The sequence below is a fragment of the Paramisgurnus dabryanus genome, chromosome 14 (assembly GCF_030506205.2).
Source record: "Paramisgurnus dabryanus chromosome 14, PD_genome_1.1, whole genome shotgun sequence".
NCBI lineage: Eukaryota > Metazoa > Chordata > Actinopteri > Cypriniformes > Cobitidae > Paramisgurnus > Paramisgurnus dabryanus.
The window spans coordinates 23,196,648-23,480,224 of NC_133350.1; the positions used below are offsets into that span (position 1 = coordinate 23,196,648).

General features: G+C 36.8%; 19 protein-coding genes and 1 long non-coding RNA gene across 24 annotated transcripts; 14 read left to right on the top strand and 6 right to left on the bottom strand.

The window, feature by feature from the left end:
* Nucleotides 1–3,447: 3,447 nt before the first annotated feature.
* LOC135719093 (keratin, type I cytoskeletal 19-like) lies at nt 3,448–6,090 on the top strand. Its single transcript, XM_065241645.1, has 8 exons — nt 3,448–4,116; nt 4,244–4,326; nt 4,457–4,613; nt 4,718–4,879; nt 5,039–5,164; nt 5,387–5,610; nt 5,735–5,748; nt 5,841–6,090. Exons 1-8 carry the CDS (start codon nt 3,631–3,633, stop codon nt 5,918–5,920), a joined length of 1,332 nt encoding a protein of 443 aa, XP_065097717.1. The 5' UTR covers nt 3,448–3,630; the 3' UTR covers nt 5,921–6,090.
* Nucleotides 6,091–15,269: 9,179 nt separating this feature from the next.
* On the bottom strand, nt 15,270–27,200 carry LOC135719095 (uncharacterized). Its single transcript, XM_073811854.1, has 2 exons — nt 25,575–27,200; nt 15,270–17,228 (listed from the first exon to the last, which is right to left on the bottom strand). Exons 1-2 carry the CDS (start codon nt 27,158–27,160, stop codon nt 15,911–15,913), a joined length of 2,904 nt encoding a protein of 967 aa, XP_073667955.1. The 5' UTR covers nt 27,161–27,200; the 3' UTR covers nt 15,270–15,910.
* A 6,392-nt stretch (nt 27,201–33,592) lies between these two features.
* Nucleotides 33,593–39,322, top strand: ap1s2 (adaptor related protein complex 1 subunit sigma 2). The gene is made up of 5 exons (XM_065241649.1): nt 33,593–33,744; nt 34,152–34,330; nt 37,723–37,831; nt 37,943–38,080; nt 38,163–39,322. The coding sequence occupies exons 2-5, from the start codon at nt 34,152–34,154 to the stop codon at nt 38,208–38,210; spliced, it is 474 nt and encodes a 157-aa protein (XP_065097721.1). The 5' UTR covers nt 33,593–33,744; the 3' UTR covers nt 38,211–39,322.
* A 2,075-nt stretch (nt 39,323–41,397) lies between these two features.
* zrsr2 (zinc finger (CCCH type), RNA-binding motif and serine/arginine rich 2) lies at nt 41,398–44,945 on the bottom strand. The gene is made up of 11 exons (XM_065241650.2): nt 44,745–44,945; nt 44,526–44,605; nt 44,383–44,446; nt 44,196–44,304; nt 43,965–44,051; nt 43,461–43,499; nt 43,240–43,355; nt 42,935–43,148; nt 42,803–42,858; nt 42,615–42,724; nt 41,398–42,486 (listed from the first exon to the last, which is right to left on the bottom strand). The coding sequence occupies exons 1-11, from the start codon at nt 44,855–44,857 to the stop codon at nt 41,537–41,539; spliced, it is 1,938 nt and encodes a 645-aa protein (XP_065097722.1). The 5' UTR covers nt 44,858–44,945; the 3' UTR covers nt 41,398–41,536.
* A 410-nt stretch (nt 44,946–45,355) lies between these two features.
* rbbp7 (RB binding protein 7, chromatin remodeling factor) lies at nt 45,356–53,756 on the top strand. Its single transcript, XM_065241652.1, has 12 exons — nt 45,356–45,512; nt 45,958–46,102; nt 46,207–46,352; nt 46,642–46,815; nt 49,500–49,615; nt 49,832–49,992; nt 50,125–50,251; nt 50,359–50,436; nt 50,522–50,598; nt 52,902–52,959; nt 53,062–53,172; nt 53,263–53,756. The coding sequence occupies exons 1-12, from the start codon at nt 45,497–45,499 to the stop codon at nt 53,329–53,331; spliced, it is 1,278 nt and encodes a 425-aa protein (XP_065097724.1). The 5' UTR covers nt 45,356–45,496; the 3' UTR covers nt 53,332–53,756.
* Nucleotides 53,757–53,857: 101 nt separating this feature from the next.
* txlng (taxilin gamma) lies at nt 53,858–63,413 on the bottom strand. Its single transcript, XM_065241651.1, has 9 exons — nt 63,284–63,413; nt 61,870–62,101; nt 61,662–61,753; nt 61,402–61,572; nt 60,320–60,514; nt 59,539–59,658; nt 57,956–58,123; nt 57,034–57,129; nt 53,858–56,312 (listed from the first exon to the last, which is right to left on the bottom strand). The coding sequence occupies exons 1-9, from the start codon at nt 63,332–63,334 to the stop codon at nt 56,004–56,006; spliced, it is 1,434 nt and encodes a 477-aa protein (XP_065097723.1). The 5' UTR covers nt 63,335–63,413; the 3' UTR covers nt 53,858–56,003.
* Nucleotides 63,414–64,200: 787 nt separating this feature from the next.
* On the top strand, nt 64,201–84,940 carry rtel1 (regulator of telomere elongation helicase 1). The gene is made up of 33 exons (XM_065241653.2): nt 64,201–64,533; nt 64,851–65,049; nt 65,153–65,246; nt 66,524–66,605; nt 67,954–68,014; nt 68,103–68,178; nt 68,299–68,383; nt 68,521–68,586; nt 68,685–68,838; nt 70,826–70,864; nt 71,272–71,350; nt 71,481–71,578; nt 71,672–71,727; nt 71,826–71,897; nt 72,695–72,776; nt 75,323–75,455; nt 75,551–75,664; nt 75,898–75,938; nt 76,050–76,135; nt 78,331–78,408; nt 78,490–78,567; nt 78,653–78,799; nt 79,120–79,235; nt 79,321–79,444; nt 79,557–79,734; nt 80,707–80,858; nt 81,458–81,553; nt 82,325–82,520; nt 83,669–83,806; nt 83,901–84,017; nt 84,222–84,443; nt 84,542–84,667; nt 84,751–84,940. The coding sequence occupies exons 1-33, from the start codon at nt 64,432–64,434 to the stop codon at nt 84,804–84,806; spliced, it is 3,543 nt and encodes a 1,180-aa protein (XP_065097725.1). The 5' UTR covers nt 64,201–64,431; the 3' UTR covers nt 84,807–84,940.
* Nucleotides 84,941–88,996: 4,056 nt separating this feature from the next.
* On the top strand, nt 88,997–93,268 carry zgpat (zinc finger, CCCH-type with G patch domain). The gene is made up of 7 exons (XM_065241654.2): nt 88,997–89,112; nt 89,748–90,375; nt 91,136–91,269; nt 91,515–91,682; nt 91,813–91,935; nt 92,049–92,442; nt 92,546–93,268. The coding sequence occupies exons 2-7, from the start codon at nt 89,795–89,797 to the stop codon at nt 92,682–92,684; spliced, it is 1,539 nt and encodes a 512-aa protein (XP_065097726.1). The 5' UTR covers nt 88,997–89,112; nt 89,748–89,794; the 3' UTR covers nt 92,685–93,268.
* A 1,413-nt stretch (nt 93,269–94,681) lies between these two features.
* Nucleotides 94,682–122,870, top strand: dnhd1 (dynein heavy chain domain 1). Its single transcript, XM_073811855.1, has 44 exons — nt 94,682–95,061; nt 95,143–95,316; nt 95,503–95,706; nt 95,818–95,928; nt 96,023–96,179; nt 96,261–96,512; nt 98,744–98,887; nt 99,174–99,306; nt 100,112–100,317; nt 100,456–100,696; nt 101,328–101,485; nt 101,574–101,699; nt 101,768–102,044; nt 102,141–102,268; nt 102,354–102,552; nt 104,080–104,171; nt 104,275–104,491; nt 104,587–104,712; nt 104,805–104,906; nt 105,010–106,469; nt 106,527–106,917; nt 106,984–108,180; nt 108,285–108,405; nt 108,486–108,672; nt 108,758–109,037; nt 109,142–110,810; nt 110,983–111,215; nt 111,319–111,505; nt 111,613–111,715; nt 111,811–111,960; nt 112,050–112,241; nt 112,333–112,764; nt 113,516–113,906; nt 113,988–114,083; nt 114,201–114,377; nt 116,008–116,186; nt 116,266–117,276; nt 118,537–118,702; nt 118,791–118,895; nt 119,142–119,367; nt 119,451–119,542; nt 121,400–121,549; nt 121,652–122,265; nt 122,343–122,870. The coding sequence occupies exons 1-44, from the start codon at nt 94,682–94,684 to the stop codon at nt 122,712–122,714; spliced, it is 13,608 nt and encodes a 4,535-aa protein (XP_073667956.1). The 3' UTR covers nt 122,715–122,870.
* A 5,162-nt stretch (nt 122,871–128,032) lies between these two features.
* On the bottom strand, nt 128,033–137,340 carry chrna4b (cholinergic receptor, nicotinic, alpha 4b). The gene is made up of 7 exons (XM_065241655.2): nt 137,043–137,340; nt 136,236–136,390; nt 133,267–133,311; nt 133,019–133,128; nt 131,372–132,719; nt 130,058–130,214; nt 128,033–128,567 (listed from the first exon to the last, which is right to left on the bottom strand). Exons 1-6 carry the CDS (start codon nt 137,098–137,100, stop codon nt 130,089–130,091), a joined length of 1,842 nt encoding a protein of 613 aa, XP_065097727.1. The 5' UTR covers nt 137,101–137,340; the 3' UTR covers nt 128,033–128,567; nt 130,058–130,088.
* Nucleotides 137,341–153,347: 16,007 nt separating this feature from the next.
* ptgfr (prostaglandin F receptor (FP)) lies at nt 153,348–154,744 on the top strand. The gene is made up of 2 exons (XM_065242047.1): nt 153,348–154,154; nt 154,306–154,744. Exons 1-2 carry the CDS (start codon nt 153,348–153,350, stop codon nt 154,615–154,617), a joined length of 1,119 nt encoding a protein of 372 aa, XP_065098119.1. The 3' UTR covers nt 154,618–154,744.
* Nucleotides 154,745–163,151: 8,407 nt separating this feature from the next.
* On the top strand, nt 163,152–165,022 carry btf3l4 (basic transcription factor 3-like 4). The gene is made up of 6 exons (XM_065241656.1): nt 163,152–163,235; nt 163,608–163,669; nt 163,813–163,926; nt 164,170–164,371; nt 164,462–164,521; nt 164,703–165,022. Exons 2-6 carry the CDS (start codon nt 163,616–163,618, stop codon nt 164,747–164,749), a joined length of 477 nt encoding a protein of 158 aa, XP_065097728.1. The 5' UTR covers nt 163,152–163,235; nt 163,608–163,615; the 3' UTR covers nt 164,750–165,022.
* A 659-nt stretch (nt 165,023–165,681) lies between these two features.
* On the top strand, nt 165,682–180,099 carry zfyve9b (zinc finger, FYVE domain containing 9b). Of its 2 annotated transcripts, none has more exons than XM_065241657.1 (16): nt 165,682–165,780; nt 167,933–168,534; nt 169,348–169,447; nt 169,551–169,684; nt 171,275–171,389; nt 171,881–172,003; nt 172,240–172,395; nt 172,472–172,699; nt 172,888–172,970; nt 173,059–173,163; nt 175,444–175,594; nt 175,855–175,935; nt 176,077–176,239; nt 176,453–176,558; nt 177,197–177,373; nt 179,730–180,099. In XM_065241657.1, exons 2-16 carry the CDS (start codon nt 168,028–168,030, stop codon nt 179,889–179,891), a joined length of 2,391 nt encoding a protein of 796 aa, XP_065097729.1. In that variant the 5' UTR covers nt 165,682–165,780; nt 167,933–168,027; the 3' UTR covers nt 179,892–180,099. The 2 variants fall into 2 exon arrangements, with proteins under 2 accessions (XP_065097729.1, XP_065097730.1); XM_065241658.1 differs by having other exon boundaries at nt 172,475–172,699.
* A 788-nt stretch (nt 180,100–180,887) lies between these two features.
* Nucleotides 180,888–215,514, bottom strand: elovl1b (ELOVL fatty acid elongase 1b). 3 transcript variants are annotated; one of them, XM_065241660.1, is made up of 10 exons: nt 215,358–215,514; nt 214,700–214,783; nt 200,704–200,789; nt 189,820–189,921; nt 188,048–188,238; nt 187,881–187,961; nt 187,717–187,773; nt 187,510–187,615; nt 187,053–187,189; nt 180,888–181,689 (listed from the first exon to the last, which is right to left on the bottom strand). In XM_065241660.1, exons 4-10 carry the CDS (start codon nt 189,878–189,880, stop codon nt 181,360–181,362), a joined length of 963 nt encoding a protein of 320 aa, XP_065097732.1. In that variant the 5' UTR covers nt 189,881–189,921; nt 200,704–200,789; nt 214,700–214,783; nt 215,358–215,514; the 3' UTR covers nt 180,888–181,359. The 3 variants fall into 3 exon arrangements, with proteins under 3 accessions (XP_065097732.1, XP_065097733.1, XP_065097731.1); XM_065241661.1 differs by lacking the exon at nt 200,704–200,789; XM_065241659.2 differs by lacking the exons at nt 214,700–214,783; nt 215,358–215,514 and having other exon boundaries at nt 200,704–200,920.
* A 9,461-nt stretch (nt 215,515–224,975) lies between these two features.
* On the top strand, nt 224,976–230,770 carry mob3c (MOB kinase activator 3C). The gene is made up of 4 exons (XM_065241662.2): nt 224,976–225,293; nt 227,013–227,530; nt 229,196–229,398; nt 229,602–230,770. Exons 2-4 carry the CDS (start codon nt 227,113–227,115, stop codon nt 229,629–229,631), a joined length of 651 nt encoding a protein of 216 aa, XP_065097734.1. The 5' UTR covers nt 224,976–225,293; nt 227,013–227,112; the 3' UTR covers nt 229,632–230,770.
* A 453-nt stretch (nt 230,771–231,223) lies between these two features.
* On the top strand, nt 231,224–237,228 carry mknk1 (MAPK interacting serine/threonine kinase 1). The gene is made up of 13 exons (XM_065241663.1): nt 231,224–231,373; nt 232,673–232,760; nt 233,060–233,161; nt 233,347–233,444; nt 233,800–233,879; nt 234,050–234,123; nt 234,706–234,810; nt 234,892–234,947; nt 235,036–235,131; nt 235,215–235,409; nt 235,491–235,655; nt 235,743–235,786; nt 235,873–237,228. The coding sequence occupies exons 1-13, from the start codon at nt 231,320–231,322 to the stop codon at nt 236,063–236,065; spliced, it is 1,350 nt and encodes a 449-aa protein (XP_065097735.1). The 5' UTR covers nt 231,224–231,319; the 3' UTR covers nt 236,066–237,228.
* Nucleotides 237,229–243,766: 6,538 nt separating this feature from the next.
* Nucleotides 243,767–246,962, top strand: atp5f1b (ATP synthase F1 subunit beta). The gene is made up of 10 exons (XM_065241664.1): nt 243,767–243,924; nt 244,518–244,688; nt 244,774–244,948; nt 245,097–245,218; nt 245,350–245,534; nt 245,657–245,815; nt 245,894–246,016; nt 246,130–246,342; nt 246,420–246,621; nt 246,700–246,962. Exons 1-10 carry the CDS (start codon nt 243,819–243,821, stop codon nt 246,795–246,797), a joined length of 1,554 nt encoding a protein of 517 aa, XP_065097736.1. The 5' UTR covers nt 243,767–243,818; the 3' UTR covers nt 246,798–246,962.
* Nucleotides 246,963–250,124: 3,162 nt separating this feature from the next.
* Nucleotides 250,125–257,176, bottom strand: LOC135719111 (17-beta-hydroxysteroid dehydrogenase type 6-like). Its single transcript, XM_065241665.1, has 5 exons — nt 256,891–257,176; nt 252,015–252,329; nt 251,622–251,880; nt 251,374–251,537; nt 250,125–251,179 (listed from the first exon to the last, which is right to left on the bottom strand). The coding sequence occupies exons 2-5, from the start codon at nt 252,325–252,327 to the stop codon at nt 250,968–250,970; spliced, it is 948 nt and encodes a 315-aa protein (XP_065097737.1). The 5' UTR covers nt 252,328–252,329; nt 256,891–257,176; the 3' UTR covers nt 250,125–250,967.
* Nucleotides 257,177–258,905: 1,729 nt separating this feature from the next.
* On the top strand, nt 258,906–273,334 carry abcb11b (ATP-binding cassette, sub-family B (MDR/TAP), member 11b). Of its 2 annotated transcripts, none has more exons than XM_065241667.2 (29): nt 258,906–259,108; nt 259,216–259,304; nt 259,400–259,418; nt 259,506–259,535; nt 259,619–259,682; nt 260,095–260,339; nt 260,961–261,048; nt 261,147–261,280; nt 261,434–261,605; nt 264,164–264,288; nt 264,389–264,563; nt 264,636–264,749; nt 265,083–265,193; nt 265,286–265,411; nt 265,481–265,684; nt 265,768–265,938; nt 266,012–266,213; nt 268,905–268,986; nt 269,136–269,256; nt 269,340–269,501; nt 269,584–269,688; nt 270,012–270,173; nt 270,275–270,478; nt 270,701–270,942; nt 271,018–271,174; nt 271,379–271,576; nt 271,654–271,860; nt 272,097–272,243; nt 272,332–273,334. In XM_065241667.2, the coding sequence occupies exons 2-29, from the start codon at nt 259,229–259,231 to the stop codon at nt 272,530–272,532; spliced, it is 4,044 nt and encodes a 1,347-aa protein (XP_065097739.1). In that variant the 5' UTR covers nt 258,906–259,108; nt 259,216–259,228; the 3' UTR covers nt 272,533–273,334. The 2 variants fall into 2 exon arrangements, with proteins under 2 accessions (XP_065097739.1, XP_065097738.1); XM_065241666.2 differs by having other exon boundaries at nt 259,221–259,304.
* A 1,556-nt stretch (nt 273,335–274,890) lies between these two features.
* Nucleotides 274,891–279,111, top strand: LOC135719115 (uncharacterized). Its single transcript, XR_010521014.1, has 5 exons — nt 274,891–275,048; nt 275,708–275,835; nt 276,042–276,184; nt 276,276–276,372; nt 278,481–279,111. It is a non-coding gene; the product is annotated as an uncharacterized lncRNA (long non-coding RNA).
* Nucleotides 279,112–283,577: the final 4,466 nt, after the last annotated feature.

The following is a 283,577-nucleotide window of genomic DNA, read 5'->3' on the forward strand; positions in this document are numbered from 1 at the left end:
CTAGTAAATCAATTGTTACTCACTTCAGAGAGAAAATAATGTTCTCATGTGGTACACTAGAGGGCACACCCAGTCAATATATTTGATTCAACATGAAGGCTGACAGTGAGAAGTCCCGCCGGGCGCAGTGGCGCGCGCCTGTAATCCAAGCTACTGGGAGTCTGAGTCTGGTGGATCGCTTGAGTTCAGGGGTTCTGGTCTGTAGTGAACTATGCCGATCGGGTGTCCGCACTAAGTTCGGTATCGATATGGTGGTCTTGGGGGAGCCCGAGACCGCCAGGTCGTCTAAGGAGGGGTGAACCGGCCCAGGTCGGGAACGGAGCAGGTCAAAGCCCCCGTGCTGATCAGTAGTGGGATCGCGCCTGTGAATAGACGCTGCAGTTCAGCCTGAACAATACAACGAGACCCAGACTTTTGTGTTAATCCAAAACTTTGTTCAGGTCTTGCTGAGGAGCGGCATCCACTTGATCTATTCCTTTGTACAAGCAGGCTACTTTATTGATGTTTTGGTTTATTGTTTGTAATGTGACTGGTAATAAATAAAGGACAAAAATTAAAAAGCCAATGTTATGTGATAATTATGAGGTTCCAAATGAACTCCTGTCATAATGGTTCATACAGTGCAGCATCAATTTATACATTGATATCGATAAATAAATTATAGTTTTGGTTTTGCCCTTCACTCATCAACATATTAGGCTATGATATTATGCACTAGAGGGCGCGCATATTTGATTCAACACGACTGCTGATTACGTGAGACCTCGCCGGGCGCAGTGGCGCGCGCCTGTAGTCCAAGCTGCTGGGAGTCTGAGTCTGGTGGATCGCTTGAGTTCAGGGGTTCTGGTCTGTAGTGGACTATGCTGATCGGGTGTCCGCACTAAGTTCGGTATCGATATGGTGGTTCTGGGGGAGCCCGAGACCGCCAGGTCGTCTAAGGAGGGGTGAACCGGCCCAGGTCGGAAACGGAGCAGGTCAAAGCCCCCGTGCTGATCAGTAGTGGGATCGCGCCTGTGAATAGACGCTGCAGTTCAGCCTGAACAATACAACGAGACCCAGACTTTTATGTTAATCCAAAACTTTGTTCAGGTCTTGCTGAGGAGCGGCATCCACTTCCTGATCTATTCCTTTGTACACAAGCCATACTGTCATATTAATGTGTGAATGTACTTTACTGGAGTACTAATGCACTGAATTTTTTTACTTTGGCTCATAATATTTTTTGAAGGAATAGAATTTTTCTCTATGCAATTTCATTTAAACATTTAATGTACTCATAGTTTTGCACATCACCATGGGTCAAATGTCAACTAAATACCTGTTAGGATAGGCTATAGCATTTAGACATACCTCAGTCTCATGATTTTTACACTCCAAAAAATGCTGATTTTCTATTTCATCCCATAGCTGGGTCAAAACCCCAACAATTGGGTTAAATTAACGCAGTAAATGTTTATATTTGACCCAGCCATGGGTTGAAACAACCCAGCATTTTGGTTTGAAGTAACCCAGCATATGAGTTAATTTATAATCCGGTGGTTGGTTTGTCCCTTTTGTATAATGTTAAGACTTTACAATAAGGTTGTATTTGTAAACATTAGTAAATGCTTCATCTAACATGACCTATCAATGAGCAATGAAGTTTTCATTAGCAAGTTTTTGTTAATAAGTATGTCAATACAATTGTTTGTGTTAGTTCATTGGGCACTATACTTTTAACTGTGACAACTCTTAATTGTAAAAATATATTAGCAAATGCTAAAAATAACTACTGTATGATTAATAAATGTTGTAGAAGTTTTCAAATATTGTCTAAATAGTTAAATATTTTTAGTATGAGAACCAAACGTAGATAATAAATAAGATAACTAACACAAAAGTCTGGGTTTCGTTGTATTGCTCAGGCTGAACTGCAGCGTCTATTCACAGGCGCGATCCCACTACTGATCAGCACGGGGGCTTTGACCTGCTCCGTTTCCGACCTAGGCCGGTTCACCCCTCCTTAGACGACCTGGCGGTCTCGGGCTCCCCTCAGGAACACCATATCGATACCGAACTTAGTGCGGACACCCGATCGGCATATTCCACTACAGACCAGAACCCCCGAACTCAAGCGATCCACCAGACTCAGACTCCCAGCAGCTTGGATTACAGGCGCGCGCCACTGCGCCCGGCGAGCGCTCACGCTATCAGTGCTCGTGTTGAATCAAATATGCGCGCCCTCTAGTGCGTCATAGCCTATATTATATGTTGATGAGTGAAAGGCAAAACCAATACTATAATTTATCGATATTCAAATATCGATACAATGTATAAATTGATGCTGCACTTTAGGCTACTATAAGTAGTATGTTCATGTTAGCAATATCCAGTGTTAACAAATTTAACCTTGCAATGTTTAACCAAAAAAAAAAAAGATTTACTTACTGCTTTTAATTGCTTAAAGAGTTCACTTTACCCAAAATGGAATTCCCATACGATAAAAAATAAACAGAAGCTGTCAGTCGCTAACATATTTACCATCTTTGTGTTTTACTTTTGTTGTCTTTTTTTAAAAAAAAGTAAATGTTGGGTTGTGTGATTTGGCCTGGTAAAAGGGTGAGGTACCTACATGACCAGATAAGGGTGGTGAAACTGGCAGAAATGATCTCATATTCCCCCAATAGGGAGTTACCTGTCTGCAAAATTAAGCACTTTTAAAGTTTTCCTAAGGTCACCACCCAAACCACCCTGAGAAACAAAATGTCTGAGTAACAGGATATAATTGTCAAACATATCATTTTAAATAGTTATTTTGATACAAACTATAAGTACATTCACAATATGTAATATTGGATACAAAAGTACACTCGTAAAAATGGCTATTGGTAATTTATTAATAAAAGAAAATATTAGAAGTTAAAAGATTAATGAAAGGTTAATTATAGTGGTTTTGGATCTATAGTAACAAACATTTGGACCTTATTATAAGACTGTTCAAAGCATCCTATTTAAAGTAAATTCACAAAATCATTATGATGTTGCATCTTCTTTTCTAACTACACAACAGATCTGCAGGTTGAAAAATCTTGAAAAAATCTTTTTGATTTTACACAGTGAAATTTCTCAGCTCTAGATTTATAATGTAATGTAATATTTTTTTGCTTGAATCTTTCACCATTGTTTTTTGACACAGGTTTATATTTAAGGTGATAAAAATGTTAAAACTCTGTACCCTTGTATGACAAATCAAAATAAAGAAAGATGACACGAGCACTTGTACAGACATGTCAGAAACACAGACACATGCTAAAAAATCTAATTATTAGTAATCTTATACCACTCCCTCTATTGTAGTCTTAAGAGGGTGAGGACATTATAGGAGTGCACACACACACACACACACACACACACACACACACACACACACACACACACACACACACACACACACACACTCAACACTGCTGGTAGTTTCACAAGGGTCTAACACACACACCTTCCCTTCTCCTCCCATCCACAAAGTGCAGGACCCGCCTTTGAGATTCAACTACATATAAGAAAAGAGCTGGACCCAAAGTCTCCATCCTCCTAAGGGCACCTTCAGCAGTTTCCTGTCCACGTTTGGTTCATCTCATCTCCACATCCACCATGTCGATCTCTTCACGCTCTCTGAAGTTCAACGGACCCAAGACCATGTCCTCAAAGACGATAATCGTTTCAAAGGGAAGTGGCATGGTGCATGCTCCACAAAAAGCCTACAGCGTGTACGGCGGTGGCTACGGAGGCAGCACCCGCATCTCCTCATCCTATAGGATTGGAGGTTATGGTGGAGGATATGGTGCAGGAGGATATGGTGCAGGAGGATATGGTGCAGGAGGATATGGTATAGGAGGATTTGGAGGTGCAAGCATAGCTGTTGGAGGATGCTTTCCCGGCGATTTTCAGCTGAACGAGAAGGCCACCATGCAGAACCTGAACGATCGTCTGGCCTCCTACCTGGACAAGGTGAGGTCTCTGGAGGTTGCCAATGCAAAGTTGGAGAAGATGATTCGGGAGTACTATGAGACGAAGGGGCCGATCGCAGAGAGGGACTACAGTGTCTACTGGAACACCATCAATGACCTGAAGGACAAGGTATATTAAAATGTGATGGATGGAAAGACTAGTAGAACAGTAAGCGAAATAGAGGATTTACCAGATGCTGAGATGTTACAGTTATCTCGAATACATTAAATTAACATATAAATGTTGTTTGTTACAGATTAAATCTGCTACTGTCCACAATGCCCACATCATCCTGCAGATCGACAACGCCAAGCTGGCTGCTGATGACTTTAGGATGAAGTCAGTTCTCTTATGCTCATTCTTGTGTTAAAATACAGTGCAATAACTTTAGTTTATTTATACAAAGATCATATTGATCATGTTTAAACAATGATTGAAAAACGAATTATTCATCCTTCTGCCCAATCAGACATGAGCATGAGCTGATGATGCGGCAGTGCGTGGAAGCTGACATCGCTAATCTGCAACGTTTGTTGAGCGATACGAAACTGAAAATAGCTGACCTTGAGAACCACATCAAAAATTTGCTGGATGAACTGAAATTCCTGAAAAAGAACCACCAGGAGGTTTGCATGAGTTTGAATGTTGTAGCGTAAAATAATTGATCTTAATTATAATCTTTTAAATATGCATAATTGATGTTAGTAAATAAATCCTTTTGTGACTATAGGAGATGGCTGCTCTGAGGTCTCAGTTGACAGGCACGGTGAACGTGGAGGTAGATGCTGCTCCTCAACAAGACCTAAACAGAGTTCTGGAGGAGATTCGTGCGCATTACGAGTCCATCATACAGAAACATCGCAAAGAACAGGAGGACTGGTTTAAAAACAAGGTAAAACGTCCCTTTGAACGCATTAAAAAAATTATAATCGTGCCAACATCCATACTGGAAGATATTAATATCAGGAGATATTAATACAGAGTGTTATTTGTACTGTTTGGATTCTAATAGTTGTATAATATCATTTCATTTTTGCTTATGTCTCTTAAGTCGGCACAATTCAACAAGGAGGTTGCCGTCAACACCGAAACCTTACAAACCACCAGGTCACAGATCATAGATCTTCAACGCACCTTGCAGACCCTGGAGATCGAGCTAGAGTCTCAACTCAGCTTGGTGAGACCCAAAAGACATCTGAACGTTTATTGATCTTTTTGCTGCAACTTTCTCACCAATGGTGGCTTACTGAGAAGCTCCAGAATCGAGCCAAATAACATGATTTGTGTTTAAGCTTGCAATCCAAAACCAAATAGGACTTTTTGTTTCAACTGAGTGTTTAAAATGTCTGTAAACGAAAGTAATGATTCTGTTTGCTTGTTTGTTTGTTTGTTTTTACAGAGAGAGTCACTGGAGAACGCTCTGGCACAAACAAAGAATCGGTACAGCGCTATACTAGCAGGATTACAGAATCAAATCAATATGCTGGAGAATGAGCTGTCTCAGATGCGGGGGAGCATTGAGCAACAGGGACAAGAATACAAAATGTTGCTGGACATCAAGAGCCGTCTTGAGCAGGAGATCGCCACCTACAGGAGCCTCCTGGACAATCAAAACATTGTTATGTAAGTTCAACTTTCTAGTTTAAAATGTTGTCACATGCTAAACAAATCATAGGTTTTAAGTTTTACCTGGTATATTTTGTCCAGTAATTACTTCATTAATGTACGTTTTCTTTCTTCTGCTTAGCCCTCAACCACAAGGTAATTAAATCCTTTGTATATTGTTCATGCTTTATCAGTTTTATTATATATATATCTATGTTATATATAACTATTCCTCTCTCACCCTTTAGGTGGATCTCACCATGTCACGTCTGGTGGAACAGTGACCATAAAAGAAATCACCACCAGTTCACAGCGCGTACACTATTAAAGAGCAAAGTGTTTTATGACACAGTATTCAGATGCAAACAATACGTCTTAAGTGAGTGATAATACATGGCAGTTATGATATTAACATAAAATAAACACACTGGATTGACACTCTCTTTTGTATTTTTGTTTGTATAAAAAAACTTGAAAATAAAACAGCTTTCAAATGAATTCTCTTCACTGTTTTTCAGAACAATTTGATTTATGTAAGGAATAATTGCTGATAAAATAAAAAAATATTTGAAAATAATGCACACCCAAGGTGGTAAATATTTTAAAGGACCGGGGTCAATTATTTTTCATAAACCATGGCTAAGACATTGCTCTGGTTATTTTAAGACATTTGACCGGTCAGGTGTGCATTTATTGAAAAATAATGCATACCCGTGGAACATTTCTCAACCAATCAAAATAAAGCATTCATCAGCCCCATGATATAATGATGTATTTTTTTAATATACAGCAGAGCTGAAATTGTGTCTATTTCAAAAGCATTTCAAATGTTAAGTGAGTCTGATCACACATATTTCCAAAAAATTATCTTTAACATAATAATATAAACAAGATTGTTATGCAGTAGCTACATTGTGTTATGTAGCATTGCTCACTATACTAGCATTGCTAGTAAAACTGAGATTTCTATTGAACATTTCAAAAATTAGCGCTGTCCCATTTCATCTCCATCATACATAGCAAATATTTATTTGATTAAATGTAAGCTGCTTGTAGTTGTGTTTATGACTCATTACAATAGGAATCCATCAGAGAAACGATATAACATACACTCTCAGAAATAAAGGTACAAAACTGTACCTTTTCTGTCACTGGGGCTGTACGCTTTCAAAAAGTACAGCTTTGCTCAGTATACATACTGGGACCAAAGAGAGCTTATTAGTACCTCAAAAATACATATTAGTATCTCAAATGTACATATTGGTACTAAATGTTTACACATCTGTACGTAATGGCCCATACAATTACCTTCTTAAAGGATGCTGCCCCACTGACAGCTAGGTTACATATTTTGACTTTTTTCTAACAATATCGGTTCTTAAGGTACGGAAATCTACCCAAAATTGTATTCTGTTTTGTATTCCTGTAAATGTACCAAATAGAAACTTAGGGTACAGCCCCAGTGACAGAAAATGTACAGTTTTGTACCTTTCTTTCTGACAGTGTACAGGCAGTCTATGACAGACATTGGTAATAGGTAACATTTAATAAAATGCTTCAGTGAAGTTTAGGTGTGAAAAGACTGACGGGACTGGGCTGGAACCTGCGTGATGGGCTGGTGAACTTTAGGATGGGTGTTTCAAGGTTATATAATTGCTACTAGCATGCATAGATATGAAGCAGGATTTTGATGGACTAAATATGCCTGGCTAAACAGATGAGCCATCATACAGCTGATTCATTACAGCATAGTTGAAAGTCTTAAGCCTCAAAGGGAGTGGTTAGGAAATTAACCAGTGCTAGGAAGACGTGCCCCATAATTATGAGCTTTATATGTAAAAAAAATCTCTTCCTTCTACGGATTAAATCTTTCTTCTGAATTTTTTTTATCAAATAGCCTACCTGAAACCTAATTTTCTAATCCAAATTCCTGAAAGCATCTGTAAAATAATCAGCAGGACACATCTCACAAAACTTAATTCATTATTAACAATAAAGTCTCTGTGTTTCCTAAAATAAGAAACCTTTACAGTTTTCTTACTTTGGATAAAAACTAAACAAGTAGATGTAAATGCAACATTACATGACACAAACAGTGTTTTTCTGCCATCATTTTAACTCTCCGTCTGCCCACGGTGTTTCTAGGGGTCCGAGCCCTCCTTCATCTCTGCAAAGGATAAGCAGGTGTGCAGAATAGATAGTCAGGTGTTTACTGAAAGCACTGATGTAGGCTACAGTTAACACTAGAGAAGGGCAAAAAGGCATGACATAAATTTGCTGCTTGTCTGACCTTGCTGGGTTACTCTGAGAATAGACATAATGTCTCATTGTTCACTCCAGACTTCACCTCATAACAGTGTTTTATATGTTGCCTGGAAACAGATCCATCACAAAACCAGTGAAAAGAACAGACATTATGTCATTAAAGACAGTCTGACGCACTCTTTATCAGTAACAAACTTCACTTCAATTCAATTTCATATGTATAGCGCTTTCACAGTGCATATTGTGTTCATAAGAGGTTGAGGACTATAGAGACCCGTAACAGCTTGCAGCATAAAAAACTGCAATATAGTAATTTCAACACTGTAAAAAAAGATTTGTTGGTTCAACTTTAAAAAGTATGTTACCTGTTTGCCTTAAAATTGTGAGTTAATACTCAAATAACTTTAAAAAGTCAACTAATATTTTTAAGTTGAATTAATTTTAAGGCAAACATAACCTACTTTTTTTAAGTTGGACCAACTTTTTATATGAGTCTACCATTCATTCAACTTGACATGCTTAACACAAACTACTGCTAGAAACTTTTTTCCAGTTGATCAGACTTTATTGTAGATAAAGCAACGAGCAGGGTGTGATTTGCTGGTGGGGATGGAGGGATTAACCTGCTCTGGTCTTTATATCCCTGCCTCTGGTGATTTCTTTTTTAGCCCCAGTGGGGACAACATTTATCCCCCATCAAATCGGCCATATAAATGGTTTAAAATAAAAATATTTTAATATATAAGTAAAACACTGCCATGAAATAGTGCAAATAGTGCAAATAGTGCAAAAAAAAACAAAAAACAATTACTAACATACCCTTGGCTATGTATATTGTGTTGGACTTGATGAGACTATTTCCAGTGCACTTATGTATTGCTGTTCTTATGTTGCCATAACTGCTTCTATGGTTTACCTCACTTGTAAGTCGCTTTGGACAAAAGCGTCTGCTAAATGACAAAATGTAAATGTAAACCACAGTTAAATCAGGAATATATATATTCCTGGGGATTAAAAATGAATAAATACATTTCTCATCCAATAACCTATTATGTTATGTGGAAAAAATTTAACTTGAAAAAATTGTATTACATTACGAGCTCAATATTTTATACATTTTGAGAATTTTTTTATACTTTGAACATTTCATTACAATAATAACTTAATACTTATTACATTATGTGCAGGAATTTAACTATAAGTGGTTATGGGGGGTTTTCAACTAGTCTGGTTTTCGCAAGGCTGTTTAAAGAATAAATTAATACTTCTTTTTATATTCAAAGATGATTACCCAATAATTTATCGCCTACTTTTAATGAACATCTTGCCTGACTACTTAATGTTCATTAAAAATTACCAGCAAAACAACAACAGTTCCAGTAATGTCACAGTTTCTCTTAAAATAGAAAATAAATATTATAAAAAGTAAATACTATGATATTTAATGTGCTTATGCTATTTAGAGCTTAATGTCAACTGTATAAAGCGTCATTGTAAGAATTTTTTTGAAAGAATAAATCGACTTTTATTTCATGCCAAAAATATGTAAATTTTTATATTTATTTTGGACGACCTATAAATAATTTTTAGTTGTGGTATTTCATCAGGATATTGTCTATTATCTTGTATCGTGCGCCAACTTTTGGTCATAAGATGATGTTCTTGCTTCTAGACAAACATTTCACATGATTTCCGGAAGGTGGCGCTAAAGGTGTTTCAAGTCTAGTTATCAGTTTGAAGAAAAGATCGACATAAAAAAAATATTTTTGTTTTCCTCTTATCATTTTTGTTTGTTTGTTTTAGAAATAAGAAAATTATTCTCAGAATATTGATAAACACAAAAGTCTGGGTCTCGTTGTGTTGTCCAGGCTGAAATGCAACGTCTATTCACAGGCGCGATCCCACTACTGATCAGCACGGGGGCTTTGACCTGCTCCGTTTCCGACCTGGGCCGGTTCACCCCTCCTTAGACGACCTGGTAGTCTCGGGCTCCCCCAGGAACACCATATCGATACCGAACTTAGTGCGGACACCCGATCGGCATAGTCCACTACAGACCAGAACCCCTGAACTCAGGCGATCCACCAGACTCAGACTCCCAGCAGCTTGGATTACAGGCGCGCGCCACTGCGCCCGGCGAGCATGCGGGGTAACAACAGTCGTGTTCACTGGCGGTTGCAGCCGTACGTTTTGATTGTTCTATCTATGTTCGCTCATGATGTAAAAGAAAGAGAAAATAAGGAAAATATGTCTGAATTTATGGGATGGCGGAGGTGCGCGGGTTCAGACTCTAGAATTAATTGAAGGCAAAGTCTGCATCAGTCTGTCATGATGCGTTTTTTAGTAATATCACCCACAGTCACATACATTTAGTGCACTTTATGCGGGTTTATCAGTGCGGATGACAAGGAAGGTTTAAATTAAGGCAGATATTCATACAGTAAATTGTTTAGTTTAATTAAGTTTATTGTTTATAGGCTATTTAATTTGTAGGCTACATGTTGTAAATCTATAATTGTGCTGTTCGCTTTCACTGCAGAAATCATTAACACCCTTGTGGGTTGTTCCAGTTCACTACCATTTCGGGTTGTTAGTGTACAAAAAATCAACTAAATTAAATGGCTATGAAAATGTATCAGATTATTATTATTATTTTTTGCATAAATCTGTTAATCACCCTCAGTTCTGATCAAAACGAAGAAATGTTAACAATTTCCATGATTTTAACTCTTTTAATTGCCAAGTTCACAAGTGTCACTGATTTGGGAAAATACACAAAATTACAGATTTTCAATATAAAAGTGATTGTGGAATGGATTTTTTACCTTTTTTACAGTCTTGAGCTTGTCAAAGATTAGTACAAACATTGACTTTGATGCAATTTTTAGTTTTTGTGCACAATCAGATTTAATTTTTTTCTCCCTAATCAGTTGTTTGTGGCTTTTTTGCCCAATTGACTTTCATCATAACATATTTTTTTATTGCAAAGCCATGACACTTTATTTCTTCATTGTTGGCAGTTTTTCCTTTTGCTAAGAGGTCAAATTTGTCATTTTTACCGTTGATCACCATGTGGCACCCTGTAAATTCATGATTGAAAATTAAATGTGACCAAAAGCAAAAGCTAATAAATATTATCAATAACAAAATGAATGAAGGGTTATAATTGATTATGATGGAATTTCTACGCCCCTGTCAATCAAAGCGCAATGGAAATGTCTAACGCAACTTCTGATATCTGAGTTTAGGTACTGATGTTTCAATTGTCAGGCACAGTTTGTGTTGAAGTTCATGCCGCTCCTCAGAGAGACCTGAACAAAGTTTTAGATTAAATCTATTGTCATTATGAGGCCAATATAGAAAAACACTGTGAGGAGCAGCAATGCTGGTTCAAAGAGAAGTTGAGATTTGTTCAAACTTTTAAAATCCATAGGTGTTGAATCCTATTTTCAATTATAATTTGCTTTAGTTTAACTGAATAAACCACATATTACAGCTTGAAGTGAGGATTAAAAACCAATTCAGTATGAGTGCTCGCATTGAGCAACAGGGTAAAGGTCTAGCTGGACTCACCAGACCAACTTAGACCAGCTACTGCAGCCAGCTACCAGCTTATGCTGGTCTTTGCTGGATTTTTCAGTAGGGTTAAGAGCGTAATATCAACTGTATAAAGTGTCCTTGTAAAATATTTTCTTTTTTTAAATATGTAAATATGTCAATTTGTTTTCCATGCCAAAAAAGTGCATTTTATATTCATTTTTGGATTAACTATTCCCATAAATAAACAAGTTTTAGTTGTGTTATTTCATCAGATCATTGTCTATTATCTTGTCTTGTGCGCCACCTTTTGGTCATGAGATGCTGTTCTGGCTTCTAGACTAACATTTCACATGTTTTCGGAGGGAGGGCGATACAGGTGTTTCAAGTAAGTGTTATTTAGCCTTCCAACTCATTTTATGGAATACAAATAAGAAAATTCCCAACAGAATATTGGTAAACACAAAAGTCTGGGTCTCGTTGTATTGTTCAGGCTGAACTGCAGCGTCTATTCACAGGCGCGATCCCACTACTGATCAGCACGGGGGCTTTGACCTGCTCCGTTTCCGACCTGGGCCGGTTCACCCCTCCTTAGACGACCTGGCGGTCTCGGGCTCCCCCAGGAACACCATATCGACACCGAACTTAGTGCGGACACCCGATCGACATAGTCCACTACAGACCAGAACCCCTGAACTCAAGCGATCCACCAGACTCAGACTCCCAGTAGCTTGGATTACAGGCGCGCGCCACTGCGCCCGGCGAGTTTTCTTGCGATCAGCAGCTGTCTTGAATGAAACATATTGGCATGCGCGCCCTTTAATGTATGACATCTCTGCGTTTTTTTCCACATCAGTGTCCTTTGTTTTGCCTCGAAATGGAAACAAGTAAAATTTGTAATTAGGTGTGTTTGTTCAAACACTGATTCTTGAAACTTTGGCAAAAACATGTCCCACAAAGAAAAGTGCTAATTCTGTTGGAAATGAATAACATTTTCATGAAGAAAAAGAATCAATGTTATAATCAGGGGGTCCTTTGCAAATATGTAAGGTTCTTTTATAGGTTTATTTTTATTTTTTATTAATTTAATGATTATATGCTGGCATGCCTACAAAATCAGCTGTCCTCGGTTAAGATATAATCATTTAAACTTGATTAAAAAGCCAAAAGTAATAATTTAATTGAATAATATATTTACAACATGAAAGAGTACATTGTAATATGTATTAAAAACTACAAACAGTGAGTTTTGAACAATATTTACTATTATTTGTGATTGCTCAAAATGTGTCCCACATATTCGTCACCACCGTCAGATATTTATAAAAAGCAATAAAATCAGACAACTAGGGTCAACTTCATTCCTGGGGACCCCATTTTCAAACCTTCAGCTCTACTGCATTCTTCAAGATCACTCAAGCTACTGTATGTTTGCTGTTTTCTCTTAAACTTGTTCATATTTTTGGACACTACTGTGACAACCATAACATGTCAACACCGTCATCTTTGTAAAAAAAATATTAGATTAGATTATGAAATAAATGTATCATTTTTAAGAAGAGGTCTGAAGTAGCTAACAACAGAGGGGAAACAAGATGGCTAATGTGAACAACTCATCTATTTCATGTGAAGGAGTAGGTTTTTGTCACCACCGTCAGATGTCACCACTGTCAGGTTTTCAGTCTTTTCTGTCAGGTTTTATGTATTTTAGGAAGTTATGATTTGATATTTGTTCATCACAGTGCTCAGGATTGTTATTTTTTGTACCAAATATTTACATAAAGTTTAAGCAAGAAGCCATTGACTTGAGTGGTATACATTTTGGAATAATGAGGCCAATGTCACCACCGTCAGATGGAGTTTTATTTGTTTTAAATGAATATGCTTACAATGTTTCTTCAGTGCTGTTGAGTTATTAAATTAATAGTCTCTATTAATACAAAAATATGTTTATTAAATAAAAAAAATCATTACTTCTTCTATTTAGGCTTAAAGTAAATGTTGTATGAGTAATAACTGGAAAAAACGCCTATTTTATGAAAAAAATACGAACAGGGGAGGTTGCACCGGTAAATTGCTGAACAGCCAAGACCTTGGTCTATAATGATATACCTTCAGATTTTGTAATTTAACTAACTTTTTTTCTCAAAATTTAAACCTGTTTTATCCAAATTCCCAAGAATCACTAACAACTAATTATATTTCATAATTAAACTAAGGCCTAGTCCTGGCTTAACCTCTGTCCGGGAAACTGCCCCTATAAGCTTACATATAGTTTTTGTTGGGTATATTACTGATCATACACTGTTACACTCTAAAAACAAACAGTGCTAAAAGTGGTTCTGGGCTCGTAATCATAGAGGAACCATTTTTAATGCTATAGCATATGAAGCACCAATGAAGAACCATACAAGGGTCATATAGCACCAATATAGCACCAGATATTCCATATAGCACTATATGGTACACAGGTGCTACACAGGTACTTCATCTGTGCTTAAAATGGTTCTTAAAATGGTTCCTCTATGATTACAGGCCAAGACATAAGGAAAGTGATCACACAAACCTACAGAACCTTGTGTCACTGTTTATCTCCTATCAAATACATTAAGTACGACATTAACAGCATGGTACATAAAAAATAAAAAGCACTCTTTTCTTCCTTCTTGGACAACCAACCAATCGGCCCGATTTCAACCTAAAATGGCCGCCCTTAACCTCTGAATCAGCCAATAGCAAGCCGGCTGACACTATATAGCAGCATGTGACACTATACATTCATGAATCATGAAGACATTACAATTATATTAGTATTTAAATATTTTAATTTAAATTTGTTCACGAAAGGTTTAACAATATTACAAAGAAGTTCGATTAAGTTTGATTAAGTTCCAACATGTTAATGAAATAGACAAATGAATCACATAATTTACATTTCACAAAGCTGTTTATGAAGAAAAGACTAAAGTTTGCAAACACTTAGATTAAAATACTTTGATGATCAAGCCTGAACTTCACTTAAACACCATTGTAATTTTTGCCATCTGTATGGCTGTTGCCTTTGGCGTGGTAACTGGCATGGGAACATTATGTTTTGGGTCAGGGTTTTATACTCTATTAATTTCATGTAATGGTGTAACTGCAATCTTGTAGAATAGATACTTCAAAATTAATTTTGGTTAATAATGCTATTGTACAATTTTTGGTATTTTATTTTCCCAGTATAAACTTTAAAACGTAAAAGGGGCTCTACTTAAAAACTTACTTCAATTGGTAACACCTAATATTTAAACATTTTTAACTTTAATTATTTCACTAAAACTGAGAGAAAAAAAAACATTGCCATTATTTTAGGCATTACCAATAATCCAACTTTACCCTTTTTTCTTTAAAGTTTTTTGTATATTATGCTTATTTTATATACCATTTGGCTGTCTTGATACATTCTGTGCCCATAAAAAATATTGGTACTGTTTAGCACTTAAATAAGTTTCGCTAATATACATCTTATCCATTTTATTTTGTAATATAAAAACAATACTCTTTATATTTCATAATGTTATATTAATTCCTATCTACTGTATACTAAAATGTATTTACTGTAAATTTGCTGCTTTGCAACAATGCAATAAGAAACTTGTCAAAAGTGCTATAGAAATACATTTAAATTAAAGTAATTCACACATTCTTTGTTGTAAAGTGCATGATATTTAGGAGACCTCTCCATGCAGCTCTCTTAAATCATTTAGGCACTGAGTCTTAACACTTAGAAGGCTTTATAAATCACACTTATTCTTAAGTCTAGAAATAAGATTAAAATGAGGTCATTCTTAGAATTTTGACACAATTTAATACATTTTTATACATATGGGCCCAGATATTTTGGTAATAAAAATAGACCTAAGTGGGTAAAATAATAACATGGTTTTATGAAACAACATTTCACTGGTGTGCATCTTGAGACAAAACAATGAGTGATATCTTTTATGGCAAAAATAGAAATAATAAAATTGATGAGACATTGGCTGGATGAACAGGATAATCGAGCAGTGGGATTTTCTGTGATACCGCACCAATAAATTCTTATATAATAGTTAAATATGTACATTTGTCATCTTTTAGCTGGCGGCAGTTCATGTAAGTTTATAACCATAATAACACAAATGACGTTTAAACTATCAATGCGGTTAAACACATAAGCAGGGACGAGCAAAAGAAATTAAAAAAACATTCTAACACACTGCAGAAGCATTTTAATCAGCAATAGATGTAGATGTTACATGGACAAAGAAAAAATAAGACCTGTTTAAAATGATTTAAGACCTAGAACTTAAGACTTCATAGGGCCTTACATTTTGATTTTGAAATGTTAGACTTTTTAAGACCCTGCGGAAACCCTGACTGAAGACACGCACATATCATAATGTGATAAAAAACATTTAAAGAATGAAAACACCAAACCGCTATTTACAAATTGTTGGGTTTGATTCCCTGTGTTCAGTGTGACCTTTCCACATTAAAGACATGTGGATGTGCACTCTCCTTTCTTAATTCTTATGTGATTCACAAGGGATTTTGGATGTCCAAAACTCTTTCCACACTGAAGACACATGTATAGGCGCTCTCCAATGTGGACACTCATGTGATCTTTAAGATGCCCGCTCTGTTTGAAACTCTTTTCACACTGAGGACATTGGTATGGCCGCTCTCCAGTGTGAACTCTCATGTGGCCATTAAGGCTACTTTTTTGAACAAAACTCTTTTCACACTGAGGACATTGGTATGGCCGCTCTCCAGTGTGAATTCTTATGTGGTTTGTAAGATGTATTTTTACTACAAAACTTTTTTCACAGTGAGGGCATGGGTATGGGCGCTCTCCAGTGTGAATCCTCATGTGATTAATAAGATGTCTTTTCGTTGTGAAACTCTTTCCACACTGAGGACATGGGTGTTGGCGCTCTCCAGTGTGAACTCTCACATGGGCATTAAGGCTACTTTTTTGAGGAAAACTCTTTTCACACTGAGGACATGGGTATGGCCGCTCTCCAGTGTGAAGTCTTATGTGCTCTGTAAGGGTTTTTTTAGTGCCGAAACTCTTTTCACACTGAAGACATTTGTAAGGGCGCTCTCCAGTGTGAATTTTAGTATGCTCTTTAAGACTTCCTTTCGTCATGAAGCTTTTTTCACACTCAGTACATGTGTATGGGCGCTCTCCAGTGTGAATTCTCATGTGAATATCAAGGCAACATTTCTTTGTGAATCTCTTTTCACACTGAAGACATTGGTAAGGGCGCTCTCCAGTATGAATCTTCATGTGATCTGTAAGATGTCCCTGCGTCATAAAACTCTTTCCACACTGTAGACACATGTATGGACCCTCTCCAGTGTGAATTGTTATGTGATTTGTAAGATATCCTTTCCGTCTGAATCTTTTTCCACACTGAGGACATGGGTATGGACGCACTCCAGTGTGAATTTTTATGTGATCTGTAAGATTTCCTTTCAGTCCGAATCTCTTTCCACACTGAAGACATGGGTATGGCCGCTCTCCAGTGTGAATTTTCATGTGGGCATCAAGGCCGTTTTTTTGAGTGAAACTTTTTCCACACTGAAGACATGTGTGTGGGGACTCTCCAGTGTGAACTCTCATGTGATCCACAAGGTATCCTTTTCTTGCAAATCCCTTTTCACAGTGAGGGCAAGTAAAAGATTTGCTGTCTTCTGTTCCTGGCTTTCTTTTTGGACATGAAGTATTTTTCTTCTGCAAACCACCAGAAGATATTTCTGCCATTATGGAATGATGTTCCTGACACTGATGATGTTTCTTCCAATTCCTACAGCAATGAAAGAAGACAAAAGATATATAGATTTATGATATTTAAAGGAATAGTCTACTCATTTTCAATATTAAACTATGTTATTACCTTAACTAAGAATTGTTGAAACATCCCTCTGTCATCTGTGTGCGTGCACGTAAGCGCTGGGGCGCGCTGCGACACTTCGATAGCATTTAGCTTAGCCCCATTCATTCAATGGTATCAAACAGAGATAAAGTTAGAAGTGACCAAACACAGCAACGTTTTTCCCTATTTAAGACGAGTAGTTATACGAGCAAGTTTGGTAGTACAAAATAAAACGTAGCGCTTTTCTAAGCGGATTTAATAGATATACGATATAGTTCCTCTTTTAAATCCGCTTAGAAAAGCGCTACGTTTTATTTTGTACCACCAAACTTGCTCGTATAACTACTCGTCTTAAATAGGAAAAACGTTGCTGTGTTTGGTCACTTCTAACTTTATCTCTAAATGGTACCATTGAATGAATGGGGCTAAGCTAAATGCTATCGAAGTGTCGCAGCGCGCCCCAGCGCTTACGTGCACGCACTAAGATGATAGAGGGATGTATCAACTCTTCTTAGTTAAGGTAATAACATAGTTTAATATTGAAAATGAGTAGACTATTCCTTTAACTTTTAATTAAAGCTTTTCTGTCATAATCATGTTAAGACATTGTAAGGGGAAAAATATATAATCCCCCATCCATCCGTTGACCCAACGGCGGAATCCAATCGGCATGGTGAAGAATTATAGCTTTTCCGGCGCTTGCAGATGACGTTTTGGCATTACGCAATTTAGGTATTCTTATCTGACTCCAAAGTTAATACAAATCGGATTGATAATTACTTTTAACAGTTGCAGAATTTGGGTGGATGTCTGGTTATTCTGATTTAGCCCTACTTGTTATTGCATCCGTTCGGCTGCTACACATGTCACTTTGGACTCACGCACCAGCCGTTTATTAATATTTAATAATCATGCGGGCCCACGATCACAATCGAACCAGGCTTGGTCACTGCTAGAGATTGGACCATACACTGTAAAACAAATGCTGCAATTATGCAGCTGGTTGCCAGTAACTTACTGTAGAAGATAAAGACTGAAAATGTTTCATTGTTATTTAACTTTGAACAAACTGTTGCCAGTAAATAACATAAATGTAAAATCTACAGTATGTTACTGGCAGCTGGCTCAGAAGGCCGCCTTAAGCTTGCCCATCTCTGAACATACTTTATTTAGTCCCCATAGAGGTGTCAACTCACTGCAGTAGTAAACTGATGCCTACAATCCTTGCAATCATTGCTGTCCAAGAAATTTCAGTTAGAGACGATAATAACTCATGTCATCATAGACTTTGGGAATTGTAACTTTCCAGATCATTAACATGTATAACACACACAGCAAAAGAAAGGTAAAATCATGAAAAATAAAAAATATGGGTGCTTTAATGTTCCTCACAGATCAATAATACAGAATTAAGAATAAACACAAAAATATTTTTCCTCATTATCACTCTCAAAAATGATAGGCTACTTATGTGAATTCATACTGATGGTAAATTAAAGATCTTAATCAAGCTTTAGTGAGTGCCACATTTATAAGTGATGATGGGTAATAAAAAGCATTCAAACAGCAATCTGCCCCAAACAATAAGCTTTTGATCCATAATTAATACATAAATAAATACATAATAGAAAGAAATTAAGTCATGTGATGATTTTTCATCTTGTGATTTTAACAAAAATGACTAGTTACTACTACATTAAATATATTTATCCATTTGGTAGACAAATTTATCCAAAGCGATTTACAGTGAATTCGAGGTATAGGTTTATATTATTTTATCAGTGATAATAATATAGTTTGTGTAGATTATAAGTCTTAACTAAATGTTTGTAAACAAAAACACGTCTGGACTGTAACTTATCTAAAGTTTATATTACAACACCTCCTCGAACACAAAAAAAAATCTAGACATAAACTGTACCATTAATTTATATATAGTCTTATTTATAGCAGAACGTTACCTTAGCATTAAAATCCATTCAGTCCACTAACCTGTGTTAAGTATCCGTTCTTTAAATCGAATTTCTAGCAGTTCTCCTGACCTCCTGTTTTTTGAATCCAGATTTATGATAGTGATGGTCGCTTTCGAAGCACTGCTTCATGAGGCTTCGAAGCACTGCTTCATGAGGCTTCGAAACTGTTATAAGTCTTTTGTTTCAAATCATTGGTTCGGAGCGTGTTCAAACTGGCCAAGTCACGTGATTTCAGCAAACGAGGCTTCATTACGTCATAACTGTTTGATGATGTGATTTACCACTAGAGGGAGTGTTTTGAACGCTTCGAAAAACTGAATCAATTTTCGAAGCAATTGGTTCAATTGATTCGAAGCTTCGAAAAGCTTTGTTTCTCCCATCACTAGATTTATGTTTTTATTTTATTTAGTCAGTCTACTGTCCTTCTACAAACAATTTACTTATAACTTTAACTCTTCAGGGTATTTATATCATAGTGAATGAGACAGGAAATAACTAGACCGCGCGTTGGCTGCTGGATCGTACGTCAACGGCGCCGCCATATTGGTGATGGCAACTCCTCCAATACTCTCATAGCAACTGTAGCTATTTCTAAATACATCTCACAAGTAACACTAAACCGTTGTTTTTGGTTGTGTTAGATCATTATAACATTATTTTGATAAAGATTTAGCAACAAGAGGCAGACTATATGCTATAGTGTATGTATGATATAATTTTTGTGTTATAAAAATAAATGCAGACTTTTACACTTTGATTTGGATTTGCTGAAAGCACAAGAAAACTAAATAGTTGGAGTTAACAATATAAAAAGCGATATTCACAAATTAAGCTATTAGGTTTGCCTCTGCGTAAATGATTATGATTTATTAAAGCACATGATCGTATATAAATTATTCTTATTTGCCCTGAAGCGCATTGTAAAAATAACATGGGAAAGAAAAAAAAATTATTTCTTTAATTTAAAGCCGCACGTTGGTTCCATGCCGTAACGTAGCGTTGCATAGCCTGATGTGCATTCGTTCTACACCAGCGCTGGGATTAGTCCGCTTCTACACTTCCCGTCAGGGCAAAAATGAGTCTGCATGTGTAATTGCACATCTACGCAGATGAAAAATAAAACTATAAACTTTTATAGTTGTTTAAGCTGTTTTCCTGTTTTACTAAGATTAAAAAAAAGTTTTCTCCAGCTTTTTACTTTGAATACAAACTGAACAAGAACATTTAAAGGATTTTCTTCAGGAGAATCAAAGACGTTGAGATGTAAAATTCTCTTTAAAGTATTTTATTAAAGAATTGTGTCAGACAGCTTTAGAACACAATACGGGTGTACACCTGCATTGCTAAAATGATAATGACAAAAAACATAGACCAATGACAATGAAAATGACCAATGACCCCGTTCTGAGTTTTTCAGTGATTTAAATAGTGCCCCAGTTTTAGTAGCCCTCCCATTCAAACATTCTGTTTGTACTGTGCCTGTATCTTTGTGACCTTTAAGTTGCTACACAAAGAGACAGCCATTGCTGGTAAAACACAGTGCCTTTCTTTCATCAGCTATCATGCTATTCTTACCAAGGTCCCCCATCCAGGTCTAGCTGTGGAAAAACATGGTCAAGCAACAGAGAGACAACCCAATTCATTTAGAAATGAAACATATAATAAGTTAAAAGTAAAAAAAAAAAACATTTACAATAATCTCAAGATCCAACACTCTGTGTATACCTATATGCTCGACCTACAAACTAGCAGAAACTTTTATAACACTAGTGACAGTTTTGACATTTATTTCTCAGAAGTACCACTTTCCAAGACATTTAAAGCAAAATAACCCTTACATTAATGTGAGATGCTCAGGCTCATGAGACTTATTTTGTTTTGATTTGTCTGAAGTTAATTGCATATTTTAGAGATGAGAATTGAAAGATGGGGTAAATGGTGTCTATGTATGTGCCTATAAAAAATTAAGATGTTGAATTTCATTTATGCATACAAGCAATTTTAGTCATGTCAGCAATCAGCAGCGTTATGCAATTGACTGTAAATGTATTCAAACTCAATGAAAATATAACTATTATTTTTATAGAAATAAAAAGACAAATACAATCCCACAGTATTTTTTTTAAAATATGCCATTCACAATTAATGCATTTGTGGACCTTTGTACCTTATATACTGCAGACATACAGTATACATATGTGATACGTCATAGCATTTACAGATTTAAAACAACTACTGTATTTACAAGGTAAATGCCAAGTATTTTCCATAAAGTATTCAATCATTAGGAAATCACAGAGATCATACTGATGGGCAATGTAGTCAGATCAGTCGATCAATGTATTGTATGGCCGCAGCATTCCTGCAATGATGGGCAATACAGTAAGCATTCAGACAGCAATCTGTGCCAAGGCTTTTGTCCACTTTTGTCCCAGTTTTTACAATACCTCACCCATATGGCAGTTAATGTTTTGTTAATAGCCGGTTAAAGGTAACAACCTGAATTGATGTGCTCTCATTTACACTTCTCAGAGAAGCTTTTCCATTGGCTGCAGGTAACATGGCCACTCAACGAAAGTTCACAATGCATAATTTATGTATATGTATAAATCGTGCACCCCACCAATTTAAAATTGTGCACCCCTAGCCTCATTTATTCCTATGGCTCCAAACAGGGATGAATTTAGAAGCCACCAAACACGTCCATGTTTTCCCTATTTAAATATTGTTACATAGGTTGTCACACAAGTAAGTATGGTGGCGCAAAATAAAACTTTTGTTTGGAGCCATAGGAATGAATGGGGCTAGGCTAAATGCTAACACATTCACGTAGCGCTGTACAAAGATTAAAAATGCACGCATTGAAAAAAGAAAGGTATGTATTAATTCATCTAAGTTGAGGTAAGAACATAGTAAAATATTAAAAAGCGGTGGTGTTTTCCTTTAACAAGGCACATACCAGCAGCTGACCAATCTAACTATATTAGTGGATTTTATTTGGAAAAAAAAAAACATAGTTTATAGAACTACAACACATTCACATCACATCAATATGATCTATAAATATTGTAAATCAATGCCTTTCTTGATAATTAATGAACAAAAATCACAGCTCTGTCTCTAACTTAATGTTTTTTAATGGCTGACTATGAGCTTCCATGAACTATGAAGTCTCCATGAATCATGTGAGGGCTGAGCTTTTTGGACTTCTGTTGTCAGAAACACCAGTGAATCAATTAATAAAAATTGAAAATGAACAGCATACTTTGAGATTGTTTCACTAATTCAAATGTAAGACCTTTTTTAGGACCATTATGCATGAAATTTAAGACCTATATCACGACAATGAAGTAAGCATATACAAAAAAATAGCAGTACAATGTGACTAACCAGAATAATCAAGGTTTTTAGTATATTTTTTTATTGCTACGTGGCAAACAAGTTACCAGTAGGTTCAGTAGATTCTCAGAAAACAAATGAGACCCAGCATTCATGATATGCACGCTCTTAAGGCTGTGCAATTGGGCAATTAGTTGAATTAGTTGAAAGGGGTGTGTTCAAAAAAATAGCAGTGTGGCATTCAATCACTGAGGTCATCAATTTTGTGAAGAAACAGGTGTGAATCAGGTGGCCCCTATTTAAGGATGAAGCCAACACTTGTTGAACATGCATTTGAAAGCTGAGGAAAATGGGTCGTTATATAAACCTATAAAGAGGTGCAAAAAATGATAGGCTGTTCAGCTAAAATGATCTCCAATGCCCTAAAATGGAGAGCAGAGAGAACCAGAGAGACGTGGAAGAAAACGGAAGACAACCATCAAAATGGATAGAAGAATAACCAGAATGGCAAAGGCTCAGCCAATGATCACCTCCAGGATGATCAAAGACAGTCTGGAGTTTCCTGTAAGTACTGTGACAGTTAGAAGACGTCTGTGTGAAGCTAATCTATTTTCAAGAATCCCCCGCAAAGTCCCTCTGTTAAAAAAAAGGCATGTGCAGAAGAGGTTACAATTTGCCAAAGAACACATCAACTGGCCTAAAGAGAAATGGAGGAACATTTTGTGGACTGATGGGAGTAAAATTGTTCTTTTTGGGTCCAAGGGCCACAGGCAGTTTGTGAGACGACCCCCAAACTCTGAATTCAAGCCACAGTACACAGTGAAGACAGTGAAGCATGGAGGTGCAAGCATCATGATATGGGCATGTTTCTCCTACTATGGTGTTGGGCCTATTTATCGCATACCAGGGATCATGGATCAGTTTGCATATGTTAAAATACTTGAAGAGGTCATGTTGCCCTATGCTGAAGAGGACATGCCCTTGAAATGGTTGTTTCAACAAGACAATGACCAAAAACACACTAGTGAACGGGCAAAGTCTTGGTTCCAAACCAACAAAATTAATGTTATGGAGTGGCCAGCCCAATCTCCAGACCTTAATCCAATTGAGAACTTGTGGGGTGATATCAAAAATGCTGTTTCTGAAGCAAAACCAAGAAATGTGAATGAATTGTGGAATGTTGTTAAAGAATCATGGAGTGGAATAACAGCTGAGAGGTGCCACAAGTTGGTTGACTCCATGCCACACAGATGTCAAGCAGTTTTCAAAAACTGTGGTCATACAACTAAATATTAGTTCAGTGATTCACAGGATTGCTAAATCACAGAAAAGAAAAAAAAAATGTTTGTACAAAATAGTTTTGAGTTTGTACAGGCAAAGGTAGACACTGCTATTTTTTTTAACACACCCTTTCAACTAATACCCCAATTGCACAGCCTTAAGAGCGTGCATATCATGAATGCTGGGTCTTGTTTGTTTTCTGAGAATCTACTAAACCTACTGGTAACTTGTTTGCCACGTAGCAATAAAAAATATACTAAAAACCTTGATTATTCTGGTTAGTCACATTGTACTGCTATTATTTTGAACAAGACTGTATATAATAGTAAATAGTATACCTGTAATTCTAAACTGATGGCTTATATTGACCCTATACTATATGTGACATATCATGAAAATGTTTCTGTTTAAGTGCTATAATTCGGTCCTCGGTGCTTCTATCAACCTAGAAAATGTAAAAATGAACAAACCAGCAACTTAGTATTGGTAAACATTTTCTGCAAATGTGAAAAAATAAGTAATTGAAATTTTCATTGAAAGGGATCTACCGCCCCTCAATCTGCACCATACACTGCCATTTAGTGCAGAGATCAACTCGCATGCATTTAAAATAACACCTAAAAATGGCACATTTTTGCTCACACCTACAACACGATCAGCCCCGCCTCCTCAATTAGATAAACGTTTTTGTATTTTCCTTGCTCAGAGGTGCATGCTTTCAGATTGGTGCTGAATTGACTTTTAATCTAAGACCCCTACATAAAAGTTTTTAAGCTTATGAGGTCTCTGAGAGGATGCTAAGAAGCTTTACAAATACGGGCCCAGATCTTCTGGTAATAAAAATAGACCTAAGTGGGTAAAAGCATTTAAAATGACAAAGAAGATGAGGCAATAATAACTGGTTCAAATAAAGTATCAATAAACATGGTTTTATTAAACAACAATATATAGGGAGTGCATTACTGGTGTTCATCTTGGGACAAAACAATGTGATATTGTAATATATTATACAGTGATATATTTTATGGCAAAAATAGAAATAATAAAATTGATGAGATATTGGCTCTGCACAGGATATGCGAGCAGTGGGATTTCATGCTTGGCAGAGTGAGAGACCGCACTGATAAATTCTTATATTATACTTAGATATCTGCAAAAACAGAGTAAAGAACAAAGGGGAAATGCTTCATTTAGTTCATGTGCAGGTTTGTGATGCACTCATCTTGAGGGAGAGCGCACTGGCAAATATGTGAGAGGAAGAACAACTCTCATTTGTTGTGTTTTAGCTGGGGGCAGTTCATGTAAATTTATAACCATAATAACACAAATGACGTTTAAACTATCAATGCGGTTAAACGCATAAGCAGGGACAAGCAAAAGAAAAAAAAAACATTCTAACACACTGCAAAAGCATTTTAATCAGCAATAGATGTAGATGTTACATGGACAAAGAAAAAATAAGACCTGTTTAAAATTATTAAAGACCTAGAACTTAACATTTCAAAAATAAAAAATTTAAAACCCTGACTAAAGACACGCACAAATAGTGACTGTCATAAATGTCATAAAAAAAACATTTAAAGAAGGATAACATCAAATCGCTTTTTACAAGTTTTGGGATTAAAATGTTTGATTCCCTGTGTTCAGTGTGACCTTTCCACATTAAAGACATGTTGATGTGCACTCTCCATTGTTACTTATGTGATTCTCAAGGGATTTTTTCTGTCTAAAACTCTTTCCACACTGAAGACACATGTATTGGTGTTTTCCATTGTGGACACTCATGTGACCTGTAAGATGTCCACTCTGTCTGAAACTCTTTTCACACTGAGGACATTGGTATGGCCGCTCTCCAGTGTGAATTCTCATGTGATTTGTAAGATTTACTTTTCCTATGAAACTCTTCTCACATTGAGGACATGGATATGGGCGCTCTCCAGTGTGAATTCTCATGTGTTCTGTAAGATGTCCTTTTACTACAAAACTCTTTTCACACTGAGGACATGAGTATGGACGCTCTCTAGTGTGAATCCTCATGTGATTAATAAGATGACTTTTTTGTGTAAAACTTTTTCCACACTGAGGACATGGGTACGGGCGCTCTCCAGTGTGAACTCTCACGTGGGCATCAAGGGTACTTTTTTGAGGAAAACTCTTTTCACACTGAGGACATGGGTATGGCCGCTCTCCAGTGTGAACTTTTATGTGCTCTGTAAGGGTTTTTTTAGAGCCGAAACTCATTCTACACTGAAGACATTTGTAAGGGCGCTCTCCAGTGTGAATTTTAGTGTGCTCTTTAAGATTTCCTTTCGTCTTGAAGCTTTTTTCACACTCAGTACATGTGTATGGGCGCTCTCCAGTGTGAATTCTCATGTGAATATCAAGGCAACTTTTTTTTGAGAATCTCTTTTCACAATGAAGACATTTGTAAGGACGCTCTCCAGTATGAATCTTCATGTGATCTGTAAGATGTCCCTGCGTCATAAAACTCTTTTCACACTGAGGACATGTGTATGGGCGCTCTCCAGTGTGAATTCTCATGTGAGTCTTAAGGATACTATTTTGTTTGAAACTTTTTTCACACTGAGTACATGTGTACGGGCGCTCTCCAGTGTGAACTATCATGTGAGTTCTAAGATGCATTGGACTTGTACAACTCTTTCCACACTGAGGACATGCGTATTGAAGCTCTCCAGTGTGAATATTTATGTGATTCTTAAGATGACATTTTAGTTTGAATCTTTTTCCACACTGAGGACATGGGTATGGGCGTTCTCCAGTGTGAATTCTCATGTGACCTGTAAGGTGTCCTTTCAGTCCAAAACTCTTTCCACACTGAGGACATGGGTATGGACGCTCTCCAGTGTGAATTCTCATGTGACCTGTAAGATGTCCTTTCAGTCCGAAACTCTTTCCACACTGGGTGCATGTGTATGGCCGCTCTCCAGTGTGAATTCTCATATGGGCATTAAGGCTGTTTTTTTGAGTGAAACTCTTCCCACACTGAAGACATGCATATGAGCGCTCCCCAGTGTGAACTTTCATGTGCATACAAAGATAATTTTTTTTAGTAAAACTCTTTTCACATTGAGGACATGAGTATGGGCGCTCTCCAGTGTGAATTCTCATGTGATCCACAAGGTATCCTTTTCTTGCAAATCCCTTTTCACAGTGAGGGCAAGTAAAAGATTTGCTGTCTTCTGTTCCTGGCTTTCTTTTTGGACATGAAGTATTTTTCATCCGCAAACCACCAGAAGATATTTCTGCCATTATGAAATGAAGTTCCTGACACTGATGGTGTTTTCTTCCAGTTCCTACAGCAGTGAAAGAAGACAAAAGATGTATAGATTTATGATATTTGACTTTTACTTAAAGCTTTTCTGTCATAATCATGTTAAGACAACAAAATAATAAACAAAATCATAATAAAATTGTAGTGTGATTTTTACTTTAAAGGTAGGTAAAGGTACTTTTAACCCAGGATTGTTTTCATGGGGGGGGCACAAAGGGGCCAGCACAAATCTTAGGGTGGCACAATTAAAAAATGTATTATGCCTGAATCTAATGGTCAACAGTTTTCCCTTTGCTTTTAATGCTACTTGGAGTATAGTTATTCTTATTTATTACTAGTATATGATTTACTAGAGACAAATAAAAATTGCAAATAATTTAAAGATCAGATGGTGGAATAGTATTAATCTATCAAAGATGAGTATCAACCGATCACCGTTTGAATTGTGTAGTGTTATCCAGTTAACATACTCTAATTAAATGAGTGACATACTTTAGTCCTTAACACGTCTCTAGTCTTAAGTTTTCTCGACGTGGGCACCAATCTTACCTCTCTCTCTCTCTCTCTCTCTCTCTCTCTCTCTCTCTCTCTCTCTCTCTCTCTCTCTCTCTCTCTCTCTCTCTCTCTCTCTCTCTCTCTCTCTCTCTCTCTCTCTCTCTCTCTCACACACACACACACACACACACACACACCCACACACACACACAAAGACGCGTTTGAAGAGAAAAGCGCGTGTTTTCGGCAATTGCGCAGCCCAATTCGCGTCATTCGCATCCCCCCTTGCAATGACGCGTCTGTCTGATTGCGTCTTTGCATTGACTTTGTATGTAATCTACTCGCGCAAATCGTTGAACTTGCGTTTGGTGAGTATGCCCCATAATGAATGGAAACACATTATTCCCTTCGCGGTACCGCAGGCGCAGCAGGTACACTGGCAAGAGTAGACTATACATTTTCTACACAGAGGAGGTTAACTGCACATTACCGTCCTGGGGTTTGGAAATGTTGTGAGTGTTTCTTAGACGTTTTAATTCCTCAGAAAGCCAAAGGCAACAGCAAAGCTCGTGAGCGCTCTCAGACGCTGATGACGCCAGAACAAAGAAATTTAACATGATCAAAACGGCGAAAATCTCCGAAAAGTGACAAGGATGCAGCACAGAATTAATTATATTGCGCATATTAAACAGATTAAAAGACAAGTAACAGATTAATGGATGCTTCTGTGATTTTGAGGTTGCATGCAAAATCCAGTTGGCTCAAAAATCGAGGGTCAGTTTGAATGGGCATGGGCATGACGTCTCTGGTGCCCCAGCCCAATTTAAACCCTGACAGTGATTAAGCTTGGAACAATATGCTTTATATAACCTATAATTAACTGAGTTTTACTTACTAGTTTGTGAGTTTCTTCTGTAATGCATCCAATGGCTGAACAGGAGCGAACAGGATGTCACGTGTACGTCACATGGATGGCAGTGCGGCTGCGCGTACTCACGGCTTTGCGGGTAAAGGTGAGGGGAGGGGTTAAGATCGTATTCTATTTAACACATTATACAAATGCATATTATTTTTTTACATAGTGCTTGTAGTGTACATTTTAATGAATACATATTACTACTATTATTTAAATATAAAAATCTCAACAAAAAAATTTTTTTTTTAATCTCATTCTGTTTGGGGGGGCCACTGGGGGGGCAGTGACTTTTATGGGGGGGCCGCGGCCCCCCCTGGCCCCCCCTTGGGGGCGCCACTGCTTCGGACTCGTAGACTAATGCGGCTTTCACATAGGATGCGGTGTGCGCTGCGCTCGCCGCTGGGTTCGGCGCAGCCAAGCGATTTGTGCTCTGATGGCCAGACCAAAGTAGGCGGGGTTTTCAATAAATTACTACAGTGTTTATATTTGCGTTAAATAGTCGACGAGGAATACAGAGACTGATGTTGCTCGTCTCCATTTCACGTTACTTTCAGCATACCTACAACAAGCTGCTTGACTTAAAACACACCTGACATGCCAACTTGAATTGCTACGTGTTTCCATGACAAGGCTTTCCTTCCGATGTCTCTGTAGGAGCATAAACTTGTATTATAAAGCTCTGAGAATCCCGAGTATAAGCTTTCGTCCATTTTGCTTGTTTGGATGCCCCGTTTCTATTGGCCGCGCGGGTAATCGTCACAGAGCGCAGCGCAAAAGTTAAACTATTTTGAACTTTGACCGCGGCGTGAGCGCAAGCTGCGCTCCGCTGCGCTCGCGCTTTGCTCGGCGCAACAAAAAACCGCCCTCGCGCGGCGCAAGCCATTGAAATGAATGGGTTTCATAGCGCAGCGCAGCGCACACCGCATCCTATGTGAAAGCCGCTTAAGCGAGAACGCGCATTTTAAGGCCACGCGACCGAAAGTCCACATGAAGTGCGCCATTTGGGACAGGGCCAAATTTGTGCTTATCTGTCTCCACATCCGGAGTCTGCAGTTTCAGGACCGCAGTTCTAGGACCCTAGTTTTTTTTGACAGCGCCCGCCACATAGCGAAACTGTAGCCTCCGGTGGTGCAGACAGATGCTACCCGAAAAAAGTACCACCAGTGCAGTATTTTCCCCCAAATTTTAACTAATTTTAGAGTTTTAGATATTTTTAAAAAGTTTATTACACCCAAATACTGCTTTCTTTATTGAAATTAAATCCACGCGTGTTACCACAGTAGCACCGCGACCGTAAATGAAGAAGCAGCTTAGCAAGTTTTACCCTCAAGCGAAGAAGAAACAGAAACCTGTTGTGCATTTTTTGAGATGACCAGCAGTGATGGAACCATTGAAGAAATATGTTTCTACATGAATAGACTATAGATAGATGTGGCAGGTATTGACTGATTGTTTTAAATCTCTGATACTTTCACAAATACTTTACCAAGAAATTTTCTTCAGCGCCATTTACTTGAATCACTCAAACATAATGAAAGCTGAATTATGCAACTCTATGTAAAAACATGATTTTCAGTATCTTCCTAAAATTAAGAACTGGTGTTTCAACCACTTAGTTTTTGCCATACTGTTTAAAGAACAATACTATGCATACTTCTTTTTACATTCAAAGATGGTTTCTTAATAATGTATAGCCTACTTTAATACTGAACATGTGTTCAACAGCCTAATCTTGCCAGTCCATCTACTTGAAGTTCATTTTAGATTACCAGCAAAACAACAACAGTACTGGTAATGTCACAGTTTCTCCTAGAATAGAAAATAAATACTATGATATTTAATGTGCTGCACTGTTTATGCTATTAGAGCTTAATGTCAACTGTATAAAGTGTCCTTGTAAAATGACACTTTTTTTCCCATGCAAAAAAATATGTACATTTTTATATTCATTTTTGGATGAACTAAGGTCATTGTCTATTATCTTTTATCTTGGCGCCACCTTTTGGTCATGAGATGCTGTTCTGGCTTTTAGACAAACATTTCATGTGTTTTTCCAAAGGGAGGCGCTAAATACATGTCCAGATTTATAAAAGGTCAGTTTGAAAAAGAGATTGACGTTAAATCATGTATGTAGTCTTCCTCTTATCACTGCTTTTATGGTATAGAAATAAGAAAATTCGTCACAAAATATTGGTAAAAACAAAAATCTGGGTCTCGTTGTATTTGTTCAGGCTGAACTGCAGCGTCTATTCACAGGCGCGATCCCACTACTGATCGGCACGGGGGCTTTGACCTGCTCCGTTTCCGGCCTGGGCCGGTTCACCCCTCCTTAGACGACCTGGCGGTCTCGGGCTCCCCCAGGACCACCATATCGATAGCGAACTTAGTGCGGACACCCGATCGGCATAGTCCACTACAGACCAGAACCCCTGAACTCAAGCGATTCACCAGACTCAGACTCCCAGTAGCTTGGATTACAGGCGCGCGCCACTGCACCCGGCGAGCGTTCACGGTATCAGAAGATGTGTTGAATCAAATATATTGAATTGCGCGCCCTTAACGTTTGTCATCAGAGTTTAACCAGTCAATGAGTTTCTTTTGCGCTTTGTTTTTCCTTGACTTCACCGTGACCTCTTTTAAATTGTCTTCAATTTTGTGTGTGGGTTAGTTACTGTAATGCCCAAATTAACTTTTTTTTTACAATCTAGAAATAACAAAAGGTTTGTTATATATGAAGATAGTAATATATGAAAGTCTGGTATGGTTTTTTTTGGGGGGGGGGTATTAACGGGATAATGGTTTACAGAGGGCTTCTTATCTTACCTGAATAACTGTTAGACCAATATTTATAAACTGAAGTACTTAATTCTTAGTGATTTTTCAGATTTTTTCAGTTCTTAGCATTGACCTCTGCTGTTTAATGTAGGCTAAGTTTAAAGTTTATCGTGGGTTTATGTTTCCTGAACAACTTTAACTCACTGTTAATAGATCCAACCAAAATAGATTACATGGATATGCCTTGCATATTTTATAAGTCTAAGTAGAGTTACACACAAATAACAACTGTTTTGAATTAATACTTCAAATCAACCAGAAGCAGAAACAGATATGAAGATAATATACAGGCAGGAGACAAAGTGTGATGTAAAAATGATTTATTGAATCTCAATTGTGCTTCAATGCTCAGTTTAGCTTCATTGATGGTCTGACAAACTTTGTCGATGGAAGGACAAACTTCGTCTGACTAGATTTAGATTTGGCAGGTAGTATGATACCAAACACAGACAGGGGAATTTGACTGTTTCATAACATTCTCATGACATTTATAAAAACCTTGAGATGTAGACCATTGGAGACAATACATACAGCACCAATCATAAGATTAAACAACAGTAAAATGTAGAATAGAAAAACTAAATAAAATGAATGTAATATAATATAAGTTGAATATAAAGAATAATAAGAATAACAATAAAAATGAATGATAAAACAACAAAATAAATGAATTAATATATCATTAAATTAGTTAGGGTACGTAAATAAAATGTAATTTATAATAAATGGAATAATGTTATAATTACACAAATGTAAACAAATTCTTATAAACACAAATGGTTTTTACAACACAGATCTTTCACTAAGTTAATAAGATATTTTGCTTTATTAACAGACAGTTAATCAGATAAGACAATCACAGGGAAGTTTAGCACCTAAGGGCGGTTTCCCGAACATGGTTTAGATTAATCCAGGATTAGGCCCTAGTTATATCAGGACTTTCAAGTAGTTTTCACAAAAAAACCTTACAATAACAATACTGGTGTGCATCTTGAGACAAAACAATGTGCTAATATATTTAAAAAATATCAGTACATAAGCCATGTCTAGGAAACTGCCCCATAGTGTAGCCCAGGGGTCTTTAACTATCGAGAGACAGATTTTTTTAAAATTGTAAATATGACAGTTTTTACATTTATTTCTCAGAAGTACCACTTTCCTTATTAAGCCATTTAAAGAAACAGTATGTAGGATTGTGGCTAAAACTGGTACTGCAATCACACAACTGGTGGCCAATACACAACATGACAAAATAAACATCAGTTAAGAGCTGCAACTCTTTTTAAATGACAATATCCTGGCCGGACCACTGTTGTCAGTGATATAAGTATTTGAAATGAAAACATTTCTTAATGTCTAGTGACATATCAGGCCATTTTATGATTAATTGATATACATTTCTTACATACTGTTCTTTTAAAGCAAAATAACCCTTAATGTGAGATGCTAAGGTTCATGAGACTTATTTTGTTTTGATTTAGATTTGTGGTGTTGTCTGAAGTTAATTGCATATTTAAGAGATGAGAATGCAATGATGGGCAATACAGAAAGCATTCAGACAGCAATCTGTGCCAAGGCTTTTGTCCACTTTTGTCCCTGTTTTCACAATCATAAATAACTCACCCATAGATATGGCAGCTATATCGTTATGTTTTGTTAATAGCCGATTAAAGGTCGCGACCTGAATTGATGTGCTCTCATTTACATTTCTCACAGAGAAGCTTTTCTATTGGCTGCAGATAATGGCCACTCAACGAAAGTCCACATTGCATAAATCATGTATAAATTGTGCACCTCTCCAAGTTTTTGTCCGTCTTGTGCTATAACGGTAATATTCTGATTCAGAGTTATCTGCAGTTGGCATCTCTAGGTGAAATGGATTTAATTGGGTGTAGTAATATTTAGAATAAAAAGAGGAAAACTTTACCAAAATAACTATTGTGCTACAGAGGCAACATTTGTAATTTGCAGTTTGTTTGACATCCTAGGTCACAATACATGCGTTTATTATTACATATATTTAAATTAGCCTATTTAAATAAATTATTAGCCTATATGCTTTCAGATAGACTACTTTAAGATTATTCGGCCCATTGGCTTATATCGATGAATTATGCATAACACACAGCCTTGAGCCTCATCCACCCAGTTCCAGTCCGGACCAATACGAAGACTCAGCAATGAGGCACTGAGCCAATGAGAGGATGAGGATTTCAATAACGGGAGTCCTCACATCCGCGCGTAACGGGAAGGGACGTTTACTACATCAGCCACGAACCCTACGCTCACGGAAACGAGTGTAATATAAACTTTAAGGTAAATCATGTTGTCTCTTACTCCGATACACATGAGTGAGTAATCTGGCTAACCAGCCCAAAATAACAGTTATAAGGATAGTAGCGAAAGCGATAGTGTTTTTGACATTCGTGAATATTTACATGGCCGCAACCGGCTGGCTAACGCATCGTTTCCTCTTTGTTGCAACAAACAAAAGTAATTCAGTCAACAGTGAATATTTTCTGTTGCGAATGTTAAATACGTACTGAGTTTATAATCGGCAACATGGTGAACGTCTTCGAACCGTATGCCGAGAAATGTTAGAAAATATTTGCACGCGCTTGCTTAGCTAGGCACCAATGGTACACAAACAAATGCGGTCTCGAGGAAGGTAACTCAAAAGTATTTGAGACACATCCTCATTCATTGCTTTTCGTTCTTTGTAGATGCAGTTTATGCTGCTTTTCAGCAGACAGGGAAAGCTGCGTCTTCAGAAATGGTATGTGGCACTGTCTGATACCCAGAAGAAGAAGATCTCACGAGAGGTCATACAGATGGTGCTGGCACGCAAACCCAAGATGTGCAGTTTTCTGGAATGGAGGGATTTGAAAATAGTCTATAAAAGGTTAGAGAATGGCATTGAATAATGTTCAGGAATTCAGTGGGCTGTATGGATTGAAAAAAGCCTTCATGTTTTTTGTTTCAGTTACAATTGAAAATGTTTACATTTTCAGTTTAGCTTGTTGCCCTGTTCTTCTTTAATCATTGTACATAGTTTCCATTCACAGTCCCGGTCTGTGAAAACCAAGCTAAGTCTTTTTTTGTGATTTACTGTATTCTACATAAAATTATCCTGTTTAATGTAAAGAACATTCTGTGAAAAAATAACCTTGATATATTTAAAGGGCACATATTATGCATGATGTAATATAAGTCTCAAGTGTGTCCAGAATGTATCTGTGAAGTTTATGCTCAAGTTAAATATTTAATAATTAAATGGCATGTCTAAAATGCCCCTATTTGGGTGGGAGCAAAATGTGCGGTTTTCATGTTGTGTACCTTTTAAATACAAATTAGCTACTGCCCCCCCCCCACCAAAAGAGTAAGGGGTTGTGCACACCAAAACTTTTAAACGCGGCTGAAAACGGCAGGACAATGCCGAATGCCAGCTGTTTTTTCAGCTGAGCGCTTTGGTAGCTGTGATACTCTAGCTGTGAGCCGGTTGGTTGCTGTGGTAATGTCCCGCCCCTCCTCCACTGTGATAGGACAGCTGTGTGAGAACTGACATTGACGAGCAGAGCTTTTCACACAAAGTTGAATATTTTTCAACTCTCGGCGCTCACCGCGAAAAAACCGCCAGGCGCCGGTTTTCAGTGCGGAAGAAAACAGCTAGCTGCTGGCTTATTTGAAAAACGCAGAGCTTCCATTGGAAACAATTGAAAACATGCCGCGGTCGTAAAAGCTTTGGTGTGCACGCCCCCTAAGTGCTTTCAGTTCATATAGATCTGATTCCTGTTAATAAAGTCTGAGACAATAGTATCTTACGATTGAGATATGGTGAACGGTGTATAACTGGCTGAGGGCTGAAACTGGTAATGCAGGACTGTCAGTCAGTAGCTGTGGGTGGGGCTTTATCAGTGTAATGTCACTTTAATAAGATTATGACTTAAAGGGCGTTTTGCAGGTAAAAATTTTCCACGAATTTGGGCAATTTGCTTGTTGATAATAAACATTTAAATTGTTATCCATTGTATTTTATGTTGTTGGTTATCACAAAACGGAATACAAAACGAAAAAGTACAGCGGTTTGCAAGGATTCTCCTTTCCCCCTCAACGCACTGCATGACATCATGTTGGGGAGAGAATTTGCGTTAAGAGCATTGAGAGTGACTAGAGAGATGAGTAAAGTACAATATTCAGATTATATCAATGCAAATTATAGATAAATACATAGATATAGATAGACTAGATAGACAGAACGACAGATAGATAGATAGACAGACATATAGATAGATAGATAGATAGATAGATAGATAGATAGATAGATGGGCTAGTATAGAGAGATAGGCAGAAAGCCAGATAGCGTTAGCATAACTTCGTGTAGAAAGTAAACAAACAATTAACATACTTGTGCGTGCTGGTTTGAGGGGGACCATAATCCTGCTGAAATGGGTGTATGCGATCTTCAGCACAAACGAATTCAGGCAGCATGACTCAAATCCTGGAAGCTGAGTGAGGCGTCACGTCGTCACATCAGGTCGCGGGGTAAGAGCCTCGAACACCAATCAAAACGCACACATTTCCCTACAGCCAGTAGCGGAGTGTCAGTCGGGAGAGTCGGGACTTTCCCGGTTGGCCGGTCTGATAATAGTTATACATTGGGAGGATATTAGCAACACCGTCTGTCGGTCTGATGTGCGGCCGGTTCCCGCAGCACGCTGGTCAAACTGTGCAGCCTCTCTGCTCAACAAATATAAAAGTGCTCAACCCGTTCGGCCGGTCCAATCATGTCCAGGATTTATAAAAATACGGGGATCAGTGATTGGTTTCTAGCCTGTCATCCTTTGATGTAAAAAGCCGCCGAACGCCTGTTTATTGCAGTATGCGCCTATGCGGTCGGATTCAAGCCCGCTGCAGCTGCTGACCGCTGCTTCTGTGTATAAAATGATCGTGTGATTCGTTATGATCGCATAAACAATAACACAAAACTTTCTTTTATTTCACATAAAAATATATTTTAGATATTATGTGATAGACTAGTAAGTGTGGATTAAGGATGTTTAAAACTCTCTAGCCTGGTGGTCAGGACATGAATGGATTGAATCAGCAGATTTGCAAAGTTTTATTTATCTCCACATATATCATAAATAATAATTAGCAGGTAAAGTAACTTTGCAGTATACCACATTATATATTTCCTATTATGTATATATGATTTCCATATTATAAATGTAAGTATTAATAAAATCAATAAATGTCTCATCTATCTCTATGGCTCTGGCTGAGGCTTTCATCTACTTCTACCCAACGTGACGTCATCGCCGAATTGCTTAAAAAAAAAACGTTAATACCAAAAACATTAAAAAAGGGTCTTTAAGACCTTTTTTGAGACATTTTAAAAATGATATAAATATCTTGAGTGATTTATGTACCCATTAATCAACAGTGGTGGTTAACCTGCAACACGCCCTTTAAGTCATAATAAAACAAAAGTTGCATCTGATTCTAAAGAAGTGTATTCATATTTGCATCTGATTAAATGAAGTTATGAGATCAGTATTTTAAATCTAAAAATTTTAATTGGAGAAATATGATGACTACTAAATACAAAACTAAAACTCGCCAGTAAGTCGTGGCTAATCGCTGATTGAGTCAGAATTATTTATTTAACTGATTCATTTTTATTCAATGAAGTGCGTAGTGATATTACGCACTGCCCGAAAATAGTTCCCTTGGTTACTTTCAATAGCAGGGGACTATTTTCAGGCAGTGCGTAATATTACTACGCCTGCTGCAGCCATGTTACAGCAGCAAAGTCCTTGATTATTACGCCAGAATGAGAGTATAGTCCCTAGCCGTATATCTGCCTTGAAAATCGCAACTTTTAATTTTCCGTCGGTCTTAGTACACAATGTAACTACAGAAGAGTCAAGTTTTAAATAGGAAAAGTCGCGAAACTCTTTGGTTATTTTTTAACACGATGCTAATGGTCTAATCAGATTCAATGGCTGATGCTAAGCTATGCTAAAAGTGCCAGTGCCAGACCCCAAAATCGGCTGAATGGATTCCAAAATGCTAAAAATCAAATGTTTAACTCTGGGGGAGCTGGAAAATGAACATATTTTCAAAAAAAGTGGAGTGTCCCTTTAAGAACATGGTTATTTTATTGCTTAATAGCTGATAATACACTGTGTCTTTGCTCTGTTGTCAAAAAGAGGAACCAAAGAAAAGCTAAGCTTTCATAATTCAGTTTCACGATCTATAATTTGTAAAAGGTGATCTTACTTTGGATTTTAGATATGCCAGTTTGTACTTCTGCTGTGCTGTGGAGGACCAGGAAAATGAGTTGATAACCCTGGAGATAATCCACAGATATGTGGAGCTGTTGGACAAGTATTTTGGCAGTGTGAGTTTTACGTCATCGTCATATCTGTATCAAACAGCTGATAAAAAATTAGCTTGTCTTGTTCTTTTGCAACCTATATGTGAAGTTGTTTGCATGTTTATTAAACTCCAGGTTTGTGAACTGGACATTATCTTCAACTTTGAGAAGGCCTATTACATCTTGGATGAGTTTATTCTGGGTGGAGAAGCACAAGAGACATCGAAGAAGAACGTTCTGAAAGCCATAGAGCAGGCTGACATGCTGCAGGAGGTACGAACGATATGATCGTTATAAATATGTGTGGATGAATAAATGTATTTATTCAATTTCCTGTGATTTTTACCTCTTACAGGAAGCTGAGACACCACGCAGTGTTCTGGAAGAGATTGGACTGACATAAAACCTGAGAACTCACCCAGCTGAAATATTAAAATACCCCTTACTTTCTTTATCCGTGGGCATGTTAAATACTCCCAAATACTCCATATCTGTGTTATAGATTAGCTTTTAGTCAAAGCTTTTTACAAAATCCACTTGAGACAACAAAAATAATTAAGTATTGAAGGCTGCAATGTTACTGCTAAACATCTGGGGGAATTGAGCATATTGAAATATATATCTGCACGTTATAATACAGTAGATATGTAAATTTCCCATAGTGCTTGACTGTTTGGATTCAGGTTTGGGTCAATACATGTGTAGCACAGACTTGTGTCAACTATATTCATTCACTAAAACGTCTTCTCTGTGTTATAACATTACCTCTCACCTTCAGCTGCCTTAAAACACTCCCTAACAGCTGAAACAGTTTGCCAGTATCTTATGCAACTTTTTAGGCCCACATCAATGAGACAATGGGCTGTTACTGTTTTAGACAATAAGCATTAGGGACTGAACATTCCTACTCTGTTTTCAACAGGGAAATGCAAAATATACTGTGGGTTGTTGGTAGAGTCGTAAATTAAACATTGAGAAATGTTTGGCATAAATTCTTATGAAGATGTGTTAAAGATGGCACAAGTAAACATCAGTATTATATAAACCTTTGACCAATAACACTGTAATAAATTTCTTCATCTAAACACTTAATTGGTTCAGACCGATCAGTAGTTTTACCAGTTGACAGTTTTATTTCCAATGCCAAAGAATACTCCACCATGCTCACGCCTTTCTTTGAACAATAAAATGGTTTCCATTTACTCACGCAAATGCTGTTTAAACCTATGTGACTGGAACACCAGAGAAATTTTCAAAAATGTGAATGCTGCTTTTCTCCAATACAATGAACATAAATAGAGTCTTTAACTTTTATCATCCACAAAATGAATACAAGTCATATAGGTTTTAATGCATCTGGATGAGTAAATCATGACAAAAATGTCATTTTGGCTGGACTATCCTTTATAAAAACATGTATCTTTGTATGGTATCTTATTAAAGTGACTTGCTGTTGAAAATATATGTTACTTGCAGTTTCATCTGAACAAAACAATGAATAAAAGTGAGATAATGTGGTTTGTCATGTGAATCTTTCTTAGATCTATTATTAGTATAGTGTTGTAGTCAAGGCCGTCTAAAACGAAAGCAAGACCAGATCAACACTCATTTAATTCATCTGAAAGTTCAACATAACCTATAAAGTCATAATAAAACAAACATAGAATTTGCATCTGATTCTAAGTAAATATATTCATATGCATCTGATTCAATAAGGTTATGAGATTAGTATTTTAAAGGCGGGGGTGCATGATTTTTGAAAAACACTTGGGGAAAGGGAGTCGGGTCGACAACCAAAACACACTTGTAGCCACTCAGCAGTAAGGGGCGTGTCTACTAAACAACATCGTTGCCTGGGTTGCATAGGTGTTGGGTGGGTCTATCAAAAAAAGGTCCAAATTCTATTGGGTTAGGGGCGTGTTTGTTTAGGTGATTTCAAATATCAACATTGGCTTTCAGAGATCATGCACCCCGCCTTTAAAGGTGCAGTGTGTAAATTTTAGCGAATTGCAACCAACGGCTTAGTCCACCCCTCGCTTTTGAAACACATAGAGAAGCTACGGTAGCCGCCACCAGACAAACATGTCATCGTCTGAGACAACTTAGTAAAAAAAATTGTCCGTTAAGGGCTTCTGTAAAAAAAATGGCGGCACAAAATGGCGACTTCCGTGTAAGGGGACCCTCGGTGTATGTAGATAAAAAGGTCTCGTTCTAAGGTAATAAACACATAACGGTTCATTATGAAAGGTCTTAATACACCCCTGATAATATAGTTTTTTATATTATTTAGCATTTCTGTCAAGAGATCCTTCTAAAAAATACACATTGTACCTTTAAGCGAATTGACGCATTTTAGACCATAAAATTTTTTTGTCACATACAGCAAACATCTCCTCACTATCTGCTTGCTGCCTGTCCGCTGATCAAACTGTAAAAAAACGCGATCTCTGTAGACAGCCCAGGCTTCACAAACGGCAACAACAACACAGTGGCCAAACCTACAAACAGAAACCATAACAAAGTATTCCAGCCAATAAACGACAAGAAGGGTTTTGGGGTTGGGCGCGTTCATGAAAGCACGGAAGGGAGGGGGAGGAGTTAACTACGCTCCGTCTGTTTGAAAACAATTCAAACGTCAACAAAAACTAACGTCTCGCAGATTCGCTCAGAACGCCTTTAAGTCTAAACATTTGAAAAAGAGAAGTATGTATCAATACCGAACTGTTTATTTAACCAATTCATTTTTATTCAGTAAAGAAACACTGCTATTGTGAGTTACTCGGAAATGCAAAAGAGTTCCTATTTTCCCAGAACTATTTTCATTAAATAAGCTTTGAGTTTTAAATGTTAGTCAATTATTCTTGTTTATATGAAATCAGTATTTCGCTTAGAATCAGGTTTTTCAAAAAAGCTCTTGATCTTGTGATATTGCTTAAAGAAGCAGTATGTAACATTGACCTCTAACAGCATTTGCAATGTTTCTCAACACGCATAACATGAGCACCCAGGTAAGACTGTATAAAATGTTTGTTTCACCATCACTTTAAAGAGCAGCTATCGTCCAATTCACGATTTTACATATCCTTTGGTGTATTAGTACATGTTAACGATATGCAAAAGTATATAAACAACACCAAGGTAAACGATGACAAGAGTTTCTATCGTCGGTTCTATGTCTTTTCTTGGACTACAACAAACAGACGGATTGTAGGCAACAGTTTACTTCCTGGGATTGGTGATGTAGAGAAGACCGACATTATCATAATTCCAAACACACAGGCTGTAAGTTAATGTTAGCATTGCATTGCGAGCGAATCTTTCAAACATGGTAAAGAGCATCACATTTCCGTCTGACGTCAGAGTCATTCAGGCCAATCACAACATACAGATTATCAGGGACATAACGCTTTTTAAATCGATAAGTTTTGTAAAAATCAATGCGTTTGAGAAAGGCAGAATATCTGAAGCTACAAAAATTTACGGTATGTGGAAAATAATGTTTTTTTTAAGCATAAACCCCGCGGACACATTGTATTATACCAAATACACAAAATAATGTATGAAATAGGTGCACTTTAACACTTCAAGTCTTCAGAAACAGTCATTTAATTACAAAAGTATGGACAATGCATTCACCAGCAATATTACTTATTACAATAATATCAGGAAAACTGGGGAGTTTGCAATGCAAATTAAAAAACAGCTGCTCTATGGAAACACTAACAAGGTTTATGTTTTACATAATCTATCCTCGGAATATGTGGTGGTCTCAGAAGTCGAATCTGTAAGCACTACATGGACTTCCTCTTCTTCTTGACAACCATCTAAAGCCTGGATATCTGTTGTATTGTCTGTTGTACATGCACTTGCTGCCAGAGTTGTATCGTCTCCAAAATGAGCCTCCTCTGTGCACACTTCTGACTTTTGAGTCGCATCACAACCCTCATTTCCAGATTCTTCATTAGACCCTGCAGAAGAGCTTGGGCTGTGTGATTTACTCTTCTTTTTTCTGTGTTTCTTTTTGCTCTTTTTCTTTTTACTCTTTTTAGAGTGCCTGTGGTGGTGTGATGCTTTTTCTGTCGCGTCAGAGTCCTCTGGGCTTTTGCTTTTTCTGCTGTGACGACTCTTTTTCACAGATCCGTTTTTGGAAACATGCTCCGGGCTGTCTGATTTTGACCTCTTTTTTCTTGAGTTTTCTTCTTGGTCTTTGCTTCGGGATCGGCTCCTGCTTCTTCTGAATTGTTCTCTTTGAGACCTCTGTCCTTTTATCAGCGATTGCTGTGACAGCCCTCTCTCTCTGGTTCTACTACGACTTCGCCTTTCCTTGTTTCGATTGGGTCTTCCTCTGCTGCGACTCCGCCTCTCCCTGCTACAGCTCCACCTCTCCCCGCTGCGACTCCGCCTCTCCCTGCTGCGACTCCGCCTCCCCCTGTAACTATTTCTCTCACGACTGCGGCTCCTTCGATCTGTCGTTCTGCGCTGAGATCGGTCAGGGCTATTTCCTCGTTGGGACCACATTCCATCTCTGCCTCCGAAGTGTCGACTAGAAAAGCCGCCACCACGTTCAGGGGACATGTGAAGATCGCGGTCCGCCTCCCAGAAATCGTTGCCTGGGTTTCGGAATACGTGGAGGAAGTTGCAATGTTTCCCTTTTGGGCATTTGCGTCTGTCGTATAGTCCTGAAATGGAAAAAATAAGAAAACCTATGCATAATGAAATAAATACACATTTTTTCTGCAGCACAAAAAAAATAAAGCCCAGGTGAATAGTTTGGTGCATCTGTTATACAGAATGATGTTTTCCTCACCACATATAGCCGTTTTCCATCTAGTTACTGGAGAGAATTCACACTGCAGTTGTTTACCAGCATACCAACGGCCATTAAACATCATGAAAGCTTCTTTGCATTGTTCCTCTCTGCAGTCATTAAAACATACAGTCATTACAACATCTGATCTATATCATATATATAACATATATCATTCCTGGACTTACGTGTCATACTGAACGTAAACGTTTCCTCTCAAGTGAGGCTCGAAGTTGCAGCTCACCTATTAAGGTACAAGGAAAGGTTCAATATATTGCTTCTATCATGTTATTTTAATTTGAGGGATTTGTTTAATTTACCTTGAACTGCACCACCTTCCCTGCATTCTTGAACTCTGGCAGAACGTCTTCATAGAAATCCAGGAACTGTTGGTGCACATCCTCCTCACTGTACTCCAGACTGGCATCAGTGTCATAGTCATCACGTCCAATCTGCACCATGCCAAATGTCACAAACATCCCCTTCACCATCAGAGTGGTGCTGGATAATGGGTGCTCATGCTTTCGGGAGCAACTGTCAATAACATCCATTTAAAAATAACATATAACATTAAGACAATAAGTATATATACAAAGTATAAATCTAATGAGCTTAATGAACTTACCGTTCCCCAAATCTACAAGCACCCGTTTTAAGGAAGAAAGGGCAGTTTGCTTTGTCCTTTTCAGTTCCGTAATCCTTTGGGGCATCAGGGTTTTTCCATGGACCACCATTTTCCAGCTAAATATGTGGATTATTATATATTTTTTTTTAAACAGAATGCAATAATAAATATCGATATTTTCCAATACATCTCCCATGAAAAGCAAAATGTGTAAATGTTACCTGAATCTCTGCTTGATCCAGCATTTTCTGTACAGCTTCCTATAAATGGTGCAAACATACACAGTATGGCAGGTGAAATTCTGTGGTGCAAGCACATGTCTGTTAGAATTGGTTAAGACAACTTAACTAGTACTTCAAAAAGTCTTTGAAGATATCAGCACGTTTTGTTTACTAATTACCATATTGCTTCATGGTGTTGGTGAACAAAATAATTTAAACTCAAATGATGTTAAAAGATACATTTTCTTCAGGGGAAGTGGACACTTGCTGGATTATCAAGCCATTGTGTGTGTCTTAGTTAAGGAAACACGGAAGCAATGTTTCGCTAAACAAACAAAATGACAACGTGTACACATAAAAGAGAGATACGCGTGTGTGCCTTTTGAAGCCGATTTGTTGCAGACATCATGAGATGTTTTGATATCTGGTGTTAATTTGACAGATAAATGCAATAGAGGATATATGTAGACATCAGCATCTTTATCCTCCGAGTGTACGGATCACCTCTCTATCTTTCTTCTCCTGTTCCTTCTGCTCTCGCTCCTCTTGTTCTTTTTTCTCTTGCTCCTCCCATTCCTCTCGGATCCGCTTCTGTTTTTATGGAAGAACGATAGGCAAATTAATTTAACACCTGAAATCATGCCTTTACATCTTAAATAACTAAAAGTTATTAAGTTCACCTGTACCTAACAATAAACAAGATACATTGATTTAACAGTCCGTGTGATTGCTTACCTCTTCTTCCTCTTTTCTAATTCGTGCCGCCTCTTCTCTCTCCGTTTTCAGCCGGAATTCCTCCTGTGCAATTCTCTCTCTCTCCATCCATTCCTGCTGCAATAGCTCCCTGGATAGAAAGAGTGTTACATAACCACATTTTGTCTAATTTACAATTGTTGATCATATTAAAGTGCAGAAGAAAAACCTCTGCTTATCAGCGTTCTCCTCTTCCTCATCTCCAGCACTGTCTTCCTCATTTTGTGACTGACCTAGAGATTTGTTACATGCATGTGTTTAGCATACTTCATGAATAAAGAAAGTAACTTAAAGGGTTCGAATGGAAATTACCTGTTGCTCTTAATTTAGCAAGGGCTTGGCGCTTTCTTCTCCTTCTTTCGCGTTTAAGAGCAGCTCGTCGTTGTTTTTGACTATAAAAGCGAGAATGTGATGTCATACGCATAAATTAGCGAATGTTTTGTTGTTGTCATCATCATATCACATTTAATATATGCATTTGGTAGTGTTTATCGAAGTCAGCAGAAATATATCACACATTTCATACAATACCTAAGTAAGCCAGAAACAGTTTCAGACTCGTCTATTTGACTCTCAGTGGTCAGATCTGAGCCCTGCGTCTCTGAACGATCTGCCTGTAATGAGCACAAATCATTATCTGTCATTTTACACCATTATTTACACATTGCATACGGCTAAAGCGTTCAGTAGTGAACGCAATACATGGTGCGCATAAATATGACGTTGCATTCATTTGTCGCGTTCTGATAGCAAAGAAACGCGCATGCGCAGGTAAGTGGTGTAAAGTTCGATTCTCTGGTCCGCTTAATTTGAGAATCGGTTCATTTGGGTGATTCAATTAAACGAACCCTTTTAAGATAACGATGCACTGAATCTTTTGAGATGACCCTTGCAGGGCGATATGTTTGAGAAGCGTTACAAATAATACGCAGACAAACAAAATTACACAATTTCATTTTTTATGCGTTAAGTACTTATCTATATAATGATGCGTTTTAACGAAATGCATAATTTAATTTAGTAAAGTCTATATGTCAGAGCTAAAATAAAATAATCAAGCGCTTTGTGAATCAATTCCACTGGATTTAATCGAACGATTCAAATGAACGAGTCGTCTCGCGATTCGGACGTCTTCAGAATCATTTTGCGCGTATGGGATGCGAGCTGGTTTTACAAGGGCTGACGGAGTCTGTGGAGTAAAACCTTAAAACCATCGTTTTTTCACTTTTGGCTTTAAATCACAAAGTTCCTTCAGTGGGTATCCTGTAGAAAAACACGCCAAAATGGCAGATAAAGAAGGTAAATGTTTTTGCTGAACGATTTTCATGCTTTACTTTTTCTCTTTAGCAGAGTTTGTTAGCTTTAGCCTTGAGTGCTAATGGATGTTACTCGCATACTGACGTGAGAATGAATGAATATAGTATCCAGAACCACTTTATATTAAAACCACATGGGTCACTTCATTTAAATCTATTTGTATGATAAAATAATTGTAATAAAATAAATGCAGTTATTAGTTAGACTACATTGAGCTGTTATTGTATGTTGACTGAGTTCCCTCCATAATTTATGTACGTCACTTCAAGATGATAGTAATGATATTTTAATGCAGTCTCTTCTGTTTTCAGTCATCTATATGAGAATATTGCTGCATTTGTGTAGTAAACTCCCACAACTCATTTATTTTAAAATGTGTTAATATTCATTTAAACTTAATACATCTTAAAATATTCTCCCTTGACAGTATATGATGATGCAGTAGAGGAGAGAGTTATAAATGAAGAATACAAGATCTGGAAGAAAAACACACCATTCCTGTATGATCTAGTCATGACACATGCCCTCGAGTGGCCGAGTTTGACAGTGCAGTGGCTTCCTGATGTGACCAGGTAATCTGGCGTGTCCACCTGCTTGTGTTGATACAAAATGCAGACTGCTTGGTATCTACAGATCAATGGTTTAGCTATAGTTTGATTGATATCTCTCTGTGAAGGCCTGAGGGAAAGGACTATGCCCTTCATCGGCTGGTGTTGGGCACCCACACTTCGGATGAGCAGAACCACCTGGTCATCGCAAGTGTTCAGATCCCTAATGATGATGCGCAGTTTGATGCGTCCCATTATGACAGTGAAAAAGGAGGTGAATTGACTCATGAATATATGCAAAAAGTATACTTTAAAAAAATGTATTGTCACAACACTGAAATGATTTCTTTTGTTTGCCTGTGTTTGTTTTTTCAGCAGGTATGATCTTTATCACGGGATGTTTAGTGATGTATTTAAGAATCCAAGCAACATTTGGACTACTGCAATCATTTGTCAACTTGAGTTTATTTTTTATTAAGCAAATTCTTTTTTTGAAAATTGGTTATAGTTGGGCACCGTTTGGATATGGTTGTCAGTGAATGTATTTTGATATTTGTTTTTAGAGTTTGGAGGGTTCGGGTCAGTGAGCGGAAAGATTGAAATTGAGATTAAGATCAATCATGAAGGAGAAGTGAACAGAGCCAGATACATGCCACAAAACCCCTGCATCATCGCCACCAAGACACCCACCTCTGACGTGCTGGTGTTTGACTATACCAAACACCCCTCCAAACCAGGTCAGTACTCATTTCATCTTATAATGCATTCAATCTTGGGTTAAAGGATAATTCCGGTATTTAACACTTTGAGTCTCATTTCTGGTTTGTTTTGAATGAACTACAGTGATGGACACTGAAATTTTGACAATGGGTCGTGTCTTGACTTTTTGACTTGTTTAGAAGTGTCTCTTGACTGCTTCAGCATGGAAGTCAATGACCATGCACAAACATGTCATTAAAACAACACTTAACGTTCATTTTCAAAACTGAGCTACTCACCGAGTGGTTCGTGGTGTTCGTTTTATTTGGCATTTTGTATTCATTTTGTAAAACTCCATTGACTTCTCTTGGAAGACTCATTGCTCGCTGATATATCACTCCGCCGCTGGGAAACAGAAAAGGGTCTGTTTACCCCAAATGGCCCCCACAGTCACCAGATCTCAACCCAACAGGGCATCTTTGGGATGTGGTGGAACGGGAGCTTCGTGCCCTGGATGTGCATCCCACAAATCTCCCATCAAGATAGCAAGATGCTATCCTATCAATATGGGCCAACATTTCTCAAGAATGCTTTCAGCACCTTGTTGAATCAATGCCACGTAGAATTAAGGCAGTTCTGAGGTGAAAGAGGGTCAACCACAGTATTAGTATGGTGTTCCTAATAATCCTTTAGGTGAGTCTATATTATGTTCAAATGTTGTCAATGATGTTTGAATTTAGATAATTAGCAGTTTTAACCAGTATAACGCCCCTATATATAGGGTTCTCTGCTTTTGGTGCAGTTATAGTCATAGATGTGTTTGAATTCATGCAGCCCTGCACCAACCGATCGACGTTTGACATCATAGTATCATAAGAGTGATCCAAAAGCAGAACTATCGACTCTCACTTGCAAGATGTCAAACGACGACAGCATCTGTGCAGAACAGTATGCAGTAGTAGTATTGTAGCATCTAGCACGCCACTGTATTTGTTTTCTATCATATCATACACGTTGGCTAGGGGTGCACCGATAAATGCTGATATACACTTATAATACGTGGCCGATAACTATTCTGAATTGCACAGCTGATATTATTCACAGCTATTTCATGTATTACGGCATTTGAAAAAGCAACACTCGTCAAACATAATCATTATACATATTCTTTATGAACATGAAATGAAAATACCTGAAAAGTTATGAAGAACAGCAATATAAAATTATCCTTAAGCTATTTCCTGGGGCTGCGTGTCATAGCTGCTTGTCAGTGTTGCCAACTATTTTCAATGGAAAGTAGCTAAAGCTTGCTTGGAAAGTCGCTAAATGTCACTGGATTACGTCACTGTGTCATTAGCATAACAGTGACGTCATCACGTCGTATTTGCATTCTTATTACATTGGCTTTTTCAAATGTCTCTTTCTCTATGAACGGTCACAAATGTAATTTTAATACACATGAATAAATAAAAAAGTTTTCTCGTTCATTTATTTGCTTCTGTTCTCATGAAACAATCTTCCTGTTTAGCCTATATGTCCAAATAGTCCCGTTTTAAAACATATGAAGATAAACTGATAAATTATGGGAAACGTTGTTTAAATTGCAGGTAACGTATATAGCTCAATAATGCGTCAACTCCGTTCACTTTGTCTGAAGGTGCTGCTGCTCAGCTCTCTCAAATACATTTATTTTTGTACAGTGATTTTATTTATTAAAAGACCATTTATTTACATCCAACCATAAATGCTTCCCGCATGCACGATTATGCCGTCTGGATGCGGAGAGATGAACAACATCTCCTGCCCTGACTGCAGCTGGGAGAGACTCTGCTCTGCTGCGCGAGGACTAGACCGCCTGTGAGTGCTTTGGGATGGGGGTGGAGCCCACAGAAGCAGCGGTAGCTGCTCGTTGAGAAGAGTGAATGATACGTGCTTTCAAGTCAAAAAGTCTCCAACAACGCCAGAAAAAGTCGCTAGATTTGTCGCTAGTCCCTTTTTTGAAAATAAGTCGTTAAAGGGGTCTGAAAAGTTGGCAACACTGCTGCTTGTGTCTGGTTCTTCGTCTGCAGTGCATATTGAGTTTCTGCACGAGAGCGCCCTCTGGCTTTTGGATGTAGCGGCATTTCCACGTAATTCATTGAAAAGCATAGCAAGCATCATCAGCCGATATATCAGAGCACACTTAGTGTTGGCATACGTTATAACACAGTTATGAAACTTTAACATCATCCATGAACATGATTTTTGAGTTCCATCGGACTGATTTTCATTCGGGAGTGGGGATAAAGACTACAACTTTCATCTTTCCACGTTCCTTAGCAGCGTCATCAAGCTACTCCTTTGGTTTTGTATGGCGACCTCTAGTGGCGAAAAATTACGTGTTACATATTGTCCCTTAAACTGATAGTTCACCCAAAAATGAAAATTCTGTCATCATTTACTCACCGTCAAGTTGTTCCAAACCTGTATAAATGATTCAGTTCTGCTAAAAACAAAAAGATATTTGTAATCAAGCAGGAATCAAAAATACTACAGAAGTCAATGGTGCTCAAAAACAGATTCAAAATAGACAATATCGTCTTTTGTGCTAATTAAAAGAAATTTTAAAAGATGTGTATCACATTAAAAGTGAGCAAATAATGACAGCATTTTCATTTTTGGATGAACTATCCCTTTAACACTATTGTTTTGAATAATAATTCTGAGCAATGTCAATTTGCAGATCCCAGTGGTGAATGTAGTCCAGACCTGAGGCTGCGGGGGCATCAGAAAGAGGGTTACGGTTTGTCCTGGAACCCGAACCTGAGTGGAAATTTGCTCAGTGCATCAGACGATCATGTGAGCACACAACCTGAGATTTAAATGGAAATGCTTTGTTTACACTGTACACTAATCCAGTTTGGTTTTCAAATCCAATCTGTAGGAATGATTGACAGTTTTACCGCCTTACAGCAAAAAAAGAAATCTCATAGTTTGTGTTTTTTGCGTACTTGAATTGTAAACATCTAGTTGATGTTTTAAACTGCTTATGAAGTCTCTACTTTTAATCTTTAGACAATCTGTCTATGGGACATCAGTGGTGCTCCAAAGGATGCAAAGATAGTAGATGCAAAGACCATCTTTACAGGACACACAGCTGTGGTGGAGGATGTGTCCTGGCATCTTCTACATGAATCGCTCTTTGGCTCTGTGGCGGATGACCAGAAACTCATGATGTGAGCGAGCAAAACCTTACAAGCATCCTTTAGTTTAGGAATCCATACAATAAACAGTATTACTTATTAAACCATGTTAGAATTTCCAACAGATTTCCTGTCTATAGTTGAATTTCTGTCTTTCTTCTGCAGCTGGGACACTCGATCGAATAACACAGCAAAGCCCAGTCACGCTGTCGATGCTCACACAGCTGAAGTCAACTGCCTGTCCTTCAATCCCTACAGCGAGTTTATTCTCGCCACTGGCTCGGCAGACAAGGTCTGTTAAAGTTGTAAATTACAACCACACATGTAACCATATAAACAATAAATACAATGATAAACATATTTACATGCTTACCACATCTGTTTGATGTGTCACTGTAGACTGTTGCATTGTGGGATCTGCGCAACCTAAAGCTGAAGCTTCACTCATTTGAATCGCACAAGGATGAAATCTTCCAGGTAACCCTCAAGGTTTTGAAAAAGTACCTTATGAATTTTAAGATCACATTAAGTATTTGAAATTAACAATTTATGATATTTACAGGTGCAGTGGTCTCCCCATAATGAGACCATCCTGGCGTCCAGTGGCACAGACAGACGCCTGAATGTCTGGGATCTGAGGTATCACGCAGAATAACTCTGTCCTTTGTATTCATAATGAATTGTGAAGGAATTCCTTCAGATGGCTCCTAAATATTTGTTCTTACTTTTTAAGTTTCACTTTTTGCAGATGAAAAAGTAGTACATTTCCATAGTGTACTTTAACTGCTTTATTTTCACACACTAATTTTGTTCTTAATATACAAAAAATTAATCTGTAGTATCTTGAGATGTTCTTAAGATGATCTAAGTGTACTTATTTGTGCTATTTTGAGACGCCATGAATATGAACCAAAATGCACTTTTAACATACTATCTGTATTAAAAAATGTATTTAGTTAACACTTGTATTAAACTTAAACTCAACTTTCATACAAAGATGGGTTCAAGTTTATTACAAGTGGTACCTAAATAATTTTTTTAAATACTTTTTTAGCACATTTTAGTTCATATTTATCTCAAAATAGCACAGTGAAGTACACTTAGATGATTTTAAGAACATCTTAAGAAGTACTAAAGATGAATTTTTAGTATATTAAAGGAACAGTATGTAGGATTGTGGCTAAAACTGGTACTGCAATCACACAGCTGTGGCCACAACATGACAACATACACAACAGTTGAGGGCTGCAACTCCACTTTTTAAATGACAATATCCTGGCCAGACCACTGTTGTCAGTGATATTAGTATTTGAAATAAAAATGATTTCTTAATGTCTAGTGACATATCAAGGCCATTTTATGATTAATTGATATACATTTCTTACATACTGTTCCTTTAAGTACAAAATTAGTGTGCGAAAATAAAGCACTTTAAATACACGATGGAAGTGTACTACTTTTTCACCTGAGGATGTATTAATTCTGCAGACGCGCTGGTGGGTCCAAAACTGCATCAACACAATTTATTTAAAAAAAAAAAAAGGTTGTGGAGCACAAAGTTTTATGTAAAATAAGACAATTTTTATCAATTCACTTCAAAGTATGTAGGTAGGGGTCTCTCTTAACTCTTTCCCTGCCAGCGTTTTTATTTTATATTTTCCAGCCAGTACCAGCTTTTTTATCATTTTCACAAAAGGTTATTGCCTTCCAGAAAATGTTCTTTGAAAATATATAATCATACAGTATATTAAATGAAAGAACAGACCCTCTGCTTTTAAAATAAACAAAAAAATCCAATATCCATTTGTTCTCTTTTTAACACCTCTCAAATAGTGGTTGGTTTATTCAAAAATACTTTTTTTTTTAACAAAAAGCTGAGATAATTGCATTTTTGTAAAGGACTTTTTTTAGAGATCAGATTCAGAATGATGATCAAAATACAGTTTTTACTAGGGCTGAACGATACATCGAATTTTCATCGTCATCGCGATTTGAACTCACGCGATGAACACATCGCAACAGACAGCCTTGACGCGATGAATGAAGGGAAAACGGTAAGCGCATGTAATGAACGTTTGACCTTTCAGGTTAAGACATCCCTGCGTCCCAAACCACATACTTCCATACTATATATTAGTCGAAAAGCACTACTTCTCGTACTCTTTGCATACTATATAGTATTGAAGTAGGCAGTTTGGGACGAATGGATGGTTTGCGCGTTCATGCTATTAGGCCAATCAGGGGAACCCCCAAGTCAGCTACGTTCCGATTGATTTGTGATTTGTCAGTTGCGACGCTGTGCCTGTTAGCAAAATTATAGCAAGGAAGGAAAGAAGAGTGAGGAAAATGTGTTGTCAGACGAAGACCTTGTGGTGAAAAGGAACAGCACTTCAGCTGGAATTATTTTGGATTTAGGAGAGACGACGCCGCAAACAGTACTGTGAAAGCGGTGATTCACATATTGCGTCTATTGCGAGCTCAAGTTCATTATTTCAAATTTAGGCGCGCTCTGGAAGCGCCGTGGTCGAGACTCGCACGCGGTGCGACGCGCTCGTTATTTCCAGGTATTTCAAAAACATTTTTTAGAATGACACAAGCACAGCGTGCAGGTCATGTGACAATAACCTACGTGTCTAGCATTTTCCACCCATTTTTAGGCGCGACATGTGAATGGCCCCTAAAACATGAAAAAATATAAAATATTTATCGCAACTCACATCGTCATCGCACATCGCAACTTTTCCTCACATTGTGCAGCCCTAGTTTTTACTGTTTTTGGATCAGTGGATGCTTTAGTGTTTTATAAGTTGGGTAAGAAGGCCACCTAGTGGATAATTGCAGAGATTGCTGTAAAAACGTACATTACATTTAGGCATGCCCAATTCTGCAAAAATGCTTGATATGCGGCATCAAATATTGACACTTACATTTATGTCCTGTAGTAAAATTGGAGAGGAACAATCTGCGGAGGATGCAGAGGACGGGCCTCCTGAACTTTTGGTGAGTCTTGAAAGATTTGCTGAGTTGCTTATTCTGTTAAGGTTACAATTGGTATAATTTCCTTAATTTTTGATTATGCCTGCATTTTACTGTTTTTATCAGTTCATTCACGGCGGTCACACAGCGAAGATCTCCGATTTCTCTTGGAATCCAAATGAACCCTGGGTAATATGTTCAGTGTCAGAGGACAACATTATGCAAGTTTGGCAGATGGTATGTGCAAAAATCCTTCATTTTGTCTCCAGTAATTATTTGACTCGTAACAAATATTTTGTCATAATCTTGGATCAAATTTGTCTCTAGGCTGAGAACATCTACAATGATGAAGAGCCAGACGCCCCGGCATCGGAGCTGGAGGGGCAGGCATCGTAAACTCACTCTCATCTCATCAAAATCTGAAAAACTTTTTCATGGCTCCTCTTACTCTTCAGCTTTTGCTTTTCTGTATTATTCAGATATGATTCATCCTCTTACTTCCCACTTTATATACTTTATCCATTACATGGTCCTGTAGAGAAGATTGACTTGAGTTGGTTTAAAGTGGAAATGATTATGTAAAGGTTTGGAGAGTGTTCGAGAGACTGCACCACAATTTCAGGCACTTCTGAGAAGTTACGGCTTGGTGTGGCTTTTTCACAATTAGCACAGTTTTTGTTTTTGTGCAGAAACCCAGTGTCAATTTGCAATAAATCTTTTGTAACAACTTTTAAACTAATTTTGTATTTCCAAATTGTCAATTGTTCTTTTTCTGTGCTTACAATTTAATGCTGAAAATAAAGTACAGAAACTGTAAGCTTGATGAGACTCCTCCTGTCTGCAAGCAATATACAGATCGATTAAATCACATTTCCCAATATATATATATATATTCTCAAGAAATCATCATAAAAACAGGAAGGAAAATTCTACAAAATGTTTTATTGAAAAGCAAGACAAACTACAAGAGCATTGTACAATCTCAGAGGGGTCACATGGGCTGAGCTGGGGGAGAAAGAAAAGCTCTCTCGAGCGTCTTTCACAGTACGTCTAACCTGCAGAGGTAGATTTTTTGCATAACCTGAGAATCAAACTGGGGCATTGCCAAAATAAACAGCGAACGCAGAAGCGATACAAAAGACGGTACCAACACCTCACAAATTTTAAACAAACTGGACCCCACTTACAGAGAAAATTAAAAGTGATGTGAAACTATTACATAGAGAGAGAAGTCCAAGACATGTATATCAAGTGCTTGGATCCGACAAAAAACAAACAAACTGAAGAGTAGTGATGAAAGCTGGTGAAAATCTGTTTCAGTTTGGCAAAGTCAAACACATTCACGACTGATATCAAATCAAAGGACCTCATCCAGAAAATTGCATATTTTGCACTAAAATGATCTCAAAAAATGCAATGTATGGTCTTGGATTCTCCACTTACAAAATGTAACATACTGGCCTGTTTCAGAGGACAGATCTGGGCATGCACAAAGCCAAATGTTGCTTTATGGACCTGAGGCAAGTGATTTTAGACCCTGTGTGTCCATGCCATTTAATGAAGAGCTAAGAGGCAGCTTGCATTGGAAATCTGTATTTCTACATTCACTGGTTGAGTTTTCAATGATATAGTTTCACATTATTAGCAACATTGACAATATATGCAGCTCTAATGAACAGTTTAGCATTGCATGTATATCTTAAATTACAGATATTTTATTCTTATTTATTATAAAGTCCAAAACCAAATCACATTCAGTATAGCCAGTATCAAAAAAAGGTAAGGCCTATTTTTAAATTACATAGTTTTTTTTGTCTAGGAAATAATGTGACCTGTCAACAGGTAAAATTGCTCAAATTAAGATACCAAAGTGTTTCTCTTATTATAAATTACAAAGAAATTACATTTAACCTCAAGTTATGTAGAGCTTCCAAAAACAAAAGCAACAGGTTCTGAATCGAACCAATCATATCTTAATACAACAAACGTTAAGTATTGAGCGTTGGGATTAACTATTATATATTTTTTTAAGGTTTTTAAAAAAGGGATTTTTATAATGGCAAGCTCACAAAAAAATCAGTCTGGACAATTTTAGCATTTAAGGGGGGAAAATATTTCTTGACATTGCCTAATGATATCTTGTATTGAATTTATTGTCTAGTCTAACTAGCTTATGTTGTTTCCACCTCACACCAACAAAACAAAAATGAACTACCCTGTCTCTTGCAAAAATAAATGGAGTTATTTTCAAATGCATTTGGCTTTATGAGTTGGTAAAGATGTGCTGTTACATAAAATAAAGTTTTTCAGTCGACACAATCAGTCTTAAAGGAAGTGACACGGTTCGTACTATTTCACAATGGTTAAAGATGTAGCAGCCTTTTAAAGTCACACTAGCCCTTAATCAAATTCTCATATGGAAAAAAGCCACAGGCAGTGAGGCGTCCCAGCTGACGCATAGGAATCTTAACCCATCTCTTTAAACTTTCAAGTGGATTTTAATCAAAGCTATGGAAGTGTGACCCGTTAAGGACCCTTCCTGGCTCAGACTCAGTATGGCAAAGAGCAGGTGAGCTTGTTGTAAAACATCTCTTGAGATATTAATGCCCTGTTTATCAACTCTCAAGGTTATCTAGACATTTAGAGCTTCTTTACTACATACGGCTGATTAAAAATAGCAATATTTGACGTTATATGCATACGTAATTATTTATTCTGATCCTAAGTCAGTGCCAAGAGCTACATTTTATTAAAGAGAACAGAAAAATGTGCCACCACAGCACAGCTGAGCAGAGAACGGCTGAGAATGAGAAAAGAAAAAAAAACGTCCGTACGAAACAAAGCTGCATGGCGGCCATTTTGGACCACATGACCATTTCCTACGAAAATACAATGTGATAAAAAAGAGGGAGTAAAAAGTGCTTGCCACAAAGCTGATTAACAACATACAGAGCAGTTAGATTCTTCACTAATGTCCTGCTTTATCCTCGCGATTTCTGTTATGATAATAATTGTTAGACAAAAATATATACCTCCACAAAAAAATAAGGCAGGCCAGAAGGCCAGGCTCAGTTGTCAATGAGTTGTCTCGATGATGTGTCGCCTTCTTCCTCAGACCGAAGTCCGAGTTTCTCTGTTTCAGGCATTTCCCCCTCCACTTCTCTCGTCATATCTGGGTTTGAGGGTTGGTTCGGGTGCTCCTCTGGTTGGGGGTCAGGAGGGCCCGTACCCTCTTCTTCAGGATCTTTCGCTGGACCCTGAACAGACTTGAGTTTCTGGTTCAGGTCGTTGCGTTCTCTCTGCAGGGCCCTGCAAAGCTTTTCCAGGCGCTCCAGTTTGCCTTGGAGGGCTTTGTAATTTTTATCTCGCACTGTTTTCTACAAGGAAAATGGCAGAGTGACTTATTTTTTAGTTTTGGAATACCACAAATAAAGTACCTACTACCATACTGATATCACATACTGCTTTAAATCTATGTGCATTTCTTAAAGAGATTATGGAAAGTGGGCAGGGTTTAATAGAGGGGATAGACAAAGGGATAGTTCACCCAAAAAATGAAAATTCAGTCATCATTTACTCACTCTCATGTTGTTACAAACCTGTATCTTGTAAATGTCTTTGTTCTGATAAACACAAAGGAAGATATTTTGAAGAATGTTTGAAATCAAATCGATCATGAGCCCCATTCACTTCCATAGTATTATTTTTCCTACTATCGAAGTGAATGGGGCTCATGATTGGGCCTTGAAGAGAATTTTCATTTTTGGTTAAACTATCCCTTTGAGGCCTAATTATGGTCTTTTTTTATGTGTACACGGAGCGTGTGATGCAATTTTCGTTATCTGAAGAGTGCATGCATATAGTATGGCACCATTGGATTTTTTAAACCCCAGCTCATGGTTGCTTAGCAACGGCAGATGCTACGGGAGCGCAAGTGCACAAGTGCTTCGGAAGAAGGAAAGCGGGACTGATGAATTTTGTGCATGGTTTAGACATGAAATGTGAACTGCCCCTTATTCAGTGGATAAGCAGAAGCTAGTAAAACGGCTGAAATTGCTCATAGCATTTTTAATAAAGCGTCTTATTTATTCTCCTCACCTCTTCTGCCATTTGCAGTAGAGTCTGGTTGTTGGCCTCCCATTTGGTCCTCCATAGAGTGGTCTCCTTCTCTAGCTTCTTGATCTTCTTTGTCATCTAATTAGTCAGAAAACAAACAAAAGTCATGCAAGTGAGACACACATTTTAAAGAAACCGTTATGAATCAGGGTTCCCACACATTAGTTAACTTCAAATTCAAGGACCTTTCAAGGACTTTCCAGGTCCAATACACTCAAATTCAAGGACTTAATGTGGGGACACATTTCAAGTGAGAGCAAGGTTACATCGTGTTACCTTTAAAGATACATTGTTACAGTTCCCTTTCGAGGGAACTCACGCTGCGTCACTGCGGTGACACTTTGGGGACGCCTCCGAGGGTAAGTGTGCCTGAATGTGTATATCGAATTTAACCAATGGTGAGGCTTTACAACAAGGACAGGGTGACGCGGGAGCCAGGAATTATATCGCTATCAAAGACGGCGTTACAGGGACGCAGGAAGTATGGCAAGGGAGACGCAGCATCTCGTTCCCTTCTCAGGGAACAACAGTTACATATGTAACCCGAGACGTTTTCATTTGTCAAACACAACTATGCAAAAAACATTTTGGTATGAATCAACATTCGCATACAGAAGATATAAGCATTTAAAGCAAACAGTTAAGCACGTGTGCTTAAAAAATCTAGTATTTTTATATTATCCTACACTACACAGGGAATATGGATTTTTTTTTTTTACGAATAAAATAGATTCAAGCACTTTTAATGACCTGTATATCTATGTATGTATATTTTCAAAAACTTCTCAGGGTCTTGAATTATTTCCCCCAGATTCACATACTTTCAAGAATTTCGAGGACCCTTGGGAACCCTGAAATTATCAAGAAATGTCAGAATCGGGTAAATGAGTTGACCGCAACTTACCTTCTCCATCTCTTGTCTGAAAGTGGTGAAGACCTCGTTGCTTTTGGCGAGTGTGGTCTGAAACTCCTCAAATTTGTCCATGTACAAAGTGAGCTGCTGTTTTAGCTGATGCTCCTGCTCCTTCATCAGTTCACATTTATGTCTGGACTCCGTTGCATCTTTCAGTAGCTAAACAGAGAGCAAAGAGAAAGAAACAGACAATGAAAGGTTGAGAAAAATAATAGATCACCACAATATTTGAGATAATGAATCTGTATTTTTAAAGTCTAACTTAATGCTAAGCACTTTCTTGTGTTTCTTTCTTTCTTAGTATTTTTGTCTTGTTTGCAGTACAAATATCTAAAAATTCTTATATTAATATGCATTTTCCTGACGAGCATAATGACCTATTTTTTTTAACCGTTTTGGAATCCATTCAGCTGATCTCCGGGTCTGGCGCTAGCACTTTTAGCATAGCTTAGCAAAATCCATTGAATCTGATTAGACCATTAGCATCACGCTAAAAAATAACCAGAGAGTTTAAATATTTTTCCTATTTAAAACTTGACTCTTCTGTAGTTACATCGTGTACTAAGACCGATGGAAAAATAAAAGTTGTGATTTTCTAGGCAGATATGGTTAGGAACTATACTCTCATTCTGGCGTAATAATCAAGGACTTGATGTAAAATGGCTGCAGCAGGCGTAGTGATATTATGCACTGCCCGAAAATAGTCCCCTGCCATTGAAGGTAACCAATGGGACTATTTTAATTTTCTGTCAGTCTTAAGCCCGATTTATAGTCGTGCTTAAGTTCATCCGTAGCCTGTGAGTAGCTCTGCGTAGCCTGATGTGCACCTCACAAATATTTTAACAGCGCGTCAGTTCTACGCAGACCGCAAGCGCTGTGATTGGTCTACCAGAACCCCTCCCATCAGGTAAAAAAACTGTGTCATAGGTATTTCCGTTTGCGACGGTGAAAACAACGAATGGCCAAGTTGAGGAGTGATTTAACTCAAACTGCAACAAAAGTTGATGTTTATTTACTTCCATCATTGCTGGTCTTCTCAAATCCTACACAACAAGTTGATGTTTCTTCTTCGCTTGTGGGTTAAACTTGCCAAGCCTCTTCTTCTTTGACGGTCGCGCTGCTACTGTGATTATACGCGTGGATACTGCCTACCAGCGGTCTGTGCGCGTGTTTGCACGTCGACGCAAAAGTATAAATGAAAACCAACGGGGAACCTACGCCATTGGGCTATGCCGTAGGACCTACGCACAACTATAACGACCCCTTAAGTACACAATGTAACTACAGAAGAGAGAAGTTTTAAATAGGAAAAATATCGAAACTCTTTGGTTATTTTTTTACGTGATTGCTAATGGTCTAATCAGATTCAATGGATTGTGCTAAGCTATGCTAAAAGTGCTAGCGCACACCCGGAGATCTGAATGGATTTCAAAACGGTAAAAATCAAATGTTTAACTCTAGGGGAGTTGAAAAATTAGCATATATTCAAAAAAAGTGAAATGTCCCTTTAAGAACAAATTCCCTTAAATTGTATGTTTTTTTGTCTAAAATGATGATACTCTGATGATACTCACAAACTCCCGTTCCCTCTGCTGTTTCTCCTCCACCTCTCGCATCAGCTCGGCCGTCCGCTGGAGTTTAGCGTCCACCAACTGCTGCTGGAGTTCCTTATGTTTGAACACCTTGTCGATGTGCTGAGGACAAATATCACGTTTACAATACTGTAGCTTTAAATACTGTAGTACAGAAAAAAATTTATTTGAAACTGCAACATCTAACTACAACACAACCACCTTGTCATTTTGAATTACACCAACAACAAGATCTACTACAAAACAGACTTAGATTATAAAAATTTACTTCCAGTAACAGCCTATAAGACAATATCTCAAATAACCAAACAATATTATTCGGAGAACGAGGTCAAATTTCGCAGTTCCTTTATAATTACATGACAAATTACATGAGAGTTGCACCCCTAGGCACACTAAGGCCTGATAATGCGACCATGCATAATTCCACACGCATGGCTGGATCATCATGGTTGCACCTTGGGACTGAGCTCAGCTTACCATGCCCAAACATGCAAAACAGTATGTGTGTGAATTTAATTAAGCAAATAAATGTAAAGCTGTTAGAAAATGAAATGGCACGATATATAACATCTTCTTCAGAGAAATGACAATCCAACAAATATCCGTATTTTACATCACTCATATCCCAGCAGTGGTTTTAATGATAATGCAAATAAAACAGGCCACTGGTCTAAAGCAGGGCACATTTCATCTCTAGGGGCTCGAATGACTCAACCACAGAATCACAGGCAATTTACATATTTAGCAGATGTTGCCTTACCTCCTCCCGCAGCTCGTACTGCTCGATGAGTTTCTTGAGTTTCTCGGCCAGCTCCATGTTCTCCTGTCTCAGTTTGCTGTTATGGGAGTTATGCTGCTCCATCTGGGCCTCGATCTCATTGAGCGTCATCTGGAAGTGCAGCGTTGCCTCCTTGCGCCGCTCCTCGTACTCCCTAAACCTCTGAGCGTTCTCCTCCTGCCATCACAACAGTATACGCGTTTACACACACTACACAGCAATCTGTATGTAAGTTTATCGACGCCCACAGAATTCAAGGGGCTTGGAACAACATTTTGTGGGATTAAGGATGTAATATTACTCTAAAGGTACTCAAGATTAACATGAGATAAGTAAGGGATAATGTAGAGGCAGCCTCCGCTTCGCGTCGGGTCCTGATCACACTGTCGGGGCTTATTTCCCGATAACTACAGGCTGCCTCTACATTATCCCGCTTATTACACGGCTACCTGCCACATAAGAAAAAAAACTGGACATCAATATGAATTTGAAACATTTTATTGGCATATTTGTTTTAAATTAACATTTTTATCCTTCCGCGAAACTTTGCACAGATGCATAAAATGATCGTAATACCTTATTAAGATCCTCTGCTTCATACTTGTCTGTCTCCATTTTTTTCTCTTTTAGCCAGTCTTTGAGAAGTTTTAATGCCCATTCTGTATTTTTTTTTGTGTGTTGGCTTCGTAGCTGTCATGCTCTATTTTGTCAAGTTCAGTCTCAGTAAGCTCTCTGTGTCTTGTCGTTGTTCGTTCTTCTATCCACTGTTTAAATGTTTTGTTTTTTCCGTACATGTTAAAATTAATATCAAAATTTTCCATTCTTAATTGTGGTTGTCCAGTGTTTGTCACAAGATGGCGCCAAACAGTAATCTTTATTGGCGCGGAGCGATTTTAATCGTACAAGTAGTACCGGCTATGCGTTATTACTTTGGAGCGGTCATTATTTGAAAAGAACGAACCTGCAAATGTCTCAACTGACCAATCAGAATCAAGCATTCCAGAGAGCCGTGTAATAAGCAGAAACAGTGTGTTAACAGTGTGAGCTTTAAGATTTTTGGGCACCTTCAGGGTCTTGTTGTGACGTTGAAGTTCCCTGCACAAGCTCTCAAGTTTGCTCCGGGCTAGAACAGCTTTGCTGTGCTCGCTCTGCAGGTGAATCTTCTCTTTGAGCACCTGGTTCTGCTTCTTCTGCAACACCTTCACCTGTTTTTGCATGCTGCGGCTCTCCTCCAGCTGTCCCGGGAAGAACAACACACTTGTAGTGTTTCACAGCGAACGTATGGACTAATTTTATAATACTTTATGGAGCCACATATACATACCAGGTCGGCATATTTCTTACAGAGCGCTGCAAGTTTTTCCTCTGGGGTGGCCAAAGCATGAAGCGCCTGCATCAGCAATAGTACCTCTTTGCCTATGAGAATGAAAAATTAAGATTTGTACACAAAATAAATCGGTAATAAATAAAACGAAAGGTGAAGTGTTTATTAAACTGTAAATATTTTTAAACGTTTTTATTGAAAAACCAACCGAATGCTTTCTGGTCCTTGGTTTTCTCAGCACAACGATCCAGTTCTTCAGGGTTGCTATCCTCCCTTCCTGGTGTCTCTCCTCTCTCCTCTTCGCTGCTCACCAGGCCCACAAAATCATCCACGTTATCCTGGGATGGAGTCCCCAAATCTGGAGAACTGCTACCCTCAACAAGTCCTCGTGTCTCGATACCGCAAACCCCGATGATATCAGCCTCCATAGTTTTAGTCACCTGATAGTGTGAGCACCATATACAAATGCCATTAACAAGATGTGCAGTCTGGAAACTTAAACTTGACTATACTTCTGACTGTGTTCAAACATTATACACAGTCAGAAGTTCACATGCAATGCAGAATTACTGGTCCAAGCCTTAATTCATGGGATAAGATTTTTACTGCACGCCCATAAACAGAGCGAAGTGCAAGCACGGTCACTGAGGGATATACAGGTACAGTGAGTAAGACGACCACGTGCTTCACAAAGACCACGCGAGACAGGCTGTGTCTCAAACACTAGTGAGCTCACTACTTCCACACCTTTTTAGGCGCGTACGAGCGTTTTTAATGCTGTCTATGAAGGCAGCTCACTAGGTTTTGAGACACAGCAGAGAAGTTACAAAGTAACCAGCAAAGTAAATGAGAGGGAACAGTTTTAAGATAGAAACAACAAATGAGACCACAGAGGCGTTTGTTAATAGCACGAGGTGACGAATGTGGAAAAGTAAATACGTCAGCACTGACGATATTATAGTGTGCGTGCGAAAATTGCCTACAGATTTCACAGAAATGTACTCACAAACGTTTAAATATATTTTTCTTTACTGACAATTGCATGTGACTAAATTATAATTTACTTAGAAATTATACTACAGATTTTGATTCGTAATTAAAAGGCAAAACATGAATACCAATAAGGTCGCATTTTTAGCCATTTTCATCAGGGTTAAACGTTTAAAATTCGCTAAACATTGTATAGTTCAAATTAAAAACAATCATCTATTATATAAGGAAAGTCTGAAAAGCTTTGAGCTTATGCAAACTCGCTACCCTTCAGCACCCGGTTAAAAACACATGCGCATGAACTTAGTGCTTTTATTATCTTAACGCTATTTCGAAACAGCAATGAGTGTAACCACTGTCGTGCCAACACTAAAATAAAAGACATCGCTGTTGTAGAGTCCAATGTAAACCATGATATTTTAATGCTTTCATTTTATGTAAATTGAAAGTGCTCATGTAAGTTGGCTTGTCTGGTGGTTAGCGCGCTAAAGCTACTTCCTTCGTAAATATTACACATTTATGACGACAGGTTCCCTTTGTGTGTGTATAGTAGGTCTTTCATAGTGATCGATATATAAATTATAATATATCGGATATAAACATGTAGTACAGAGCAGGATGATATACAGTACCTGTGTGTTTTCAGTGTTTAAATCGAGCCTGGGGTCTGAGCGCGTCGCCATGTTGTGACGAAACACTGAAGAGAAAATACAGGCTGACTGCAGGAACACAATTATAATCAACTTAAATGTATATTTTATATTTGCAGTGTACTTTATTTATTAAAATGATTTTAAAAATCAGCAATCATTTATCTCTTTCAGTTTTGACAGATTGAGTCTTGGGAATTATTTGCATACTTGAGTAATAAAATATATAATGTAAATATAATGTTTTCTTTATGTGTGTGTTTTTTTTTTTTACAAACAAATACATTTCACGTTCCAAATACAGAATAACTTCTTGTTCACAGAATGAAACGTTGTCTTGTGTTTTAATATAATATAATGCATGTTTGTTGAGCATCAATTGAAACTATTTCTGTTTCATAGTTAGATGAATGTATGTTTTTGGAGTTTGGAGAGCAGCGAGAGAAACCCATCTGTCTATTAATGTAGATTTTTTTTAATGTTTTTGTAATTTTTCACAGTGCTTGAGGAACTGTAACAATGAAACCCTTATTACCATCTTTGATGGTGGAAATGTAATTTCACATGCACTTAGATTATATGCTTTAGTCCAGTAAACGGAAATGCATAAAAATGATATTAAACGTTATATTAGGCATTTGTCTTTGTCTAATTTTTTCTTGTTTCGTTTCTAAAACTTTGCTAAATTAACTATAGGTTATGATTACCTTTTTGCAACTTGTAAACATTAAGACATTAAAAGTGTTAAAATATAAACAATGCTTATAATACATGATTTGTGTTTTTTAAGTAAATATGAATACATACAATATAAGTTTTATGTACCAAAGTTATGCAATACTTTATTCCAATGCTTGCATTTCTCAAAAGTGGCCTATAGGGGGCAACATCACACTGTGAACATCTCGAGAGACTCACAATCAGCTACAACAGAAGGACAGTAAAACTTCTGGCGCGCCAGCGCGGTTGTCAGATTGTATGAATATAGTTTTGGTACATGTTATATCGTTTTATGGATCAGAATCGATCGCTATGAACTGTTTGTTTGTGAAATATCGCTGAAGGACCGTGAGAATAGCTGTACTGAACAGATTGACGTGCTATTGCAGTGCTGTAGTTTTTGGTGGAAAATGCCTCTTCTTAAAATCAAAGATGTCAATGTGAACTTTCCTTTCACTCCGTATCCATGCCAGGTGGACTACATGAGTAAAGTCATCGAATGCCTGCAAAAAGTGAGAACAAAACTTTAATGTGTACAAGACTGCACCTTGATGTCTTTCATTTGATATGCCAGCTAACGTTACCTCAAAAGTTTATAAAGGTTCATGTTATTGTAGTGAGTTATAACAAATGTTTACTTTTTTTATTTTAGTCACGTTTTGCATTAAAGATTTACTCGTTCCTGTGTAACTTATCCTTATGTATGTATGTATGTGACATATAATATGGAGAGTCATGTCATGAATTAAAATAAATGATTCTTGTAAGATCACAATGTACTGTTCATTTAGATAAAATACCTATGATTTGTTGTTTTGTTTTGTTTTAGAAAGTGAATGGAGTTCTTGAAAGTCCTACGGGAACAGGTAAAACACTCTGTCTACTCTGTGCGACCCTCGGATGGAAAGACAACTTCAAAGACACCATCTCTGCCCGCAAGATTGCAGAGAGAATGGGAGGAGCTGAGATGTTCCCAGACAGACAAATGTCATCATGGGGAACATCAAGCACAGACGGAGACACACCAAGTATTGTCCATACACTTTGTTATTATTTATTTGTGATTATTGACATTATAGATAACAACTGAAGCTTGGAGGTTGAAAACTTAAGGTGTTTCCTTTGGTTTAGCTTATTACACGGATATCCCCAAGATCATATATGCATCCAGGACTCATTCCCAGCTAACACAGGTTATAGCTGAACTGAAGAACACATCGTACAGGTCAGATCTCTTGAGTCAACATAAGATACATCCTAAAAGAAACTTCAGTTACAGGAATACTCCACTTTCTTAAAGGGATACTTCACCGATTTAGCATTCAGCTTTGTATCTGTAGAAACCCGGCAGTATTACTGAATGACCATGTTTCCCTCCATCATTTCCCCCTGAGAGGAGAGATATCTGCATTTTGGTTCTGCAAAAAAGTCCTCCGATGATGCAAAAATCGTCATATTACATCATCGGAGGACTTTTTTGCAGAACCAAAATGCAGATATCTCTCCTCTCAGGGGGAAATGAGGGAGGGAAACATGGTCATTCAGTAATACTGCCGGGTTTCTACAGATACAAAGCTGAATGCTAAATCGGTGAAGTATCCCTTTAAAACAATCCCGATAATTGACTCATCCCCATCACATGTTGATGTTCTTTTGTTCAGTCAATAAGAAAATAAGTTTTTGAGGAAAACATTCCAGGATTTTTCTCAATTGAATAGAATTTATTAGACATAAACAGTTCACAGTTTCATTGCAGCTTCAAAGGGCTCTGAACGATCCCAAACAAGCCATAAGGGTCTTCTAGGAAAATGAGTCATTTTTGGCAAGAAAAATAAAAATCTGCACTTTTAAACCACAAATTCTTGTCTTGCACTAGCCGTGTAATGCGCCAGCGCAACCTTACACAATGGGTGAGCACGTCGAAAGGTCACACATGACGTATGAGAAACTTAAACTACCGCCCCAGTGTTTAAAGGTGTGGAGAAACTTCCGACGTTGTTGTATGTGGAATGATATTAATTAATTTCTTTGTGTCAGTTTATTGTTTAAATGGTCTGCAAATGCATGTTTCACACCTTTTGACGTGTTTGCGCATTATGTAAGGCCGCGCGTCACACAGCTGGTGCAAGACAAGAAGTTGTGTTTTAAAAGGGAATATTTTGTTGTTGTTTTTTGCCGAAAATGACTATTATTTCGCTAGATAAGACCCTTATGCCTCATTTGCGATCATTTAGAGCCATCTGCGTTAAAACTCCAATTTTGAACTGCACTGAAACTGGAAACTGTTGTCCAATAAAGTCTATTAAATTGAGAAAAATCTGTTTTCCTCAAAAAACCTCATTTCTTCTCGGCTAAACAAAGAAAGACAACATTTTGGATGACATGGGGCTAAAGTTGGGGAGTAAATTATCTGGATTTTGTAAAGAAAGAGTATATTCCTTTAACATTTTTTCTGTTATGCAGATTTCATTAAACAACAGACTGTATTAATCTTTATTACAGGCCGAAGATTTGTGTTTTAGGATCTAGAGAACAACTTTGCATAAACCCGGAGGTTATGAAACATGAGAGCAACCACATTAAGGTATAAATACCAAATGTACCTATGGCTATACATATTACACTGCAAAAAATGACTTTCTTACTTTGTATTTTTGTCTTGTTTTCAGTAGAAATTTCTAAGAATTCTTAAATCAAGATGCTTTTTCTTGATGACCAAAATGACCTAAGTAAAAAAAGTCTAGTTTTAAGACAAATAATATACAATTTAAGTGAAATTATCCTTAAAACAAGCAAAATTATCTGCCAATGGGGTGAGAAAAAAAATTGTGAAATAAGATTTATTTTTTCTTAAACACTTAATTCAAGAACAATTTTCTCACCCCATTGGCAGATAATTTTGCTTGTTTTAAGCACAAATTAACTTAAATTGTATATTTTTTTGTCTAAAAACTAGTATTATTTTCTTAGGTCATTTTGCTCATCAAGAAAATACATCTTAATTTAAGAATTTTTAGATATTTCTACTGAAAACAAGACAAAAATTCTAAGTAAGAAAGTCATTTTTTTGCAGTGTATAAAAACATCCCAACTCAGAATCCTTTTATATCTGTTTATTAACAATGTTTATCTAGAAAATTGAATATATAAGAAATTATTTAGGTATTGAGAAAGAAAATGAAGAGCTCAGAAGCAAAAGCTGCTAAATGCCACCCTTCATCAAAAATGATATATTAAAATTTACTAAATGCTCTTGGCACATATTATACATTCATCAAATACTTTTGCCTCAAATCTTCTTAATCCCGAACTCAGGCCATTCAGAAATACTGGTTTGTTGGCAGAATCCATTAAACACCATTACAATTTTTCAGCAAAGTCCTCAAAGTGCACCAAAGAAGAATTGAATGAGGTTTTATTCGGTAAAAGGTGGTATGTGTAAATATTAGCGGCATCTAGTGGCGCGATTGCAAATTGCCACCAACAACTCACCCCTCAATTTCAAAACGCATATGGTAGCCATCACAGGACAAGCACTTTGTTGTCGTCTGAGACAATGTAGGGAAGAAACTGTGCTGTATGAATATATATGGATATTGACCGGATTTTTGAGGCTTTTACCTTTATTCAGAAAGGATGGTGAAAAGTGACTGGTGACTTTTGCGTGTACTTAGAGGGTTTTGCAACAAAAGACAGTTAAATTAGTTAAATACCAATGAAATGACTAAAGTGACATTTGTGAAAATAAGGCATTTCATTTACCAATAATAATCTTTTATTTGCTATTAAATTGAAATTACTAAACCTAAACATACATATAATAAAAAACATTATCAGAGGGTTTTGCATCTGAGCTTTTTAAATTATAAAATATGACTGCAGATCTGCATCTCAACATGCATTTACTAAAAAATACCTTGTTTCGTCTAAAGGTCCACATGTGCAGAGCTAAAGTGTCAACTCGCACCTGTCACTTTTACAACAATGTTGATGGTATGAAATAAACGTACAGAATTTTTTAATTAAATGGTAGTAATTCTCAATGTGTAAAGTATGAATGTTGACTTGTTTTAAACTTTAGAGAAAAGCACTGACAAGGATATCATGAATTCTATTCTGGATGTGGAGGATCTAGTAAAAACAGGCAAAAAACAAAGGTTAGGTTTCATTTATTTGTGTTTTTTTTAAATCAGTGTTTGTCTGACAGACATGTTTTCATTGAGCATCTTCTCTCTGAGTGTTTGTATAGTGTGACATTGATTCATGTTTGTTTGTAGAGTTTGTCCATACTACCTCTCCCGATCAATCAAACAACATGCCGATATCATCTTCATGCCCTACAACTACCTGCTTGACCCAAAGGTGAGACGTGCATACAAATGTTTAATACATCTGAAATTATGTCTTTCTTTAAAATAATAGTTTTCTTCTGTGTATTGCTTTGATATAAACTGTGCGCTAAAATGTGATGCTTGGCTGTGATTTCGTTTGATTTACAGAGTCGAAGAGCACACAACATTGAACTGAAAGGAGCTGTGGTTATTTTTGATGAGGCTCATAATGTCGTAAGTGTCTTAAAGTTATGTAGTTTTATGGCCATTTTCTGTCTCCAAAATGATGGGGTTGTCTGGGAGTTTTGTCTATCATTTGTCTGCACTTTCAGGAGAAAATGTGTGAAGAGTCCACATCATTTGACCTCACCCCATATGATATGATATCTGCCATTGACGCTGTGGACCGGCTCCTGCGAGAAGAGGCATCAGAAATCAGCAAAGCAGATTTAGTTGAGGATTTCAATGTGGAGTCACATAACTCTGGTAATGCCGAGTGCAAACTGCATGATTTTCAAACTAGTCGGGTCACCTGTGGTTTCACACTGCGTGATTATCTGGGGTAGCATTCAGTCGCTGCTGTTTCAGACTGCATGATGGATTGGCGACAGGGGTTTTCATACTGCATGACTTTAATGTAAGAGGAATCGCCGATAACTTTGTCCCGGTCCACAAACTACGTCTCACAACCAAACGCACCCGAGAAGTGACGCGAAGGAAACAACGCGAGGTCACGCGTGCGAGACCAGAGTTCTCAAGTGACAATGGGATTATTATTAAAAATGGTCACCTGCAAGAGTTTACCATACAAATTGCATGTGCGCTCATTTGCAGCAGAAAGAAGAAGAAATGAAGATTATGAAGAGGAAATGTTTTGAGAGACTCCTCCCCGAACTTCCAGCTGCCCTGTATCTCATTGGCTGTAGGTCATCGCCGATGTTATTGTCAGTCAAAACACATTTCACACGGCATGATTTTGAATCGCCGACCGGTCCAGATATTTAGCATGTCAAATATCTCACGGGTGTCGGCGACTCGTCGGCGATCCTCTCAGAACGCGTCTTTTATAATTCACACTGTTTGATTTAGGGATGGGCACGAGTACTCGATTGCTCGAGTACTCGAACGTGGCATCGATGATCGATCACGAAAACGATGATCATGTGGGTTTATTTATTTATTTATTGTGGATATGGCGGCATTGGATGTCTGGTTAGCATTACAAGCGCATGTGGTAGTAAAGACTGGGTCTGGAGATGCGTGTTTGACGTCGTGTCAAGCTACGCAGACCGACGTATGACATCAGTAACATTACCATGCGTGATTCAAAAACAAACAGATAATTCCACGCAACCGCACAACAGAAACCCGCCGATCCGCGCAATGCGCGGCAGCCCGCCAGCCCGCCGATCCCGTGAAGCCAGCCACAACTCACATCACTGAGGCACTATGGTTTAAAAGGATGTCGTGATTTTCGGAAATACAGTCAGTCAGGTGCAAAATGTACAGCGCCGTCAAAAGTTCAATGGATTATCATCTCATATTTAAACATCAAATGTCAAGAGATACCAGAGAGCCATACGAGCATTACCATTACATCTTGACTGAGGTAAGAGGACGACACGACACAGCTAAACGCGCATGATAGCAAAACACTTAAAGCTGCTTAATGTTATGAAGCTTGAACTTTGACTGGACGTGTTTAAAAGTGCGCTGTTTTTGATGCACATCCACAAAGGGAGTTAAACTTTCTTTTTTTTTAGATAACTTAGTTGAAACCTTAGTTGAAGTCTTACATTTTATGCAGATAGATGCACGTTGTATATTTATGTTGTATAAAGGCTTAATATTATGCAGAGTGCGTCAAATAGAAAGGGCTTCGGTTTGTGTTTATTAACCCTTTAGTTTCACTTCATCACGCAGCTTTTCCTGTTAGAGGTTTCTGTTAAAAACATTTAATTCATTAATAATCTAGTATGTTTTCATTGTTCTGTCGTAGTTTCTTCAAAATTAAGTTTTATTTGAGTTTTTTAATCAAAATATTTTCATTTTCACCATGACGTGTACGCCCCGCCCCTTTGATTGCCCCGCCCCCAGTTAATCGAGTACTCGTTCTTCAGACCTATGGATTAATCGAAATGAAAAAATGACATAAATGCACATCCCTAGTTTGATTGTCACTCGCGTGCACAAGCATCAATTTGTCTGTGATTTCGGGCATTTGTCGGCGATTTCTCAAAACCTGTCGGCGAGTCAAAATCAGGGCTAAAATCGTGCAGTCTGAACTCGGCATAAGCTTGCCATAAATTTGGTCATTTTATATTTATGTTCATTATTCACAGCGATACCAGTGTCAAAATTTAGGTTTGGTTCTTTTTTCTATTTAGTACATTATCTATATTGTAATGCATTGTCTATAGTGTAATGCTCAAAAATAATAAATTGCCTCCTAATTTCTTTTTTTTTTTTTAAGGATTAAAACTGGACATTAATTCGATTGCAAAAGTAAAACGTAAGTTGTACTTTTTTTTAAAGCTAACAGCAGTGAATCTTAAAAATGGTCTCAAAATATAGACCATTTGACCATTTTAAAAGATGGAAACAACATGGTCCAGAAACACTTCCTGTTTCAGTTTGTGACTGTTTTATTAACATATATCATCATCTTTAAGATGATTGTTTAACTTTTCAATTCTATATGATCAGTTGGTTGTATTTTATCCCAACATTTATCTAGTGTTAAATGACTGAAACAGGAGGTACTTCTGGACCAGTGTTGTTTACATCTCGTGAAATGGTCTATAGCAAATCTTTAGAAATTTCAGCATATACTTCATAATTGTAAATTTAAAGTGTTGCTAATGACAACTTTGGTATAGACTTAAAATAATTGTAAAATATACCTTAATAATGTTATAGAAGTTTTGATGGATCTGGAATCATCCATTAATGGTTTTGAGATGCCAGCAAATAATCAAGGAGTAACCAAACCTGGCAGGTGAGTAGTTTATCACTGAATCTGTATTCTGATTCATTACTTAACCTATGTCATCCTGTGTTTTAACTGAACGTGCGTCAGTCGTCTTGATATACTTGAAATGCTTATTATGTCTCTTTCTCTTTAAAAGCTTTATTTATGAGCTGTTTCAAATGGCTCATGTGAACTATAAGACTAAGACCGCTGTAGTGGAGGCCATGGAGCAGATTACAGGATATTTAGCAGGAAGTGAGTATTTTAAGAATCTTAAAACAAATTTCTTTAAGAAATTTTGTTGCTGCTTAGTGGAAAAAATTGACCCATGTGTGTTGATGTTCGCAGAGCCTGGTGTCTTCCTGAATACCAGCGGACTCCAGAAGATTACAGATATAATCCAGGTCAGCAGTACAGAGCCCAATTTAAGAGATCAGTTGCTCATTTTTCCCTGTCTTATTGGATTTTCATTGTGCTCTTCTGTTTATCCTGATGGGGTCAGTTGGTGTTTGCAGCAGACCCTGCAGAGGGCAGCGAAAAACCACAGACAGAAAAAAACATGAAGGAGTTTAAGGTTTGCTCTACATCTTTTCCACGAGTTAACAGAAGATATACTGCTTGCATGTTTGCAGTTGTACAGGTGCCAGTAATATGAGAAGCTAGCTAGTTATTTATAAATATAAACATTTAAAGCATGTGCAGATTTGTGTAAGATGTTGATTTCTTTAAAATTGAACATATTATGCTTTTATCACATTTTCAATATCATTTAAAGGGATAGTTCACTACAGAATAAAATTTTGTCATTAATTACTGACCCTCATGTCGTTCCACACCCATAAGACCTTTGTTCAGAACCCAAATTAAGATATTTTTGATCAAATCTGAGAGCTTTCTGACCCCCTAATTGATAGCAAGGTAGTAAAGACATTGTTAAAATAGCCTGCTGTGGTTCAGTCATCACATTCTGCTCAAACCCCCCCCCCTTCCCGCAAAGGTGATTTGGCCCAATCTGCCTGTTTGTCTACATTTTTATTATCTTACTCTGAATTGAACTGATAAGGCAAAACTGATGCACTTGTGACCCGGTGAATGTCACATTTATTGGACGGAGTAGGACATTGCTGAAACGACAGTGACAACAGACCTGGTCACCTTGACCAATCAGATTATTGTTTCAAAAGAGGGTGGGTTCTTTATTAGAGTGTTTGAGACAAACTGGGAAGAAAGGTGCTGCACATTATGTAAAACATGTGGAAAATTATGTATTTTATCCTAATACACAACAAAATCAAGATATTTGTAAAAGGGACAAATGGGATCCTTCTCTTCAATCTTCTTTCAATTTCTGTGGCCTGAATCTCATTGCAGGTCCACATTCATCCAGACACCAGCAGCTTCAAGAAGAAACAAAATACTGATGTATGGGCTTCATCTTCCTCCAGGAAACAAGGTAGAGAGATTGATTAAACGACATGTTATGTGTAGCACGTTTTTTTATCTCTTTACTGAAGCACAGGGTTACCAAGCATGAAAACCTCTAATTTGAAAAGTAATATAAATTTTGAAATTAGCACGGACAGTCCAATCACAAAAATCTATATTTCTAAATATTTTAATATTAAATATTTTTTAAACAATCATATTGTTTAATTTAACTGGTATGTGGGATGCATCCCAAAAAGTAATCATTTATATCTGCATGCTGTTAGAGCATCAATTTTTTGTATCTCTGCAAACAATGAATATGTTCATGATTTAAGAGTAGTTTTTAATGAATGCCTGCCACTCTTAAATCCTCAAGTTCATATGAAGAGCTCAGATGTAAAGGCCGCTAAATGCCACGTCTGTCAAAAATGAGATAACGATATAAACTGAATGCTCTTAAAGCAACACCAAAGAGGTTTTTTTTTACCTTAAAATAACGTTTCCAAAAAAGTTTCAGTGGTTCATCCACTCAAAACAGGGTGAACGGCACTTTTACATTCGCTTTACAGCCCTCTATCGGCCAAAACCGCACTAAAGAAGTTTCCAACCGTCGGGTAGTGGTCCTGTAGTTCGAGTGAAAACTACAAAAACTTGCTTTACGGCAGACCTACAATCCAATCAGAGCCAGCTATGCTGCAGTATTTACGACAGTGGTAATGAACAATTACGCTTCTAACCTGTAGGGGGAGCAAAGAGCAATAACTCTTTAGTGTTGCTTTAACACGTATTATATGTTCATCAAATACTTTCTTTCATTTCAAATCCACTTAATCCCAGCCGCAAAATTCGTTAAACACCACAATGATTTTTTAGCAAAGTCCTCAAAGTGCACAAAATGAATAAGATCACATTCAAACTTGGGTTCCTTGTGTGTACTTGGACCTGAATATTTTTAGTTGCATCTTTAGTGATTTGCAAGTTGCAACTGTTTACTATGTTTCGTCCAAAAAACTGGATGCACTTAGAGGGTTTTGCAGCGAAAGACAATAATTTTTTTTTTTAAATTACTGACTAATAACCTTTACATTGCCAAGTTAAAAGTGGAATACATAGAATTCGGCACTAGATGGCCCCAAAGCAATAATAATAACAAATGATGTAGATTAATGTCGCTCTGAAGCAGCGTAGAATTATGGGATTTGTAGTCTTTAACTCAACCGCTGATGGCCATCAATCGGACGCGAACGAGAAATCACGTTGACGGATAGGGTAAACAAGTGTTATAAATGTTGCGTTTGATGACATAATGAAATAAAATTATGTAAGGTTTCATGTAATGTTTAAAACGAAATTGTTAGTTATAGATGTTACAGTATTAGTCCAATTTGATGGTGTGTTAACATAGCACAGAATTAAGTGTTCAAACTTACAATCTACAATGATTTTTCACATAATGTATCGACAGTATAAATTAGGGTATAAATTAGGGATGCACCGATACCGGAATTTAAATCATGTTTTTTATTAAGTATTAAGTACTCTGTATCGGTATCGGCAAGTACTGAAATGCAAGTACTCGTACTCGTATTCCAAAAAAGTGGTATCGGTGCATCCCTAGTATAAATCTTAAACTCTACTCTATTAGTAAGTGTCTGAAAATGACTATTTGCATTATGTTATATTGCAGTACAATATTTCTTGATGTGCATTATATCGTCAGTGGGAAGACGCACTGATTACAGTCTATACACTAATGTTGTGATCAATATAAAAGCATACGATTTTTGAAGGGTTACAAATCAAAACAACTCACCAACTCTTCTTGGGTTGTTTGGTTGGCCCGTACGCTTACGGGAGCTGTCTTTGCTGACACAACCAGCGGCAGACAATAAAGAGTAATCTTATTCCATAAACAAGCGCGTAGCCCGACAGGGGCTAACACATTCTTCCGCATTTCTCCACACTGTTGTCATGTGGTTTTTACGTCAGTACAGGCGGTAACAAAGGGTCACGTGGATATTCATGTCATTGACAGGCGACTGCACTGCCCCGTGTCACTGTTTAAAATGGCAATTTTCTCACGATTTACAAGTGGTTGAAAACATTATATATATTGAAATAAATCAGTTGGACAAAATATATAACACTGGCTTTTTACTGCAAATATCTTACAAATTGCACCTTTATATCTTGAACCTAAACATAAGAGCCTGATAAAAAAAATGCTAATTTAAAAGAAAACATGTTAGGCGCACTTAGAGGATTTTGCATCTGAACTCCTCATTTGTTGTTTAAATACAATATATTGTGAATAATTATCATGAGACCAGATACTGACAAAATTGAATTCACCCATAACTTTTAAATGTTTGCTGTAATGGAAGGCTAACGCAATAGAAAAAGTCATTTATTATTTCTTCCCAATGTTGCAATAATGCTATTGTACAAACGCAATAACTCGCTCGAGGTTGTGCTGCATTGTTCTGGCATGGTTGTGCTTGGTGTCTCTCACATGTTTGACTTGCATGCCAAAGCTATAAAAGATTAAACCGATGTATTTATATTTTATAGGGAATGTTCTGAGTTACTGGTGTTTCTCTCCGGGCTTCAGCATGCAGGATTTACTCAGACAGGAAGTACGCTGCATCATTCTGACCAGTGGAACACTCTCGCCGCTTTCATCATTCACCTGTGAAATGCAAATGTTTGTATTGCTCTCCTCGCTGGGGTTTGTCATGTAAAGAGAAAGGTTGGATGCTAAGTCTCTGCTCACTTTTCTTCTGGTTTTGTGTTCCTCAGACCCTTTCCCGTATCCCTGGAGAATCCTCACGTCATCCAGCGCGATCAGATCTTTGTCAGCATCATTGATAAAGGCCCAGACGGAGTGAAGTTGAGCACAGCCTTTGAGAGAAGGTAAGGGTTAATCAAACACGCTTTAGCCCCTCTGATATTTACCAGGTTTCATTGGTGATAGACAAGCCTCTCTTAAAAGAACAGTGCACCCAAAAATATTTTTGTTATGAACAGACCAAAAGTGATCTGTTAAGTTCTGATAATTAAATATATAAAAAAATATTAAATATAATACTAGATAGATAAATAGTCTAGTTCAGATGTGTTATATCAACATGACTTTGTTTTTAAAGGTTTGTTCCTGAAAACATGTCGTCTATGGGAAACACTCTTGGTGAGATGTACTGCATGTTATGCACAAATACAGTACAGTAGTTTTTTTTTATTTCTACTCAATGATATGAGCGGGTTCTTAGTTTAATGGTTGTTCATTTATTGGTTTCAGTCAATCTGACTCGGGTGGTTCCTCACGGACTGCTGGTGTTCTTCCCATCATATCCGGTCATGGACAAAACTATAGAGTTCTGGAGGGTGAGTGTGTTTTTCTTAAAGGGTACATCCACTATGAAGCTTGTATGCTTTAATACTTTATATTTGCATTCTACTACTAAAATCCATTGATAGAAACACATTAAATATTTTTATTACTTCACACACAGTACATTCTGGGTCGATGATGTGTATTGGTTGTCGCTAAATATTACTTCACTTCACTACTATCTACTATAGTTTTTCATGCAAGACTGTTTTACTCCCACCTTCTTACCTCTCAGATCGCCTTTATTTTGATCATCTTTCATCTGTATTGTTTATAATTCTAATATTCCCTCTGGTTCATATTGAAAGGGCTGAACAGAAGATGTTAAAGCTCCCATAATACACACTGTTTAGGCATATCTGATGTCAGTCTTGAGTAGATAAAGAGTTGTATTACATCCTTCATATCTCCAAAGAGTCTTTAGTTTTATCAGATTTATAAAAGACAGATCATTTAGCCCTAGCTGATAATGCACAGAAACATTTGTGAGGAGGAGTCACGAGCTGCGGGAGGAGCGAGTCACAAGCTAAGCAACACTGTATACAACACTGCATAACCTGATGATGATTCACTACATGTTGGGCCATTTAGATTAACTTAAAGGGATAGTTAATAAATATATTAAAATAAATACCTTCCAGTAGCGCCGCCATCTTAGTCGCGTCCGCATTCAGGATGAGAGCTTACGGAGGCTACTCTGCTGCTGCTCTGTGCCCCCGCCCTCCTATTTTTTGTCATACGTCACTAAGAAAAGTGCGTACACTACGCTAATACTCTCTCCTGAATACAGAGGAGTCTAAGATGGCGGCGCTACCGGAAGGTATTTATTTTCGTTAATAAAGTTTTAAATATGGATATTTCTACAACAACACCGCGCGGATTACCCTCAGAAGATTTTTGTTTATCATCCTGATGCCATTTGGATTTAATTTGTGAAGGATGGACGCACTTTTTTTGGACTTGAAGGTCGTGGACTATGGGTGGACCCCGTAACATTACATTTAATCAACTGAAAGATCTAAAACATTTTCTAAAATATCCGAAAATGTGTTTGTCTGAAAAACAATGGACATATGCAACTCGGACAGCTTGAGGGTGAGTAAATCATGGGTTTAATATCATTTTTGGCCGAACTATCCCTTTAAATGCACTTACGCACCGATTTCCAACATTACACAGAAGTCTTACTTACTGCATGCAACTCATGACCCGGTTCGGACTTTTCTACGGAATTCAGCGTTAAACAAACACACACGCAAAACTCAGCTGCTACCACGGATAAACAAACTATATCCATTGTTTCCATAATGCTGGCTTTCTTCTCCTTACATCCAAAAAAACACTTCTTCTTTCATGCCATTGTTGAGTCTTGGTATAAAAAAAAGCTGTTGCGTGAAGTGATGTACCCGTGTTCGAAAAAAAACTTTCCGAAACTTGTACGAACCCTCTTTTTTAAGAGAAAACATTTGCGTAAAAAACTTATTCCTGATGAATTTTTATGTTAATCTGCAATATCACGATTATCCACTAGAACCCAATTTGTGAAAATTACCAAATTAATGAAAAAACTGAAGCCAAAATATTATTTACTAATTTTAAACTCTGTGTATGTTTTGATAATCGTTCTGAAGCCGATCACGAAATTACTTCACAAAAATGCAATTATTTATTTAAGCTTTTTGCTAAAAAAAGTAATTTTTAAAGAAAATACCCATAATTAGGAGTTTATAAGCAGAGAACAAAAAATAGGTAATATTGATAGGATGTTTTTTTTTTTTGAAAGCAGAAGGTCTGTTCTTTCATTTGATATATTTGTATGTTTATATTAATACATTTTTTGTGTGAAACTTTTGTGAAAATAACAAAAAATGTTGGCGGGCAACTTTTCAAAAATGGTTAGCAGGGAATGAGTTAATGGCATGCAGGTGTCAAGAATGCATCTCGCCACCTACTGTCTGAGTGCATTTATAACTCTCTACTTCAGTTATACATAATTTTACAATCTACTATTTGAAGTTTACCATGTTTACCTTACCTTACCTTACTTTTCCTTTTGATTTCATTATGGAAATCCTGGTTGTCCATGTTATCCAAGCATGATCTAAGAATGAAACTGTATATTGCGTGCGTACATTTACTTTGGTTTTTAAGTACTTATTCACTCTCCTCTTCATTCTTTCCTCTTTAGGCTAATGGACATGCAGATCGCATTGAGAATATAAAGCCCATGTTTATAGAACCGAGGGGTAAAGGCACTTTCACCGAGGTAACCGCTGCATAACTTGAAAACTAAGGATGAGATGGTACAGATGTTATAAAATAATAACTCGATCACACATCTCTGTAGATTATTGATGGTTACTATGACAAAGTGAATGACCCGAAATCTAATGGAGGAAGCTTCTTCGCTGTGTGTAGAGGAAAGGTTAGACTATTAATCTTTCACCATAAAAAACCATACAGTTATTAGTCTAAAAAAACATCAGTATTAACATTTTTTGTTCCATCAGGCAAGCGAAGGGCTGGATTTTGCTGACACGTACGGTCGAGGGGTCGTGATCACCGGACTTCCTTTCCCTCCCAGAATGGATCCCAAAGTGGTGCTTAAAATGCAGTATCTGGACGAAATGTGCAGAAATAAAGTTGCCGGAGTGAAGGTACTTGATCTTCAAGTTCCTTGCCAATGGTTTTTAGTGCAATGCAGATATTTGAATCATATAGTGCATAACATCATCCTACCCCCAAACCTAACCCTAATCCCAACATTTCACAGGATTCAGGCCGAAGCTGTATCCTACCTAGCCAGAACTGCTGTTTTTCATCCTAATCCTATCCCCAAACCTAACCATAAACCCAACACCTTGTGAGATTTGACTGTAGCTGTATCCCCTCTAGCCCGAAACCCTGGTGTTGGACTTTTGCATTTTGCTGAATTTGCATGATGAAACAAGTAGTTATAGTGTGTTTTGTTGTTCAGTATCTGTCTGGGCAGGAGTGGTACAGACAGCAGGCATCTCGAGCTGTCAATCAAGCCATTGGCAGAGTAATCCGCCACAGAGAAGACTATGGTGCCATCTTTCTCTGTGACTACAGGTTATAGCTTTGACTTGAACATATTCTGCTTTTGGCTAAGGGTTAATGCTGTTGAATATTAATGGTTCTGTGTTTTGCAATCCAGGTTTAAGGGCAGCGAAGCACGCAATCAGCTTCCTTCATGGGTGAGGCCGTACGTAAGGATTTACGATAGCTTCGGTACCATGGTCCGCGACGCGGCTCATTTCTTTCGGACCGCACAGAAAACCGTAAGTCTGTTTGTTGTTTCTGGTTTTCGTGCTTTCCTGTACGATTTCTACGTTTGCGGCTTAAACATTATTGGGGCTGACCTGTGCTTTAATTGGTTGATTTATGTATCAGAGACCAGCGCCTGTGAAAAAAGAAAAAACTGATGGATGCCAGAGTCAGGGTTCGACAGACGTGAGCTCATCGGCTGCAGGTTTAAGTCGTCCTACTATGAATGGCTGGCTTAGTGATCCCTCACAAAAAGCCAAAGCACTAGACTCGCACGTCCCCAGTCTAAAGAGGAGAAGATTTGGTGAGCTCACCTTTATTTTTAATTTTCAAGCTTTTTTTGCAAGTGTTTCATTAGGGTAAATGTATTGGTTACTGTAACATATTTAACAATGCAATTAAAGTGCACCTATTTCATTGCTTAAAAACAATGTTTTTTTGTGTGTATTTGGTATAATACAATGTGTTTGCGTGGTTTATGGTTAAAAAAACACATTATTTACCACATACCGTATATTTTTGTAGCTCCAGATATACTGCTTTCCTCAAACGCTTTGATTTGATACAAAGCTCATCGATCTGAAAAGCTCTGTGTCCCTGATTGGCCAGCTAATCTGTCTGTTGTGATTGGCCTGAATACCTCTGACGTCAGTCAGAAATGTGACACTCTGTACCATGTTTGAAAGATTCGCTCACAATGCAATGCTAACAGGAGTTCACTTACAGGCTGTGAGTCAAAGCGGGAGGAATTATGATAATGTCGGTCTTGTCTATATCACCAATCATCACTACATCCCCTGTTTATTGTGTAAGAAAATAAATTTACATTAGAAACAAAATCTTGCGTCACCGTTTACTTTGGGGTTTGTACCTTTTGCATGTCGTTAACATGTACTAATACAAACTTACCAAAGGAAATGTAAAATCGTAAATCGGACCATGTTGCTCTTTAAAGGGCTTGGATAAGTGACCTTTATGGATTTTCAGCTTGGATCTGGTCCATTCTCTTAAGTAATTAAGCAGTTATTTAGCATTTAATCTCATTCGAGACGGTGATTTATATAAAAAGCCCAGACAGATCAATTAAGCATTAACATAGATAATCTTTAAAGGCAATCGTGTCTTGTAACAAAATGTGAAATTTAATTTTGAAAAACTTTTTGTCTTGTGTACTGGCCACAGCACTCCAATTTGGGTATTTTCATAAATGCATCGATTTTTACTATTTGTAGTAAGATGCAAGTCTGCTAAAATTCCCATAATTTTTCCGAGTCAGAAGAGCATTCTGGACGTGATGGAGCAGCCAAACTTTGCATTCAGTATGAGATGGAGATGACAAGTAAGAGGAAACCAGTCAGCCTGCTGGACGCCCTGGATGACACCGGCAACAACGAAGAGACAGAAGATGGCATGGTTGGGGAAGAAAGGGTAAGAGAAGAGTTTGTCCTTTTAAAGAATAAAAGTCCAGAAAATCTGAATGTCTTTTTTTTCATTTAATGAAATTGTACAATGAAACACATGATGATTTATTCTGTTCCAACAATGACAAAAAGCACCACAAACAGCCTGTATCATTTTTTTTTTGTCATTATTGGAGCATGTCAGCTTAAATCACAATTTACTTTCATTTTATGGAAAACAGAAGCTCAGACATTCTGACTAAGATCTATCATGTTTTACAGTAATATAAAAATAATTCAGGGTTTGGGTAAAGGATTATTTATTTTTTTGGGTGAACTGTTTTACCTTAACAACTGCTGTGTTTAGTTCAAGGTTAAGAAGTCAATTGTATAGGCACAAAACTCCACTTTTCTCAAAAACAATTGAAGTGAATTACCCAGAATATAAATATAATTAGTATTAAAGAATAGCCTGACATCCTTTGATCTTTTTTTCATCTGCTCCTCTGATCTTTATATTTTCATCTGATTAGCTCATTGCCACACATTTTCTCATATTCAGAGTTGTTACTATTATGAACATATCTCACTAATTGTATTTTCTCCAACTGGTCTTTGACCCTGCAGGCGAGTTGGTTATCTACGCTCTCTCTTCAGCATGACAAACGTCTAGATGATGAATCGAGGGGTGGGAAACGGAAAATTAAAGTAGTTCAAGAAGGGGTGAGAGATACTTCTTTTTGTATGCTGTTCAGTGGCATATGGTAAAGTTAACTGTAGGGCTGGGTATTGTGACCGTATATATATTTATTATTTTTTATATGGTTTTGATTCAGTCCAATGATGATTAGTTATCAGTATTTCATTACAAAGTGTGTTTTGCAGACTTGGAATTTATTTGGTGTGCTATCACTTTAATACCTACATATGCACAGATTTAATATTCTGTTACATGCATTTTCCTTAATTGTTCATATTCACACAAAAGATTACATTTGCAAGGATAATCGCCACATTTTGAAATCATGTTGTGTAAAAAGGTCCTTTCAAACACAAGAAAACGCACCAGTATTTGCATACTGTCTGAAGCCTTGACTCAAGGCCCTTGAGATGTGGCTTTCCGTGTGTTCGCTTTGGATGCACATATTCTGGTTTAAATCTGTTTTGTGTCTTCTTCTGTTAAATATTTCACTTGGCAAGGCATAAAACACGTGCAAATGATGACGCATAAACATGTGATGATGTAGCATTGGCTTGTGCCATCGGGCACTCCTTACAACCCCTGCCTAAACAATGAACATTAAGAAACAATTCATGGATTTTCTGAATCTATATTGTTTTAATAAATAAAAAATTTATTATAATTGTAGAAACATAATTTTTTTTACCCAGCCCTGGTAAACCGTTAAAACATCTCAGATACAACAACTTGGGTATCAAAATGTATTATTTGGTATCATATTAAATGTATTGTTTGTGTTGACTGTACTTCAGAGAACAGTGGTTCCCTGTACAGCAAAGACTGGCAAGGACTTCATGTTGGAGCTGAGAAAATGCCTGAGTCATGAGAACTTCAAGATTATCATGGAGGCGCTACAGACGTACAAAGCAACAGATGACCTAACTGTCCTTTTGACTAATGTGGCTGAACCCCTTATACAAGACCCCAACACACACAGTCTGTTTAGAGGTATGAAACCTTAACATATCTTCAGATAATTTACGTAACATATTTTGCTGTTCGGTCTTCATCTGTATCACCTAGTGGTTTTCAAACTGGGGGCCGAAAATGTGGCAAGTGGGCCCCAGTTTTAAGACATTTTATAAAATACATGAATATATAATAAATTCTATGAAATTAAACCTCAGAAAAAAAGGCTACTTACCAGTAGCATTACATCATATAATATAATATAATATAATATGTTTTGTTTAATTCACATTTTAAAGGTAACATATCATGAGCATCTGACTTTTTCCATGTTTAAATTCTATAATTGGGTCCCCAGTATCAACCTAGAAAAAAAAAACAGTAACTTAGTTTTGGTAAACCATTCTCTGCAAGCATGTAAAAAAATAAGTCATTGAAATTTGGCTCCCCTTGTGATGTCAGAAGGGGATAATACCGCCCCTTAATCTGCACTATTCAACCACGGCACTGCCATTTAGTGCAGAAATCCGCTCATTTGCATTTTAAAGGGCACACCCAAAAAAACGGCACATCTTTGCACACACCTACAAAGTGGCAATTTTAACAGGCTATAATAAATTACCTATATGGTATTTAAAGGTAAAATTCACATACGTACTCTGGGGACACTAAAGATTTATTTGACACCTTGAACAAGTATCGTGAAATGTCCCTTTTAAGTTTGGGATTGTTTTATGTCACAATTTTCTTTGGAGGAGGGGCACGAAGGGATGCACCATACAAAAGGGGGTCCGCAGGCTGAAAAGTTTTAGAATCACTGGTGTGACCAACTTGCCCATTTATATTTCCTAAACAATCCGTTTCCACACTATCAGTAAGTCATTCATACACTTTTAAAAAGCTTTTTACCATTTGAATGACCTTTGCTGACTACTCAATTCAGTTTCAGAGGTCAGAAGAACACCATAATAAAAGATTTTAATGCTTAAATAACTTGAAAATAATTTAAGATTGTCTAAGGCCACAGTACAGTCATTGCCTTAAATGTCATGTCCCTTACCTACAGTATGAATTGCTAAAATCATGACTGGAATCAACACTAGGAGATATGAGAGGGCATCACCTTTAATTCGGTAAATCAATTCTATTTTTGCTCTGATTTTAACTAACCAGTAATATTTTTTAAGGTCTGTACCAGTTCATACGACCACACCATAAGAAAGAGTTTGATGAGCGTTGCCGCGAGTTAACCGGTGAAGGCTGTGGCTATAAACCAGAGCACTCGCTCTCTAGAGAGGAGAGAGAGGCTCTTAGAAACAACACGGGTAACACAGCTCACTAGTAAATAATGTGCAAGTTATTTGAAACATAACCGGCTATGTCAAGAGAATCGTGGGTAACTAAGTTGTCTGTGTTTAGGTAAAGTTGAAACAACAAATGCAACCTGCAAGCAGCTGGATTCAAGTCAACAGCTAAACCAAGGTGGTTCTCACCTGGGAACCGTTGAACTGAATGGAGGGGCGAGTAAAACTGGAGGTATATTGAGAAGTAGTTTCCAAAATTCTTTAGTATTATGCATATATATGACATATTTTTGGATTATTGTCTTGACATATACAGCTGTATCTCCCATTTTCTTACAAAATGTCCAGTCTTGTTTATCATCATTCTGTGTTATTCATTCAGATGAAGACATTTTGATTGTTAACTGTTGGTTTTTCTTGTGAAATTCTCTTATAGTGAATGTAGGAAATGAAGACCAGAAGACACAGACATCTATAAAAGATGGCCAGTCCTGCTCGTCCCTGCTGTCAGACATAAGACAGACCATTGGTGTAGAGAAAACCCGTCATATGTTTTTAGCCTTGGACGCGTACAAAAAGACAAGCAATTATGAACAGATGGTGTCAACCGTTGTGAGTTTATTGACTGAGAGAGATCAGGATATCAAACTACTAACAAGTTAGTCTATTTCTGTTTGATTCATATATGATTTATTTTTTATTGAAATGTATGTCTGTGGAATAAGAGCCTGAACCTTTGATTTGGGTTTGGTTTAGAGTTGACTGTCATCATTCGACCACAGCACAGGACGCAGTTTGATGAGTTGTTGAAATCTTTGACCGGAAACGACTCTAACACAAACCAGGATTCGGATATGGGACTATCGAGTCAACCGATTCAAGGTAGTTATATCTATTTAAATACCTTTATTTTTTCTTTGGAATAGTATTGAAGTTGTTTTTATTATTGTTTGATTATTTTGCAGCTTCTCAGTTATCTGCGGGAAAGACTCAAAAAAAGATATCATCCTTCTTCTCCTGAATGCTTCTTGCATTTATTTTGACCTTTTCTGTGTGAAAAGTCTCAAGGATATTGAATCAATATCTTCACCTTTTTTATCTAGACCATGCATTAAATATATTTATGCAGGGAATATAACATAAAATGTTGCTATACTGGCATAATTATGCTTGTTAAAATATTTGTATTTTTCAATAAATAAACTTTTTTATTTAATTAAATGGATTTTAATAAATTTTTGTGTCGCTTGTATTTTGCAAGCTTTTCATATTTAGTCAAAAGAAATGGTTTTGAGGCTGATTTCTGTGAACACGCATATTTCTTATGCCCTGTAACAACAAACAGCATTTATAATATTCTCACATGTAGACCTAGTTTAAACTTGCAGACATTTGTAGAAAACACCATTTTAAAAGAAAAGTTTATTGAAATGAAAAAAGTGACACATTTTTAACAATCAATACACAAGTTTACAGACTTATACAAAATTGAACTAGGCAGATCTTAGCCATAGTAACCCTACTAAAAAGACCAGCTAAAATCAGCCTAAGATGGAGTTTTAGATGGGTTTTGGCCACTTTTAGCTGCACCAGCTGATCCACCAGCTTGACCAGGCTGAAAGACCAGCCAACAAGCTTAGCCAAGCTTCCACCCAGGTCAGTCAAGCTGGTTTTCCACCCCACCAGCTAAAAAGTGGCCAAAACCCCTCTAAAACAAGAGATTTTAAAGGGATACTTCACCGATTTAGCATTCAGCTTTGTATCTGTAGAAACCCGGCAGTATTACTGAATGACCATGTTTCCCTCCCTCATTTCCCCCTGAGAGGAGAGATATCTGCATTTTGGTTCTGCAAAAAAGTCCTCCGATGATGTAATATGACGATTTTTGCATCATCGGAGGACTTTTTTGCAGAACCAAAATGCAGATATCTCTCCTCTCAGGGGGAAATGAGGGAGGGAAACATGGTCATTCAGTAATACTGCCGGGTTTCTACAGATACAAAGCTGAATGCTAAATCGGTGAAGTATCCCTTTAACCAGTTAGAACCAGGCTGTGAGACCACCTAAAACCAGCCAACCATCTAAGGCTAGTTTAAGCTAAATATTAGTCAAATAATTGTTGGTTCTTTTCTGAAAAAAAAAAAATCTTGAGCTACAAAAATGTACGGTATGTGGAAATGTGTTTTCTTAACCATAAACCACATGAACACATTGTATTATACCAAATACACAAAATAATATTGTTTTGTTTAAATTAAATGGGTGCTCTTTAAAGAAATCGTACTGGATTTTTATTTTTATTGATTAACGACATCAAATACAAATAAACGCATTATGCTCAATGCCTCGTGAGCAAGAGGTATTACCAGAGAAGAAAGAAAGCGAGAGGAAAAAATTTGTTCTGAACCCAAGAACCCTTCTTTTAGCATCAATTAACTTTGGCCAAATTTGACGCGTTGGTTCTCCTAAAATATTGCATGTTTTCAGAGCTTCTTACTTTTCCCAAAGGGGTAGCCTACTGTAATTTGAAATAATTAATTAATTTTGATTTACAAAAGTGCCCATTTTTTTTGTAAATAACTTAAATATATTGTTCATTACTTTCCGATTGATAGCTCAAAAAAACAACAACAACAAAAACAAATCAAATACATCAATTTCTACCACACGACCCAATTTTCTACTAATATAATTTCCACATCTTTCCAATTAAAAGTAAACAGATGCAAAAAAAAAGAACATTCACAAACATATGAAATCTTTCCAAAAACATGTTTATTTTATTACTGACACAATTTTTTTTTTTCACTGTTTTTTTTTTATTGCATACGAACATATATATATATATATATTTATATATATATATATATATATATATATATATACACATACATATATAACAACAAGAGAGTTATAACAATGTATTGTACATAAATGTTGTCAGTGTACATATGTAAATGATTAATGTAATCCAAAATAAAACAATAACAAAGTTAGCCAGAGAGAACAAACAACCCCCCCCCCCCCCCCATAAGTGGTGCATATTACTTGTCTACATCAAATTTGCAGATAATATTAGAAGCCCTTAAAGCTTTTTTATTTTTACATTTGTTTACAACATTACAATATTGCTTAAATTCGTTGATAAAATGGAAGAAATTGGGTCTACCACCAGACCATTTCATTTTGTGTACATGAAACTTCCCCATTAAGATTAGTAATTGAATAACATATGCTTTGTCCTTTTCTACACTAGTCAACATATGAAGTGGATCAAAACCTTTAATAAATGTTTACATAAAACCAATCCCTAATACCCATTCTTGTCTTAGGACAACTTTGATAAACTTTTTTGATCCACTTCAAATGTTGACTAGTATATTTCACAGTCATTAAAATAAATCATTATATCCGGCCCATCCAATTTAACAGTTGTATTAAGTTTTCTTGTAATAAAATTTTCAATATCAACCCAAAATATCTTTGTATAAATACAATGATAAAATAAATGAAAATTGTTTCTTTTTCATTATTACAGAATTCACATGAATAGTCAATATTTAATTTAAACCTCTCTAATACATGTTTTACTGGGTAAATTCTGTGCATTATTTTAAATGAAACTTCCTTTACTTTAACTAAAAATTTATCAACCATTCTCCAAGCCTTGCGCCAATTTAAATCACCAAATATTGATGACCAAAAAAATCTAGCTGGAGGATATGTAACATCATGTATTAGGTTCCTAATAGAGTTATTTGAAATGTTGTCTTTTAAGATATTACTATTTCCAACAAACAGTGTATTCATTAGATTTTCAAAGTTAGGGTTTTCATTTTTAAGAAGAAATAATACTTTCCTGGGTACAGCATCCATTACAATTGCATATTCTCTGGGTTTAATTGGAATTTTAAATTTGTCAAGAAACTCTGTGTATGACAATAAAGCTCCATCACCATTCATCAACTGGCTAACCAATATTATGTTATTCTCAAACAATACATTAAAAAAAAAGGGATTTATGTTTATATAAAATATCTCTGTTATTCCAAATATAATATCTTCTAGGGGAAAAATTATGTTTATATGCCAATGTCCATGCCATGAGAGCTTGTTGATGAAATCTTGCAAGTTTTAGTGGAATTTTATCAATAGAGTAATTACATTTTAACAAGAATTCCAGACCACCAACTGACTTAAACAAGAATTTGGGGAAAGCGTTCCACATATTATCTTTCTTTTTTAAGTATTGTATTATCCAATTAATTTTAAATACATTATTTAGTGTATCATTATTCAATACCTCTAAGCCGCCATTATCTTTAGAATTGCACAATATTTCTTTCCTCAAGTAGTGTGCTTTCCTCTTCCAAATAAAATCAAAAAGTAATTTGTCCAATTCTTTAGTTATTTTAGAGGGCATATCAAGTGACAAGGAAACAAAAACTGATCTGGAGATTCCTTCAGCCTTGGACAAAAGGATTCTTCCCTGTAATGATAAATCCCTTTGTAACCACATGTTGAATCTATTGTTAGTTTTCCTAATTATTGGGTCAAAGTTTAATTTACTACGAGTATTTTCATCTTTACATATAATTACCCCAAGATAAGTCACCGTATTCTTGATTGGAATCCCACAAATATCTGATAAATTACAGTTTTTTAAAGGAAAAATAACAGATTTACTCAGATTCATTCGCAATCCTGATACAGCTGAGAACTTATTTATACAGTTAACAGCTTTATGGACTTCATGTGTATCTTTTAAAAACACTGTTGTGTCATCCGCAAATTGACACAACTTAAATTCCCTCCCCATAGTTGTAATACCTTGAAAATATCCTTTCTTAAGATGAGTAGCCATTACTTGGGTTGCTAATACAAACAAAAAAGGAGAAAATGGACACCCCTGTCTTATTCCTCTGCTAATATCAAATCTATTAGATGTTCCTTGTGCCAATTTCACAGAACTGTTGCATCCTTTATATAACGTTTTAACAGCCTTTAAAAAATAATCGCCGAATCCAAAAAACTCAATTGTTTTAAACAAAAATGTATGTTCTATCGTATCAAATGCCTTATGAAAATCAATAAATAACATAAGACTATTATCCAAAATGTACTCATTATAATCTACCATATCTAGTACAAGTCTAATATACTGACACAAAATCGTACTGGAGTTCAGGAAGCGAGCTGAACGATGACATCGTCGAGGTCAAAGTTGAGTGTCAACCAATGAGAAGCAGTGGTTAAACCTTACAGTCGGCGTCTACAGAGATTCAAAACAATGCTAAAGACAGAGAGCCGATCTACAAGTTTTAAATGTAAGACCATGAATTTCAGTATTTTGTCTCGGGAAAATAGTCTTTGTACATTTAGTAAGAACTGGTTGAAAGCGCGTTTAAACGGCTAATTTGCTTCTACGTTAGCCTCGATGCTAACCGGTATCAGTATATGTAATTCTTGTTACCCACTAAGCATACACTGAATTGATGGTCTGCATGACACAGGCTATACACATACACTTAAAAGACATCTGATTCATATATGCTGGACTTATAATTGTCTGATCAGCTCGTTACAGGATGCGTTTTTTACACATATAGAGTAACTTATAGCAGATAAAACTCTGTAGCCCTACTGAAAAATCTAGCAAAGAACAAAATAAGCTGGTAGTTGGTTTTAAGCTGGTTTAAGGTGGCAGTAGCTGGTCCTCCCAGCCTGGCAAAGCTGGTCGGGCAGCTAGTATTCCAGTTTAAAAAGTGACCAAAACACAGCTTGCTACACCAGCTAAAACCATGCTGGGAGACAAGCTAAAACCAGCTCACCAGCTTATGCTGGTCTTAGCTTGATTTTTTAATAGGGGAAGTATAATATCCACTGTCCTGTGCATTTTGTATAATTTTTTGCATAGGACTGTTGCTGTTCCCATTAACCTAAACTTGATCTATTGCTGTAGTTTCACCACAGTGAGTTCCTGTCATGTAGGAGCAGTTTTTCATAACCATGGATGAAAGCAGCCTCGAAGAAGCTATCAAGACCTACAGCGGTCAGCTCCAGCAGGTGGAGTTGGCATTAGCTGCTGGTCTGGGTTCAGATGAACAGGCTGATCTGCTGAAACTAAAGGAAGATCTGCAGCAGCTCATTGAGCTCACAGAATCCAGTCTGGTGTCTGTTAAAAAAAGCCAATTGCTGGCATCTCTGGAGGATCCCTCGACCATACAAAATTTCACATCAGTTAGTGAAACCACTAAAGAAAAGAGTCTGGACGATGACTTTGCCGCCTTCTATGCGGAACTGTCAGAGGACTCTAAAGAGGTGAGACAAAACACAGAACCTGATGATGAAGATGAGGAGCAGGAGGAGGATGGTGAAGAAGAGGAGGATTTAAGTGGAACAAAAGTACGAGCACCCTACCGCACCTCATGGGGAACGCTAGAGTACCACAATGCCATGGTGGTTTGCCCTGAGGAGGCAGAAGGGGACGAGGCTCAAGTTCGAGTGCTTTACCTTCATCCCACAAACAAATCCATGAAAGCCTGTGGCTTCTACCTGGAGGGCAAGTGCCGTTTCATGGACAACTGCAGGTATAGACACCACATCACCAGCACTAGATACACCATATTTTTTCCATCATTTTAATTTCATTAAATGTTAGCTTTGTGTTAGGAGAACACAACTGTATGTTTCTGGCAGATTTTAGAATTTGATTAGAAATGCAGCATGCATGTGATTTGTGTTCACATTATCAATATTGCTGAATGTTTGTATTAGCAGTGCAATTCAGAGACGTGCACATATTGCTATACATAAAATTGCTTAACACCAACTTAAGCTAACAAAAATTGTATACCGTATTTGCTTAAATTTAACAAAAAATATATTAAAAGTAATGAAATACTAAAACACAAGTCTGCAAAAAATATGCAAAAAAAATTATATACAAAAAACTATTAAAAATTATTCCCATTATTTGCATTTATTATTTTCTGAAAGTAATAAACCACCTCAAGGGAGCGTAAAAACTTTTTTTAAAAAAAATTAAGGGATTTTTTTTCACGATTTGTCGATTACATCATTCGTTTCTTAAGGGATACTTCAAATGTGCAGTGTAATGGAAACCCAGCAAAAATTGCTCAGATGCAAAAGTCGCTAAATGTCGCCACCTCCAAAAATAAGATAATGATATTGACCGAATGCTAGGCATGTATTGCCTGATTCAATTTACAGCAGCTGAAGAATACTTACTGTGAAATAACCATTTGTGTTTATTGGTAAATCAGGCAAAATTGTTGTAAAAGTCACATTTATCATATAATAAATAAATTATGTGTGTGTGTTTGTCAGGTACTCTCACGGAGAGGTGGTGTGTGTATCCGAACTACGAGACTTTCTAGAAGCTGACATCAGTAACATGGAGTCAGGCTCTGCGTGTTTGGCCAAGCATGAAGATGGCATCTGGTACCCAGCCAAAATATCAGGTGCAACACCCGTGTTTTTTCACCTCCATCAACTCTAAAGAGAAGTACACAGATTGCTACATGATAGTTTGTTTGTTTCCATCAAACACCATCTACATGACAATGAGATCTCTTATTGATCCCTAAAGGCAAACTTAATGGAAAAGAGCAGAAACATCCCTTCAACGAACAAACATGACATTACAAACACACAGTCAGGTGAAACAGCTGACGTTGCATTACCAGGCATGTTTTTCTGTTTTTAGAGATTGACGGTGGTTTTTACACCGTGAAATTTGACTCGCTGCTGTTGAAGGAGGCTGTGCTGGAGGCTGATGGAGTCATTCCTCCTCTTCGTCAGGATGACTGTTCCTCCTCTTCTTCATCCGACTCGGAGGATGATCCTGACCAGTGTAATGGTGGCTATGCTAAAGGTGCTGAAAAGTGTGTACACTGTATTCCAGCAAATGATAGAAATAATTACAGAGTTTGAGGAACAAAACATGAGATCTTATTATCTATATCATGCATATTTGTTTAAATGATACTTTATTTGTGTTACAGTATTTACTTCTAAAGAGGAAGATATGACGACTGTCAACAGTGCTGAGTTTTGTGGTTGGGAGGCTCATACACGAGGCATTGGCTCTAAACTTTTGCTGAAAATGGGTTATGAGCTTGGAAAAGGTAGGTGTCCGTGTCAAACATCAACTTAGTAAAATTAAATCGGATGTTGCTTATATGTTATGCATAGCTGTGAAAATGTGTCCTTATTTTCAAGTGTTTCTGTGTATTTGTAGGTTTGGGGAAGACGTTGTCTGGTCGAGTAGAGCCAGTTCAGGCAGTGGTTCTTCCAAAAGGCCATTCGTTAGACCAGTGTGCTCAATTAACCCAGAGAAAGACAGCAGCCGTGATCGCCAAGGAAAACCCAGCATCCCGTAAGCCAAAGGCTAAAAAGAAGAAAGCCTCAGTGTCGACACGTCGTAATGTTTTTGATTTCCTGAACTCTAAACTTAGCTCTCAACCTGCACCTCATTCATCAAACTCTTCGGTCACTGGCGCCGAGGCCTACAGGGGTGGAAAGACCACCAAACGTTCCCTGAATGTCCGTCTATTCCAGGCAACAGAGAAAGTAGGTCAGGTGGAGAAAGAAATTCAGCGGCTCACAGAGTCTCTCCGCAGACGAAATGGAAGGTAGACTTTTCACTTATACATCTGTCCAGTTACATATTTCTCTCGCCTCTTTGCGTTTTTGTGTTTATTTTACATGGTTCTTTCAAATTTTGTGTGTCTTCAGGGATGCTACGGTGGTCGGTCGAATAGAGGAGAAACTCGCCTCCTCTCGCAAGTTGCTGGTGCAGCTGAAGGCTCAAGAGCAGTCAATTCAGAGAGAGCAGAAGAAAGCAGACACGCATAAGAAAATGACTGAATTCTAAAAAAAAACCACTGTCTTTATCATACTGTTGTTTAGTTAGTATATAATTTTAATTTACTTATAAATAATTTAATCTGTTGGCTTTTCTGTTTAAATTAAAACTTTGAATACACATGAATATCTCCATACTATTCAGAATTCCTCTTGGTTTTATTATCTGCTAAACAGAGCTGTACATTACACACATGGGAACATGTTTAAAAAATGCATTTTTTTTTGACAACATATATAATGTGAAACATGAAATAAAATTGTTTTTATACAAAAAAACGGTATTTAAATTTTTAAGTTATCATACTCATGAGAAATCTGCTTTGGTAATCTAATTACACTTGATAAGGCCTTTTATTTTTAATGTGTATAAGGTTATAAATACATTATTGTGATATTTAGTTTATAATGTGTGTAAGGATTCATTTCTAGCATGGAAAAAGTAGCACAATAAGGAACAATGAAGTTTATCAGCATCCAACATGTTAAATGATATTTGTAAGTTACATATTTAGCAAATATATTTTTTAAATGGTGTCATTGTATAACTGCTGCATGTTTGTCGTGTTTTTTTTTTATTTTAACCAACATTGATTGAGCCATTTAAACTTCTTTCCTTTTTATGTTTTTTTTTTCCTTAAAAAAGTAATTTGTTTTTATTTAATTTGCGTAAAACCAATGTGATATAGGGTGTTTATTTGCAGGTTATTTAATTTTAGGCTAACACGCGGAAGAGTTTTAGTCAGTTTGCTGTGTTCCTATGGGAACCGATCTCTATTCACAGCTATGCGCTGAGCTTTGACCACAGGTACGACAGATATATTTACACACTTTTATCTATTTTAGTAGTACATGTGTATATTACTTCACACTACGTCAGAAATATTACAAGTATTAGTTATTAATCTGTTTTGTTACTTCTTTGTAAACTTTTTTTAAAGCAAAACGTTTTACTTCGCTTCGTACGGATTTACGTAAAGGGAGTAGGCTAACTTTGCGTTTTTGCTCAACAAAAACGAGATGTATCTTAGCAACACAAAATTGCCGATAAAATTTCATGTTTTTGAACTTGAATTATACATTTATTGCTACTAGAACTGATTGTTCAAACAACAAAGCTGTCATATTCGTATCTTGTTACTTGCTCTATGTAAACTTCGCTGTAAGACTAAAAAAATCCTTTGTTGTTTTGAAAGACTTTGTTAAATGAATATTATTTTGCAATAGCAACAATTGTATTTCCTGAAGTGTTATGGTGAAACTACGGTTCCCCTTGTAAATTGAAAGCTGATGTATTTGTATGACACACAAAAGACAGGCTATGGGTCTCAAACCTGTTTTGTGAGCAAGGGCAACCGTGGATAAAACAATCTGGAGGGCTACTTTTTTGATATAGTCCACTCGAAACTTTTTTATTATATTTGTTGATTTTATTTTTATTTTACTTGTTGATATGTTTTATCATTGTATAAAATATTAACATGCATAAAAAAGCCAAGCTAATATAAAAAGCAGACTCCATTTTTTGTGAGCAATGCCTAGCTACCACAATAGATAAAATCTTAATGTTGTATCTACTTTTTTGATATAGTCTACTCAAAACTTTTTTTCGTTGTTGATTTTATTTTATTTTACTTTTATTTTAGGTTGCCTGCCAAAGCACATTCGATTATTAGTCTCAAGTAGGAGACCACTGCTAGAAACAATATGTATACATGCAAAAACACATCTTTAAAGTGCTTTTCTGTTAATCTTATTCGCAGAAATTATCTTTTACATTTTAAATTTTGCTTTGTTTTGTGGCAATGCAATATAAGGTGGTCAATTTATTGTGACTTCTGCTTATTACTGGAAAAGACAGACCATGCTGTTGTATTTTTAAAACAAGAACTTTTTCTCAACCTGATAATACGAAACATTGTCTTTACAGAATATGGAATTTGTGTCTCCTTGCCTAATTATTGGGACAGTGAGCTCCGTGATTCACTGCTTTGACTTTTAACAATCATGTCATCATCACACAAGAGAGAAGCTCATGGAAAGGGCTTTTCAAAATCTGCCATCAACCAACGCAAAAGTCGAAACAGAGTCGACTCCTTATCAGATAATAGTTTTGACCCTGTAGCCTCTCGCACTCAATCTCATGCATATCTTACCAGTTTATCCTTACCACCATTTAGGCAATCGTTACCCTTTCACACCAACAGGACCCTGTCTCCACTTGAGAATGATCTGTCTGTTGTTAAACTGCCTCAGTTAGTATCAAAAGTGGGCATTGAACTGGCGCTCAGAGAGTCGCCGTGGAATGATGGACCCCGTTTTGTGTCATCAGCTCTTAGTGCCGACTTACCCATCAAAATACTTAAGCCCTCAGGTGTAACATTCAAGTAAGTGGCATAGACACATTCATTATTGCCATCTTGTTCCTTCAAGTCACTTTTTGTCTTATGGTTGTTTGTTTATTCCAGTGTAGAGCATGAGAAGCCTGCAGTGCCAGATGATAAGACTACAACCAGGAAAAAACGCAATATCAAACACAAACCGTTCACTGGAACTGAGGTGTTTGATATACTAACAAAGAAAAAACATCTGGGGGTACATGAGTTTTTCTACCTGAAGGCTACTGAAGATGGTCCTTACAGGTAACCAGGATTACATGGAATCAGTTCATATAGCGCTTTTCATATAATGTGTTACCAAACTAGAATCATCTAGTTTAGAATATTTTATTCACATTTTTTTGCTGTGGGCTATTATAGTTTCATGTTAAGTATATGATTCCTTTTATTAAAATTGGTAATGCAATGCACTTTATTCTCTTATATCAGACCATATGACTTGCACGTGATCCCTCACAGTGCATTGGGCACAGATTACTACACCTTTTCTCCCACAACTGTAATACATGTGCAAGATGGCTGCAGCATTGAGTTGTGGACCCTGGCTGATTGGTATCGGGAATCTCTATTGTGGGGAGCTGTGAAAGACATCCCGTTTTTCAGAGATTATTTACTGCGTAAGACATTCAAAAGGTGATTTGAAATGTATATACTTTTGTAGTCTTATGTACAGTATAAACGTGAAGTTCTGCATTATAAAGTCTTATATCAACTGCCCCTTAATGAACATACAAACTTTTTTAGGTGGCATAGGAATGTGCATATAGCTACTGTCAAACACAGAACTGACTCCCTACCTTTTCAACTGCTGATGGCTGTACCCCAGTTCAGAGACGCCTTGCAACTACTGTCCAGGTATTTGTTCTCATGACACATTCAAAATAATATTGAAAGGTTTGCTTGCTGTTGATAGATGTCTATTTTAAAAGACTCTTTTGAATGTTCTTAGGTCAATTGAGGAGATAAAACAGGTCAGGTGGCTGCCACAGGATGATTGCAGGACTTACACTCTCATTGATTTCCAAACTGCACTGCTGGAAAGAAAGCAGGCAGCTCAAGATTCTTTGGATAGTTTCTTGCATTGCCATGCTGAAATACTGAATGTGGTAAATACATACAGTAATATAAAGTATGAGAGGTGTCATCCATTGGCTTATGTAACATGACAATACATCATCTGTTCATAGGCGAAAATGAAAAGTTACAAAGTACACCAAGAACTCCAAATGGAAGTGGAGCACTCAAAGCTTTACCAAAGTGGTCAATCTCTAAACCTTCATCATACCAACCTCAGAAACCTGCAGAAAGAGCTCAGCCGAGCAGAGCAAGCCCTTCAGCGCCTGGGAAACTTATCTGCTCTAGCTAACTGCATGATTGTTCAAAACCTTATCACCATATTAAGAGAAGAGGTCAGAAGCTTCCAAAACAATGTTTTTAAGGTAAGGCAAAAGGTTTTATTTCTGAAATGCCACGAGAATTCGTATATTTCACGAGTTGGCTAATTCGTATTAATTCATACGACCACATTTGTAAGTTTTGGTATGATTTGCCTTGACCCCTGTGACGTTGGGGTTAGGGGCTCAGTTTGTTTTTTGTTTTTTATGAGAATTGTACGATTTCACATGATTAACTTCATATGAATTGGCCAACTTGTAAAATATGTACAATTTCTCATGAGATCAGACTGGAAATGCTAATTTTCTCATCCTCAAGTTATTTCAAACCTGCATAAATTTCTTTGTTATACTAAACACAAATAAAGTTATTTTGAGGAATGCTTGTAACCAATCCGAACTTATGCACCACTTACTTCCATAGTAAGATAAAAGAATACTATGGAAGTGAATAGTGCTTCTGATCGGATTTGGCTACAAACATTCCTAATATAAATATAAAATATGTTCATATGTGTTAATCAGAACAAAGAAGTTTATACAGGTTTGTAACAACATGAGAGTGAGTAAATGATCACAGAATTTAATTTTTTGGGTGAACTATCCCTTTAAATACCAGTGTGAGGTCTCCGTTTAAGTTTTTAAACACTTTTCCAAATTATTTTCCATAGTTGGTTAAGTGCAGCTTTCAAAAGTGTCACATCACTGATTCTTGGGAATTTGGATAAAACAGGTTTAAATTTTCAAAAAAAAAAAGTTAGTTAAATTACAAAATCTGAAGGTATATCATTATAGACCAAGGTCTTGGCTGTTCAGCAATTTACTCGTGCAACCTCCCCTGTTCGTATTTTTTTCATAAAATAGGCGTTTTTCCAGTTATTACTCATACAACATTTACTTTAAGCCTAAATAGAAAAAGTAATGATTTTTTTATTTAATAAACATATTTTTGTATTAATAGAGACTATTAATTTAATAACCCAACAACAGCACTGAAGAAACATATTGTTAGCATATTCATTTAAAACAAATAAAACTCTGACGTCTGACGGTGGAGACACTAATCTGACGGTGGTGACATTGGCCTCATTATTCCAAAATGTATACCAATCAAGTCAAGGGCTTCTTACTTAAACTTTATGTAAATATTTGGTCCAAAAAATAATAATCTTGAGCACTGTGACGAACAAATATCAAATCATAACTTCCTAAAATGCATAAAACCAGACAGAAAACCTGACGGTGGTGACATCTGACGGTGGTGACAAAAACCTATAGATAAAAAAAATAGATGAGTTGTTCACATTAGCCATTTTGTTTCCCCTCGGTTGCTAGCTACTTCAGACCTCTTCTTAAAAATGATACATTTATTTCATAATCTAATCTAATATTTATTTTACAAAGATGACGGTGTTGACATGTTATGCTTGTCACAGTAGCAGTGTCCAAAAATATGAACAAGTTTAAGAGAAAATAGCAAACATACAGGAGCTTGAGTGATCTTGAAGCATGCAGTAGAGCTGAAGGTTTGAAAATGGGGTCCTCAGGAATGAAGTTGACCCTGTAGTTGTCTGATTTTATTGCTTTTTATAAATATCTGACGGTGGTGACGAATATGTGGGCACACATTTTGAGCAATCACAAAATAATAAATATTTTTCAAAACTCACTGTTTGTAGTTTTTAATACATATTTCAATGTACTCTTTCATGTGGTAAATATATTATTCAATTCAATTATTACTTTTGGCTTTTTTAATCAAATTGAAATGATTATCTCTTAACCGAGGACAGCTGATTTTGGAGGCAATGGGCAAGCATATAATCATTAAATTAATAAAAAATCAACCTATAAAAGAACCTTACATATGTGCAAATGACCCCCTGATTATAACATTGATTCTTTTTCTTCATGAAAATGTTATTAATTTCCAACAGAATTAGCAATTTTCTTAGTGGGACATGTTTTTGCCAAAGTTTCAAGAATCAGTGACATCCATAACAGAGAAATGTCTTTAAAGAGCTGTCCCTTTGCCATTTGTTAGTTATTATTGCTTCTGGTGTGTCCATTTTAATTCACAGAAATTCCTAAAGTATATTTTCTTCCTAAAACTTGTCCTTTTTTGTCACATCCTAACACATGTATATTTCCCTTGTGTAAAACAGATGATTCAATATATTGAAAATAAATACATTCTCTAAGAAACAATTTTCCTATTTGACTGAAAATGTCACATCCATTATGCTGGAATTGTTTATTCTTTTTTTTAAACTCAGAGAGAAAAGGAACAACAGGGTGCTCTCTTCCAAGCAGATATTGTATTCGGAGCAGATGGTCAGCTTACTGTTTTTCCTCCATTACACTTGTTCCAGGAGGTTTTGATGGGAGCATTGCTATCACTGCCTGATACTGTCCTGCAGGTGAGTCTTAACAGGTCAAAGAAAACAACATTCATTGAGGTTTTAATGTGAAAAGTACTCTTTTGTTTTTACTTTTAAAAATGAATCCTTTGCCATTAGCAGACATTTTTATTTTAAGTAATTGTGGAGTTGTAAATTAGGGTAAGTGCCTTCCTGACAGCTTTGCGCTGGCAGAGAAAGAAAACTGATAGCTTTTTTGCTTTTGCATTCTTGCTTTTCTGTTTAACAGCTTAAATCATTAGTCTATATCTTAGTCTGTATGCTGAAGTAGTTTTTTGATCTACAGGTGTTTGACTCCTACAGTTTGTCATGTGACTCTAAAGTCGGACTACCCAGTGGTTCTGTGCTCATCAGTGATGCTGAAGACTTCACTGCAGGTACCAGCAGAGCATGTACCAGCAGGAATACTGGCACTGCAGGTGACTGAATCTTCATTAAAGCATGTTAATGAAAAATCTCACGTTAGTGAAAGTAGAAAACGGATGCAAAAAAATCCTCCTGTAATATGTGCATATACGATAATAAAAAATAGGTTGATCTTTATAAATAATGTAAAGTATAAATAATGTAAAAAAAATGTAAAGATCCCGCAACTTGTTTTTATTAGTTGCATCAATTCATGAAAACACATTGAAATTTACAATGAAGTAGACTTCAGGGAGAAAAATAAAAATCTTATGAAATGAACACTTTAACATGCAGCATACTACATATATGGTTTCACAGACTAGGCTTAAGGTTGGTCCTAGACAAAAGCCCGGCACACATTGCATGATTTTTGGATGTCCCAGACGATAGATTGCCATCATGAAAAATTTCGTGATTTCTGTGGTCGTGGCTTTTAATCGGTGGTCCTATGTCATAGTTTCCCGGTTTTGCAAGCAAGATAGAAGTATTCTGACAATGAAATTCAGCACGATGTGTTTTTTGCGACCGGTATTTGTATACAAATAGTGCATGCTGATGAAGTTGCGCTATCGTGTGTCGCAGCTGTCACAGCCTACGATTCACTAGGTGTCTTCATCGTACAGTCTCAATTAAAAATAAGTTCAATTAATTTGTCTCAAGATACACACCAGTAACGTCTATTTCTGAAGCATGTTTATAAAGGTGCTTAAATGTATTAATTTAACTAAGGCCTAGTCTGAGCTTTAGCTACGTATGTCTGTGAAACCAGGCCATGGTCTAACATGTTAAGATTGACTGTTTTTTTTGCTTTTAAAGACAAAGGTGCTGGCAGTGTTTTCTCCCAAAAGGAGAGTAAAATGTCACACCAAACCATTGTGCCAGCCAAAATGAAGTCCCTCAGAGTTCTGGCACAAAGAGTGCGAGGCCATTTTCAACCTCTACCCCGGAGACAGCTAGAATGGCACTTGAAAACCCATGCTGAAACACAAGAGATCCAGAATGAACAGACCAAAATTACACAGGTATTCTAAGTTTATTGCACCTTACCGTACTGTATGTTTTTTAAATTCAAACCCAATATTTAAAATAGTCCAAATGTTTCTAGTAGCATTAATATTGTACAGAACTGACATCACATTTTAATTGTCTTTTTTGTGCAGGCTATTGCAGAGGTGTACCACCTGTGTGAGGGCCATTCTTGGTTGACAAATGTACATTTGTTCACCAGCCAGTGGGGTTCAGCCTGTCTGGAGGCATTGCGAGGATGTTCCTCAGTGAAATATGAGGAGCTCATTAAGAATCTTCATGTTTGGATGGATAAAGTTCACAGCATGCCTCCATTCTTTACTACATCAAATAAGTTATTCACTGTTAAGATTGACAACATCAAGGAGGACATTGGTATGTTTAAAGGTGTATAATATATATATAATGAAAAATATAATGAAAGATTATTGTAAATTATTCATATACACTGACCAAAACACTTTTGTTTTTGCCCCCATTTTTTATGAGTTGAAATCAAAGATCTAAGACTTTTTCTGTGTAAACAAAAGGCCTATTTCTCTCAAATATTGTTCACAAATCTGTCTAAATCTATTGCTGCGTCCGAAACTGCCTACTTCCATACTGTTTAGTAGGCGAAAAGCAGTAGGTGTACCTACTGTTTTAACAGTCAGTCAGTAAGTACTTCATCTCATTCAGTACCTACTGTATAGTATGCAGTTTCGGACACTGGATATTTTATTAAGCACTTCTCCGAGAAATCTATCCACCTCAAAGGTGTGGCATATCAAGATGCTGAATAAACAGCATGAAAATTGCACAGGTGTGCCTTAGGTTGGCTACAATAAAAGGCCACTCTAAAATGTGCATTTTTCACGCACAAAAGTGTTGCGTTTATATTTTGGTCAGTGTCTATACAAAAAAGAGAAAAAATTGCAAATCAAAACGTATGTTATGTTACAACAAAATTATGTTATGACAAAACAATTATTTTCTATCTTTTTGCATTCTGATTTTGTGTTTGCAGGTACCCTGTTGGGCACCATTAATGAGGATGTGCAAAAGCTACTGTGTGAAGAATTTCATTCTCGCTCTGAGAACTTGGCTTCCGAGCTGAGAAGAGCTGTGGAAATCATGAAGTCTAAGACGAATACCTTTGAGAGTTTCACAGTTTTTTCAAACATGGTATTGATTTTGATATCAATGAAGCTTAGTCAGTCTTGGTCTGTTAAACTTAACTGTCGAAAAAATTAATCAGCATAATTACATGCAGGTAAAGCACAGTATAAAGATGTCAGATGATTTTAAGCAGAGGCTGGAAGACCTCCACTCTCTTCAGGAGACTGTGCAAAGGAATTATACAGACATGACTCCAGATGGGCTTTTCTTAATGAAACAGGTACATGTGGAGATATGATCAGTGAATTAAATTACAAACTGAGGCTCAAAATCTAACTATTTTTGCAGATTACTGACTTGTTGGATCAGTTTGGTTTGCTTCTGAAACCAGCTGCAGACATTGTTTCTCAGGAGCTTCCTTGTATGGTTAATACATTGGACAGCACTTTTTCATCATTAGTGAACAAATTAGAAAACCTGTTTCGGAGAGCCTCATCTGAACCTTATCTTGACCCCGACCAAAATGCCAAGGAAATGCTTATCCAGCTCAATGCCTTGTGCAGCCAATTCCATGTGATTGCTGAACAGCTGAATAATCTGAGCAGAGCCAGTGAAAGCCTTAGAGGTACGACTGATCACAAAACAATTCAATGCCTCAGTTTCTGCTTAGGAAGAGATGAAATAGTCTTTTTGAATGTATCAATTTTATTTCTTTTTTTAGGACACCTGCTGGATCTTACTTTTGTGACTGTAGCCCAGCAGAAAATTGAAGCAAGAAAAGGACTCTGGGAGCTGATGAGTGTTTCCTCCACACAAATCCATGAGTGGAAGTGTCTGAAGTTCAGCAAGGCATGTAACTATCAGAAACTCATTTGGAGAAGAGGTGTTCTAACGTTTTACATTAATTTATTTTTGTGCATTTATACTCTTGTAGTTTGTGGTGGCTAAAGCTCAAGACAAGATTAATGAATGGCTACAACAGGCAGACATATTTGCAAGAGATATTTGCTCTCATGATGCTGTGCTACAGAAAACCCTACAGATCTTGCAGGGGTTTAACCAACTGATTCCTATACTGAGTAAACTAAGCAGTTCCACACTGAATAACAAGCACTGGAAAAGCCTCTCAAAGGGTAAGATTCTGATTTTGCACCAACATATAAACATACATGTTAGCATTTTAGTAGAATAGTTGGCTTCCCTTTAGCTTAGGGAAGTCATGCCACTTGGCGGCCATATTTGCTATGTTTATGGGCAGTTATTTCAGTCATGCAAGACTAAAGTCCTATCTGCTTGAATGGAAAAGACAGATATTGCATGCTAAAATCACAATTAAACAACATATTTCTAGCCAACAATTTAACTTGACATATACTGTAGCATAACGTTTGTTCTTAAAGCCATGGTACACCCAAAATAAAAATTACTCACCCTCAAGCCATCTTTGATGTATATGATTATCTTTTTACAGACGAACACAATCTGAGTTAGTAGAAAATGTCCTGGCTGTTCTAAGCTTTATAATGGTAGTAAATGCTTGTTTCTGCTTTGAAACAATTAAACAATTATGAATGTGCTATATAAATTAAATTAAATTAAATTAAATTGTATTGAATTTAATGGTGCTTCAATCAATGTGATTTTGTAAAAAAAAAATCAAAAGGTTTCAGAACTAAAATAACTAGTGTTCAGTAATGATTGACGAGAGTTGACGAGAGTGTGTTTTCAGCGTATGACGTAGGATGTAACGTATGAGACATTGTGACGTAGTTTTAGATTTTCTATTTCCTGTTTTGTTTTGCTCTCTGTGCTTCCACGTTCACCACTACGTCACTGTCTTGTACCCTACGTCTCACTTCATACCGTGAAAACATAAACGTGCATTGGTCGTTACAACCATAGATATGTATAAAGGCTAGATGTGTTACGGCGGAGTCTCTAACGTCATCACCTGGCGGCCATCTTACCACAGGCAGTTCGCTCACTCGTAGCATTGAGTTTAATCGTGCAGGTACTTTTAAATGACCATAACTAGCTCAATTTTTACCAATTTTCAAACGGTTTGGTTTCTTACAAACGTTATTAACGTGGCTATAATACTGGATGCTTTAACATGTTTCATGAATTTTTTTTTTAGTGTAAGTATGCAGTGTCATAGGTACATCTTTGACTTTATAACAAACCAAACCGTTTGAAAATCAGTAGAAAATTAAGCAAGTTATGGTCATTTAAAAGTACCTGAACCATTAAAACTCAATGCTACGAGTGAGCGAGCTGCCTGTGGTAAAGATGGCTGCCAAATGTGGATGTTCCACTCAATTGGCCAACGGCGCGGGCGAGACATCAAGCCTTTATACATATCTGGTCACAACTATTCCTTTAAGCTCAACCTTCTTCAAAGTTGCTTTGGCTACTGCGCCTGCACACAGGTTGGTAAGCACCTCATGAGACTCTGAACAGAGCCCCTCCCCCAGAGAATCATCAGTCTTTATTGACTGGTTCTTTTAATTGGATTTCGGGTCTTCTGTCACCAGAGTGGCCATATTGAGTGTTGCATTCCCCCCATTCACCGTAGAAGCAGTGCTCATCTGTTATCTTTGTAAGTACCTCTAAAAACTTAAATCTGGTATAATCCACTATCAGTATAATTGTTTCTTTAGAAATCGGTCTTCTGCATGATCCAGAAGGGAAATTAACACTTGCAGATCTCATGTCCAAAGAGCTACTGCAAAAGCAAAACAGAATAAACAAGGTTTAGTAGCACTTTTTGATTGTTTATTAAACCTTTTATTCGAATGCATAAAATCTTTTTGAAACACTGTAAGCTATTGGTCTGGATATGCATTGGCTTTCAGATCTGTTTAGAAGCCAAAGCTGATGCAGATATGGACCAGACATTTCAAACACTTAAAAAGCATTGGAAAGGAGCAGTATTCCATCATTCCAGGTTCGTTGTTTCTATGCATCAACAGCTGGAAGATGCAAAGGAGAAAAGTACTTCCTATTCATCTGCATCACCTCTCAGAGCATCAAAGCATCATGTTAGAGATGGCGGAACCTTCACTATTGTTGGTAAGGTTTATACATTGCCAACTATGCAGCTGATGTCACCATTGATACAGAAGGTCTTTTACAATCAGTTTTGTTTTTCACATGTTTTTGATCAGGTTTAGAGACTCTATTGGGTCAGACTAACGAAAGTGTTCTGAGCCTTTCTGACATACTGCAAACTCTACATATTACTGACTTTAAGCAAGAGGTTGAACACTGGCTGCAGCTTTTACAGAGGCTGGGTATATTCATGTGCTCATAGCTCTACAATACAATATACAGTAGGTGAAATCCGTATGAGGATTTTAAACGTTGTTTTTTTCTGTAACTACAGAGAAATTGTTGGATCTTTTTGAGAGATATCAGAACAAATGGACCTTTTTAAGCAAAACATTTAATGAAACATCTGCAAGAAATGAACAAAATGAGCTGATCGGTTTGGTATGTAATCTTTTGCCCTTCAACATTCTGCTGTTTACTGCAGTTTGAATGATGCAATTTTGTCCAACTGATTTGTCTAATTCTTCTATTGTAGCAAGAGATGTTTCACCCACTGGATGAGATGTTTCGGGAAATCATCAGGATCACTGTTAATGACCCTCATGTGTTAAGCTTTGTTCATCTGAAGTTGATGACAGAGGCCAGTCTAGGTCTTCAAGAGCAAAGTCTATATACTGTCTTAATGAATGGCCTCAGAGCAATGGAGGAGATTTCCAGTCAGTTATTTTTTGTTTTAGAATCAGCACGAATCCAGTTCCCCAGACTTTACTTTCTTAGTGATAAAGAGGTGATGAAACTTCTCTCCTTGCCGCTCCCAACACCTTCTTCCCTTTTACCGCTGGTACAGAAATGCTTCAAGGGAGTTAGTTGGCTTGATGTTCATTGTGAAAGGGATGCACACCATGAACATGACTTGACGGATCTAAGTTCTGAGATAATGTGTGTGTGTGGAATTTATGGAGACTTTAGGGAACATGTTCCCTTTCTTTGTCCTCTTGAGCCAAACCTTAACACTGTGGCTTGGCTTTGTCTCTTTGAGGAAAAGTTACATGCAACAATGAAGCAGACAATTCTGAAATGTATAGATGTCCAGCAGTGTTTAGGGCTAGAAGAACATGAAGACTCCCCAGCCTTGACTGAGAAAAATAAGAGGAACAGTTCAGAAGGCATTTATGAATCTTGTTCACTTCTGCAGCTGATATCTCTGTATCCCCTGCAGTGCCTTTTGGTGGCTAAAGAGGTTTTGTGGTGTACTATGGTCCAGAAATCATTTCAAAGTCAAACTGCTGCCATGTTGGCGGCAATCAAGTCTCGAAATACAGCAAAACTGCACTATTTGTGTCAACAATTAAAAGTCCACTCTGCAAATTCAAATGAAGAATCTTTAGCATCCAAGCATGTCATAAAAGCTTTGCGTGCTTTTGTCATGCTCACCAGGAAACATTTCCAGCAAACTGATGGGCTGGTTAAAGTGAAAGCAGATTTGGATTCTTCTTTTGAATGGCACAAGCTTATGAAATATTACCTTAGCCCAAGTGCTTATGTAGCTCAATGTGAGGAAGGTTCGGCCTGTATAAACCAGTCTGTCTATGTTGACATTTTGTGCACACAATTTCCATATGGTTATGAATACATAGGACCTGAGAACTGGATGATGGTAACAACTCCTTCAACTGAAAAAGCTTATATGGGCATAATCCTTGCTCTGTCAAGCTATAAGTGTGCTTTCATCAGTGGACCCCACATGTCAGGCAAGAAACACATTGCAGTGCAGTTGGGATATGCATTGGGACGACAAGTGGTCAGCATGAAGTGTTACCCAACTATGGGTTCCTCGATTGTTTCCCAAATGCTTCTAGGTGCTCTTCAAACAGGAGCTTGGCTTGTGCTTGATTCTGTTGATTCAATGAAACAAGGGACATTGTCTGAGTTGGGACAACATTTGGCAGATATAAATCAACATTTATCTGAAGTTCAACTTGCACAACAGGAAGGATATGTGCCACAATGTGATGTTTTATCAAATCTGGCATCCTCATCATTGATCAGAAATCAGAGCAATACAATGAATGAGGCTGAATGTCACATTGCTGGTAAAAACATTTTGGCCAAGCTGAGTTATGGATGCATCACAATTGCATCAAATGGGTGCTCAACTGAGATACCAGAAAATCTGAGAGTTGCAATCAGGCCTGTGTCATTGATAGAACCACATTACAAAATGATTGCAGAAGTGATTTTGATTTCTTTAGGATTCTCAAAAGCAGATAACATAAGCCACCGTCTAGTCTCTCTCTTCAGTCTAGCTAAGGATTCACAATGCCTTCCCGACTTTCTGAGTGGTCATCAGACCTCTTGGCTTGGCCTTCTCAAAAATGTGCTTGCTGCATCTGCAACACATCTGCATCATGATTGTCAACTGAGAGAAACTTATAAGAACATCATCTGTAGACAAAACAGGACCGGTTCTGCTGGTACAACACTAGTTCCACTTGAAACAATGCCAGAGAAAGTCGATAACTATTCATTAAACTTTAAGTCCATGTCTAATGCAACTGTTAATGAAGAGTTAGAGGAACATGCATCAATTAGAGGAGTTCTTTCTGTAATGCAATACACTTTCTCTGATCCAAAGAGACTGTTACAGTTCAATACAATATTTGAGGAAATATTTCCAAAAGCAAAGTGCTTTACAGGTCTACAAAAGTTGAGAACAGATGAGAAAGAGCAAAGCATCCTTGGAAATGCAGTGAAAGATGAGTTCCAGCAAAGAGGATTTTATACAGATGCACAAATGCTTCACAATGTTTTGATCTTGTATCAAGCTTTGAAGCTCTCCAATGTTGTACTGCTTGTTGGACCAGCAGGTAGTGGTAAAACAACTTTGTATCAAGTTCTTGCAAATGCACTTCAAAAACTTTCAAGGGCTGTGGAGGTTGAATCTCATGATCCTGAAGATTTCACTGACATCAAACATCATTCCTCTATGCCATGTTGGACCTCAGTTAGCACAGAAGTCTTATTCCCACATACCTTGTCCCACAAAGAGTTTTTCGGCGGTTTCTGTGAGGAAAACAACACCTGGTTTGATGGAGCTTTCTGTAAAGCATTAAGACACTTAGAACAGCCATTGGTCATTCCTCCTTTCAAAAGCAAAAAGAAGAAAGTCCAAAATCAAAGCATTAAATGGATTGTGCTGGATGGTGATCCACTGGGCAAGTTTGCTTGGTTAGACTCTTTAAGTACTCTTTGTAATCTTGACAATCCCTATCTTCGACTTTCATCAGGAGAGAAAATTGAACCATCAAGTGGGAAGCTGAAAATACTTTCTGAGATCACCGACATTGGTGATTCAAATCCGTCTGTATTGACACAGTGCAAACTAGTATACGTTTCTGGAGAGAATCTGTGGAAGACAGTGTGGGAGAGTGAGATGGATGTGCTCTCTATCAAACATAATGTGGACCAGGTAACCCTGAAGATGTGGAGACACCTGGCTAAAAACCTTTTTACAGACACTGTCATGTTTCTCAAAAACAAGAGACATTCTTTAGTAATGGCCAGGGTTGAAAATGAAGGAAATCCGTCATCTTGGATTGCAGATGGTTTGCAGGAAGTGATGTCATTTTTTAGAATTCTTAATGCCCTTTTGGAACATTTTGGAAAGGGAGGAGGCTTAGGTTGTCCTTCAAGGGAAACTGAAACAACAGGTAGTATTTCACTTCATTTATACAAAGACTATTTGCAATGTCTTTCCATATAGAAGTATTCTTACTATAACTTATACACTGTAAAATAAAACTCTCTTTACAAGATAATGCAGTCATCAAACCACACTGCTCTGATGCCATGACTCCTATTCAATGGGGTTTGCCCGCAAGAAACCTTTTTTGTGTGGCTTACATTTGGGGATTTGGAGGGCATTTACACCCTAGGTATGTGTGCGATACATATGAATAGATGTTCATAGATATAGCTATTATATTGGAGGTTATATCTTATGTTCTCATTTTAGACACTGGCCGCAATTTGATCTTTTTGCACGAGAGGTCCTATACAAGAGCCACTGCAAAGTTGACACTCCACCTGATGGCACAGTATTTGATCATTTCTTTGAATTCAATGAAGAAATGGGTGACACAACCAATTTTATTAACTGCACCAAGCGAAAGAGTCCACTGCTGTTGCGAACTGTATCTCAGGTTTGCATTTTGCCATTCTCATACAGTATTTGTTACCATCAAAGTTTGTAGGAATTACTTTTTTGGTCTTGTTCTCCTGACATAGTATGAAAAACATGCTTATCTTCTGGACATGCTGTTGGATGCTCATCAACCAGCACTTCTTGTGGGAGAATCTGGCTCTGGTAAAACAATGCTGTGCAAGTCTTTAATATCACAGGCAAGACCACATTTGCATTTACCAGGTGGTCCAGGTCTTCGGTCTTCTGACTTTCACAAGGCTTTTGAGAAAGTGAGATACCGCGAGACTCAACTGAGCAACATGGGATTCTTAAAGCGGTCAAACTTTCTTATGTTCATCGATGACCTTCATGAAGCAGAATTTGGTGAGTCTTTAAACAAGGTAAAAGCAGTTTCATGAGTATGTTCGGTTTATTTTCTATGCAATGTTGATGTTTTCACTCCCCTTTTCTCTATTTGCCTTTTGCAGATGCAAAAACATCAATGACTCTCGAGATGTTGCGTCAGAGTATTTCAAGGGGTGAAGTGTTGAGTACTGACGGCACCCACTTTAAGTTGTTCCAATCAAAAGCCGTTGATTATCTAGGCACTTGCAGTGCTCCTCATGTAAGCAACAACATTGACATTTCCCCACGACTTCTTCGACTGTTCACCAGCTTGGCTCTCCCCAGCATGACTTTGGAAGTCTTGTTTTCTATGCATTCCTCGAAATTGCAATCATGGCTGAAAGCAACACAACTCATGCTAAGTATTGCAGACATGGCAAATAGCATCATTACTTCAACTCTTGACGTGTACCTTGCTGTGCGTGAACATTTTGCTACTTCTATGCACTGTCTAAGCACTATGTATTCTTTGCATGATATTTACAAAGTATTTCAAGGGATGTGCCTCTGGAGGCCAAGGCTTGATGCCCCAAAGCATCTTCAAAGTAGTCAGGGTGTTAAAAAATTCTCTTCAACTGAGAAAACTATATTTCTTCCAGCTGTTTTTGGTCCTGTAGCACATGAACTCAATATTACTCGCCTGTGGATGCATGAATGTTTACGTACCTTCGGTGATCGCCTAACTTCAAGTGAGGCATGCCAAGAACTTATTTCAGTTGTAGCCAAGGTTTCTGAGAAGAATTATGGAACTAGGATGTGTATTGAATATCAGACATCCCTGGTAGATATTTCCAACCCTGTGGATAGATCATCTGCTATAAGCACATGTAATCTGAACAAACAAGTTATTTTAACCAATATCCAGCTACGAGAGAATGATGTTCCCTTGCTTGGAATGGGAGAAATCCACTCAAAACAGACAGAGCAGGTTTTAGAGAGGAGCTCTAGCTTATGTAGTCAAGAAGATGACGAGGAGGCATTGTTACACAGAGAGAACAAATTAAAAGAAAATGAAAGTGTTAAAAGTGAACCAGCAACATTAGAGGATAAATCTGAGTCTCCGAATGAATCCTTTGCTTTGTTCACTCAACATGTCCCTCCAACAACTTATAAAAAGATCTCCCCAAAAATGATCATTCAGTTTCTGCAAGAACTTGCTTCATCCATCCAGAATGTTGTCTTCTCTCCAGAATTTTGTGAGCCACTAAACAACATACTTTATGATTTTAAACGCAACTCTGTGTATCAAGAAAGAGACCCTGAAGAACTGCTAGATCAGATGGTTTGTGCTCTCAAAAGCAAAGAAGACAAGTCTGCTAACAGTATCCCCAGATGGGCTGTGAATCATCAGAATGTATATCAGCTTGTACATATCCTCCGAGCTTTTCTCATTCCTGGTGGACACGGAGCTCTGTTTGGAGCAACAAGAAAAACAGGCAGAAAGTCCATGGTACGCCTAGCAGCCACTCTGTTGGGATACCAACTAATCGAGCTTCATCCTGGAAATGAGGCCACGTTGAAGGAAATATTGAAAGACATTGGGAGTCGAATCGGGGTGGGTGGTAGACATTTGGCTGTATTGGTTCATGAGGATACCAGCCAGGCTGTTAAGGATGAACTTTTGTTAATGATGGCGAATGGAACTGTCCCTGGGCTTTACTCAGATCAGGACCTAAAGAAATTGATTCTGAAGATGAAAATGCAGATGAAGAAAACACACTGCAAGTTGATGGATGATCAGCTGGTTGAAATGTATGATATATACCATTTCATTTTATATAACTTAAATTTGACAGCGATCATACACAAATGATGTTGTCTATGGTAAAATTTTAAGCTTGGGATCTAATTGTGTTTGCATTTTGTACTTGATATGTTGTTAAAACATAATGTTTTACACAGTTTTTAATTTCTTTATGCTCAGGTATTACAAAACCATCCAGAGCAATATGCATGTGTTCCAGCTTTATCCTCTCCTCCTGGACAACAAAGCAAAACAACCTGAAAATCTTTCAGTTATGGAGAAGCATATCACTAAGGCTTTGAGTCTCTGTTGTTGTGTAGATGTGTACCAACCTTGGACATCTAAGGCTTTAGCTGAAAGTGCCTTGTATCATTTAAAAGACAGTCATCATGTACCTGAGACAAACAATACAGGTAAGTCTGTCGAATAAAAATCTAAATGTAATTTTATAATTTGGTAAATAAATATATTGTTTTGAACCATTGTTCTTTATTTTTGTGCTTGTGCACTTTTTAGTTGCCAAGGATAACTTAGTGGCTAGTATGTCTCAGGTAATGGCAGAAATACATCTGTCAGCTACAAAATATGCCGTCACACAGCTTAATTTCCAACCGTTTAGTCCTCGATCATTCAAAGAGCTGATGGTTCAGTTTGTCTGTCTCCAACGGCACCTTTCTGAGCAAAACAGCATTCGGGATAACCGGTGAGGATTACTGTTAACGCCTATGTAAATATGGTCAAACACTTTAGTTAGTATGTACCATCTAAAGTGACATCAAAAATGTTTATTAACACTTTATTACGGTTTAGGTTGGTAAAGGTTTTAGCAAGTGTTAAGAGCATGACCGACACAACAATAAGGCACTCTGAGGAAGTTCTGAGTTTAAGAGCCAGATGTAAAGAAAAACAAAAGGTACTTTTCAGCGACAGTGATGATATGCTGGACATTTTATTAGGATGATGTAATTTTCCTTACCATTGTATGTATTTATGTATAATGTTTTGTAGTGTCTGGAGCAGCTGCAAGTCTCTTTGGACACTGCCAACAAAATTTGGGATCAAACCCGTCTGCAAAATTTACTGGAAGAGAAGCGACTTTCCGAGCTAGAGAATCAGTCACATCAAGTTCAGCAGCAAGTTCAAGATGCTTTTAAACAGGTCACACCCCATCTGATCAACATGCATGTGATAATGTACATAACATCACTGTAATGGGATATATTTAGTCTGTTTCTGGTTCTTCCCAGGCAAGCCCGCTGTTCCAGGCAGCAGTGGAGGCACTGCAGGCTTTGAGCCAGTCTGACTTGGATGAGGTACGTCATTACAGGATACCCCCTGATGGAGTTGTCGCGGTCATAGATGTCATATGCATGCTATTCAACCATCCATGTGGCTGGGAAAATAGCAAACAGCTTTTAATGCAGCCTAATTTCTTGGAGGTAACCTTCTAAACCATATGAAAAGTTTCACTAACAAAATATGGTTTTAATAATGTTCTTAATATTTTCTATTTGTACTGTACTTTACCAGAAACTGGAATTTTTTGACTGCTCTACATTAAGTGATGAGACGATTAAAACATTGGGGCAAATCGTGCAGGCACCAAGCTTTCACCCGAGCTTTGTGCGAGATGCAAGTCGGGCTTGTGAGTCCTTGTGTCGCTGGCTGGGAGCTATATACCAGTATGCTTGTGTACAGCAACGCATGGCCCCAATGAAGGCTCAAAAGCATCATTTAGATGAACTTATGACTGAAACTCGAGCGAGATTGAGCGTTGCCAGGATGCAAGAAGTGTCAGCAGGTGAAAATCTAGAAGAATTGGAGAAACAGCAAGAGGTTAACAGACAAGACATGGAGTTGCTGAAGCTTGAGCTTAGCACAGAAGAAGAAGATGAGAGGAAGTCATCTGCTGCTCTAAGGCCGGTGGAACGTTACATTGAAGATTGGTATTTAGCAGAAAAGGTAGCTACTGTATACAGACCAATAAAATAGCTTGATCAACAGTGGCGGCCGGTGCGACTTCTTTCTCGATGGCGCTCGATACGAAGTTCGTCATAACATATATGTAGCCCATCATGTGTCTCGTTCGTAATTTCAAAATGTGTGTTTGGCGCGTCGAGTGAACCTATGTGCATCACGTGTCTTGTCAAAATAAGTGCCTGCTGCAGACGCGTCTAAAGGGTTTATGATAAAAGAGATGCTCCCGTTTGGCAGATACTTGCATAATCTCATGTGTAATCAGAGTTTAGTGTTAAGGGAGTGTCTTGCGTGTATTTTGTGACCGTGAGCGTCTCTTTTATCATAAACGGTTTTGACAAGCGTGCAGCAGGCACTTATTTTGACAAAACACGTGATGCACATGGTTCACATGACACTCCGAACACATATTTTGAATTTGCGGCCCTCGGATGAGCAGTCACGAGCCGCCACTGTTGGTAAACAGCTTTCCTTGTATTGATGAAATTTAAATTTTTTTAATTTTGGCCAGGAATTTCACTTGAATTACAATCTTGACATGATCTTAATCAGTCAATAATTACGATATTGACGTTATTTTTCTAAATTGTAAATCAGAAAAATTACTTTAGCTGGATTTTCACAGACTGGGTCACAAAGCAGTCGTAGACATAGACAAAAAGTCCAATTTGTTTATAAATAATTTGACAAACTAAGCAATGTATATGTGCAAATAATTTGAAACCATTTCTTACAGGAAGCAAAAGTGTACCGTCATAACACTCCAGGTGATGCCCTGATTTTGGCAGCTACTATGACATACTTGGGTCCATTTAGGCCTGATGTTCGACAGGAACTGCTGGAGAAGTGGCACAAACTTTGTTTCACTGGTGTCACAGACATGAACCCAGAGGGTTCAGATACACTTTTACACTCAGACGCTATGCCCATTCCTGTGAGTAAGACATTTCAAATGGCCTTGAATCGGGTGCTTGGGTTAGATCTGTGCCTCATTCGTGGAGATTGTGCTGATTTAGTCCGAAGTGTCGTACTGTGGGGACACAGAGCTGATTGGGTTCAGCGCTGGCCTTTATTGGCCGATGTACATCAACATGAGGAACTTAACTCTCAGACGTTGTTTCGTGCAGGTAAGAATTAGACTCCTATGTCTTGCTGTACAGCTCAGAAAATATCTCTAAAAATTCACTTTATTTTTAAATCACTTGTAGGAGGTAGTGAAAAAAGCTATGAGGATACATTTGGAATTATAGTTTCTGCTGATGATCCAGAGTTACTTGATAAACTTAATCACGGAGCAGACGAAGGTCAGACGTCTACACAATGTTCTTTCCTGACCTTGATGTTATTTTATCTTGAGTTTCATCATTTTTAAATCTACACTTTGGATGATTTAAACTAATCTTGGCTGTTATTCACTGCAGGTCTGAGAGTATTGGTGACACATATTGAGCGAGCAGCGGCAAACATAAAAATTCTTCAGCCGTTTGTTCAAACAACAGCTTCTGTTTTTTCCGGTCAGAGCCACTCAGTCAAAGCCATTCATCCTGACTTTCGTCTCTTTATGAGCACTTGCCTGACAGTTCCAGCTGTAATAAATGGTAAGACTATTTAGAAAATGAATACGTTCCCAGCAAGCAATAGCCATCGTCACCACTATTATAGGGTAAGATTTGATATACTGTAGTCTGGCTATAAGTAAACCACTACTAGCTAAAATAAACTTGAATTTGGTTACATATTGTTTTTGCCAAAATAACTTGCAAGATGTATGATATTCCATCATGAAAGCAAAGTTAACAGTGATTACAAGGTGTTTAGTTTAATTAATTATTTTATTTAATTTTATTTATTTATGGACTCTAGGTAGACGTCTATTAAATTCTTATTTAGTCTTGTTTTAAACCAAACATCTGCGCTGTGTTTGGACGACTATTAGACATCTTTTAAATGCAAAAATGCTTCCTGGGTTGTCTTGATAATGACAAGTGCTGTATTGCTGCTATATAGATAATCAGTTGTAAAATTAAAAACGGAAAAACTTTATAAGTGTCTGATTTGGAATTCTTTATAGAAAAAAAATCTGTTTTTTGACCAGCGTTTCTTTTAATGTCTGACTTATTGCAAAGCACAGTCTAATAAAAAGAAAAGGCACACATAATTAGTGAAAAACAAAAGCAGAAAAATTGTCAAAATGTGTACCCCAGCTGTCACCACGTTGTAGCCTTTAAAAAAAGTTCATATTAGTACTTCAGAGGTACATATTAGTACCAAAGAGAGCTTATTAGTACCCTAAATGTACCAAATATATACATATCTGTACCTAATGATACGTATTAAGACCTATTTAAAGGGTACTGCCCCAGACAGTGATGGCTGGTGTGCTTATTTTGACAATTTTTTATAACAATGTATATGTGTACATTCCATAATAATCAATTGATTATTTTCATGTCACCATTATTTTTCTACAATGCTTGATGCAGTAAATTTACTTTTCCAAATATGTTTTTATGCTTTATCTTTATTTATACCACAGGGCTGTTGAATGCTGTATTCTGATTGGCTGAGAAATGTTCCATGGGTGTTGATTATTTTTTGATAAACGCACACCTGACTTTGTCAAATGTCATAAAAATAGGCACTAGAGCAATGTTTATCATAACCGTGGTGTAAGAGGAATAATTGACTCCGGTCCTTTGAATTATTCGAAAATAATGCACACCCATGGTGTAACGGCACTCCGCTTTGCGTCGTGCCACATTACCACCTTGGGTGTGCATTATTTTCTTATAATTTAACTGCCTGTTGTCAATTATTCCTTACTTATTAATAAGCAATAAACAATAAAACTGAGTAATGTATGCATGCACGAAATTAGAGACCCTTCTTTTACTACCAAGTCTAAATACATTTTGTCTCACCTGATCACTTGTGAGTTTTGTGATCATCAGATCACCTTATGTTGTACAGTCTCACAAAAAAGGTACAAGAGTTGTCACTGGGACAGTACCTTTTAAAAAGGTCCTAATATGTACCATTTAGGCACAAAAGTACTTTTTTAAAAGGTACCTCCCAGGTGACCACTTTTGTACCTTATTGTACCTGTTGTCTGATAGTGTAGGTAGTTCACTATGTTTTAGAACAGATTTACAATATGCTTAAGGCAGTTAGTCTGTGTTATTGACTTGTTTATTTTTTTTCTTCCATATATCTTTTTTGTTTTGCTAGAAATTGACCCTTCATTCCTAGATGAGGTGCAAATAATCAGTCTTTATTTGAGCACAACTGAAGTGCAAGATCTTATTCTGGCAGAACTGATGAAGTCAGAGTGGTGTAAACTGTGGACCCTGCACTGCCAATTGCAAACCGAAAAACAGACACTTCAAGACGAGCTTTCTCAGAACAAGGTTAGATGATAAAGAATTATTGATCTGTTTTTACAGTACATGGAAAATAAATGTATTATTAACAGTAATACCATTGCAGGTTTCCTTGATGGAGTATGTCATGCATACCTCCACACCACTGCTCCAAGATCCTGAATTCCTCCCCCTCGTGTACACATGTCAGAGTATCTCTCATGACCTTGAAGCAAGAATCAAAGAGCTCTCCCAGGAGATAGATCGCCACAAATCCCTAATGGCAGAATTTTATCGAGTAGCTAAGCTTGGCACAGACCTTTACAATGCTCTGCAGGATGTGGCCCAACTTTCAACCAGTTATCTTTTCACCCTACGCCACTTCCTTCAAACTTTGCGTTCATCTTTATCAAAGAGGAGCTCAGACGTGAGCGTTCATGAACGAATGGAGAGAACAGTCAGAGTTGAGATTACCAACAGGATTGTGTCAAATTTTTTTTCTCAGTATAAACCCTGCATGTTTCAGAGTCACGCAGCATTACTCAGATTATTGGTATCCGTTGCGCTTATCGTGCACAATGAGGGCTGCTCCGAGATTGAGCGAGTTGCTTTTCTCCGAGAATTAAGCCATTGGAAATCTTCTGAATGCATTTTATCACTATCCACACAGTCTGTCCCCGAGCTGCCGAGTTGGATCCCAGCACACGCCAAGGCTGATATTTATCTTTTAGAGACGATTGCACCCTTCAAGGGTCTTGTATCATCCCTGAGCAGTTCATCCAAGCTCTGGCAGGAGTATTTCCGCTTTCCTTCCTCCACTGTGATTGGACCTGTCCCTTGTCCATCTCACTCACATTTATCCACCATGCAGCGTGCCATTCTCTGGAAGACGCTGTGCCCTCATTGGTTAATGGCTGTGGGAGAAGATCTTACAGCCTGTGCACAAGGTTATTTGGCAAATCCACTTGTTGCTGGAGGCCCTCCAATTGGCTATCCAGAAGAGCTGTCCCAGCTTCTGTCCAAAAATATAGGACCTGTGGTTGTACGACTGCCCAACAAAAGCCAAGACGCATATATGAGCATCCATCCTATCCACTTGATTCAACAAGCTGCCAAGTACCAAGCAGACAAGAAAGGGGTAAGTGCAAATTTCAGTTATGTGAACTGTAATGGTTTGTCTGTATATTTCTGTGTCATTTATTATATATATATATATATATATATATATATATATATATATATACATATATATATATACATATATACACATATATATATATACATACATATATATATATACATATATACACATATATATATATACATACATATATATATATACATATATACATATATATATATACATACATATATATATATACATACATATATACATATATATATACATATATACATATATATATATACATACATATATATATATATACATATATATATATATATATATATATATATATATATATATATATATATATATATATATATATATATATATATATATATATATATATATATATATACACACACATATATATATATATATATATATATATATATATATATACATACACACACACACACACACACACACACACACACACACACACATATATATATATATATATATATATATATATATATATATATATATATATATACATATATATATATACACACACACACACACACACACACACACACACACACACACACACATATATATATATATATATATATATATATATATACACACACATATATACATATATATATATGTATATATATGTTTTTTCTTAAAATTATACATGCATGTGTGCATAATTATTATACACAGTTCACACACACATATATGATAACTTTTATTCTGCCAAAGATTAATCGTGATTAATCGTTCTGCATCCCTAGTTCAGTCATTGCTGTCATATATGTTATTAAAATACATATTTATATTTAATTTCTGTGTAATTTTAAACTGACCAAATTAAAATGATTTGCAGCACCCTGGTTACCATATGTTATTTGTTTTGAGCGGTTGTTATCTGGGAATAACATGCCTGCAAATGTCACGACTGGCCAATCAGAATCAAGCATTCCAATGAGCCATGTAATAAAAGGGTTTTATGGCATCATCACATAAAAAAGCCTTGTCAAAAAAGCTTTATTACATTTTTTTAATATGGTCTTTGGTTTTCATTTTTATTTAATTAATGCATGCTCCCATAAATAAATCAGTTTTTATGTCACTTCTTTGTAATCTAGGTTTATTGTTTTTGTGTATTTATTGATGCATTTTTGCAATATAATGTACTGTATATGATTGTACCTTTAAATTATGTGCCACAATGTACCAGCTTGTCATAAATGTCAACAGGTAAAGGTGACTGTCATTTCTTTTGGCACTGTTTGCCATCGAAATGCTGTCCTCTCAGCGTTGGACAGTGCTGTCCAGAATGGACACTGGCTTGTCCTGAACAACTGTCATCTACTTGACTGTTGGGATGTCAGAGTTGTTGATAAGTTAACACAATTAGTCTCCTGCAAAGGTAATGACAAACCCTGTAAACCAAACATACAGGACCTCACATATAATAACAAACATTCTATCTGTTTAAACCTTAGGACATATGAGAGATCTGGAGTTAGATGGTGCTTTATTAAAAAGTGAAGGAACACTTGTGCATCCTCATTTCAGACTGTGGCTCATAACCAAAGGTGACAAGCCAAACTCAATCCCAGGTAGGTGATGTTCTGAGATCTGTGAAATGTCTATCATTATATACAGATGATTGCATCATGTTTAAGACTGACACATAGTCTACATTCAAAGTCCCTTGAAACCCATGGACTATATCTAAAAAGTCTGAATTCAAAGTAGCATATTTCTTGTAAGAAAAAGTTGTGATTGCAAATCATTTATTTCAAAATGTAATTGAGGAGTTTGCTATATACTCACTGATGTTTATAATCTATCATCTGATACAGCTGCTGTCAGGATCTGTGCCTTGCACTTGGTGTGCGATTCCTCCTGGGACCTGAAGGATGAATTGTGGTCCTCAGTGAAACAGACGCTGCTTGCATTAAACTCTTTCTCATCTTCTGCACATACTAAAACCATTGTGAGATCTCATCTGCAATGTGCTGTCCTGCATGCTGTCCTGCTGCAGAGACAAGCATTCAAACACCTGGCCCAAGGGCAACTTTACCTCTGGTGAGGATTTGCTACAGCACACATCAATGCAGGATACAGAGATGTTTTTACAGAAACATTTTTACATTAAGCCTTTTTTGTAGGACTCATGAAGATCTGCTTGCTCTGATTGATGCACATGACCGTATAACCAAACGCTGTAGTGACCCATCTGGAGCATTAGAGTACATAGCAGGTACTGTTGTGACATGTACAGCTTTAAATGTAGTGCTGAGCTGCTAAAATGACTTACCCCATAGGCTTCCATTGTACGCATATTACTGCATGACTCCAATGAGAAGAATTGAAGATGCAAAGGCCGCTAAATGCCAACTTCATCATTATCTTATTACTGAAGATAATGATATTAACCTTAATGCTTTTGGCTTGTTTTATACATTTATCAAATACTTCGGCTTCAAAGCTACTTAACTCTTTTCCCGACAGCGTTTAAAAAAAGTTGCCAGCCAGCACCAGAATTTTTTAGGATTTTCACAAAAGTTTAATGCCTTCCTGAAAATGTTCTTTTTTAAAAGGTGCAGTGTGTAATTTTTAGAAGGATCTCTTGACAGAAATGCAGAATAATATACAAAACTATATTATCAGTGGTTTATAAAGACCTTTCATAATGAACTGTTATGTTTTTTTTATTGCCTTAGAAAGAGACATTTTATCTGCGCACTGAGGGTCCCCTTAAATGGAAGTCGCCATCATGTTTCTACAGAAGCCCTTAACGGACAAACTTTTTTACTAAGTTGTCTCCGAAGAAGACATGTTTTGTCCGGTGGCAGCTACTGTAGCTTCTCTATGCATTTCAAAAGCAAGGGGTGAGCAGTGGACTGAGCCATTGGTTGCAATTCGCAACCTCACCACTAGATGCAGCTAAAATTTACACACTGCACCTTTAAATACACAAACATACAATATATCAAATAAAAGAACAGCTCCTTTGCTTTAAAAATAAATGTTTCATTCTATCTTCATTTGTTCTCTTTAGTCAGCTCTCAAATATGATTAGGCCTTTACAAAAATGCAATTATCTCAGCTTTTTGCTTAACGTTTTGTATATTTGAAAATAACTTTTGTTACTGATTTTGATCAGTGGATGCTTCAGTGTTTTATAAGTTGGATAAGAGAACGACCTTATGGATAATAGCGGAAATATGGATTGCCATAAAAACTCGTCATTGGCAGGGAAGCGTTTTCTCTTAATTGACGAAATAACTCCTCAATGCTGGGGAAAGAGTTAATCCCAGCCTCAGGCCATTTAGAAATACCTGTTTGTTGAAACGCCATGCCGATTATTTAGGAAAGACCTCAAATAAACTGAAAAACGAATGTGAAATGACAGTGAATCAAACTTGGGTCCCTTGTGAGTACTTGGACCTGAATACAACTCGAAAGTGGCACCCACATGCATCACAGTTCCTCCTAATATGTGCTTCAGTTTTATCATTTTTACATTCTTTCATTATTTGCAATGTTTCTAGTTGCTGCTTTAGTGATTTTGCAACTGTTTTTTGCTAGTTTTTTTTTGGCGTTTTTTGCCAAAATCCCTTGCATGCACTTAGAGGGTTTTGCAGCGAAAAACAGTGAAAAACTAAAGTGACATTTGTTGAAAATAAGGCATCAGTTTCTGACTAAGAACTTTTCATTACCAAACTTACTGTTATTATGTAACAAATTTTCTTAAAGGGACACTCCATTTTTTTGCTAATTTTTCATCTCCCCTAGAGTAAAACATTTGATTATTACCGTTTTGCACTTAGAGGGTTTTGCAGCGAAAGACAGTGAAATAACTAAAGTGACATTTGTGGAAAATAAGGCATTCCAGTTACTGACTAAGAACATTTTCATTGTCATTGAAGTTAAAATCCTGAACATAAACATAAGAGCCTGATAAAAAAAATGCTTATTTACAAGAAAACATGTCAGACACACTTAGAGGGTTTTGCATCTGAACTCTTCAATTGAAGTTAAATTTTAAATAGTTTGTTAGCAATTAGCTAACAATAATAAAAGTGATTTTTGGCGTAATCTGCTGTCTCCACAGGTCATCTAGTCTATGGCGCCCATGTGTCAGACCATGCTGATCTAGCCGCTGTGCAGTCTGTTGTTGCTGTATGTCTCAGACAGCCATTTGCATCGTGGGGCCGTGGCCCACACAATCTTTTAGATGTCTTTAACTTTAAAGGAAGTTTTGGTATGCAAACACACACCATCCAATAAAAAATAATATTTATTTGGTTCATAAATGCTTAGTCTCATGCATAACACCAAAACTGTATACTGGATATTTCTGCAGATGCTGAATCCCTATTGAAAGACTTGAGTCATCGTATTCAATGCATCACAGACAGCACTGACCCAATAATCCTAGGCTTTAGTCCAAGTATGGCAGGTGAACTGATAAAACTAAGAAGTCAAACCCTCAACATTCAACTGAATCAATCACAGAGCATCTATGGAGATATCAGAGGAGACATCAGTCTTAAAATGCAACCACAAGAACTTACCGAATACAAGCAGGGTTTGGAAAGGTTACGAATATTGCAAGACAAGTTGAAAAAGAGGAAAACGTACACTGGAGTGGAAATTGGATCTTCATATCTTAGTCCTCTGTATCATTTCCTTCTGGCAGAATTGGAGCGTCTGGACAAACTGGTGTCGCTCATGCTTTTGGATAAATATAACATAAAAAGCTCCACTCTTGCATATCTGACATCAGCAGCTCTCTCACGTCTAGAGACTCAAGCAGACCTGCTGGGGTTATACCTGTGGGAGGAGTCAAGCAGCATTTTGCCTCATGCTTATCAATTGTCAGCCTTTCTTTATCCCAAAGGCTTTCTGGTAGCCCTCATCAGAGATGTAGCTCACACCCTAAAGAAAGATATCAGCGTTTTCTCTTTGCATTTCCAGGTAAAAAAAAGTATTTGGGAAAAATTGTGTTACCAGTGATGAGACAAACGTATCCATGTTGTTTATTTATCACTCAGGTGCTTAAAGATACAGCATCACCATCCGCTCCAACCCAAAATGGTGCATGTCTGTTTGGACTGGAACTGCAGGGGGCGCTGTGGGAACCAGGGACTGGATGTCTTAAAGAAGCTCTCTCACCCAAGCCTTCCTATTTCCCACCGCTCTGGGTTAGTGTTCGAGAAAAGAAGGATGACTTTTCCCAAGACAACTCCTCCCTGCCTCTCTATTATTGTCCCCTGTATGTAGACAGACAAACTGCTGATGGAGATCAGTGTCTTTCTGCTGACAACATTGTTGCTTATGTTTCACTTGCGACAAGGTTAGATCCTGTGCTCTGCACTATGAGACGGGTTAGGTTAACTAGTACTCTCTTACAACTATCCGTGTGAAAAATAGGTGACAATATATACTGCATATAGAAAAATCTATAAATATTAGAAACTCACTTTAGCATATTATAGCAAAATGTTCATTTAGAGAAAACTTACTGTTATTATCTATCATTTTCTTAAAGGGACATTCCACTTTTTTGGCTCATTTTTCCAGCTCCCCTAGAATTAAAGATTAGATTTTTATCGTTTTGGAATCCATTCAGCTGATATCCGTCTGGCGGTACCACTTTTAGCATAGCTTAGCATAATACATTGAATCTGATTAGACCATTTAGCATCACGCTAAAAAAAGAACCAAAAAGTTTCGATATTTTTCCTTTTTAAAACTTGACTCTTCTTCTTGTACTTAGACCGACGGAAAATTAAAAGTTGTGATTTTCTAGGCAGATATAGCTAAGAACTATACTCTTATTTTGGCGTAATAATCAAGGACTTTGCTGCCGTAACATGGCTGCAGCAGGCCCAATGATATTATGCAGCGCTTGAAAGTAGTCCCTCTGATAAATTGTAATAGCAGGGGACTATTTTCGGCCACTGTGTAGTATCATTTGCGCCTACTGCCGCCATGGTACGACAGCAAAGTCCTTAAATATTACGCCAGAATCAGAGTATAGTTCCTAGACATATCGGCTCAGAAAATTTTCTATCAGTCTTTCCTAGTACACAATGTAACTACAGAACAGTCAAGTTTTAAATAGGAAAAATATCAAAACACTTTTTGGTTATTTTTGAGCGCGATGTTAATAATCAGATTCGATGGATTGTGCTAAGCTATGCTAAAAATGGTACCACCAGACCAGGAGATCGGCTGAATGGATTCCAAAACAGTAAAAATCAAATGTTTAACTCTAGGGGAGTTGGAAAATGAGCATATTTTCAAAAAAAGTGGAGTGTCCCTTTAATTTTTGGTTCAACACACTTAAAACGACCAAATAATGTATAATAAGAAATGCATCAAATCCTTGCACTGGTTATTTTATGTACAATATGTACAGTGGATTGAAACCTTGAGATCCACTACAATTGTCAGCATACCCCCAAAATAAATTAATAGTGGAAAAAACAAATCATGTTATACTAATGGTGTTCATTTCTGCTGCTGAACTAGAGTTAGTTCATATTTTCATATCAAGACTGACACTTGTGTTCATAACAGCCTCTGGATCCGCATCCTCCTGCCTCCACACTCTCCTACATTTGTGTGGGTGAACCTCACAATGCCTGTTCAGAACATGTACATGTCATATAACACCCCAAAACTAAACTCTTACTGTAAATCTCATTTACAGTACACTTACCTGCTCAAACCTGGTGAAACATCATTGGTTCTTGGAGAGCTTTGCAGAGATTCCCTGCAATCAATGACTTTAATTTCGGTTTTATTTGTCCCCAATTGCTTACCTATATGCCATAACAATACTGACTTTTTAGGCCCGTGATAAGTCTCAAATAGACTTTTCCTTCTCATTAAACTCATTAGCTTTTTAGGGATCTGCAAGGGTGGATAATCCCAGACTTTCTCAGGTCATAGAGAAAGAGAGAGAGAGAGCAGTCCTGCTGTCCACTGATTCTCCGAGCAGATGGAACAGAAGGTAAACCATCACCTCCTTCATTATATCTATTCTCTTCCCCTTTTCTCTTTATCACTCCCTCATTATTTCTCCCAGGTTCACACTATGGAACTATCTCTTTCTTCTGTCCTCTGGGATTCTGCTGTGGTTTGCAGGTTTCTAGGGCCGCTGAAGGCTCAGGAACAGAAAACGACTGAATTTGAAATGAACACACTCTCACCTGTGAATGCAAGGAAATAATGAACCATTGCTTTCTTTTACAGTGACCTAGCACATTGTGCCTCTGCAGACATCACACGAGTCTAGAGTAATTATCACAACACACTACAGTGTTTACACTATTATGTCATTTCGGAAAAGCCAACACACATTTGGGTATTTGGCCGATATCGGTTATGTGGTAGTGTGAATATGGTTAGAAATAATTGATGTACTTTTACATCAACCACTTGGCAAAATCAGAAAAGCATTGATTTTGCAGCAGTAGAATATGAAATGCCTGAAATGTTTATAACTTCATTCACCATGTTATTACATATTAATAAACATATACATATAAATTTCCCAGTCTTATAGCAGAAAGCTCTGTGTGACCGATGTGCTGTGGATAATGTGCTCTCTGTTTTTAATAGATTCAGCCAGCCAAACTTTGTACTAAAGTTTATCTTTATTCACACATTAGATTAAATAGTAACTAAAACTGCAACTAAGCAGAGTTTGCATACATTGGTCCCCTTTCTTTTATTAGCATATTTGCATGGAAATTCAGTGTTGCTGTTATTAACAAATGGCTCACATTGCATTTTGAAAATCCACTTAAAGGCGGGGTGCATGATCTCCGAAAGGCAATGTTGACATTTGAAATCACCTAAACAAACACGCCCCTACCCCAATAGAATCTGGACCTTCTTTTAATAGACCCGCCCCACACATACACAACCCAGGCAACGATGTCGGTTAGTAGACACGCCCCTTACTGCTGATTGGCTACAAGTGTGTTTTGGTATATCCCGACTTCCTTTTCCAAAGTGTTTTTTTTTTTCAAAAATCACGCACCCCTCCTTTAAGACATTCTACTAACTAAAAAAATAACTTAGCAACTACAAATCAAGTAACTCTCATTAGAGTATTAAAGGGATAGTTCGGCCAAAAATGATATTAAACCCATGATTTACTCACCCCCAAGCTGTCCAAGATGCATCGTTTTTCAGACAAACACATTTTCAGATATTTTAGAAAATGTTTTAGATCTTTCAGTTAATTAAATGTGAAGTTTAATTAAAACTTTATTAACGAAAATAAATACCTTCCGGTAGCGCCGCCATCTTAGACTCCTCTGTAATCAGGAGAGAGTATTAGCGTAGTGTACGCACTTTTCTTAGTGACTTATGACAAATTCGGAGGGCGGGGGCACAGAGCAGCAGCAGAGTAACCTCCGTAGGCTGCGTAAAGCTCTGATCTTGAATGCGGACGCGACTAAGATGGCGGCGCTACCGGAAGCGAGTTATTTTCGTTAATAAAGTTTTAAATATGGATATTTCTACAACAACACCGCGCGGATTACCCTCAGAAGACCTTTGTTTATCATCCTGGAGCCGTTTGGATTTATTTTGTGAAGGATGGACGCACTTTTTTTGGACTTGAAGGACGTGGACCCCGTAACATTACATTTAATCTACTGAAAGATCTAAAACATTTTCTAAAATATCTGAAAATGTGTTTGTCTGAAAAACGATGGACATATGCAACTCGGACAGCTTGGGCGTGAGTAAATCATGGGTTTAATATCATTTTTGGCCGAACTATTCCCTTAATAGACTGTTAGGGGTAAGGTTAGGGCAGGGGTGCCCAAGCTTGGTTTTGGAGGGCCGGTGTCCTGCAGAGCTCCACCCTGAATCAAACACACCTGAAGCAGCTTATTAAAGTCTCAGGAAGCATATTAGAAAGGTCCAGGCAGGTGTCAGGACACCAGCCGGCCCTCCAGGACCAAGCTTGCACTCATAAAAATTAAGGTGATTTGCGAGGCCATAGAAGAAGCTTTTTTGTCTAAATGGTTCTGAAACACCTTTCTGTTTCTCAAAAATTTTTCAGATTATAAAATGTGTGAAATAAATGGTTATTTGGGGAAAAAATAGGTTAGGGTTAGCAGAATAAGTTGACATGGTTGCAAAGTTACTTATAGGCAGTAAAGTGTCTGTTGAGGCATCATAAAGTGTTAGCTGATATAAAGCAGACAGTCTACTACTCTGACTTATTGTTACATCAGCCCATTCTCATGAGATCTCATGAGTATAAATAGCACCCAGGGTGAAAATTCGTGCAATACATACCAATACAAGTCCTTCCCATTCAACTAAATAGGACTCTTCACTTTTTGTGTCATTTTATGTATTGGTTTCTCATTATTTTTCTGTTTTTTACCACGGTCGCTTGGGTTTGGGGTTAGAACAGCTTTTTGTTACAGAAAATGACATCCTAATCCAAACCCCAATTCTAACGCCAACTTCAAGCGACTATGGTTTTAAAATAGACAAAACAAGGAGAAACCTATATATTAAATGTCACCCACAAGCAAATCCCAAATCTAACCCCAAACCCAAGCGACAATGGTTTAAAAAAACTGGAAGAAATTGAGAAACAACTTTATAAAATGACGTAAAAATGACTGTAATATGCACATGTATTGCACAGCTATTCACACTTCATGAGATGGGTTGAGTTACATATAGTAAGTGGACTATGGAAATAAAGTGCCACCAGTTTTTTTATAAATGCGTGCTTTAGATGAGAATGAAGCAACAGCAAATCCAATACTCTATATTGGGGATCATCCTCTATTGTCTTTTTATTATATATATTTGCTGTTAAAATCTGTTGGTTTGGTAAGAGAAGCATTCTTCACTGTTAAGCTGCCATATATATTGTTACACAACAGTTTTTCCTCCATCACTTATAAATGCGATCTTGACCTCTCAGATCCAGATGTTATTTTTAAAGGAAAACAACACTGTTTTTCAATATTATATTTATGTTCTTACCTGAACTTAGACAAATGAATACATACCTATCTTTTTTCAATGCATGCACTTAATCTTTGTACAGCGCACTGTAAATGTGTTAGCATTTAGCCTAGCCCAATTCATTCCTTAGGATCCAATCGGATGAATTTAGATGTCATCAAACACTTCCATTTTTTCCCTATTTAAGAACTGTTTCATGAGTAGTTACACGAGTAAGTATGGTGACACAAATAAAACTTTTGTTTGGAGCTATAGGAATAAATGGGGCTAGGTTAAATACTAACACATTCAAGAAGCGCTGTACAAAGATTAAAAGTGCACGCATTTAAAGAAAGATAGGTATGTATTAATTCATCTAAGTTGAGGTAAGAACATAGTAAAATATTGAAAAACTGTGGTGTTTTCCTTTAAAGAGATTGTTATTTTTTACCAGGGCTAAACAGAGATGATTCAAATGCACTTTCTGAATGGAAACTATTTGAGTTTAGCCATTTAATCTTCTTAAAAGAAGGTCTTTAATACATTGGACATTAGTATCCTAAAATGTAAAGTGCAAAAATAATTTTGCAAAGGACATAGCCTATTATAGAAAATATTTCTTGAATTTATTTTCTTAACATCTTACAGTATTTTTTCTCTTTCTGTCACCATTTAGATTTCTCAATGGATATTTTAAGCATTAATTCTTGTAAAGCCTCTTTAGCCTTAAATGGATTGTTAAAAAAAAACTGAAATGTGACCCAATCTGAAAACACAGCCCTACAATCATCCTAAAAAAACATAGTGTGAAAATATAACCTTGATAGCTTAAATATTGACTAAAATCATGCTGAAAACCATTAGATTGAGACTTTAGTTTGGATCTCACAGGTACAAATATTCAATCAAGAAACAATACAATTAATAATTTATTTGAATTTAAATCATTTACAGGAGTGCAACATGAAGATATTTGTTATTGAGCCAATAAAATATTTATTTGTTCCCCATAAATTCATTTATAAAGGTGTACCAACAGATAAAGAGATAATAAATAGTACATGTGTCAGAGTGGTGACCTAATCCAGTTATCTGACAGGTTTCATTCTGGTCTGGAAGCTGAAATCCAATATCAGAGCTGCAGGTGTATGACTGGTGATGTGATGCTCTTAAATAGGACGGCATTGGTTCAGTCTGACAGCCTGAGCTTTCATCGGTCCTGAAGCACTGATTTAACTCAACCTGTGACCTCTCCTCTTCAAGGTCAACTCATTCACCACCTGAGACGGGAGAAAGGGTATTTCTGCAGATTTGCTTTGACAGGTTTGTCTGTATTGCTCATGAAAGTAACAGAACAAAAGATTTGCTAAATCTGTCATCGGCAACATGTAATAGAAAAAATCATGAAACCATCACGAAATACTTGAAAGACAGATTTAAAGTACAATCTCATAAATCTTATGGGGCTTCTTTTCATTTCAAGACGTTTCATCACTCACATAGGTCATCACCCATATTTTTTAATAATAATAAATCATCTCCAAATACAAAATACGTTCAATGACAAAATAGTGACTGAATATCAGATGCTACTGAGTGATGACTTGAATGAATGAGATCTTACAGATGGATTTTTAACTTGGTGGTTGTGACGCTATTCCATAAAATGTAAAACAATTTGAAGCTTGTGAATAGTCTTTGTCAATATATGTCTATGGACATAACACATTAAAATACAATGTAAAAATGATTTTAAAAATTATCTTTTTTTCAAATTGCATGCTTTGCATGGGGCTGCATTTGAAGAGTAAACTGTGGTGTTGCTAACTGGTGCTTGTGTTCAGACTGTAGGTGACACAATGAAAATCATGATGTGTTTTATTTCGCTCAATGAGCAATAACTGTGCTTATGCCAGTACTGAGACCAATCTCTTCTTACTTGCTCATCATAATGTGGTATATAGTAATAAATATGTAAAGAAAATAGGAAATATTACATGATTTAATCAGGAAGATTTCATTAAAGAAGTAAGCCCTTAAAAGAACTTACAATTATTATGTATAATAATGTTACCAATGTTTTTTAAATAAATATCAATTTTTTTACAGTGTAATTTTACTTAACTTAAGTAGAATTACTTAATTTCTATATTACTTAAAAATATTCATGCAAAATCTTCCCAAATAAATATGTATACATTCTACGTATTGTTTATTTCAGTGTATATTTGTTGCAACCTGTAAAGGAGAATTATTGAAATACAGGCGGACCTTGAAAATGATAATTTTTGGAGTCACCTTACAGAAATGAGTGTGAAATTTAATCTCTGTTGTCACCTGCTCAGTGCATTTGTGCTGAGAGTTGCCTTTTACAGTTAAATTCTCTCATAAGTCATTCTTACATTATTGAAATTGATGTATAGTTATGAAGTGGTAAACTTAACATTTTAATAAAAGAAATCTTCAGCAATGTCATAAGCATTCATTTGTTAGATTTATTTGCCCTGCTGCTCATGACAGACAAATTCACTGAAAAATGTTAATACAATATTGGGTAATGCATTTGTGTGCTGATTTCATTTCCCGCAATATAATTTTATTCTCAGTTCTCATTCATTTTCATTGTATGTAGAAAGATGTAATAAAAGTGAACGCTGACTTAGGCGTAAGTTATAGAAATAACAAAACTTAATTTGGGGGCTTCTGTTACACAGAGAAGCATTGACATTCAACATCACTTAATTTCCATGACAAGGGATTTCCAACTTACTCCGAGTCAATCTAAGACTCCACATGATGATCTAGATCATTCCAGCCATCCACGGTGGGAGGAAAAGTCCGACGGTCCCCAGAATGCACACCAGCACAAACATCCAGAGGAATATTCGATCAATCACCATGGCAACATATTTCCAGTCTTCCTTGACCTGATGGGGAAAAAGATGAGAGATTCATTCATTTCAAATCTCATGCTGTGTATTTCCCACTCATGTCAGAATTGATTTTTGGATGAATACTTCCTGTGAGACACAGTGTTTTTGATTTTTTTATTATAGGATGAATGCTGATAAAAAAAACACCAGTATCAAAGTCCAGTTCCTCGGGTGAACTTGAGGAGAATCCATAAAGTACCTTAAGAAATCGAATGTTTCTGATAAAGCTAAAAACATATTTAAATTTGTTAAAAACATTTATATAACTCTTTACTCTTGTGTTAGAGCATTTTATTACATTCATATTAATGTAAATTTTTTTATATTTTTTATAGTTATTAATTTAACGGGTCCTTTTGTCCAAATGAGAGCTTTTAACATTTTGTTGAGTTGAAGTTTAAAAAGATGAACAACGTAAAGGAGTTTATAAAAAAAACTACTTTTCTTGAAGGTCATATATTATACCCTTGAAAAATAAAGGCCTTATCATAGTCTTATCTTAAAGAAGAAACTTTTGTCCAAGTGTCTGGAGTTGAGAAAAAGAAAAAACAATAGCAGTTTGTTTATTTTAATAAACAACAATAATGCAACAAATAAATAAATATATTTTATATGAAAAATCTTTAAAAAAAATGGTTCCCCTCAAAATGCTACAAAAATAAAGCCATAAGTCAAAACCAGTTTGATCTAAAAAAATATGTTTCCCTTAGTGATACTTCTAGTGGTTTTACCAACAAAGGCCACTAGGTGTCACTGGTTTGCTGCATACTCTTGTCACAAATGAATAAACTACTGTCACTGCATCATTATTACTGCAAAATGGATTTAATATATATTTTTTATTAAATTTTTTGAAAATATGATATTAGTGTAAAATATATACTGTAATAACATGCTTTCCTATGGGGCTCGGTAAAATAATAAAAAAATGACTGTCACTACATCAAGTCTATCATCAAATGGTTTTGAATTACGAAAACTACATTCTTAGAGCTTTCCAACAATATATATGTTTTCCTATTTTTTTAGGTTTAGAATATGATATTACATATTAGTGTTGTAAATATTTATTTTTCAGAGTGTACATTAAAATAGTTTTGATCTGTGTAAGTGAAAATTTCTAAAATAACCCTTTAAATGTAGAAACTTACTGAAAAGTCTGCATCTTCTGCTCTGAGATGGTCAGCAATGTATTGAACTCCTTCCAGGGCTTTCATCAGCGAATCTGACAGATTATTTACTAGTTTAATTGGATTATGAGCTTTAGCCTCATCACTGTTGTTGGTGAAGTTATATCTGGTACACACCGCTGTGTCATCCTGATCAACTTTCATACTCATTATTTCGGATGCAAGATGGTGTTGACAACTTCCCGCCCCCATAAAACTCTCTTTGGCGTCCATGAAGACGCTCTCAGTGCTGTGACCTTGGATATCACAGTCTGTATGCTCAACTCCATCCTGTGGGATGGTTTGTAGCAGAGTACCAAGTGCAGTTTCTTGAAATGAAGACGTGCTAGAGGCAAACAAGCTGTTTGTGTATGTACATGTGTAACCGGGAACAGCCGTCAGAGATGTTTGTTTGGTTTCTTCTTGTAGGATGGAATACTGACTGCTGGGAGAACTGCCTGTAAACATGGCTTTGGAAGAGGAGTCCCTTTGGGAGGCCATTCCTACTTGAGGGAGAGGACTTTGCGATGGTGTGTCCAGTGGTGTGGTCCGTAGAAACGTAGACTGTGGCTGCATTGGGTTGTGCATCATCTCGATCAGTTTCCCGCAATTTCTCTTACCCGATGCAGGTGGACGTTTCATGAAGAGGTAACGTGGAACCAGGTGAAGGAAAAGCTGGCGGACCCAGTATGGCATTCTATGCGTCCGAGGGGAACGATGATGAACGTTGAGTACGAACACAGTGATGATGATGGAAAGAGTGACGAAGATCATGGTAAAGAGGAGGTACTCGCCAATGAGCGGTATGACCAGGGAGGTTGATGGTATGATTTCGGTGATAAGCAGGAGGAAAACGGTAAGAGAGAGGAGGACGGAGATGCACAGCGTGATCTTTTCCGCACACTCGGACGGTAGGTAGAAGACCAGCACTGTCAGGCAGGAGATCAGCAAGCAGGGAATGATCAAATTGATGGTGTAGAATAGAGGAAGACGTCTAATGATGAAGTAGTAGGTGATATCTGGATAGATTTCTGTACAGCATTCGTACTTCTTAATGTTGTATTTGCCCACAGCATTTATGATGACCCACTCTCCGCTCTCCCAGTAGTCCATCTGATCCACGTCACTGGCCATGCTCACCAGATCGATCTTGGCCCGGTCGTACGTCCAAGAGCCAAATTTCATCTTGCAGTTCTGCTGGTCAAAGGGAAAAAAGGTGACATCAATGCTGCAGGAGCTCTTGTAAATGGCAGGCGGCTTCCATTTGATCCTGCCATTGTAAAACACCTGGGCTTTAGTCAAGTGAGTCACGGCGAAGTCTCCATCCGCACTGCAGATCAAACACAAAACTAGAATTGATGATTCATATCATTCATATAGCTGCACAGTTTCCAAAGTAGAAAAAATACTATGAAAGTCAATGAGTACCTTCAATTGTGGGCTTACCACTATTTATCAAAATATCTTATTTTGTGTTCAACAGAAAAAAATAAACCCTTTAATTCAATTTCACTACACAAAACCCCCATTGGTGTTTAACAGAGGAAAAACGTGCATACCACAACAGTGTTTGCGGATGCAGATTTATAAAAAAGATTTGGATTGTTGGATTTGGAAAGCCTCACACACTTGTTATAGAGTACAATATCCGGCCTCCAGATGATCTCCGAGGGAATCCTGATGGAGGTGACATTCTCATAGTCCTCCGGGTTCCAGCGCAGCTTGTAATCGTTCCACTCCTGCAGGGAAACATGATGCACATCACAGCTCCCAACCAGCAGGTATGACAGAGGAGACAAGAGCGAGGACGCGGGAGCCCACTTCCAATTAAAAATCTCATTAATGCATAATTATCAGCTCTTTTAATGCAAACATACCTGTTTCACCCAGACGTTTGTGGTCATCATCTGATTCTTCTCATCCTGTTTGATTTTTCAAAGCAAAATGTGAATAAAGAGAGATGGGGTTTGATCACAGTGAGCATGTTTCAACTAAAAATTACTTAATTACAAAAACGAAAGATTTTTTGTTAACATTTTACTTGAAGGGGTGGTTATAAGACTGACATGACACCTTCATAATCACGACATAACATTTTTAACATTCAGATTTATTTATCTGTTATTAAGTGACATTTGTTCAATTATGTCATTTTTAATGCAAAGATGACATTGTTTGAGATGTCTTTGTTATGACAACTTGACATAAACCAATATGTGTCATAAATCTGTCATAAACATGACATAGCAGAATAATTATCAAACTTAAGAAACTACCTAGCTTTATGTGTTAAAATTACATTAAACTGTCATTTAAATGTCATTAAGTGTTAATACTCTGTCAAATTGTTTTATAACACCATTATGAATATTTTTCTTGACCTCAACTACAGGGATACAAATTAAACTTCTTATTAAAATGTCAGTAAGTGTTAATAATATTTCAAATAATTTTATATACCTTAACAAAATGCAACAAACATATTATATTATACTTACTTTGATAGAACTTTATTTAACAGTATGGGTACTTACCTTGTACATATATGATAAATGTGTTGTACTTACAGACAAATGCGTGGTACTTACTTTTGAGTATGTACATGGTAATTAAAGGGTATTATTAATGTACTTACCAGTAGTACATACTTGGTAGTTATTATGTAACTCTAGGTATGTACTGGGTAATGCCATATACGTACTTATAGTGTATTCATAGTGTAACAAACAAGTAACACTACTGTAATACAGGACCTACCACCTAAGATAAAGCATAGTATGCCACTGTGAGTTATATTAACCAGTCAGATCATAAAATAAGATGCATTGTTGGGTTTAAAAGGTATACTAAAAGACAAAGATACTGAGTACAAAATTGCACATCAGTAATGTTTGTTATTAGTTATCATATATGTACACTATAAGTACCTGACATTAATTACACTTGCCTGTAAGTATTATACACTTACCATGTAAACACAATTTGTAAGTACAGTAGTGTTTGTTATTAGTTATCATTTACGTACACTATAAGTATCTATGTCATTAACTCACACTTGCCTGTAAGTACTAAATACTTATATTGTACATTCATTTGTAAGTACAGTACACTGTAAAAAATTTGCTGTAATTATGCAGCTGGTTGCCAGTAACTTACTGTAGAAGATAAAGACTGAAAATGTTTCATGTTCATTTAACTTTGAACAAACTGTTGCCAGTAAATAACATAAATGTAAAATCTACAGTAAGTTACTGGCAGCGAGTACCCAGTAATACTGTAATTTCTACAGAGATTTTTACAGTGTAGTGTTTCTTGTTAGTTACAGTTTACCTACACTATAATTATGTATCTGGTATTACCAAGCACTTACATAGAGTTTCATAATAACTACAAAGTATGTACCACTGGTAAGTACAGTAATGACACCCTTTAATGACCATGTAGATACTCAGAGTAAGTACCACACATTTGTCTGTATAAATACAACATATTTACCATATATGTACAAGGTAAGTACACGTACTGTAAAATAAAGTGTATGTGCACAATACATAAAAAAACTGACAACTAACAGAATTTGTTCTTCCTCACACAGAGAGTTCTGAAATGTTCTGACATAGAAGAAAAACCAAAAAAAAATGAATTAATTTAATGTTTTTTCAGCAATATGGACCCAACGCTGCATGGCATTAATGTACTGTTTTCATTTATTGTTAGGTAAATCCAAATGCAATTTTAATAATAATAATAATAATAATTAATATTATTATTGGGTGATTGATTTTATGTCTTAAACACCTAGAGGTAACTTAAAAAATTATAAACTAAAAATATTCATGATGTTGTTATAAAACTATTTGACAGAGGATTACACTTAATGACATTTTAATGACAAATTCCATTTGTATCACTGTAGTTGAGGTCAAGAAAAATATTCATGACACTGTTATAAAACTATATATATCGTATCGCTGGTAAAAAGTGCACTGTAAAAAAAATCTGTAGAAATTACAATGGTATTGCAGCTGGGTTGCCGGTCAATTACCGTAGATTTAAATGTATTTACTGGCAAGAGTTTGTTCAAAGTTGAATACATTTAAAATATTAACAAGTCTTTATCTTTACAGAATAAAACTATACAGTAACAGCCTCATGCAAAGCATTCTGGGAACCAGAAATCATCATCAAATTTTTTCTGTTTTTGCTTCAGATTTTGTTTCCCAGAATGTTTTGCTTGATGCTGTTTTTCTAGTTTTATTCTGTAAAGACAAAGACTTCTAAATGTTTAATGTTCATTTAACTTTGAACAAAATGTTGCCAGTAATAACATAAATTTAAATCTACGGTAAATTACCGGCAACTCAGCTGCAAATTTCTACGGAATTTTTTTACAGTGTGGTCAGTTATGTTGTCTGTCAAGTTGTCATGACAAGTTATAATGTATTGGTTTATGTCAAGTTGTCATAACAAAGACATCTCAAACAATGTCATCTTTGCATTAAAAATTACATAATTGAACAAATGACACTTAATGACAGTTGTCATAATGTGCATAAAATCTTCTTCATGTTTATGGCATGTGTCTTATAAACACCCCTTCAAGTAAAGTGTTACTAATTTTTTATAAGCATCTATGTACAAGAGTGTATTAAAAAATTTGGTCAAAGTAACATATATTTTTATTATGATTTAAACTTTTTATAAGTTATTTGGCTTATCACAAATCAAAACTTAAAATATTAGATAGAACTGACTTGCAAAACTAAGTTGTTTAACTTTAATAATAAATGATAGGCATGTTAAGATATGCCGTGCGGACCTGTGCTGGACGGTTCTTGAGACTCACCACATCGATGAGCTGAGCAATGGACAGGCCAAAGTGGACCAGTACCACATCTGAGATGTTTGCTACAGGACGAGAGAGCTTATTGTAGTTACTAAATAAAATCTGGAGGAGTCTTTCTTCGGCATGTGCATGGGCTGGCCGGCTGCTGGAAGACACTGCAGAGAGGAGAAATAATGGTTTCTCCTTCGCAATGTTTCAAAATTATACAATTTCTGTGTAACATTAGAAAGTGAATAGGAAGATATCAATGCCGTTTACGTATTTCATTTTTAATATCTTTACCTATTTATCCTCCTAAGACCTGGATGTCAACATATGTGGATATCACATTTGTTTGTTGTTTGCACCATAATTCTTAATTCTGTGTAACTGGAACCTGTTGTACACAAAGTGGACAATAACACTGCTACATGTTCTAAGAAAAATATTTGGTTATTATATTTATTGGTTCTTTCTCCTAACCCCAAAATAGCTGGAAGACATCTGAAAAAAGACGTTTAGGAGGTTGAATAAGTGATGCACCTGTCCCTGGTGCCCATAACATGATTAAGACAATATAAAAGTCCTAAAAGACAAGCATTTTAAGCATTTTTTTAATAAACTGAGTACATGACAGTATTATTAAAGTTACAGCTTTCTTTTTCTGCATGTGCATTAACCGTAAACTAATTTTGATCACCACAGTGTCTGACAAAACATCCCCTCGTTCACACCGCAACATGTGTTGGACACAAATAAGTGCGGCACTACAAAAACATCACGGAGCTGAAACCAGTTAGTAAAGTAAAACCGAAGGTAAGATGTTACCTTGGGACATCTGCAGACAGACAGTAGGAAGAAAGAAGAGACTCCAGATAGCTTTCATCTCGTCCACTTAATGTCGGATAATAATCCACTCCAGCGCAATATTCATCAGCATACAAATAAGACCCATTTACTAAACTAAGTTGTAGTAAAAACATTTACAGCACACACAGATAGATAATCAATGTGCGACTAATAAAACTATTTTAAGAAACACAAAACTATGTGACTTTAAAAGTCATTTAGTGACCAAACGTCTCTCAGAATCCATTAGAAAACCTCACTTGCTATTGCTACTTGTCCTTTTCTCTCTGTCTCTCTCTCTCTTGCTGTCTCTCACTTTTGCTGTTTCACTCTCATTCACTATCTCTCTTTCTCGCTGGCCCCTCCACCTTCCAATCTCTGCCTATTACGCTGAGTAGATGTTTTGTGCTGGAGGCTTTGCCTTATACTTGAGAATATACCAGAGAGAGAGAGACAGACAGACAGACAGACAGATAGAAAGATATTGATATCTAAACCCTCAGCTTAAAAGGAAAAGGCAAACACCTTATTTTATAGTTCTTGTTTACACATTTCATATTTACCTTAAGATCAAGTTTGGAAAGTTACGATATAGGCTGGTCTGTAAATTTAAACTTCTTGATAATTTTTATGTGCTTAATGTAAACACATAAAAAAATGGTCTATAAAGAAGAATATGATGAGTAATCTTGCATAAAACGTGTGTGTGTGTGTGTGTGTGTGTGTGTGTGTGTGTGTGTGTGTGTGTGTGTGTGTGTGTGTGTGTGTGTGTGTGTGTGTGAGAGAGAGAGAGAGAGAGAGAGAGAGAGAGAGAGAGAGAGAGAGAGAGAGAGAGAGAGAGAGAGAGAGAGAGAGAGAGAGAGAGAAAGAGAGAGAGGTGGGGGGAGATACACTCAAAGTCAGAGAGAGAGATTGAAATATGTCTAAAGTGATCTAACAGTCCAGATATCAGTCATGGTAGCCAAAATCGCGATGCACTCTGCCTATTAATTCTGTCCCGGCATAAGTCCTTGCCAGTATGTACCTGTGTTGTTAGACTATGTGATTTATATATATTTCTGTTATGCATGCCAATTTTTTTGGTGCAACGCAAAACCAACCTCTTATGTTGTGCAATAAGGCATCCATGTCTTGTACTAAAAGCTGCTATCATGCAAAGATTAGCATTTTAAATGCGAGTAAATCAAATATTTATCCATGTTGTTTTCAATCCAACACGCACCTGCAATCCACCTAGAGACCATCCAAGAAAATGATTAACCATCTGGATGAGCAATGAATCAGCCATGGGTGACCCAAAATTTTCTTTATGAATATGAACTAGTCATGTATGTACACAACATCCATTGAAGATGTATTACTGTAAATTATTTCTGCACTACAATGCGGTGAGGTGATGAAAGAAACATTTCTCTATAAATGTAAATTTATTTACATACGCACAACCAGTTGCGAACATGTATTTGGCATCTGTGAATGAAAGCCATCAACATTTATAATTTGTTTCATCAGATGCCATTTGCAAACGTCCACCGAGAACATTGTCCTCCGCTACGAATTCAACCTTGAATCTCAATATCCACCCTTTCATTAAGGTGCTGAGAAAAGAGACCTGACTGGGGCATCTCTCTTTATCTATCTATCTCTATTCATCTGTTTCTTTCGTCTCATTCACACATGCTCAAACTCAGACATTCGGGATCAATATCATCCGATTGAATCTCAAATTCCACACCCGGAATGCTTATTAAATGCAACTGCACATAATATCATGTCACTTTTGATCAATAGGCGGATATGAACCGAAATTAAATAAGAGTGATTCAATGGTGCTTTAGTAGACAGAAATGAATAGTTTACTATGAAATTCTGACAGTGCAGGTAAAGATGAAATAACTCGCTCTCTGAATGACCCTCAACTTGCTGAACTGAAACTAACTGATAATCAATATTTTACTTGGTATTGGTTCTGGATCTAGTATGTATTATTGATGTTGTTTTAAAAGGTCGCACCTGTTCGGATGACTATAGCCCAGCATAATTTGTCTCAGTTATTTCTTTGTCATGCAACCAAGATTGCTTACATGCACCACATCTGAGCCCAGATATGACCCCTGATCTCATCAGATGCCATGTTTTTGGTTGATGTCAACAAAGCCACATTTACACGTTTATTATGTAATTATTCAAAGAGTCCATTTGTAGTTGTGTAAACGTAACAACAAAGAGCTAAAATGCTAAAGTGTGAAACTGCACAGGAACTGTCCCAAATTGATTTTCTGCAAAATAGTCACTTGGTTTTGCCGGCATGCAAATGAGATATTCTCTTGTTGAGACCCCCTTTCTCCCCACTTTCTTTTCTCTTGCCTTGTGAGGATTAACACCAAACAAATTGATTTTTAAACACACCTCTCCCCGAGGCTTAAACCACGCACTGAAGATACACAAAAACAGGGCCACATGTCCATAAGCTGCCAGTTAAGTAGTGGTGAAAGGATCTTTGTTTTATATAAACTGGCACCTTGAATGTCACAATATTATTGAATAATTGTATTCGATGGATTTTATTCGAATAGGTACAAATTAAACATAGACATTATAATAAATTTCATTAGCATTGCATTATTCGGGACTTATCGCTTGATCGGGTCTTTTGTATGCTGTTATCAGGTTATTCATAGATTTGATTTACACACTGATTACTTTATAATGCATTAAAGCATTATAGTGAACGCCTTTTAATTTAAATTTTTCTTTTTCTCCTCGTCTTCTCAGAGTTTGACCACCCGCTGCCATATTGATGAGGTTGTTGGTAAAGGTTCCTGTGGGAGTTTTAAGGGTGATAATTACAGGAATACATGGTTTAAGACCTTTAGATTGAGATCTACAGCCCCAGATTAAAGTGAAAAAGTGAAATTGCCCACAATTTTTGGATGTTCTCCAGACCTTCACAAATATCATTAATGCCATGATTCATACTGACTGCTCAGACAAACACAAATTATGGGTTTGGTGATCCTCATTCAGATGGTGACTTATAAACTGCAATATGTAACTGTTTTAGTAATCTAGAGAAGGGGTTTTCAAACTGGGGTCCGGAGAGGTTCTAGGGGATCCCCAGATAATTTTAGAGAGAATTATTTTTTTTTACAAATTAATTATTAGGTTTTATACTCATTTCTTGCTACTTACATATTTGTTTTGTATCTTTCTAGTGTGTTTTCCTCATTACGTCCACTTTATCTCAGTCACTGTGGTTCATAAGTCAGATGTCTTTGTAAAGCTGCTGTAGTTGCTCCAGTACAAATACATTTTTCAAAAAAATCTACATGTGTATACATCCAGCTTTAAGCAGATGTAATTATATGTTTGTGACACATAAAAATATGTAAATCGCTACGTATATATACTAGGGCTTGGCAAAAAAATCTATTTATCGATTAATCGTTTTTTTAAACGTGGTCGATTCAGAATCAATTCTCAAAGAGCAGAATCGATTTTTTCTTTCATATATATTTCAGCAAACATTGAACGTAAGATTAACGTTAATCTTATTACTAGTCTTCTTCACTAGATGTCACCATCTTTTTTGCCTTGCACAATGTTACCAAGGAGCGAGAGGCAAGCCTGTCATTCATTCATTCATTCATTCATTCAATGCTTAAAAGGGCAGTTTCAGGTGCTTCATTGACGTTTAAACATAAAGGGCCCTATTTTAACGATCTGAAACGCAAGTGCGAAGTGCAAAGCACAAGTGAGTTTGTGGGCGGATCTTGGGCGCTGTTGCTATTTTCCCGGCGGGAGAAATAACTCTTGCACCAGGCACAAATCAATAAGGGGTTGGTCTGAAGTAGGTTCATTATTCATAGGTGTGGTTTGGGCGTAACCTCAAATAAACCAATCAGAACGCTATCCAACATTCCCTTTAAACGCAAGGGCGCAAGTTCCACGGCGGGTTGCTATTATTATGACGGATTTACCAGGCGCACGCCAGGAGTGGTTCAAAGCCGAGGAGACCCACGTTCTTGTAAGAGCAGTCAAAGACAGAGAAGTTGTTTTGTATGGGGCTTGGAGAAACCCGCCCAAATCAGCGTCGGTTAAACAGGCGTGAGAGGAAATAGCCACAATTGTCTCATCAGCTGGCATCCCCAGGACGTTGCGCCGCAAGCGCTACATGATGTCAGGAGACGGGGGAATCCCAAGCTTGTCTACATAAATCGGGCAGGCTGCGTAACGGGAGGTGGATCTGCCTCTATAAACGACCTGATGCCAGCAGAGGACATCGCTGCGTCCACCCTCACCGCTGAAAGCCAAACGCAAGCAGTCCAACCCCAAAGTACACTTACAAATCAAGTTCACATACATTAAGGTTTCTTATGAAAACATTTTAATTATTATTTACATAAAATAAACATAATACAGCCACACAACAAACTTATAAAAATATTTTAATCGTTATTTGCATGAGAATTTTTTACCGCAGCCACACAAAATTAATATTATAAAACGGGCAGTTCTGGTTCTTCATTCTGATTGGTTGAAACGCGTTCTAAGCCGTGATAAAATACACCGGTAACCTCACGGTTCAGACCACATTACAAGTATCACTGCGCCACTGTTACTGCGTATTGATTTATGAAAATAAACACCACAGTCTTAAATCATATTTTTAATTTGTCTACAATTGCACAATTAATGGCGATATCCAGATGAATCTCAATAAATATTGTTGAGTCATCTCGTCGATAAAGAGAAAACGTTGTCTGAGGATTTTATAACTCAAGTTCATACGTCCGCTATTATCCACTGGGTGGCGATCTTACCCAACTTAAACACTGACGCATTCACTGAAAACACCGTGTAGTACTGTTCATGGCTCCGTCTGAATCTGATCTCTTACTAAAGTTCTTCACAAAAATGGAATTATCTCCACTTTTAATAAAAAAATTTGAGAGGTGATAAGAGATCAAATGAAGGTAGGATGAAATGTTTTTTTGTTTGTTTTTGTTTCAAAGCGGATGGTCTGTTCTTTCATTCGATATTTTATGTTTATATAAAGAAGATAATTTTCTGGAAGGCATTAAACTAAAACTGGGTGGCAACTTAAAAAAAAAAAACGCTGACGGGGAAATAGTTCAGCATGCTTCCAAGCATATTTGATCATCACTTCAACAGTTGCACGATATAAATGTTAATGTATAAATTAGATGAATGGTGATTTATAAAATAAACACCACAGTCTTAAATCATATTTTCATTGTGTCTTTGCTGTGTCTGTGTTGGTTGTAAACTGCGCTCTGTTTCAGTCACACTTGATTCTGAGGAACTACTTTGTTTGGCGGAAGAGTAATATTTGTACTAATATAATTACAACTTTTTTGGGTTTTATTTTATAAAATCCCGCTAACGTTATGCATATGAAGTAACCGTTTTATAAACGCAATAAACCCCCTCGAAGCAGTGGGGTTACAGTGCATTTTATAACAGCTAAGGGGGTTTTAGGCACTCCGCTTCGCGTCGTGCCTAACAACGCCCCTTAGCTGTTATAAAATGCACTGGTAACCCACTGCTTCTCGGGGTTTATTGCTTTAAAAACTATCACCATAATGCTCACCACTATGATTTCCCTTATCTCGTGTATTAATATTTTTTAGTGTAACAATTTATGATTTTCAAAAATAACTGTTGCATCTGTGTAGATTAGATAAGCAAAGTGTGTGCGCGTTGTACATTATGGTCAAGCATACGCCCTTAAAATAGCATAATGATCAACGCGCAACGTGCCACTGACTTTAGACTATTTTTTTCTGGTCAGTGGTGCAAGTGTTTTTTGAAACTGCAAAATAGCATCAGGGATGGTTTGCGCTGCAACACGCCTCCTTTTTTGCGCTGAACCGCCCAGGGAGTGCAAGTTCATTTCCTAGTTTGCCGATGTGCGTCTGTGGAGGGAAAAACCCGCTGTGCACCGGTGCAAAATAAGAATGATACATGCAAAATTGACAAAGTCAAATGCGCTGGGTGCAAGATAGGGCCCAGAAAGTCAGGTATGGAAGCATTTTAGATTTCGCAAGCAAGACAACGATGATAGTGTTGTGGCTTTTAATTTCTTTTGATTAATTACCCACTTGTAAACTGCTGTTCACTGTTCTTTTTTATTAATATAGTATTAAATCTATATTCATTGAGTTGAATCGAGAATCGAGAATAAAAAACTGACCCGAGAACAGGAATCGAAAATTGAACCGAGAATCGAAATTGAAATTAAAAAGCTTGTGAATCGAAATCGAATTGATCTGGAACATCTGAATCGATACCCAGCCAATATATACTGTAGGTGTATATATAGGGGGTCCCTCACAAAAGGATCCATGGCATCATAAAGTTTGAAAATCACTGACACAGAGATTTTTTGAGGAGTTCATAATAGTACCTCAGAGGTACATATTGTAGGGCTGGGTATTGTTAGCAATTTCACAATTCGATTCGATTTCGATTCTTGATGCTTCGATTCAATTCGATTCGATTCAATTCAATATTGATTTACTTCCTTCGATATCGATTCAATAATAAGTAAATACACAAGCAATTAAGGACCTGAGTATATTTTTAAATAATGTGTGTAGTATTACTAATGTTCAGAGGTGGGAAAAGTATAAACTATTTTACTTAAGTAAAAGTAAAGTTACTGGTCTAAAAATCTACTCAAGTAAAAAGTAAATCATTTTAACTTTACTCAGAGTAAAAGTTACTTTTTTTTACAGCGGGGAGAGGTGGAGGATTTTAGTATAGTTCAAAAACGACAAGGGAATATAAATCTCAAACTAGTTATTTTTAATTGTAGGAACATCTTTACAATTAAAGTGCAATAACAAAAAGTTAATAAAATAAAAAGCTTTTTCAAACTAAGAAACATTTATGGAATTATTTAATGATTTTACATGTGAGTTATGCACTTTTGAAGGTGGTCAGCAGCTTGTAAATACAATCACTATAGTAAGGTTGTAATTTATGTATTGCTGGTAACATACATTATTTTATTAAACTATATATCTAGTTTAAATGAGCATATAATGAGATGAGTGCCATGTCATACTTTTGACACGTTTATTGTCTTCTAGCGTCCCTGAGTACCTGATGTCAGATCTCTCTCTCTCTCTCTCTCTCTGTCTCTCTCTCTCTCTCTCTCTCTCTCTCTCTCTCTCTCTCTCTCTGCAATGTCAAATGACCTGCGCATTTTCGAGGACGTTCTGAAGTTGTGTTTGACTTGACGCGAAGCTGCGATGGATAATGCGCATTGTATTAAAAACGCGTCGTGCAAATGAGCGTTAAAACCCGGTCTGCAATTTCGTACTCGAGAGCATGAATCCTACCTTTCATAGGAATGAAACACTCGCTTCGCGTCAGTGGAAAGTGGTCGCTTAAATATGGCCAGGGGTTTCTTTCATAAGATTTGAACTGAGGCGGGTCTGCATTAGCGCGCGCCTGTCTCGTCCGTCTCCATGGTTCTTTTTGCGCGTTCCCCCGCGGCGCCCATCAATCATCCGTTGCGCGTCTTTATCACCTTGCTTTAAAAAAAAAATACTCTGTAACGGATATGATTTAAAATGTAGCGAAGTACAATACTTCAAACAAAAGTAAAATTAAAAGTACAGATTTTAAAAACTACTCAAAAAAGTAAAAGTACACAAAAAACTACTCATTTACAGTAACGTGAGTAAATGTAATTCGTTTCTTTCCACCTCTGCTAATGTTTGATCACGTTGATGGTGCAGGCTTGAAAGAAGTGCTGCTGTTTGCCATCTTTGATCTTTCTGTTTTATCTTTCTATATAGCGCCTTGTACAACGCTGAACGCTCTCACTAGAGTGTTGCCCACAGCGCCGCCACTGGCCGGGGGGGCTGAATCGATTCATAGGATTTGATGAATCGATATTGAATTGAGAAACAAATAATTGCAATGCATTGATGAATCGATATTTTTACCCAGCCCTAACATATTGGTAGCAAATGTATCTGTGTGGTACATATTAGTACATTTTTCAAGGGTGCCTTAGTGACAGGTGGTAAAAACTTTGATTCTTTCTAACAGTGTACACAAACTAAGATGATGTCACTAAAAACAAGCCAAATAAAGCAAAGCAATCAAGCTAAGGGAAGATATTGTGAACCTGCCTGTGAAATCCAGGCTAAAGTCTTATAATCCATGAGGTTTGAAGCTTCAAAGTTTGATTTTAAACATTGATTTCACTTTAATTTCAATCTTTGACATGACTTTACTCAGATAATATTAAAGATATAAACTATATATTTTAACAGAATGCTCTACATGATGTTATAGAAAAAACAGCATAACAATAAAAATTATGATGATAGGGTCATGTTGTGTGTTTTAGTATTTACATAAACAGCATTTAGCATTCACAGACAAAAAAAGTGGGATCAATTATTTTGTATACTCATTCATCATTATTTCCCTGCTTTACTTTAAGTGTTCTGGAGTGCCCATGGAAACTGGGATTTGTCAAATACACCTGCACTCATTGACATTAGCTTTTTTCTCCTGTCATGAATTAATAAAATATAGCCAAAAGTAGAGAGAGTACATCTCTATCCAAGTCTCTGTCTCTCTCTAACCCAGTGGCAGCTCGTGACTGCTCATCCGAGCAAATTCAAAATAATTGTTCGGAGTGTGTGTTGCTTGTGTTTTCAAAATATGTGTTTGTTGCGTCATGTAAACCATGTGCATCACTTGTTTTGTCAAAATAAGTACCTGCTGCACACGCATAAAAAACGTTTATGATAAAAAAGACGCTCACGTAACAGTAAACTGTAGACGCGTCTGCAGCAGGCACTTATTTTGACAAGACACGTGATGCACATAGGTTCACATTCGACATTACGAACCACACACATGACGGGCTACATTCATGTTGTGATGAACTTTGCATCGAGCGACCTTAAAAAAGAAGTCACCGCCCGCCACTGCTCTAACCAGCTAACCAACACAATTCTGCACCCGTGAAGAACTGCAACAGGGTTTGCACTGTACAAATATGACTATCAATATCCTTTGATTATAACAAACTTCATGTTTTTTGGAACTTTTTGCATCTTTGGTCCATTTAGATACAGCGTTGAGTTTTCCAATATGACCTCTGGCGACTCTGTGGGGTCAGTGAATCCAATATCTAACCAGACTACAGTCAGCAAATACCACAGCTCTCATGTAACTTCATCCAATAGAGGTGCAATGACCCAACAAGGGCGTTAAATGACAGAGAGACAGAAAGCAAGAAAATGAGACATATGTATGCAAGGAGAAAGAATGATGGAAAGCAATGAGTGAAAAATTATTTGTTACACGGTTGGTCTAAGAAGGGCATCCAATAACTATTTATAAAGCATAACGTGTTATCTAGGTGCTAATAAAGGCTGGAACTGTGCTTTGCCCTTGTGGTTTTGACGTAGTGACAGATTTCTCAGACGTGCTTCTTTCTTCACCCTAATAGAGACAGAAATAGATGTGGATAAGACCTGGTCACCCACTGATCAAATGTTTTTAACAAAACCTATGTCTAGAGGAATCAATCTATTCAAACACACCTGCACAGAAAAATAAGTCAAATTTGCTGATTTAAACCATTACAATATTGTTTTTTGTTTTAATGAAATATTAAGTAGTTTCTAGGCAATATCGCATCTATTTTAAATCAATATATGTGAAATTGACTCATTTAAGTTGGGACTACATGAATCAATTGTGTTGTATTAAAGCAATATTGCTAAAACTGAATAAGGATTTTAAATTCATGCTTTGCAAGAGACTAAATAATGAGTGTAAATATAAAAAAATCTTTATTTTATGCATTTTTAATTAAGATAAGAAAACAGGGGGACTTATTAATGTTTAGTATGTTGTTATATTAGTTTTTTAAAGAGTTTCTCTTTTGTTGTTGGGTTTTTCAATGGTCACACTGGGTTAAAATTGACCAAATGCTGGGTTGTTTTAACCCAACTGTTGGGTTATTATACCCTATGGTTGTATAACAGCATCCCAACATTGGGTCATCTTGCTAATCTGTGCTTTTTCTGTATTATATTAACTTTATGTTTCTGAATTTAAATAGAACTAACATGATTAGATAATAGTAGGCTAGTATTGCTGGATTTAACTCATTTTTACTCAGATCAACTTAATTTTATTGGGCTTAGTTAACTGAAAACAATTAAGTTCAACTTAATTCATATATCTAAATTTAGATAATTTAATTGTGTGCAACCACTTACCTTAAAAATTGAAAAAATGCAATAAATATATATTTTTTTAGTGTGCATATCCACCAATGGGTTCCATCTCTGAAAGATTTATTATATTCAGATGAAATAGTTTTATGTTGAACCCAATTTAATGACCAAATTAAATGTTGCTGTTTAGTTTTTTGTTTTCACACAACGCCATATAATAAATCCTCAATTCAGCATTTTTGTCTTTCTTTATATCCAATTTCCCATCCATTTCTATTTCCTATCTTTATCCTTTCTCTTTCCTGGCGAGTGACGGTATGTTGAGATTGTGATTTATTACTCTGTCATAAGCTTATAAACGTATTTAATTTTTCATATATCAGTCGTCCTTTTCGTTCTCATCGTACAAAATCATGCTCAGATTTGATCCTAAAAGGACAAACCTACACACCACATCATTTCATGCCCAACCCAACAGAGTTTAATCATCCAGCGCTGATGAAAGCACGTACATCTGCTCGACCCTTACATCTGATCACTGAATCTCTGTCAAAATCTGCTGATCATGTGATCAAGAAGCAGGGCTGAGACTATTACACAGACAAACCTTGCCCTCTAGTGGTTCTTGAATTCTTTGCATTAGTCCTAGTTAGGTTATACTATACTGTATGGTAGTGGTCTGAAGTAAAATAAGCTAAGACAACAAAAAAGTAAGATATTTCTTAGTGTTTGGTAATAATCAAATAGGGGGCCTTGAAGAAAAAAGGGTCTAGTAGGGGAGAACGGGGTAAGTTGTCACATGGGTAAGTTGTCACACTGTTGATAACTCCAATATTTTGTGTTCACGTGTGGTCAAGATTGCTCTTATCTGACGTTAGCAAAATGTTCTTATTTTTTGGCTTAAAAAGTAAAAAATGTGCACTAGATAGAAGAGACTTTGGGCCCTATCTTGCACCCAGCGCAATTGACTTTGTCAGTGACGCATGTATCATTCGTATTTTGCGCCGGCGCACAGCGGGGTTTTTCCCTCCACAGATGCACGTCAGCAAACTAGGGAATGAACTTGCGCTCCCTGGGCGGTTCAGCGCAAAAAGTAGGCGTGTTGCGGCGCAAACCATCTCTTATGCTATTTTGCAGTTTCAAAAAACAATTGCGCTACTAACCAAAAAAAACTAGTCTAAAGTCAGTGGCGCGTTGCGCGTGGTTCATTATGCTATTTTAAGGGCGCATGCTTGACCATAATGTATAACGTGCACAACGCGCATACACTTTGCTTATCTAATCTACACAGATGCAACAGTTATTTTTGCAAATCATAAATTGTTACACTTAAAAATATTAATACACGAGATAAGGGGAATCATAGTGGTGAGCATTGTGGTGATAGTTTTTATTTATTCTCATGCAAATAACGATTAAAATATTTTCATAACTTTGTTGTGTGGCTGTATTACGTTTATTTTATGTAAATAATAGTTAAAATGTTTTCATAAGAAACCTTAATGTATATGAACTTGATTTGTAAGAGTACTTTGGGGTTGGACCTTGCTTGCGTTTCTTGGGTCCGATTTCAAAGCCCCCAAACCCTTTCAGCGGTGAGGGTGGACGCAGCGATGTCCTCTGCTGGCGTCAAGTCCTGAGGCAGATCCACCTCCCGTTACACGGCGTGCCCGATTTATGCTGGCAAGCGTGGGATTCCCCCGTACAAGGACGTCGGTCTCCTCGGCTGTGAACCGCTCCTGGCGTGCGCCTGGTAAATCCGTCATAGCATCCCGCCATGGAACTTGCGCCCTTGCGTTTAAAGGGAATGTTGGCTAGCGTTCTGATTGGTTTATTTGACGTTACGCCCAAACCACACCTATGAATAATGAACCTACTTCAGACCAACCCCTTATTGATTTGCGCCCGGCGCAAGAGTTATTTCTCACGCCGGGAAAATAGCAACAGCGCCCAAGATCCGCCCACAAACTCACTTGCGCGTTGCGCTTCGCACTTGCGTTTCAGATCGTTAAAATAGAGCCCAATAACTTGTTTATTGATACTTTAGCTGACCAGAGATTTAACCAACATTAGCACACATGTCAGTTTGGGGCAAGTTGTCACATGCTTTTCACACTGGAAATATTTAACCCTGTGTTATTCTAAACCCCGGGTAAACGGAATCCTGGCTTATCTGTTTCACATTTCACACTTTTCGTACTTTATCAGGGGTTAAGAGATAACCCTGGGTATTCATAATCTGATGTTTCACACTGCATTTCTAAACCCTAGGTGTCTAAAACCCTGCTCATATACACCTGTCTGTAATTATCAAGCAATTATCACACTTTTCACACTGTGGTTAACCCTGGGTTATCTTCGTTCTAAACCCTGCTTTTGACCCTGGGTTAAGAAGCATTTCACATAGAAGCAGATTTATCCCTGAAATTAACCCAAGGTTATGCTCCGAAGCAGGGTTAGGATCGCTTTTGTGGGGTTAACCCTGAAGTCTTTTACAGGGTGTACTGCACCGAATCAATGTCGTCTGATTTTTTAAAGAACACCTGGACTACACCAAGATGGATCAAATTGTCCCTAACACATAATGAAACTTATGATCTGGGCCAAATCTGTGTGATAGCACCAGAAAAACTGTAGGTGGAAATTGTAATGACCACTTTAACATAATGGCTTTAAATGTTTGACTACACAATATATTTTAATCTATAGGTTGTACTTGCTGTGAAAAGGCCTAAAATTGGTTTAAAGTAAACAGACATTTCATTAGATGATTTTCTAATATTCTAAAAGAAAGGTTGTTAAAAAAAATAAGATATGTCAGTGCAAGTTGTTTTCAGTTTGGACAGCTCTTACATTTATTTTAGTCTAGGACTAGTCTAATCCCTGTCCAGGAAAATGCCCCATGGGGTTTTATAGTGCTTTAACCAATTCAAAACTCTAGATTTGTTCTGATAAACCTCGAGAACTCTGTTTGAAAGATCCATACCCATAGGCTAAAATTACACTTAAAGGAACAGTATGTAGGATTGTGGCCAAAACTGGTATTGCAATAACAAAACTTGTGGCTAAAACTGGTACTGCAATCACCCAACTGGTGGCCAATACACAAAATGACAACATAAACATCAGTTAAGGGCTGCAACTCCACTTTATAAATGACAATATCCTGGCCAGACCACTGTTGTCAGTGATATATTTATTTGAAATGAAAATGATTTCTTAATGTCTAGTGACATATCAGGGCCATTTTATGATTAATTGATATAAATTTCTTACATACTGTTCCTTTAAATAAGAGCCTGCTTAACTCAGTTACTACGATGTCAGAGTAAAGCCCTTTTCACACAGATTACGGAAAATGTGTCTGAGATTTAATTTTTAGTTCATTCACACTACTGCCAACAATTTTCCGGAATCCGCAAAGATCCCATAATAACCCATGACGATTTTTTCCACATCGTCTGAAGTTTGTTAATTATACGTGATTTCTCTCTCGCGCGCAGGCATTTTAGTTTATGACAAGATCATAAGGAGCGCGTGACGTGATGCGCTGTTCTGTCATGCGGAGGGGTTTGTGTTTACACAAATTGACCTCTCTGCCAATTTGTTGAAAATTTTCTGAGACCAAAGTGCTGTGTGAATAGGGTTTAAGACTCTTAGCACATCTTCCTCATTTTTACTTCAAGACAAAATTGTCTTGGGTCACTTTAACTTACTCTCTTTAACCCTGTTAACCTAATGTATTGTAATATAACAGACACACTAAGGCATTAGATGGAAAATATCCCGTAACTGCTGTCATTTCCATGATCATATCATGAAATCATAGACCTTCGGTGCACAGAGGGCAACCTGACCAATGGATTATAACAGAAAGACGGTCTGATGATGATTCGTGAACAGCATGTGTCAGTCGAAGAGACCAGACACAAACAGCACTTCAATTTTCATTTCCAAGAGTCTGCATTTCAGTTCTCCTGCAGCAGTTCTTTCTGACCTGCCCTAAATGTCTTAAATAGGCTACATAAAATACTGAAGAGGCAAATCCTTCTCATTTTCTGCTACAGAGGCTGAAGGGTCATGCAAACGTGTATAGACGTGCAGATGTATCACTACTTTGTTTTCTCTATTTATGTTGGACATCTTTATTCCCTTTTAAGTTTTCAGTTTTAACAATTATACTCTATGCAATCACATTATTGTTTTTTTTTTAAAACTTACTTTCACAATATTAGAAAATTATCTTCTTAAATGTCTGTTTACTTTAAACAATTTTAGGCCTTTTCACAGCAAGTACAACCTATAGATTAAAATATATTGCATAGTCAAACATTTAAAGTCCTTATGTTAAAGTGGTCATTAAATTTCCACCTTTTTCTGGTGCTATCACACAGATTTGGCCCAGATCATAAGTTTCAATATGAGTTAGGGACAATTTGAACCATCTTGGTGTATTCCAGGTGTTCTTTAAAAGATCAGACGGCACTGATTTGGTGCAGTACACCCTGTAAAAGACATCACAGACACAATTTGTTCCCTTACATGTGGACATAATGGTGCTTACTGTACATGCTGTGTCCATATACACCTTTTGCTTTTGAGTTACACTTGTTGTTTTCCAAAAAAAGTCCATGTTGTTAAGTTATCTAGTTGTTCTTATTTTGTGGTAATTAATAAATGATAATAATAAAACCAAAAATTCTTAACCACTACTAATAAATGTCAGTCCAGGTATAACATTTTCACATTCTTGCTGCTTATATAAAAAAAACTAGCAGGGGTTGTCATTATTTATGATTATTATTATTATTAATAATAATAATAATAATGATGATGATGATATTTTCATTTATTTATTTAAGCTATATGAATCTGTTATAAGAAAACTTTGGATGTAGAGATTTCATTCCCAGCAAGAAAAAATTATTAGAGGAATGTTATTAAACGACATTAAGTAGCCTAATTCTGGGTTTTAATAGGTGAATATGCGATCTTGTCTGTTTTACAGCTTCACATTAAGTCTGTTTCAGATATTTAAATTGCTACTATTTCATGCCTTCAAGGAAAAGTTCTTGTCCTTTCTAAAGCACGCGCTAATTGCGCACTCCTGCTGCGCACTTACAACACAAAAACCAACCCCATCTTGATGTACTTTAATCTAAAATGAGACATCCATTTGATATATAAAGTTATCCTGGCAATTTGAGCGCGTAGGCAACTTAGTAAACGTCCTGAAGTTGGCGCGCGCATCTGGTGCGCACTTCTTGAAATACAACTGTGCGGCGTCTTTCGTGGAGAACAAACGAATATGTTTCTTAGTTCATATGAAACCTCATCTCGACCAGACTGAAACGACCGGAACTTGGTGGCCACTTTATTATGGTGCGCATCCAAGACTGATATTTTAACGCACGCCGGAGTCTAGCCGACATCATCTTCATCCCCAGTGCGGTACCTTTAACTTTCTGTGAAAGAGCGCAAGCGTCTGGACCGCTGTCGGGTGAGTAAAAACTTACAAAAAGAAATATAAAGGTTTTTGACCATATGAATGAATGTTTAAGAAAAAGGCTTTTGTTTATTTGTATTGGTCATTTGGATTTAGCGCATGATTACCGTGAGATTTTTTAAATTATTTTTGTGGATACCATAACTAGACACGTGAGCTTTATTTATTGCTGTAATTTGTGTATTGTTTGCAGCTTTACTCGAAATAAAAAAGTTATTAAAGATAAAAAATAAACGGAATATTACTGAAAATAAAAATTAATAATACAAATTCTAAATCAAACATCTGATCTTAGGACTTAAAACTTGTTTTGTTTTTTTTACTTTATTTTCTACATTTAAGACCTAATTTTGTTTTATGTAAATTATATATTTTGTTTTAAGTGAGAATTTTAATTTTTATATTGTTTTGTTTATTTATTTATAGTATATATTATACAAGAAAGAAGTGTTTAGAAAGTCTAAACATTTCTTAAGCTTAGTTTTGTATAAAATTGAACTAATATTTTTTGTTTATTTGCAGAAAGTGTTGATCATGCCATATAAAGAGTTAGCCAATAATAAATGCCAGATGTCCAAAGATCTGTGCAATGGGAGTTGTACTAAGAGAGAAATGTCTGTGACGTCAACAGTGATTTCAATGACGGTGGGCATCATATCCAACATTCTGGCCCTCTTCATTTTAATTAAAGCCTACCGCAGGTTCAGATTTAAGTCAAAAGCAGCATTCCTGTTGTTTGCTAGTGGTTTGGTGGTGACTGACTTCTTTGGACATTTGATCAACGGTTCTCTGGCTGTCTACGTTTATGCCTCACAAAAAGACTGGGAAAGATTCGACCCACACAAATCTCTGTGTGACTTTTTTGGAGTTTGTATGGCTTTCTTTGGACTCACTCCTCTGCTGCTGGGAAGCCTGATGGCAGTTGAGCGTTGCATCGGAGTGACCAATCCTCTCTTCCACACCACAGCACTGGGGTCCCATCACGTGAAGAGGTTGTTGGGTATGACCTGGCTCCTGGGTCTCCTGGTAGCCCTGCTTCCCATCCTTTTCCAGCGTCCATACCAGGTCCAGCGTTCCCGAAGCTGGTGCTTCTTTCGCCTACAGGGACTACATGACTGGGTTGATGTGCTTCTTCCAGTATTGTTCTCTGTTGTGGGTTTGCTTGCTCTTCTTGTCTCACTTATCTGTAATACTGTGAGTGGTCTGACTCTCCTGCGGTGTCGGGTACAACTTGACCGAGATGATCATCGCCACAGTCGTAATACATCACACCACTCTGAAATGGTCTGTCAGCTTTTAGCCATTATGTTGGTTTCATGTGTCTGCTGGGGACCAATTTTGGTGAGAATATCTTTTATATTTCTGACACTAGTTAGAAAGAATCACTGATAGATTTTTGTCAAGAGCTAATGGTACACTGTGCAACTTTAATGTAACATACAGTATATGTAAAGTGTCAAATGTTTAATGCACTCTGTGATTTGGTCCCCAGATAACAAGCATCATTTTAAGCCTGCAGCACCATGGTGAGGATCAGACTTCATACACACAAATGTTGCTGGTTGTTCGCTTGGCAACTTGGAATCAGATTCTCGATCCATGGGTCTACATCCTCCTTAGGAAAGCTGTGTTAAAAAGGCTTTTCCATGTGGCATTGAGGCTTTGCAGTCCGCATCCAAAACAAATATTTCGGTGGCAGGAAAGCGCTCTGGGGAGTTCAGTGATCAGCCGACCAGACTTCATCCGCCTGGATGGACGTTTTCTACCGGATACAGCGATCCAATCAGATCATCATCTCCCATGAGGTTTAGCTGAAGGTCACTTACAGATTGATTCTGAGTAATAGAAGTACATCTGTGCCAAAAAATAAATAAAAAATAATAACTTTCATCGGATTGAAAAGGAACTTGCATTTTGACTGAAGTTTTAATCAGATTTAATCATATTTATTTTAATGAGATCAGAAGAGTACAATAGAGTCTCCTACAGGCTTTTGAGGGTTTGGCTTTAAACTTTAGGCTCTGTTGCATCAACCAAGTTCAAACTTTAATTTTAAAGGTCACAGTTAAACATATGCTTTTACTGTATATTTAAGCTATTTATGTAATTAGGCATGTTGATACTTGGATGATCTATTGGGTAGCTACAGTAAATGCTGTATTAATGAGTTGTTCTTATCAGCTTTAAATAGTTATTTTCATTTTTGCTACTGTTGCTTTATCTTGTGATTTTAGCACTGCTGATATGTTTAAAGTGTTGATGTAAGACTGATTACTGATACAGGAAGTAAGACTGGGACATATTGAGTGGCTCCTCCCACTTTTAATATAGATTGTATAGGTGCAGTTTCCCGGACAGAGATTAGACTAATCCTGGACTAAAATAAACGTAAGAGCTGTCCAAATTAAAAACAACTTGCACTGACATATCTTAAAATACATCAGTGCCCTGTGTTTTGCCTCAAAATGCACACAAGTCATGTTTTTAGTAAGGCATGTTTGTTAAAACTAGTTATATTTCCTAATTAAACGAAGAACTAGTCCTGGTTTAAGATAATCCCTTTCCGGGAAACCACCCCATAGTGTATAGTTTACATTACAGTCTGGAGAAGATGACTTGCAGAATATAGTTGTAAAATGCGAATTTTATCAATGTTTTGAAGCACATTGTTTTGTAAAGTAGATATCATTACAGCTAAGATATTTATACAAAATGCTTTAAAAATCAAGTTTGATTTCACATGGACTTATTGGATGTTGTTGTTATCATCATGTATTTCGTACATATATTTTTTACACATCTGTGAACTTTAGCTTTATTAAGTTTACAATCCTGTCTTAATAACAATTAGACACAGTTTTAGACACAGTTTTGTATTCTTACAGAATTCAGGATGAAGTAATACAATGTTTTACAGATCACTAAAATTAAAGAAATTTGAATGTTTTTCATTTATCACTTATTTGGGTCAGTGACAAAAACAATTTGGCAAGATGAGAAATTCAAAAATCTTTTTAAAAAACTTGTTTTAAAAGCACGCATCAATATATTTCAATGCACATAGTGTATTTATGTTAAGTTTATTTAATAAAAAAATACATTTGCACAATTTTTATGAAATTTAAGACTGAATGGACCTAAAAATGTCAAATGGTTTAACCCCCAATTGCGCCAAAGAATGAGAAATATAAAAAATAATATATTTTATTTTATTTTATCCACCTTGATGGCATGTAAGCGAAATCATCAAAATAATAATAATAATAATTTTATTAGTTATTTCTAAATGTAAATTTTAATGCGGTTTGTAGTATTTTTCCTGACGTATGCTGAAAACAACTCTGTTTTCTAAATAATCTTTGAAAAATGATGTAAAAAAAAAGTATGTAAAAAAATCATATTACACTAAAGTAGATGATTATATTTTATTCCACATTTTTATGAATATGTTTATATTTTCATTAAAAAAAAAAACAGTGTTACATCATTTGACACAGACCGGTTACACCACATTGACATTTTTGCAATTATCCCTAAATATGCTTTCAAAATGAAATAAAACCAGAAATTTCCCAGAATTCTGCAAATTTATTTTGACATTTTAACTCTTTTACATTTTAACCATACGAACACAAAATAATTAACGTCACTTTATTGACCCCTTTATAGTAAAAAATACATACTGATAAAATGTATAGCTTAAGGCACTTTTCAGTAACATGTATTTAGCCCGTCATGTGTTTGGAGTATCATGTCAAAATAGGTTTTTGGCGCGTCATGTCCATCATGTGTGAAGTCAAAATATGTGCATGAGAATGCTTCGAAGATAAAATCAGGTTTATGATAAAAGAGATGCTCACGTTTGCCAGATACTCAACTTTGTCTCATGTGCAATCAGAGATTATTTAGTTAGTGTCTTGCGAGTATATAAACCCTTTCGATGCGGTTGCATCAGGCACGTATTTTGACATGAGAGACGCTCATATTTTGACATGAGGAGGCACACACATGACACTGCGAACACTTGTTTTGAATTTTCGGAAGAGAAGTCACCAGCCGCCACTGCTTGGAAGGAGCTTCAACTCAGATCACCTTACAGACGCAGCAGATAGTAGAGGACACGGACAGCCTGATGAATCTGCAACTGTATGGACGGGACTATAAGATTTACAGCTTTTTGTGTTATGGGAGAGTTCAGGTCTTACCGACTGCTGGCACATCTGATAACAGTTAAGTGTGCCACCAGTTATTTAACCTTTAGATCAATTTGTTTATTCTCTGACGAATGCTAGAGATTACGACATGGTTTGACACCCTTGTTTCATAACACAAGCACCATGTACACATGTTAAAAGGGCTCAGACAGCTCTGTATTTCACCCCTGCTATCCTGCAGGTTACAGTGACTCTATACAGCTGGGCAGTGTGTGTGATTCTCCATGCATTAACAAACAAACTCCTTATAAACCTGAACAATCAGTGCCTGGGAAATATTTCTCATCTCTTCTCTTTCAGCAACTGTTCTTATTCCAAATGCTCTTTTGATGGAATCTTCCAGGCCAACTTTATGGTACGAGATTTCACACTGCATTATATGGAACAAAGTGTGCTATATTAAATGTTCGCCTAAATTGTAACACAGCCTGATATAAAAGTTAAAATGAAAATAATTAATTTAGATATTAGTTCATCATGATTCATGGACCCTGTTACCCATTTAAGTTTTACAGCAGACTGAAACATGAGCTTAACATTTATAGACAAAACCAGGAGCTTTAAGCATGGATCAGTCATATAGGCTGTGAAAAAATAGAAAATCTGTAATTGATTGTCTTCTAGTCTTTAAAAAAAGTTAATTTACAATTCAGATGTTGTAACACATTAGTGATATAAAATAAATAATCAAAATATATAGAATTTAGTGTGGCATATGTGGATAGCCATAGTCAACAAACATCACACATGAAAGGACAATTTAAGTCAATTCAATTTTATTTGCTTTTTACAGTTGTTTAATTGTTACAAAAACAGCTTTACATTAATAAAAACAAACGAAACCACAGAAAAATCAGAGGACAACAAAAGTAGCAAAGTACAGTGGCTTAAATTAAACCGTACTAGTGAGCGGAGTATTAATGTAACGTATAGAAGAAAGCTCTAAAAGTTAAGCTAATGTCAGCTGACTCCCAAGGGGTTGAAAAAACTCCTAGGAGAAAAACCCTGCAGGAAAAAAGTCCTAGGGAGAAAAAAACCCTTGAGAGAGAACCAGACATAACTAATCCTATAGAAAATATACTATATTAAAAACAATTTTATAAAAGTTTATGGTAATAGTGATGCACCGATGTATCGGCCGCCGATATTTATCGGCCGATTTTTGATGAATTTGAAACCATCGGCATATCGGCAATAGCACGAGAAAGGCCGATACCGATTGTTTATTAATTAAATGCATAATGAAATTCATTATATGTAAAAAATGAGTTAATGTTGTTAATAAAATAAATGCTAAATAGCAAAAACCACCTTTGCAGGTTGTCATGCTGTCTTATATTATATTTGTTTTAGCTTAATTTGTGCCTCTCTTATTATGTTGGTCAGTTGAATGTTAAATAGATCCAATCCATGTTCAGTAAAAATAATTTGATGCAGAAATAAACTAGCTAATAGACCAACTGTATAGTATTGTATACAAGTGTTTAATATCGGTATCGGCATCGGTATCGGCCAGAAGTTGTCTGTTTAAATCGGTATCGGAATCGGCCCAAAAAAATCCTATCGGTGCATCCTTAGTAATAAATTGTTATTTTTAAATTAAAAGTTAAGCGGTTTCCTTTAACTATTGAGCATAAAATATTTTTGGAAAAGACAATCCTTTATTTATTAACTTAAATCACATTGGTGTTTACCATTAAATACTTTGACAATTAGATTTAAAAAACTCTAGGGCCTGCACTGCTTCCGACCGTCCTACCTTACCGTGCGCACCCTACTTAGTGAGACCCTGGGGCAGGCACGTGCACACATAGACATTAAAGGGGGCTTGAGCACCTGCCCTTTTTATTCCTGGAGAGAAAGTGCCCTTTTTTCTGGGGTGCTTTAAAAAAAAAAAGATCTTTATTCATATAACAACTGATGTCTGTCTGTTTCTTGTGTTTTTTAGTTGTTGCTTATTTTAATTTAACATTAATTCATTCAGGAATAATTTAAATGAGATTTAAACTCTTATATAGAAAAATAGCGCTATTTGTGGCACACAAACGGTTAACAGATGAGTCCCGCCTCCAAAATTCACATCGCTAATATGATTGGCTTTACCTTTCCTTAGTCCCGCCTCTCTAACTTACTGCGCTTTATGATTGGTTTGTCTACACTGGTGCTGCTTCATTCGCGCTTCAAGCGCCAAAGCTCAGCCTGAACGAGACGCGATCATGTGCATGATTATACAGGCAGCTACCGGTAAGTGTGTGAGGAAGAAAGCATTCTTATATTAACAGTTTTATGCACAAAATATGGGACACGTTGTTACACATATTGATTCAGGGACATTGTTTTCCACGGCAATCCCATATTTACCTGAAGAGTTGCAAACTTGTAACAGTGTAGTGTATGTAGTTTAAACAGACTGCTCAGAAAATAATAAAGCACAAACAATAAAACAATTGCTAACTTCCGTAGTAAGCTTTTTTGTTTGCGTTTTTTGTAATGGCTGTTAAATAAGTATAATGTGTTATACTGGATTGCTGGAGTAGATTGGGAAGAAATCTGATGGTTCAGTATTTTACTTGCCCAGTCTGAATTTTCACTGACATCACAAAAAAGTAAAATATAAAATACAAATAAAATAGGCCTAATCTATATTTGTTGTTTTGACATGTGAAACCCTAATAAATATGAAACCTAAGATTAAAGGTGCCATAGGATGTGTTGTCATAATATGTTAAATTGTTCTTTGACAATTACATAGAAGGTATGTTCCTTTATTAAGTGCAACCTTATATTTTGAGCCCTTATCAGACAAAAATACATTTTGAGTAACAACTAATCAGCTAAACGCTAGCATATGATATAGCATTTATTGGAATGTAGCGCTAACTCAGCAGTCACAACTTTGTTTTTAGCATTTTAACAAATTTGTAATTAATTTGTAATTTAATGTTTTCAAAACATGCACATTGTGTAATGGCTTCCTTTGCTGCTCTATAAACCTACTACTAAGGAGACCATGGTGTCTGTGTGAATTGATTATTTTGTAGACATCTTTTGAAAATTAAACAATTGTGTGAGTTTGAGGAAGATAAAATTAATTAATGTTTTTAATAATTAAAAAAAAAAGGAAGTCAGAATTGCGTTAATATATATATTTTTGTTTAAAAAAAAGAAAAAAATATATACATAATTATAAGAAGTGCCCTTTATTTCACTTGAGCCCCTGCCCCTCAAAATGTCTGTGCACGTCCCTGCCCTGGGGTGAACTGCAGCCCCCTGCCCGCCCTTTATCCTAGTGGGCACTATTCTAGAATCTGTCTAAACCTATGTTCTAAACACAATAAACTATGGACAGACAGCCGTCCCGCCGAGGGCACTGCACCTGAGCAAAGGAAAAAAATCTAAGAATCTAAGAGCAGCAGGGACGTGCACAGACATTTTGAGGGGCAGGGGCTCAAGTGAAATAAAGGGCACTTCTTATAATTATGTATATATTTTTTTCTTTTTTTAAACAAAAATATATATATTAACGCAATTCTGACTTCCTTTTTTTTTTAAATTATTAAAAACGTTAATTAATTTTATCTTCCTCAAACTCACACAATTGTTTAATTTTCAAAAGATGTCTACAAAATAATCAATTCACACAGACACCATGGTCTCCTTAGTAGTAGGTTTATAGAGCAGCAAAGGAAGCCATTACACAATGTGCATGTTTTGAAAACATTAAATTACAAATTAATTACAAATTTGTTAAAATGCTAAAAACAAAGTTGTGACTGCTGAGTTAGCGCTACATTCCAATAAATGCTATATCATATGCTAGCGTTTAGCTGATTAGTTGTTACTCAAAATGTATTTTTGTCTGATAAGGGCTCAAAATATAAGGTTGCACTTAATAAAGGAACATACCTTCTATGTAATTGTCAAAGAACAATTTAACATATTATGACAACACATCCTATGGCACCTTTAATCTTAGGTTTCATATTTATTAGGGTTTCACATGTCAAAACAACAAATATAGATTAGGCCTATTTTATTTGTATTTTATATTTTACTTTTTTGTGATGTCAGTGAAAATTCAGACTGGGCAAGTAAAATACTGAACCATCAGATTTCTTCCCAATCTACTCCAGCAATCCAGTATAACACATTATACTTATTTAACAGCCATTACAAAAAACGCAAACAAAAAAGCTTACTACGGAAGTTAGCAATTGTTTTATTGTTTGTGCTTTATTATTTTCTGAGCAGTCTGTTTAAACTACATACACTACACTGTTACAAGTTTGCAACTCTTCAGGTAAATATGGGATTGCCGTGGAAAACAATGTCCCTGAATCAATATGTGTAACAACGTGTCCCATATTTTGTGCATAAAACTGTTAATATAAGAATGCTTTCTTCCTCACACACTTACCGGTAGCTGCCTGTATAATCATGCACATGATCGCGTCTCGTTCAGGCTGAGCTTTGGCGCTTGAAGCGCGAATGAAGCAGCACCAGTGTAGACAAACCAATCATAAAGCGCAGTAAGTTAGAGAGGCGGGACTAAGGAAAGGTAAAGCCAATCATATTAGCGATGTGAATTTTGGAGGCGGGACTCATCTGTTAACCGTTTGTGTGCCACAAATAGCGCTATTTTTCTATATAAGAGTTTAAATCTCATTTAAATTATTCCTGAATGAATTAATGTTAAATTAAAATAAGCAACAACTAAAAAACACAAGAAACAGACAGACATCAGTTGTTATATGAATAAAGATCTTTTTTTTTTTAAAGCACCCCAGAAAAAAGGGCACTTTCTCTCCAGGAATAAAAAGGGCAGGTGCTCAAGCCCCCTTTAATGTCTATGTGTGCACGTGCCTGAAGAGCAGACACCAAACACAACGGTGGCAATCTCAATCAGGGTTTGTTTTTGAAAATGCTTTAGTAATGTAACTTACAAATCGCTGCCTCGTCATTTAAAATCATGTTATTAAACAATGTTAAACAATCGTATTGTTTCACACGACGACCTTACCATCTAAGTTTAATAATAAAAAAAAATAAAATAATAAATATATATAAACAATAAATATAGAACAGCTAACACCAGTATTTTTTTCGAAGATTTAACAATGTTTTCTAACCGCTTTACCTTAGTGTTTCCCAAATTTGCCAACCCGTACTTACCTCAGAATGACTCGAATCAGGGAATTCTGCGCTTTATATACCCTGATGAGAACCGCCCACGTTCTTTACGACGTCATAAAAAGAACGTTCCATAGAAACCATGGAAACGCACCTGTTTTTTTAATTACATGTTCACTAAACTTTACATAAAAGAAAACATAAAACATTGCATAACATGTATAACAGGGGCAGACGCATACAGACCTTACTAAATACATAGCTTACACAGAGAAAAATAAATAAATAAATAACAATAAAAGAAAAAAATAAGAATGATACATTTCCATTACAAAGCCACACGAACCAAATCATCATAAACTAGTTAAGATTTTTCCCAGTATTAAATATGTTTTCTTATTTTTCTTATTTTTAAGATTTGTTTCAAGAGATTCATAGAAGATTTTTAAATCTATACACAAAAGATTAAAGGCGGGTTTTGTTGAGAGTATTTTAGATTTATGTAAATGAAATTTCTCTAATAGAATCATCAATTTTAGTGCAAAATCAAGAGGAGCCAGAGTTACATTCCAGAAAAAGAATCATAAAGTCATCAATTACAACTAACTTGTGAAATGTGTCAAAAATCAGCATAGATATTCATTTCCAAAAGTTTACAGAAAAGATACAGGAGCAAAACAGGAGCAAGAGTAAGGGTTTCAGATTCAGTATCACAGAAAGAGGAAACGCATCTGTGTCACGTTAAAAAAAGCATCTGTGTCACGTGACTGTATTAAAACACCAACACACTGAGGATGTGTTCAAAATACCAGTGGTGAACAATGACGAGGTGAGAATGGCGCTGATAAGTAAAATATTAGAACACAGCGCTATTATAAATACCTGCAGCATTTTAACCAATCAGATTGCAAGGTCGGATTTATTATTTACACTAGGTGCAACATTAAGCCCCAACCGTTAGGGGGCAGCATAACTATTGTGCGCCGCAAGAGAAACAAAACCAGCGTGACGTAATCGGTCTGATCACTTCCGCCCTGTTCATTCAACGCATGCTTCTCTGAGCAGCTGTGTTTATCAGGTCAGTAACAAACACCGTTATCTGTTGACTTTAAATACGCTAGAAACACGATATCTACATAGTAAGCGTGATGTGTGGTGTAGTTTGATAGTGTGGTGTTTGTGTTATGATATGATTGTGAGCTGCGTGTGTTGTTATGAGCGATACGTTCACACTGACTCAGATTATGCGCTGTCAGGATCTTTATTCCTCCATCACCAACACCACACGTGATGAAACCCATGTGAAAGACACTTATTTGTATTTTTAAAACACCAACGTGCGTTAACAATGTGTTCAAATGTGTAAATAGTCTATCGTGGATTATGATCGTTTTTTAGTAAAGTCAAAGAATGTTTACGGAATTCATCAATAAAGCTTATCTTTGTTTAGAAATCAATATGAATCAAGAGAAATTGGCCAAACTTCAGGCCCAGGTCCGAATAGGGGGCAAGGTAAGATTTACTATACCGTTGTGCACATTTCCCTTAAATTCACATTATACGTTTTTATTGTGACCATTAATAATTTAAATGTCATGTGGATCCCCCCAAAATTTTGTTGTTGATATTTTCTTGCTTTTATATGTTTTCCATAGGGCACAGCACGCAGAAAGAAGAAGGTGGTGCACAGAACAGCAACAGCTGATGATAAGAAACTTCAGAGTTCATTAAAAAAACTTGCAGTCAATAACATAGCTGGCATTGAAGAGGTAGATCAGCACTTCACTTGCCCTTTCTTAAGGATAACACCACCCCTAAACTAAAACATTTGGTGATAATTTACTCACCCTAATGTCATCCAAGTTGTTAATGTAACAATCAGCTCTTCCTTGCTTTATAATGACATGAAATGTGGATCATTGTTTTGAAGCTTCAAAAAACGCATCCATCCATCAAAAAAGTAATCCATGTGACCCAGAGGTTAAGTTATTGACAATGTCATTTTCTTACAGGTTAATATGATCAAAGACGACGGCACAGTCATTCACTTCAATAATCCCAAAGTGCAGGCGTCTCTGTCTGCCAATACGTTTGCCATCACGGGGCACGCGGAGACCAAGCAGCTCACGGAAATGCTACCAGGAATCCTCAGCCAGCTCGGTGCTGACAGTCTCACGAGTCTGCGCAAACTCGCCGAGCAGTTTCCCAGACAAGGTGACCAAAAATATTGAAAAACAAAAGAGTTTAAGAAATTACCTTAGACACTGATGTTTACGATGCTGTGTCTTCTCATTACTTTTCAAGTTCTGGACAACAAAGCTCCTAAGGCTGAAGATATCGATGAGGAAGATGATGATGTCCCAGGTATTAAGTTAATTTAATATAAACCTAAAAGATTCCTCATGTCATTACAAACAAGTCATTTAGAACTAACAAAGGTTCACTGAAAACAAGGTGTGAGGTTCTTTTTCTCAAATATGAGTTAATTATATTGCAAGATATGAATTTTGGATGTGTCTTAAGTCATTTTATCCTCTATCCGCAGATCTTGTAGAGAACTTCGACGAAGCATCAAAGAACGAGGCAAACTAATTATTGGACCTTTGTTTAATGCTGTACAGGAACAAACACCCTGCAGTATTTTTAAACTAGAGTAACAGACATATCATTTGAACACTATACAGTGAAACCAGAGACTTTTATATCATAAATTGGCTGTTCCAGATCCGCCCCAGACCCTTCTCCTGCACTTACACATAAAGATGGACAGTTGATGATATTCTTAATGGTTAACAACCACCATGCTTAATTAGTCTTAATTATTTTTTCCTGTTAAGTAAATAAAAATAAAACTGATCAACCTTTTCTATATAGTGCTCTGGTTTATTCCAGATGCTTTGAAAAAAGCATCATGTGGTCAGTAGGCCTACTATCAAAGTTGTGTAAGGTTATAAATTAAGTATGAATATAAATAAGTTTATACTCAAAATACTGTGTAAAATAGTAATAAAAATACACGTTTCAGATCATTTATAAAGTGTCGTTTTCATGCTGAGAAAAGTCATGGAAATAAAAAAGGCATAAAAAATGACAGATATTTAGTCATAAGTAAATATGTTTTCTATTTTTACTGTTGGCTACTGTATGCTTTAGACACCGCTATAATATTAACCAAGCTACAGATGTGTTCATGAATTTTTAGGTTTAGTGTAAAAAACAATATTTTAAAGTGTTTAATTATGGGCTAGTAATGAATATAAACTGGAAATGTTGAGAAAATTAATAGTTAAAAACATGAAAATTAAATTTTTATTTCAGTAAAAACTAAAACAATAGGCGACAATAACTGTACTAACTCTTAACTGCTTTTTTGATAGAATCCTGTTAACATGCTATATTATTGCTAATAACTAAATCAGATTTTATTTATTTTTTATCCTAAAATATATATTTATTTACAAAGTCCTAAATACATAAACAGTTTTTGCAGGACATTTTGATACTATAAATCTAAATGCCCTGCACCCGCATCGAGCTGTGCGCGTTCGTCAGAAGCTCGCGCGGTCACAGACATGTGATGATCAGCGCGTGCACTGAGGAGGCGAGAGGATGCGCTGCTCCTGGTAATGGCTTTAATTGATTATATTTCATCATTATATCACGGCATTCAGATGTAAATTAACATGCCATTCCTGTGAAAGTTTTGGGGGGGTTATTTAATCAGATATGATAATAATTCGTGATGTGACCGTTGGCGCTGTGTCTATGGTACACTGTGTGTCGCATTGCTGTAGTTACCAGCATCCACAGCCGCGTGTGATGCGCATCACTCCTAATGAACGCATATCTGTGATGCTGACCAAAAGCTTTGCCGTATTAAAGCAACAAAGTGCTATCATGTTAAAAGTATTGATGATTTTGTCGAGTATAAAGATTGCGCGTGGCTCGTCTGCAATGCAGTGCTGTCCGGAGATAATAACCAAACGCGCGTGCAATCATTCATCCGTTGGACTAACTTTTAAAATCACGACACCGGTATAATGTTGCATGTTTAAACATTGCAAGCCAGTGACGTGACTCCGACAAACTACAATGCCGATGTCAGAATGAGCAAGCTGTCTACATTCATAGCGCTACACACGATGCGTTGTAGTTTGTCGCGTTGCTTCGAAAGCAGTCAGTGGCTCCCAACCAGATGCCTTCGGCAATGTAGATGATGATGAGCAATATTTCAGGTATTTTTGCATTGCTGTGTCTGAATTTACATCTTTTATATACATATAGGTAATGCAAATCAGTATTTGCATAGTTGCGTCTAATGCACCACCTTTATGCTGCTTTATGCACACCACATGAGGCATTTATTTTAGCCAACTCAGCATATCTTTAATCTTCCTTTAAATATATGCTGGGGGCACAGATACTCTTGAAATGTTATACGAAATGCTGTTTTTATGATGACTTAATACACACTATAATAGAAACACATATCATCTTTTTAGATCTATATCACTTATAAGACTCCATTTGTTAACTTTTGTTAAAATAATTTACAATAATGGTGTATTTGTTAACATAGTTTATGCATTAACTATTATAAACTAAAAATGAACAATATATCTGCAGTTCTTTATCTTTGCTAATTTCCTAATACATTTTAAAAATCAAAAGTTGTAACTCTTAGGATCAGTTATTACACAATGAACAAACATTAACTGACAATAACAAAGATTAATAAATGCTAAAAACTAGCAGTCTCATTAGTAGCTGATGCATTTATTAATGTTAACTAATACAACCTTATTGTAAAGTGTTACCATTTTAACATTAAGTTATACATTTTCTAAATAAAAATATTGTGTAATTGAAGTAACATAAGCAACCAGTAAACATGTATTGCATTGTATTGTATTGTATTGCAGTAAAGCATGTATTGGTTTTAACTAATGTTAAATAAATGCTGTAACAACAAATTGCCTTTCTATAGTTAGCTAATGCATTATTAACTAATGCTAAATAATGCAACCTTATTATAAAGTTTTACCAATCTTTTATATATACACTGATCTGACAAGTCCATAAAATCTAGTAAAATACTGGGTTGTGCTTCTACCCATGGTTGGGTCAAATATAGACATTTCCTAAATTAATTTTACCTAGTGGTTAGATTTGTCCACATTTAACTCAACTATAGGTTAAAACAACCCAGCATTTTTAAAGTCCTCAGTATCTACCACTTTTAAGGAAAACACCACTGTTTTTCAATAGTTTACTATGTTCTTACCTCAATTTAGACAAATTAATACATACCTATCTTTATTCAATGCATGCACTTAATCTTTGTACAGCGAGTCGTGAATGTGTTAGCATTTAGCCTAGCCCAATTCATTCCTTAGGATCCAAACAGGGATGAATTTAGAAGCCACCAAACACTTTCAGGTTTTCATTTGTTCCACCATACTTCCTCGTGTAACTTCTCATGTAACAGTCTTTAAATAGGGAAAACGTGGAAGTTTTGGTTGCTTATAAATTCATCCCTGTTTGGATCCTAAGGAATGAATGGGGCTAGGCTAAATGCTAATACATTCACAACATGCTTTACAAAGATTAAGTGCACGCATTGAAAAAAGATAGATATGTATTAATTTGTCTAAGTTGAGGTAAGAGCATAGTAAACTATTGAAAAACAGTGGTGTTTTCCTTTAAGAAGAGAAGAGTTGAGTCATGACAAATCTTGGGCTATAGGGAACTAACATCTGACTCATCATTTGGCAGGTTTATGTTGTGCTGGTTTGAAGGTAGCATAAAGCTCAGTGGGGGCTGAAATATGAACAATAAGCTTGTGACTTTGCGCTCCCACCACTGAGACTATGAGGCAAGCAGTAACAGCCACCCTGTCCGTGTGGGGAGAGAGGCGATTCGGGTACTCCACCCTAAAGGACTCCAGCGAGTCTCTGTTGGACGAGCGTAAACTGAGGCCTGGTCTGAAAGAAGACTCTGTCATTGAAGAGAAAGAACGGGCGGAGAATGAGCAGGAACATCCAGAGGCTGTTTTGGGACGTTCAGCGTCCCCTGTGGAGGACACGCATGCTGCAGGAGACCACCAAACTGGAAGCGCAGAGCTCTCGGACCCCACGGCAGATTCATGCTCGGAGCGCAAAAATAGTGAGATGGAGACATCGGTGGTGCCTAGTCTTAAAAACACAGATTTTTCTGGGAGAAAGGGTTCTCTTGATGCTTTGCCCGTGCAGCGGTGCAGTTCCCTGGGTACCACAGCACCTCAGTGGGTCCCTGATTGTCAGGCACCAGCTTGCATGAAATGTGGCTCCAAATTTTCCTTCACCAGAAGACGGCATCACTGCAGGGCATGTGGGAAGGTGAGATCTGCATTCATTATTATTTGGAAAAGAACTGACATGTGGATGATTGCCTTTTTGCATTCAGAGGGATGGAATGAAAAAGAAATAAATGTATCTTCTATTCACCCTCCAAACCTGTGTGGCTTTCTGTTATTGGAGTTATAGCAAAATGAACAAGCTGTAGTTTTATAAACAACAAAGACAGAAAGTAATACTGGATTTGTTATTCCCCAAAATGTTTATCATCATTAGCTAAAAGTCTTGTACTGTGCCATAGCTCTCTTAAAGGTAAACACCACCGTTTTTCAAGATTTTACTATGTTCTTACCTCAACTTAGATGAATTAATACATACCTGTATTTTTTCAATGCAGACACTTTTAACCTTTGTACAGCTCTTCTTGAATGTGTTAGCATTTAGCCTAGCCCCATTTATTCCTGTGGCTCCGAACAAAAGTTTTATTTTGTACCACCATACTTACTCGTGTATGTTACTCATGTAAGAGTCTTTAAATAGGGAAAACATGGAAGCGTTTGGTGGCTTTTAAATTCCTCCCTGTTTGGATCCTAAGGAATGAATGGGGCTATGCTAAATGCTAACACATTCACAAGGCGCTGTACAAAGATTAAAAGTGCACGCATTGAAAAAAAGATAGGTATGTATTAATTTGTCTAAGTTGAGGTAAGAACATAGTAAAATATTGAAAAACTGTGGTGTTTTCCTTTAAATCTCATTGATACAGCACCTTTTGGGTTGAATGTTCATCTAAAAACATGTTCTTTTTGCATTATTGTGTTAAATGTAGTTATTTTGGTTTGTTTGGACTTGCAGGTTTTTTGTGTTGTGTGCTGTGACCTGAAATTTAAATTGACTCATCTCGGGGGGAAAGATGGGCGTGTCTGTGTCACCTGTCATTCAACTTTGATAAATCGTAAGTTTTGTGAGGATTCTATATATACAAACTATAGTCACAATAGTAGACAATGCCGTTTTTATACATTAATTGCAATTTTATAATATATAAATTCTTTAAGGGACGCTTCGAAAGGACCAGAAGAAAGTTTGGTTTGCTGACAGTCTCCTTCCTCGGCCTGAAAGTAAAAGTGCAGACAGCACCCCTACACTTAGGAGTGTGACCAACGCACAGAGGACTGAACTTGCTCAGGCGGTATGAAGGAATGGCTTTTTGATCACTCATTGACTCTGTAAATACTATACCCTTAAAAAATAAAGGAATAATTTCTTTCATATATTTTAATATTCTGTAGAACCTTCTTTCACCTCCTAATATATTCGGTAAAACACCTTTAAACGTCTAAAAATGTCAATCATACCCCCCTCTCATGTTGTTACAAACCTGTATAAATTTCTTTGTTCTGATGAACCGATCAGAGGCCCCACTGACTTCCACAGTATTCTTTTTTCCTACTATGGAAGTGAATGGGGTTTATGATCAGTTTAGTTACAAACATTACTTAAAATATCTTAATACGTGTTTATCAGAACAAAAAAATGTATATAGATTCATAACAACATGAGAGTGAGTAAATGGAAGAAAAAAATTCATTTTCGTGTGAACTATCCCTTTAAATTCAGAGGTCACATTTTGAGTGTTGGTTCCTTAAAGGGATAGTTCACCCAAAAAGGAAAAATATGTGATCATTTTCTCACTCTTACTTTGTTACGAACCTATATAAATTTCTTTTTTCTGATGAACACAAAGGAAGATATTTTAAGGAATGTTTGTAACCAAACCGATTATGAACCCCATTCACTTCCATAGTAGTAAAAAAGAATACTATGGAAGGAATTGGGATCTACAAATGGTTTGGTTACAAACATTGCTTAAAATATCTTAATTTGTGTTCATCAGAACAAAGAAATGTATATCGGTTTGTAACAACATGAAAGTGAGTAAATGAAAACAAAAAAAATCATTTTTATTTTTGGGTCAACTATCCCTTTAAATGCAGAGGTCACATATTGAGTGTTGGTTGCTTAAAGGGATTTTCTCACTCTTATTTTGTTACGAATCTGTATAGATTTCTTTTTTATGATGAACACGAAGGAAGATATTATGAACCATTTACTTCCATAGTACAACCATTCACTTCCATAGTAGTAAAAATAATACTATGAAAGTGAATGGGGCTCATGAATGGTTTGATTACAAACATTGCTTAAAATATCTTCCTTCATGTTCATCGAAACAAATAATTTTACAGGTTTGCAGTGTTAGGAAAGTTACTTTTAAAAGTAATGCATTACAATATTAAGTTACTCCCCAAAAAAGTAACTAATTGCGTTACTTAGTTACTTTTCATGTTAAGTAATGCTTACGTTACTTTTAAGTTACTTTTGCTTACTTGGCTGAGGCTTGATCTCTTTCAGGCCTTACAGGTGCTTTTTATGATGTTACCGCTCAGGCGCACAGTGTGTGTAAATCTACGTTAATATGTTCAGTTTAATTTAGTACATTCTTTTATTTTTAAATTGAATTAATTAAACTGAAAAGAAACTCGCATTACTTTAAAAAAAGTAAATCAAATATTTATTTGTACCTTCATAAAGTGATGCGTTACTTTACTCGTTACTACAGAAAAGTAATATTATTAATTAATGCGCGTTACTTGTAATGCATTACCCCCAACACTGCAGGTCTTATCCGAAATGATAAGAGCATTTTCATTTTTAAGTGAACTATCCCTTTAATTTGACAAACATGTCTCACTTTCACTCACTTTTGTTTCTGCTGTAGGATGTGTCTAACCTTGAAGCTGGAGATGAAGTTAGTGGTCTAAGTGCCAACTCTGCAAAACCCACTCCACCAAAAGACCTTCCCCCTATTCTGACATCAACAGGGGTCAAAGGAGGTATGAATATACCCACTTGTTAAATTGAAAGATTAGCTCTGATTAGCTAATAGGGCTTGCAGCTCGCATAACATTTGTAACAACTGTTTCTGCTTATCTCATGTTAACCTTGAGTACCTGTAGAGTAGTATAACATATATCCAAAGAGTCTTTAGTAGTTTTATCAAATTTAGAAAGACAGATCAGTCTTCCAATCTTCCAATTCTTTCCAAATTATCCTGACCCCCTCGAGGCGTACCGCAGGAGGAGCGAGTCACGGGCAAGCAACACACACCCAAAACATTATCCCACTATCTTTGGATTCACTGCATGTTTGTGTTGTTTACGCACCGTTTGCCAACCAAACACAGACATTTGCCACTCATGACCCAGGTGGGACCACCCTATTTTAACGAAATGGCTTTGGATAAAAGCATCGCCATATGCATGAATGTAAATGTAGAGTCTGATCCACTTTGCTGCTTAATTTTGGCATTTGCTCTTGTTTGCAGACTATACTCTGGAGGAGAAGCGAACCGAGTCGTCACTCTTAGAAGAATTGGAGAGAGGTCTGGCAGAGCCTCTGGTGTTTGTGCTCAACGCAAACTTGCTGGCCGTGGTGAAGATCGTCAGCTGTACGTTCCTATTGTCTCACTCCACAGTTGATGGATTTATGGTTTTGGTTTTTTGACACAGAATTGGTATGGTTTATTTAATTGGTTTATTTAAAAATCATCAAGTGTGTGCGCATGCGCACATGCTCTTTGAATGCGAATAAGAATTGTCTGTGTGAATGTTTTGTGCTTTCGATAAAATATAGTGACGTGTCACTGTGGATCACTAAGACTTATGTGTGTGTGCCCACCTGTAGATGTGAACCGCAGATGCTGGTGTGTTATGTCAAAGGGAATGCATGCCGTTGGGCAACCAGAGGTGGTTATCCTACTACAGTGTTTGCCCGAGGAGAAGCGATTCCCAACGGACATCTTCAACCATTTTATTCAGATCTACTGGGATGCTCAGACAGGTGACACATGCACCTGCAATATGCACCCCTGTGCGAGGTGCAACATAAATCTAAATCTTTGTTTATGTCTATGCAGCAGGAAAGCTTCTGAATCATCTAAGTCACTCTTTGGTGTCCCGTGGGTTTCTGGGTAATAATGAGCATGCCGGCTTTCTTTACGTGCGCCCGTCGTTCCAGTCTTTGGAAGGCCTGCCCTTACCCGCGCCTCCGTTCTTGTTTGGACTTCTCATCCTCCGTGCGGAGACTCCGTGGGCCAAAGCCTTTCCTCTGAGACTGATGCTACGTTTGGGAGCGGAGTACAGATGTGAGATAAGTGCTTAAAATTCAGTGAATAAAATTGAAACCTAATTTGCATACTACTTAGGATGAATTGTATGTAAATTAGGATGGAGGGTTATCGTCTATGATCTGGAAAGCTGTAATGTTATTCATAATCTCAAAGAATTGGATTGGATTACAAATGACCTCTGTTTGTCTGTTGTCGTCTTGCAGTCTACCCGTGTCCGTTGTTCAGTGTGCGCTACAGAGAGCCTCTCTTCGGGCCTGTCAATAACAGCATCATGAGACTCTTAGTGGTGAGCTAACATTTTTTGACACCTTTCTGCAGATGTTTAATGACTTCCTGTTTGGTGGCTTTTACTTGTTCTGTTCGGACTCTCCCAGGATTTCCGTTTTTACCGCTACACGCTGCCTTCAGTGCCAGGGCTCGTGGTTGATCTGGAAGCTAGAAGCACCTGTATAAGAATCCCAAAAACACGCCATCCTGAGGTGACATTATTCATACTATGCATGTAATAAATTCATATACTATACTAAATTCAAGGGGACATATCATGAAAATCTTACTTTTTTCATGTTTAAAGGGATAGTTCGGCCAAAAATGATATTAAACCCATGATTTACTCACCCCCAAGCTGTCCGAGTTGCATATGTCCATCGTCTTTCAGATAAAAAAAATTTCGGATATTTTAGAAAATATTTTAGATCTTTCAGTTGATTAAATGTAATGTTACGGGGTCCACCCATAGTCCACGACCTTCAAGTCCAAAAAAAGTGCGTCCATCCTTCACAAAATAAATCCAAACGGCTCCAGGATGATAAACAAAGGTCTTCTGAGGGTAATCCGCGTGGTGTTGTTGTAGAAATATCCATATTTAAAACTTTATTAACGAAAATAAATACCTTCCGGTAGCGCCGCCATCTTAGTCGCATCCGCATTCAGGATGAGCGCTTACACAGCCTACGGAGGTTACTCTGCTGCTGCTCTGTGTCCCCGCCCTCCGAATTTGTCATACGTCACTAAGAAAAGTGTGTACACGACGCTAATACTCCCTCCTGAATACAGAGGAGTCTAAGATGGCGGCGCTACCGGAAGGTATTTATTTTCGTTAATAAAGTTTTAAATATGGAAATTTCTACAACAACACCGCACGGATTACCCTCAGAAGACCTTTGTTTATCATCCTGGAGCCGTTTGGATTTAATTTGTGAAGGATGGACGCACTTTTTTTGGACTTGAAGGTCGTGGACCCCGTAACATTACATTTAATCTACTGAAAGATCTAAAACATTTTCTAAAATATCCGAAAATGTATTTGTCTGAAAAAGATGGACATATGCAACTCGGACAGCTTGGGGGTGAGTAAATCATGGGTTTAATATCATTTTTGGCCGAACTATCCCTTTAAGTGCTATAATTGGGTCCCCGGTGCTTCTATTAACCTAGAAAATGTGAAAAAGAACAACCCAGTACAAAAAAAACCAAGAACAACCCCTTGTGATGTCATAAGGGGATCTTTTTATAATAATACCGCCTCTTAAGCACTACATCACTGCCATTTAGTTCAGGGAGAGAGAGAAAACAATTGACAGCATAATTCAGTTTTAATTTCAACAAACCACCATTATGGTGATCTGTGTTTGCATTTTCATCTCATTTGCATTTTAAAGGACACACCCACAAATGGCAAATTTTTGCTCACACTTTTAAAGTAACAATTTTAACATGATATTATAAATTACCTATATGATATTTTGAGCTAAAACTTCACATATGTACTCTGGGGACACCAAAGATTTATTTCACATCTTAAAAAAAAATAAAAAAAATTGAATAGAGGTTGATCTCCCTTGCATATAAGGATTGCGGTATTACCATTGTAAAATGATGGTTTTATGGTATTTAATATTTGTGACCCTGGACCACAAAACCACTCATAGGGACAATTGTTTGAAGTTTGTGAGATTTATACATCACATGGAAGCTGAATAAAAATTGATGTAGGGTTTGTTAGGATAGGACTATATTTGGCAGAGATACTATTTGAAATCTGGAATCTGATTGAACCGAAAATCACAATATTGAGAAAATCCGCTTTAAAGTTGTCAAAATTAAGTCCTTAGCAACACATATTACTAATGATAAATACATTTTTTCATATATTTATGGTAGGGATTGACAAAATATCTTTATGGAACATGATCTTAACTTTATATCCTAATGAGTTTTTGGCATAATTTTGACTCATATAGACGGTTTCAGCAGTAACAACATAAACAATTGGCATTTGTGGTCAACACGTATATTCTGGTAAACTCTTCTAAGAATAAATAAAAACAAAGTACTACAAACATAGTTTATTTATATAACAAGCTAAATAAACAACACGTAGATTACCTAAGAAACATTATACAAAGCAAGGTATTTGTTCAAGAGTTCAGTTTAGCAACTAGTCAGACCATTAAAAAAAACCCTGAAACCGGAAGTAAAGGTCGGACCACCAGACGCGTATTGCATCACCACACGTGCGTCCAATGAAACCGTCTGTACCAAAAATATACACACATATACCCCTGCTACTTATAGACACATTTTTATTGTTCTCATTTAGCTTAGTTTAACATTGCAGTTAAAGCAGTACTTCAAGAATACCAAATGATTTCCATGTATGTACAAAAACACGGTAATACCATAGTATGTTTTGTTAATTTTTATTAGTGCTGTAAATCCTTAAGAGTAATGTGTAATGCTTTCTGTTGGTGTTGTAGCTCCTGAAAGCTCTGAATAAGTCGAATGAGAGAGTCCTGGCCCTGGGCGCCTGTTTTAATGAACAGGCTGACTCTCATCTGATTTGCGTGCAGACGGCAGATGGACAGTATCAGACACAGGCCATCAGCATTCACAGTCAACCTCGTAGAGGTCAGAGTCCACACGCACAGCTCGGTAGAGCATCATGTTAGCAACGCAAAGGTTTGATTTCCAGGGAACACACACTGATAAGTATACATTGAAGCCACTGTAAGTACCGTACACACAAATATGAAAATCAATTAGTGTATTTTCCTCAAAGATCAGTAGAGGGCGCTATCGTGACACAACTCTGAAAGTGTTTTAAGTTTGCGTACCTCAAATTCTCTTGTGTAATTCTGACTAAATCTAAATCTGTGTTTATCTTTCAGTCACCGGCTCGTGTTTCTTTGTGTTCAGTGGAGCGCTGAAAGCTTCCTCAGGGTACATGGGCAAGTCCAGCATTGTGGAAGGTCACCAAATTGTTAATTTTATGTGTCTCACTAAACCTTAAGTAATGTTTATGCTATTTCATGTGACCGAATGTTAATACTTCTCCTGTCTGAGAGTTTGTGTGCAGATACATGGAGGCAAAATACATCTGCTCTTTACAGATGGTTTGATGGTGCAGGTAACCATGGAGACCATGGCTGAATTACGACGATCATTGCGAGACATGAAAGATTTCGCCATCACCTGTGGAAAACTCCACCCAGCAGAGAGGCAGGAATACGTGCACATTAAGTGGCAAGATGAAGAGCCACGTTTTAATAAAGGGTCAGTGTCAGTAAATATTATTGCGGTAGCTCAATTGGTAGAGCATTGCGTAAACAACTCAAAGGTAATGGGTTCGATTCCAAGCAAGGAAATATATGACTTGAAGTGTCTGGCAAATGCATACATGTGAATAAATAAATATTGAATTAATAACATAGATTTGTTTTAATATTTGCTAGTCTACCGGTATTCTCCTTCTGTCTTATATCTCAGCATCATCAGCCCCATTGATGGGAAATCTATGGAGTCACTTGCAAACATCAAGACCCATCAGCGTTTAGAATACAAAGCCAATGGGAAGGTCATTCGCTGGACAGAGGTAAACAGGTTCATGCATCAAATATCTTATATAGTGTCATGTTAGTGTTCAAACTCCATATTTGTCCTATAAGTGAGGATTTGTATTATTATTATCATACTCCTCATTCATTCAGTCTATTGACCAGCATGTGCAGGACATCCCAAAATGTAGTTTTTTAGGAAGTGGTGAACATTACATTTCTGAATTTTTACACTTGGAGATGTAAGCAACCGCATAGCATCGCTCGAACTGATTTTGCCAAGTGAGAGAAGTCCTCGGGGCAACATATTGTGTTGACCCAAGGACAACATTTTTCAAAATAAAACCTAAACCCAACCCTAAAATCTGAGGGACATGATAAGTGAAAAACAATGGTCTAGAAGCAGCTAATCCTGGTTGTAAGCTTAAACTTAAAACAAACTGTAAACTTATTTCTGAAATCTGATTGGTTGATTGAAATGTTGTCCCAGGGTCAACATAATGTTGCCCTGAGGACATCAACCACTTGGCAAAATCAGGAGAGCCGCATAGCATCGCCCCGTAGGCGTCTTAGTCAGTGTGATCATATTTCTTTTTGGGATAACTCCCTGTCAATGAAGCATTTGACAATATGCCTAACCCGTCTATAACACAACCATTACTTTTTAACTTCACAGGTGTTTTACTTGCAGAAAGACCAGTATCCAAACGGTCTTAATAATCACAGCAGTCATAACCGGCTAACTGAACGTCTTGCACGGGCCTTCTGCCTTGCTCTGTGCCAGTCTCTCTGCTTGCTTAAAGAGGATGGCATGACCAAACTGGCACTGAGAGTTATCCTGGATGGGCAAAAGGTGAGACGGTGGTGCCACAAACAAAGACGTCTATCTTTCGTTTAGATTTGTATGTTATTGTTATCAACAAATAACAGAAGTAGACAACTTTTTTGGAAATAAGAGTCACCTAGAGTTAAACATCCAAGTTTTACAGTTTTGGAATCCATTCAGCCGATCTCCTGGTCTGGCGGTACGACTTGTATCATAGCTTAGCATAATCCATTGAATCTGATTAGACCATTAGCATCGCGCTAAAACAAATGACCAAAGAGTTTGGATATTTTTCCTATTTAAAACTTGACTCTTCTGAAGTTACATTGTGTACTAAGACCGATGGAAAATTAAAAGTTGCGATTTTTGCAATATGGCTAGGAACTATACTCTCATTCCGACGTAATAATCAAGAACTTTGCTGCCGTACCATGGGTGCAAATAGTACAGCAGCAAAGTTCTTGATTATTACGTCGGAATGAGAGTATAGTTCCTAGCCATATTGCAAAAATCGCAACTTTTAATTTTCCATTAGTCTTAGTACAAAAGCGCAATGATATTATGCAGTGCCCGAAAATAGTCCCAGGTATTGAAAGTTAGCTAGCTGAGGACTATTTTCGGGTGCTGCATAATATCATTGTGCCTGCTGGCCCCATAGTACGGCAGCAAAGTTCTTTGAGCGCGATGCTAATGGTCTAATCAGATTCAATGCATTATGCTAAGCTATGCTAAAAGTAGTACCGCCAGACCTGGAGATCAGCTGAATGGATTCCAAAATGGTAAAACTCAAATTTTTTTTAAAAAAGTGGAGTGTCCCTTTAAAGGGATAGTTCGGCCAAAAATGATATTAAACCCATGATTTACTCACCCCCAAGCTGTCCAAGTTGCATATGTCCATCGTTTTTCAGACAAACACATTTTCGGATAGGGTGACCATACGTGCCATTCTTCCCGGACGCATCCCGTCCAGGATTTTGTGTTCGTGTTTCGGAAGTCGTATTTGTTGACCGCATACGCCATAGAGGATTATTATTATTATAACAGAAAAGCAACCGTTACATTTTAAGGTAAGAATGAAACTACGATTGTATATCTTATGTTTTTAACTGAATGGCGTATGCGGTCAACAAATACGACTTCCGGAAGACGCACCGAAATCCTGGACGGGATGCGCCCGGGAAGAATGGCACGTATGGTCACCCTATTTTCGGATATTTTATAAAATGTTTTAGATCTTTCAGTTGATTAAATGTAATGATACGGGGTCCACCCATAGTCCATGACCTTCAAGTCCAAAAAAGTGCGTCCATCCTTCACAAAATAAATCCAAACGGCTCCAGGATGATAAACAAAGGTCTTCTGAGGGTAATCCGCGCGGTGTTGTTGTAGAAATATCCATATTTAAAACTTTATTACCGAAAATAAATACCTTCCAGTAGCGCCGCCATCTTAGACTCCTCTGTATTCAGGAGAGACTATTAGCGTAGTGTACGCACTTTTCTTAGTGACGTATGACAAATTCGAAGGGCGGGGGCACAGAGCAGCAGCAGAGTAACCTCCGTAGGCTGCGTAAGCTCTCATCCTGAATGCGGACGCGACTAAGATGGCGGCGCTACCGGAAGGTATTTATTTTCGTTAATAAAGTTTTAAATATGGATATTTCTACAACAACACCGCGCGGATTACCCTCAGAAGACCTTTGTTTATCATCCTGGAGCCTTTTGGATTTAATTTGTGAAGGATGGGCGCACTTTTTTTGGACTTGAAGGTCGTGGACTATGGGTGGACCCCGTAACATTACATTTAATCAACTGAAAGATCTAAAACATTTTATATAATATCTGAAAATGTGTTTGTCTGAAAAACGATGGACATATGCAACTCAGACAGCTTAGGGGTTAGTAAATCATGGGTTTAATATCATTTTTGGCCGAACTATCCCTTTAAAGCGATACTCCAGCCAAATATCAAAATTACTCTCTGATTTACTCAAAAAGAAATTTAAAATATGGATATGTCTCTGACAATATCGCATCAATTACCTGCAAAAGACATTTATTAACCCATTGGAGCCATGTGAATTACCTCTGTGAAGGATGAATGCACTTTTTGGGGTTTAAAGTCAGATGTTGTTCCCTGATCCCAGTTTTCTCCCATTATAAGCTTGGAAAAGCAAGGACATTTATTAAAATAACTCCAAATGTGTTCATCTGAAAGGTCTGACAATCTGAAAAAGTGTCTCCATTGCTTGAGGGTGTGTAAATCATAAGGAAATTTTAATATTTGGCCAGAGTACAGCTTTAAATAAAGACTGAAAAATTCATTTAGTGCAGTGCCAACATGAATCACTGCACAATAAAATTGTACATTCTTCTCTTATCAGATGGAGTTTTTGGCAGGCAGCAATGGGCAGCGCCTACCAGCACCATACCAAGACTGTCTTAACCAATCATTAACCAGCGTGGTACGGAGTAACTCTCACTACCAAGGTCTCGCTGCCTGTCAGCTGGAGCTCATCTTCTATATTCTTGAGGATACATCATAAAGATCCTGCACGGACCAGCCACTGTCATATGTGCCAATACTCAACCTCATAAGCATAACCTTTGAGTTCAGTGAATGGAGAACCAAGTAGTGTTTAGTAGATACAATACTTACTGCTCACTGTGAAAGGGTCTGGGGTTACGAGATCAAATGGCTTTAAAAAAATAACAATCAGAGCATCTGTGAAAAATTAAAGTAGCTATCTAGTATCTTCTGTAGTCTAGACTCTTTTCATAGACCTCTGCTTGGTCAAAAAATAGTTATTGAACATTATTGAAAAACGAGGACCAAAATGAGTGTCGAGTGAGTGACTTTCATTACAACGGCTTGATATTAAAGAGCAAATTAGTTTAGTTTAGTTGAAACTGTAGCCACAGCGATTCTCTGTTCTGCTTCCTGATACAGGCGTGTTCCTCCTAAATCGCTATACAAATCCCATGTCTCACCCTATTCTACTAACTCCAAGGTGTGGTCTGACCTCTGCTCTATATTGACGCACACCTGCTGGGAAAAAAGCGCTAGGAATTCAGTCAAACAAAGGAGACGCTTGGATAAACAGGAGCGCAGATTACACACAAACTGTGGCGCACTGTGATCTCAAATTCGTTCGCTTCCTTCTTAATCTTATTGAACTTTCTTTGGCCTTGTGCAGCGTAGGATGATTGCGATGTTGCATTTTCCAAAAGAGAATAGACTTATTGTTTACATCCGACACATTGAACATATTTGAGATGTCAGATTAGGAAAGAATGTGACGCACACTTTTCCGAATGGCATCTGTGAATGACTAACCAGTATTCTTGCTTCATACTTGTAAATAATTCAACATGTTATAAAAAAAAGTATTTTAATATGTCAGCCATTTATTTGGAGGTAACAAATAACATGACAGCAGGAATTGTAGGTCACATTACTTCCTTCAAAGTTGTTCGAGATTGAAATATTGAATTATCCTATGCCATCGGATAGCATAACTTGCTTAAAATAAACAGATAACTGTATTTTAAAATGGAATTTATTTTTTGTTTATACTTCTTTTAACATTTTTTTTAAGTACTAACAATGTTTTGCTGTATCAATCCCATTAGTGAATAAGGTAAAACTATTTACAGGTGTAATTCAAGTTTGCTGATGTTGACTGTACAGGGTCTGCTATTGAAGGAGAGTATGAAAGACACAATCGTGTGCGTGTGGATAAATAACATGAGCAACATCAGCCGAGGATGCATCCGGTCGCCCCTCTTCCTCTTCTCTTCATACATTTTGCTCAATAATTATTCTCTTTTAGATTAACTTAACAAAACAATATACAGACAAGGGGTCAAACTCATTCATCTCCCCATGTACTTTGACGTACAAATTAAAACATAAAAAAAACAATATTAGAAAACGAAAAGTCCCAAAACACTCTTTGGACTCTATGGTGCAAAGTGCAGGTCATCCATTTTGGGTCTTCTCCTGCTGAGATCTCAAGCTTTCTTTATCTTGCCATTGCGAACGTTTCCATTCTCATGGTGTTTCTTTCCATTTCTAATGCCGTTTTCGTGCGCGCTGTGGCCGTTCGAGACACCGTTGGACCTAGAGGTGCTTCCGTTGGCCTTGCCGTTTTGGGCGAGCTGCTGGGTGTCCTTTGGTAGCCTCTTGCCCTTGACGTACGCCTGGTACCAGAAGTTAGAGAAGAGTATGAAGAAGAAGGTGCCGTACATCCAGATGAGGTGGAGGAACAGAGGCACCTGGTAGTCGCAGCTCTCCATAAAGTACCACTGTGTTGCATGAAGCGACACCAGCACAAACTGAATCTAGAAAGGAAAAAGGTCTGATCGTATTACGTGTCTTTACAGAGATTATGCTATTGTGGCGTCTTTAACCCTTTAACTGCCACACCAAGAAAAAGGCATTTGAAAAATTTTTTGTTTGCATTTCTTATCTCCTTATGTCACCACTTAACACAATCAATGTATTTTTTTTCAACACATCCCATAATTTTTTAAAAATCGGCCTCTACCAAACGGTTGATATGTCACTTAAAGGAACTCAAACACATTCTATGGAAATTAGAAAATATGAACTATAATACTAATTTTTTACAAACATAATCCAAATAAAATGGTTTTGTATATTAAATCTTCTTTATTTATTGAAGTATAACATATTAAAATATTTCAGGTTTTTATTTTAACGCAGGACATGACATGTTTTCATGTTTTTTGCAATAAAAATGACCAAAATTAACAAAAATAAGGATATTCTGCATTTAAAACCTAAAATAAAAGAAGGCCAAAGATAGTAATACAATGGCATATTAGTATTTTATGATTTAAGAAACACACTGTCAAGTTTGGTAGTGCAAAATAATTTTTTTTGTCTTTTTTTAGATAAATTAAAGGGGTCACGGCATGAAAATCTGAGATTTTCCATGTTTAAGTGCTATGATTGGGTCCCCAGTGCTTCTATCAACCTAGCAAATGTGAGAAAGATCAACCCAGTAACTTAGTTTTGGTAAACCATTCTCTGTAAGCATGTGAAAAAACAGGTAATTGAAATGTGGCTCCCCTTGTGATGTCAGAAGGAGCCCTTATTATAATAATACCACCCCTTAATTTGCACTTTCCAACCACAGCACTGCCATTTCCAGTGTTTTAATCCAGAGAGGGAGAGACAGAGAAAATAATTCACAGCACAACTAAGTTTCAATTTCAACAAACCACCATCATTGTGATCGGTGTTTGCACTTCATCCGCTCATTTGCATTTTAAAGGACACACCCAAAACTGCACATTTTTGCTCACACCTGCAAAGTGGCAATTTTAACATGCTATAATAAATTATTTATATGATATTTTGAGCTAAAACATCACATATGTGCTCTGGGGACACCAAAAATTTATTTGACATCTTAAAAAAGTCTTGTGACATGGCCCCTTTAACATTTATTTGTAAACCAGCAATGCTGTGTAGAGTAAGCCAACATTGCAGACAATCCTTCAAACAATTTAAAACATAATTTAAGAAGTAATTATTGATTAATTAATGAGTAATTATGATTTCCATACATTAATTATATGAATTCATTATAGTTATTTCAAAAAAATATCCAGAAGTGGCAAAAATACATACTTAAGAAATGATCTCAATATATTAAATAAGAAATAACAATAGCTGTGTCATATTCATAGCTGTGAATGATCAGAAATTTATATTTCATAGCAAATAGTACACTCTGACTGCAGAATTGGATGATCTGAAAACATTACCCTAGCTTTTCTACTTTTACCATTAAGTGACAAATCAACCGTTTGGTTGAGCATGTTTTTGAAAAATTATTCAAAACACATGAAAGTTTTTTCATGGCACCAAGTAACATAATTTTGTAAAGTTAGGGCTCTTACAGTGTAATATGTCAAAAAAATATGGTTTCCTTGCAAAATTTCAACAAGAACAGTTCATATAACAGAAGTGATTTTTTAATTTCTAAAATCCACATAACAAGATGTGTTGTGACAAGTGCTGTTGATTGATACATTGATATCTAGTGGATTTTTTTGGCAAAACATATCTTACACAAATAGTAGAGATGGCTCAATCAGCTTGAGTTAAGTTAGGTACTCCTCTCAATAAAATATAGGGACTCAAAATGTGCTCAACCGTTTGGTTGAGCTGGCAGTTAAAGGGTTAAAGGAATAGTGCACGCAAACATGACAATTCTGGAAATATTTACTCACAGTAAAGCCCGGGTATAGTATGTTTTTAAAGTCAAAACTCACAGCCTGATTTCAATTTGACTCATAGAGGTGCGCTGATGTGAACGCTCAATGTGGCTGCGTTGGCGACAAAAAATAAGCCTTACATTTAAAAGAACCAATCGATAAACACTAATGATTATCTGGGGAGGGGCTCTATACAGTCAAGCAAGGAGCTTGAAAAAGGGTTGAACTACGCTCTCATAAGGCTGAGTCTGTGACATCACATTGATAGGGGATGCCCAACAGCCGGTTTTGTTTGACAGTTGCGGTTTAAAGGAGATACAAAGAAGAAAAGATGGATTTGTATAATAAGAGGATGTTTCTGCACACACACTGGTGACTAATTTTCTGCTAGAAACACATTTAAAAGTGCATTTTTTCGGTTGGGGGGCTTAGTGCTGCAACAGATCGCAATTGACCCACGGTTCGGCTCGCATGTGATTTGCGGATTAATATGCAGATTTAAATAGGGAAAGTTTATAATTTGCACGTGTTTCAAAGGTTTGCAAATGTTAACATTCAAGTGTTTTTAAACCTTTTATCCGCCAAAAGGCACTAAAGTGAGCAGTTTACTTTATGCACAAACGCACGTGCGGTTGAATGTGTCCGGTCCAGCTACAGTCAGATGTGATCATCCTTTAAAGATCAGCAGATTCAGAACTCTTGATGTGTAAACTTTAGAGAGTTGCGTCACTGTATCTCATCCTGTAGTGTACTAAAAAAACATTTGGCTAATAGGGCAATGAAAAACAACGTAACGTTTTTCTGTGGGACGACTGTTTATGCTGCGCCGTTTGGAATTTACTCAAAAGTGCACACACGGAGAGACGCGTTTCAAAAAGCAAGCGATCATAAAATCTTTCTGTTCTTGACAGGGCACATACAAACAAAATGATCTCCACAGTATTCTTTTTCTAATAAAAACATTTGTTTATGTCTTAAGTGTATAAATTAGAAGCAGATACCAGTCTTAAAGAGACAGTAACCTCAATTAACCTACTTAAGTCTGTGTCATTAATGTTAATCAAACAACCCATGACAAAAAGAAAATCACTTCTTAAACTCAAAAAAAATATATATTTAATTGATAATAACAGTGTTATTATAACATTATTCGATTTCTGGACCTAATGATAAATTTAGACCTTACTTAATATGCAACTTTTTTTAAAAATGTTTGTAATTTTTTGATTTGTTATTAGATTTTTCCCATCCTTTTTTTGCTGATCCGAAAAATTATCTGGGCCCGGTTCCCCGATAACGTTCACTCTTAGCGTGCTGAGAAGACTCAAAAAGATATATCTTACCAAAGTTGTTGATGTTCCTAAGTGTGTTCCCCGAAGTATCTCTTAGGAAGCTTCTTAACACGCTGCCTCTAAGGTCGACGTACAATGGCGTGTGAAGGTGCTGAATTATTTGCGATTGATCACTCAGGGATCGATTTTCCACTTCACATGAAGGTGCATTACGACGTTAAGACAGACAACACGTTATATACAAATGGAACATAACTCAAATTATTCCAGTCACATTTATTTTAACATAGTTTAATTTATCCGTAAAATATAGACTATTAATTAAATGATCAAATTGTCAGTAATATGGGTAGACGAACCGGGTATCCCTCGCTATTTATTTAAAAAAATATGTAATACACTTTTATACGAATGTTAAGGTACTTAACAATCAGAATTGATTGGCAAGCAGCTGCAGTATTTCTGTATTCAGTATTTTATTAATGTTTTCAATAAAAAGCAACCTAGTTAGATAGAGAATATGGTCTGAGAAGATCTAGCAGCTCCATAATGAGTTGTCTTGGAAGGCGATTTTTTTATTTAGCCACGTCAGGCAAAATGTCAAAAGGTTTAAGGGTTGACGAATAAATAAATTGGCATGGACTAAACAGTTACGCGGCCGGTGTTGTGTGGAAGTCTGTTTCCCCTATGTTTCCCTTGAGTGTATAGCATTTTTATCACATTATACGTTTATTCTTTATATACATTGAAAGTTTTAATGGCTACTGAGATGTATATGTGTGCATTTATGTAATGTATCTTGACTGTTCTTGATTGTAAGTCAATTATTTTTACAGTATGAATCATATTATATGTATAATATATATATATTTATTATGTTTGGAAACATAACAGTTTTAAAACAAACAGTAGAAAAAAAAGAAAAAAGAAAAAGATAGGCTATATGTTAAAAGACATAAAACTGTCAAATATGAAATATTTAATAAATTGTATAATAGAATACATGATATTAATGCTTTTTAGTATAACCAATTGAAATCTTTAATCTTTCTAAATAAATTATAAATGTAAACGCTATAAACATAGAGGGAACAGACTTCAAAGAGGAACAAACACCGGCGCCGTCTTTGATTCATTAGTTCTGAGACCAAATAAAGTCAACTGCATAAATAGTCCTGTATCCATTGCAAACATATTTTATTTTAAGTCTTAAAAATGTCCATAACATAAAATCATTGTCAGCATACCATAGTTTGACTTGTACTGCGCTGCGCTGATTTCTAAAGACTGCGGCGATAGCGTTTTGCACTCAAACAAAGCTAAGAGAGAGCTTACGAATGGTCCAGACCAACCTTACGAAAGTGTGACTTACAGAAGATATACTTAGCGTACGAACGTTTTGGGAATCGTGCCATAGAGTTAAGAGAGAGGTTAAGGAATAGGTTAAGAACTACTTAGCGATAAGAACGTTTTGGGGAACCGGGCCCAGATCCGTGCCTCAAAAACCGTAATGTGATCCGAACCTTGAGATTGTGATCCGTCGCACCCCTAGGGGCTTTAAGAAACAAAAGTTGTGATAGAGTTAATGTAAAGTTTAATTGTTTGGTTAGAAATATGTTGTTTAATTTTAGCACGCAACATTACAGATATCAGTCTTTTCCTATTCAAGTAGATAGACTTTCAGTCTTGCACAACTAAAATTACTGGCCGGAGACGTTGCAAACATGGCTGCCGAGTGACTTCCCTAAAGAGACTTTCATCCCACTTTGGTCTTGTTCAAAGTTAACTGAACTTAATACTGTTGGATCCATTAAGGTAGATTGATTTGTAAATTAATAATTTAGTAAATTTTTGTGAATCAAATAAGGTGATTCATAAATTTGTTAACATTTGTTCATGAGAATGGGACTCAATTAACCAGTTTTTTCGAGGGGGGAAGATTATCAATGAATAATTTAAAAGCTTTAAAATATTGTCACGTGTTATAGTTTACTATAATGGCTGCTTTTATAGTGTTTTTGTCCTTTTGGAGACTGACAGAACTAGAAACGGCCAACTGTCAAGGTTTAGCACATACTGACAACCTTTATTTTTGGGTTCACTATTCCTTTAGAGACACCACTATGCATGTATAATGCAATTTTGCCATTCAAACAAACATACCAGCTGGATTGCAGTCATGTATTTCTTCCACCAGAGGAATTTCTGGAATCGAGGTCCAGCGGCAGAAAGGCCATAGTAGAAATACATAATCACATGGACGCAAGAGTTGATCATGGCATGAAAAGAGCCCATTCCACCTTAAAGACACATTTAAAACAGAGCAAGTGTGTTATGACGGTGCATTTAATAACTCTGAACCAAGAAAAACCACAGACACATAATTCATGATAATATACATGACTCTCCCTCCAATGGCATTATGCTGACTTTTATTTACAAGACATGCAATATGTCCTGGCTTATGAAGAAACGTGGTCAAATGAGTGTTATTCATTTTTGACACCATTTGGAAGTTAGTGTACATTTGTTAATGACAATCAAATAAGCTTTTAAAGTTAAACAAGTTACATCAACCAGGTAAACATCTACTGTTTGTAACACATGCAAATCGACTGACCTGGAGCATAGCTCACACCCCACCACCACGTCCAGGGCATGAAGGAATGATGGAAGATGTGTAGAAAGGTGATCTGACCGTCCTTCTTGCGCAGCACAAAAAACACCTGAGCAAACACGACAGCAACATTCATCACCGCATTCATAACCCATTCATTTCAATCTAGTTCAAAATTTGCAATTCTGGAGTAGCGTATTCAAATCTTACCGTGTCCATAAGCTCAATGAACTTTGAGAAGAGGAATAACCAGGCGACTCTAGCCATCTGGGAAAAAAGCAATTGTTAACACAGACAATTTGGATATTCAAATCATCATCTTTGTTATCAATTATTTGAACATGTTTAAGTCAATATTTAAAACGACATCTTACTCGGAGTCCCTGAGGGCTGTCAGAATAATCACATGGGTCACATCTCCACGTGTATCCTGTGAGCCACCCTGACATCAAAAACTAGAGCAAATAAAGACAATTTGTATTAATTTATTTGAAATATGCATATTTGATCAGTGGCTGGGCCAATATCTCCTCGCTCTTACCTCATATACGATATATACAGACAAGGCAACCAGAGACAGGTTGTAGACGATCATAGCTTCTTTTAATTGGAAGGGTTTGCGGTTGGCCATAAACTTAGGGCCGGCATACAATACAAAGAAAAGATAACCTAGTAAAATAGCACTCATATTGACTGGACTCTCCATAAGAAGATAATCCTTCACACGTGGGTCTAAAACACACAAAAAACAGGAAAGAAATGAATTATCATACATGTCACTTAAAATCTATTTTAGTATATATATATATAATATTAATAATTGCATATAAAAATGTATTGCATTAAATATTTTAATTAAATGTCAACATGTTAAAGCAGCAATCTGCTTTCACCATCTCTGTGTAAAACTATTAAACTGCAGGTTACTTAATGTACCTTCACATGTGATATTTTCCACAGAAAAAATCCGAAATATCAACTGATTGTTTCTTTTTAACAAAAAAAGTTATGGATTGCAGCTTTAAGAAACATTGATAACCATGCCTGATTGACCAATTAACCAAAATGTTTGCGTTAAATGCCTTGTCAATCGATAATCAAGCAATTTCTGAAGTTTTAATAAGTGCACATTCAAAATACATTGACATACTCGACAATAGATCTCATTCAATAAGCATGCGTACTAGTGCTGCATGATAAATTGCCAGTATCCCATTCTTTATCGCAGGCGATTCGTCAGCGTTTATGAATGCAATATTGCCCAGCTTTTTAGTGAACTACGGCTCTGTGTAGTAAATGCCGCTCCATTTGAAAGCAGGTGATGGTAATTGCATGCGATTTATCATGCAGCCCTAATGCGTATGCATACATTTGTGCATGCAATGTGCATAATAACAAACGTTTTTAGGAACAAATCAAGTGTCAAAAAAAAAAAAAAAACTTTCATACTCAAATTACTTCTGAACGTACAGAAAAATGCAAGAACAACTTCCACACTTCCACAATAACTAAATATAACTTATAATGTATATCATATTTTTGTCATAAAATATTATATCTATTATTTATCCTTAAATAAAGAAACACGTAATGACAAATCTTCACACTTTGCCTCCTTACTTTTTAAAATTTCTACAGAACTGCGTTATGCCTAAATGCAGACGGAGTGTAAATGTTAATGTAATGCTTAGTCCAAACGGCAATCACTTCATCTAGACCTCCTGCCTGTTTATTTTTTATATTTAGTGTAAGTACACATACATGTGCTTACGCACTTGTTGTGATTTAAGTCAATTAAAGTTATTATGAGAAATTCAAAAGTGCATATAAATATTAAAAAAATTAAGCAAAAATTTGTGAATGAGACTCGATGTGTTTTGGTCAAAGTGTATATTTATATTTAATTTATTCTACCATTTTCTCATTTGCTTTCATTAAATTGTGCATTGTATACTTTTAGCATCACCCAATGAAAAAGAAATATGAGTCAACCACTAGTCAGGCTAACAGCATAATTCAGGACTATAGAAAATATGTGTTCAGGAGATAATTTCATAAGCATTTTCAAATGCAATATCATGGTATTTCATACGCATTTTACGAGGTGGCTAATTTGTACGACCACACTTGTACGTTTTGCATGATTTGCATTTTAATTTGCTTTCGCTCCTGTGATGTTGGGATCACATTTTCAATGCAATCCAATAGTATTTTATATGTATTTTACGAGGGTTTTTATTACTATATTCACTTCTTACAAAGCCAACTCCTAAAAAACATACAAATTCCAGTGAGATCAGGCTGGCATTTTACCTCTTCCTGCTAAAAGGCTGCCATAGGCCTCCATTATTCTGTCTTTCATCGTCTCCAGCATTTTCACTGATGTCAATGTCACGTTGGACTGCAGAAAAGCACCTGTGAGGAACAAAAACAGAACAAGGTCAGTCCTGAAAAACAAAATCACCTGCCGGAACAGACACGGTGTGGCTCCTATTGGATTAAATCAGTTCTTGATCTCTACTGACAAATAAATTCACTGACTCATCTATCAACTTTTGCCTTATAAAGTTAATGGCAAACAATAAAGCGCAGTAAGTTTAAGTAAAGGATAAAATGAATCGAGAGCATCAGGTGACCTCAACAGTTAAACCAGTTAAAGTGCACTGGAAACATGTGATGCTCATCTCGTGTCCATTTAACACCTTTCAGCCAAACATTTCACAAATCCTTATGAATGTCACTTATACCATATGGATTGAGACTCAGTTACTCAAGTCAAAATAAAAATGTTCTGGATTCATTTTTCACAATCCTTCAATCTGATGTAGGCTTAGGGGCGGTTTCCCAGACAGGGATTAAATTAGTCCTAGACTAAAATAAATGTAAGAACTGCCCAAACTTATAACAACTTGCACTGACAAATCTTAAAATACATCTTTAAATACATCTTGTTTTGCCTCAAAATGCACACAAGTAATGTTTTTTTTTCAAATTAAACTAAGGTTTAGTCCTGGCTTAGGCTAATCCCTGTCCGCGAAACCACCCTTTAGTGTTTTTGTACATCATTTGAATGTAGAATGGCCTGACTTTCCTGATCTCTATTTTGTAATTTCTCCCTTTCCTTTCTCCTAAACACGTGTTCCTTCTTTCCTCTGAGCTTGTATGGTCTGATGTTGGGGGTGTGGCCACAAGGAGGAGTGTAATGGCAGAAATGATGTCATGTTTCTCTAATCTTCACCTTTGTCTATTGCCGTGCCATCTCCGCCAGTGAATATATTGATGCTGCCTGGAGTTTTGACCATAAATCCACGAACAGATTTACACCCGTGACTCAAGATTTATTAAGCACAATTTGAGTTTATCAGACGCCCGTGTCCCTGCTACACTTTGGGTAAACACAGGAGGGGTTCAGGTGTGTCTCATACAATATTGAGCAAGGAGGAGGAGAATGTGTGTGTGCATTTCATTTCTTCCCATGATCAAACGAAGTAAAAAGTATTTAATTTGGCATAAAGAAAATATTAAATGCAATTCAGGACTATGTTTAGAATCGTTCTCCCCAAATTGGCATTCATTACTTTGATTTATTTTTATATTCTTCCTCTCGGTTATCCTCATTATTCTAAAAAAACTATTTAAACAAACATAAATTATTCACTACAAAAATGATGGATATATAAAAGCGAAATACAGAGTCTAGTGTTTGGAAGAATATTAGGGCCAAGCTCAAGTCATTATAATGTGTGATTTAACTCTTATGCTTTATTAATAAGGTGAACACACAGAATTTTTAGTGCATTAAGCCATGTTAAGCATCTCTATAGCAATAAAGTGAAACTTTGCCCTTTGCATTCATATTCTTCCACCATTTTATATTTATATGATTTTCTGTAATTATGTTACATAAGCTGCGTATCTAATTTGGTATCTGGCTGCTTCACATGCTCGTTCACATCACTTCAAACCAGTTATGTAAAAATTATGAATAATATTCAAAATACTACATTTGAATCTCATATTGCTACGACTTTATTTTCATAATTTTGACTTTATTCTTGAAATATCAGTTTTTTTCTCATAATGTTAACTCTTTAAATATTCTGATATTAAATTATTTTTACTTTATTTCTTTTTTATTATATTCTCGAACTATATCGACTTTACTCTCATCATTTTACTTCTTTTGCTCTTCTTTCATAAAAAAAAAGTTAAATCTCAACGTTAATCTCAAGATCATCCTTCATAAACACCAAATACTGTAACGTGATTTTTGTGCTTTACAACAATGAAAATGAATGGTCTTTAAAGTAGCAACCACACAATGAGACTAGAAAAAACTACAGCATATACTTCCCCTTACAAGTTTATTCACTAACTAACCGTTAAATATTAACAAACACAATGAAAGAATGTGTTGATGGTGCCTTTGGTTTATTTTCATCTAAACTAAACAACCAATATTAAAACTTTATAATTAGGTTGTATTTATAAACATTAGTAAATGCATAGCTAACATGAACTAACAATGAGTAATATGTTGTCACTTTTTATTTATTTAGTAATCTTTGTAAATGTGCGTTAATTCCAAAACAGTTGTTTATGTTAGTTCATTGTGCATTAACTAATGTAACAATACAACTAATTTTTTATGTATTAGTAAATGTTGAAATGAACATGAACGAAAATAAATAAATATATAAAAGTATTGTATTGTTCATTAGTTAATGCAGTAGCTAACATAAACAATGTTAATAAATAAAACCTTAAGCATTACCAAACTTAAACTTAAGTATATATTCAGCTTTAAACATTAGTAACCACAAGTGAACTGAACTCAAAGTTAAAAATGCAAACACTACTTTAGTGTCCAAATGTAGTTTGCAGACACATCCAGTAGTCAAACACATACGGATAAAAAATTTGATAACCATGCATTTAGATAAGATAAATTGTTCATTTACAGCCTTGTCGTAGAATAATTTCCCCATATCGGTTGGGAAACACAACGTAACGACTCCTCCTGATAACATAGATACACAAACCAACAAGCTCTTATTGGTCAAAAAGGCTTCCAATGGAAATCTATAGCAAGGAACATTACACAAGGGCTCAATAAAAAAATAGTTTTTACCTTCCATGTCTCGGATCAAACAGCTTTGATTCCCTATAGCCCACATCAGCAGCTATAAACTCTCACGTTTCGTTTTAGACGGAACTGTGAGACAATATTCAGACTGGTTTTCTCACATACTATCCCTGGAGTAAAGCACAGTGATGTCATTGGAGATGAAAGCGATACACAGGGATACCTGCCGTAGGCCATCAATCATGTTTTGCAAACAATCTGCTGATGCCGATCACAATTCATGGACGATGTTTTGTCACACATAAGAGACATTCATAGGGAATGTGCTGAGGCCATCAGGTTCAACCGCTTTCCAGTCACTATCACATGTGGGAGTCTTGGTGTGATTGCTAAAAGGTGATAACATTGATTTGCTCCGAGAATATGTAAGAATTTAAACTACAGCATCATACTGACCTGCAGATGAGTGTTGGGAGAGCAAGATAAGATTCATTTAGCAGCGATCTTAACCTCTGAACGTAAAGGAAAATATAGATTGCACATACATAAAACTGTACTGTGGCAGTATTATCAGAACCGTAACTTTTAGGCTTTACGTTACAACTCGAACCCAAGCATTCCTTCACGACCAGAAAACCTGAAAGTGTTTCTTATCTCACAATGTACGGCTGTTACTAGATCATGCATTCAGCCAGGTGTGAGAGATGTTAAATATTTAGACATTTATGGATGTGTAATCTTGAACAAAAGAAAATCAGTTAAAGATCAGGTACATCAGGTGGAACAGATTGTTCTGAAACCAAGCGTATGCCACAAGCAGAGCCATGATGTCATTGCCCCTTTAGAAAAGGGCATTGTGATTAAGTTGCAGATAACTCTTATTGTTACACAAGAGGATCTTTTTCTGATCTTATAAACACTGTCAGGAGAAAGGTACAAAAGCTGTCACTGCACAGTCTCCTTTAAAAAGGTCCTGCTATGTAGCATTTAGGTTCAAATTTTTCCCTTTGAGGTACCAAAATGTTTCTTTGAGGTACTAATATGCACCCTTTAGGTACTTTTTAAAGGGTACCACAGTACCCCAGTGACCTCTTTTTCTGAGAATGTACAGTAAAGGATCCAAATCCTTTTTTGGGCCCACCTAATATAAAAAAGTAACACTTCATTGCATTACATTCAAAATATAAAGACCAAGTGATGTCTGCAAAAAAAAATGATACTGGGTCTTTAACAATTTTTCTGTTAGTAATTTTTAGTTCAGGCAGGTGTCCTAACACAGTAACCACAGATGTAGTTCATTACCCTCTGACATTTGGTTCAAAATAAAACAAATGTATTTGGACACTTTGTGGTTGTCAAATGGAACAATGCATTTGTATATTCCATTTAGGGGTGGTCGATAAAAAGAAAACAAGGTGCATGTCAGGCTACGCACTGCCTACGGATAACCTACAGCATAGGCCTTACACACGACTATAACTTGCACTTTTGTAGGCATTTTGGGGACTTTTTTGGCCTTAAATACACATATGCATCAAAATTCCCATCTTTGCAAGTATCCTCATAATAACAAGACCATTTAGGTCTTAAGAGAAAATAAACAGCTGACAAAGAAAACATAACCATATATTGGATCCGAACTTTGGTCTTAAAGGGGGACGTCATCTCTGACTGCTCTTGATTAAATCTACTTTTAATATGATAATATTTATTTATTTATTATCCTTATTTAATCACTGACTGTTTATCTTCAATAAGCTTTTATTAGTTTTTTGTCTACGTGCTGACTCTACTGTGATACATATCTTTATCTAGATATAAATTAAAATTTAGGTCATATCGCCCTACCTTAAGTCTAATGAATAAATAAATAAAAAAAGTTAAAAAGATTGAATTCCGAGGTATGATTTCACAATTTACAAAAAATTGAGTTTGCCAGTTATTTAAAAAAAAAAAACGAGGGTTTGCATACAATGTGTGTGATGCAATTTTCGTCATCAACAGAGAGCGCACGTACGGATTTTTACACGGTTCATGAATCAGGGTTCCCACACATTAGTAAACTTCACATTCAAGGAGTTTTCAAAGACTTTCCAGGTCCAATACCCTCAAATTCAAGGACTAAATGTGGGGACACATTTCAAGTGAGAGCAAGGTTACATGGTGTTACCTTTTAAGACATTGTTACAGTTTCCTTTTGAGGGAACTCGCGCTGCGTCACTGCGGTGACACTTTGAGGACGCCTCCAGGGGTAAGTGCGTCTGAATGTGCATATCAAATTCAACCAATGGTGAGGCTTAATGACAAAAACAGGGTGAAGCGGGAGCCAGGACAGTGTTTCCCACAGATCTGAAATTTACTTGTGGTGGTAGCTGGTGAAAAGGGCAATCATTATTATCCACCGACAAAAAAATTGTCTACTATACATGTGACAAAGAACTAATAATGTGTGACACAAAACAATACTTTGATTTTTTAAACATTAATTTCACATTATAGTTCATTAAACTTTATGTTTTTGCACTGATATATGAAGCAATTTGATGACCCCTTTTATCAAACTCAATATAATAATATAATACAATACTATGTACAGTATACTAATAGACAGTGCAGGTCTATAGATTATAAATGTGACTGATGTTATAATGGTAATAATTTCTATTAGATAGGTACTTTTACTGCTTCTGCTTTCTATTACTCTTTTGCTGATTAAAAAAAGCTTAATCCACTAATTATTTCAGATTTAAAGTCTACTTGCTGTCCCGATGACAGACTTTACAGCTAGAGCTTTGCTCATTCAGTATTAGCACTGCTTTTTGCTACAATCTCTGTGCAAACTGTTTAGATTTTAGTAAAGATATGGTCTATTAATAGTAAGATTATAAAAAAATGGGATAAAGAAAATGAAGCGGCGCGTGGTCGTGACAAGAGCCAGTTGTTATGCGCTCGCAGCCGTTCTCCGATCGACTCAGGTTTTACACACAATATTAATCAGACTTGGGACCCGAAGTAATGAACTAGGACCGACCCGGACCCGACTGACCATTTAAAATATAAACCCGGAACCGTACGGGTCCCGCGTCCTCAGTGAAGAAAGACCTCTAATGGTAAAACTCTGCTCAAGTTCAGAAACATGAAAGGATACAATGTGACACTGAGGTTGCTTCGCGTCGCACCCAATTCATTGAGAAACAGAGAGCACGTGAACGGACACTCAACGGGAGAGACACAACGTGCTTGCACGCAAAATGAAGCCAACTTGGATGCAATAAACACATATGCACATAAGCATATGAAACCATTTTGGTCGCAGTGTAGTTCCCTGGCTGTTCCGTATGTGCTAGAGTTGATCCAGTTTGCCGCGCTGGATGATGATTTTATGACGCGTGCATCATCTTCACGGTCACCCGGCCCCCACCTCTCTCTCTCTCTCTCTCTCTCTCTCTCTCTCTCTCTCTCGCGCGCGCGCGCTCTCTCTCTCACCAAAACACGGGTCATCCAGTCGAGTTCAGAAAATACGGAAATTCGTAAAGTGATTTTTTTTTACCTTGGCGGGGTAGCAATTTACCTGGGCGCACCGCCCAAGTAGAGCCTATGTATGGGAAACAGTGCAGGAAGCATATCGCTATCTGAAATATTGCCAACAACGGCATTGGAAGTATGGAGGAGTAGGGAGACGCAGCGTATCGTTCCCTTCATCTGAGGGAACAACAGTTACATACGTAACCAGAGACGTTTTCATGTGTCAAACACAACTATGCAAAAAAGCATTTTGGTATGAAGCAACATTCGCATACAGAAGATATAAGCATTTAAAGCGAACAGTTTAGCACGTGTGCATAAAAAGTCTAGAATTTTTATGATATTATCCTACACTACACAGGGAATAAAATTTATGTTTTTCCCAGAAAACTTCTTGCATAAAATAGATTCAAGCACTTTTAATGACCTTTATCCATGTATGTATATATATATATATATATATATATATGTATCAGGGGCGGAGTGGGACCCAAAAATCTACCGGGAAATTTCATAGACCACCAGCCCTCCATGGTCAAAAAAAAAAAAATAAGCAAATGCTGAAATCTAGAATTACAATAAAATGACTGCACAACAACATGAAATACCAAGTGTAATAACTATTATTTAAAAACATCTTAAAGTCAACAACAGTTCCCTAGTTTTAGGTAAGATTAAGCTTACTATGGTTGCAAAGCAGTTGCTTATAAAATTATTAAGCCTGTTTGGAGAGAGATGTTTTATGTGACAAAATGTCAGTCATCGTGTGATAACGAAAATATAACACAACTTACATGTTCTGAGCAGGTGTTGTCAGTGAACAGGCTGTAAACTGTTGGCTAAGTTACAGACACTCGTGAAAAACTGATGCTGATTATCTGGGAAACATTCTCTAACAGCAGTCAAGTTGTCATTGTTTGTGTCAAAGTTGTGCATTTGTTGTAACATTAAAACAGGAGATCAGACTTAGGCTACTCTGTGCTGCTCAAAGTGATGCTCGGAGCTCCATTCCTCGATGGGTGTGCGAGGCTATGCTTTTTTGTTGGTTGTTGCGTTAAATCTTACCCAGATACAACAGTGCTATTTTCTGATTGGCTATTGTGAAGCCTCTTTCTTTTCTTTTTTTTGATTGGCTGATAGAACTCCAGGGGAGACGGGCTTGATAGAGAGAGCGGTGTTGCCAGATACATTTTGAGTGCTGAAGCATATTAAATATATGATAAATAGTTTTTAGTGTGGCCGGAGTGCACGACTAAAGACTGAAAGCACGGCTATTTTCAGACCGGCCTTCGCGGCCTTAAAACACTACCGGCCCACCGGGAAAAGCCCAGACTCTCCCGATTTCCACTCCGCCCCTGATATATATATATATATATATATAAAAAAAATTCCTCTCAGATTCACAAACTTTCAAGGACCCATGCGAACCCTGACGTATGCATGTACAGGAGATGTAGTATGCATGCCACAAGAGGTATTGCAATGTCGCAATGCGCATGCGTCGAATGTCAGCACAAGTGTTTAAGTCAAATCAACTATGCTTTGCAAAAAAAATGGATATATAAATAAAAAATGTTCTGAAATGTATATATGTATATGTGTGTGCAGGGTTTCCCGCAGAAAATTTGTTAGTTAAGGTGGTAGGGTTGTGCAGGTGGGCGGGCTGGGGGTGTGGCAATCAAAGGGACAATCAAATCGTATGCGTCATGATGAAAATATTTTATTTAAAGAAACTATGACAGAAAATGAACACATACTAGATAAGTAATAGGGATGTGCATTTATGTCATTTTTTCATTTCGATTAATCCATAGGTCTGAAGAACGAGTACTCGATTAACTGGGGGCGGGGCAATGAAAGGGGCGTACACGTCATGGTGAAAATGAAAATATTTTTATTAAAAACACTCAAATAAAACTTAATTTTGAATAAACTATGAGAGAACAATGAACACATACTAGATTATTAATGAATTAAATACTTTTTAACAAAAACCTCTTACAGGAATAGCTGCGTGATGAAGTGAAACTAAAGGGTTAATAAACACAAACCAAAGCGCTTTCTACATGATGCACTCTACATAATATTAAGCCTTTATACAACATAAATGTACAACGTGCCTCTGTCTGCATAAATGCAAGACTTCATCTAAGTTTTCAACTCAGTTATGTACAGAAAGTTTAACTCACGTTGTTGCTGTGCATCATAAACAGCGTGCTTTTAAACACGTCCAGTCAAAGCACAAGCTTCATAACATTAAGCAGCTTTAAGTCTTTGCTATCATTTTAGCGATTAGCTGTGTCATGACCTCGTCCCTTACCTGTTCAAGATGTAATGCTCGTATGGCTCTCTGGTATCTCTTGATATTTGATGATAACCCATTGAACTTTCGACGGCGCTGTACATTTTGCATCTGACTGACTGTATTTCAGAAAATCACGGCATCCTTTTAAACCATAGTGCCTCAGTGATGTGAGGTGAGGTGTGGCCGGCTTCACGGGATCGGCGGGCTGCCGTGCATTGTGCGGATCGGGGGGGTTCCTGTCGCGCCCTTTGTTTTTGAATCACGCATGGTAACGTAACTGATGTCATACGCCGGTCTGCGTAGCTCGACACGACGTCAAACACGCATCTCCATTCTCCAGACCCAGTTTTCACTATCAGATGCGCTTGTAATGCTAGCTAGCCAAATGCCGCCATATCCATAATACATAAATAAATAAACCCACATGATCATCGTTTTCATGATCGATCATCGATGCTACGTTCGAGTACTCGAGCAATCGAGTAGTCGTGCCCATCCCTAATAAGTAATGAATTAAATGTTTTATCAACAGGCTAGTTATCCTCCAGACAGTGACGAACCATGTCTTTCTCTCATTACTTCATCTCTCATTGTTTGGTGGAATTTTTTTTTGGACGACCTAGTTAAGGTGGTAGGGTATCCCAGCTTAGGTGGGCCGCCCGAACTGAAAAGTGCTGCGGGAAACCCTGGTGTGTTTAAATATACATAATAAGTACACAGTACAGACACATATTTTAGGCAAAAATGCATGTATGCGATTAATCGCAATTAATCATTTCACAGCACTAAAACTGAACAAATAAATAAATGCATAAACAACTCCCCGCCCACCAATACTATCATGTTTTGGCGATCTCACAGGCGCGACCTCAAAATGGGGCATATTTTGCCCAACACTAGTACAAGTATTGCTTGAACGAGCCAATAACACATGATCGTACTAAAAACTGAATACAAGTAGCGTCTTATCTGACCACAGCTGCCAATGTGGGGAAAAGTCTAATTTTGCAAGATATGAGAGGCATCTGTACGACACAGGAGTGTGTGGATGTATTGTAAAGTTTTGGCATGCCTGACGAACCACATGCCTAAGAAGTTACAGTAAACACTCCAACAGTGAAATGCATTGAGAAACACATGATAGTGATTTGGTGTTGGACTGATGCTGATGGGTGTGAGGTCATGATATTTCTAAAGCACAGATATGTATTTGACCATCCTAACACTTTAAACAATGGGTGTGTAATTTAAAATGACAACCCTGGCTGAAATATAAACAAGGGTCTACCTTTAAGTTAATATACTTTAAGATTATAGAAGATACAGCAACTTAAAATGTACAAAACAGAATTCTGCATGGTAAAAGATTAGAAAAAAGTTCAGGTCAGACAGTAGACTCAATAGGCTTTGAAGCTCACAAGCATTGTCATTTCGCATTCAACATCTAATTGTATTTAAAAGATAACCAATCAGCAAGCCGGGTAAAAAATTAATATCACAATAGGACAGGAAAACAGACCAACAAAATGACAATTTATAGTAACACCTCCCTTTCATCAAAGCCCTTTGAACTGCACAGGTTCCTAGAGGTCATGTTTCCTTTTCTCCCTCGCCCCTCCCAACATAAGGAAAACATGAGGCCATATCCGGCCCTTTAAGTGTGGTCTGTTAGAGTTAGCAGGCAGGCGAAAAATAACACGGTTGCTAGCAGAGACCGGGGAGCCACCCTGCTGTCAGCCCGCCTGTCATGTGACCAGAACAGGTCAGAAGCCACAAGCAGAAAAAGACACTGATCAACCAGAAAATCACTAATCTGTCCTTCGGTCTTTGTCAGCATGAGATAAGAAACCATCAATCAACACAGTTACTCTGGCTTCTCCAAAGCCGATATGCATGTACTTGTATTTCAACTTGGAGTAACGTTTCCATCTACGGTCATTAGAGGAAAGTTTTGAAGCTTAAACTAAATGGAGAGAGAGAGAGAGAGAGAGCGAGAGAGACAGAGAAAGACAGAGTAAGGGTGGGGTTGTGCGCGAGCTGTGGCAACAGGCATCCTGTGAATGAATCACACAGCAAACGGGAACATGTTTAGAGTTAAAATTCTCAAAGAGAGAGTAAAAACCGCACTATAAAACCTTTTAGAAGTGACTTTTTCTAACTCACCACACATTTATCAGAACCAAACTAACCCCACGAATCTAACTAAAGTCCTATTGATGCTTAAAGAGAGTTGGGATAAGTACAAACAGAAAAAACAAGGAGTTGGAAACAAACAGCTCACCTTATAAACTCCTGCCTCCTCTTTAAATCCCGTTCAGTCCTGGAGGTCCAATCTTATCTTCCTTTTTAGCGTCTGCCCTCTCTCTGCTGATAGAGGAGAAACCAGGACAGTGGTGGTGAAGCGAGAGAGACAGAGAAGGCAGGAAGGAAAAGAAGAAGTAGAAGAAAAAGTGAGTATAAGTGCGTATGTGTGTTAGAGTAATGACGGTGTGACTGGTACGGCTGGCCTCTGGTCCCTCCCACCCTGACTCACTCTGTGGATGAATAACTGGCTCTAAGACAGCAAACTGAAGAGATTGAAAACCAGAAAGAGAGAGAGAGAGATCTGTGTGTGACGGTAGTAACTTGTAACATGAGTTTGGTCATTAGTGGCATATTTGTGGCTAATATAACGGAGCTGATAAATGCTTCATTTTTATTGGTTAAGAAATGGTGTGCATTATTTTTCAGTAAACGCACACCCAAAGTAGTTCCATGTTTGTCGACCACATAACAGTTCCATATCACTATGCAGTTTAAATGAATTTACGGATGTATTTAATGATGATGCTTGCTATGCTTCTCCTACATCCAAAAGCCAGGGGGCGCTCTCGTGCAGAAACTCAATATGCGCTGCAGACAAAGAACCATACACATGCAGCTATGACACGCAGCTCCAGGAAATGGCTTAAGGATATATTTATATTGCTGTTCTTCAAACCTTTTCAGGTATTTTTATGGTAATAAAGAATATGTATAATGATTAAGTTTTACGAGTGTTGCTTTTTCAAATGCATGTTATAAACGACTCAAACTAACAGTGATTTCAGATCGATAAGGACTTACTGATCAAAAGCTGCAGTACATGAAATAGCTGCCAGTAATATCGAATTACGAAGTAACAAAAATGATTGACGAGTTGTGCAAACAGGCCGTACAATAAAATTTTGACGTGGATGCCCCGTACGCAGGAGCATGAAGCCTAATGCTGCATTCACACCAGGTGCGGTAGAGGCGGCAAGCGCGAGTGATTTCAATATTAAGTCAATGTAAAGAGACGCGTGTTGGTTTTGCGGCGCGAATGAGGCATTTAGTGTGGTAGGCTAGGGTTGCCGCGTTGACAGAATTTTCCCACCGGTTAATCCGCGCGTCACAAACCCGCTGATCCCGGTATCACCGGGTGGGAGGGGCTTATAAATGCGCATGCACATTTTACTTTCACTTTTGAATTACGTAACTGTTTAAATGCAGTGCTTGCGTACGCTGCGTTAAATCGCGTATGAATTTGCGTGCAATGCGAGTGCATCAGCTGGTTTAATTAAGTGCTTGAGTCAATGTGCGCAGGTAATTCTGACAGAACCCGCCAGTCCCAAGCAGAGCAACCGGCTACTTCTCCATAAAGCGCTGCTTGAATGATGGGTTTATTATTTTTCTTGATGAAAAACACAACAACAAAACGTCCTCGCTTATATTAAACATCATATATGTATATTATAAAATAAGAGTAAACACGCGGCTTCTGCCATCGTCTGGTCAGTCAGCTCGCCTCGCACACTGACAGAAATAAATGAAATCCGACACCCGCTGCTCTGTGACGTGACGTGCGTTCAGCTCCCCTGAATTCAGGCAGCAGACACATTCAGTTTGTTTGCTCTCTCTAACAAAACTTAATGATTTAATTACACGAAAATATCAAAACGACGGTGAAAGACGGTGTTGCGGTGGGCAAGTGATCTAACTGGTGAGAGGCTGAAGCACCGGTAATCACCGTTTCACCAACTATCGCGGGAAGCCTATAGTAGGTGCGATTCTGCCTTGTTCGCGCAAATGCAGAATTGAAAAATTTGTACTTTGGCGGAAAAATGTGCCGCGTTGTAATGTCCAGTAGTGACATGAATACAGAAAGCGAGCGAGTCGCAAAAGCCTATGGAAGGCCCTCCCATGACGCGAATTTCGGCGTGAATGTCTCGATGACTAGAATTTCACACTTAAAATGTTCAGCGACAAACTAGATGCGATTTTGACACCTCAAACACGGCTGGTGTGAACCTACAGTTATGAATGGAAACACATTATTCGCTTCACATCACGGCACACACAGCAGCGCAGCGGGTACACTGGGGCAGAGCAGAGAGAGACCTCCAGCCTACGTTCCGGTGCCCTAGCCCCGGACGGCCTCGGCCCAATTTAAACCCTGGTTGTTGAGGTTACGTGTCTGCACGGAACTTAACTTCCGGTTTGATTAATGCTCTGGCTACTGACTAAGCTGAACTCAGGAACAAATACCTTGTCGAAAATAAAAGTTTCCTAAAGACGAGGGGAGGTGGCAATCATGGATCACCGCTATGTGAAGAGAGGTTTGGCAGCCGATTTGTTGTTAACATTGTATACGTTAATTTTACACAGTAATGTTAGCTCAGTGTAGTTTTAGATACGCTTTAGCTATGATTTGAACTAAGGTATCTACTTGTTATTTATTTAGCTTGTTATAAGAAATAAACTACTCTAAAAGGACTCTGTTGTTATTGATTCTTTGCAGAGTTTACCGGAAGTCACTGTTACTGACAAAACGGTCTATAAAAATCGTTAAGTAATAAGTCTAAGAAGTGCATGTGGGTTTGGAAAACATAAGGGCGTGTAAATAATTACAGTACTTTTCTTTTCAGGTAAACGATTACCCTAACTTGCTGTGGCGGTGTGCCCTCCAATATCCTAAAGAAATCAGATCCACCCATCTCTGAGCTCTGAACTGTAAACGACACAGTCGGCTGGTTTCAATACGATCTATGTCTATAATATTATTCACAAGCTGAGGCGAGGTCTCAGAGGGACTCTGTGATCATGAAGGGGGCTATTGTTGTGCAACACCCACTCGAACCAGAAGGGTAAAAGAGAAACACACCCTGCAACACAAATGCTGCGTCTATAACAAATCACAATCACGAAAACACTTTAAAACCTCCTAGTGTATAGCCATAGACAACTGAATCACCCAGTATTATTTTTGCATAAACCCTGTAACCAAAATCTGAAAGCTACGGCATAAATTCATGCAAATAATCTGTCCAGTTGATGTAGTATTTTACATTTACTGTAATAAATCCACCAGAGGGATTATTCATGTTCAGAAAAAGCTTATTTATAATAAACAGAATTTTTTCCAGTGCAAGATCGATTTTTAAATTATAAAAGGCTTGTACTGTATATAATAGTACATTCATATTACAAACACTTCGTTTTGGCCTTGTGTTCAATTTTAGACTGGCAGGTTATAATTACAATTCAAGTTAAATATTACACAACACACAGCGGAAGCTACTTTTCTTTTTACAGAGACCATAAAATTGACTAAAGATATTACTTTAGCACAGGACAATAAACACAATGATGGTAATCAGAGCCTGGTCAATGACACTAACGCAAAAAATCACATCCGCACCCCAAATCAGATTCAGACTGGATCCGTTACATAGTGTGAACAGATTAAAATCCAAATGTAGGGCTACATAATGATTAAAAGTTTATGTTTACATCATATATGTTTGTGTACTGTGTATAATAATTATGTATATATAAATACACACACACACACACACACACACACACACACACATTCTGGTTTCCATGTTTTGTGGGGACATTCCATAGACGTAATGCATTTTATACTGCACAAACTGTATATTCTATTCCCCTTACCTACCCCATTCCCTAACCCCAACCATCACAAAAAACATTCTGCTACTTCACATTTTCAAGAAACATCATTCTGTTTGATTTATAAGCTTGTTTCCTCATGGGGACATCAAAATGTCCCCACAAGGTCACAAAAACACTGGTATTCCTATCTTTGTGGGGACAATTGGTCCCCACAACGTGATAATTACCAGGTACACACACACACACACACACACACACACACACACACACACATGCATGTATATATTTAAGAAATGTTTACATGTATAATTTTAAGAAAAAAATATATATTTATACACATGTGTGTGTGTGTGTGTGTGTGTGTGTGTGTGTGTGTGTGTGTGTGTGTGTGTGTGTGTATTTATATATACATAATTATTATACACAGTACACACACATATGATGTAAACAAAAAATTGTATTCTGCAAACGATTAATCGCAAATGATTAATCGCGATTAATCGTTATGCAGCCCTATCCAAATGATTATTTATTGGCAACATATTTGTCTGCTTTTTGTCATTACTACATGTAAACTACTTGTCATCACCATGCTCAGCTTTTTTGCTCATATGACTAGATATGGGCTAAAGAATGATGAAGATGTGTTCAGGTTACAGAATAATCATTAACAGGTTCAATGAACCACCATGTCTACAGATGATCTTTATAGAAATCAATATCGTTTAACTCATTAGCAGATGCACTAAGATTCATAAAGACGAGACTTTTCACTCCATGCCCACACATTGAAATAAACAATAATTGTTCTGCAGGACTTCAGACCCAAAGGCTTTACAGTCGGTGAAAGGTGAGATGCCTCACAGGGACTTTAAGGTATCTAGTGTTTGTATTGTACAAGTAAACTTGTAAGGCAGTCTATGTTTCAGACAGTTCTAGCCTGTTGGACCGGTCCATCTACCCATGTGTGTACGCAACTGTGTGTACAAACTTAAAGTATTCATCCCCAAAAGTAAGCTGAATCTGACAAAAAAGCCTGTTATAAAGATTATTTTCTCTACTAACTACGCAAAAGATTTTTCATTATGGGTAGGGTTAGGGTGTGTAAGTGTGTGTGTTAGCATTAGTCAGTCGTGATTATAATAAGCTTTATACAAAACAACTCTATTGTATGTAACCATTCAGATGACAATCAGTCAATGTGTGTGTATATGTATATAAAAGAAACGGTCACGAAAAGTTTCTCATTAACCCTCGACACCTCCTGCTGCCCAAACAAGCTATTCCAGAAACAACCTGCAACCTTCAATCACAGCCAAATGAAAAAAGCAAAGCTTTTTCAAACATCCTTAAGACAACGTCACAGACTGATGATAGAAGAGATGAGATGTTTACAGAGCAGGGGGAATTTAACCATCCTAACGTTTCCATATTTGGATGTAAAGTTTCAAGATAAGTTTAAAGCAAAACAAACATTAAAGATTTTTTAGCAGTTGAACTATTTTACAGGCACTACTGACAGCATTGATACAAGAAGCTGTAAAACAAAAGTAGGCCAAAATAAGAATATTCAGGTTAAAGCATTTGTTTTAGACTCTCTCTTTTAGATTTGTCCTCATTTCCTATTAACCTATTTTTATATCTACTGTAACCGGCACGCAGACATAAGCACAAGCAAAGACGCAGGCGCAAACACGAACAGTAAGAGATAAAAGAAACACTCCAGACATGCAGCTTTCTGTGGATCATTGCATCATACCTTCATTTGATTTATCTGTTTGCACTATCATAACCTCATAACTAGTGGATAAAAAAAATTATGGCCGATGTCGATATTGAGAAAGCATTGAGTGATTTTGGATTGATAAAGACTTCTTACTGATCAAAGAGCCATAATACATAAAAGAGCTGTGCATAATATCGCTTTTACAATTCAGAATCAATATCAGACAGGTATAATTAGTATGAATCGCGATTAATCGGCTCTGCCCCACTCATTTGTCATTTCTGGCATGGGCATCTATGAAAAACGAAACCGACCATCAATAAACTAGATTATGTATATATTGGGGCTGTAAATTACTAAATAGTTTAAAATATTTCATCTAGATTAATAGCATGACTGTCATGAGTTTACCTCGGGATAAATCGTAAATTAATATAAAAAAAATTTGTTCTAAATTGACCTTTATTTAACACTTTTCAAGTTTTTAATACTCTAATCAACATGGGTGTGGACAAATGCAAGATGCACACTGAAAAAATTTATTTATTCAATTTACTCATTTTTTAATGTAAGTGGTTGCAATTAATTAATTTAAGATACATTTAAACAAAATTTTTTGTTTGTATTTTTACTATTTTTTTGTTGTTTAAATGTAGCTTAAATAAATTGACTGCAACCAGATATTTTTAAAACTGTAATTATGTGTAGATGTATATCAGGGTCGTGTGCACTTCAGATGTGTCAGTCAGTGTGAGGAAGATCGCTTTTGAGTCTTAACTCTCTTAACTCTTTCCCTGCCATTGACAAATTAACTTGTAAATTAAGAGAAACTGCTTTCCTGCCAATAACGAGTTTTTCCGACAAACCGTATTTTCGCTATTATCCACCAGTTTGTCCTTCCCAAATTTTAAAACCCAGAAGTTACCCTTCATACTCCATTTATGTATTGACGATTGCTCAGAATCTGATCTCTATCAAAAGTCCTTCACAAAAATGCAATTATCTCAGCTTTTGCACAAAATTTTGTATTTTTGAAGAAACCTACCCATATTTTAGAGCTAAAAGAAGAAATTAAGGTAGGATTAAACTTTTTTTGTTTAAAAGCAGAGGATCTGTTCTTTCATTTGATATATTTTATGTTTGTATATTTAAAGAAAAAAAATCTGAAAGGCATTATAATTTTGTGAAAATCTTAAAAAAAGCTAAAATGCTGGCAGGGAAAGAATTAATAATTTTAACATTAATTAAGTCCCAAACTTTATCTCTCTTAATAGCTCTTTTAACATGCACTGTCAGAAATAAAGGTTCAAAACTGTACATTTTCTGTCACTGGGGCTGTACCCTAAGTTTCCATTTGGTACCTTTATAGGAATACAAAACAGAATACACTTTTGGGTAGATTACCGTACATCAAGGACCTGCATTGTTAGAAAAAAGTCAAAGTACGTACCCTAGCTGTCAGTGGGGCAGCACCCTTTAAAAAGGTAATTGTATGGACCATCAGATACAGATATGTAAACATTTAGTACCAAATGTACCTTTGAGACACTAATATGTATTTTTGAGGTACTAATAAGCTCTATTTGGTCCCAGTATGTGCCTCTGATGTACTAAAATAAAATCCTTAGGTGCAAAGCTGTACTTTTTGAAAGGGTACAGCCCCAGTGACAGAAAAGATACAGTTTTGTACCTTTATTTCTGACAGTGTGAAGTGCTGCAATCTATTTTCTTATTCCTGCATGTTTTAAAACCGAAACCAAAATGTCAGTGGATAGACACGTATCCTTTGCGTATTTGTTAAGCATTTAGGACTGTACACGTACGGTACCATCAGAAAATGAACAAATATAGATCATTTTAGATGTTCAAATACCATTTAGAGCATTGGATTCACTAGACGAGAGCTTAATGTTATTATTTTTATAAAAACCTTGGAATCATTTAGACAGCACGGATCACATTTACTGTCTAATGTTGCATCTCAACACAGTTAAAGTTACTCAGTTTTATTCTTTCAACAAAAAAATCCCTAAAATTACTACCAGATACTAGATCTGCAAGAGGAACAGGACAGCTCTTTAAATACATGAAGCAAGAGCATCAGTCACGAAACAAAGACGGAAATGACTTTCATTCCTGACGGTCAGGACATAGAAAAAAACTTGACAGTCTTGACAGAAAACGCATTACTCAACAGTTTCATCCAAGTTTTGCCTTATTACTGATCATAAATATTGTCACATTCAAATTCCTTAAGTAACACTTAAGTCACAGACATTTTGCCTCGTGGCAACACAGCTTAATTCTCCATTTAAAGTCATCTAAACACACACCATCAGCACACCACTTTTAGACCAGCACTATAAATGGAAAATTGTGACTTCTCATCAACAAAACACAGAACCTGCAGAACTTTGAACTGTCGTTCATAAAACATGTTGTGTGTCGGTTTAATCAAATCATTTTTATGCAAAAAAAAAAAAAAAAAAGTATGACATGCGAGCATTGTGTGTTGACAAGAGTATTTTATGAAAAAAGGAAATGGTGTTGAGGTAATGGTTTAATGTGTGGCAGCATGTGTGCTGATAAACTATATGTGTCAAAGGGGTTGTTTGAGGAAACTATGGGTGTGAACTAAAGTAGGTTGAAAGTAATAAGCCTAGCCCCTGTTAGCAAAAACACGCTTACAGGCCTGACGGCTTATAATGCAGAAAACATGCATTTACACATGGCATACTTCATCCGATCACCCACACAAACTGCAGTCATGGGCCCGGACTCAGGCCAAAACTACAACCTCATGCCCGCACCTGTTGCAGACCACTGCGCTAAATTGTAAAGATGTCAATTAAATACACAATGGTACATGTTTATAAATCTCAATATAAGTTTCATTAGTATATAGGGCTGAAGACTAAACAAAAAGGTTTAGGATAAAAAACCCTACCATAGCAACACCCTGGCAACCACCCAGCATCACTCTAAATCTAATCTTAAATATATTCTGAATCATTTTCTAATTGAACTCACCTAGGATGGAGGGATATATATCTCAGATTACTACCTGTTCTCACCTATTAACAATGCACCATGAACCATGTCAACCTTTGAATAATGCGAAGGATACCAAAGTATTGTCTAAGCTTGTCATTGTGACGACTGGTGGAATTTTAAGATGAAGCAAGAGAAAGCATCTATTGTTTCTTCAAGCACCTTTCAGTAAAATTACCCTGAGAGTGTCAGTAATGAACATATAGCAGCAAACAGGTATTTCTCCATTACTGTGGTAAATAAACAAAACATATCATGCATAAACTTCATAATTGCCCCGCATACCCAACATCAACCGGTCTGACACATTAAACCTGTCATACCTCCAATAACACAAAAACTCAAAAGACCTTTCATTATGTCATTGAAGAATACAGGCAGGTCAGGAAGGGCATTAAGGGGATTATTATTACCTCACAGTGAAAGTAAAAACCAAGCAAAATATATTCTAAGAAAGCCAAAGTATTTTAAAATTTACTTAAATGAAAACATTTAAATCTCAACAAAAAGGTCGGTATTTTAATACTCACGGTATTTAACTTCGTGTCATGCAAATTTTTCACACGAGTTGAATATTTTCAATTTGGGCAAAGACACCTTTGTGGTGAATAGCATGTGTTTTTGCATGTGTCAGGCGACCTTGGAAGAACGAACTCAGAAGGTCGCGATAACACAGAACACACTTGTGAGAATTGAGATGTGTGCGATCTTCCTGAAGGGCACCTGACCTCCCCAGATTTCAACGCGCAAGTCTGCACTCGATGCATCCTCGATATCAAGAACACATCCGGGTATTTTCACTCGTCCTCTGTACTTGCGTTCTTGAGAATTGGAATTGAACTTCGACTGTTAATGATGACGTAGAGCGAGGACACAAGATCGCTGAAGAACGCATATTGAGAAACAGCCCTATTGGACATTATTGAGTGCACTCATTCAACCCCACAATGCACTGCAATAATGAGAGTACAACCGATGTACACACAGCTATCCGCTACCTCGTCCAATAAGGCACATGCCAAATGAATTCTCGCATTTCGGCAGATGGCGCCCGCAACCCTTCCGGCAAAAGTGTCCGAATTCACTCACTCGTTTTCATTTATTCATTTGGTGAACTATATAAGTGGAGTGATTTAGGGAAAACTGAATGAGAGTGTGTGTGTGTGTTCGTGTGTGCATGTGTGTGCGCTTAAATTTATTAGACCACCTGTCTAGATGTCTCATCGTGACGTGCTTTAATGCGGCCTCTTTCCTTTTCAGAGAGTTCTTGATGTTTCAGCATTTTGAACAGGAGTGAGGAATGTCTAAATGAATGTGTGTTTTCATACTCAAATTTGATGTGGCACATTCAACTTCTCTCAGAAATCTGAAATTAATCAAGCGTAACATTGAACCATTAAAAACCTCTTTCTATTAAGGACTGCAAGGAAATAAATGGTATCAGAATAAACAATAATAAAGTGCTAATAAATTAAAAATGTTCTGATTTTCTTTTAAAACAGTAAATTGTTACATTTATGAATGAAAACAATTATATTTGAGCAATAGAAATGCTACTGTGACAAAAGAGCTTACTAATGGATTAACCATTACAGAAAGAAAATGATTTTGGTAACCATCAATACTGTTAGTTTAGGGCAGCTGTTGCACAAACCTATAGATATATGGATATATGGATATATACTGCTGACATGTATTTGTTTGTTAATTTAACAGGGACAATAACACTGCTACTATTTCAAGCAGCTGATGGTCAAACAATTCTGTCGTTTTCTGAAATATCACAATACATACACTGTAAAAAGTTAAAAAGTTGGATTAACTTAAGAAATCTGCCAATTTGTTACACGTTAAAACTAATTAAGTTGAAGGCTTACATTTTTAATTGAAATAATTGTATAGTACATCTTACTTTTAACAGTGTACAAGCGTGACATTTGTAAAACACCAATCCGGTCCATAAAAATGTATGTTGCTAACATCCAATATATCATTATATCAATATATCATGTTTTCACATGAAAACGAAAGCAGAGATGACAAAAAAGTTAAAGGAAAGAATTAGATGCCATCACAATAAGAGATGTGATGTGTTATGAGAGGAATGACTGAGAAACTGGTATGGGGAATGCCTCATCAAGAATTACTGGCATTGAACTAGGAGTGTGCAAATGTACACATCAAAAGCCGGGATGACACACGCCACAAACACTCTCATTGCTTCTTCTTAAGTACTTACTCACCACAAAACATTATACTGATTGACATCAGTATCAGATTTTTATTTGTTGATAATTTGGTTCGTTTCCATTAGCTAAAATAGATTAACTCGAGCTGGCCTTCTCCACAATACTGAACATCTGAAGAGTTTGGTTCCACAACACAATAAACGGCATTAAAAATCTTTTTATTGTAATACAGCCAAAAATCAGTATTGTATCAGGTCAGTATTAAAGGTGACATAGAATGATTGAACGGGGTATTTATCCTTGTTCTGTGATGTGACATGTAGACAAAAAATTTTTTGTTTGGGTCTGTAATGCCTTAGAAGCTTCCTAAAAACCTCTGTCAGATAGCTCTATTAGGGTGGGGGATTTTAAACAAGTGGTTTTGCACCTATTTGGCTCCCCCTACTGGCTTAATTTGCAATCTCATTACTGATTGGCTGACTTTGCTGCCACTCAAAAAATGTAGCCAATTATTTTAAAGTGGAGGGGCAGTTAGATGCCTGTGATGTCATAAGCATCAGTTTTTCAGATTGGGCCGTTTTCTGGCTGACATTTCTAAAAGAGGAATTTCTATGAGACTGAGATGTTTAGCATGTCTAGAACTTTTTGTATGTTTGTGAATGTGGGTAGACTACCATTATTCAACAAAGACAAGGTAAAAATGGTTTTTCATTCTCTGTCCCCTTTAAAAAGGAAATTCTTAATTGTTACGCAAAATCCGATATCTGCCGTGTTCTATTCTGTCATCTTTTCTCTATTTTTCCAAACCGCGACAAACGCCAGTCCTCTTTCTATGCAGAATGCAATAAATCCGCTTAACAAATCACAGCGCACCATTCCACGGATTGTAAGGGCTGGGCTTTGAATACACACGGACATCTACTTTGTAATTTGTGAGCAACAAACAAACAAAAACAAAATAGTAATTTTGATGCCATTGATAAACCTGTGTTGGTTTTCTGTGGCGGGGAAACGCAAGCCTCTCACACGACAGCATCAGGTGATCTTATGAAAACGTTCCATTATTTTACTCGAAGTCAACGAAAATCGAGCAGGACCAAAACATTTTAAAGCTCATCACTGTCAAAAAAGTTCAGCGACGACGTCCCAGTGTTATTAATATGACTAAGAAAGTGTTTTGATTAATGCCATTAATGTTTATTTTTAATCAGTTTATACCACTAGTCAACTAAATGAATATAACATGGTAAAGATGAATGCACATTTATATATTGATTCAATAGATTTATAGCATTTTGAAAAAACACTTGTCATGGATTTATTGCATTTTGCAGAAAAAAATATAAATTTTTATAATAAATCTTTGAAAATCAAATTATGGATTTGAATTTTTTATGTTATTATAACCTAAAGATGCTATGTAAAAGTTTGTAACAGAAAATTGTGGTTTTCTTGGTATAGAAAACACATTTATACCGAAATTAGTCAAAATGGATTTATTGTGTTTTGGAACCAAACTCTTCATCTATTACAGCAAATAACATTTAAATGTTCAGTTGGAATAACACACTAAATAAATAATTATATTAAATATTGTTGATTTTGGCAAAAAAAAAAATTATTTGGGCAAAATTTTGCAATAGTTTGCCAATTGTGCCAACACAAATTCACTTTGGATATACTGTAGCAATAATAAGCAAAGTGCAAGAACTGGATGTGTTAATTTTTTACACATTGTTTTGTGTTATACTATTTAACACATTATGGGTTGATTTTGTGTAAAAAAAAATAAAAAAAAATAAATAAATAAATAAATAAATGGGACAACACAAGATGTCCAATAACAACACAGAGATGTTTCTTCTTAAGGACAACACATTTAATGTGTTGTCCTTGACTAGACACCAAATGTGTTGTTTTAACACTACTGTATTAAGAGTGTAGATGAAATGAGTTATATATCACATTTCTTATTCATTATGGAAAAAAATATTCAATGTTTAAATATACGTTCAAGTTAGACGCTAAGGCACAGAATTTAGGAAAACACACATTTTCAATGTGGTCCAAGATTGATGGACCAATCGTGTCAAATTCTGCACACTTAGAAAGGATTTACACATCTTGGTGCGTTAAGCTTAGTTAGCATTTAGTGTGTTGTCCCAGAATCAACACTTATTTGTTGTTTTTAACACATTCGTTCTGAGTGTGTACACCACTGTAAAAAAATTGCACTTCAGTGTTTTAGGTATAATCAACTTGGATTTACAAGACACTTAAACTTTCATTTCATTTATCTTGGCTAGTGATGAGTTGCTGAACTTATGCAATAAAGTTGAATTATCTTATTTAAACTTAATTTCATAAGGTAAAGCAACTGATCACTAGTCAAGATAAAAAAAAAAGTTAAAATGACTTTTTAATCCAAGTTGATTATACTTTTTTTTTAAATGTACAGAATTTGACATCATTCTTGGTCCATCAATCTGAGACCACGTTGAAAATGTGTGCGTCACTAAATTTTTTTGCTTTAAATTTCAAGTGCAGATTTTTTTACAGAGCATAATAGTACTGCGCGTCAAACGATGTTTAAGTTTAGCGATGTGTCCATAAGATGCAAGTACTGTGCATTTATATTTCAGAAGTACACAGAGATTAGGGAAGCACTGAAGCACTTCCCCTTATTGTACTAGCAAAGCAAATGGCACATTTTTAAAAACGCTTTGTGTCAAACATTTCAAATGTAGTGCAACTTCATTTATACTAACGCTGTATAGACGATCAGGTCAAACTTGATTAATATGCTACTATGTTGTCAGTCTTTTCTCTTATAATAACAGCACACAGCCCACAAAGACATTTTTCTTGTTTTAAGGGGTGGCTACTGACCACAAAATGTCAGGTGTCACCAGATCTTTGCCGGAAACTAACAGAACTGTTAGAGGAAAGTTGTAAAACACTATAGAAAGAATTATAAACACACACAGTATGGATGATGGATCACTTTCCTTTGGTTCAGTAAAAAAATTGGCAACTCATCACGCCACTGTAAACTTTTCATACAATAACCCACAGTTTCTACGATAGAAAACACAGCAGCCCATTTTCCTATAAAGATTCACTGTATGGTAAACAAACTTCCAAAGCTTGTATTGGAAACATCAGCAAGGGAGGAGTCACCTTCACCTGTCTTCAACAATAGCTCAAAGATTTCGGAAAGACAAAAGCTCACCTTGAGTCTAACGTTAGACAAGAATACACCAGAAGCAATCACCTACTATAAAGTACTCTGTAAATAAACCCACGCTTAAAACGTTAGGTATAAACAAGTATATATAAAGGAAATAGAGAGGTCAAACCTTGTTTTATTGTGAATGAATGGACAGGACACTTACCTGTACTCGTGGTGTCAGGTATCTGCCGACCGTGTTTAAACACGCAACTGGCTCCTTCTCTCGTCTTGTGGCGACACACCTGAACTGAAGACAGGAAACAAAAGCATCGCGATCTACGATTAAACCAATAGTTGCTTTATGGAGGCGGAGAAAAACGAGAAGTTTCTGTAAGTTACTTCACTCAGGATGTCACACTGCTGGGTATAACCACGTGCGAACTGAAAGATTGTTCGTTAATGTTATCAAGCGATTTAATGAGTTCACTGCTTAACTTTCTTAACACGGCGCGGTTACAAAATGTAAATGTTTAATTTATCACATTTTTGACTAACTTTTGCTATGAGAGATGAAATTAACAAATTACTTTAAACCGTAAATGTCTCGTTAGTGCAAATATGCTTGGGTTTTAACTTCACCCGGGGCTACGCAGTCATCAAAGTCCCGCGAGAGCGATGCGACCGTTGCGCTTTCGAATCGCTCTCGCGGTATTTCGATGTCACTAGTCGATCAGTCTGCGCAGCACCGCATAAAGTCAAACGATGCTAACTACGTAGATCGCCACAGAACGAAACCATAAAGGCTCCGTTATGAAGGAGACAAACCAAAACGTGCCTACACCATCAACAAATATCTCATTCATTGTTTAATAGATACTGACCACCCTGTAAGATCAGAAAGGAGGGGCACGCTCGGAGGTCTTCAGGTGGGAAGAAGTGCTGTTGCAGCCGCCCTGCCGTGCTCCCAAAAACCAGTCGCACTCTTTTCCTAACTACCAAATCTTTTGTAGGCTCGACCAAGCCCTCTAACAGAGCGCAAGGGGGCGGTCACAGTCTGTGTCTCAAAACCACATGACAGCCTTTTCAGATTGGGTTAAGCCGCGCTCACACTAGACTTTGAGCATGCGTAAATTTCTTGGATGTGTCTGGGTTGCCAGATCCAATAAAAATGTCTTAAAACCCGCCCAAAAGGAATGAAAACTAGCCTATTTTTTATTTGTCCCAGTCGACAACTGCGGGATTACAACTAAGGGCTGTAAAATAAACTTTACTGTTGCATTTCAATGTACTTTCCAGGTGAAAAAGTACACTATCAAAGTGCTTTGTTTTCTCGCACTAATTTTGTACAAAGTATACTAAAAATTCTGCTTTACTTCTTCTTAAGATTATAAGCTTACCCAGCTGTACTATTTTGAGACACCATTTGAATTAAACTGCTTTTAACAAATCTCTGTATTTAAAAAAATCTATATTTAGTTACCACTTGAACCTATCTTTGTATGAAATAATTTTTTAGCACATTTTAGTTCATATTTAGGTGTCTCAAAATAGATGTTCATAACTGTAATTAAGTAGGCTATTGGGACAATAAATGTAAAATTGCTCTGTTTGCTATGTAGTCAATATGTCTAAACATTAATTAAAAGGTAAATATGAGACAAAATGCCACACTTTATTATTTATCTGTTTTAAAGTGCACCTATTTCACTGATAAAAAACTTTATTTTGTGTATTTGCTATAAACGTGTTCACATCGTTTATGGTTAAAAACACATTATTTTCCACCGTACATTTTTGTAGCTCCAGATATACTGCTTTTCTCAAACGCTCTGATCTTGTACAAAGCTCATAGATCTGAAAGCGCTGTGTCCCTGATTGGCCAGCTAATCTGTACGTTGTGATTGGCCTGAATACCTCTGACGTCAGCCAAAATTTGACGCTCCTTACCATGTTTGAAAGATTTGCTCACAATGCAATGCTAACAGTAGTTAACTTACAGACTTTGAGTCAAAGCGGGAGGAATTATGATAATGTCGGTCTTGTTTATGTCAACAGGTCCAGGTAGTAAACTGTTGCCTACAATCCGTGTGTTTGTTGTAGTCCAAGAAAAGAGATTTACATTGGAAACGGTAACTCACGTCATCATTTACTTTTGGGTCTGTACCTTTTGCATATCGTTAACATGAAGTAATACACACTTACACACCAAAGGAAATGTAAAATTGTGAATCGAACAATAGTTGCTTTTTAAAATACACAATTTACCATCTCAACGGAACAACACGTTTGTTTTTTTATTTCTTTTATCTAATGTGATCATGTTTAGACCATTGTCTGACAAGTCCTGATGCATTAAGGTCGTTTCACACGCTACGCGGCAACCAGAAGTGTTTAGTTCTTTTTCAATAGGAGACGTGCGGAAAGCGGCAAAACGGGGGGGGAGGGGGGCATACTATTTTTTTTTTTACTATTTACTACCCGCAGCTTTTTCCAGTGGCGTTGTGTAATTCTTAAAAATAACACAGTATTTTAAAATGTGTTGTTGTAACGCACGGTCCTGAAGATTGTAACGGGTAAAAAAAATGACCAACCTTTTATTATTAATGCATTATATTACCGCGTTACAACAAAAAGTAATTTATTACTGTAATTGCATTACTTTTGTTAGGCGTTACACCCAACACTGGTGATAAAGTTTGAAGGGTAAATCCAAAACAAGTCGCATCTTTGTAAGAGCCATTCAATATCCCCACCTCTAGGTTGAACACTAACATTTTCAATGCCACAAAACCTTAAGGAGGAAATATCGTAAATCGAAAACAAAAAAAAATGGGATAATTAACATACTTTGTTTCTGATAGAACTCTTATGCATCAGTAGAAAAAACAGACAGTTTTTGTCCATAAAAACAAGTCATAAAACATAAAAGACAGCATGCAGAAAAAAACAACTTTCTTAAAATTCAGGGAGTGTTAAAGGCCAAGGAAAAGAATTAAGCTTTCAAGGAAGACTTGAATATGGAAAATGAGGGGTCTAGCCTGATATATTCCAAAGTTTGGGTCCTACAAATGCAAAGTCCCGATCACCTTGTTTAGTCGAGATAAGTATTTTAAATTGTAAAATCAACTCTAAATTTGACAGGAAGCCAGTGTAAAGCTGATAAGATTGGAGTTACTGACTCATACTTCCTCGTCTTAGTGAAATGTCTAGCTGCTGATTTTTGAACCAACTCTAACCGAGAGAGAGAAGATTGGGAGACCCCATAATAAAGAGAATTGCAGTAGTCCATGCATGATGCATGGATCAATGTTTGGTAATCAATTTGGGATAGAAATTATGCCACTTACTTTGGAAAGCTGTCAAAGATGGAAAAGCTAGATTTTACCACAGCACTAATCTGTTTATCGAATTTGTTGTAAGAAACACCCAAGTTCCTTGGCTTGCACAGAGGGTTTCATGCGGAGTGAAAGAACCACTGTCAACTTTTACCATGCAGTTTTCAATGTGTCTGAATAAGATTATTTCGATTATTGAACCAAAGGAAAGATTATTGCTGGCAGGTGAGGGTGATTATAGACACAAAACAGGTAAGGGAGCATGAGGATAATGGGTAATGTAGTCCAGAGGGAGATAAACTATGAAAAAAGTGAATAAGGCACATCCTCGGGCCAAAACATGGGTTATATCTTGGGAGGGATGATGGGCATTCTGGAGACTGATAGAGGGAAGATGGACAGGGATCCTACAGTATGGTGTACTCTGCAATGGTGTCAGGGAGGTGCAGCCCGCACCAGGGGTCAGGGGATAGAAAACACAGAAGGCATCCATGGCCATAGCCTCTTTCTGGCTTCACCACTGCAGGAGAATGAGCATGCACATCATAGAGATCATAGAGCTACCATGCTCCTTAATAAATTTAGGCCAGAAAATAGGCTGTTTACTGAGTCAGGGCTGTGCTCAGGAAAATGAAGGGATTCTAGAGCAAACACTTTGGGGAACTCTGGAGCGGACTATGGGAAAAATTTCATCTGTGTTTATGGACAGGAATAACCTTGGCCTGGGGTAGACTTAAATAAAAAGACTGGAGCAAACTTGGATGTGACGGGACTTGATTCAGGTTTGATATGGACTGGGATGGAGTTAGATGGAACAGGACTGGAGAGGACATGGATTGAGCAAAGGCTGGAGTGGATTAAGGTCGGAGTGGGGCAGACAGAAACTTGGGATGGGCCACTGAGAGGATTGGAGATGGATTTTGGGAGGAGTTCACTTACAACTTACATCAGGAGTAGAAACAAATCCTCAGCTAGTCCCAATTAGCAATTAGCACAGAATTACTCCAGCTTACCAGATGGGAAAGTCCAAAAAATTGTATTGTTCCAGAGACCGTTCCTTTTTGGTGGGGGTGGAAAGGAAGTGGTCATTAGGGGAAATCATGTTGTCAGCCGTGCGGTCTGTTCTTCTTTGAGAGTATTGACTTTATTGAAGATGGACGATGAAGAATTCAAACAGGGTTTAATATCCACAGGGTAAATTCCAAAACAGGAGTAACAATTAAACAAAGGATACCTAGATGATTACAGGGAGTGGTTGGTTTTAGTTTAAATGTGTAGTTTATATATTTTATACTGGGTGCTAGCATAAGGCTATCTGCCTGCCTTTCTGTTTGACTATTTATCTATGCATTCGTCTATCTATTTAATTCATCAATTCTGTCCTCAGGGCTTTGTTGCATATTCTTGAAAATAATTATTCTGCAAGCTGTGGTGCAACTTATACTACAACATTAAATATATTAGTGTGTAGGAAGTGTATACCAAAATAGGCCCTTTGGGGGTAAAATGACCCCAATTGAAAGGAACGGGAAATCTAAAAATTTAAACACAAAAAGTAGGCCTGCTACTAAAGCACAAATGCTATATAAAAAAAAAATGCTCAATCACACACAAACACACAAAGGTATGACTGCCACAGAGAGCATTTTTATAGAATTTGGCAATAAACAGCCACAGATGCAAAACAAAGATGTAAATTGGTGGTCTCTAATGCTCACACGCACGCACGCACGCACACACACACACACACACACACACACTTACATTGTCAAATTTCTGTGGCATTTTGTAAAAACAGACATTTCATAATGTCTCAGAAACTTCAAAAAATCTACTATTTGAAATAATATTTATTTTTAATGTCCTTTCTAATGTTATATAAACATAAATTCACATAATGTATCTCTAAAGTAGTGATTTGAGAAGTTGGCCACATCCACTGAAATGAATGGGTCTCTATATGGGCCTCTGCTGGTTGAAATGATTTATTTCCTAAACTGTAATTCTTGTATGTTTTTTCTAAACACAAGATGTCCAAATTTAACACATAACATAGATCAATATCTAAAATCAATTGAAATCAAATTTAGATCATAATTTATTTGAAATGTTCATAAAAAATGATATTTTACAGGGAAGCTAGTTGAGGAATTTAGTGGTAAACAGGTAGAAAAGTACTTCATATCTCCCAAAACACAGCATTAATGTATAGATGGGAAGTAAACAAATGTTTTTATTTATTATTTGTATCATTAAAAATGTACATATTTTGTGTAATCACTCTTTTCATTTCTGGGGTCATTTTACCCCAAAGGAACTCTAACGTATACAGGAAAATCGGGGCTTATGAGGATTAAAAAGGTGACAGGGCAATAGACCCCTTCACGGTTCACGTCACAGGAGAATTCGTGGTTCGTACTGCGCATGTCGGGGTCAGAAATGTCATTCTATCAAGTTGAGTTGCGTATTGTTCGGTTGAATCCAAAGAGTGTTGTCACCTACTTGTTGCATCGTGGGCTGTGAAAATTGCACCAGCTCTGCAGTTAAGTTTTTCAGGATTCCTGCAGAATCTCATCCATTAGAAAAAAATACGCGACATATGTGGTTGCAAGCAATTAAACGTGCAGACTGGGACAATGCAAAAATCACTTCATTTCAAGTAAGTCATAATTTATAAGCCCTGTTAGATTAAATTAGAATATATTGTATGATCCGCTTATATTAGCTGCGCCATTTTTCTGAACCCATGCTGCTCACGCACCCAACCTAAGCGTTCGATGTTTACAAACATTGAAGGGGTCTATAGTTGAAATGGTTTAGCAAAAAAAATGCATTAACCCTTAACTGGCGCTATCCTGTGAGCAGGACACCTAAGTTTACTTCAATATTTTTCATGTAAATGTTAATCTATCATGACAAACTATATATTGTCTAAGAATGTTGTTTTCATATTTCAAAAACTTTTAGCAATAATTATAATGCAGTTACTGTAATTTATTCATTTGTGACAAGAGTATGCCACACAAACCTCAGTTTTTGATAATTGTATGTATTGAAAAGAATACTATCTTGCATTTTTTATATATATTGCTATATGATTTTCACCTCCAGACACTTACATAAAAAACGTTAGTGTCGTCTTTAAAACAAGACCAAAATTAGGCTTCTAGACTAAATAAATGCCAGAGTTATATTAATTTGAATGTGTACATCACCTTTTCACCCCCCCCCCCCCACTCAAAAAGAGTACTGGGCCTTTTTTTTTTAAACTTGCTTTTAGGTCCACAAAGGAACATTTTTTACTTGTTTGTATTCAGTGGTGATTACAGTTTATTAACCTCAGACATGATGGGGCGGTTTCCCGGACAGGGTTTATCTTAGTCCCAGACTGAAATGCATGTTTGAGCTGCTTTATTTTATAAACACCTTGTACTGACGTATCTTATAACATACTTAAATGTCCTAATATAGCTAAGGCCTAGTCCTTGATTAATCTAAACCCTGTCTGGGAAACCGCCCCAATGTTGCATAGAAAATCTTTCTAAGGCATGCTGTGCATAAATGATACATTTTAAACACATTTTCAACTAGTATTTGACTTCAGGGTCCCCAGTATTATGTAAAAAAGATGCCCTGAGCAACCAACGCCCAAAGCAACCAGAAGAACCAAAGATTTTTAAGCTCAGCAAAATGCAGTAATGTAAATTAGACATCTGGTTTTAGGTCATAAATCAGCCAAAATGGGATAGGCGGGGTAAAATGCTTTGCATCACAACAAATGTGCAGCAAAAGTTCATGTGAAAACAAACTGGAGGCTGTGTGAGGTATTTCCTGTTCAGATTGCAAAGATCATCAACAAATGCACTGTTTAACAAACTCTAATAATAATGTCGGAAAAAACGTGACCCTGTCTGGAAATCCAGACTAAAGTCTGGCTAAAGATTGGGAGCATCAAAGTTTGATTTCAATCTTTGATTTCACATTAATTTCAATCTTTCCACATTCTGTCAATATTAAAGATATAACATATGTTATATGTTAACAGAATGCTCTTTATTATAATGGAGGATTTTATGTAGAAAACAGTACATAATTTTAGCTGGGCTTTCACATTCAAGGTCCTATCTGTAAAGTAAAATGAATATATGTCATTAATATATATCTTTATTGCTTTCAGTAAATTTAAAATAACAGTACATGCCTGTGGTGGTTTTACACATCAAAAATACAATACACACACACACAAGCACCATTGAAAGGTGGCACCAGGAATGAAGCAGAGTAACAGACAAATAGACATCAGAAAGGTAGGAAAATAAAAATAAAAGCGTTTTAGTACAGTGATACAGAAAATGCAATTACCAAGAAAAGATAACTGACTCATCAGTTGATGAAAAGCGTTGAAGGACAGAAATAGAAAATGTTTAATGCTGTAATTTTAGGGTACACATTAGGGTAATTTCAGGGAGTGGTTGTGGTTTTTAAGATCAGCAGTTGTAAGATGAAATGTGGAGCAGGGATTAGATAGAGACTGACACACCCTAGACACAGGTAATCCGTGTTTTTAAATCATTCTGAGAAGTAGCTCATCTTAACATCATTGAAATAGTTAAACGATTGAGGTTTTTTTTGGCAAGTATTACTAGCATTCTGCCCCATCACGCACAAAGAGTTGATTTTAAAGTGATGGTTCACCCCTTAAATGAAAACAAACCCAAATTTCTCACCCTCAAGCAATCGAAGATGTATATGACTTCCATTTTCAGCCAAACATAAACATTAAAGCAACACTATGTAGTTTTTTTACCTTTAAATAATGTCTCTAAAATTATTTCAGTGATAGAACAACTTTTAACTGAACAAATTGTACTGTTGCTGCAACCTGAGCAGCCTCCTAGCTGCTACAAGCACACTCTGAAAGTGGCGGTGCAGGGTAGGAAATGAGTTCTACTCGAAAAGATGATGCACATAGATAACTTAATTTTATTGAGTATAACTCGCACAATATTTTTAAGGTGTGTCTGTGAAATCCACACTGTAAAAAAAATAATAGGCTGGATTGAATAAAAAATATAGTGCATCATTTTTGCATCCACTTTTTTAAGCAAGTTTTACTTGAAATTTTAAGAAATTGCTTAAAATTCCATGTAATACTTACTTTAAAAATGGACGCAAAAATGATGCAGTATATTTTTAAGTAAATCCAACCTTTATTTTTTTCAGTGCAGGATAAAGGCTCATAATCTTTCTTTTTTTATTTTGAGATTAGGAGCTTCAAAGTTTGATTTTACTCAGTGATTTCACATTGATTTCAATCTTTGACATGATTGTCAGTGGTCAATAGTATTAAAGTTATATTTTCACAGAATGTTCTTTACATTATGTTGAATGATTTTATGTAGAAAACATTAAATCACAGTAAGATGCATTCAGCAAAAGAAACGCAATATTTCCATCTAGTGGTTAGTAATTGTAAGTACATTAGTTGAGCATGTGTATAGACAAGGAGCATCTTTTCTTAAATTCTTTGTAAATTACACTGTATATTTCACTGTAAAATTATTTATTATGTACATAAATGACATTTGTAGGGTGACTAACCTATTAAAATTTGTGATTTTTGCTGATGATACCAATATTTTCTGTTCAGGGGAAAATCTGAAGCTGTTATTGGAGGTGGTCACAGCAGAAATGAATAAGTTAAAAATATGGTTTGACTTAAATAAATTATCATTAAATCTATATAAAACCAAATTTATGATGTTTGGTAATCGTAAAATTGACACACAAGCAAAATTAAAGATTAATAATGTTAAAATAGAAAGAGTGTATGAAAATAAATTTTTGGGTGTGATTCTGGATTATAAGATCTGTTGGAAACCCCATATCAAATATGTTAGAACAAAAGTAGCGCAGAGTATTGGAGTAATGGGGAAAGCAAGGCATGTATTGAGTAAAAAAGCACTTTATATTTTATATTGTTCCTTTGTGTTGCCTTACTTAAATTATTGTGTTGAAGTATGGGGCAACACCTACAAGACCACCTTACAAACATTATGCACAGTACAAAAAAGAGCAATTAGGATAGTTAATAAGGTAGGATACTATGAGCATACTATTTCACTGTTTTTAAAATTGCACACTCTAAAGTTTAATGATCTAAGACTGCTCAATTAATTTATAGAGCAATAAATAAACAGTTGCCTGGAAACATACAACAACTATTTTCAGATAGGGTTGGGGGTTATAACTTGAGAGAGGATTTAAAATTGAGACAACATAGGACTCGAACAAAACTCAAAAGTATGTGCATTTCGATTTGTGGGGTGCTTTTGTGGAATGGTCTGAGTAATTCGATCAAACAAAGTGTTAATATGCTGCAGTTTAAAAAAAGGTACAAGAGTTTTATTTTTGATAGTACAAAAGTGGTGAGGGCGAATGATAATTCATTATTGATGTAAATGCTGCTTGATAAAGACTCCTGTATATGCTTATTTTGTAAATATTAAGATAAAGCATTACTTTATTTAATAGTTATTTTTCATGTATTACTTAAAATGTTATGTTTGATATATCTTGTTCGGTTGTGATTTTTTTTTTAGCTAGTTACTGGGGGTAGGTCTTGATAAGCCTAGGGCTTCTACCTATCCCTTTTCGAACAGGGTGTTAATATTGTAAAATTTGTTTTATTTAATTGTATGTATATTCTATACGCATAGTTGTCTTTTAATTGTTCGAAATAAAATATTTCATTCATTCATTTCCATACAGTTTGATGGCAAAACTATAATTAGTATGAAACCAATTTTACATTTTTTTATAAATTAACCTAAATCAAAGGGGAACAAAATTCATTTAAAGTTAATAAGTTTAGCAACTTGACACTGAAATGTAAACTTAAATATATTATAAACAAAACGTTAATTTTTTTGCCTGAAAGGAAGTTTTAAATAAAAAGTTGGGTTAATGGTCTTTGAATCCCAGCAGTCCAGACTCATCATGAGATACAGTCTTCTTATCTCAAGTCTACATTCATACTGAAACCTAAACACATTTGAGTTTAAGGAGGTGTGGTGTGGGCAGGGCAAAGGATGTGGCTTGATGTAGTACTGGACTTCACAGACTACTGCTGCTCCTCCCACCAATGAAATCTTCCCTTTTAACTTCATACAGCCCCAAACACACACGACACGACACGCATACACAGACACACAAAAAACAGAAGGGCCTACAAGACAAAATCAGGATATGACATCATTCACAGGATAGGGAAGCCACAAAACTTTTCTATTTGTGTTGATCTTTTCTGTATTCTAGAGAGGCTTTCGTGCAGTACATGTAGCTGATGAGTGAAAAGTTAAAGGTTTCTTAAAGGATAGTTTGGATTTACACATACTGCCCTCTTGGAGAAAACAGGAATTCTTCTCAAGTTTCCAACAGATCCCTCAACATTCCAAGTGTCATCAGTGGGACTAAAACCAGGTACAGTATATGGAAGAGTTCGCCTTTTTTCCCTATCTATTCACTTTTCTTGTATCTGCTCTCATTTACGAGATGACACTTTTTTTCAACATTGTACATTTTGTGGAGTAACGTTAGATCTCATGTGACGTGGGGGAAAGAGTAAGCGTGATCAGACATGCCAGTGTTTGACGTGACTGGAGGGGGTGGACAGAAAATTCTTCTGTTCAACAAATCCATTCATCTTTCAGTCACTGTATTGGTAAAGCCACAGCTCTTTTTGGCTTGTGAACAGGCTACTATAGTGTCTTTATTATAATGATTCTCAAGGAAAAAGGAGATTGATTAGAAACAGTATGAAGTAGATTATGATAAACTGATGCAAAAGCTAAACCCTACCTACTTCAAAAATGAGATAATGATATTAACCGAATGCTCTCGGCATGTATTACATCATCATCTTTTGCCTAAAATATGCTTAATCGGGTCATTTAGAAATACTTGTTTGTTGGCAGAATCAAGAAAACGCTCAGATGGGTTTTGCATGAGCTCTTCAATTAATAAATTAGGTTTTGAAGAGGGAAAAGACATTTTAATAAAACAAAATGTGCAAATTATAACTGTTTTTCATTAAGATCCCTGTGAAACTGATGTCAGAATACTATAAAATGCATTATGAGAACACACACAAGTGCTAAAAAATGTCTAAAATATTGCTGCATATATTAATTCTTGATAAATGCTAATTAAACTAATCCTCAAAAGCCCCATACAGTATTTTTAAATAATTGATTTAACAATTCTGTTCAGTTCTCTAGTAACCACATCTCAGTCAATACATTCATGGGAGGAGCGAGAAAAAGGAAAAGAATAACAATACTTATCAAAAAACAAAAGGAGGATGAACTCAGAAACACAGATATACTGCAGTTAAATCAATACAGAGACGCAGTATCTGACCTTTAGAAATAAAGAGATATCCAAAAAATATCTCATTTCAGCAATGTAGAACAAACGCAGGAAAACTGTGTGAATAAACCAAGCTTTTGTTTTTTAAATACCAAAGTATAGGCCAAATGGTTCATGGTGTGGTCGTTGTGCACTTTTTTATTATGTAACATTATTCAATCAGGAGCGAAGAAGTCCTCAGAAAACCTTTTTGCTCTTTAATACCATTATTAAAAAGAAATGAATGCAGCAATGTTTGTATTATGGATATCATCATACATCACATTTCGCTCTTTAATGTTGTACGCTGTATATGATAATAGACCTCCCAACCCATTGACATTTTCTGTCTGCACGTAGAAAATGCCAAATCCATTAAAGGTTTTAATTGCACATAAACGCAACATAATAATTGTAATGCTATTCCCTAAATGGACCACCAGATAATGTTATTTGTGTTGTGGTATATTATGACAAGCTCACCAGAAGTGATTAAACTTAAAACTGTTGGTTGTAAAGTACAAAACAAAACAAATAGAAGAGATATAATAATACAAAACCTAGAGATTATCTAGACTTTTGCAAGTATTCAATAATACAGTAAAATGTGAGGATTGTGTGACTTCCCTGTGGTGTACGTAGATAAAAATCGCTCATTTTAAGGTAAATAAAAATATACAGTTCATTATATAAGGTCTTTATACACCACTGATAATATAAGTCCTGCATTGGTTTTCATTTTAAGTTTCCTTTTCAGAGGCATAACTTTATTCTTTTCTTTTTGCGCTTTAGAAAATCCCCCATTTGATGGGACTGTGGCTCAGTGAATTACTATGAAAAATCCAGATCCTGACTGGTAGCCGACTCCATCATCACCCTCCACAGACCAGCAATGGATTTTTGCTTGGGCCAGGTTTTCAGCAAAGATAAGACATTCCGGCCCCGAAAGCGTTTTGAACCTGGAACACAGCGCTTTGAACTGTACAAAAGAGCCCAAGCTTCATTGAAATCAGGCCTTGACCTTCGGAAAGTCGTGCAGCTGCCAGAAGGGGAGAACATTAACGATTGGATAGCCGTGCACGTCGTGGATTTCTTCAATCGTATCAACCTCATCTATGGGACGGTCAGTGAGTTCTGCACCGAGAAGAGCTGCCCAATCATGTCTGGCGGACCACGATATGAATACAGGTGGCAGGATGGAGATCAATACAAGAGGCCCACCAAACTGCCTGCTCTTGTATACATGAGCCTTCTGATGAACTGGATCGAATCACTTATTAACAATGAGGACATCTTTCCTACAAGAGTAGGTGTGTGAAATACAAAATGTTCACATGCTGATTGTGTTGATAATCTGATGTATTTCCGAGTACGGCAGGATATTCAAAAACAAACAATAGGAGACCGGACTTCATTTTATCCTTCGGGAATTGACTGGGCATTTTATGCTTGAATGCAGCAATGTGGTGGGAAAAGTAATAAGCACGTTTTGACAAAGGACAGCTATTAACTATACACTGTTAAAAGCTGTCATTTGAAAAGTACCCTTCAAAAGGTCCTAATATCTACCAATTAAGTACAGATATGTACCTTTGATGTATTAAAGGGACATTCCACTTTTTTTTAAATGTACTCATTTTCCAGCTCCGCTAGAGTTAACCATTTGATTTTTACCGTTTTGGAATCCATTCAGCCGATCTCCGGGTCTGGCAATACCACTATTAGCATAGCTTAACATAATCCATTGAATCTGATTAGACCATTAGCATCGCGCTAAAAAATAGCCAAAGAGTTTTGATATTTTTCCTATTCAAACTTGACTCTTCTGTAGTTGTGTACTAAGACCGATGGAAAATTAAAAGCTGCGATTTTCTAGGAAGATATGGCTAGGAACTATACTCTCATTTTGGCGTAATAATAAAGGACTTTGCTGATGTTACATGACTGCAACAGGCGTAGTGATATAACACACTGCCTGAAAATAGTGCGTATTGGTTACTTTCAATAGTGAGAGTATAGTTCTTAGCCATATCTGCCTCAAAAATTGCAACTTTAAATTTTCCATCTGTCTTAGTACACAACTACAGAAGAGTCAAGTTTTAAATAGGAAAAATATTTAAACTCTTCGGTTATTTTTTAGCATGATGCTAATGGTCTAATCAGATTCAATGGATTGTGCTAAGCTATGCTAAAAGTGGTACATCCAGACCCGGAGATCGGCTGAATGGATTCCAATTAAATCAAATGTTTAACTCTAGGGGAGCTGGAAAATGAGCATATTTTAAAAAAAAGTGGAATGTCCCTTTAATATGCACTCTTTAGGTAAAAAGGTGTACTTTTTTAAATGGTACCACCCCAGTGACAGCTTTTGTACCTTTATTTTTGAGAGGGTACTATATTTATTAATTTTGTAAAATAGTTAACATCAATGAATCATGCACAATAAGACCAGGAATGTGCATTATAAACAGGGCCCATTTTAATTTTTTGTTGATTTAAAATTTTGCTACCGTAACCAGTGTCCACTTCGACCAGGATTCAAACCAATGTCCAAGCTGGTATGGGAGTTGAGTGCACTAACTATAAAGGCTAAACAGCACAGCCTCCAGCATCAGTCATACAGTGCATACCAGATAGCATCCATTATATAACCATGGAAATGTGTTTTTTGTTTATGTTGTTAGAGAAAAAATATTCACAAAAGCTTGCGTGGTATATTAAGTAATATAAATATATTTACAATTATTAAACATATCAATTTAATTAGAAATGCAACAGTACAACATTTGTGTGTTGATACCGCTATTTGATTTTTTTTTGAAAGACGTCTGCTTTTACCGACAGATACTTATGGTTCTGCTTTTTACACTTATAATTGCTTTTATTTGCCAATAACAATTATGGGCCCATACATAAGCGCATTCCTTATTTTAATATATGATAAAAGGATGACATTATTGTTCTTCTATTTGCAGGAGTCCCTTTTCCTAAAAATTTCCAGCAGGTTTGCAAGAAGATCTTAAGCCGGCTCTTTCGGGTTTTTGTACACGTCTACATTCATCACTTTGACACCATCTGCAATATGGGAGCGGAAGCTCACATCAACACCTGCTACAAACATTACTATTACTTCATCTCGGAGTTCACTCTCATCGATCAGTCAGAGCTGGAGCCTCTGGTGAGAAAGATGTGTTTTCAATACAGCTATAGATCATAGGTGTCAATGAGGGAGGAGGAGGATTGATAAATGACTAAATCCCTGATTCTGCTATTATTTATGTGTACATTTTTACCCAAAACAGCTAAACGATGACAGGATATTGCTAATGTATTATTATTTATATATATATATATATAATAATTGTGTGTCTATCTTTACAGAAAGAAATGACAGAGAAGATCTGCCACTGAAAGATTGTGTTGATTGGATGTGCCTGCAAAAGCACACAATGTCGATATGAGCCAGAAAATCAATCACTTCAAACATTCAGAACAATATGTGAAGTCTGATCTGAGATCAAAGACTCTTAAGTGAGCAAACTGCAGTATGAAACATGTATTTCGTGTCCTTTAATTCTATGTGTGTCTTCTAAAGGCAACACAAACTTAAAATTCACCAGTAAATGTCAACAATGACACATTTGTTATCCTTGCATTGGAGTATTGGTATGGAGTATGCATACATTTCTGAGAATTTCATAATGTGATATTTTTCCTTAAGGGGAGGGAAATTTGATATTGCATGTTTTAACCTCTGTTGTGAGACTGTTATGGTTCAAGTCAACCTGATAAACAGGTTCAAGTTGTTATATTCTTGCTCTGTCATGTCTGTATGGGGGCAGAAGCCTTGGGTTGCTTTATTTAACCAGGGTATGTGCACTAAGAAACCATTATGATGCTTGTGACTGATAAGAAACAGCACATAAATGTTTTGTTTTTCTTGCATGCAAACAGATTTGAAATACATTTTCCAATTACTTTTCTTAAAAATGACTTATTTTCTTGTTAAGAGATAAGAGTTTTGGATGGGATCTTGGAAACAGCCAAAGATTTTAATTTGCTTACTATAACTACCATGCTTGCTCTCTAAAATGCAACTGCAGATGTAATTTTCCCCATCCTCATTCTGATTATCATAATGTCAAAACGTTGGGTTGTTTTAAAAATATTCGGTTAATTTAACCCGGTGGTTCTCAAACTTTTTTAGTGTGCGGCCCCAAAGAAAATTTATGAAAAATTTTTTTTAAACGTAAACATATTAAAGTATACAAGGCAGTGCTGTTGGTTAGAAGCCTTATTTAAATTTATGTATTTTATCAAATGTCATAAAACAGAGGCCCCCCCGGCACTATCTCGCGTCCCCCAGTTTGAGAACCAGTGATTTAACCCATTACTGGGTTCATACCTTTTTCACACAACACGTCATTTTTTAGAGCGTTACATTATATGCAGGTTATTATAAGAAGAGCATACTAAGTAAGTATGTGGTAAGTGCAAAATATTAAAATTCATTTTAATCATCTGCATAAGCTGAGCACAAATGTAAATAAAGAACGAAAGCTCCCATTTTTTAAATTAGAGGTGAGTTTTTTTTAGCTAATTGTTTTTTTTTTTTATGGAAACTGTAAAAGAGAAGCGATCCGTGGGAAAACTTTCCAGATGCGAAAACACAATATTAAAAGCAGATAACTCTCGCGGCGACAACATTGAAAGTTAAATACCACAAACGAGTCTAAACAGAGGCCTAACATTTAATTTAACCAATACCAAAACATTATAATTCTTGTTCCAACTAAAACACACAAGTGGCGCCCGGCCAAGAATAAAAACAGCATTCCTTCACGAAATTTGAATCGTACCGCAGGCACATGAATATTCATTACATTGCGTTCTGCTTACGCGTTCATTCGTAAACCCAGAGCCATAGAGAATCTTGCGTCCAATCACGTGATAATTAATATTCATGAGCCGAGCCGTCGCCTAGTATGACTGGTTAAGGATCCAGCGTGCAACGTATCAGTGGGAGGGCGTGTGGCGCGTTTTAGGAGGCTGTGTTGCGGTTTTGTGTATGTTGTTCTCCCTCACTGTTGTTGCCGAGGATGATGGCGGAGGCAGTCACGGCACATCCACACTCATTCACCTGCAATTTCCAGGTTTGGTTATTATTTTATTATACGTGGCTGAGGTGTATAATGCTTGTTTAACACGCGCACCAGTAGCTCTGCTGAACCCAGCTCGCTGTGTGATTTATTAAAGTGTCTTTGGGGGTTCCTATAATGCGCGTCAGTGATTATTTAAATGTTTTGACCAGTCTGCCTTTTTGGTCGCAAAAAAACGCTTTTGTATCTGTGCTTTTATAGACATTTGTTAAATGTCAGAGGATTTTTACTTAATTTTTACCAAAACATTGCTATTCTGTTAGCGCAATTTCACGTTTGCTGCTGACGTTGCAGTTCATTGATACTTGTTGCTTGTCTTAACTCATTTAACAGCTTGTGTCACATCAGTTTCCTCTTAACACTTAACGTTACTGTTACTGTTGACTTGGACTGTTATTTTACATGGTAATATTTTCATTCCTAGACTCGAAGCAATGTTCCCGCCCATCCAGTCACAAAATTTGTATGAAATCGTAAAATGTCACCGTTATCCGTTAAATATCTCCAATCATTTATTTCACTCGTTTATGTAAGTTCTATTTCTCCGTAGTTATGTAATACAAAGATATCCCGTTTTTTTGAATATGCGGGATTTCCCCTTTTAGTGACATCAGCGAAGTGGCAATTTGACCAACATGTCATGCCACGACGGTATATCTCTAGCATAAACGGAAACTAGATTACTAAATAGCCAGCAGATAATTTTACCCTACCTACTTTAAGACTGTTGTCACTAGATATCTATTTCGGGTCACACGCTTTTCTTGAGCCATGCAGTCGCGTGAATTCTGGAACGATCGTCTATGGGTTTTATTTTTAAGCTCGCGGACCTTCAAGCGCTTTATTGCTCGTGCCCGGTACTGACATGTATCGCGTAACAGTGCGCATGCTCTCTCTGACTTATTTAGAATGTTCAAATGGTGTATAAATAAATAAAAGTCCCCAATTTGTATTGGCTTAGAGATGAGAAAGCAGATTTGAAACATGAAAGCCCTGGTCAGAGTATAAAATCTGATAAGTGCACAGTGCATACAAGTTGTAAAGATAGTGACTCATATGCAAACTTCCTTTTTCATGATGTTCAGGTTTCAAATGTTGTACTATTCAGTACAAACTATTCATACATGGAGATTGTGACCATCTGGTTCACTTCATTCATTGTGAAAGCTCAGATAAACATTACTTAGTAATTACCCAACATCCTCTGTGTTTATCTGCATTACAGCTTTCTACATGTCATTTATGTCACTTCCTTTCTTTTTTTTGTTTTGTGTGTAATTTTCTTTCTCACAGATAACCAGTAGTGCTCTGGCATCTGGCCAGGTGGAGAGTCGTGGTCCGCACTCGTATGCTTCCCTCAACGCCTCCCAAACCACCACAGGTACGTCTTCATTATAGCTGATCATCTGAAAGAAGATCTTCCAAAACCATAAATTCTGTACACATCTCGGCTAAAGTGTGTGTGAAATGTAATTGTGAAAATAATTTTCAAACTGATTTACCAGACCTGATTTCCCAAGTATGCCATTGGTTCAAATATATGTTTGGCTGCTTGGCATGCTCAAATAAACAGAGCATTTTTAGGGAAAACACACACTTCAGCTTTAAACTAAAATCAAACCAAAGGTCTGGCAAATATCTGAGATCCTGTGATTAAACAGCTGTGTTTATAATGTTTAGGAATGGACAACAGTCAACCGGTCAACATCACAGACCCTGGTACACGCCGGAAGAAGAAGAGAAGAACTCGGGCCGCAGACAGTTTCACGGGCAAATTTAGTGGTATTTAGCCAAAGCAGTACATCACATATAGATGTATAACCAAACAGATGCTCCTTTAAATATCGTTATGGTCTTTATTTATTCTTATCATTACCCTATATGGTTTATAATCAGCATTATTTTGACTTTATAGACTTCCTGTTCAGGCCAGTGTGAGTAAACTCTGCTGTGTTTGTTTGCTGTAGATCTGTACAGGCTGACCGATGAGCTGCTTGGTCAGGGGGCTTATGCTAAAGTCCAAGGATGTGTGAGTTTACAGAATGGCAATGAGTATGCTGTGAAGGTGAGATAAACTTGGTCAATTTCTTGATTTTGTTCATAAGTACTTCTATAAAATAGTAACAAACATACTTTAAAGGTGCATTGTGTAATTTTTTCGAAGGATATCTTGACAGAAATACAATATAATATACATAACTATATTATCAGTGGTGTATAAAGACCTTACAAAATGAACCGTTTTATTTTAATTCCCTTACAATGAGTCATTTTTTTATCTACATACACCGTGGGCCTCTTTACATGGAGGTCGCCATTTTGTGCTGCCATGTTTCTCCAGTAGCCCTAACGGAAAAACTGCTCTATAGAGGGCATTATAAATAAATGACCTTGCGTAAAACATTGTTTTGTTTTTTTAGATAATTGAGAAGAATGCAGGTCATAGTCGCAGTCGAGTTTTCAGAGAAGTGGAGACTCTATACCAGTGCCAAGGAAATAAGTTAGTTCTTCTTCCTCACTAGTAATTACACTTAAATTAGTATATAAAGATTTATTGTAAGTGATTGTTTTTTGGAACGGTTAAAGGTACTATGCACTATTATAAAGCAACAAATAGTAAATTGTTAAAAGTGCAATTGTTAACCATATGAGCTTTATGTGTTTCTGCAGGAACATTCTAGAACTTATTCAGTTTTTTGAAGATGACAGCGGTTTTTATCTGGTTTTTGAGAAGTTACGAGGAGGTACAGTTAAAAATTCCCTCACCAATATCAGTATTCAGTATGTTAATGTTTACATTTAGTATATATGTATTATTATTATTTTACAGTCCTTCCTGAAAAATGAATTTTTTTGTGATTGTAGCGGGCAAAAATCCTTGATCTTGTTTTTTTTAAATGCAATGGAATATGCGGGATATTTATGCGATGAAATTGCGGGAACTTGCAAAAACTATGGGTACTGGCAAAAACTGTTTGCAGCTTTTCAATGATGTTCGTGTCGCGTAATTACGTCACTTCATAACGTTCCCATGAAAACAGGGGACATGGCTGCGCTTGTGTAAAGTAAATGCAACATTTTTAAACTTTCTGCTAAGATATATATGACTTTTGGCTACAAAAATGCAGAGATTATGAAATCATGAACGAGGGACATATGAGACCATACCGATATAGGTGGTTTTGTATCTGGTATATTTTTTTAAACTCTGTATATTGCCTAGCCCTATATTATTTGTATATTTAGTATAGTGTATACATAGTATAGTAATTCAGTATATTTGTTGTAGTTTTATTACATTATTTCTCAATCATTTTCTCTGTCAGGTTCCATTTTAACGCACATCCAGAGTCGAAAATACTTCGATGAGAGAGAAGCTAGTTATGTAGTCAGAGATATAGCACACGCCCTTGACTTTCTACACAACAAAGGTAAACACTATAGATTTTCTCCGCTGACCATTGCACACAATGTGTTTGTTTACTAAAAACTCATCTATTTCTCCCTCATAGGAATTGCTCACAGAGACCTCAAGCCTGAAAATATCCTGTGTGAATATACAGATAAGGTAACTTATCTTAGAAAATGTATGTGGGCACATGATCATTAAGATCTAGTCAGTGCTAATTGTGATATTGTATGTGCTCATGTTCCAGGTGTCTCCTGTAAAGATCTGTGATTTTGATCTTGGCAGCGGAGTAAAGCTGAACAGTGCCTGCACCCCAATAACCACCCCTGAGCTCACCACGCCGGTAAACACAACCTCAGATTTGCTCTTAAAATATTGAGTTAACTAGCAGTAGCACATTTTAATCGATAAGTTCTTCTTCTGTAGTGTGGTTCGGCAGAATACATGGCACCCGAGGTCGTTGAAGTTTTTACGGATGAGGCTTCGTTCTATGATAAGCGGTGTGATCTGTGGAGCCTTGGGGTTATTCTCTACATTCTGCTTAGCGGGAGTCCTCCCTTCACGGGCCACTGCGGCACCAACTGCGGCTGGGAACGAGGAGAGACCTGTCGTGCCTGTCAGGTAAGAAACGCTAACGTGCAAATAAGCAACAGATAGATTATCCACCCGAGGGATTTAACGTTTCTGTGCTCTCTTCTTCAGAATAACCTGTTTGAGAGAATTCAGGAGGGAAAGTACGAATGCAGGGATGGAGTTTGGGCTCAGATTTCGGACGATGCCAAAGATCTGATCTCACGTCTGCTGGTGCGAGACGCCACTCTACGACTGAGTGCCGCTCAGGTCCTGAAGCACCCTTGGGTACAGGGGGTGAGTTTTCTGCTGTAGTTTAATCAAAGCCTTTTTGGACTTAATCTTTAAAATTAATTCATCACTTTTAAATTTTTTTTTTTTCAGAATGCACCTGAAAGATTTCTTCCAACTCCTCGTGTTCTCCAAAGGTACTCCACAAATGCAATTTATTTAAGTTAAATTCGTTCCTTGGTTTCTGCAATGTTTCTAAGCATCTCTTCTGTTGAACTTTTAGAAACTGCAGCACTAAAGACCTCACGCAATTCGCGGCCGAAGCCATCGCATTTAACCGGCAACTGTCTCAGCAAGAAGAAGAAGAGCAAGAGGATTTTGGGGCCGTTGTCTGCTCTATGAGACTTTCACCCCCCTCCAACTCTAGATTAGCACGTCGCCGAGCACAATCTCAGGCACTACGCACCAATACCTGACACCATTGCACAGGTGGTCAAATGATGCACGTACACACCTAATATTATATGCTGCATACACGCATTTATGTTCTCTGCTAAGCAGCATAGCCTCTGTCTATCCGTAAAGCACACTAACCCACACACAACACTTAAAGTGCTGAATGCCAACTAACTTTAAGTATGCACACAACAAAACAAGTGCTGTCTTGCAAAGAATTTGCTTCAGGGTAATGTAGCTCTTAGTGTAATGCTTTTTATATGATTTAAGCATGTAAAACTGTGATTTATTTTTTTATTTTGGTATATTTAAATATTTATTAGAAAATTCTTATGGCTGGAAGTGTTTCTCAGCTACATATGGTGTAAAAAGGTGCTTGGATCTGAGGGAATTATAGATTTTAAGTTTAACCGTATCAGTGATTGTTTTAACTTTCCGTTTTTAAGTATTTTAAAGCCACTTAAATTAAGATATATTACTGTAAAGCACTGGACCACTTGTTTTTTATCTTGTCATTCTTATTGATGAGTGAGAAACATTTCGAGTATTGTGAAAAGCTGTGCTCCCTTATAGCAACATAGTTTAGAGTTTGATTCATGTCTAGATCTGTATGAATTATTTTTAACCTGTTATGTGTCAATGCTGTTGAGAGATATGTAGCTTTATTTAATGTCCTGATTAGGTATTATAGCAATTCAGGTATTTGACCAGTTACTGTCAATATTACAAATGAATTATTTTTAGATTATATTTTTCATGTGCTTCTCTTACAGAGTTATGTTTTATTTTCTTTAGTGTTCAAAATGATTTTGCTATAAATGTGCAGTATTTTTGTAGGAAATTGACAAGCAAGTAATTTTTTTGCATTCCGTGGAAATTGTGCCATATTTTGGGGCAAAGTCTCCGATTTGCATTTTAACGCAAAAGTAGCCTAACTTTGCAGTTAATTTCCTTATAATTAATTAACTAAGTAATTATCTTATCCACTGCTCAAAATGCTACTTGGTTAGCATTTTGCTTATGCTTTTGGCTGTCAATATTATGTATGCACATTTATGAGGATGTTCTGGGAAATGTTTTATATAGCAGGGGGTGACATGATGTACTACCTCATATTAATGTCCTTTGTATTCTGTGCTTGTATGATAGTGATTTTACATCAATTAAATGAATATCGGTCTAAGTTCATGATATCTATGGAGTGCCCATTATCCCTTCAAAACTTTGGGACTAATTTTAAGTACGAGGTGTTTATTTGACTGTTCCAGTTTTGAAAAATAAAGTGGTTTTATTCTGTAAACAAGAAAACAAGGTCTTCATTTGCATCACACTAAAACACAAAAAGAATGTTTAGATCTATTAACAGATAACTGAAACTAACGAATACTTAAACTGCCTATAATAATGGTGTTTAAAATACATGTTTTAGATAATAATACTTGTCTATAAGATTATTTTGATCTTATATTTACTGTATGCATGACACTTTCATTCCAGGTTTTTTTTCAATACATTTTACACGTTTTCTGGGAATTAGATTCCTGACCTTTGGGTTGCTAGCATCATGGTCTGCCTGTTGAGCTCCACCTTTATAATATTAGTGTTATGACAGTCCTCACCAATAATCATCTATATCCAGTAAACATGTTTAGGGCTATATTGTATTTATTCACCACAGTTACATAATTTCCATGGGAACAAATCAGGCCTTTGCTGATGCAACATCTAACAATTTCTGAATAAATAACCTATTTTTACGGTCAGGATAATCTGCTATGACTGATGGAGACAAATTAGCCCAGATGATGGAGAAGCTTGTATGGATTCACATATATAATGTTTCATCAGATCATTCTTTCATGTATTATTCCCACTTTTATTTAAACACTGGTCATCAAATATATCTCATATGAATGAACAATTTATTTTAAATTAAACATCAGAAAATGCAAATTTCTGCTGTTCTTTAATGCTGTGAGTGCGTATTATCTTTACTCTGGGTACCTCAAAATAAATCCAACAAAGATATAAAAGAAAGGGAGGGGTGCACAGAAGTGTGGCTTTATTAAACCATTTCTCAAGGTTGCGATGAAAGAAGCTTGATTTGAAAAGACTATTTTCATCCCTTAATGGCAGTGCTGTGAAGACAGACATAGCTCTTGTCATTGGACTGAACATGAACGTTTGAAGGACAGGTTCTGCATGGTTTTCTCTTATTTATATATCTGTGTGGCTTTGTTTGAGTGGATTTGGTGCCTTGTGTAAGTTGTAATGTTTAGGGAGACGTGAGGTTGATATGGATCTTTCAATCCGAGCGAGTACAGTACAAACTATATGCAGCTGAAGGGAACTCAACAGCGCCCCATGCGGTTGTGAAGAGAATACACAGCATTGGCAGAATATCAGGTCTGCATCATCCCAAACTATCACAGAGTGAAATGATGCGCTCATTCATCGGCTGAAGTTAAAGAGCTCACAAAATTGATCTTAACAGTGTTGAAGACTTATTACAGCTCTTCTATTTTCTCCTCAGTTAAAGGTAAATAACTCATTTTTATCCATTAGGTTTTTGCATGTTTATTATGAATTATTAATAACGTGCTGCCATTATATATTTATGTTATTGATAGATTATTTTAGATCAGATGCATAGAAAGTGTTGTCATAAACCATTGAGGTTTTGCCCAAAAATAAAAATAGTATAGTATACTGTTGTAAACTAACTGTAGTTTACTATTTTCATAGTAGATCTTATATTACATGTATATTTTCGTAATTATATAGTATAATTGCTGTAGTATAATATAGTACACTGTAGTTTACTATAATATTTACAAACAAATGTATACATTTTTATTGAATTTTTATTTTATTATTTTTACCATTTTTATTTACAAATTCAGCTTCCTATAGATTTGGCTCAATATCACACAGAAACACTGATTTTGGCATTTAGACATTTCAAAAGCATTTAACATAGAAATCCTGACATTTATATCAACACATTTTCAATATATTAAATGTTTTTATACAGACATAGCATCAGATTACAAAAAAAATCATCTGTCATGCAAACACACCGTGTAACAAAGTTATACGGTACTGTAATTTCCTGGACTTATCTGGTTTTGACAGCATTAATTGAATTAGCTCAGCTCATGCTGGTGCCTCCATGACACACAAACAGACAGGCGGATATGAGGACCAGCAAATTATGTACCAGCACATCTCTATGATATTTATTACTGCTACTTGTCTGTTGTCCTTTATTTCTATCTCTCCCTAACTCTCTTTCCCTCAGTTCCTGTGGTAGGTCATAAGGTCATTGCCATTTAAACAAGATGATTTTCTCAGATGAAGATGCCCACTCTGTTTTAAAGAAGACAAGTCAAAAGAGAAAGCTACGTTCACATGGGTTTCCCTCCCCAGCGCTTTGCTGTGCTTGCGGTCTTTGTATCATGCTGGCAGGCATTAATATCACCCTGGTGGGTGCTCTTGCCTTTCACAAACTCCTCCCTTTCAACAACCCTCCCATCATTATCGGACCTATCCTCCTGCTGGTGGCCTTTTCATTTTTTGGGGCTTGCTGCATTTGTAGTCGACGCCCCATTGCCCAACCCTCTCGTATGTCTGCAGGACGGGACCACTGGCCGTTGATGAGGATGGGCGAAGCTGTGTTTGAGATGGAAAATAGTGAGCCCACTATACAGGAAACCACAGCTATTCAACTCAGTCCAACAAACTCTCCAAGCTCCTCCCATCGCTACAGCCCCACCCACAATCCAGTCGCCCCGCCCCATCCTCGTCAAACCTGTGACTCCCCAAAGGGAACTGATGTGAATCTACAAAATCCCAATTTTGATGAATCATACTCATAGTTTGGACTTTGTCTGGCCTGAAAAGCATGAGTATTTTTCTCAGATATTAAAAGAAGAATGGGTAATAAAGGTTTATTAAAGGATCAATTTTAAACCTTTTAATCCAACACGGCCATCTTTTATTCAGACGTGGCAAATTGGTCGTAAGCTGAAATGAATCCCTTAGATATGGGAAATCAGGAACAATTTTGAAGGGATAGATTCAGTTCCTGTGGAGAATTGAGTTTTCTCCTGAGAGATTGCTAGGAAATGGATTTTGTAAAATTGTACATATCAAACTTTTATGTATAAATATTAAATGTGTGGTATATTTATTTGATTATATATAAATAATGTTTTTGTGTCATTTTGAAATATAAGTGTTTGTATGGTTTTTATGGATAAAATGTTGTTTTTCAATAGTACCTTTTCATAATAAAAGTCTTGAAATACTGACAAGAATTTAAGAAAATGTATTATATAAAGTTTGTATTTTGCTGTTTGATGTACCATGAAGGATGTTTTAAAAATAAATATAACTGAGAACATTCAAGGCTGACTAGGATCTCTCTGACTAGCAGCTTTTGGCCAGAGTTTGTTGAAGTGAATGTTGCATTATAACCAACAACTAATCCAGCATTGGGATACTGCCTCTTTCTATTTGCACTCTTGTTATGTCTTTAATTGCCAACATATTTAAAGATTATATAACACACTTTGTATCTGCTTATCTGGTGTTAATCTTGAGTACCTATAGTATAACATCCTTCATATCTGTGAAGAGTATTTAGTTTTATCAGATTTATAAAAGACAGATCAGCTGTACCAATACTTTCCGAATAAACCTGAGGTCATGGAGGCGTACAGTGGACGGAGCGAGTCATGAGGAACACACACAAAACATAATCCTACTATCTCTGGATAACTTTAAGATTCACTGCATGTTCATTGCAAAACAACAACACTGCAGGGTTCCCCATTCCTGAGCTAAACTATGCTAAAAGTGCTACCGCCAGACCCAGAGATGAATGGATTCAAAAACTGTAAAAATCAGGGGAGCTGGAAAATGAGATTTTTTTTAAATGGAGTAATCCTTAAAACAGTGTTAATAAGTCACAATGCATGAAATAGCTTTACCAAACCCCCCCATCCACTATCCTTCCAATGTGCCCTGATTGTTAGTGGTACTAAGTAGGCATGCACCGATATATAGGCCTATATGTTTAAAAACAACCAAAGGGGTTGAAAATGCACAAGTAATTATGTAAATGTACAAAATAAGCTCAAGCATGTGTAATGTTAAATAGGTCTATGACGTAGTTTAAATAATTCTGTGTTTAAATAAAATGATTACCCCAAGGGATCAAAACCTCATTCTGTTCAAAGAGTTACACAAATACTACTGTATAAACAACAATGCTTATACAAATCTTTTTGTGCTTGTTGTTGTCAGATGACAAAGTGATTGCGTACCTGAGCCTGTATATATATATAGTACATATAACAGAGAAATTCTCTCTTATCTGGCACATATGTGCCGACCAATGTGCTGGTAGTTCTTGTAACAGATTAGGGCTGTTTGTTCAGTTGTGCTGCTGCAGTGCCATCTGTGTACACAACACAATTACTGTTGCCACTGAGACACCGCAATATTTTCTACAGCTCTGTTCTTTGCATCAGACAGAGATAGATAGATTTGATATGATCTTGGTTGTCTTTTTCATTGCATAATTATCCACGCTGTCATTAGAGATGATGTTATAGTTCACGGCATATTAATTGCTTCTGCATCATTAAACAACCATAATGTAACACATACTAGGGTTGAATGAGGGTGTGTACAAATCTGCTAGAAATATAATTTAAGATGTGAAGCATTTAATAATATGCATGTATAATATTTATGTTTTATAAAGGGGTATAATTAAATGGAAATGTGACTTTTTCCAAGTGCTATAATTGGGTCCCCAGTGCTTCTATCACCTAGAAATGTAGAAAAGTAAACCCAGTAATTTAGTTTTGGTAAACTATTCTCTGCAAGTATGTGAAAAAATAGGTCATTGAAATTTGGCTCCCCTTGTGATGTCAGAAGGCATAATACAACCCCTTAATCAACACTATCCAACCACGGCACTGCCATAGAGACAGAGCGCCGATATGCAAATTTGAAAACCACGCCCACCGGGGGGGGAAACAATCCAACCGTCTCCGTTGACTTTGTATTGCGAGAGGCTGCCTCCTTGTCATTTCTGGCTTATAACAAAAAACAGAATAATGCCTAAAAGCTGCTGTGTGACAATATGTACAGCTAACAAGCCAAAGAACCCAGAAATAAGTTTTTATAAGCTGTCGAGCCGTAAAACCCAGCTTTTAAGGAAAATAAAGTGGATCGCCGACTACGTTTCCCCCTAGTGGACGCAGTTCTACTAATAGAAGTACTATGAAAAGTTGCCTGTTTCCACTTTTGTTTCTTTAAACGCTCGTTTTATGAGGTCGACAGCTTAAAAAAAACTTATTTCTGGGTTTTTTGGCTTTTTAGCTGTACACCTTGTCACACAGCAGCTTTTATGTATTATTCTGTTTTTAATTTTAATCTGTAAATAAGTTTTTATAAGCTGTCGACCCCAAAAACGAGCGTTTAAAGACACAAAAATGGAAACAGGCAACTTTTCATAGTAATACTATTAGTAGAACTGCGTCCAATAGGGGGAAACGTAGTCGGCGATCCACTTTATTCTCCTTAAAGACAGGGTTTTACGGCTCGACAGCTTATAAAAGCTTATTTCTGGGTTCTTTGGCTTGTTAGCTGTACAAACTGTCACACAGCAGTTTTTAGGCATTATTCTGTTTTTTGTTATAAGCCAGAAATGACAAGGAGGCAGCCTCTCGCAATACAAAGTCAATGGAGACGGTTGGATTGTTTTCCCCCCCGGTGGGCGTGGTTTTCAGGTTATGACGCGCGGCGCTCTGTCTCTATTAGTGCAGAGATCAGCTCATTTGCATTTTAAAGGACACACCCAAAAATTTTACATTTTTGCTCACACCTACAAAGTGGCAATTTTAACATGTTATAATAAATTATCTATATGGTATTTTGAGAAAGAACTTGACATAAGTACTCAGGAAATATTTATTTAACATCTTAAAAAGTCTTGTGAAATGTCCCTTTTAAAAATTTTCTTTGTTAATTTGCAAATTAATCAAAGTGGGTTAAATTACTTTTATTGCAGTAAGAAACCACAACATTGTACTTAAGACAATAAAACAAATGTTTCTTGATAGAGACACACAATGTACAACTGTCAGCTATGTGACGTTATAGCATATATTACTTTATACAACAGTGGCACCTAGTGGTTACATTCATAAAAAACACAACATATAAAACACAAGATATGGATTGTCAATGACATTGAATGCAGGGATTTGTTCTGATTTACAACAGATCTAATTACAGATTCTCCTAAAGATTTTCTATTTTACTATACAATAAAATTAATATGCAGTATCCTCAAGTCTTTACCTCCCTTGTTTAACTTTGTTAACATTACTTCTTGCCTAACTTTAATATAGTCTAGTATTGTGATCCCAAAATCTCTCATTTCGCTTTGGACAAATCCTCTGCTAAGGGTATGTATATAAACAAACGTATCCTGCTTCATAATAACAAATGTTACACACGTATTTACAAATATAAAGCTCAAAATCATCCACATTATTGTCCAAACATTACAGCATGTGTGTCATTTTTGTGTTCATTGTAACGATGCCCAGTCTGTCCTTCAACACAAACGCATGCGCAGATGTTCAACTACCGTGTCGCCATGTCTGAAACGCATGCGCAGTATTGGACTCGAGCGGTACTATATATAAGCTCGTGAGCCTCTGCCCCGTTCCACCTTCAGCCATTTTAACAATGTTAGGAGCTGTGGGACGCTGCTGCACCGGGGCATTGCAAGCCCTCAAGCCCGGGGTGACTCCCCTGAAGGCTCTTAACGGAACCCCAGCAGCACTGTTTTCTCGTAAGTAAAGATTATTGTTGTCTTTAACCATTCGTTTTAACGCAACCATTCTGACATCAACGTCACCGCCGCCGCGACACAGCAGCATGCGGATTGCAAGTGTAGGCCGCAAAGTTCTCCCGTCATTATTTTCAACGATTGATTTTGCTATAGCAACTATATGCATGCGGATTCACGATGGAAATTCACTGCCATGATTGTAAGCAGCAAATAATAATAAGAAGTCATTTGTATTTGTTACAAACCCGGAATGACCTTGTGTCATGGTGAGGAGGCTCGCGCTGTTAGCCGTGTTGCGAGGTCATGGTGAAGTTTAACGCGTAAAGAATATAAAATATAATTATCTTTTATAAAAAAATTATGTTTAAAATGTATGCTTTATAATCTTTAAATACACACTACGAGTGTATTATATAAAGACCCATATCCGTTATTGAATTAATTTGCCTTGAGAACATTTCCTTGGTAACGTTCATTCATAAGCATGTTTTGACTGATCACGACATTGAGAAGACTAGTTAAAAGATATAAACTATTTTCTATGTGGACTGTCAGTGCAGTGTAATACTCATTGTACCGTGTTTTTGTTGCAGGCAATTATGTTGCTCCTGCCGCAGCTGCCGCCACCGCCAACGGGCGTATCGTCGCAGTCATCGGTGCCGTCGTAGACGTCCAGTTTGATGAGGGTCTGCCCCCCATTCTCAATGCCCTGGAGGTGGCCGGCCGTGACTCCAGGCTAGTCCTGGAAGTCGCTCAACATCTTGGTAACTTAATTAATCAATAAGTTAATCACAAATCAGTTTTTATAACTATAAAGGAATCTCGAGAGTCACCTTTTTCTGGTTTTAGGGGAGAGCACCGTCCGCACCATTGCTATGGATGGTACTGAGGGACTGGTGCGTGGCCAGAAGGTTCTTGACACCGGTGCTCCCATCAGAATCCCTGTGGGACCCGAGACACTCGGCAGGATCATGAATGTCATTGGTGAACCCATTGACGAGAGAGGACCAATTTCCACAAAACAGTAAGCGTCTTTTTTGCCTTGGATATTTATTTTTGTTAGTTAATTTAAGGATATTATTCATCACTGAGGTTCATGTATATAATAAATAGTTTAATTTAGTTTTGATGTGTGCATTTGCTTAAGTGCAATATTGTGTGATTTCCTCCAGGACTGCCGCCATTCACGCCGAGGCCCCAGAATTCACAGACATGAGTGTTGAGCAGGAGATTCTGGTCACGGGAATCAAGGTCGTAGACCTGCTGGCCCCCTATGCCAAGGGTGGCAAGATTGGTATGTGATGCTCGGTCAACTTGTAATCTTTTTGGATTGATTAATACCGCTATCAAACACTTTTGAAACACAACCTGCATGTACACAAAGTAGAGCACTTGTCTAACTACAATCACTTATTTTTTTTTTAGGTCTCTTCGGTGGTGCCGGTGTGGGAAAGACTGTATTGATTATGGAGCTGATCAACAACGTGGCAAAGGCTCATGGTGGTTACTCCGTGTTTGCCGGTGTGGGAGAGAGAACCCGTGAGGGAAATGATCTTTACCATGAGATGATCGAGTCTGGTGTCATCAACCTGAAGGACACTACCTCAAAGGTAACTTGAGCCAATGGTTTTGAGCCAAAAAGGTTCTTCCATGGCATTGTGAAGCACTTTTTATTTTTGAGTTTTAGAACAACCAAGCCATTGCAGTCATCAGGTGTTATTGTTTTCATTAGGTGGCGCTGGTGTACGGACAGATGAATGAGCCCCCAGGTGCTCGTGCCCGTGTGGCTTTGACTGGACTGACTGTCGCAGAATATTTCCGTGACCAGGAGGGACAGGATGTGCTGCTCTTCATCGACAACATTTTCCGTTTCACTCAGGCTGGATCAGAGGTCAGCGATTGGATTTTTCACATCTGCGTTTACGGAGAAAGCCCTTTTGTGCCCTTCTCATGCTTTTTTTTTCTGTAGGTGTCTGCCCTGTTGGGTCGTATTCCCTCTGCTGTGGGTTATCAGCCAACTCTGGCCACAGACATGGGTACCATGCAGGAGAGAATTACGACAACCAAGAAAGGCTCAATCACATCTGTGCAGGTACACTTCATAACTTATACTTGCGTAACACACTCAAGTTCTTGTTGGGATTGCGATGCTATTTGCTTAGACCCTTTCAAGCTTTTCGTTGAACTGCATTTGGTTTCTTCTAGGCCATCTATGTGCCTGCTGATGACTTGACTGATCCTGCCCCCGCCACAACTTTCGCTCACTTGGACGCCACCACTGTGTTGTCTCGTGCCATCGCTGAGCTTGGTATCTACCCCGCTGTGGACCCGCTGGATTCCACTTCCCGTATCATGGACCCTAACATTGTAGGAGCAGAGCATTATGACGTAGCCCGTGGTGTCCAGAAGATTCTTCAGGTTAGTGATTTGTAAATATTGGGGGTCATTCACATTTTGAGGTACTGTTCACTAATCCTTTGGTCTCTCTACCCCAGGACTACAAATCCCTGCAGGATATCATTGCTATCTTGGGTATGGATGAGTTGTCTGAGGAGGACAAGCTGATTGTGTCCCGTGCCCGTAAAATCCAGAGGTTCCTGTCCCAGCCCTTCCAGGTGGCTGAGGTCTTCACTGGACACATTGGCAAGCTGGTGCCCCTGAAAGAAACCATCAAAGGCTTCAAGGCTATTCTTAATGGTTAGTTTTGGGCGTTCTCCTGTAGGTCATTTTTGTTCAGGCTTGTTTGGTGTTAATCATAGTGACGTTTCTCTCTAGGTGAGTATGATGCACTCCCCGAGCAGGCCTTCTACATGGTGGGTCCTATTGAGGAGGTCGTCCTGAAGGCAGAGAAACTTGCTGAGGAGCATTCGTAAAGAAGTCTGTTTTAAATGTGTAAAGGGCGGGCTGAATGAAAAAGAGGAGCACTTGGTTTGTAACGTCACATTCAAATTGTATCTTTATCGCTGGTCATCCTGAAAGTTGTATTTAATGTTTCCAATTAATCAAGATGGAAATAAACTGTCTTTCTGTCAACAGTTCCTCTTACTTGACCCATGTTTTTTTTTTGTCTCTGATGCTTGTTTGGCATGAATAGCTGTCATTTGTACATTTCTAATAGTTTTTGATTTGTGAAATGTGCATTCATATCCATTTCTAAGTCATTTGACCTCAGTAGTCGCAACAGTAATCAGACACACCTGGATTAATCAGTTTGTCCAATAATGGCAGACAGGAAACAAGGAGCTGGCTGAAGTTCAGGAAGTAGTGCAGCTGGACATAAAGCCTATTGATCTAGTAGTCAAAGCACTGTTCATCTTTTAAAAAGTAATGTAATAAAAAAAAGGGTTAACCTGGTGGAAATTAAGTGTACTTGAATATACTTGAATACCAGCAAATACATTTCTAAGACATTTTCTTTTTTGCAAAGCGAAAGCTTAAAATTATGCTACAAATACACTAATTCAAAGTATAGTTATCTGGGTTCCCACGGGCCATGGAATTTCTGGAATATGGAATTTTTATTGGACTTTATCAGAAAATGAAAGGCTGTTCATTTTGTCCAAGTCATGGAATATCAGCGGTTTTTATGTTGTGATGTCAAGAATGCTGTTTCTGGGTCCAAGGCTCCACTGATTTCAAGTGAGACTATAATCTAAACCGCTGTTTATTGGCATTGTTAACTCATTTTAGGCATTTAAGATACATTTTCATTAAAGCAACACTAAAGAGTTATTGCTCTTTGCTCCCCCTACAGGTTAGAAGCGTAATTGTTCATTAGCACTGTTGTAAATACTGCAGCATAGCTGGCTCTGATTGGATTGTAGGTCTGCCGTAAAGCAAGTTTTTGTAGTTTCACTCAAACTACAGGACCACTACCCGACGGTTGGAAACTTCTTTAGTGTGGTTTTGGCCGATAGAGGGCTGCAAAGCGAATGTGAAAGTGCCATTCACCCTGTTTTGAGTGGATGAACCACTGAAACTTTTTTGGAAACGTTATTTTAAGGTAAAAAAAAAACTCTTTGGTGTTGCTTTAACTCACGGTGTACACTCAGTGATCCTGGACATAATGCATTTAGCTTTTTAGTTGAAGTCAGGAAATTTAATATTTTGTTTGGAGTGGAACCCCGAGTAGTAGTACTTTAGTGCACTTGAGAAAAGTATACTAAATATTATTAATACTTTAATTGACATTTTTGGAGGTTTCCTCAACAGGGCTAGTCCAGGCTAAAATGCATATTTGAGCTACCTTAATTTAAAAACTTATCATACTGACATAACATATATCAGTGCCACTGGGTCTCTTTCATCAAGCATGCTTACGCACAAATTTGTTGGTAAAATGTGCGAACAGCTGTTTTAACTAACAAATCATCAACAAAAACTTTAATACCAAAATTTATTTTAAATGTATGCAAAAATGTAAGAACAACTTAGACAACACATACGCAATAATCATTTACAAGGAATAATATATAAAATGTTTAACACAGATGTATATTATAGGGTTCTTTTTCCTTGTTCATGATTATTGCGTACTTGTGGTCTATTGTAAACATTTAGAGGAAATTTTAGTATAAAAGTTTTTGTTGATTTATGATTTGTTAGTTAAAAATGTCCAAACACATATTTCACGAACAAATACGTGCATACACATGCTTACTGAAGGAGACCCATTGTTTTGTCTTAAGATGCACACCAGTTTTGTTTATAAGGGCAATTTCCCAAACGGGTTTATCCTAGTCCCAGACTAAAATGCATGTTTCAGCTGCTTTTATTTCAAAACACCTTGCATTGACATATTTTACATATATCGGTAGCATTGCTTTGTCTCAAAATGCACACCAGTAATGTTTTTTGTAAGGTTTGTTTGTAAAAACGACTTAAATATCCCAAAATAACTAAAGCCAAGTCCTGGATTTATCTAAACCCTAAACCACCCCATAAGGTTTGTTTGTAAAATTAAATTGTCCTACTACAACTAAGGCCTAGTCCTGGATTAATCTAAACCCTGTTTGGATAACCGACCCTTAATCTATTGAAATAAATGGCATCTCAAAATAGCACAGTTGAGTACTCTTATGTTCTTTAAAAACTTACCTTTAAGGGACCGTTCACCCAAAAATAAAAATTCTCAGAATTTTCTGACTCTTATGTTGTTACAAACCTGTAAAATGTTTTTATTCTGAAGAACACAAACCAAACCGATTATGAGCCCCATTCACTTCCATAGTAGAATAAAATAATACTAGATAATAATACATAGAAGTGAATGGGGCTCATGATCAGTTTGGTTACAAAATTTCTTAACATATCTACAACATGTAACAACATGAGAGTGAATAAATGAGGAGTCATTTTCATTTTGGCTGAACTATCCCTTTAAAGCAACACTATGAAGTTTCCATGTAAAAATGACTTACAGCTCCCCCATGTGGTTGAAAAGCGCAACAGTGCCTGGTATCAGACACTCTTCTGCAGGCAGGGGGAGGGGCGGGGCTGTGTTTTCTACACTCCACCACCACTTTCAGAGTGTGCTTGTAGCAGCTAGGAGGCTGCTCAGGTTGCAGCAACAGTACAATTTGTCCAGTTAAAAGTTGTTCTATCACTGAAATAATTTTAGAGACATTATTTAAAGGTAAAAAAACTACATAGTGGTGCTTTAAGAAGTACAAAAGACAATTTATTTGTATATGAGGTACAAAATTTGTGCATAAAAATAAGAGCTGGGCATAGATTAATCTAGATTAATCTCATTCAAAATAAAAGTAATTTTTTGCATACCATATGAGTTTTTGCTGTGTGTAATTATTATGTACATATATAAATACACACACATCCATATATGTATTTAAGAAACATTTACATGTGTATATATATTTATTTATATTTTTATATATTCTAAATTTTATATAAATAAAAAAACGCTATTTAAATAAAACATTTCTTAAATGTATGTATGTGTGTGTGTTTAAATATACATAATATTTACACACAACCCAAACTCATATATTATGCAAAAAAAATACTTTTATTTTGTAAGAGATTAATCTAGATTAATCTATGCCCAGCCCTAATAAAAATGTATTTTAGCACACTTTTTTATCTTGAAAACTAAGACAATTCCTTTATAGTTATGTGGTAAAATGTGATTATTCAGTTTGGTAACACTGGAACGCCTTTAATAACTCACTCAAAAGGTATTATTTTACAACACTTAATTATTTCTAGGTTTATTCGATTTATTAATAACATTAGTCCTTTACAATCATGAGCTTCATCATCCATAGTTACAATACATGGTGTCGCCATTGCATTGCACAGCAAACCAGAATGTGGTGCAATTTTAACTTGGTTACTTTACAACATAACAGTAAAACAATAAAACAATTTGAAATGTAACATTTACATTTGATAAGTAGTCCATGATTTTATTATACTCCTGATATACCAACCAATGCATAAATAATGTACCTGTACATGTATTTCCATGCAATATGACCTCTGGATCAATAAAAACCTTCAGTGTATTCAAATGCATGTCACTAGGTCAGTGATAAAATAGGATCATTATGTACCTGTGTGGTTAGGTTATAAAAATGAAATTGTTTACCTTTTTTATACAAGATTTTAGCATGTTCTCAGGCTTGTAATAACTAAACCTTGACATCTTCTTTTAATGTCCTTATATCAGGTCTATGAAACTACTGTATTAGTTATAATCTAGACAAACTCAAATTAAAATGTACTCTTGATTATTGCAATGTGTTATTGGAATTCAAGCTTAGGTGAATACGGCAAACTAAGGCGTGAATATTAGTGCATTTTCAAGGCAACGCGTTTAAACTTGTTTGTAAGTGTGACTAATCCCGACAGCATGAAGTCAAAATAATGTGCACCTCTACTTATATTTAAACCAGTTAATGTTTGAGAGAAGTCATCTTTGTGCCAAGTTATACCCGGGATGCCATCAAAAAAAGTCTCGAAAAATAGTGCATGTTATGTAAAATAGCACCGCTGACCATGTTGCTAGTTGGTTGAGGGATTCATTTGGCTGATCTCATAGCTTTATCGCGCAGCAGGTAGTCAGAGATGCAGGTGGGGAGGTAAGAAAGAGGCAACCAGAAGAACTTTGCATCCCACCCTGGAGAATAACGGGTACGGGGACGGACAGCCGAGACGGCGTGCTCCATACAGTTCACCACTTTCATCAGATCACCGTCTAGTGTCTTGGAGTACTTCTTCATCACATTTTCAACTGATTGAGAGTCAAACAATTAGGAGAAATTAAGATAATCAATTTCATAGGCCATAGTATGTAGGAGGTTAAATATATTTTGGTGTGGGATGAGGTGCATTTACGAACATTTGGCAATGCTTTTATCCAAATTTATTTACAGTGCATTCAAGCCATACATTTTATCAGTATTAAAAAAGTATTACAGCAATTACCTTTATGAATATAATCATCTCCATATTCCTCTTTGACCTCCACCGGCAACCTTTCCCATCGCTTCTCCATACCCCTGAAATGGACGTCCATGTTTGCCACTTGGGTTTTGAAGAATCCTGGTTCAATGCACGAAACTTTCACACCAAAGTGATACATGTTCCTCCTAAAACAAAACAAAAAACGCATCAAAACATAAAACAACACAATGCATCATGTCTTCAGGTCCTGCCACACTTTTTTGCTTTACCTGAGAGAGTCATTGAATGCCTCCACACCATATTTAGACACACAGTAGGGTCCACTGGAAGGACTGATTCTTCCAACCACGCTTGATACGTTCACCACACGACCTCTGGCTTTTTTTATAAGTGGCAGAACGCTTAGGGTCACACCAATAACACCATAAAGGTTAACATCCAGTGTGGCTTTATAGTCTTGCAGTGTCAGCCAATCAGCAGGCGCTGATGCTACAGCTATACCAGCATTGTTCACCAAAGCCCATAAACCTGCCAAACACACAAAATAGTTTTGCTTTTATTTCAAATAATTATGTTTGTATCATTTAAGCAATAACGGTCCTTGAAAACAGATAGTAACTTGAAAAGCAAATTATTGTAATAGGCCAAATGTAATTCCTTACCCTTCTCACCAACCAGATTTTTAATAAACCTGGATGCTTTTTCGATGCTCTCATAGTTTGTGACATTCAGATGGATGGTAGACACTCGAGATGAACACGACTTTTTCAGCTCCTCCTCTCCCTTCTCTGTCAAGCACGCTGCCACGACGCAAAATCCACGCTTATCCAGATGGCGCGCGAGGAGCTCTCCGAAACCAGAATCGCACCCGGTGATAAAAACGTATTTATTCCCTCTGTCTGGAACTCGATCCAGCTCCCTGTACCATCTCACGGTGTAATACAGGACCACCAATCCGAAAATGTACAGAAGCATAGCTGTTAAAACATAAAGCACAGAACATATGACTGAGGGGTCCTGAAGGGTACGCAACACTAAACTGATCAAATTTGTAACACAGCTACTCTTTCACAAATTTCTGATGTCATGCTTTCATTAAAAGGATTGACTAATACACTGGATTCAGTACAGTGGTTCATGCTGTAGGAAAGGCGAAATTACTAAAGAAACGTTAACAGCAAGATGGTGTAACGCTGTATTTCCTGTCAATTACCAGGGGCGCTGCTAAGGATTTTGGGCCCCATGAAAAGAATCTTGACAGGGCCCCCAACACAGCTGAGACTTTTTTCATATTAATTACATAAAATCCTGCGCTTTTATGGTATTTTGACTACTACCAATGGGGTGAGAAAATTTAACTTGAATTAAGTGTTTAAGAAAAAAGAAATCTTATTTCACAATTTTTTTTGCTTGTTTTAAGGACAATTTCACTTAAATTGTATATTAATTTGTCTTAAAACTAGACTTATTTACTTAGGCCATTTTGCTAATCAAGAAAAAGCATCTTAATTTAAGAATTTTTAGATATTTCTCCTGAAAACAAAAATACTAAGTAAGAAAGTCATTTTTTGCAGTGTTGAACATTTAACTAAAACTGTGTATTCCAGCGTTTTCTTGACCTAACATGGGGAGATTATCATGCACTTTTAACACTAGAACGGGCACCAGCTGTCATTTTAACCGTTTTGAAATTTGCGTAGTCAATAACTTTGTCTAAATAAATCATAAAACTATGATTTAAAACTTTTCCTAAAACTACATGAATTTTCATTTAAACTAGTTTAAATACTTATTGTGTGAATAAAAACAGAAATATAATCATTTCTATCTATAATTCACAGGCAGTCATTTTGCGCTGTTTAAATTGAGTTTTGCCGAGTCGGTCTGAATCAGATAATGTGAAAGTATTACAACTCCACATCATCTTCAAGAGATGCACTAAAACCTCACAAACAGCTGATAGTAGTTTGTACATTAGCTGGCAGAGGATTTTTATCAGAGTTCATGAAGTTAGAGACTGCTTGCAAGACAGGTGCAACAGCGTGGACCGCAGCAGGGTGCTGAAGAGAGAGCCTCGTACAAAGATGCCGACAACGGCTGGCTGTGAGGCAAAGCCGTGCACCCGCTGCACCCTGCTCTATTCAAACGTGCTTACTTGTCGAAAAATGCTACCGTAGAGACCTGGGGCCTCATGTACAAACTGTGCGCGTGAGCACAGAAAAGTGCCGTAGGCAACGATCAAAAGGGACTTTAAGCAACACGCCTCTAGTGGAACGGCAACGGCATTCTGACGTTGTATTGCGCATGCGCGAATTTAACTGCTACTTTGCGACGTTCTACTGTAACGGTCTACTATGGGAGAACAGCTGATTTGCCGTAGTCGCTACAACGTGAGAGATTATGCATATAAATGTTATGTTTTATGGCATATGACATTGTAATTGCATCAGTTTATGATTGTACCACAAGTCTTTTATATAATATGTGTTAAAATGTTTTAAATTTAAGCTAATTTAAACGATTTTTAAGTATTCAACGTTTTCAACTATTGCTTAAATCTAGGTTTTTAGACTTATTTACATCATACAATAGTAAAAACTCCTCTTCTGACAAAAAATTGTAATTTAATGCCAAAAGCAATCCTTCTCTTGTTTAAAATTAAATGAATTTTTTTTGTATCTCAGTAAATGAATTAATGCCTGTCCTGTTTACTGTTGCTTAGTGATTTTTACGTTCTTGGCTACGGTGGTGTGACAGCATACTTCCGGTCGCCGTAGCCGTTCCATTTCCAGCTGTTGCTTAAAGTCCCTATTGTCACGGGCGAGCGGTCCACTAACAATTTAGGCCTACTTACAAACCCACCTTTTCTTGTGAAAAATTGGGTAACATACTGTCGACCCTTTGCCTCTTTCACTTCTCTTATTTTTTTTCTTTCCGTTTTTGACTTCCAGATTTTTGAGGCATTTTCACTTCCTCGTCAGTCAAGGTGATATTCTGCTGGCGCTATAAGTGAAGTCAAGCTGTGTTGCCTGGATTACACAATTTGGGCGGACTGAACCATTTTATGAAAATTGAGAGGGGGAAAGGGGCCCACAGACTTTGTGTTTCCTAACCAAATAATTTTTTTTGATACCAGGAAACAGCAAATAGAATAATTTAAAGTTAATAATTTTCACTATTAAATATTTTTTAGCACCACAATTTTGGGGGCTTCTCTGGGCCCCCTCTTACTAGTGGGCCCCGAGAATCGTCATTGTCAAGTGAAGTCAAGCTGTGTTGCCTGGATTACACAATTTGGGCGGACTGAACCATTTTATGAAAATTGAGAGGGGGAAAGGGGCCCACGGACGTTTGTGTTTCCTAAACAAATATTTTTTTTGATATCAGGAAACAGCAAATAGAATAATTTAAAGTTAATAATTTTTACTATTAAATATTTTTTTAGCACAACAATTTTGGGGGCTTCTGTGGGCCCCCTCTTACTAGTGGGCCCCGAGAATCGTCATTGTTAACCCTCCCCCCTTTACAGCGCCCCTGTCAATTACCACAGCGCAGTTATGATATTCAAATATGTGGGAGAATATGAATATTTAATATTTAATATATATATTTCAATAGGCAGCACATGAATTAAATGAAAACCAAACAAACATACATTTATAATGACATTTTTACTTTAATATAGATTTTAGACATAATTGGGTGACCCTGTAGTAGTCTCTCATTTATGTCACTGTACGGTGAGTGTTGGCCGTAACAATTACAAGAATGAAGTAAGATGATTGTTTTATTAAAAACAGTGTATGTTTTCAGTACAGATAACAGTTAATAGGGAGGGAAGTAGCGGCTCATTTAAAGAAAGACACACAAAAACAACACTTTTTCCTGCACACCCAAAAAGGAGCAACATGGTATAATAAATGAGTTTTTAAAAGAGTTTTAAAAGCTTAATACAGAATTTTTATATATTTACAGAAAGTGAAGGACCTTATGTTAATCCATGCCTTTGTGTTTTCAAGATTAGATTATTGCAACTCACTTTATGTCGGTGTTTCTTATTCAACTTTAAATCGTTTATCAGGAGTAAAGAATGCTGCTGCAAGACTTTTAACTGGAACCTGTAAATTCGATCATATTTCCCCTATTTTAGATTCTCTCGGCTGGCTTCCTATTTCATTGAGAGTCGATTTTAAACTCCTTTGCTTTGTTCATAAGTGTTTAAATGGTCTAAATAGTCTTCCACTCCATATTAGATCTGCCTCCACATTAGGGTCTTTTAAAAACTACCTAAAAATTCACCTCTTAAGTGGAAAATCTGTGAGTTGAGATCATTAACTCATATGTGTGCTTTTCTTAACATCCTTTTCTTGTAATGATTTATTATGCTGTGCTGTTTTATGATGTTTATGCTGTGCTGTTTTTGTACTCTTTTATTTATTTATTGTTGTATGGGTGTACAGCACTTTGGTTCAACTTCCTGTTGTTGGAAATGTGCTCTATAAATTAATAAATGAAATGAAATAATGGAAATTTCACAATTTTAAGACAGTGCAGTAAGATGAGAGATGGTAACACTCCATATATTGTAAGCTTAAAAAACATGATCTTAAGTTGTAAATGTTATTTATACTGATTTAAATTGATAAAACATATATAAGGCTACAGGTCAGCATAACAGCAGTGCATAAGATGTTCCCCCAAAACAGGTGCCGGATCTAAACTCAAAGGATCCGGACACAAATTAACCCCTTCAGGCGATTTGTGAGAACCACCACATGCATTAACAGTGCTGAATTTGTTTGAAAACGACTTTTTAGTGTGGACAGGCACAGAAATAGGCGTGAGATCGTCTAAACTAACAGCCTCACAGCGTCCACAGCACTGAGCGATTTACTTTGTATTTAAATTAAGTCTGTATGGGTGTGTCGGTTATATTTACAGAGTTTAAATGGCATATGTACTTATACCACAGGGCTGTTAAATCCTTCATTATCATTGGTTGAGAAACATTGTATGTGTGTGCATTATTTTTCAATAAATGCACATCTATAAAGTAGTCCCGGGTCTGTTGACTGGATTACAGTTCCATATCACTACGCCAAGTTTAAATGAAATAACATATTTATTCAATTTTAACAAATAAAGCATATATATGTGTGGTATAGCGAAATAAATAAACAGAAAAGAATGAATAAAATAATTAAAAAAAGAAGAACATGAATACAGTAAATTAACACGGATTACACTCTAAAAAAATGCTGGGTTATTTACAATAAAAATGATGAACCCAGCCTGTTGGTTTGTAATTTAAAGGGATAGTTCACCCAAAAATGGAAATTATGTCATCATATGTCACACTCTCATGTTGTTACAAACATGTATAAATTCAAGTTCAAACACGGAGGACTAACCCTAACCCTAGGCTACATGTCCTATTTATGTTGCGTTTTGTTAGTAATTATTTAAGATTGACACACACAAGCCCAAGAAAGTAGCTATTAAACTGAATTCATATATTAGAGAATAAACCATAGCCACCTGTCAATTATCCTTGGAGAGTCAAGCCTTCCCGATGTGTTCAACCGCAGAAATCTTGCAAACTGTTATCATGTAGTAAAATATTCAAGCAGCCTTTAAAGGAATTTTAGAAATGCGGCTTTCAAGAATATCCACATTCATGTCTGATGTCCAAACCCTCCTAATGTGCGTTCAGACCGATCGACGCATGACATAAAGTCCCTCTGCTCAGCGCTGAAGGAAGTTCATTTAAAGGTCTATTTACTGTAATCACAGACAGAGCTGCGAAGACGTATAGTGGTGTATATAGACGTCACGAATGTTTTAATGCGCATGCGCTTAAAAGCAGTTTTTTTTCTCGGACGCTCAATCTCATGTGTGGCAGCAGACGGCGCAATTGTACAAGAAACTGTTTCGGAGACTTCGCATGTAAATTAAAAGTCATCCGTGGCAACAGATAAATGAAATAAGAAAAAAATAAGCAGATGTAAAATAACACAGAAATATGTATAATGTTTTTTTTAAATGCAATTATATGAATGGTCAAGCTTGCATGAATGTTGAAATCACACAGTGGAATTGCAATAACCCAAACAAAACATATCTTCTCTGAAGTATTTTACCAAGCTGAATTTCTTTATGGAAGTGTCCTTATTAACCCCTTGACCCATGGGATAAAGTTATTTGGAAATACTCGTTTTAAAGGGGACATATCACGGAAATCTGAGTTTTTCCATGTTTAAGTGCTATAAATGGGTCCCGAGTGCTTCTTTCAACCTAGAAAATGTGAAAAAGATCAACCCTGTAACTTAGTTTTGGTAAACCATTCTCTGCAAGCATGTGAAAAAATAGGTCATTGACATTTGGCTCCCCTTGTGATGTCAGAAGGGGATAATACCGCCTCTTAATCTGCACTATCCAACCACGACACTGCCATTTAGTGCAGAGATCAGCTCATTTGCCTTTTACACCTACAAAGGTGGCAATTTAACATGTTATAATAAATTATCTATATGGCATTTTCAGCTTAAACTTCACATACATCTGGGGATACAAAAAAAAAAAAAACGTATTTGACATCTTAAAAAAGTCTTGTGAAATGTCCCCACTAACTACTAAATGTAGTTAGTGTCCAAAGTCATTATTTTATTTTTAATACCTTTGTAACAGAGTTTGACAGTATTAAGTTTAATATAAACATTGAGTAGCAAAATATATCACACACACACAATTAATAAAGAAAAGTTAAGAATAAATTATTGAATATTACATTTTATAAAATACATTCATTTATCATAAATTCTGTGTAATTAAACCTAAAAAAAAAACAAGGCCACTAACCAACAGCACTACTTTGTATAATTTAATATGTTTTGTTTAATTTAAAGTTTAAGTTTTAGAACTGTTTTTTGTCATAAATTTTCTTTGGGGGGGCGCAAAGGAATCTGCCGTATATGGGGGGCCGCACGCTGAAAAGTTTGAGAACCACTGTTGTAAAGTAATTGCACACACTCCTCAGATGTACTTGACTATCACCCACATCATCACATTTATATTATTAACGTAGGCTAGAATATAAATTTTTTGCAAGGTTTGTTTGTAATGCTCACATGGGAAATAATAAAGTTCATGTTACTTCCAAACAAAGTGCATGAAAGTTTAGTTGTGTTCTTGCAGGATGGTAAGGGCAATGACCTAACGAGCCTTTACCTTGCTATAGTCTATCAGAGAAACAGTTCCCTGAACTGCATCTGGTCACATTTAGACATCTGCCATGGCCTGTTATATTATGGAAAATTGATATATTACATATAAAGTCACTGAGGCTTGATCAGTATCATCATAATTTGGTTATAAAAATCACAATTGCCCTTTATGACCATACACTTTAAGGACCCCGTGAACCATGTGGCTGAATAGTTCACTTTATTTTTTTGCTACAGTTATCTCGTGCCACTGTTTGTTTAAGGGGGTCGTTCACCCTTTGTAGCAGAACAAACCTGCAGGACAGTTACCTCAACCAACCACCAAATTTAACTACACATACACACATACTATAGTGTTAGTAAAGACGAGAGCTTTGCACATCACTCCAGTTCATTCTGGGAGCTCAATCCAGATTTCTTCAAGAACATGCCTGGATTTTAGGAGCGTCCTGAGAACCTTTTTCACAGCAAGATCATCTTTTCAGCTGTACCAGATTTGGTACAGTTCTCAAAGTAACATTTGGATCAAGCAGGTAGGTTCTGAATTGAGTTAAAATTATACATTACAGCCCTCTGTGATGATAATATCATTTTATTACATCTTTGTTTATTATGGCATACATTTCTTTACAATTTGGAGAATAGTGAAAACAATGCCAGGCACTGTAAAGCTGCGCAGCGTCAAGAAATTTGGACAAGAAAATGACAGCTATGAATTTTCAGATGAGGGTAAGCTAAACTTCTGTTTTAATTTTGTAGTCTTCAAATATATTGTCACACATTTCATGAAATGCAGAGATTAATAAATGTTTTTTGTGTTACAGAAAAGAATGACGGTTATATGTACGTTCTGCTTTTCAACTATTCACATTTATTTACTGATAGACATTTTTATGTTTCTTTAACTAAATGTTTTTTTTTAAAATACAGGACAATGTCATCGTCTAGCAAGGATAAGAAGTATGATACATTTATCTTTTCATGATAAAAGTTGGTTGATTTCTCACTTCTTATCTGATCAACACAAACAATTTCTTTTACAGGTCCAAAAATGGTAAAAAAGAAGAATCTGAAGAATCTGCCATTCGTGTTGGCTTCTTTCAACTGGTAATACCTCTCGCCTCTCTTTTTGCATTTGTAATATTTTTTGACCCCTTAACAGATTTGATTAAAAGGGGCAGTTCTTTTAAAATAACTATTTAGATCAACTAAAACAAACCTGTTAATTGAATGAAGCATGAACTGTTGGGTTTAATCTTGTAAAGCTTTGTTTAAAAGGGGCAGTTCTTTTAAAATATCTATTAACATCAACTAAAACAAACTTGTTACAAACTAAAAATGTTAATTTTATCTGAAATGCTGTTATGTGGGGCCAGGGTGGACCAAGCCTCTGATTGGGTGGGCCATCACCCCCCCCCCCCCCGGTGGAGCCGGGCCTGCCTTTAAATAATTAAAATTCATTAGGGGTAATGTTTGATGATTTTCCTATTTGAGAAATGAAATTGTTCCTCTCCTCCAGTTTCGCTTTGCCAGTTGCAAAGAGATCTGTATGATGGTCTTGGGAAGTGTGTGTGCGGTTGCGCACGGCTCGGCCCAACCGCTGGTGCTGCTCGTGTTCGGCCTGTTGACCGACACATTCATCGCCTATGACATTGAGCTCAATGAGCTTAAAGACCCAGAGAAAGAATGTCGGAATAACACCATTCAGTGGCGAAACCTGACAGAAGAAGAAAACCTGTCTCTAAACATGACCACAACATGCGGGTAGGAGAGTATGATCAAATAAACATGTTAAATGGTTGCATGACATCAGATGTCACAAACTTTTAGCACATTTTATTTCATTAGGTACCTTATTTTATTTACCTTATTTTCACCTTATTTTATTCATATTCACACATATTATAGGCTACTATTTTTAAAATGGTAAGAACTTCACCCCCAAACAATAACATGCATCATGTATTACCTAGAAACAATACTTTTTGCAGAATTTGTCTCTGATATAGTTTATAAATAAAAAATATAATATTTTTATATGTTTAAATTATACTTTAATTTGTCAACCTACAAGATTTAAGTTTTTTTTTTTCAACTAAAATTTTTTACTTGAAGTATTTTTCACTTAAACATACAAGTTGAAAACGTATTATTCTTTAGGTGTTATACCAATTGAAGTATTTTTTTAAGTTGATCCAATTTTTCACTTTTTACAGTGAAGTGTTATTATTTATTGTAAGTCATTTACTGATAAACTATGTGATGTGAATGAATAATGTAATACTGTAAAGTAGTAAATAAGCCACTTGTATCATCACAGGTAAAGATTTGTTAAAATATATATAAAAACGCATGTATTAATGATGGCATATTTTTCTATTTCAGGGTTTTGGACATTGAATATGAAATGACCAATTTTGCTTATTATTATGTTGGCATCGGGGCGGCCGTTTTTGTTCTTGGATACCTTCAAGTAAGTTTCCTTTTATATTTTTTTCTTTGAGGGTGTTTTTTCTACCTTTACATGACCTTAAAATATTGCTGAAGTGGTAAAACCGTGGTTTGGCCCAGATATCTCTGTGGGTAACTGCGGCCGCACGTCAGATTCAGAACATCAGGAAGATGTATTTCAGAAAGGTCATGAGGATGGAAATCGGTTGGTTTGACTGCACCTCTGTGGGAGAGCTCAACACACGCATGTCTGAGTGCGTATACATTGCAGTGTGCATTGCGAAGAGTGTCACAAAATAATAACCGATTTGACTTACTTCACTTTACACAATAATACCTTCAACATTAGCATAAAATAACTAATGATGTATCTTCTCATGCCTGCCTCTATATGATCTTGCCTATAGTGACATCAACAAGATAAATGACGCTATTGCGGATCAAGTGGGGATTTTCGTCCAGCGATTCACCACATTTGTTTGTGGTTTCCTCTTGGGCTTTTTGAGGGGCTGGAAGCTAACGCTGGTTATTGTCTCAGTGTCTCCTCTTATCGGGCTCGGAGCTGCTCTCATGGCTCTGGTGAGAAATAACATTAGCTAGAAACATGAATATAAGTTAGGATCAGAAAGAAATATGAGAGTATGTAAATATGTACACGTTTGCACCTACGGAGTTCATATAGGGAATGTTAACGTACGTCACCGCAATGTTGCATTATGGGACGTGGGCCCCATGTTTAGAGGCACCGCCGACCGCTATACCATTTAATTGTGGGTGTGTTAAGCTAAAACTAGGTAAAATTTAAGAAGAACAGAAGAAATCAAGAAGTTGAAAGAAAAAGAGAAGGGACCCTATCGGGAGAAACTTAATGCTACTGCCAAAAAACTTTATTTGGACAAATAAACAACATAGATCCATATGATTTAGCAGCCCAAGACTGGATTACGGATCCAGACGCACTACCTCCGCTTATATATTGGTCATTGTTGTTTGCAGGACTTTATTTACACTTTGCAGGAGTTTAAGAGCTATAAATCCCTTCAAGCTTATAGACCGTTTCAGCAGTAACAACATAAACAAGCGGCTGTCGCGGTCCGCACGTAACTTCCGGTAAACTCCGCTAAGAATAAATAACAACAAAGTTCTTTAGACGTAGTTTATTTATATAACAAGCAAAAAAACAACACATAGATTACCTAGGAAACCAAAACATTTGTTATTTTCGACGAGGTATTCGTTCAAGAGATCAGTTTAGTAACTAGTCAGACCATTAAAAAAAACGAAACCGGAAGTAAGGTTCGGATCCAGACGTGTATCACGTGCGTCCGATGAAACCGTCTATAGTAAGATGACACTTCTTCTTTTGGAGTCTTATGACGGTTGGCAAACCAGCTATTTACTGACAACGTGTTAATACCTACGTATCTTAATGATTCTCTAAAAAATTTATCCGTTGTATTCTGTGCGATGAATCAACACATGTTCATAAGATGGCACTTATGTTTTTGGCCAAGTTATTAAAACAAACAAAATGCTAAATATTTAGCTAACGTTATGTTATTTAAAGAGTCACAAGCAGTGGGTTTGAGTTGCATTTAATAAAAAATATTTGTTACAATTGTCAAAATTGTCTAAATATTTATTTTTATAACTCATGTGGTTAGGGTGATCAGAAATGAATGAATCAATCAATAACTTACATTTACAAGTTAGTTTGACAGTTTTAGCATAAAAACAAGACAATTTAAGTGGTTCTGCTTTTATTAATCACAAATTACTGAATGACTGAAAATGCAGCGAACACATTTTGAAAAGTAAACGTTTTTATCCTGATTGCAGCAGGTAAACCACGCGATCCGGCGTCTTTTCGTCAGCTCCTGCACCGGCTTCCCTTGTTTGTTCCACGAATAAAAGCTGAAAAAACGTATTCCGTTGTTCAGTTTCCTCCCTGAACGATCGCGTGACCTGCTTGATCGAGCAGTACTGACAAAACATATCGAAGTTTATTAACATCTCAACAGAAAATACAAAAACAACCTCCAACACATGAACGCCAATACAGCGGGATAGGACGTGATCCTGCAAATATGGCGGATTATCATAATGCAATACCGCGTGACGTCAACTCCACATTCCCAATTAGTACCTCAGATATACATATTGATATCAAATGTATACACGTGTACATATAAGGACATTTTTAAATGTGTCCCAATCCCATTTTCTGACCATTTCTTAGGGGAACCCTTGTAGGGACACTCCACTTTAAAAAAAAAATATGTCCATTTTCCAACTCCCCTAGAGTTAAACATTGGATTTTTACCGTTTTGGAATCCATTCAGCTGATCTCCGGGTCTGGCGCTAGCACTTTTAGCATAGCTTAGCACAATCCATTGAATCTGATTTGACCATTAGCATCGCGCTAAAAAAATAACCAAAGAGTTTCAATATTTTTCCTATTTTAAACTTGACTCTTCTGTAGTTACATCGTGTACTAAGACCGATGGAAAATTAAAAGTTGCGATTTTCTAGGCAGATATGGCTAGGAACTATACTCTCATTCTGGCGTAATAATCAAGGACTTTGCTGATGTAACATGGCTGCAGCAGGCGTAGTGATAGTATGCACTGCCCGAAAATAATCCCCTTGGTTACTTTCAATAGCAGGGGACTATTTCCGGGCACTGCGTAATATCACTACGCCTGCTGCAGCCATGTTACGGCAGCAAAGTCCTTGATTATTACGCCAGACTGAAATTATAGTTCCTAGCCATATCTGCCTAGAAAATCGCAACTTTAAATTTTCTGTCGGTCTTAGTACACGATGTAACTACAGAAGAGTCAAATTTAAAATAGGAAAAAAATATCAAAACTCTTTTTAGCGCGATGCTAATGGTCTAATCAGAATCAATAGATTGTGCTAAGCTATGCTAAAAGTGCTAGCACCAGACGCGAAGATCAGCTGAATGGATTCCAAAATGGTAAAATCAAATATTTAATACTAGCGGAGCGGGAAAATGAGCATATTTTCAAAAAAAGTGGAGTGTCCCTTTAAATAGGGCTACAAATTGATCATCGTCTATATTTGTATTGAGATGTTTATATTTTGACATTAACTGTTAACATGTGCTTGTCCAGTTTGTGGCAAAACTAACAGGAAGGGAACTGCAGGCGTACGCTAAAGCAGGTGCAGTGGCCGATGAGGTTTTGTCCTCTATACGAACAGTGGCAGCATTTGGCGGGGAGAGGAAAGAGGTGGAGAGGTAACTTACACTCATCTTTATACCTTCCATACAGTTACTTGTAATCATCTGCTGTATATTTACCTTACAAATGTGCTTTTCCTCGTATTTCTTTCTGCAGGTATGATCGTAATCTGATCTCTGCCCAGCAATGGGGCATCAGGAAAGGTCTCATAATGGGCTTCTTCACAGGTTACCTGTGGTTTATCATCTTCCTCTGCTATGCATTGGCTTTCTGGTATGGATCCAGCCTAGTGCTGAATAGTCAAGAGTACAGTCCAGGGACATTATTACAGGTATACAATGGTTTGGATTTACTCAAAAACATCTGTGTGTAAGCATTCACATGTGTTTTGCATGAACTTCAGGTGTTTTTTGGAGTGCTCATTGCTGCTATTAATCTGGGCCAAGCATCTTCTTGTCTGGAGGCGTTTGCTGCTGGAAGAGGAGCTGCTACCATTATCTTTGAGACCATAGATCGCGTAAGAATCCCACACTCAGAGTCACATAAAACACTTACAAAAACTGGATTGATGATATAAACAATTAGGTGTCATATACTGTACAGTAGGGTCCAAAATTTGCCTTAGACCTTTGGACCACTCTCTATGCAAAAAGAAAAACCTAAAGCATAGCAGACCACATAAAGGTTGCGAATGTTAATGTTAATAAGTGTAAGAAAAGTTAAAAGACTTTCTGCAAACTAAATACAAGAGAATACAAGAAAAAAGCTGTATTATTGCATGTCTGACACCACGATCCATACGACACCTTCTCAGAGTGATGGATTGAGAAGAATATTGTCTTATTTTCAGGAACCAGAGATTGACTGTTTCTCTGAAGCTGGATATAAGTTAGATAAAGTAAAGGGAGATTTGGAGTTTCATAATGTGACATTTCACTATCCCTCCAGACCTGAAGTAAAGGTAACGTTTATTCACACCAATACAGTCCCATCTGCTCTTTCACCATCTGGTCCAGATGGCTCTCGGCAACTCTTCTCACCTCCTTTTCACAGATCTTAGATCAGCTCAGTTTACAAGTCAAGTCAGGAGAAACAACGGCATTTGTGGGTCCCAGTGGTGCTGGGAAAAGCACCACTGTCCAGCTAATCCAACGCTTTTATGATCCGAAAGAAGGCATGGTATGAAAAATCACTTCTGTATGACACATAATTAATGCATACAAGAAGTCATTGTTTTTTTTTTATCAGGTTACATTAGATGGTCATGATATTCGAGGTCTGAACATCCAATGGCTTCGATTTCTGATTGGAATTGTGGAACAGGAGCCAGTTCTGTTTGCGACCACCATTGCTGAAAACATTCGGTATGGGCGGCCCGGGGTCTCGACCGATGACATCATCAATGCAGCCAAAGAGGCCAATGCTTACAACTTTATCATGGACTTACCACAGGCAGGAGACCACCATATATAACATCTTAAAAGAGGGCCATCCTGAAATTTAGAACTTGTTTTCTGTAAATCTGTTCTGTTTAGAAATTTGACACTTTGGTAGGCGAGGGTGGAGGCCAGATGAGTGGCGGGCAGAAACAACGAATCGCAATAGCCCGAGCGCTGGTGAGGAATCCCAGAATCCTCCTCCTGGACATGGCCACATCAGCTCTGGACAATGAGAGTGAAGCTGTCGTACAGGAGGCTTTGGACAAGGTCAGCAGCACAATCACACGTGTAAACAGATGTGGATGAATGTGAATTTAGACTCGTCAATTCTTTGTTGAAGGTCCGATTGGGTCGCACCACCATCTCTATCGCTCACCGCTTATCAACTATAAAAAACGCAGACGTGATTGTGGGATTTGAGCACGGCCGTGCTGTGGAGCGTGGAAAACACGACGAGCTGTTGGAAAGGAAAGGTGTCTACTTCACACTGGTTACTCTTCAGAGCCAAGGAGACAAAGCACTCAACCAGAAAGCCAAACAAGGTAAACCACTCTTGCTCCTCAGCTTTTGGTACTCAAAGTATAAGGGTGTTTTCACATATAGTGCATTTTAAAAGAACCAAACCCAGTTCACTTAAAGTGAACCAGAAAAGGAACTAGCCGAATGTGACCTCAGTCCTTTTGGTGTTCACAATATAGTGGACTCAAAAGAGGACCCAGTTCTTTTTTTAGGTCCTCTTCAGAATTGAAGTGATCTCAGACCTTTTCTTGTTCACAACTTCATAAGAACGCAGACCCCAGCTTTCTGTGCAGCAGTTGATTTTTATACAATGTCAAAACAACACGCGAACCGGACTGGGACCTCATTGATTTCACATCTCAAAAAGAAATCGAACCACAAAAGAACCCAAAAGCGAACCGTACTCAGACTACCTCCTGACGTGGTCTGAGTTCGGTTCACTTTTGGGTCCTTTTAGGGGGGTTTGAGTTCACTTGGTTTGTTCACATATACACCCTGAACTGCTCCGAGAGCATTTGGAGGGCTCAAACGAACTAGGTGTGAAAACACCCTAAGGCTGTTTCACATGACTCGTGTCAGTGTTCTACGATACATTGAACTCTGTGGATCGAAAGCTACAATGTCAAAGTTTAACAAATGTCAACTTTGCCTTGTTTGCCGCTTTCGAAGTTTAGACTATTATAACCAGACAATTTGCAAAAAACAGCAAAAAATTAATCTCTCTGGCCAAATATATATTTTAAATATATGCTAAATACATTTAGTAGAAAGTAAAGCTTAATTAAATATCTTTTTAAATTTGTAAATATATTTAGTTTAACCACCATATATTAACAAATATAAAAAAATGAATTTCAGGACTAACAATACATTTCAAATTTAACAACCCATATGGCAAAAAAATATTTTTTTCATGACCAAAATATAAAAGTTTTTATAAAATGTATAAAGTGTATGTATAAAATGTATAGGTATGTATAAAATTATAAGTATAGATAATTTTGCAGTTGAGTTAAATGTAATCTTTTTTAAAAACCTCCTGGGGTGGTTTCCCACACAGGGATTAGATTAGTCCTAGACTAAAATAAATGTAAGAGCTGTCCAAACTGAAAACAACTTGCACTGACATATCTTAAAATACATCAGTGCCCTCAAAATGCACACAAGTAATGTTTTTAGTTAGGCATGTTTGTTCAAACTAGTTATATTTCCTAATTAAACTAAGGCCTAGTCCTGGTTTAAGCTAATCCCTTTCTGGGAAACCACCCCATTATGTTTACAGGTTTTTAAGATACAAAGTTTTTCTTCCATTGAATGCGATGCTAATATAAATGCTTTAAAATATATTTATTTTTAAAATATATTTCAAAATATTCAAAAAGTGAACAAACAATATATTGGTGATAATTTAACATTTTGTAAAGATATTTCTAAATATATTTCATGTAGCAAAAAATAGTGACTGCACACTTTTATTATAATAAAATTATTTTGCAAGTGAGTGTGCAGTCACTATTTTTTGCTATATATTTGGATTTATTCTTTTTGACTTGCACCTCGGACGGAGTGCGTTTGTTTCATTTTTTAAATATATTTCATCACATATATTTTTGGCCATTTTTTTGTATATTTTGAAAAATATTTAAAATTATATTTGCAAATATATATTTTTATCATATGGGCATCCTTGCACTAAATGAACCGAGTTTAAACACAAGTTTGTAATTTGTACAGTGCCTCACAAATTTTATCTTTTAGATCAGGGGTTTTCAATTTTTTCAGCCGAACCCCCTTAAATTAAATTATTTTAAGAAAAATTTTTAATAATTTAATTGCACATTTGCATGTTTAACTTTGCGAACCCCAGTTTGGGAAACCATGTTATAGATACAAAACTTTCTTTATTGCCTTATTTCCTCTATTTAACATATTATATATAAATTGTAAAAAAAGAAATGGTGGTGCATTGAACACTTTGTTCTGATTATGCAAGCGTTCCAACTATGGCAGCTGAGAAGGTCATTCTTTGTGTTCTTTATATGTTGATATGCTATGTTTTTATAAAACTCTTACGACAAACATGTCTTCTAATATCTTCAGTTGTTGCATATACAGCGCTGCAGTGGACACATTTGTAAACGACTTTACTTGTGCCGATTATGCGAGCTGTCTCTTTAATACAGCATGGTTTATATACTGTCATGTGGCTGCTGATTGATCTGACATTTTTAACACACCCAGTAAACAAGAGAAAATGTGGGTATCCACTGTGAATTGATTGGATATAGAAAAGTAAGCGTTTCATTCAGAAATAGGACTGACAGTTGGAGGGGGCGGGGTTAATGGATGGTCCCGCCCGAACCATCTAGCTTACATCATCAGAGAAGGAGCACCACAAATGGGCGGAAGCACATTTTCAGATTTAAATTAAAGTTTATGAATTAAAAAAATAATGACCCACACAGATAAATTGTGCATAATAAACGTTGGCATAATACATTAAAAATAAGAATTGTCATTTTTGATTTCATGGAGACTTTAATACTTTCTGATCTTTTGTTATAATTCAATGTTAGTTCGGCATTCTGTAGCTCAGATACATATAGTAACTTTAGGTTTAATCCTATTTTTAAGAGCCCTATGCTGTGTTGTATGATCACATGAAGTTATTATGCAAATAAAGAATCAAATCCTTTTTTAATGACTCTTCTCAGAAATGGAGGAAGCTATGAGCAGTGATCCAGATGCAGAGAAGAAGAGCCTCAATAGAGCAGGAAGTTATCGTAAGAGCTTGAGGTAAATGCTTTTCTTCCTTACATTTGTGTCATTTGCACATCAAGAGCAACGTACAGTACATTCAGGCTTTTACCTTTCTTCAGTAGAACTGTGGTGTTGCTAGCACTTCTTCATCTCTTCACTTTTCTCCATTCATCTTTACAATCCAGGGCCGCTGTTCACCAAAGATCTCGATCTCAGTTGTCAAACATTATACCAGAATCCTCCATGGCTATTGCTGGAGAGTTGGGTCCTCGTTCGTACTCTGAAACCCGTGTTCCCGATCTCAAGGTTAGCATTTAACAACACAAATCATCTAATATCATTTAATATTACAGATCACTGAGCATCTGTTTGTACCTGTGACTATAAAGGACATACTTCCTGATGATGAGGAGGTTGAACCAGCACCCGTGGCCCGTATCCTCAAATATAACATCCCTGAATGGCCCTACATGCTCTTTGGAAGCATTGGAGCGGCTGTGAACGGAGGGGTGAACCCGGTATATTCTCTCCTCTTTAGTCAGATCCTGGCGGTGAGTCTTTGTTGTACTCTTCTCATCTCTTCTGCTCAGTTTAGGCATCTTAGCGTGACTTTTTTATCTGTATCTCTTCTAGACCTTCTCTATGCCTGATCCTGTTGAGCAGAGGAGGGAAATCGATGGGATCTGTCTGTTTTTTGTGTTTGTTGGCGTGATTTCGTTTTTCACACAAATGTTACAGGTATCTTCTCAAGATAGTTATTTGAAAGGGATAGTTAATCCAAATATGACTTGTTCAACCTTATCCCATCTGAGATATATACAGTATGACTTCCTTTCTTAAGTCATCATGTTATTTTTTATATGGGGGTCAACATGGTGAAGCTCCAAAAAGGTGCGGCTTTTACATCAAAATTATTTCATATGAACCAATAGAAACCATTACCGGCTCTGTGCTGCTCCTGAAATCAGCGTGTTCATCAGAAATCAGCTTCATTTAAAAAAAAGCATAATTTTACAAATTTTGCTTTCTTGTATAAGCATTAAAAACTCTTTCTTTCTCAGGGTTATTCATTTTCTAAATCTGGGGAGTTGCTGACTCGCCGATTGAGGCGACTGGGTTTCCATGCGATGTTGGGTCAGGAGATTGGTTGGTTTGATGACCATAAAAACAGCCCAGGTGCTCTGACCACAAGACTTGCCACAGACGCCTCACAAGTTCAAGGAGTGAGAAAAACTTATTAGCATTGACTTGCCAAACTGATCATTCATTTTCAAAATGATGCTGAATTGCAGTAACCGATTGTGTGACCGCTCCCTCATTCCAGGCCACAGGTTCTCAGATCGGCATGATTGTGAATTCCATGACCAACATCGGTGTGGCCATTATCATCTCCTTTTACTTCAGCTGGAAGCTCACACTGGTCATCCTATGCTTCTTGCCCTTCCTGGCGCTCTCTGGAGCATTTCAGGCTAAGATGCTCACCGGATTCGCCAAGCAGGACAAAGAGGCCATGGAGGTGGCAGGGCAGGTGAGCCCGCACTGACCTGGTGTAAAATGACTTACTTGTAGGGTGATGTACAGTATCATACTGTAAATAAAATACAAACTGTAAACGCGAACACTACAATGTATTAATTTATTCAACTTAAAAATGTTGAGTTGGTTTACTTGAATGTTTTTAGGTAATCGATTTCGACAAAAGTTTTGAGTACTCTGTCATGCATTTAAATGCCTTTCCCTCTGTGTGTAGATATCCGGGGAGGCTTTGAATAACATCCGCACCATCGCCGGCCTAGGGAAAGAGCGTGATTTCGTGGACATGTACGAGGAGCAGTTGGAAGCCCCGTACCGTGCGGCAAAAAAGAAGGCTAACGTTTATGGCGTCTGTTACGGTTTTGCCCAGTGCGTGGTCTTTATGGCAAACTCTGCATCCTACCGGTTTGGTGGATACCTGGTGCGTCAAGAGGGGCTTCACTTCAGCATGGTTTTCAGGTAGGATGTACACCAAACAGGACATTGGTTATTTACATTGTGTGGAGTTTCTGAGAGTTGTTTTTGTCACCACAGAGTGATTTCAGCCATCGTGACCAGTGGAACGGCTTTGGGTCGAGCCTCCTCATATACACCAGACTACGCCAAAGCCAAGATCTCCGCTGCACGATTCTTCAAGCTGCTCGACCGCGTTCCCAAAATTAGTGTCTACAGCGATGAAGGAGAAAAATGGGTAATTCAATATATATATATTTTTATATTCTCAATGTTAGTGAAGAGATGAAGAAGATCTTCTTTAATCTTAAACTTTAGAAAAAGTCCAAGGCACTCGGACAAAAAGTAAAAAAGTCTTATTTACATTTTGACTATTACTCTCCTACCAGACAGAGGAAGTATAGTTGTTTTCTTGAATTCTCAGTTGGGTTTTCTTTTCCAGGATAATTTTAAAGGGCACATTGAGTTCGTAGACTGCAAGTTCACGTACCCAACCAGGCCGGATATTCAGGTTCTGAATGGGTTGAATGTAAGCGTCAAGCCGGGTCAAACTTTGGCCTTTGTGGGCAGCAGTGGTTGTGGTAAGAGCACCAGCGTTCAACTCCTGGAGAGATTTTATGATCCTGATAAAGGACACGTGGTAAGATATCTCACGGCATTAGCTGATAGTGAATAAAATCCTTCCCTTGATTCTAACAGTTTCCCTTTATTGGTTAGCACATCGATGGGCACGAATCCAGTCGGATCAACGCTGCTTTCCTCCGCTCTAAGATCGGCATCGTCTCCCAGGAGCCGATTTTATTTGACTGCAGTATTGCTGAGAACATCCGTTACGGAGATAACCAGCGAGAGCTCAGTATGGATGATGTCATATCAGCGGCCAAAAAGGCTCAGCTACATGATTTTGTGATGTCACTTCCTGAGGTACAGAATTACAAGGGTTGGGTTAAATATAAACAAACCCAACCACTGGTTTACAATAATCTAGAAAATGTTCTTTTTTGACTCAAACATGGTTTGAAATAAAAGTACTTTGCTATATTAATTCACATCTATATGATTCAAATATAAATATTAAATATTAAATAATGAGGAGCTCAGATGCGAATGCCCCTAAGTGCCACTTCAAAAATAATCGTTTCCATTTTTCTGTAATGCAGAAATACAACACTAACGTTGGTTCCCAAGGATCCCAGCTTTCCCGGGGGCAAAAGCAACGCATTGCCATCGCGAGGGCAATCATACGAGACCCCAAAATACTCTTGCTGGATGAGGCCACTTCAGCACTTGACACTGAAAGTGAAAAGGTAAACCTAAAAGCAAGATAATAAACTGGAGGTATTTGTTAAGCTTTTTTGAGATCCTAAAACTGTGTTTGTTTGTACGGTGTGTCAGACTGTACAGGAAGCTTTGGATAAAGCACGAGAAGGCAGAACTTGCATCGTCATTGCTCACCGGCTTTCTACAATTCAGAACTCTGACATCATAGCTGTGATGTCACGGGGCTACGTCATCGAGAAGGGTTCTCATGACTACCTCATGGGCCTTAAGGGAGCTTACTACAAACTTGTCACAACTGGAGCACCCATCAGCTAGTCTCATATCTGAGGATATACAGGACTAACCAGGGGTGCGTTTCCCAAAAGCAACTATGGTCGCAAGTTCTGTCGTTAAGTTCAATGGTAACAACGACCATTAGTTAGCTAAAGATGCTTTTGGGAAACATATCCCAGAATGATGTACATCTTAATGATAGACTAATATATGCTAGATTAAGTTGATAAACCTTGCCTGTTTGGCACAGATTTTTTTTATTTAAATTTTGAGTAAATCCTGTAAAATAATTTAATTTATATCATAATTTTTCAGTGAAATGATTATGTGATTTGATTGACTTTGTACTTGGTTTATTTAATTTACAATTAACAGCGGGTTGATTGAGTTACAATTTGAAAACATAAATATATGTGGTATACTTTATTTACATTAAAGCACAAAGGAATTAAAATGATCTTTAACATAATAAAATGGAAATCAACATCTAAATCTAAAAACAAGGGGATATGTGACCCAGCTAAAGTAATTTTTACTTTTTTTACAAAAGTAATGTTTTACTATTTTAAAGATAAAATTATCCTACATGATGTAAAGAACATTCAGTGAATATATACCCTTGATATATTTAATATTGACTGAGTAAGGCCATGTCAACATTTTTAAATCAAACTTTAATGCTCCTAATCTCATCATTTGTGTTTATGAAACTTTAGCCTGGATTTAACAGACAGGGCCACAAATTAAAAACAAGAACTTACACGTTTATTGTATTCACTGCCAAATGAATGTATTTTTTTGTATTGTTGTGTAAAACATTTATGAATAAAACAATACTCTCAGACTACCGATTCAGACTCCAACCAGGACAGTTTTGGAAAAAGTCAGTAAATGGAGGTTTGAAAAAAAGCATCAATTGTTACATCAACTTTAGGATGATTTGAACAGCATTTCTGTCAAAAGAAATGCTGGGTTTGACCCTCAGGGAATACACATAGTGACAAAACTGAATGCACTGTAAGTTTACTTTTGATAAATACAAATGACAAGCATCTGTACCTGATAGATTTTTAGCAAAGAACACCTGCCTGATCTGGGAATTCCAGTTGGCTAATTCGTATGAATTTGTACAAAGTTAATCATACAAAAACGTAGGATTATTATAATTTTTTATTTATTCATTTCAAACCATGAAACCCCACCCCTAACCCCTAAATCACAGGGGCAAAAGCAAATTGTACAAAACCAATTAAGGGATACTTCATCCAAGAATGAAAAATCCTTTCATCATTTACTCCAGTGTTCGAATTATCTCAAATATTATGGGGGTCCCCTAGCTAACCCCACCCTCCCGGTCAAGCACCCATCATAGTAGGGTGTCTTTGATTTCATAAAGCAAGATGTGATACTGGATCATCATTTTTTGTTTGTCCTAAATCAACGTTTTAATCAAAGAAATCCCAAATTACCCTTAACTCAAAACCTTCCCATTTGTTACCCCTCAAATTAGTATGAAATAAAGAATAGTTTGAGATTTTTTTAAAAGCCCCTAACCCAATCCTAAATCCCAAACTGTAAATTCCTTCAGAAAACAGCGTGAGACACACTTGAGAGTTTACATTTATTTCAAACAGAAATCTTTTGTATTAGTTTATTGCGAAATTGGGACAAAAAATGAAGAGTTTCACTTTGCGGCAGCGCAGCACAAGAATTTTAGATTCATGTAGTATTTTATTAAAAACCAGGGGACCTCCTTAATTTATATTTTTGTGCTTTATAGGGGGTCCCTTAATACTTATAGGAGGTCCAGGACCACCCCAGCCCCCCCCTTCAATTTGAATACTGATTTACTCTCCCTTATGTTGTACTAAACCTGTATGAGTTTCTTTATTCTGTTGAATACAAAAGAAGACATTTTGATAAATGATGTTAAGCACAGCTGACGGTACACATTGACTTCCATAGTATTTTTTCCTACTATGAAAGTCAATGGGTACCGTCAACTGTTTGGTTACCATCATTTATCAAAAATCTTCTGTATTCGACAAAGGAAGGAAACTCATTTAGGTTTATAACAATAGAAGGGGAAATAAATTGCAGACTTTTCATTTTGGGGGAAGTATCCCTTTAAGTAAGGCACCTTGTAAAATACGTACGAATTGCCATGAGATGTGTTGCGAATACATGTCTACTAGGAAGAAACATTTACTTGCTTGTTATTGTATGTAGAATACACTGAAAAAAGTGCACAACGCATGTCATTACTCTAAAGAAGTTTTTATATTTGATCTAACTCAAAAAAATACATTTTCTGTCCAGCCATCAGTTTTATGTAAAAAATGTGTTTGATTTAAATTAAAAGTAAGTCCTGTTGGTGTAAAGTAAATAAATTTTTGTAAATTAAAGTAAAAATATTAGTTTCCATTGTCACGTGACTTACGTAACGTCATCCTGGTCGTGCGTGAGGACGTTCAGCTGAAGTTCAGCTTTCCGCCATCTTGTTATACACTGCACCGATGGATGAACTCCGCGTCGTACAATGGGATTCAAGAAAATTGGTAAGTAATTTTAAACATACGTTTTGGCGTATTATTAACATTATACATGTGTGATTGTACTGTTGTTTTACATACGGTTAGTATTACTTAGTGGTGTACCGGTCGGATCGCAGTTGATTGAGCATGACGGTTCGGCTCACATGCGATTCGCGGATTAATGCGCAAATTAAAATAGGAAACGTTTAATCATTTGCACGTGTTTTAAAGGCTTGCAGATGTTACTACCAAAGTGATTTTAAACAATTTCACAGCAAAAAGGCGCTAAAGTGGGCAGTTTATATACGCATGCGGATGAAAGTGTCTATATGCCCTTCAAAGATCAAAACTCTTGATGTGTAAACTTTAGCGACAGTTTTTCTACTTTGCCTCATACTGTAGTCGATTAAAATGCATTTGGCCAATAGAGCAATGCGACTGTTTATGCTGCATCTCCTTCCGGAAGCGCTGTTTGAAATTCGCGCTCCGTTTCTGTGTAATATTATGCACTCAAAACTGCACACGTGGAGAGACGAGCAAACATAAAATCTTTCGGTTCTTGACAGGGTCCATACAAACAAAATGATCTCCAAAGTATTCTTTTTTTTAAATAAAAACTTTTGTTTATGTCACAAGATGTAGTGAACATGTAAATGTCTAGCAATTATCTATTATTTGTTCAGGCCAATCATATCCCATCCCTGGAGAGACATCAGCAAACATTATGACAAAGACGTTTGCCTTACGCAGACAAGAGATTGTGGAAAACCAACCTACTGTTCAAGAACTGCAAGAAAGATTGCCAGAGGAGGTAAAAGCATTTATTTTATTATAAAATGTTAAAATGTGACTTGTACTGAATTAACCATAGTTTTTACCATAGGATGTAGTGCTTTTGAAAATGTCTTAGATGCTCTAATTATATATTCATTCAATGTTTTGTGTGTATATCTATTTTACAACTAGTTCTAGAAATAATTTTTTCAGAAGTGTATTTTCTGTTTCTCTTACTTTCAGATTAATGCAGAATTGCGCATCACGATCTTACCTTGAAAATCAAGATTTATGGCCTCTTTAGACAGACAGAGCTCTCATGTTATTAGGAGCAACGGTGGAGTCCTCCATGAAAAACTAAGGACACTATTAAAGTTATGGATCAGGTATTGGTTGCATGCGAACAAAATTGCTTGTGGCAATTAATTTAGTAGTATTTTGGTCTAAAATAAACAATACATCTTGAACATTTTGTAGAGTCTGGACGTAGAAATCAGAAGAGAAAGCCTGCTGAAGTGCCTGATTCATGTACGATTCATGTGAAGATGCAAGCTGTCTGATCAAAGAATACCAGGTAATGTTGACAATGCAAACTACTGAAATTTTCTCCAACCATGTTTGCCTTAAAGGGATAGTTCACCTTAAGATAAAAAATCTGTCATCATTTACTCATCCTCATGTTGTTCTAAACCTGTATGAATGTCTTTTTTTTTGATGAACACAAAAAAAATATTTTGAGAAATGATGGTAAACACACAGCAGATAGTGACCATTAACTTCCATAGTAGGAATAAAAAAATATGATGGAATTTAATGGGTACCGTCAACTGTGTGCTTACAGTCATTTATCAAAATATTTTCTTCATTTATCACAATACTTCCAAAATATTTTTCCTACTATAGAAGTCAATGAACACTATGCTGTGTGTTTACCATCATTTCTCAAAATATCTTCTTTTGTGTTCTTCAGAAAAAATACATTTATACAGGTTCAGAACAACATGAGGATGAGTAAATGATGACAGAATTTTCATTTTAAGGTGAACTATCCCTTTAAAGGAAAACACCACAGTTTTCCAATATTTTATGTTCTTACCTCAACTTAGACAAATTAATCCATCCCTATCTTTTTTCAATAAGTACACTTAATCTTTGTACAGTGTGTCGTAAATGTGTTAGCATTTAGCCAAGCCCTATTCATACCTTAGGTTCCAAACAGGGATACATTTTGAAGCCACCAAACACTTCCATGTTTTCCCTATTTAAAGACTGTTACATGAGTAGTAACATGAGTAAGTATGGTGGCACAAAATAAAACGTGATTTTCTAAGCGGATAAAAAGTGAGAACTATATTGTATGGCGGAAGAGCACTTAGTTTGCAGCACTCTGACCTCGGTCGCAGTAACATCATCAGAACTCTCCCTCAAATTCTAAAAAAAGGGGGACTAGTCAGGTATGATGGTGTAACTGCATGCTGTTTGGATCCTAAGGAATGAATGGTGCTAAGCTAAATGCTTAACATATGCACGCTACAGCAATTAAAGTATTAGCCCACTTCTGAATTAAACATTCCTCATAATTTACTCACGTCCATGTCATCTAAGATGTTCATGACTTTCTTTCTTAACTAAATAAAAGAAATTAAGGTTTTTGATGAAAACATTCCAGGATTATTCTCCATATGGTGGACTTCAATTACACACAAATGGCTGAAGTATTCTTCAGAGAATTTACGCTGTATGTCCTACGCCTTCCCTATTCTACTTACGGAACAAACGCTCGCAGCACCAGTTCTGTTTTTTCTGTAAGTAGAATAGGGAAGGCATAGGACAGGGCTATTCAAATCTTACACTGGAGGGCCAGAGCACTGCAGAGTTTAGCTCCAACCCTGATCAAACACACCTGAGCAAGCTAATCAAGGTCCTCATGATCACTAGACAATCACAGGTGGGTAAGTTTGATTAGGGTTGGACCTAAACTCTGTAGTGCTCCGGCCCTCCAGGGTAAGATTTGAATAGCCCTGGCGTAGGACATACAGCGTAAACTCTTTGAAGAATACAGAAAGCTGAAGCAAGGCGATCATTTGTGTCTATAAACCAAATACAGTTGTATTTTTTTTTAAAGGGCCGATCATTTCTTTGATAAGACACTTATTCCTCGTCTGGTATAGTTTAAAGCCCTTTAAGCTGCACTGAAACTAATTTTTGTCGCCTTGGGGTTCTGAGCATGCGTCAAAACCGCTGCCATCTTATATCAGGGGCCTTGTCATAGGAAGTAGGTAAAGCAGCTATCTCCGCCTGTACTTCGAATTCATGAACGATGCCAGACTTTTGTGCTGCGCATGGATGAAAGGGCTACTAGCACTATGCATTACAGTTAGAAAAAGTACATTTTCATAAAATCAAAACTTATTTTTTCCTGTACTAAAAACATGTCTGACTGTTGAAACGAACCAAAAGAAAACCAAGAAAATCGCATTCATGGCGATTTATGGTGATTTATGGAGATTTTATTTCTGTTACACCATTGCGTACAATGACGCCGATGCGGGATTCCCCTGTTTCAAGATGGCGGCTCTGTTTGACGCATTCGGTCCAATGAACTGCCGTAGCCAAGGCGACATCTAGTGTACATATATATGCACAGTCCCTAAATTGGTCTCTGTTCTTGTATGTTTTTAGGCTGACAAGAGGGAAGAAGCGGAGAGGGAATTCAAAAAGACCACCATGGAATTTTTTGTGATCCGTGAAAGTGATGCTCCTAATCCTGCACTGGACATTTTCATTGATGATGTGGAGTAATAAATGAGTTGCCCTCTGTTGCATGTGCATGTTTGGACTCATTTGAACTGAACTTAAAATATCCTAATGGACTCAAATATACCTTTAAAGCCTTTCAAAAAAAAATGTCATGGACGTAGACAGTAAGCAGATGAGCCGAAGGGTGCAGAACCCCTCTTCAAAACTGCAGGAGTAAATTTGTTTCCTTTGACCCAGCTACTGAAGGTACATTTTTGAGCCTTTTATACAACATTAACTGTAATACTGTTTACTAAACCTGATTTGTTTTATCTTGATTAAGTTTTATGGTTTATCTATCAACCATAACTGATTCTTATTTAGAATTTACATTTTATCCAGTGTGTCTACAAATACTAAAAACTGTTATACAGTATGTGTTTTTATAACAATACTATACATATTGTTGAAATGTTTTATGACAAATTGTCAAGATTATAATGTGTTGACACTGTTAGACAGTGTGTATTTGTACAAAAAATGTATATTATGACAAAATAAATTGTCAAAAGTTTGATGCTTGAAGTCATTCATCTTAGACAGATGGTAAAATTACACATTCTGAAAGTAAATAAATTTCTTTATATTAAATTAATATTTTAAATTGTATTTGGTTAGATGTAAAGTAAAAATTTTGCGTCAACTTGTTGAATCAAATACATTTTTTAAGTTTAATGAAATGTCAAATATACTTTGTCTTAATGCATTAACGTAATTATTTTACTTTGTATTTGGTTGGATATTTGGTTTGATGTAAAGTAAAATAATTAGGTTAATGCATTAAGACAAAGTATATTTGACATTTCATTAAACTTAAAAAATGTATTTGATTCAAAGATACTTTTTGCTTTGGCTTAGTAATGGATAGTTCATTTTGTTCAAAGTAAAAATTTTAGGTTGATAAAAAGTAAAGTAATTAGTTGTAACAAGTTGACGCAAAATTTTTACTTTGATCCAATGAAACACTTTTTTCAGTGTAACCTTAATATTAATGAATAATAAAATAAAAAATGAATTGCCATGATGGTAGCAGCACATTTATTCATTTAACATAAAGCTTATTCATTAATAGACATTAAATCATTTAGTATTTTGGTCTTGATACTGTAGCAAAGCAAACTCAACTATTTAAAAAAAAAATTAATAGAAAGAAATTAAATGTTATATTTCACTGTAAAAAAAAAGGTTGGTTCAACTTAAAAAAAAAGAAGTTACCTGGCTGTCTTAAAATAAAAAAATTAAAAGTTGACACAATATAATTTTTTCACCCTTTTTTGAGTTAATATTTGTAAGTTGAATTAACTAAAAAAATTGAAGGCAACCACATAACTTACTTTTTTTAAGTGGAACCAACAAATCTTTTTTTCAGTGTATTTTCATGCAGTAAATGTTATCTGCTGTTCTCTGTGCAGTTCAAATATGTCTCTCTGGAGCAGCAACTGGTCTAAAATGTGACTGGTTTCATCAAAAAATCTTTCTATGCTTCTGATATTCTGCGCTGATACAATCCGAGTCATGACCGCAGTGGCGATAGCCTGTGATTGACAGTGGTTATGAACCACTCGGTGTCGAACCTTCATTCCAGGCTCAAGGATTAAAAATCCTGCCCGAACCGGAGGTCCTTGCACGGTTGTCCGCTCCTTCACATTATTCCTCAGGTAACCCATGTACAGCTGTATTAATCGGGCCAGGCCCGTCCTGTAAGAGAGCCTCAGAGATTCAGCTGTGCCTTTAGGTACCGATGCCAAACGGATCCCATGGATCCTCATATGCAGGTGGACGGCTGCTCCGTTGATCCACTGCTTAACACTGGAAGTGTTCAGGTCATGATATACAGTCATGCTCTCGTACAGCTCGATCAGAGCGTGTTTCAATTTCTGGTCATAAAGCTCAGTTATGTCCCCCATTTGCTCCAAGTCATTGGCATGTTTCGACACCAGCTTGAGGTATTCATTTACAATACTGCCAATTTCTGAAGAATTGTCTGATCCGAAATGGTTCCTGGTGGTGCCATCTGCAAAGCCGGACGTGAGAGCGTTTAGGAGAAAAGATAAAGCGAGCGCCACTACTCCAACTCCACCGTAAGACACGCTTGCGCTCCCTCCGAAAATAGAGGTCAGGTTGGTGTCCAAATTCGCAAGTTGGTCCGTGGTCAAGTGCTGTTGGATTGAGGCGTATTGGAGGTTAAGAGCAGTGCTGGAATTGAGGGAAAGAAAGTTTGCCACGGTGTCGTCCAGACTGATGTCAGGGATCATCTGGTGGTCTTGGGCAACCCGGTAAATACTGTCTATAGTTGCTGGTGATGGGGTACAGGGATGATTCCCCATGCTTGAAAGGTTTCAGATCTCTTTTTCTTTCAAGTCTTTGCAGGTGGATCAAACATGGAGATACCAGAGAGGACTCTTGCGGTTGAGATTAGCAAATGGGCAAAGAAGGATGGTGCTAAAGTACATGTACAAAAGTAAACATTGTGTTAAACATTAACACGAATTCAACATTTTTAAGGTTACTATATGAATAATCTAAAGGATTTTAGGTAATTGATCAAAACATTGAGATTAAAGGCCTTAAAATATTTTCCATTGGAATAACAGCTGTGCTATCCTACAGCACTTCAAAGAGGTGTTGATCAAACTGTTCTCAGAACAGCTCAACACCTCCAAATAAAGCATGAACAATTCTGTTCATTAATCATCCTTTATCATGCAATTTCCATGCGCTTTTGTCTAAACTTTTCGTATTTACCAGTATTAGATATGTTTAAGATATAAGCACAAGACTACACTATGAAAATTCCTTCAATCAAAAACATTACAATAAGTTTCAATTTCTTGACTACACTGTAAAATGTTAAAACTTTTTTTTCTTTCTATTGGTAAAACCTAAAATGTTAAGTTTTTCAACTTTTTCAAATTTTTAGCAACTCCTCAATACACTGTCAAAAGTGAAAGCTGCTATACCTAAAAAACTTAATTCAGTTGATAACACCTAAAATGACAAAAAAAATTATAAACTCACCTTACAGTCAAGAATTTAAAGGAACAGTATGTAGGATTGTGGCCAAAACTGGTATTGCAATCACAAAACTTGTGGCTAAAACTGGTACTGCAATCACACAACTGGTGGCCAATACACAACATGACAACATAAACATCAGTTGAGGGCTGCAACTCCACTTTTTAAATGAATCAATAATATCCTGACCAGACCACTGTTGTCAGTGATATAAGTATTTGAAATTAAAATGATTTCTTAATGTCTAGTGACATATCAGGGCCATTTTATGATTAATTGATAAAAATTTCTTACATACTGTTCCTTTAAGTTGAAAATGTTGAAATATTTTAGGTGATACCATTTTAAGTAATAAAAATGTACCTTACATTTTTAATTTAAGTGAGAAATGTATAAAACTTAATTTTTAGGTGTTAATTTTTTTAAGTAGAGCAGCTTTAACTTTTACGTTTAAATAACGTAAACTTTAAATGTATGTTTATAATTTATAATGACTTCTCACTAGTCAAGAAAGTTGAAATGTATTGTCAATTCAAGCTGATTAAACTGAAACATTTAAGGCAACCATGTAAAGGGACACTCCACTTTTTTGAAAATGTGCTCATTTTCCAGCTCCCCTAAAGTTAAACATTTGATTTTACCATTTTGGAATCTATTCAGCCGATCTTTGGGTCTGGCACTAGCACTTTTAGCATAGCTTAGCATAATCCATTGAATCTGATTAGAACATTAGCATCGCATCAAAAATGACCAAAGAGTTTTTATATTTTTCCTATTTAAAACTTGACTCTTCTATAGTTACATTGTCTACTAAGACCGATGGTAAATTAAAAGTTGCGATTTTCTAGGCAGATATGGCTAGGAACTATACTCTCATTCTGGCGTAATAATCAAGGACTTTGCTGCCATACCATAGCTGCAGTGCCCAAAAATAGTCCCCTGCTATTGAAAGTAACCAAGGGGACTATTTTCAAGCACTGCGCAATATTATTGCGCCTCCTGCAGCCATGGTGTGACAGTAAAGTCCTTTAAATATTGAAACTCTTTGGTTGTTTTTTAGCGTGATGCTAATGGTCTAATCCAGTAATTCTTAAAGTGTGGTCCGCGTACCACCAACCCCCCCCCCCCCCAGTGGTCCGCCAAAAGATGACCTAAACTAGGCAAGTGTTTATACAATCGTCACTTATTTAAGTAGATTTTTAATGCACTTGCGAAACTGTGATATCAGTTCTTGCCATTCTGTTTTAATAACGTAAAAATGGATTGGTGGCTAAACCAAAGAGGAGTCAAAATAAAAGATCAAGTGTCAACTGAATACAGCTAAAATCCACAGATCTATTAGCTTTGTAATGTACTAGTTTTTGTTTCATTTGTAAAATTCCTGTAATTTCAGTGATTTTGGACATTTAGTTGAAAAAATTATCAACTTTTTTTTGTTACCATAGTTACAACCATAGACTTCATATACCCACCACTTCAGTCAGTGGGACCCACATTAAGTGGGACCTAGGCTGTTATAGTATGTTTAATTGCAGTTTTTTTCATTTGTGCAGTTTGTTGTTCATATTAAGCTGCAACTCATTTCACATTTACTTTTCAAATGAAATAAAATTCATATAATTTCTGAACATAGCATTGCATTTGTGTTTAAAAAAAAGTTTTTGACTTGAAACAGTTGCATATTAAACTTAAATTTAGCTTATCCTTCCTATTTTGTTGTTTTTTTTTTTGGGGGGGGGGGGGTGGGGTTTGGGGTTGTTAGAGTGGGATTCTGTTGGGTGGTCCTCAGAAAAAAAATGGAAGATAAAGTGGTCCTTGGGCTGAAAAAGTTTGAGAAATACTGGTCTAATCAGATTCAATGGATTATGCTAAGCTATGCTAAAAGTGGTACCGCCAGACCCGGAGATCGGCTGAATGGACTCCAAAACAGGAAAAATCAATTGTTTAACTCTAGGGGAGCTGGAA

Bases quoted from the DNA above. Each gene is read 5' to 3' on its own strand.
- LOC135719093 (XM_065241645.1), top strand. From the start codon at position 3,631: ATGTCGATCTCTTCACGCTCTCTGAAGTTCAACGGACCCAAGACCATG. The intron at 4,117-4,243 runs GTATATTAAAAT...TGTTTGTTACAG, and splicing joins TCAATGACCTGAAGGACAAG to ATTAAATCTGCTACTGTCCA. The intron at 4,327-4,456 runs GTCAGTTCTCTT...CTGCCCAATCAG, and splicing joins GCTGATGACTTTAGGATGAA to ACATGAGCATGAGCTGATGA.
- LOC135719095 (XM_073811854.1), bottom strand. From the start codon at position 27,160: ATGGCAGAAATATCTTCTGGTGGTTTGCGGATGAAAAATACTTCATGT. The intron at 17,229-25,574 runs GTGCACATCAAC...TCATTGCTGTAG, and splicing joins CACATAAGTAACAATGGAGA to GAATTGGAAGAAACATCATC.
- ap1s2 (XM_065241649.1), top strand. From the start codon at position 34,152: ATGCAGTTTATGCTGCTTTTCAGCAGACAGGGAAAGCTGCGTCTTCAG. The intron at 37,832-37,942 runs GTGAGTTTTACG...ATTAAACTCCAG, and splicing joins TGGACAAGTATTTTGGCAGT to GTTTGTGAACTGGACATTAT. The intron at 38,081-38,162 runs GTACGAACGATA...TACCTCTTACAG, and splicing joins AGGCTGACATGCTGCAGGAG to GAAGCTGAGACACCACGCAG.
- zrsr2 (XM_065241650.2), bottom strand. From the start codon at position 44,857: ATGACAGATAATGATTTGTGCTCATTACAGGCAGATCGTTCAGAGACG. The intron at 44,305-44,382 runs GTTTTTCTTCTG...CTTTCTATCCAG, and splicing joins GAGAACGCTGATAAGCAGAG to GGAGCTATTGCAGCAGGAAT. The intron at 42,859-42,934 runs GTAAATTAAACA...GTACCTTAATAG, and splicing joins GGAAGGTGGTGCAGTTCAAG to GTGAGCTGCAACTTCGAGCC.
- rbbp7 (XM_065241652.1), top strand. The intron at 46,103-46,206 runs GTAATCTGGCGT...CTCTCTGTGAAG, and splicing joins TGGCTTCCTGATGTGACCAG to GCCTGAGGGAAAGGACTATG. The intron at 50,437-50,521 runs GTAACCCTCAAG...TGATATTTACAG, and splicing joins ACAAGGATGAAATCTTCCAG to GTGCAGTGGTCTCCCCATAA.
- txlng (XM_065241651.1), bottom strand. From the start codon at position 63,334: ATGGCGACGCGCTCAGACCCCAGGCTCGATTTAAACACTGAAAACACA. The intron at 58,124-59,538 runs GTGAGTATCATC...CTCTCTGTTTAG, and splicing joins AGCAGAGGGAACGGGAGTTT to CTACTGAAAGATGCAACGGA. The intron at 56,313-57,033 runs GTGAGGAGAATA...TTTTCCTTGTAG, and splicing joins TACTGCAAATGGCAGAAGAG to AAAACAGTGCGAGATAAAAA.
- rtel1 (XM_065241653.2), top strand. From the start codon at position 64,432: ATGCCTCTTCTTAAAATCAAAGATGTCAATGTGAACTTTCCTTTCACT. The intron at 66,606-67,953 runs GTATAAATACCA...TTTCGTCTAAAG, and splicing joins ATGAGAGCAACCACATTAAG to GTCCACATGTGCAGAGCTAA. The intron at 76,136-78,330 runs GTGAGTGTGTTT...TTTCCTCTTTAG, and splicing joins AAACTATAGAGTTCTGGAGG to GCTAATGGACATGCAGATCG.
- zgpat (XM_065241654.2), top strand. From the start codon at position 89,795: ATGGATGAAAGCAGCCTCGAAGAAGCTATCAAGACCTACAGCGGTCAG. The intron at 91,683-91,812 runs GTGCTGAAAAGT...TTTGTGTTACAG, and splicing joins TAATGGTGGCTATGCTAAAG to TATTTACTTCTAAAGAGGAA. The intron at 91,936-92,048 runs GTAGGTGTCCGT...GTGTATTTGTAG, and splicing joins GGGTTATGAGCTTGGAAAAG to GTTTGGGGAAGACGTTGTCT.
- dnhd1 (XM_073811855.1), top strand. From the start codon at position 94,682: ATGTCATCATCACACAAGAGAGAAGCTCATGGAAAGGGCTTTTCAAAA. The intron at 96,513-98,743 runs GTAAGGCAAAAG...TTTTAAACTCAG, and splicing joins TCCAAAACAATGTTTTTAAG to AGAGAAAAGGAACAACAGGG. The intron at 111,506-111,612 runs GTGAGGATTACT...ATTACGGTTTAG, and splicing joins AACAGCATTCGGGATAACCG to GTTGGTAAAGGTTTTAGCAA.
- chrna4b (XM_065241655.2), bottom strand. From the start codon at position 137,100: ATGAAAGCTATCTGGAGTCTCTTCTTTCTTCCTACTGTCTGTCTGCAG. The intron at 133,312-136,235 runs GTGAGTCTCAAG...AAAATCAAACAG, and splicing joins TTGCTCAGCTCATCGATGTG to GATGAGAAGAATCAGATGAT. The intron at 132,720-133,018 runs GTGTGTGAGGCT...TTTGATCTGCAG, and splicing joins GATATTGTACTCTATAACAA to TGCGGATGGAGACTTCGCCG.
- ptgfr (XM_065242047.1), top strand. From the start codon at position 153,348: ATGCCATATAAAGAGTTAGCCAATAATAAATGCCAGATGTCCAAAGAT. The intron at 154,155-154,305 runs GTGAGAATATCT...TTTGGTCCCCAG, and splicing joins TCTGCTGGGGACCAATTTTG to ATAACAAGCATCATTTTAAG.
- btf3l4 (XM_065241656.1), top strand. From the start codon at position 163,616: ATGAATCAAGAGAAATTGGCCAAACTTCAGGCCCAGGTCCGAATAGGG. The intron at 164,372-164,461 runs GTGACCAAAAAT...TTACTTTTCAAG, and splicing joins CGAGCAGTTTCCCAGACAAG to TTCTGGACAACAAAGCTCCT. The intron at 164,522-164,702 runs GTATTAAGTTAA...CTCTATCCGCAG, and splicing joins GGAAGATGATGATGTCCCAG to ATCTTGTAGAGAACTTCGAC.
- zfyve9b (XM_065241657.1), top strand. From the start codon at position 168,028: ATGAGGCAAGCAGTAACAGCCACCCTGTCCGTGTGGGGAGAGAGGCGA. The intron at 169,685-171,274 runs GTATGAAGGAAT...TTTCTGCTGTAG, and splicing joins GGACTGAACTTGCTCAGGCG to GATGTGTCTAACCTTGAAGC. The intron at 172,700-172,887 runs GTGAGATAAGTG...GTCGTCTTGCAG, and splicing joins TTTGGGAGCGGAGTACAGAT to TCTACCCGTGTCCGTTGTTC.
- elovl1b (XM_065241661.1), bottom strand. From the start codon at position 189,880: ATGCTGGAGACGATGAAAGACAGAATAATGGAGGCCTATGGCAGCCTT. The intron at 188,239-189,819 runs GTAAAATGCCAG...TGTGTGTTTTAG, and splicing joins CAGCCTTTTAGCAGGAAGAG to ACCCACGTGTGAAGGATTAT. The intron at 187,962-188,047 runs GTAAGAGCGAGG...TATTTGCTCTAG, and splicing joins CTGTATATATCGTATATGAG to TTTTTGATGTCAGGGTGGCT.
- mob3c (XM_065241662.2), top strand. From the start codon at position 227,113: ATGGATTTTTGCTTGGGCCAGGTTTTCAGCAAAGATAAGACATTCCGG. The intron at 227,531-229,195 runs GTGTGTGAAATA...TTCTATTTGCAG, and splicing joins CATCTTTCCTACAAGAGTAG to GAGTCCCTTTTCCTAAAAAT. The intron at 229,399-229,601 runs GTGAGAAAGATG...CTATCTTTACAG, and splicing joins AGTCAGAGCTGGAGCCTCTG to AAAGAAATGACAGAGAAGAT.
- mknk1 (XM_065241663.1), top strand. From the start codon at position 231,320: ATGATGGCGGAGGCAGTCACGGCACATCCACACTCATTCACCTGCAAT. The intron at 231,374-232,672 runs GTTTGGTTATTA...TCTTTCTCACAG, and splicing joins CATTCACCTGCAATTTCCAG to ATAACCAGTAGTGCTCTGGC. The intron at 233,162-233,346 runs GTATTTAGCCAA...TGTTTGCTGTAG, and splicing joins TTTCACGGGCAAATTTAGTG to ATCTGTACAGGCTGACCGAT.
- atp5f1b (XM_065241664.1), top strand. From the start codon at position 243,819: ATGTTAGGAGCTGTGGGACGCTGCTGCACCGGGGCATTGCAAGCCCTC. The intron at 243,925-244,517 runs GTAAGTAAAGAT...TTTTTGTTGCAG, and splicing joins CCCAGCAGCACTGTTTTCTC to GCAATTATGTTGCTCCTGCC. The intron at 246,017-246,129 runs GTACACTTCATA...GGTTTCTTCTAG, and splicing joins GCTCAATCACATCTGTGCAG to GCCATCTATGTGCCTGCTGA.
- LOC135719111 (XM_065241665.1), bottom strand. From the start codon at position 252,327: ATGCTTCTGTACATTTTCGGATTGGTGGTCCTGTATTACACCGTGAGA. The intron at 251,538-251,621 runs GTAAAGCAAAAA...GTTTTGTTTTAG, and splicing joins GCATTCAATGACTCTCTCAG to GAGGAACATGTATCACTTTG. The intron at 251,180-251,373 runs GTAATTGCTGTA...ACTCTCAATCAG, and splicing joins AGATGATTATATTCATAAAG to TTGAAAATGTGATGAAGAAG.
- abcb11b (XM_065241667.2), top strand. From the start codon at position 259,229: ATGCCAGGCACTGTAAAGCTGCGCAGCGTCAAGAAATTTGGACAAGAA. The intron at 268,987-269,135 runs GTAAATGCTTTT...TTTACAATCCAG, and splicing joins AGTTATCGTAAGAGCTTGAG to GGCCGCTGTTCACCAAAGAT. The intron at 269,257-269,339 runs GTTAGCATTTAA...GTGACTATAAAG, and splicing joins CCCGTGTTCCCGATCTCAAG to GACATACTTCCTGATGATGA.